Consider the following 288,358-nt stretch of genomic DNA (forward strand, 5'->3'; position numbering starts at 1 on the left):
ACAAAACTCTGGCAATGGCAGACACATTTGTCTTGGGTTTTGGAGACATGAACTTAAACTTAAACCTTTGCTAAGCCTGTCTAAAACTAAATTATTTAAAATGAAAAACATTTATGATTTTTGTCTTTCATACAAAGGCTGCCCACACTGTGCTAGGGATTACCAAAGCTGTGTGATGGTGAGCATGTGGTAAGGTGTTACCACCAATGTGCATGGGCCAACAATATGGTAGGAATTAGCACCATTGTGTCAGCATCTTAATGTTGCCAGGGATTACCAGCAATGTGACGGGCCCAGCATGTTGTCAGGGATTACCACCATTGTGCCAGGTACAGCATTTAACAGTGAGGGGCAGTGAGTAGAACAAAACAAGTCACTAACCTTCTGCACTACTCTTTCTAACTGCAAATTCCTTACCGGTAGGGTATTCCCCAGGCACTAGAATGCATCCAGAAACTGTTCAAAGAAGTAGTTAGGTGGTGCCATGTGTGGGAAAGTGGATTATTGGTAAGGGTAGGTAGGTATCTACACTTAGCAATAGACCACAAACCCCAACTAGGTTTAGTCAAGGCCTCAGTAGATTAATCCTTGCTCAACCCTTGGTAGCTTGGCCCACAAGCAGTTAGGCTTAATTTAGGAGACAGGTGTGTAAAGCATTTATTATGAACAAAATAGTAAACAAGTAAAACACAACCCACGGTAAAAACCAAACACCAATTTAAAATAATAGGAAAAATGCTGTTTTTAAAATGACACCAAAGTGACAAAAATCCAATTTAGTGAAACAGAGATATGAATTTTTAAACACTAAAAGTAAAACTAGCACTTAGAAGCAATAGCGCTCAAAGGGTTAAACAAGGGCACACTGGAGAGGGACAAAGCCCAGAGTTCAGGCAACCCACAATGTAACACTGCAACACTTACATTCAGAAGTGTGTCTTGATTTAGGAAACTGGTACACAGCACAAGCCAAGGGTTCAGAGGCACTGGATTGTATCTTGGGGTCTAGGACTACAACTCCCACAATGCAACTCTTCAACTTCTGGAGCCTTTTACAACAGTTGCTACAAGCGTCTTGTTCCAGGGTTCCTCTTTGCCTCTTTGAAGTGTCCACAACTTGAACCAGGGTTCCAGGAAGCTCCAAGTTGCTCCCAGAACAGCCACTGGGCACTGGACTCTTCTTGCAGAACTTTATGCAAGGCAAAGTCCTTTTATTTGTGAAGTCCAAAGTATGAGGCTGCTGCAGTCCCTGTGAGCGCAGTTCTTCAGGTGCAGGCTAGGGGTTCCGCGGGCATTCCTTTTTTCCCAGTATCTTCATCCAGCAGGGATCAGAATTGTGGTGCAACTCTACCATATTTATCCTTGCTCCTGTCCAATGGAGTGCAGGCCACCACCCTCTGGGGTGACAACTTCGTATGAAGTGTGGCAAAAATCAGTCCCAGAAAGCAACATTCTCTTGAAACCGAGATGACAAAACTTCATCCTTAGAGGTTAGATCTGACCACCTACTGGTTCAGTACAGGTGTCAACCAGCTCAAATTATTCACTGGCGTAGGGCGGTTACAAAGAAAGAGGCTAAAGTGTACTCTCACGATGAAATGAAGTGATCGTAATGAGAAAGCCTGCCTTAAAGTCAAAAGACTCAATGAGCACTTGTGTACTGGCTTGAAAGGAGTACACCCGAAACGCAAATACCAAGTTAAGGTCCCAATGCAGCATCACAAACAGTTTGGGAGAAACGTGTATTGCACTTTAAGAAACCACATCATAACAGGTGAAAAATAGACAGTTGGTTCAGTAAACACAAAAAGGCTGAAAAGGCCAAGAAATAACACTTAATAGTGCCCACTGTGAGGCCATGCGGGATCAAAGAACAAACAAACAATAGACATCAGACAGTTTGGCTTGCAAGGTATTGTTTTTGTGGATTCCACACAAAATTAGGAACTTGTCTCAGCGTCCAGCGTAAATGGACAACAAAAGGAAGCTCCAGATACCACTCTCCTGGCCCTATCCAGAGCCACTAGATTGACATGGGCCCAATCATGTCTGATCCTCAGAACTCAGGGCAGGAGGTCAATGCCAAGATGGAATACAGGAGCCCTGTGTTCCACCCCAGTTGTAAGGTATCTCCTAGCAAGAAATGTGGGTAATTCAACATGCACAACATTTCACACTGCACTTTCAATGGTAGAGAAACGATCCAGCTTAGGTTCCCCCACAATATCGGAAGATGCCCTGTGGCACCGCAGAATGCAGATGCCATTCGTGATCTGCTAGGTACTGTCAGTTGAATTTGTTGCTCTGGTACTGAAGGATCAAGCCAAGTGGTTAAAGATCGGGACTATGCCTGGACACACCACCCAACTCCAGAGGCACACAACCTCTTGGTATAGGACACCACTCTGCTCTGATTTTTGCAGTACCACAAGGTAGTGGTGCAGTGGTGCTGTAAGAATCTGTACCAGCTTCACCGTGATGGATAGCATGAAGGCCTTCAGGGCCACACGAGTGCCTTTATCTCCAACAGACTGAATTGCAGCTGGGTTTCAACAGAAGACCACAGTCCTCTGATAACCATCTTCCCCCTGTGACCTCCCCCCAAATCCAATGTGACCCATCCATCATCACTGTCAGAACTCAGTGGGGGAGTGAGATTGGTCTCTTGCTGTCAGGCAGCCACTACTGCAGATTGTGCATAGTTGTAAAGAAATGGCTCCCTGTTGCAGTTACCCCCCACGTTTTGCCTGATACTGATGCTTACTTGACTGAGAAGTGTGCTGGGACTCTGCTAACCAGGCCCCAGCACCAGTGTTCTTTCACCTAAAATGTACCATTGTCTCCACAATTGGCACAACCCTGGCACCCAGGTAAGTGCCTTGTAACTGGTACCCCTGGTACCAAGGGCCCTGATGCCAGGGAAGGTCTCTAAGGGCTGCAGCATGTCTTATGCCACCCTAGGGACCCCTCACTCAGCACAGACACACTGCTTGCCAGCTTGTGTGTGCTAGTGGGGATAAAATGACTAAGTCGACATGGCACTCCCCTCCGGGTGCCATGCCAACCTCACACTGCCTGTGGCATAGGTAAGTCACCCCACTAGGAGGCCTTACAGCCCTAAGGCAGGGTTCACTATACCACAGGTGAGGGCATAGGTGCATGAGCACTATGCCCCTACAGTGTCTAAGCAAAACCTTAGACATTGTAAGTGCAGGGTAGCCATAAGAGTATATGGTCTGGGAGTCTGTCAAAAACGAACTCCACAGCTCCATAATGGCTACACTGAATACTGGGAAGTTTAGTATCAAACTTCTCAGAATAATAAACCCACACTGATGCCAGTGTTGGATTTATTAAAAAATGCACACAGAGGGCAACATAGAGATGCCCCCTGTATTTTACCCAATTGTTCAGTGCAGGACTGACTGGTCTGTGCCAGCCTGCTGCTGAGAGACGAGTTTCTGACCCCATGCGGTGAGAGCCTTTGTGCTCTCTGAGGACAGAAACAATGCCTGCTCTGGGTGGAGGTGCTTCACACCTCCCCCCTGCAGGAACTGTAACACCTAGCAGTGAGCTTCAAAGGCTCAAGCTTCGTGTTACAATGCCCCAGGGCACTCCAGCTAGTGGAGATGCCCGCCCCCTGCACACAGCCTCCACTTTTGGCGGCAAGTCCAGGAGAGATAATGAGAAAAACAAGGAGGAGTCACTGGCCAGTCAGGACAGCCCCTAAGGTGTCCTGAGCTGAGGTGACTCTGACTTTTAGAAATCCTCCATCTTGTAGAAGGAGGATTCCCCCAATAGGAATAGGGATGTGCCCCCCTCCCCTCAGGGAGGAGGCACAAAGAGGGTGTACCCACCCTCAAGGACAGTAGGCATTGGGTACTGCCCTCCCAGACCTAAACACACCCCTAAATTCAGTATTTAGGGGCTCCCCAGAACCTAGGAAACCAGATTCCTGCAACCGAAGAAGAAGAGGACTGCTGAGCTGAAAAACCCTGCAGAGAAGACAGAGACACCAACTGCTTTGGCCCCAGACCTACCGGCCTGTGTCCCCCCTTCGGAAGAAAACTGCTCCAGCGACGCTTTCCCCAGGACCAGCGACCTCTGAATCCTCAGAGGACTGCCCTGCTCTAAAAGGACCAAGAAACTCCCGAGAACAGCGGCCCTGTTCACCCAAGACTGCAACTTTGTTTCCAAAGAAGCAACTTCAAGGCAACAGCATTTCCCGCCAGAAGCGTGAGACTTGCAACTCTGCACCCAATGCCCCCGGCTCGACTTGTGGAGAAACAACACTGCAGGGAGGACTCCCCGGCGACTCCGAGACTGTGAGTAACCAAAGTTGTCCCCCCTGAGCCCCCACAGCGACGCCTGCAGTGGGAATCCCGAGGCTCCCCCTGACCGCGACTGCCTGACTCTCAGATACCGACGCCTGGAAAAGACCCTGCACCCGCAACCCCCAGGACCTGAAGGATCGGAACTCCAGTGCAGGAGTGACCCCCAGGAGGCCCTCTCCCTTGCCCAGGTGGTGGCTACCCCGAGGAGCCCCCCCCTTGCCTGCCTGCATCGCTGAAGAGACCCCTTGGTCTCCCATTGATTCCCATTACAAACCCGACACTTGTTTGCACACGGCACCTGGCCGCCACCGCGCTGCTGAGGGTGTACTTTCTGTTTGGACTTGTGTCCCCCCCCGGTGCCCTACAAAACCCCCCTGGTCTGCCCTCCGAAGACGCGGGTACTTACCTGCTGGCAGACTGGAACCGGGGCACCCCCTTCTCCATTGAAGCCTATGTGTTTTGGGCACCACTTTGAACTCTGCACCTGAATGGCCCTGAGCTGCTGGTGTGGTAACTTTGGGGTTGCTCTGAACCCCCAACGGTGGGCTACCTTGGACCCAAATCTGAACCCCGTAGGTGGTTTACTTACCTGCAAGAAGTAACAATAACTTACCTCCCCTAGGAACTGTGAAAATTGCACTGTATAGTTTTAAAATAGCTATATGTGTTTTATTTGAAAAGTATATATTCTATTGTGATTATTCAAAGTTCCTAAAATACTTACTTGCAATACCTTTCATGCAAAGTATTACATGTAGAATTTGAACCTGTGGTTCTTAAAATAAACTAAGAAAATATATTTTTCTATACAAAAACCGATTGGTCTGGAATTGTCTCTGAGTGTGTGTTCCTCATTTATTGCCTGTGTGTATGTACAACAAATGCTTAGCACTACTCCTTTGATAAGCCTACTGCTCGACCACACTACCACAAAATAGAGCATTAGAATTATCTCTTTTTGCCACTATTTTACCTCTAAGGGGAACCCTTGGACTCTGTGCATACTATTCCTTACTTTGAAATAGTGCATACAGAGCCAACTTCCTACAATAGTCACTTCCAAAACCTGGATGTTATAAGACAGCTTGCCTTGCTGCAGGGTCCTTTGGATTCCGCTTTAAAGCCCACACATGCAACCTGGAATAACTGACAAGCAGAATGAATAAAGGCCAATAGGCTGAGAAGACTCCAAGCTGCTCTCGCCAAGATCCCGTGAGGGTATTCAGGCATTGGCAGGGTCCAGTTGATTAGCCGAATAGCCAGGTCTTCAAGGACTTTCGGAAATCTGGAAGATATGGGGAGGTCTGTAGAAAGGGTAGCTCATACCATGCTTTCGCTGCTATGTAGAAGGAGCGACCTCCACTCCTGCTATGTCAGAGAAAGGTATGGGGAGTGAAGGTGTCTGGTGAGCTGGTTCAGGCGGTGATTCAGTTCAGCCAGTGGTTTAAGTAGGAGAGTTCACAGTTGTGTAGGCCTTGTATCATGGGTCATGAGCTTGAACTAGCATCTTTTCTGTACAGAGAGCCAGTGGAGTTCCCTTGTGTAGGGGATGAAGTGGGTTCATCTAGGGAGATCCAGGACGAGTCTTGCTGCAACATTCCGCATGGCTGTAGTCATTGGAGGAGGTGAGGTCTGATCCTTATGTGAAGTGTTCTTGTAGTCCAGTGGGCAGTAGTTGAAGGCCTGGGGGATGGTGGAGTTTTGGGGTAGACATTTGAATATCTTAAAAAGCATGCAGAGGATAAAGAAGCAGGATGGGAGACTGAGTTGAATTGAGTCGTCATGGTTAGTTTGTTGCCCAGAATGATTCCTAAGTTACTAGTGAGATCAGTGGGGGTAAGAGTAGTTCTGAGGGCCTTGAGGATGTACCCCATAGGGAGCTTTTGTTTCCAAAAATCAGTACCTCTGTCTTGTCAGTGTTGGGCTTCAAGCAGTTGTCCTTCCTCCAGCTGACGATGTCTGTCATCCAGTTGTGGACGTTGGAATTGGTGGGAGGGAGAGGATGAGTTGTGTGTCATCGACATAGGATATGATGTTGAGTCCATGGGTTTTGGGCAATGTTAACCAGAGGTGTCATAAGTGTTGAAACGGGTGGGAGATGAGCGAGAATCCTTGAGGTGCACCAAATATTATTACCTTGGGTTCAGAGGTTAAGGGCGGAAGGTGGACTTTTTGTATTTTTCTGGTGAGGAAAGAGGCGATCCATCTGAGGGCACCTCCTTGGATGCCTATGTTGTGCAGTCTTGTGATGAGTGTGGTAGGAGTTTGTATCGAAAGCTGCACAGAGGTCTAGGAGCATCAGAGCCACAGTCACTCTTTGGTTGAGTAGGGCTTGAATGTCATCAGTAGCTGCGATGAGGGCTGTCTCAGTGCTGTGGTTGCTGCGGAATGCGGACTTTAGCTGGGAACGGGAGCAGGGAGATCGGTTGGGAATGGTTGAGTTTGCTTGGGTCTGCTGATGGTTTTAGTAGGCTGTTGACCTCTGCATGTTTTCCGTTTTCAGGGAAGGTGGCCGTGCAAACGGAGGTGCTGAACAAGGTGGTAATTGCATGGCTGTGTCAGGTGGGACTTAAAGTAATTTATTGTGAACCGCAACTATATAAGGAGGTCCACCAGCATCTTCACCTGCAGGTGGTCTACAACTGACTGTGGCAAGACCGCCTTGTAAGGTGGGCACAGACCACTACCATCACGTCTGTAAAAACAAAAGCAAGAGGCGCTGGTGAGGACAAAGGGAAGCATTGCAAACTAAAAGTGCTCCTGGCTACCTTGATCCTCATGTAACACATGGGAAGGACTGCTGTATGGGTACATTAAAATACACATCTTGCATGTCCAAGGACACCATTCAGTTCCCTGGATCAGAGAAAACAGGATATGGCCAGCACGAACATTTTTGAGTCTGTATTTCAGCAGGGAGGCTTTTAGAAGTTTACAGTTCAAAATAGGACAGTGACCTCCGGCCTTTGGCAGAAAGAAATATTGAGTGCAAGAACCCTCTCCTGTTTTCGACTCTAGACCCTCTCAGTATCAGCTCTGGAAATTAATGATCACACCTCTTATAACAAAATGGACTGGTACTCCTACGAAACTTGCTCAGATGAGGGGGAAAGATTTCGTAGACAAAGAAAGAAAGGAAGAGGAGTTTCCATGCTGAATGTAGGACCCAACTGTTAGATGTGATGGTTTGTCACTCTGAGGGGTGTGCTGAACCCTGCCTCCCAGAAGACGGGTGTGCGACATTAAGGCCAAACTAAAGTGGCTTACCACAGGAGGGAACGCTAAGGACCAGCACCCTTGCTGACTTCTGGTGCTGTCAGCCATATCAAAACAGTATGAGCCATTAAAAAGCATATCCAGGACAGAGAATGGTATAACTTTATAAAATACTGCAGAAAGGATTCTCACTCATTTTGGCAGACCACAACACTGGTGCCAAGTGATATTCTCAGCCAATCCGTACTGTTTAGGCCAGCACAAATCACATACTTGGCTGTATTCTGTAGTCATAAACTCTGAACGAAAGAGGCCCTGTGGTATTCAGGAGCCACCACCAAGATCCTGCTGACCATATCCCTGAGGATATCTGTGTAGCAATCGAATAAACAGCATTAGCAAATCTCAATGCCAGTCTAGCTGAAGAGAACATATGTTTTGCAAAGTGGGGAACGAATTGGGGTTCAACTTACTGGTTGAACAACCGGGCTTTAAAGAGTAGATGGTTTAGTGAGAAAATCATATCGCCAGGAGACACACTAATGTCTGGCTGTCTGGCCACTCACCAATTAGCAGGAATAGGGCTCTGACCTAATGCCCATCAAGTTATCAGTAGGTCCTGAATGAACGGAAACAATGGCTTAAATGCAACAGGCCTATCAAAATTTTCATTTTATCAACTGAAAGCTGGTGAAAATCAAAATCTCAACTGCCCATCCGACTAATACTGCTATGATGCACTCTCTTCTATTGGTGGTCCAAGTGGAGCCTCTTGGATATATCTTGGTCCGAGTCAGACCCAACAAGATAATAGAGCCTCTGTTGGTGCGTGCACACCTTCAGCGGTACTGGTTCAGACTCTGGCTGTAGGACCACTGGTTGTCCTTTTGTAATCTTGTAACACAACATCAGTCAATATCAGGCTGGAGTTGGTTCAGTGTTTGACATCAGAACCAGTACTGGATCCTCTTCTGTTGCCAGTGGCGTTGGTACCGGTGTCGATGAGGAATAGCCCAGCACAGGCCTTGGAACCAGAGTAAATGTCTGACTGGGGTAGGTACATTGCCAGGAGCAGGGCTCAAAGGGTCAAACTGTACAGAAGACGGATCCACTGGCGGTATCCCAAATGGAGGCCATTGTGTTTCTGATGTGCCTGATGGCACGGCAGAGGGAGCTGGACATGTGCCATAAACTTGCTGCTTGGCCTCCTTGAAAGTTTCTATCTGCTGCACTGTTGCCGATGGGCCAAGAAACTCTGGGTGCACTGGAATCAACTGAGAAATTGGCTCTGCCACTGGGGGGCTTAAAATGAGACAGATTGACACAATACCCTCACACCTTCTGTTTCAATAGAGTGGCAGGTTGGATGGAGCACAGTCTTACTTCACATTTTTAGGGTCGAGCCTGTGTCGCATGCGCTTGCGCATGCGTTTCACTCGCGAGACGCCTTAGCAGTTAGAAAAGGGCTCGGAGCCCCGTCCATGTCACGTCAGTATCTTTCATTGGTTCGTGGGCTTGCCTTTCAAAATCTGCTTGCTTTCATTAGTGGAAGGCACGCATACGTCATGACTTTTCCGGTGGTTAGCCCTCCTCGAGCGCAGCAACGAAGTACTGAAAAAATACAAGGCTCGCTGTTTCCCGTCAGGTTTGTGGACTACTTTTTATCTTTTTTCGCAGCGCGATCTTGCTTGGCAGAAGTCGAGCGCTTTCCATGACATCGACCCTGCTACATAGTTAATTGCACTTTTGCCGGTTGCGTAGATAATTGCACTTTTGCCGATAGGTGTCACTACGAGTAAACTGTAGAAGCGCTTTTTTTTCCCATTTAATGTGGCAAGAAAAATCTGGTTGTTTTGTTGCTGTTAACCGGTTCTGTGCAGAGGATGTAGTGGTTACGTCCTTCAGCACAGTGCTGCTGTGCCGAGGACGTAACCACTACGTCCTCGGCACACAGCCCAGAGGGAGCGCTCTCGCTCCCTCTGTGTGCTTCCTCCCACCCCCCCCAAAGGCAGGGATGGAAGGGGAAGCCCTTCCCCTTCCACCCCGACCCCCCCATAATGACTTCTTTATCGGGTGCCCGTCGCACAGGAAGCCATTTGCTTCCTGTGCGGCGAGGGTGAAAGAGGTAAGTTTCTCTTCCCGGTGGGTCGGGGGGTTTTCAGAAAGAGGCACCGGGGGAAAGGAAAGGGTTTTCCTTTCCCCAGGTGTCTCTTTGAGCATTCCTGCTGCCCGATCGCTTTGCGATCGGGCAGCAGGAATGCCCACTAGACGCCAGGGATTTTCATTTTTTTGTTGTTATAAATGTGATTTTACAGTCGGGGAGCGGCCCCTTGGGCAAGGGTTGCTCCCCTTTTGGGGGCAACTAATTACGGCCATTTCTGCCCCCCTTTAGGGCAGATTGGCCTACTATTTTAGGCTGATCTGCCCCCAAGGGGGGCAGAAACCACTGGAACGCCAGGGATGTTGGGTTTTTTGTGTATTTGTGTGGGGGGGTACCCCCTTGGGCAAGGGGGCATAGAACTGTTGGCCTTTTATGCCCCCCTTGGGGGCAGATCGGCCTATTTGTTTTAGGTCCATGGGGGCAGAAGCCACTTAGGCACCAGGGATTGTGTGTGTAGTGGATGGGGGAGCGGCCCCTTGGGCAAGGTTCGCTCCCCTTTGGGGGGCATGTCTTTTAGGGCCATTTCTGCCTCCCTTGGGGGCAGATCAGCCTATTATTTTTAGGCTGATCTGCCCCAAGGGGGGCAGAAACCACTAGAACGCCAGGTATTTTTTTAATTTGTTTATTTTTGTGGGGGGGCGTCCCCTTGGGCACGGGGTGCCCCCCCAAAGGGGACATTGACCTGTTGGCCATTTCTGCCCCCCTTGGGGGCAGATGGGCCTATGTTTTTAGGCCCGGGCAGAAGCCACTTAGACACCAGGGATAGTGTGTGTGTATGTTAGTGGATGGGGGGGGGCCCTCGGGCAAGGGTCGCCCCCCCCCCTTTGGGAGCACATGTACCTAGGTCATTTCTGCACCCCTTGGAGACAGATCGGCCTAATATTTCTAGGCTGATCTGCCCCCAAGGGGGGCATAAACCACTAGAACGCCAGGGATTTTTTTTTATTAGTTTATTTTTGTGGGTGGTGTCCCCTTGGGCACAGGGCGCCCCCCCCAAGGGGGGCATTGACCTGATGGCCATTTCTGCCCCCCTTGGGGGCAGATGGGCCTATTTTGTTAGGCCCATCTGCCCCCCTTGGGGGCAGAAGCCACTTAGACACCAGGGATAGTGTGTTTGTGTGTTAGTGGATGGGGGGGGCCCTTGGGCAAGGGTCGCCCCCCCCCCTTTGGGGGCACATGTACCGAGGCCATTTCTGCACCCCTTGGAGACAAATCGGCCTATTATTTTTAGGCTGATAGAAACCACTAGGACGCCAGGGATTTTTTTTTATTTGTTTATTTTTGTGGGGGGGCGTCCCCTTGGGCACGGGGCGCCCCTACCCCCCAAGGGGGGCATTGGCCTGTTGGCCATTTCTGCCCCCCTTGGGGGCAGATGGGCCTATTTTTTTAGGCCTATCTGCCCCCAAGGGGGGCAGAAGCCACTTAGACACAAGAGATAGTGTGTGTGTATGTTAGTGGATGGGGGGGGGCCCTCGGGCAAGGGTCGCCCCCCCCTTTGGGGGCACATGTACCAAGGTCATTTCTGCACCCCTTAGAGACAGATCGGCCTAATATTTTTAGGCTGATCTGCCCCCAAGGGGGGCAGAAACCACTAGAACCCCAGGGATTTTTTTAAATTAGTTTATTTTTGTGGGGGGCGTCCCCTTGGGCACGGGGCACCCCCCCAAGGGGGGCATTGACCTGTTGGCCATTTCTGCCCCCCTTGGGGGCAGATGGGCCTATTTTTTTAGGGCCATCTGCCCCCAAAGGGGGCAGAAGCCACTTAGACACCAGGGATAGTGTGTGTGTGTGTTAGTGGATTGGGGGCTGGCCCTTGGGCAAGGGTCGCCCCCCCCTTTGGGGGCACATGTACCAAGGCCATTTCTGCACCCCTTGGGGACAGATCGGCCTATTATTTTTAGGCCTTTCTGCCCCAAGGGGGGCAGAAGCCACTTAGGCACCAGGGATAGTGTTGTGTGTGTTTTTTTTGTTTTTTTGTTTGGGGGCTGTCGCCTTGGGCAAGGGTCGCTCCCCATGGGGACACACTACTAAAGGTATTTATTTTCTGCCCTCCTTGGGGCAGATAGGCCTATTTTTTTGTAGGCCCATCTGCCCCTATGGCAGAATCCACTTAGGCACCAATTTCTAAATGTTTGATGGTGGGGTGCTTGTCAACTGATGAAGTATTTGCATTTGTGCTAAAAAATGTTTTCCTCCTTTTTGTTCTAGTTCAAAGCTTTTGCTTTATTTGCTGTGGCTCCTTGTGGTTTTGGCGGTGGTTGCCCTGCAGTTTGCACAGTTGCATGTTTTAGGTAAGTAAAAACAATTTACTCCAAAGGAGTATTGTTGCCATGCATGAATGACATGTTTTTAGGGGGTGTACTAAATGCAGGATTGTGTGTGAAATTGTCCTTAGATTTGTGCACAATGATATTTGTTTTGTCTTATTTCTAATTTGCCTTTCTTTCTTTTTTTTTCGTGGGATATCATTGGTGATTGCTGTGTCTGTGCAGAGTAGTTGCTAGTGAATCAAGCTTTTTCAGGCAAGTGAGCGGTATAGTTTTTGAGTTTATAACTCTTACTAACAAAGCTACACTTTGTTACTTGTCTTACACAGTGCTGGTTATTGGTGGTGAATTTGTCCAGTTAATTTTAGTAGGAAAGATCATGGCTAGCCGCAGGATGACCGCTCAGAAGGTGGTTGGTATGCTTTTTGAGTCATTGTCTGATCATGATTATGAGACGGACTCTGCATCTGAGGCAGAGGAGGAAGTGAGAGATTCTGGCAGTGATGTTTCTGTTGGAGAGGAATCTTCTGATGAGGAAGCCACACTCAGTGCAGATGAAGGGCCTGTTTTAGAGAAGGACACTGATGTGCCATTAGTGCAGCAACCTGGGGCTGAAAGGTTTCCCGTTATAAGACCTGATCTCTGGGTTGCCCCAAACATGGAGCAGCCAGAGTTGCCTGCCTTTACTGGTCTCCCGGGGTGTAGCGCCAATACAGAGAACTTTTTGCCTATCAATTTCTTTGAGTTATTCATGGATGATGTGTTTTTGGAAGAGATTGTTGAGCAGACTAATTTGTATGCGGAGCAGCATTTGAGGGACAACGCTGCTAGACTTAGGCCACACTCTAGAGCTGCCCAGTGGATTCCCACAAATTTGGAGGAGATAAAAAAGTTTTTGGGTTTGACTTTTTTGATGGGGTTGATAAGGAAGCCGTCACTGGCTTCTTATTGGTCTACTAGTACCTTGAAGCAACAGCTATATTTCCTGCAAACATGAGTCGTAATCGGTATTTGCTTCTTCTTAGGATGCTGCATTTTGTTGACAATGCATTAGCCTTGCCACGAGATCACCCAGATTCTGACCGTCTTTTTAAGATTAGGCCTGTCCTTGATCATTTTGTAGATCGGTTTTCCGAGGTCTATGTTCCAGGCAAAGAGATAAGTGTGGACGAGTCTTTGGTCCTCTTCAAGGGTCGTTTGGTTTTTAGGCAGTTGTGATGCTATTAGTTATGTTTGACCAATGACTTTGTGTTTCACCACTGCGCATATTAGTTGCTCAATGTTCACCAGTAGCACATTATATGTTTTGTTCAGTTTAGCCGCCTATTGGCTTTGACATTGCATTAGCCATTACATTCTGTATTCTGCCTATGGGCTTTGACATATTAGACATTATATTCAGCTTAGCTGCCTATTGGCTTTGACATGATATTAGACATTACATTTTGTATTCAGCTCAGCTGCCTATTGGCTTTGACATGATATTAGACATTACATTTTGTATTCAGCTCAGCTGCCTATTGGCTTTGACATGACAGACATTACATTTGATATTTAGGTTAGCTGCCTATTGCCTTTAACCTTTGCCTTTAACGTGGAGTTAGACATTGCAGTTGAGAATCCAAGCTGTATTTTTCCAAGCTGTGTTTTTCCACAAGATGAACCAAGCTGTTTTCTTCACACTAGACTAGACCTGATAAGAGAGAGTACATTTGGTGTTTTTCCTTTCTGCTCAGGCTTGGGAAGAGGAGAAGTCTAGTAGATCTGGCCAGTCTCCAAAGGCTTGCGTAGTTTTCCCGAGTCTGAGAGGAGGGGGCACGCTTTTGTAACGGATGACTCGGGCTTCAGAGAATTAGATTCGAATCTGCCTGACTTCGGGCTGGAACTTGGTGCCAGTTGCCAGTCTCCATTGTGGGTAGATAATCTATTTCTCGCAGTTGACCGGAGTCATCAACTTGCAGACCCCAGAAAGATGAAGCTGTAAATAGTTTCTCACACGGTGAAGTATTTGTTTTGCTTTGCATTATATATATAACCTGCTGTGTACATTGCAACTGAGAAGTAATGTGATATATTTTGTTTTCATTGCTGCGGCGTGTGCTTGAAATCTATTAATTCGTCTCTCACGAACTTGTGGGTGGGAAGAATGAACAACAATAAAGGACTTCTTTGAACTATGTGTAAATTATAATTCATATTGTACAAATAAGGGGCCCCTGTTCCTTATAATAAGATAAGACCAAAAGGGAGCACAGCAAACAGAAAATGCTTCTGGACCACTTTAAACCGCTGTAAGTTCCCATTGCCAGTCAGGGCAGGTATACAGAAATACATTTCCTGCATGTCCAACGCCACAATCCAGTCTCCAGGGTTGAAGGCAGAAAAGACATGGGCCAGGGTGAGCATTTTCAATTTGCCCTTCTGGAGGAAGGCATTGAGTGGGCGCACGTCTAGAATAGGCCAAAGACCTCTGTCCTTCTTGGGAACCAAAAAGTAGCAGGAATAACAACCACATCCTACTTCTGGTGCTGGCACCTTCTTGACAGTCGCTTTGGCCTAAAGGGCTTGCACTTCCTGTCCGACATGATCACCTGCACACATGGTAAGAATTGGTGGATTCTGCCTCCCACTAGGTGGCGATGTCCCTGTTTGAGAATGCTAAAGAGGCTTGTCAGGTGTGACTGCAGGGCAGGCATTACGCTGGGTGACATGCTTAGCTTGGCAGCGGGCACCTCAACCTCTACAGCAAAACTGCTGGGTTCCCTGTGGTGGGGCTGGACAGACTGGTAGTAAGGGATGCCTTGGTCAAAGTCACAAAAGGGGCGATGGAACTGTTGTGGTTGGTGAGGTGGGGCAGAAAGTCCCAGGGAACAATGAGTAGTCCTGCTCTCCTTTAAATTCTTGGGAGCTGAATCAGTTTTGTCACAGAACTGGTGAGTCTCATCAAAGGGCATGTTCACTAGGGAGGACTGGTCATCACCAAAGAAGCCATGCATGGCAGCAAATGGCAACACTGATGCCTATGGCCCACTTGTTGTGTTCCAGCCACAACAAATCCTGAACTTGGCTGCATCCCAACCATCGCCTGAGAAAGCACAGGGGGAAAGTCTTTGGGCACATCAAGGAAGACTTGTGCAACTGAATCCCAAAGGGTTCGAGAGAAGCATCCCAAGAAATAGCTGGTGTTCAAAGTTTGGCTAAGAAAATACATTTTCTGAATGAAATCACATGCTTAGATTCCCTATCAGGGGGAGTGGTTGGAAATGTTGGGATTGAAGAGGCTGTTGGAAACTTTCACCACCAAGATCTCTGGTTAGGGGTGAATCAAAAGAAATTCCGGGTTGCCCAGAGCAGGCCAATGGTGCCTAGCATTTGTCAATTAACCCAATTGGCCCAAGTTCCCAAAAAGGCATGTCAGTGCTTGTTGAAAGGGAAAATAATGTTCAAAAGAGTATGCCCCAGTTGAAGGACCCCAGCAAAACATTTGTCTTAACCTCCAAGGTAGGGAATTGGAGGACAAGAACTCTGGCCGCTTTACACATCACCATAGCGTAGGAAGCAGATTCCTCTGTGGCTGGTCCAGGGGGAGAAAAAAAGACCTGTCTCTGGGGAGGGAGCATGGCTGTTGGAAATGGCCCTTTCTGTAGAGTTATCTCCAAACTAATTGCTTCTGCCCTTCTGTTTTTGATACAGTGCTGAATTTCGTTTTTGCTGGCTCTAGGACTCTGGGCACTTTACCACTGCTGACCAGTGCTAAAGTGCAGGTGCTCTCTGTCTAAATTGTTTTGGTGATTGTTTCCCCATTATTGGCATATTTGATTTATAAATAAGTCCCTAGTATAGTGCACCAGGTGTGCCCAGAGCCCGTAAATCAAATGCTACTAGTGGGCCTGCAGCACCGATTGTGCCACTCACATGAGTAGCCCTTTAAACATGTCTCAGACCTGCCACTGCAGTGTCTGTGTGTGCAGTTTTAAACTGCCATGGTGACTTGGCAGGTGCAAAGCAGACAGTGAAAATCTGTATGGGGCCCTGTTAGGGGGCCCCTGCACTGCCCATGCCAGTGGCATGGGCAGTGCAGGGGCCCCCAGGGGCCCCACGACACCCGTTCCCGCCATCCTGGTTCTGGCGGTGAAAACCGCCAGAAACAGTCTGACTGGAAGGGGGTCGGAATCCCCACGGCGGCGCTGCAAGCAGCGCCGCCATGGAGAATTCCCTGGGCCATGGGAAAACCGGCGGGAAACCGCCGGTTCCCCTTTTCTGACCGCGGCTTTACCGCCGCGGTCAGAATAGCCCAGGAAGCACCGCCAGCCTGTTGGCGGTGCTTCCGCTGCCCTCCGCCCTGGCAGTCAAAGACCGCCAGGGTTGGAATGAGGGCCTAAGTGCCACATGTACAAAGATCCGGTTTTGCGACTCGCAAACTGCAAGTCTTAGCAACTCACAATTTGCGAGTCACAAAACCGGATGTACAACGGTGTCAATGACACTTTGTGATTCGCAATGGGGTCGCAAACGACCTACCTCATAAATATTCATGAGGTTGGTCGCAATTTGGGACTGGCGGCCCTCACAGGGATGGTGGCCTGCTGGGGTCAGCAGACCACCATGTCAGTGACTGCTTTTAAATAAAGCAGCATTTTATTTTTTTTTGCCCGTTTTCCTTTTAATTTTTTCAGAGAAGGAAAAAATGCAGGAAAAAATGTATTTGCATGCATTCACAAAGGTGAAGGGGTCCCATAGGGACCCCTTCCCTTTTGCGAATGGCTTAGCACCAATTTGAAATTTGCAGTCACAAAACAAGCATACATACCATTTAGATTCAGTATTAGGAAGGGACGCCTTTGACACGCCCCTTCCTAATACCGAATCGCTAAACCCAAACTGTGATTCGGTAACAAGTTACCGAGTCGCAGTTTGGGCATTGTACAGCCCCAAAAACCTTTTTCTAGTCGCAAAGGGGCCGATTCACAGAATCGGCCCCTTTGCGACTAGAAAAATGCTTCGTACATCTGGCCAATAGAGTTTGGGGTTTCTGAACTCACAATTTAAAAATATATATTTTGGTGAAGTTGGTTTTTAAATTGTAAGTTTCAAAATGACACTTTTAAAAAGTGGGCATTTACTTGTTTAACCATTCTGTACCTCTGCCTATCTGTGGAATACACGTCTGGGTCAGGATGACAGTTGGGCTGTTTGTGTATTCACTCTATACAGTCACACAGAGGGAACTGAGGTGTGCCCTGCATATCCTCTGATAGATCTTTCTGAGCTGCAGTGGTGGGAAGAGGTGAAACTTGCACCTTAAAAGGAGTGTGCCTGTCCTTACACAAACCAGCCCCCAGCCCCCTGGAGTGTCTGGGGCCAGGGCAGGAAAGGCAGGGTCTTGTGCACTACAAAGAATTTTCTTTGACGTTTTCCTACTTCAAAGACAGAAATTGGTATAAGCACTGGACCTCTGACCCCATAAACCTTGAATCCTTCTGGACTTAGGACATTCTACCAGAAAGAGTTAGATGCTGTAGGAGGGACTGCCACTCTGCCTGTTGCTTTGCTGTGCTGGTCTTCTGCTTCTGTCCTGGGAGTGAAAGGACTATACTTTGCTTTCTATATCCTGCTTCCAAAGGTTCTCCAAAGGCTTGGACTGAGGTTGCCTCCTGTTAAGAAGTCTCAGGGACATCAAGGACTTCATCTGCCAGCACCTGGACTCTCTTGCTGAGAATCCTGACTTGCCAGGTGGTGCCAAATCCAGCTCCTGGGGCCTTGGGAGAGAGTTTTGGTGCAACCAGGAAGAAACCAAGCACATCGACCTTAGAGCTACTCTGGCACCACTGCCCGACTACACGTCGCTGCCGTCACTGGAGCCGACACCGTGAAGTCAACGTCCCACATCTTGACCTGCTAGATTCATCAACCCCGCTGGGTTGTAAGGAACAGATGCCTCACCCCCAAGGCTGCATCACCTCCCTGAAACCATAAGGAACTGATGCCTTACTTCTCCTGCCTAGCAGTAAGGAACTGACACCTTACCTCCCTGATAGCAGTAAGGAACCAACACCACATCGGCTCCAGCGATACCTCACCTCCCCAACTCCATGCAAAGTCTTTCTTTCCTCATCGTTTTCCAAGGTACTGTACCTGGGTCCTTGTGACTTTGTGACTGGCATGCACTCCCTTGCAAGTGGCGTCAGTCTGTTGAGAACAACTCTGTTAAGACGCTGTGATAGCCCCAGTTGGAGGTATTGTGTTTCTAAGCTCTATTCTAAGATTTAATCTTTGAAAATTTGCATCTATGCTTGTGTATATTGGATGTTTGTCGTTTTGGTCCTGTTTTACTCAGATAAATATTGCCTATGTCTCTAAACTGGTGTGGAGTACTTTCGAGATAAGCCTGACTACTTGATCCAAGCTACCAACAGGGGGAACAGGGTTTTCTAGCTGTGTGACTTGTTTATCCTGACTAGAGTGAGAGTTCCTACTTGGACAGGATGCAAACCACTGCCACCTAGGGACCCCATTTCTAACAGAGGCCACTAGCCACATGTATGCCATCATAGCAATTGTTATCCTGGTAGGGCTGAGCAAACTTATCGTATGAATCTGACCCAAAAAAAGAATGTTGTCTCCCCTGAGGCAAATCAAGTGGGGAAAGTGACACTTCATGTACATTCAGGTGTGACTTTGGCAGAAGTTGGACCAACCTTGGGGAGAACTATCAGTGTTGCCTCCTCTGCAATTGAAGCCTGCGTTAGCATCGAAATGCCCAGTGCCGGACGCTGAAGCAGGGTCAAGAAAAGAGCCAGACGTAAGATGTGGCCAGGGAGCCCAGCTGGCAGAAAGGACTAACCTGCTGGCGGTATCCGAGAATGAAGGCCTTTTGGCTCATTGGGTGCCAAAGGCTTATCAGTCAGAGCTGGAAAGATCTAAAGGGTATAGCTATACAAAACTCATCGATCTGATGTGGCATGGCTGAAGCCTCCAGAAACTCAGGTTGTCCTGGAACCAGCTGCAGCAATGGCACCAAATTAGACAGGCTTTGGAAATGTGAGAAGGGTTGCACCAACCCTGCACCTGCTCAGGTGAACGAGAGTAGCAAGAGGGACACAAATCCCTCTATGATTTCTTCTGTTTCTTTTGCTTACCTGAAAACTTAGAGCAAGTCAAAGATTGGCCTAAGGAGCAGCTTTGTCAACTCAGGGAAACTGAATAGGACCGAGATCGAACCCTGGATGCGTATTGTGACATGGAATGGTCCCAGCAAGGAGTATTCTTATGCTTGGTGAATTAAAGTTTGCCTCGTGTTCCCCTATGGCCTTTGAGTCCATCAATGCAGTCACTGCAGGCCTTGAAGTCATGGCTCTACTCCAGGCACACCTTATGGCAGTAGCGGCCCGTCCTTTAGGGCGGAGGGGCCACCCCCCCCACCTTTTGCCCCTCAGGAAGAGTGTCTGTCAGGCTGAACAAAGGTCAGCCTGACAGACACTCTCCGTGTTCAGCTCAGGCAGCCAGGAGAAGACATGCGCGATTGCGCACACTCCTGGCTGCCTGAGCTGAACTTTGCTGGGCTAAGGAGGTCACAGCTCCTATGGGCGTGACCTCCTCGGCTCAGCAAAGGTGCCTAGGGTCAGCCAATGAGGGAAGGCAGCAGTCCCAACCCTCCTGGGACGTGGAGGCTGAAGGTAAGTGTGTGTGTGTGTGTGTGTGTGTGTGTGTATGTGTGTGATGTATTAAATTGAATGTTTGGTGCGCGTGTGCATGTTTGAGTGTTATGAGTGTTGTTAATGGATGTGCGTGCGTGTGTGAAAGAATGAGTGTGAGTGATCTTTTAAAATTAATGTTTGGTGCGTGCATGTTTGAATGGTATGAGTGTTGTTAATGGATGTGCATGCGTGCGTGTCTGTGTGTGAAAGAATGAGTGTGTGTGTATCCCGCCCGCCCCCCTCTCTCCTAAAGCAGCCGGTCGCCACTGCCTTATGGGAATCCATCAGACATTTGTTTGTGACAGACCTTACAGGGTTTAAAACCTGTAGCTTTTGGTGGGAGAATATTCCTTGCACACTGAAGAACGTTTTTGAGGTAATGTCTTAGAGAGCACAGAGTCCTAAAGCCAGCAAAAACAAGGTCAGAAAAAGAGGAGGAGAAAGACAAATATTTTGGGGTGACCCTTCAAAGAGGGCAATTTTCCAACACAGAGGTACTGCTTGTAAGTTTCCAGACCTGCAACTCAACTATCCAGCAGGCCAGAAATGGGGAGGGGGTCTTAGCACCCCAAGGGAGCCGGACCAGCCTATATTATGACTTACATTAGAGAGCAAACACAGGCAGCTGTGCCTGCACAGGAGGCTGAAACTATAAACAATAAGACACTAGTACAAAGTGACAATTACATGGTGAACAGCACAAGTACTCAAATGGTCAAAATGAAAGTCAGGATCAGTATTGTACACAAGCTGCACAGAGGTGAATAATCAACAACAGACATGACCATCTGCAGTACCCAATGGGAGGTTTTCTTAAGACAATAAGAAATGCACCAAGACCACCTACCTTTCCTTTCAACAATGGAGATCTTCAACTAAACTCTTTCCAGAAATGTCCCACATATACTTTTTGCAAGTATCACCTTGAACAACCCATTAACTTAGTGAGTATCTGTTAGACGTCTTTGAGGATAAACCTCTAACATATGGAATCCATGTCTAGCACCGGACGTTAATCATACTGACCACTTTTTCTCGCACCTCACCATTCATCTTCCCCCTTGAAACTCAATTTGGAAAACGAAAGGACATATCTGAACTGACATCTTAATCAAGGGGATGATGGAACTGAAGGAGGGATTACACTCATCACATCCCTTTAACTGACTTCCAAACAAGGATACCAGTCCCCACTCCTCCAAACTGGTCAAATATCAGAATATCATTTTGATTCAGGTTTCGCCAAGTAACTTTCAATTCTCTCCTCCGGAAAACACTTTCACCCCTTCAAAGTGACCATGAAACTGAGGTAACAGATGATCTGCTCATCGTGCAGATGAACCACAATGTTGCCAAAAACATAATAATCTCACCAAGTGACTGCCTATCAGGCAGACAGAATATGAATAGTTTAGAAAATTTGCCAACGTTTTGCCAGCTATCAAAGGTCTCCACTGGGTCAGTGCTGTAATCCAGGTCAAATTCAAAACTTTAAGCATTCTGCAGAAATCTCATCCCCGAAAACAAATCCAAATCAAACACTGATTTATCAATGCAATAAGCTTCTCCTTGTCCAAATCTCGACAAAACTCTGGCAATGGCAGACACATTTGTCTTGGGTTTTGGAGACATGAACTTAAACTTAAACCTTTGCTAAGCCTGTCTAAAACTAAATTATTTAAAATGAAAAACATTTATGATTTTTGTCTTTCATACAAAGGCTGCCCACACTGTGCTAGGGATTACCAAAGCTGTGTGATGGTGAGCATGTGGTAAGGTGTTACCACCAATGTGCATGGGCCAACAATATGGTAGGAATTAGCACCATTGTGTCAGCATCTTAATGTTGCCAGGGATTACCAGCAATGTGACGGGCCCAGCATGTTGTCAGGGATTACCACCATTGTGCCAGGTACAGCATTTAACAGTGAGGGGCAGTGAGTAGAACAAAACAAGTCACTAACCTTCTGCACTACTCTTTCTAACTGCAAATTCCTTACCGGTAGGGTATTCCCCAGGCACTAGAATGCATCCAGAAACTGTTCAAAGAAGTAGTTAGGTGGTGCCATGTGTGGGAAAGTGGATTATTGGTAAGGGTAGGTAGGTATCTACACTTAGCAATAGACCACAAACCCCAACTAGGTTTAGTCAAGGCCTCAGTAGATTAATCCTTGCTCAACCCTTGGTAGCTTGGCCCACAAGCAGTTAGGCTTAATTTAGGAGACAGGTGTGTAAAGCATTTATTATGAACAAAATAGTAAACAAGTAAAACACAACCCACGGTAAAAACCAAACACCAATTTAAAATAATAGGAAAAATGCTGTTTTTAAAATGACACCAAAGTGACAAAAATCCAATTTAGTGAAACAGAGATATGAATTTTTAAACACTAAAAGTAAAACTAGCACTTAGAAGCAATAGCGCTCAAAGGGTTAAACAAGGGCACACTGGAGAGGGACAAAGCCCAGAGTTCAGGCAACCCACAATGTAACACTGCAACACTTACATTCAGAAGTGTGTCTTGATTTAGGAAACTGGTACACAGCACAAGCCAAGGGTTCAGAGGCACTGGATTGTATCTTGGGGTCTAGGACTACAACTCCCACAATGCAACTCTTCAACTTCTGGAGCCTTTTACAACAGTTGCTACAAGCGTCTTGTTCCAGGGTTCCTCTTTGCCTCTTTGAAGTGTCCACAACTTGAACCAGGGTTCCAGGAAGCTCCAAGTTGCTCCCAGAACAGCCACTGGGCACTGGACTCTTCTTGCAGAACTTTATGCAAGGCAAAGTCCTTTTATTTGTGAAGTCCAAAGTATGAGGCTGCTGCAGTCCCTGTGAGCGCAGTTCTTCAGGTGCAGGCTAGGGGTTCCGCGGGCATTCCTTTTTTCCCAGTATCTTCATCCAGCAGGGATCAGAATTGTGGTGCAACTCTACCATATTTATCCTTGCTCCTGTTCAATGGAGTGCAGGCCACCACCCTCTGGGGTGACAACTTCGTATGAAGTGTGGCAAAAATCAGTCCCAGAAAGCAACATTCTCTTGAAACCGAGATGACAAAACTTCATCCTTAGAGGTTAGATCTGGCCACCTACTGGTTCAGTACAGGTGTCAACCAGCTCAAATTATTCACTGGCGTAGGGCGGTTACAAAGAAAGAGGCTAAAGTGTACTCTCACGATGAAATGAAGTGATCGTAATGAGAAAGCCTGCCTTAAAGTCAAAAGACTCAATGAGCACTTGTGTACTGGCTTGAAAGGAGTACACCCGAAACGCAAATACCAAGTTAAGGTCCCAATGCAGCATCACAAACAGTTTGGGAGAAACGTGTATTGCACTTTAAGAAACCACATCATAACAGGTGAAAAATAGACAGTTGGTTCAGTAAACACAAAAAGGCTGAAAAGGCCAAGAAATAACACTTAATAGTGCCCACTGTGAGGCCATGCGGGATCAAAGAACAAACAAACAATAGACATCAGACAGTTTGGCTTGCAAGGTATTGTTTTTGTGGATTCCACACAAAATTAGGAACTTGTCTCAGCGTCCAGCGTAAATGGACAACAAAAGGAAGCTCCAGATACCACTCTCCTGGCCCTATCCAGAGCCACTAGATTGACATGGGCCCAATCATGTCTGATCCTCAGAACTCAGGGCAGGAGGTCAATGCCAAGATGGAATACAGGAGTCCTGTGTTCCACCCCAGTTGTAAGGTATCTCCTAGCAAGAAATGTGGGTAATTCAACATGCACAACATTTCACACTGCACTTTCAATGGTAGAGAAACGATCCAGCTTAGGTTCCCCCACAATATCGGAAGATGCCCTGTGGCACCGCAGAATGCAGATGCCATTCGTGATCTGCTAGGTACTGTCAGTTGAATTTGTTGCTCTGGTACTGAAGGATCAAGCCAAGTGGTTAAAGATCGGGACTATGCCTGGACACACCACCCAACTCCAGAGGCACACAACCTCTTGGTATAGGACACCACTCTGCTCTGATTTTTGCAGTACCACAAGGTAGTGGTGCAGTGGTGCTGTAAGAATCTGTACCAGCTTCACCGTGATGGATAGCATGAAGGCCTTCAGGGCCACACGAGTGCCTTTATCTCCAACAGACTGAATTGCAGCTGGGTTTCAACAGAAGACCACAGTCCTCTGATAACCATCTTCCCCCTGTGACCTCCCCCCAAATCCAATGTGACCCATCCATCATCACTGTCAGAACTCAGTGGGGGAGTGAGATTGGTCTCTTGCTGTCAGGCAGCCACTACTGCAGATTGTGCATAGTTGTAAAGAAATGGCTCCCTGTTGCAGTTACCCCCCACGTTTTGCCTGATACTGATGCTTACTTGACTGAGAAGTGTGCTGGGACTCTGCTAACCAGGCCCCAGCACCAGTGTTCTTTCACCTAAAATGTACCATTGTCTCCACAATTGGCACAACCCTGGAACCCAGGTAAGTGCCTTGTAACTGGTACCCCTGGTACCAAGGGCCCTGATGCCAGGGAAGGTCTCTAAGGGCTGCAGCATGTCTTATGCCACCCTAGGGACCCCTCACTCAGCACAGACACACTGCTTGCCAGCTTGTGTGTGCTAGTGGGGATAAAATGACTAAGTCGACATGGCACTCCCCTCCGGGTGCCATGCCAACCTCACACTGCCTGTGGCATAGGTAAGTCACCCCACTAGGAGGCCTTACAGCCCTAAGGCAGGGTGCACTATACCACAGGTGAGGGCATAGGTGCATGAGCACTATGCCCCTACAGTGTCTAAGCAAAACCTTAGACATTGTAAGTGCAGGGTAGCCATAAGAGTATATGGTCTGGGAGTCTGTCAAAAACGAACTCCACAGCTCCATAATGGCTACACTGAATACTGGGAAGTTTAGTATCAAACTTCTCAGAATAATAAACCCACACTGATGCCAGTGTTGGATTTATTAAAAAATGCACACAGAGGGCAACATAGAGATGCCCCCTGTATTTTACCCAATTGTTCAGTGCAGGACTGACTGGTCTGTGCCAGCCTGCTGCTGAGAGACGAGTTTCTGACCCCATGCGGTGAGAGCCTTTGCGCTCTCTGAGGACAGAAACAATGCCTGCTCTGGGTGGAGGTGCTTCACACCTCCCCCCTGCAGGAACTGTAACACCTAGCAGTGAGCTTCAAAGGCTCAAGCTTCGTGTTACAATGCCCCAGGGCACTCCAGCTAGTGGAGATGCCCGCCCCCTGCACACAGCCTCCACTTTTGGCGGCAAGTCCAGGAGAGATAATGAGAAAAACAAGGAGGAGTCACTGGCCAGTCAGGACAGCCCCTAAGGTGTCCTGAGCTGAGGTGACTCTGACTTTTAGAAATCCTCCATCTTGTAGAAGGAGGATTCCCCCAATAGGAATAGGGGAAGAGGGAGGAGGCACAAAGAGGGTGTACCCACCCTCAAGGACAGTAGGCATTGGGTACTGCCCTCCCAGACCTAAACACACCCCTAAATTCAGTATTTAGGGGCTCCCCAGAACCTAGGAAACCAGATTCCTGCAACCGAAGAAGAAGAGGACTGCTGAGCTGAAAAACCCTGCAGAGAAGACGGAGACACCAACTGCTTTGGCCCCAGACCTACCGGCCTGTGTCCCCCCTTCGGAAGAAAACTGCTCCAGCGACGCTTTCCCCAGGACCAGCGACCTCTGAATCCTCAGAGGACTGCCCTGCTCTAAAAGGACCAAGAAACTCCCGAGAACAGCGGCCCTGTTCACCCAAGACTGCAACTTTGTTTCCAAAGAAGCAACTTCAAGGCAACAGCATTTCCCGCCAGAAGCGTGAGACTTGCAACTCTGCACCCAATGCCCCCGGCTCGACTTGTGGAGAAACAACACTGCAGGGAGGACTCCCCGGCGACTCCGAGACTGTGAGTAACCAAAGTTGTCCCCCCTGAGCCCCCACAGCGACGCCTGCAGAGGGAATCCCGAGGCTCCCCCTGACCGCGACTGCCTGACTCTCAGATCCCGACGCCTGGAAAAGACCCTGCACCCGCAGCCCCCAGGACCTGAAGGATCGGAACTCCAGTGCAGGAGTGACCCCCAGGAGGCCCTCTCCCTTGCCCAGGTGGTGGCTACCCCGAGGAGCCCCCCCCTTGCCTGCCTGCATCGCTGAAGAGACCCCTTGGTCTCCCATTGATTCCCATTACAAACCCGACACTTGTTTGCACACGGCACCTGGCCGCCACCGCGCTGCTGAGGGTGTACTTTCTGTTTGGACTTGTGTCCCCCCCCGGTGCCCTACAAAACCCCCCTGGTCTGCCCTCCGAAGACGCGGGTACTTACCTGCTGGCAGACTGGAACCGGGGCACCCCCTTCTCCATTGAAGCCTATGTGTTTTGGGCACCACTTTGAACTCTGCACCTGAATGGCCCTGAGCTGCTGGTGTGGTAACTTTGGGGTTGCTCTGAACCCCCAACGGTGGGCTACCTTGGACCCAAATCTGAACCCCGTAGGTGGTTTACTTACCTGCAAGAAGTAACAATAACTTACCTCCCCTAGGAACTGTGAAAATTGCACTGTATAGTTTTAAAATAGCTATATGTGTTTTATTTGAAAAGTATATATTCTATTGTGATTATTCAAAGTTCCTAAAATACTTACTTGCAATACCTTTCATGCAAAGTATTACATGTAGAATTTGAACCTGTGGTTCTTAAAATAAACTAAAAAATATATTTTTCTATACAAAAACCGATTGGTCTGGAATTGTCTCTGAGTGTGTGTTCCTCATTTATTGCCTGTGTGTATGTACAACAAATGCTTAGCACTACTCCTTTGATAAGCCTACTGCTCGACCACACTACCACAAAATAGAGCATTAGAATTATCTCTTTTTGCCACTATTTTACCTCTAAGGGGAACCCTTGGACTCTGTGCATACTATTCCTTACTTTGAAATAGTGCATACAGAGCCAACTTCCTACAATAGTCACTTCCAAAACCTGGATGTTATAAGACAGCTTGCCTTGCTGCAGGGTCCTTTGGATTCCGCTTTAAAGCCCACACATGCAACCTGGAATAACTGACAAGCAGAATGAATAAAGGCCAATAGGCTGAGAAGACTCCAAGCTGCTCTCGCCAAGATCCCGTGAGGGTATTCAGGCATTGGCAGGGTCCAGTTGATTAGCCGAATAGCCAGGTCTTCAAGGACTTTCGGAAATCTGGAAGATATGGGGAGGTCTGTAGAAAGGGTAGCTCATACCATGCTTTCGCTGCTATGTAGAAGGAGCGACCTCCACTCCTGCTATGTCAGAGAAAGGTATGGGGAGTGAAGGTGTCTGGTGAGCTGGTTCAGGCGGTGATTCAGTTCAGCCAGTGGTTTAAGTAGGAGAGTTCACAGTTGTGTAGGCCTTGTATCATGGGTCATGAGCTTGAACTAGCATCTTTTCTGTACAGAGAGCCAGTGGAGTTCCCTTGTGTAGGGGATGAAGTGGGTTCATCTAGGGAGATCCAGGACGAGTCTTGCTGCAGCATTCCGCATGGCTGTAGTCATTGGAGGAGGTGAGGTCTGATCCTTATGTGAAGTGTTCTTGTAGTCCAGTGGGCAGTAGTTGAAGGCCTGGGGGATGGTGGAGTTTTGGGGTAGACATTTGAATATCTTAAAAAGCATGCAGAGGATAAAGAAGCAGGATGGGAGACCGAGTTGAATTGAGTCGTCATGGTTAGTTTGTTGCCCAGAATGATTCCTAAGTTACTAGTGAGATCAGTGGGGGTAAGAGTAGTTCTGAGGGCCTTGAGGATGTACCCCATAGGGAGCTTTTGTTTCCAAAAATCAGTACCTCTGTCTTGTCAGTGTTGGGCTTCAAGCAGTTGTCCTTCCTCCAGCTGACGATGTCTGTCATCCAGTTGTGGACGTTGGAATTGGTGGGAGGGAGAGGATGAGTTGTGTGTCATCGACATAGGATATGATGTTGAGTCCATGGGTTTTGGGCAATGTTAACCAGAGGTGTCATAAGTGTTGAAAAGGGTGGGAGATGAGCGAGAATCCTTGAGGTGCTCCAAATATTATTACCTTGGGTTCAGAGGTTAAGGGCGGAAGGTGGACTTTTTGTATTTTTCTGGTGAGGAAAGAGGCGATCCATCTGAGGGCACCTCCTTGGATGCCTATGTTGTGCAGTCTTGTGATGAGTGTGGTAGGAGTTTGTATCGAAAGCTGCACAGAGGTCTAGGAGCATCAGAGCCACAGTCACTCTTTGGTTGAGTAGGGCTTGAATGTCATCAGTAGCTGCGATGAGGGCTGTCTCAGTGCTGTGGTTGCTGCGGAATGCGGACTTTAGCTGGGAACGGGAGCAGGGAGATCGGTTGGGAATGGTTGAGTTTGCTTGGGTCTGCTGATGGTTTTAGTAGGCTGTTGACCTCTGCATGTTTTCCGTTTTCAGGGAAGGTGGCCGTGCAAACGGAGGTGCTGAACAAGGTGGTAATTGCATGGCTGTGTCAGGTGGGACTTAAAGTAATTTATTGTGAACCGCAACTATATAAGGAGGTCCACCAGCATCTTCACCTGCAGGTGGTCTACAACTGACTGTGGCAAGACCGCCTTGTAAGGTGGGCACAGACCACTACCATCACGTCTGTAAAAACAAAAGCAAGAGGCGCTGGTGAGGACAAAGGGAAGCATTGCAAACTAAAAGTGCTCCTGGCTACCTTGATCCTCATGTAACACATGGGAAGGACTGCTGTATGGGTACATTAAAATACACATCTTGCATGTCCAAGGACACCATTCAGTTCCCTGGATCAGAGAAAACAGGATATGGCCAGCACGAACATTTTTGAGTCTGTATTTCAGCAGGGAGGCTTTTAGAAGTTTACAGTTCAAAACAGGACAGTGACCTCCGGCCTTTGGCAGAAAGAAATATTGAGTGCAAGAACCCTCTCCTGTTTTCGACTCTAGACCCTCTCAGTATCAGCTCTGGAAATTAATGATCACACCTCTTATAACAAAATGGACTGGTACTCCTACGAAACTTGCTCAGATGAGGGGGAAAGATTTCGTAGACAAAGAAAGAAAGGAAGAGGAGTTTCCATGCTGAATGTAGGACCCAACTGTTAGATGTGATGGTTTGTCACTCTGAGGGGTGTGCTGAACCCTGCCTCCCAGAAGACGGGTGTGCGACATTAAGGCCAAACTAAAGTGGCTTACCACAGGAGGGAACGCTAAGGACCAGCACCCTTGCTGACTTCTGGTGCTGTCAGCCATATCAAAACAGTATGAGCCATTAAAAAGCATATCCAGGACAGAGAATGGTATAACTTTATAAAATACTGCAGAAAGGATTCTCACTCATTTTGGCAGACCACAACACTGGTGCCAAGTGATATTCTCAGCCAATCCGTACTGTTTAGGCCAGCACAAATCACATACTTGGCTGTATTCTGTAGTCATAAACTCTGAACGAAAGAGGCCCTGTGGTATTCAGGAGCCACCACCAAGATCCTGCTGACCATATCCCTGAGGATATCTGTGTAGCAATCGAATAAACAGCATTAGCAAATCTCAATGCCAGTCTAGCTGAAGAGAACATATGTTTTGCAAAGTGGGGAACGAATTGGGGTTCAACTTACTGGTTGAACAACCGGGCTTTAAAGAGTAGATGGTTTAGTGAGAAAATCATATCGCCAGGAGACACACTAATGTCTGGCTGTCTGGCCACTCACCAATTAGCAGGAATAGGGCTCTGACCTAATGCCCATCAAGTTATCAGTAGGTCCTGAATGAACGGAAACAATGGCTTAAATGCAACAGGCCCATCAAAATTTTCATTTTATCAACTGAAAGCTGGTGTAAATCAAAATCTCAACTGCCCATCCGACTAATACTGCTATGATGCACTCTCTTCTATTGGTGGTCCAAGTGGAGCCTCTTGGATATATCTTGGTCCGAGTCAGACCCAACAAGATAATAGAGCCTCTGTTGGTGCGTGCACACCTTCAGCGGTACTGGTTCAGACTCTGGCTGTAGGACCACTGGTTGTCCTTTTGTAATCTTGTAACACAACATCAGTCAATATCAGGCTGGAGTTGGTTCAGTGTTTGACATCAGAACCAGTACTGGATCCTCTTCTGTTGCCAGTGGCGTTGGTACCGGTGTCGATGAGGAATAGCCCAGCACAGGCCTTGGAACCAGAGTAAATGTCTGACTGGGGTAGGTACATTGCCAGGAGCAGGGCTCAAAGGGTCAAACTGTACAGAAGACGGATCCACTGGCGGTATCCCAAATGGAGGCCATTGTGTTTCTGATGTGCCTGATGGCACAGCAGAGGGAGCTGGACATGTGCCATAAACTTGCTGCTTGGCCTCCTTGAAAGTTTCTATCTGCTGCACTGTTGCCGATGGGCCAAGAAACTCTGGGTGCACTGGAATCAACTGAGAAATTGGCTCTGCCACTGGGGGGCTTAAAATGAGACAGATTGACACAATACCCTCACACCTTCTGTTTCAATAGAGTGGCAGGTTGGAGCACAGTCTTACTTCACATTTTTAGGGTCGAGCCTGTGTCGCATGCGCTTGCGCATGCGTTTCACTCGCGAGACGCCTTAGCAGTTAGAAAAGGGCTCGGAGCCCCGTCCATGTCACGTCAGTATCTTTCATTGGTTCGTGGGCTTGCCTTTCAAAATCTGCTTGCTTTCATTAGTGGAAGGCACGCATACGTCATGACTTTTCCGGTGGTTAGCCCTCCTCGAGCGCAGCAACGAAGTACTGAAAAAATACAAGGCTCGCTGTTTCCCGTCAGGTTTGTGGACTACTTTTTATCTTTTTTCGCAGCGCGATCTTGCTTGGCAGAAGTCGAGCGCTTTCCATGACATCGACCCTGCTACATAGTTAATTGCACTTTTGCCGGTTGCGTAGATAATTGCACTTTTGCCGATAGGTGTCACTACGAGTAAACTGTAGAAGCGCTTTTTTTTCCCATTTAATGTGGCAAGAAAAATCTGGTTGTTTTGTTGCTGTTAACCGGTTCTGTGCAGAGGATGTAGTGGTTACGTCCTTCAGCACAGTGCTGCTGTGCCGAGGACGTAACCACTACGTCCTCGGCACACAGCCCAGAGGGAGCGCTCTCGCTCCCTCTGTGTGCTTCCTCCCACCCCCCCCCAAAGGCAGGGATGGAAGGGGAAGCCCTTCCCCTTCCACCCCGACCCCCCCATAATGACTTCTTTATCGGGTGCCCGTCGCACAGGAAGCCATTTGCTTCCTGTGCGGCGAGGGTGAAAGAGGTAAGTTTCTCTTCCCGGTGGGTCGGGGGGTTTTCAGAAAGAGGCACCGGGGGAAAGGAAAGGGTTTTCCTTTCCCCAGGTGTCTCTTTGAGCATTCCTGCTGCCCGATCGCTTTGCGATCGGGCAGCAGGAATGCCCACTAGACGCCAGGGATTTTCATTTTTTTGTTGTTATAAATGTGATTTTACAGTCGGGGAGCGGCCCCTTGGGCAAGGGTTGCTCCCCTTTTGGGGGCAACTAATTACGGCCATTTCTGCCCCCCTTTAGGGCAGATTGGCCTACTATTTTAGGCTGATCTGCCCCCAAGGGGGGCAGAAACCACTGGAACGCCAGGGATGTTGGTTTTTTTGTGTATTTGTGTGGGGGGGTACCCCCTTGGGCAAGGGGGCATAGAACTGTTGGCCTTTTATGCCCCCCTTGGGGGCAGATCGGCCTATTTGTTTTAGGTCCATGGGGGCAGAAGCCACTTAGGCACCAGGGATTGTGTGTGTAGTGGATGGGGGAGCGGCCCCTTGGGCAAGGTTCGCTCCCCTTTGGGGGGCATGTCTTTTAGGGCCATTTCTGCCTCCCTTGGGGGCAGATCAGCCTATTATTTTTAGGCTGATCTGCCCCAAGGGGGGCAGAAACCACTAGAACGCCAGGTATTTTTTTAATTTGTTTATTTTTGTGGGGGGGCGTCCCCTTGGGCACGGGGTGCCCCCCCAAAGGGGACATTGACCTGTTGGCCATTTCTGCCCCCCTTGGGGGCAGATGGGCCTATTTTTTTAGGCCCGGGCAGAAGCCACTTAGACACCAGGGATAGTGTGTGTGTATGTTAGTGGATGGGGGGGGGGCCCTCGGGCAAGGGTCGCCCCCCCCCCCTTTGGGAGCACATGTACCTAGGTCATTTCTGCACCCCTTGGAGACAGATCGGCCTAATATTTCTAGGCTGATCTGCCCCCAAGGGGGGCATAAACCACTAGAACGCCAGGGATTTTTTTTTATTAGTTTATTTTTGTGGGTGGTGTCCCCTTGGGCACAGGGCGCCCCCCCCAAGGGGGGCACTGACCTGATGGCCATTTCTGCCCCCCTTGGGGGCAGATGGGCCTATTTTGTTAGGCCCATCTGCCCCCCTTGGGGGCAGAAGCCACTTAGACACCAGGGATAGTGTGTTTGTGTGTTAGTGGATGGGGGGGGCCCTTGGGCAAGGGTCGCCCCCCCCCCTTTGGGGGCACATGTACCAAGGCCATTTCTGCACCCCTTGGGGGCAGATGGGCCTATTTTTTTAGGCCTATCTGCCCCCAAGGGGGGCAGAAGCCACTTAGACACAAGAGATAGTGTGTGTGTATGTTAGTGGATGGGGGGGGGCCCTCGGGCAAGGGTCGCCCCCCCCCTTTGGGGGCACATGTACCAAGGTCATTTCTGCACCCCTTAGAGACAGATCGGCCTAATATTTTTAGGCTGATCTGCCCCCAAGGGGGGCAGAAACCACTAGAACCCCAGGGATTTTTTTAAATTAGTTTATTTTTGTGGGGGGCGTCCCCTTGGGCACGGGGCACCCCCCCAAGGGGGGCATTGACCTGTTGGCCATTTCTGCCCCCCTTGGGGGCAGATGGGCCTATTTTTTTAGGGCCATCTGCCCCCAAAGGGGGCAGAAGCCACTTAGACACCAGGGATAGTGTGTGTGTGTGTTAGTGGATTGGGGGCTGGCCCTTGGGCAAGGGTCGCCCCCCCCTTTGGGGGCACATGTACCAAGGCCATTTCTGCACCCCTTGGGGACAGATCGGCCTATTATTTTTAGGCCTTTCTGCCCCAAGGGGGGCAGAAGCCACTTAGGCACCAGGGATAGTGTTGTGTGTGTTTTTTTTGTTTTTTTGTTTGGGGGCCGTCGCCTTGGGCAAGGGTCGCTCCCCATGGGGACACACTACTAAAGGTATTTATTTTCTGCCCTCCTTGGGGCAGATAGGCCTATTTTTTTGTAGGCCCATCTGCCCCTATGGCAGAATCCACTTAGGCACCAATTTCTAAATGTTTGATGGTGGGGTGCTTGTCAACTGATGAAGTATTTGCATTTGTGCTAAAAAATGTTTTCCTCCTTTTTGTTCTAGTTCAAAGCTTTTGCTTTATTTGCTGTGGCTCCTTGTGGTTTTGGCGGTGGTTGACCTGCAGTTTGCACAGTTGCATGTTTTAGGTAAGTAAAAACAATTTACTCCAAAGGAGTATTGTTGCCATGCATGAATGACATGTTTTTAGGGGGTGTACTAAATGCAGGATTGTGTGTGAAATTGTCCTTAGATTTGTGCACAATGATATTTGTTTTGTCTTATTTCTAATTTGCCTTTCTTTCTTTTTTTTTCGTGGGATATCATTGGTGATTGCTGTGTCTGTGCAGAGTAGTTGCTAGTGAATCAAGCTTTTTCAGGCAAGTGAGCGGTATAGTTTTTGAGTTTATAACTCTTACTAACAAAGCTACACTTTGTTACTTGTCTTACACAGTGCTGGTTATTGGTGGTGAATTTGTCCAGTTAATTTTAGTAGGAAAGATCATGGCTAGCCGCAGGATGACCGCTCAGAAGGTGGTTGGTATGCTTTTTGAGTCATTGTCTGATCATGATTATGAGACGGACTCTGCATCTGAGGCAGAGGAGGAAGTGAGAGATTCTGGCAGTGATGTTTCTGTTGGAGAGGAATCTTCTGATGAGGAAGCCACACTCAGTGCAGATGAAGGGCCTGTTTTAGAGAAGGACACTGATGTGCCATTAGTGCAGCAACCTGGGGCTGAAAGTTTTCCGTTATAAGACCTGATCTCTGGGTCGCCCCAAACATGGAGCAGCCAGAGTTGCCTGCCTTTACTGGTCTCCCGGGGTGTAGCGCCAATACAGAGAACTTTTTGCCTATCAATTTCTTTGAGTTATTCATGGATGATGTGTTTTTGGAAGAGATTGTTGAGCAGACTAATTTGTATGCGGAGCAGCATTTGAGGGACAACGCTGCTAGACTTAGGCCACACTCTAGAGCTGCCCAGTGGATTCCCACAAATTTGGAGGAGATAAAAAAGTTTTTGGGTTTGACTTTTTTGATGGGGTTGATAAGGAAGCCGTCACTGGCTTCTTATTGGTCTACTAGTACCTTGAAGCAACAGCTATATTTCCTGCAAACATGAGTCGTAATCGGTATTTGCTTCTTCTTAGGATGCTGCATTTTGTTGACAATGCATTAGCCTTGCCACGAGATCACCCAGATTCTGACCGTCTTTTTAAGATTAGGCCTGTCCTTGATCATTTTGTAGATCGGTTTTCCGAGGTCTATGTTCCAGGCAAAGAGATAAGTGTGGACGAGTCTTTGGTCCTCTTCAAGGGTCGTTTGGTTTTTAGGCAGTTGTGATGCTATTAGTTATGTTTGACCAATGACTTTGTGTTTCACCACTGCGCATATTAGTTGCTCAATGTTCACCAGTAGCACATTATATGTTTTGTTCAGTTTAGCCGCCTATTGGCTTTGACATTGCATTAGCCATTACATTCTGTATTCTGCCTATGGGCTTTGACATATTAGACATTATATTCAGCTTAGCTACCTATTGGCTTTGACATGATATTAGACATTACATTTTGTATTCAGCTCAGCTGCCTATTGGCTTTGACATGATATTAGACATTACATTTTGTATTCAGCTCAGCTGCCTATTGGCTTTGACATGACAGACATTACATTTGATATTTAGGTTAGCTGCCTATTGCCTTTAACCTTTGCCTTTAACGTGGAGTTAGACATTGCAGTTGAGAATCCAAACTGTATTTTTCCAAGCTGTGTTTTTCCACAAGATGAACCAAGCTGTTTTCTTCACACTAGACTAGACCTGATAAGAGAGAGTACATTTGGTGTTTTTCCTTTCTGCTCAGGCTTGGGAAGAGGAGAAGTCTAGGAGATCTGGCCACTCTCCAAAGACTTGCGTAGTTTTCCCGAGTCTGAGAGGAGGGGGCACGCTTTTGTAACGGATGACTCGGGCTTCAGAGAATTAGATTCGAATCTGCCTGACTTCGGGCTGGAACTTGGTGCCAGTTGCCAGTCTCCCATGTGGGTAGATAATCTCTTTCTCGCAGTTGACCGGAGTCATCAACTTGCAGACCCCAGAAAGATGAAGCTGTAAATAGTTTCTCACACGGTGAAGTATTTGTTTTGCTTTGCATTATATATATAACCTGCTGTGTACATTGCAACTGAGAAGTACTGTGATATATTTTGTTTTCATTGCTGCGGCGTGTGCTTGAAATCTATTAATTCGTCTCTCACGAACTTGTGGATGGGAAGAATTAACAACAATAAAGGTCTTCTTTGAACTCAGAAGTGCATTCTTGATATGTTCTGTAAGCTCTGATACGAGATAAGTAGGAAAGCAGAACATTTTGGTACCAGGAGTGGGGCAGGGTCGAATTATAGATTTCTACGTGCACAATTTAAAAGTGTAATTGTTTTTTGTTGTTTGGAGAATTACAGAAGCACGGCAGACCATGTTTGATGGTGCTGTGAGAAATATGTTTTCTTTCTGTGATGAAGCATATTTAGAAAATGTGCCTTTTGGAAGCAATGAAGTTCCTTTTGTTTTTGACAGAAGGGTTTGGATACTTTTATCTGCTTACAGAGAAATGCAGGAGAAATGTAGGCAGTTAGAACATGAAAATGAGAATTTACGTAAGCAAATTAGCCAGAATACATTAATGCAAGATAATGCTGAAAGTTATAAAAAATGCTGTTTTAGAAGAATCTGTCTTTTCCCATTCCAGTAATGAGGGGGTTAAGACAGCTTCGAGCTACTCTGAGCCTCCGTGTGAGCCAGGTTTTTTGGCAGTCAAAGTGCATTCCTTAACTGATAACACGGACGGAGCTCAGAATGGGATTTACGAGGTACCATCGCAAAATGCACAAGTAAAACGAAAGATTTTAGAGTTTCTTACTGTTTGCACTAAGCAAGAGACACCGAGTTTCATTAGCTTGTTTGATTTTTGGAAACAGAATAGCCCTCATCTGAGTGAAATCCTAACACTTTGGTACAGAGTCACAAGGAAAAATTATATGCAGCTGCACGCTTGTGATTTGGCAAATGAAATAATGCAGACTTTAGGTTTCTGCGCAGTGCAAGAGGGAAACACTGATGTACATGTAAATCAGGAACAGGGGAAGAAAAGAGTGCCCCTAGCTAGGATCATACACTGGATCTGGTACCTGCAAGACAGGGCTAGAGTACCACAGGTAAAAGAGTCACCAGTGAAATTGAGTGCACCATTTGAATTCATGTCCACTGAGGATAAAAAGCATGTTTGTTTGACTAATGATTCATTGACTGAAATGTTGTTTTCTGGCACAGGAGAAGGAACAGCGTTGAACAATGTGTGTCAGACTTTAAAGCAAGAGCTACGTGAGATGTGTCATTTTTAAACTGATTCTTGGTTCATTGCCAATGGTTTAGCTGTTTGGTTTTCCACATGGCTTGTGCCTAACTGGTTCAATTTCCTTGCAGATGTTAAAGAGAATAATTCAGAGAGAGAAGTGTACACCCAGAATTCTGACTTAGTGGGGATGGCTAAGTGGGTGCACCAGAAATGTGAACAGCTGAGAGAAAAAGACACTTACAGGTGGGCAGAGATGAGAGAGATGCACATTCCCCTAGATTTGATAAAAACTGTGCAGCACGCACAAAAGCAATCTGTCCCACAAGCAGTCACAGAGAGAGGAAAGTTACCAGGACAAATATGGCAAATTGATCAGCTTTTAGGGGGAGTGATTGCTGCAGATTACCAAGGAGAAATCGAAATTATGCTGATAACTAGAAAAGAACCTGATTTATTCATACAAATTGGAGACAGAATGGCCCAAATTGTCAAAAGTGCAGTGAATGGAGGTTTGGTAAAGAATGAGTCTGCCCCAGCCCTTCTGACAGTGCAAGAAAAGGGAAGCTGTAGTGCAGCAGATGAAAACCTCAGTGCTGAGGTGTGGGTTGAAGCCCCAGATGACCCTCCAGAACCTGCAGAAATTATAACAAAGGGCCCCAAAAATGTCCTGCTGATTATAAAACAGGGAAAAGAGGAAGGGTACATTTCAAATGACAAATGTTATTTGCAAGAAAAGTCATACTTTTTTCTTTTGCAGATCCTACCACGTTTCGCCACTGTCCCTGAGTGTGCTGTGTGGTCCCCCTTCGGGTGTGTGCGTGTGGGGTTGGGGAAGGGACCGAACCCCCAACCTGAACCTGGTTGAGTAAAGTGCAAGCACCATGGATCCAATTTGCGCAAATGGCGCCTTCAGTTCAAGTTCAACTTGTTTGATTGCATTCTTCCACTGGAACTAAGCAACCTTAACAGTTAACTGTCTGTGTTTTTTCATGTGGAACTCTGACTTTCGCTTACATTCCAGCAAACCTTTCAGGTGGACCGTGCACCTTTACATGAGTAGAACTCATGCTACATCAAATTGTTATTTTAGAGACACTATAATCTCATTCAGAGTATAAAAGTTTCAGTCTTTTCTGTGCAGATGTATCTGATGTGAAAGGTTATGAGATCTATATGTTAATCCACTTCCATTGCTTTACAGTGATTGCTTTGATCATTCAAATCTGACTTGCTGATAATGGTTGTTTTGTGCTGGTATTTTTTGTTTTTGTTTGAAACAAGAGACATGTGAAACAAAAATTCATTGGTCATAGGGTGGAATGTGATGCTATTAGTTATGTTTGACCAATGACTTTGTGTTTCACCACTGCGCATATTAGTTGCTCAATGTTCACCAGTAGCACATTATATGTTTTGTTCAGTTTAGCCGCCTATTGGCTTTGACATTGCATTAGCCATTACATTCTGTATTCTGCCTATGGGCTTTGACATATTAGACATTATATTCAGCTTAGCTGCCTATTGGCTTTGACATGATATTAGACATTACATTTTGTATTCAGCTCAGCTGCCTATTGGCTTTGACATGATATTAGACATTACATTTTGTATTCAGCTCAGCTGCCTATTGGCTTTGACATGACAGACATTACATTTGATATTTAGGTTAGCTGCCTATTGCCTTTAACCTTTGCCTTTAACGTGGAGTTAGACATTGCAGTTGAGAATCCAAGCTGTATTTTTCCAAGCTGTGTTTTTCCACAAGATGAACCAAGCTGTTTTCTTCACACTAGACTAGACCTGATAAGAGAGAGTACATTTGGTGTTTTTCCTTTCTGCTCAGGCTTGGGAAGAGGAGAAGTCTAGTAGATCTGGCCAGTCTCCAAAGGCTTGCGTAGTTTTCCCGAGTCTGAGAGGAGGGGGCACGCTTTTGTAACGGATGACTCGGGCTTCAGAGAATTAGATTCGAATCTGCCTGACTTCGGGCTGGAACTTGGTGCCAGTTGCCAGTCTCCATTGTGGGTAGATAATCTATTTCTCGCAGTTGACCGGAGTCATCAACTTGCAGACCCCAGAAAGATGAAGCTGTAAATAGTTTCTCACACGGTGAAGTATTTGTTTTGCTTTGCATTATATATATAACCTGCTGTGTACATTGCAACTGAGAAGTAATGTGATATATTTTGTTTTCATTGCTGCGGCGTGTGCTTGAAATCTATTAATTCGTCTCTCACGAACTTGTGGGTGGGAAGAATGAACAACAATAAAGGACTTCTTTGAACTCAGAAGTGCATTCTTGATATGTTCTGTAAGCTCTGATACGAGATAAGTAGGAAAGCAGAACAGCAGTACATTCCTAGCAAAAGGGCACAATATGGAATTAAATTGTATATGCTGTCTGAAAGTAGTACAGGTTATGTGTATAGTTTCCGTGTCTACACTGGTAGGGATTCCAATATTGACCCCCCTGGTTGTCCTCCCACTTTTGGAGTTACTGAGAAAATTGTGTGGGATCTTGGTAGACGACTGTTCAACAAAGGTCACCATTTGTATGTAGATAACTTCTACACTGGAGTGCAGTTGTTCAAGGAATTGTTTAAAGTGGACACTGTTGCTTGTGGCACAATTCGTTGTAACCGGAAAGGCTATCCAAGGGAGCTTGTTTGTAAAAAACTTGAGAGGGGACAGTGCTGTGCCTTGCGGAATGATGAGCTGCTAGCTTTGAAATTTTCAGACAAGAGGGATGTCTACATGCTAAGTACCATCCTTGATGAGAGTACTTCCCCCGTGACTGTTAGGGGCCAGGTTGCTGAAGTGCGCAAACCTGTGTGCATTTTAGATTATAATAAGCACATGGGAGGTGTAGATAGAGTTGATCAGAGGTTGGAACCTTATACTGCTATTCGTAAGTCTTACGTTTGGTATACGAAGTTAGCAATTCACCTCTTCCCCTTAGCAACCTTTAATGCTTTTATTGTGTTTAGGGATAGGTCTCCAGAGTCAAAGATGACATTTGTGAAATTTCAGGAGTCAGTGAGAGGGAGCCTTATTGTGATGGAACAGGCTAGAGTTCCTAGAGAAGCAGTGGTGGAGGATGTGGCTAGATTAAAAGATCGCCACTTTGCTGAGCACATTCCTACCACACCCAAAAAAGACTTTCCAGCTAATAAATGTAGAGTGTGTTTTCGAAGAGGTATCCGGAGGGAGACTCGAATGTACTGCCCAGATTGTCCTTCAAAGCCTGGGCTGTGTGTGGGTGGTTGTTTTAAGAATTTCCACGCCCAGAAGAATTTCTGGGAACAACCATGAGTGTAAACTCATGTCTGTTTTGTAATTTCATGTGTTCAGTTTCATGGTTAGCATTTCTGTCATGTACTTAGTTAGAGCTTTTGTGTTTGTAGTTTTGTAATTCTTTCTACTTAGTTATGGTTTCCTCTGTTTAAAAAATAAAATGATGCCATTGTGTGTGGAGTGGGGCTTGGCTGAGAGTGTACATATTGACTTGCTGTTGGCTACTGCAACACACTGCCAGCCAAACACCAGTCCACACACTCCCCTCAGCTGGTGTGATTGTTGTATCAGGCATGTGGGCGTATGTAAGTGATGGGCCCTTGAGTGGCGCTGTCTGTCGATGTGAGTGTTGTAATGTGCTGGGCCCGTGGCTGGCTGGGTGAATGGTCTTGTGTGTGTCATGTATGAAAGGTGTGTGAATGGACTGTAAAGCGGTTGGTGCCTTGTCGCGGCTATACAGCTCACGAGCTGTGAGTCATTGGTTCAGTCTTTTTGCCTTTCAGTTATTAACAGTGCATTTAATTTTTGTGAAATCTCTTATTAATAAAATTTGATCCACTGAACCATCAATCACCCTCGTGCCAAATCCAACTAGTATGTGTGGTAAAAATGACAAAACCTGCTCCGCTGTAATCAGGCGTCGCAGCACACCTGTGACACGCTTGGTGCCTCAGGTGGGACCCCGATGATGAAGCATGCCACCAACTTGGTTGGTGGGTGAGGGGTCTTTTTCACATAACCTAAGTGCGTTTCTTTTCACAATTTTAGTGTTTGGCACATCACAGACGTATGTGGACACATCAAAATGATATATTACAAAACTACCTGTGTTTGAGGGGGAGGGGGCACCTATGTTTTTGGTCCTGGGTGCGGCCTTCATCTAGGGAAACCTACCAAACCCAGACATTTTTTAAAACTAGACACCCCAAGGAGTCCAGGGAGGTGTGGCTTGCGTGGATCCCCCAACATTTTCTTACCCAGACTCCTCTGTAAACCTCATAATTTGCTTAAAAAAGCATATTTTCCTGACTTTTCTTAGTAGGATCACCGCTCCAGCACAAAATTCCTACTCCCCAGTGTTCCCCTCAGTCTCCCAAGTAAAATGACACCTCACTTATGTGGGTCCCCAAAGCAGAGTCAGTCTAAAGATGTATAAAAGAATATGTCCTTATAAACTCGCTGTGCTATCCCCTCTATCTCTACAAGTTTTGGGCTTTATTCTGTTGCAGGCACCTGCCCCACCCACACAAGTGAGGTATCATTTTTATCGGGAGACTTGGGGGGACGCTGGGTGGAAGGAAATTTGTGGCACCTCTCAGATTCCACGACTTTCTGTCACCGAAATGTGAGGAAAACGTGTTTTTTTAGCCAAATTTTGAGGTTTGCAAAGGATTCTGGGTAACAGAACCTGGTCAGAGCCCCACAAGTCACCCCATTTTGGATTCCCCTCGGTCTCTAGTTTTCATAAATGCACAGGTTTGGTAGGTTTCCCTAGGTGCCGGCTGAGCTAGAGGCCAAAATCTACAGGTAGACACTTTGCAAAAAACAGCTCTGTTTTCTTTAAAAAAATGTGATGTGTCCACGTTGTGTTTTGGGGTGTTTCCTGTCACGGGCGCTAGGCCTACCCACACAAGTGAGGTATCATTTTTATCGGGAGACTTGGGGGAACGCTGGGTGGAAGGAAATTTGTGGCTCCTCTCAGATTTCAGAACTTTCTGTCACCGAAATGTGAGGAAAATTTGTTTTTTGGGCCAAATTTTGAGGTTTGCAAAGGATTCTGTGTAACAGAACCTGGTCAGAGCCCCACAAGTCATCCCATCTTGGATTCCCCTAGGTCTCTAGTTTTCAAAAATGCACAGGTTTGGTAGGTTTCCCTAGGTGCCGGCTGAGCTAGAGGCCAAAATTCACAGGTAGGCACTGTTTTCCATGAAAAAATGTGATGTGTCCACGTTGTGTTTTGGGCCATTTCCCATCACGGGCGCTAGGCCTACCCACACAAGTGACGTATCATTTTTAACGGGAGACTTGGGGGAACGCTGGGTGGAAGGAAATTTGTGGCTCCTCTCAGATTCCAGAACTTTCTGTCACCGTAATGTGAGGAAAATGTGTTTTTTTAGCCCAATTTTGAGGTTTGCAAAGGATTCTGGGTAACAGAACCTGGTCAGAGACCCACAAGTCACCCCATCTTGGATTCCCCTAGGTCTCTAGTTTTCAAAAATGCACAGGTTTGGTAGGTTTCCCTAGGTGCCGGCGGAGCTAGAGGCCAAAATCTACAGGTAGGCACTTTCCAAAAAACAGCTCTGTTTTCTGTCAAAAAATGGGATGTGTCCACGTTGTGTTTTGGAACATTTCCTGTCGCGGGCGCTAGGCCTACCCACACAAGTGAGGTATCATTTGTATCGGCAGACTTGGGGGAACGCTGGGTGGAAGGAAATTTGTGGCTCCTCTCAGATTCCAGAACTTTCTGTCACCATAATGTGAGGAAAATTGTTTTTTTTTGTCCAAATTTTGAGGTTTGCAAATGATTCTGGGTAACAGAACCTGGTCAGAGCCCCACAAGTCACCCCATCTTGGATTCCCCTAGGTCTCTAGTTTTCAAAAATGCACAGGTTTGGTAGGTTTCCCTAGGTGCCGGATGAGCTAGAGGCCAAAATCTACAGGTAGGCACTTTGCAAAAAACACCTCTGTTTTCTTTCAAAAAATGTGATGTGTCCACGTTGTGTTTTGGGGCGGTTCCTGTCACACGCGCTAGGCCTACCCACACAAGTGAGGTATCATTTTTATCGGGAGACTTGGGGGAACGCTGGGTGGAAGGAAATTTGTGGCACCTCTCAGATTCCACGACTTTCTGTCACTGAAATGTGAGGAAAACGTGTTTTTTTAGCCAAATTTGGAGGTTTGCAAAGGATTCTGGGTAACAGAACCTGGTCAGAGCCCCACAAGTCACCCCATCTTGGATTTCCCTAGGTCTCTAGTTTTCAAAAATGCACAGGTTTGGTAGGTTTCCCTAGGTGCCGGCTGACCTAGTGGCCAAAATTGACAGGTAGGCACTTTGCAAAAAACAGCTCTGTTTTCTGTCAAAAAATGGGATGTGTCCACGTTGTGTTTTGGAACATTTCCTGTCGCGGGCGCTAGGCCTACCCACACAAGTGAGGTATCATTTGTATCGGCAGACTTGGGGGAACGCTGGGTGGAAGGAAATTTGTGGCTCCTCTCAGATTCCAGAACTTTCTGTCACCATAATGTGAGGAAAATTGTTTTTTTTTGGCCAAATTTTGAGGTTTGCAAATGATTCTGGGTAACAGAACCTGGTCAGAGCCCCACAAGTCACCCCATCTTGGATTCCCCTAGGTCTCTAGTTTTAAAAAATGCACAGGTTTGGTAGGTTTCCCTAGGTGCCGGATGAGCTAGAGGCCAAAATCTACAGGTAGGCACTTTGCAAAAAACACCTCTGTTTTCTTTCAAAAAATGTGATGTGTCCACGTTGTGTTTTGGGGCGGTTCCTGTCACACGCGCTAGGCCTACCCACACAAGTGAGGTATCATTTTTATCGGGAGACTTGGGGGAACGCTGGGTGGAAGGAAATTTGTGGCACCTCTCAGATTCCACGACTTTCTGTCACTGAAATGTGAGGAAAACGTGTTTTTTTAGCCAAATTTGGAGGTTTGCAAAGGATTCTGGGTAACAGAACCTGGTCAGAGCCCCACAAGTCACCCCATCTTGGATTCCCCTAGGTCTCTAGTTTTCAAAAATGCACAGGTTTGGTAGGTTTCCCTAGGTGCCGGCTGACCTAGTGGCCAAAATTGACAGGTAGGCACTTTGCAAAAAACACCTCTGTTTTCTGTGAAAAAATGGGATGTGTCCACGTTGTGTTTTGGGACATTTCCTGTCGCGGGCGCTAGGCCTACCCACACAAGTGAGGTATCATTTTTATCGGGAGACTTGGGGGAACGCTGGGTGGAAGGAAATTTGTGGCACCTCTCAGATTCCAGGACTTTCTGTCACCGAAATGTGAGGAAAACGTGTTTATTGTAGCCAGAGTTTGAGGTTTGCAAAGGATTCTGGGTAACAGAACCTGGTCAGAGCCCCACAAGTCACCCCATCTTGTATTCCCCTAGGTCTCTAATTTTCAGAAATGCACAGGTTTGGTAGATTTCCCTAGGTGCCGGCTGAGCTAGAGGCAAAAATCTACAGGTAGGCACTTTGCAAAAAACACCTCTGTTTTCTTTCAAAAAATGTGATGTGTCCACGTTGTGTTTTGGGGCGGTTCCTGTCACACGCGCTAGGCCTTCCCACACAAGTGAGGTATCATTTTTATCGGGAGACTTGGGGGAATGCTGGGTGGAAGGAAATTTGTGGCACCTCTCAGATTCCACGACTTTCTGTCACTGAAATGTGAGGAAAACGTGTTTTTTTAGCCAAATTTGGAGGTTTGCAAAGGATTCTGGGTAACAGAACCTGGTCAGATCCCCACAAGTCACCCCATCTTGGATTCCCCTCGGTCTCTAGTTATCATAAATGCACAGGTTTGGTGGGTTTCCCTAGGTGCCGGATGAGCTAGAGGCCAAAATCTACAGGTAGGCACTTTGCAAAAAACGCCTCTGTTTTCTTTCAAAAAATGTGATGTGTCCACGTTGTGTTTTGGGGCGGTTCCTGTCACACGCGCTAGGCCTACCCACACAAGTGAGGTATCATTTTTATCGGGAGACTTGGGGGAACGCTGGGTGGAAGGAAATTTGTGGCACCTCTCAGATTCCACGACTTTCTGTCACCGAAATGTGAGGAAAACTTGTTTTTTTAGCCAAATTTGGAGGTTTGCAAAGGATTCTGGGTAACAGAACCTGGTCAGAGCCCCACAAGTCACCCCATCTTGTATTCCCCTAGGTCTCTAGTTTTCAGAAATGCACAGGTTTGGTAGATTTCCCTAGGTGCCGGCTGAGCTAGAGGCCAAAATCTACAGGTAGGCACTTTGCAAAAAACACCTCTGTTTTCTTTAAAAAAATGTGATGTGTCCACGTTGTGTTTTGGGGCGGTTCCTGTCACACGCGCTAGGCCTACCCACACAAGTGAGGTATAATTTTTATCGGGAGACTTGGGGGAACGCTGGGTGGAAGGAAATTTGTGGCACCTCTCAGATTCCACGACTTTCTGTCACCGAAATGTGAGGAAAACGTGTTTTTTTAGCCAAATTTGGAGGTTTGCAAAGGATTCTGGGTAACAGAACCTGGTCAGATCCCCACAAGTCACCCCATCTTGGATTCCCCTCGGTCTCTAGTTATCATAAATGCACAGGTTTGGTAGGTTTCCCTAGGTGCCGGATGAGCTAGAGACCAAAATCTACAGGTAGGCACTTTGCAAAAAACAGCTCTGTTTTCTGTCAAAAAATGGAATGTGTCCACGTTGTGTTTTGGGACATTTCCTGTTGCAGGCGCTAGGCCTACCCACACAAGTGAGGTATCATTTTTATCGACAGACTTAGGGGAACGCTGAGTGGAAGGAAATTTGTGGCTCCTCTCAGATTCCAGAACTTTCTGTCACCGAAATGTGAGGAAAACGTGTTTATTTTAGCCAGAGTTTGAGGTTTGCAAAGGATTCTGGGTAATAGAACCTGGTCAGAGCCCCACAAGTCACCCCATCTTGTATTCCCCTAGGTCTCTAGTTTTCAAAAATGCACAGGTTTGGTAGGTTTGCCTAGGTGCCGGCTGACCTAGTGGCCAAAATTGACAGGTAGGCACTTTGCAAAAAACACCTCTGTTTTCTGTGAAAAAATGGGATGTGTCCACGTTGTGTTTTGGGACATTTCCTGTCGCGGGCGTTAGGCCTACCCACACAAGTGAGGTATCATTTTTATCGGGAGACTTGGGGGAACGCTGGGTGGAAGGAAATTTGTAGCACCTCTCAGATTCCAGGACTTTCTGTCACCGAAATGTGAGGAAAACTTGTTTTTTTAGCCAAATTTGGAGGTTTGCAAAGGATTCTGGGTAACAGAACCTGGTCAGAGCCCCACAAGTCACCCCATCTTGTATTCCCCTAGGTCTCTAATTTTCAGAAATGCACAGGTTTGGTAGATTTCCCTAGGTGCCGGCTGAGCTAGAGGCAAAAATCTACAGGTAGGCACTTTGCAAAAAACACCTCTGTTTTCTTTCAAAAAATTTGATGTGTCCACGTTGTGTTTTGGGGCGGTTCCTGTCACACGCGCTAGGCCTACCCACACAAGTGAGGTATCATTTTTATCGGGAGACTTGGGGGAACGCTGGGTGGAAGGAAATTTGTGGCACCTCTCAGATTCCACGACTTTCTGTCACTGAAATGTGAGGAAAACGTGTTTTTTTAGCCAAATTTGGAGGTTTGCAAAGGATTCTGGGTAACAGAACCTGGTCAGATCCCCACAAGTCACCCCATCTTGGATTCCCCTCGGTCTCTAGTTATCATAAATGCACAGGTTTGGTAGGTTTCCCTAGGTGCCGGATGAGCTAGAGGCCAAAATCTACAGGTAGGCACTTTGCAAAAAACGCCTCTGTTTTCTTTCAAAAAATGTGATGTGTCCACGTTGTGTTTTGGGGCGGTTCCTGTCACACGCGCTAGGCCTACCCACAAAAGTGAGGTATCATTTTTATCGGGAGACTTGGGGGAACCCTGGGTGGAAGGAAATTTGTGGCTCCTCTCTGATTCCAGGACTTTCTGTCACCAAAATTTGAGGAAAATTTATTTTTTTAGCCAAAGTTTGAGGTTTGCAAAGGATTCTAGGTAACAGAACCTGGTCAGAGCCCCACAAGTCACCCCATCTTGGATTCCCCTAGGTCTCTAGTTTTAAAAACTGCACAGGTTTGGTAGATTTCCCTAGGTGCCGGCTGAGCTAGAGGCCAAAATCTACAGGTAGGCACTTTGCAAAAAACACCTCTGTTTTCTTTAAAAAAATGTGATGTGTCCACGTTGTGTTTTGGGGCGGTTCCTGTCACACGCGCTAGGCCTACCCACACAAGTGAGGTATAATTTTTATCGGGAGACTTGGGGGAATGCTGGGTGGAAGGAAATTTGTGGCACCTCTCAGATTCCACGACTTTCTGTCACCGAAATGTGAGGAAAACGTGTTTTTTTAGCCAAATTTGGAGGTTTGCAAAGGATTCTGGGTAACAGAACCTGGTCAGATCCCCACAAGTCACCCCATCTTGGATTCCCCTCGGTCTCTAGTTATCATAAATGCACAGGTTTGGTAGGTTTCCCTAGGTGCCGGATGAGCTAGAGACCAAAATCTACAGGTAGGCACTTTGCAAAAAACAGCTCTGTTTTCTGTCAAAAAATGGAATGTGTCCACGTTGTGTTTTGGGACATTTCCTGTTGCAGGCGCTAGGCCTACCCACACAAGTGAGGTATCATTTTTATCGACAGACTTAGGGGAACGCTGAGTGGAAGGAAATTTGTGGCTCCTCTCAGATTCCAGAACTTTCTGTCACCGAAATGTGAGGAAAACGTGTTTATTTTAGCCAGAGTTTGAGGTTTGCAAAGGATTCTGGGTAATAGAACCTGGTCAGAGCCCCACAAGTCACCCCATCTTGTATTCCCCTAGGTCTCTAGTTTTCAAAAATGCACAGGTTTGGTAGGTTTCCCTAGGTGCCGGCTGACCTAGTGGCCAAAATTGACAGGTAGGCACTTTGCAAAAAACACCTCTGTTTTCTGTGAAAAAATGGGATGTGTCCACGTTGTGTTTTGGGACATTTCCTGTCGCGGGCGTTAGGCCTACCCACACAAGTGAGGTATCATTTTTATCGGGAGACTTGGGGGAACGCTGGGTGGAAGGAAATTTGTAGCACCTCTCAGATTCCAGGACTTTCTGTCACCGAAATGTGAGGAAAACTTGTTTTTTTAGCCAAATTTGGAGGTTTGCAAAGGATTCTGGGTAACAGAACCTGGTCAGAGCCCCACAAGTCACCCCATCTTGTATTCCCCTAGGTCTCTAATTTTCAGAAATGCACAGGTTTGGTAGATTTCCCTAGGTGCCGGCTGAGCTAGAGGCAAAAATCTACAGGTAGGCACTTTGCAAAAAACACCTCTGTTTTCTTTCAAAAAATGTGATGTGTCCACGTTGTGTTTTGGGGCGGTTCCTGTCACACGCGCTAGGCCTACCCACACAAGTGAGGTATCATTTTTATCGGGAGACTTGGGGGAACGCTGGGTGGAAGGAAATTTGTGGCACCTCTCAGATTCCACGACTTTCTGTCACTGAAATGTGAGGAAAACGTGTTTTTTTAGCCAAATTTGGAGGTTTGCAAAGGATTCTGGGTAACAGAACCTGGTCAGATCCCCACAAGTCACCCCATCTTGGATTCCCCTCGGTCTCTAGTTATCATAAATGCACAGGTTTGGTAGGTTTCCCTAGGTGCCGGATGAGCTAGAGGCCAAAATCTACAGGTAGGCACTTTGCAAAAAACGCCTCTGTTTTCTTTCAAAAAGTGTGATGTGTCCACGTTGTGTTTTGGGGCGGTTCCTGTCACACGCGCTAGGCCTACCCACAAAAGTGAGGTATCATTTTTATCGGGAGACTTGGGGGAACCCTGGGTGGAAGGAAATTTGTGGCTCCTCTCTGATTCCAGGACTTTCTGTCACCAAAATTTGAGGAAAATTTATTTTTTTAGCCAAAGTTTGAGGTTTGCAAAGGATTCTAGGTAACAGAACCTGGTCAGAGCCCCACAAGTCACCCCATCTTGGATTCCCCTAGGTCTCTAGTTTTAAAAACTGCACAGGTTTGGTAGGTTTCCCTAGGTGCCGGCTGAGCTAGAGGCCAAAATCTACAGGTAGGCACTGTTTTCCATGAAAAAATTTGATGTGTCCACGTTGTGTTTTGGGCCATTTCCCATCACGGGCGCTAGGCCTACCCACACAAGTGACATATCATTTTTATCGGGAGACTTGGGGGAACGCTGGGTGGAAGGAAATGTGTGGCTCCTCTCAGATTCCAGAACTGTCACCGTAATGTGAGGAAAATGTGTTTATTTTAGCCAGAGTTTGAGGTTTGCAAAGGATTCTGGGTAACAGAACCTGGTCAGAGCCCCACAAGTCACCCCATCTTGAATTCCCCTAGGTCTCTAGTTTTCAGAAATGCACAGGTTTGGTAGATTTCCCTAGGTGCCGGCTGACCTAGTGGCCAAAATTGACAGGTAGGCACTTTGCAAAAAACACCTCTGTTTTCTGTGAAAAAATGGGATGTGTCCACGTTGTCTTTTGGGACATTTCCTGTCGCGGGCGCTAGGCCTACACACACAAGTGAGGAATCATTTTTATCGGGAGACTTGGGGGAACGCTGGGTGGAAGGAAATTTGTGGCACCTCTCAGATTCCAGGACTTTCTGTCACCGAAATGTGAGGAAAACGTGTTTATTTTAGCCAGAGTTTGAGGTTTGCAAAGGATTCTGGGTAACAGAACCTGGTCAGAGCCCCACAAGTCACCCCATCTTGTATTCCCCTAGGTCTCTAGTTTTCAGAAATGCACAGGTTTGGTAGATTTCCCTAGGTGCCGGCTGAGCTAGAGGCCAAAATCTACAGGTAGGCACTTTGCAAAAAACACCTCTGTTTTCTTTCAAAAAATGTGATGTGTCCACGTTGTGTTTTGGGGCGGTTCCTGTCACACGCGCTAGGCCTAACCACACAAGTGAGGTATCATTTTTATCGGGAGACTTGGGGGAACGCTGGGTGGAAGGAAATTTGTGGCACCTCTCAGATTCCACGACTTTCTGTCACCGAAATGTGAGGAAAACATGTTTTTTTAGCCAAATTTGGAGGTTTGCAAAGGATTCTGGGTAACAGAACCTGGTCAGATCCCCACAAGTCACCCCATCTTGGATTCCCCTAGGTCTCTAGTTGTCATAAATGCACAGGTTTGGTAGGTTTCCCTAGGTGCCGGCTGAGCTAGAGGCCAAAATCTACAGGTAGACACTTTGCAAAAAACACCTCTGTTTTCTTTAAAAAAAAATGTCATGTGTCCACATTGCGTTTTGGGGCATTTCCTGTCGCGGGCGCTAGGCCTACCCACAAAAGTGAGGTATCATTTTTATCGGGAGACTTGGGGGAACCCTGGGTGGAAGGAAATTTGTGGCTCCTCTCTGATTCCAGGACTTTCTGTCACCAAAATTTGAGGAAAATTTATTTTTTTAGCCAAAGTTTGAGGTTTGCAAAGGATTCTAGGTAACAGAACCTCGTCAGAGCCCCACAAGTCACCCCATCTTGGATTCCCCTAGGTCTCTAGTTTTAAAAAATGCACAGGTTTGGTAGGTTTCCCTAGGTGCCTGCTGAGCTAGAGGCCAAAATCTACAGGTAGGCACTTTGGAAAAAACACCTCTGTTTTCTTTTTTTTTTAAAAGTGATGTGTCCACGTTGCGTTTTGGGGCGTTTCCTGTTGCGGGCGCTAGGCCTACCCACACAAGTGAGTTATCATTTTTATCGGGAGACTTGGGGGAACATAGATTAGCAAAACAAGTGTTTTGCCCTTTGTCTTTCTCTACATGTTTTCCTTCCAAATATAAGAGTGTGTGTAAAAAAAGACATCTATTTGAGAAATGCCCTGTAATTCACATGCTAGTATGGTCACCCCGGAATTCAGAGATGTGCAAATAACCACTGCTCCTCAACACCTTATCTTGTGCCCTTTTTGGAAATACAAAGGTTTTCTTGATAGCTATTTTTCACTCTTTTTATTTCAGCAAATTAATTGCTGTATACCCGGTATAGAATGAAAACGCACTGCAGGGTGCAGCTCATTTATTGGCTCTGGGTACCTAGGTTCTTGATGAACCTACCAGCCCTATATATCCCCGCCACCAGAGGAGTCCAGCAGACATAACAGTATATTGCTTTCGAAAATATGACATTGCAGGAAAAAGTTATAGAGTAAAACGTAGAGAAAAATTGATGTTTTTTTCACCTCAATTTCAATATTTTTCTTTTTCAGTTGTTGTTTTCTGTAGGAAACCCTTGTAGGATCTACATAAATTACCCCTTGCTGAATTCAGAATTTTGTCTACGTTTCAGAAATGTTGCTGTTTCTGGGATCTAGTGTTGGTTTCATGCCAACATGACTGACTGGAAGGAGGCTGAAAGCACAAAAACTCGTAAAAATGGGGTAAGTCCCAGTAAAATGCCAAAATTGTGTTGAAAAATTGTGTTTTCTGATTCAAGTCTGCCTGTTCCTGAAAGCTGGGAAGCTGGTGATTTTAGCACCACAAACCCTTTGTTGATGCCCTTTTCAGGGAAAAAACCACAAGCCTTCTTCTGCAGCCCCTTTTTCCCATTTTTTTTAAAAAAACTATTTTTTCACTGTATTTTGGCTAATTTCTTGGCCTCCTTCTGGGGAACCCACAAAGTCTAGGTACCTCTAGAATCCCTAGGATGTTGGAAAAAAAGGACGCAAATTTGGCGTGGATAGCTTATGTGAACAAAAAGTTATGAGGGCCTAAGCGCAAACTGCCCCAAATAGCCAAAAAAAAGGCTCGGTACAGGAGGGGGAAAAGGCCTGGCAGCGAAGGGGTTAAACACATTCCCTCAAGGAATCAATTTGGCGGTCTGGTCAGAAGCCCTTTGTTCGTTTTCTAGTTGCCATCTTTTGTCAATGTGAACTTAGCAACCCCAAACTCCAGATAAAGTGCTGCTCCAGTTCACACTTCTTTGAGAAAAACCTCCCATGCATTTGCATTCTTTCGAGGGTACTTTTATTTTAATTCATTAATGGAAAAACAAACAAATTCACATTTAAAAAAACATGGTGCATTTTATAGGATTTGCTGGTTCGGGTGCTATTTAATAATTTATTAATAAAAATACCTACCATTTTGCCGAACTATGTTGCAAAAAAAAAAAAGTTACTTGGGAATTGTAACCACTTTTCTAAACACAGCTTTATTTTACCTTTCTCTATAGATTTGATTGTTACAATTAAATATACATTCTTTGCAAAAAACATAGGTGTACTAAACAAATACCCATAAAAACGTGCTTTGGGTGCCTTCGTGTTGTTTCTTTTTAAGTTAGGAAATACATGGTATGTTTAGTTTGATTTGCTGTTTTTTTGGCTCATTTACTTTTCTAGTAGGGACTCTCCTTTTAATCCACGAGAGGAGCGCTCTTTCACAAACAATGCAATTGTGGAGCTGAATTGGTAGTTTTTAACTCTTTATTTACAGTCTCCCTTCACGACTGATTTGGGTGCCTTCGCTTTGCTTCTTTTTCACTTTTTTCTCTCTTTCTGTTTTTCTCCCTTCACTACAGATTTGGGTGCCTTCGCTTTGATTTTATTTCACTTTTTTCTCTCTGTTTTTCTCCCTTCTCTCTCTCTCTTCCTCCTTTCTCTCTCTCTCACTCTCCCTCCTCTCCTTCTCTTTCTCACCCTCCTATATTTCTCTCTCCCTCTCTGTCTGGCTTTCTCTTCCTCCCTTTTTTTCTCTCACTTTCTTTTTTTCTCTCTCTCATTTTGTCTCTGTATCTCTGTTTCTCAGTGTCTCTCATTCCTCTCTTTCTTCTCTCTATTTTTCATTCTTTATTTCTCTCTCTTTCTTTCTATCTCTCTTTCTATATTTCACTATAACTCACCCTTTCTCTCTCACTTTCTCTTTGTCTTTCTCCCTCCTCTTTCACTCTCTTCCCTTTCTCCTTCTCTCTTTCTGATACCTCTCTAATTCTCTCTCTCCCTCTTTTTATCTCTCTCTCTTTCTTTCTTTCCATCACTTTCTTCTCTCTCTCTCCGTCTTTCTCTCCAACTCTACCTCTCCCTCTCTTTATTTCTCTCTAGCTCTCTCCCTCCTTTCTCTCTCCTACCCTCTCTCTTGCTCTCTTCCTCAATCTTTCCTCTTTTTCTTTCTCTTTTTATCTATTTCTCTCTGTCTTAATCTCTCTCACACTCTGCTTCTCTCATTCTCTCTCTCTTCTCTCTCCCTGTGTCTGACTCTCTATGTCTCTCTCTTCTCTTACATTTCTCTTTTTCTTTTTCTTTCTCTCTCTTCCACTTTATCTCTTTATCTCTTATTTCTAATTGTATGTCTTTCTCCTTCCTTCCACTCTCGCTTGTGTCTTTCTTTCTCTTTTTATCATTCATTCTTTTCTCTCCTCTCTCTTTCTATATTTGTCTCTAACTCTTTCTCTCGCTCTCTATTTCTCCCTCGGTCTCTCTGTCTCTCTAACTCTCTCTCCCCCTCCCTCACTTCCTCTCTCTTTCTATCTCTCCCTCCATTCTCTCTTTCGTTCCCACTCTCTTGCTCTCTCTCTTTCTTTCTCTCTCTCTTTTTCTCTATTTCTTTCTATCTCGCACTCTGTCTGTCTCCTGTACCAACTGGGAGTAGTTTCTGTTTTAAGGGCCTTGTTTAAAAAAATATTCCAGTAAGCCTACTAGCCCTTTAGTTATATGCAGGGCCACTGGAATTATATGGCAGTAAGGACAAAAATATGCGGCAGGGTTAACCAATTAATGTGGCAAAAAAGTCCAGTTATGCATTTACAATGCCAATAGCTCCAACTTAATTAAATGCGAGACCTATTGCATTGCAAATGCTTGTTGTGTTTGTGCCTTAACTTCAATGTGGACTTATGGCAGAAGTTTGACTGCAAAGAAGATTTTTTGCAGGAACAGCTTCTGGAGAGAGAGCCCAAGTCTGACTTGGAGTGGGACTTGTGAAAGGGCTGCAACATCTTATGTTTAGTGAAATAGATCTAGATCGCCTTCAGGTGTCTTTGTTGCATGACATAGAGTCCTGACCAGACCCAAAACACCAGTGACACCTCGTCTGAGTCCATGAAGGGCATCAGCTTTCTACAGTGATGGAATGGTTTAAAACCTGTAATTTTAGGATGAGACGCCATTACTGAGCATGCTGGATTACACCCGCAAGTCGTGGACAGCCACCAAAATTGAGAGTTGTGCTCCAGATCTGCATCAGAAGGTGTGTAAAAAAATGAACTGACCTCAGTTTGCAGGGGTGGTGCTTGTGTGTGTCTCTGCTCAGTCACTACGGGTAGTAAACCAACATGGAACTGCACGGCACCACCTAGTGGTGCCCTGGACCACTGGTGAAGAAAGGTTTTTCGATTTCAGTCTGGCAACTACGGAGTATTCTAAGATGACAAAATTGTGGTTAGAAGTTTCCAGCAGGATGACTCCAGTCACAAACCACACTGCTGTTTATGCAGCTTGCAGAGGTGTATATCCCTTTCAAATACAAATGCAAATGCAAGATGCACACGCTCTTCAAACCTCATGCATAATAAACTCAACACTAATAAGGAAAATGTTACCTACCCAGTAGACATCTGTTCGTGGCATGTAGTGCTGTGGATTCATATGCTTGGCATAAGTCTGCCATCTAGTGTTGGGCTCGTAGTTTTAAAAGTTGTTTTTCTTCGAAGAAGGTTTTCGAGTCACGAGATTCCTGCTTTCAGTGATGGTGCACATGGGCATCAAGTCCTTTGTTAGTTTTTTTTTTCCCCACAGGAGGGTGAAGAGTGTACAAATGTACAAGTGAATATGTAGATATGTAATAAAAGAGATGTCCATGCAATGTACATACATATTTACAATATATACTACTACAATGGCCAAAGGCTTCCAGGGAGGAGGGAGGGCGCATGTGAATCTACAGCACTATATGCCATGAACAGATGTCTACTCGGTAAGTAGCATTTTCCATTTGATGGCATGTGTAACTGCAGATCAGAGGTCTTCAAACTGGGGGGCGGGCCCCCCTAGGGGGGCCTCAAGTGATCCCAGGGGGCAATAGGCTCTTGCCAAAAGACAGATTATTCAAATAAATATGCTTTGTTTAAAGCAGAAACATGTTTATTGCATTTTAAAAAGGTAACAGAACTTAACTGCAATGTTTAAATAGGTCTATACTTATTTAAACATTGCCAACTTAGTAGAATAGTTTTGAAAAATTCTGAGGGGGGGGGGGGGGGGGGGCTGATGACTTATTTTTTCCCACTGGGAGGGGGCGGCATTAGCAAGTTTGAAAACCTCTGCTGTAGATACACATGCTTTGCATAGATTGTGAAGCAGTCCCCTTCAGAAAATAAGTGGTGGCTAGCCTGTAGGAGTTGGAGTAGTTTGAAATAGTGTTCTAAGCACTGCCTGTCCAACATTTGTTTGTTGGCGAGATAATACATCCACACAGTAGTGTTTAGTAAATGTGTGTGGTGTAGACCATGTGGCTGCTTTACATATGTCTGCCATTGCTAGGTTTCCTAAGAATGCCATTGAATTTCTTTTTTTCCTAGTGGAATGAGCTTTAGGAGTTACTGGTAATTGCCTTTTATCTTTAAGATAGCAGGTTTGTATGCATTTGACTATCCATCATGGTAATCCATTTTTGTGAAACAGGATTACCCTTCTGAGGTAATTGAAATGCTACAAAAAGTTGCTTGGATTTTCTGGTCTTTTGTACTGTCTGTATAGTACTAGAGGTCTTTTAACATCAAGTGTGTGAAGAGCTCTTTCAGCAACTGAATCTGGCTGTGGAAAGAAGACTGTCAATTCCACTGACTGATTGATATGAAGAGGTGAAACCACCTTTGGTAGGAATTTTGGGTTTGTCCTAAGAACTATTTTGTTTTTGTGAATTTTAAGGAAAGGTTTTTCTAAAGTGAACGCTTGAATTTCACTAACTCTTCTTAAAGAAGGGATTGCGACAAAAAAAAAAAAAGCCACCTTCCATGATAAAAACTGAAGAGGGCAAGAATGCATGGGTTCAAAAGGAGCCCCATAAGAACCCCCATATGATATTAAGATTCCACAAAGGTGCTGGTGGCGCCCTAGGTGGAATAATCCGTTTAAGACCCACTAAAGGCTTTCATAACAGGTATCCTAAACAGGGAAGAATATTATCTGTTTTGGAGGTAAGCAGCTATTGCTGTTAGATGGATTCTAATAGAGGAATATGCAAGATTTATATTTTGTAAGTGTTACAAATAGCAAACGATAGCTTGTACTGATGCATTAAGTGGGTCAATGTTTTTAGGCTGGCAATAGTAGACAAACCCGCTTTCATTTAGCTGTATAACATTGTCTAGTTGTGGGTTTTCATGCTTCCTTTAGAATATCCATACACTCTGATGGAAGCTGTAAGTAGCCAAACTCTATGACTTGAAGAGCCAAATCGCCAGCCTGAGTATGCTGGGATTTGGATGTCTGATTTGACCTTTCCTTTGGGTCAAGAGGTTTAGTCTGTTTGGTAGTTTGTGATGTGGTACTACAGATAGGTCCAGTAGTATTGTATACCAATGTTGACGTGCCCACGTGTCAGCTATGAGTATCATGGCGAGTGAGTTTTTTTTCATTTTTTTGATGAGAAATGGAATTAGTGGTTGAGTTGGAAAAGCGCAAGAAAATATCCCTGACCAATTCATCCAAAGAGCATTGCCCTTGGATTGAGGGTGTGGGTACCTGGATGCAATGCTTTGGCATTTTGTGTTTTCTTTTGGGGTGAAAATGTCTATTTCTGGTGTACTCCACATTTGAAAGTATTGCTGAATCACCTGTGGGTGAATCACCCATTCGTGTACTTGTTGTAATTGATTGTGTACCCCTGGAATATATTCTGCCATTATTTGAATGCGATTGTGAACTGTCCATTTCTAAATTGTGCTAGAAGGGACAATTGTGATGAATGTGTCCCCCCTCCATTTTTGCAGATAATACTTTGTAGTCATATTGTCTGTACTTATTAATACTATTTTGTGTGTGACATATGTCTGAAAAGCTTTGAGTGCCAGGAATACTGATAGTAACTCCAAGTAGGTTATGTGGTAAATTTGTTGGATTGAGTCCCATTCCCCCTGTATAGTGAAGTTGTTGAAATGAGCTCCCCAACCCATCATTGATGCATCTGCTGTAATTATGGTCTGAGGCACTGGGTCCTGAAAGGGCCGCCCTTTTGATAGGTTGGTGGAATTCCACCATTGCAGAGCAGTGAGTCTGGTGGTCTAACAACACTAGATTCTGAATTGGACCCTGTGCTTGAGACAATTGTTGAGAAAGACAATGCTGTATTGGTTGCATATGTAGTCTTGCATTGGGTACTATTGCTATGCATGGAGCCATCATTCCTAATTGTTTCATCACCAACTTTACTGTATAAGTGTTGTTGTACTGTAGTTGAGTACTGAGATCGTGAAATGCTTGAATCATGACTGGATTTGGGTATGCTAATCCTGACTGAGTGTGCAGAATTGCTCTCAGATACTGTTGTATATGTGATGGCTGCAGGTGAGATTTGTGGTAATTGATTGCAAATCCTAGATTGTGTAGGATATTTATGGTATATTGAGTATGTTGTTGACAAATTTGAATTGTACTGGCCTTCATAAGCCAGTCGTCCAGATATGTGAAGACATGTATATTTTGTCTTCTGAGGAATGCTCCAATCACCGCTAAGCATTTGGTGAATAGCCCCACCCCCTACTCCACAAGTGGTAGCACCGTGTATTGGTAGTGATTTCCTGCTATAACAAATCTTAGATACTTTTGATGTGCTGGATGGATGGGAATGTGGAAATAAGCATCCTTGAGGCCTAATGCTGTCATGTAATCCTGTTTCTGTAGTAGGGGAATGATGTCTTGTAGAGTGACTATATGAAAGTGTTCTGAAAGGATGTATAGATTGAGGGGTCGGAGATCTAAAATTGGTCTCAGGATATGATCTTTCTTTGTTATAAGGAAGTATAACCCCAATGTTCTGTCCCTAAAACTGTACCTTTGTTTCCACCATTGGCACAACCCTGGCAGTCAGATAAGTCCCTTGTAACTGGTACCAAGGGCCCTGATGCCAGGGAAGGTCTCTGAGGGCTGCAGCACGTCTTATGCCACCCTCGGGACCCCTCACTCAGCACATGCACACTGCCTCACAGCTTGTGTCTGCTGGTGGGGAGAAAAAGACTAAGTCGACATGGCCAACCTCACACTGCCTGTGGCATAGGTAAGTCACCCCTCTAGCAGGCCTCACAGCCCCACAGGTGAGGGCATATGTGCATGAGCACTATGCCCCTACAGTGTCTAAGCAAAACTTTAGACATTGTAAGTGCAGGGTAGGCATAAGAGTATATGGGCTGGGAGTTTGTCAAACATGAACTCCACAGTTCCATAATGGCACACTGAAATCTGGGAAGTTTGGTATCAAACTTCTCAGCACAATAAATGCAAACTGATTACAGTGTGGAATTTATTGTAAAATGTACCCAGAGGGCATCTTAGAGATGCCCCATGAATACCAATCCAACTACTAGTGTTAGGCTGCCAGCCTGCCACAAACGAGACGAGTTGCTGGCTACATGGGGAGAGTGCCTTTGTCACTGTGGCCAGGAACAAAGCCTGTACTGGATGGAGGTGCTTCTCACCTCCCCCTGCAGGAACTGTAACACCTGGCGGTGAGCCTCAAAGGCTCACCCCTTTTGTTACAGTGCCCCAGGGCACCCCAGCTAGTGGAGATGCCGCCCCTTGCCCACTGCCCCCAATTTTGGCAGCAAAGCTGAAGGCGATAATGAGAAAAACAAGGAGTCACCCAACAGTCAGGACAGCCCCTAAGGTGTCCTGAGCTGAGGTGACCCCTACCTTTAGAAAGCCTCCATCTTAAGTTTGGAGGATTCCCCCAGTAGGATTAGGGATGTGCCCCCACCCCCCGCCCCCTCAGGGAAGAGGCACAAAGAGAGTGTAGCCACCCTCCATGAGAGTAGCCATTGGCTACTGCCCTCCCAGACCTACACACACCCCTAAATTTAGTATTTAGGGGCACCCAAGAACCCAGGAAAGCAGATTCCTGCAACCTGAACTACAAAGAAGGACTGCTAACCTGCAAGCCTGCAGAGTCGATGGACAACAACAACTGCTTTGGCCCCAGCCCTACCGGCCTGTCTCCTGAGTCGAAAACCTGCAACCAGCGATGCATCCAACAGGGACCAGCGACCTCTGAAGCCTCAGAGGAGTGTCTTGACCCCCAGGACCAAGAAACTCCAGTGAGCAGCGGCTCTGCTCAACAACAGCAACAGCAACATCTTTGCAACAAAGAAGCAACTTTTAAAGAACTCACTCTTCCCGCAGGAAGCGCGAGACTTCACACTCTGCACCCAACGCCCTTGGTTTGAGATCCAGAGAACCAACACCACAGGGAGGACTCCCCGGCGACTGCGACCCCGTGAGAACCCCCCGGACTCCCACCGAGACACCTGCAGAGAGAATCCAGAGGCTCCCCCTGACCGGGACTGCCTGTAACAAGGGACCCGACGCCTGGGCCAAGCACTGCACCCGCAGCCCCCAGGACCTAAAAGAATCGAACCTCAGTGCAGGAGTGACCCCAGGCAACCCTCTGCCTAGCCCAGGTGGTGGCTGTCCCGAGAAGCCCCCCGTGCCTGCCTGCACCACTAGCGTGACCCCCGGGTCCCTCCATTGAAACCTATTTAAAACCCGACACCTGCTTTGCACACTGCACCCGGCCGCCCCTGTGCTGCTGAGGGTGTGTTTTGTGTGCCTACTTGTGTCTCTACCCAGTGCTCTACAAAACCCCCCTGGTCTGCCCCAGAGGATGCGGGTACTTACCTGCTGGCAGACTGGAACCGGAGCACCTCTGTTCTCCATAGGCACCTATGTGTTTTGGGCACCTCTTTGACGGCTGCACCTGACCGGCCCTGAGCTGCTGGTGTGGTAACTTTGGGGTTGCCTTGAACCCCCAACGGTGGGCTGCCTATGCCCCGGAACTGAGACTTGTGTCTTACTTACTTCACAATCTAGCCATTACTTACCTCCCCTGGGAACTGTTGATTGTTGCACTGTGTCCACTTTTAAAATAGCTTATTGCCATTTTAACAAAAACTGTATATGTTATTGCTCTAATTCAAAGTTCCTAACTTACCTGTGCGGAGTACCTTGCATTTTATGTATTTACTTCAAATCTTGAACTTGTGGTTCTAAAAATAAATTAAGAAAAGATAATTTTCTATATAAAAACCTATTGGCCTGGAGTAAGTCTTTGAGTGTGTGTTCCTCATTTATTGCCTGTGTGTGTACAACAAATGCTTAATACTATCCTCTGATAAGCCTACTGCTAGACCACACTACCACAAAATAGAGCATTAGAATTATCTAATTATGCCACTACCTTACCTTACCTCTAAGGGGAACCACTGGACTCTGTGCACACTATTTCTTACTTTGAAATAGTATATACAGAGCCAACTTCCTACAGGATGTAGGCACTATCTCTAAGGCTCCTTTGAGTAGTAGTGATTGTACCTCCTGTTTTAATAAAGTGAGATGTTACTGACTAAGTGAGTGAACAAGGGGGAATGTTTGGTGGAATATAAGAGAGTTCTAGGCAATAGCCATGTTGGATACCCATTGATCTGTGGTGATGTACCATTTTGGGTAAAAATTTGCCAGTCTCCTCCCACAGAAGATGGATGCTCTGTGGGGATTTGTAAGAAGTCACTGCTTTGTCGAAGTAGAGGAACCTGGGGGAGCGGCTAATTTACCTCCTCCTCTACTTTTTAACTTGTTTATTTATGCATAGAAAGGGGCACATTCAACTATGGACTATATCACAGCATATTACAATTAAGAAAAAATACAGTCAGTCGACCAACCAATGAGAGCACCTGTTCGAGGCCGCCACTGGGGTTCACACATTGTGTTCTGGCCTAGTAGGCATAAAGAATTAAATATTTATAGCACTAGACTAAGTCGAACAAACCATCACAAACATATCGGCTACATTGATTAGTGGTGCCAACCACTATACATTTAGTGCAGTGCATTTCAATACCCCAACTATCAGACTGAACACTGTGATTATAGTGAGCACTGACAGAGCAGAAAATCGTGTAACAACGCCCATATGACATCGAAGGCATCACACGCACGTGGCCGAGGGGGGGAGGGGGGATTAGGGGGGGAGGGGAAGAGGGGGGGGGAATAGTTGCGCCCGAGTAGGGGGGGGGGGGGGGGGGCAACCGCAAAACAGACCATATACAAATCAGGGACCAGGATGAGGAGGGGTTCCACTCATGATGACCCCCCCACGTCAATAGCCAACCCTGGAGACCCACCCACCATGATATCTCAAAAGCTCATATCCATGCCTCTATAGCCGCCAACCTCATTCCATGATTGGACTAACTATGTCCAAAGCTCAGCAGATGGAAGTGTCCATTAAGGGGTCCTCCCTCACTCTCACACCAGATAACTCAGCAATCATGTCACGCCAGAGCTCCAAGTCAGGGGCAGCATGTTCATCCACTCGCACCCTTCACAGACGGCACTCCTCTGTGGTGGCCCTTTCAGCCAAGTCACTATGCGAATCAGCACGCATCGGGGGGTTCGGGCTAGCCCATCGAATCGCAATACGCCTTTTCACCAAGTTGAGCCCCAATTGAGCAAATCTGTACACCATCATACGACCCTTCTTAGGGACAGGGAGCAGGCCCAGTAAACAGTATTTCATTGCTACCTGCACTCGCACAGCCGTGACCTCTCTGAGTGCCTCCACTACTCACACCAAAAGGGCTGGACAGAGTTACAGACCCATGCCATATCATCAAATGAAGCCGACGGTGCCCCCACAAAGGCCACAGCTGTCAGGTCTTGAGGGAGATATTCTATGCAGGCGTTGAGGTATCAGGTATGCTCTATTGAAATAATAAAATGCATCAATTTAATCTAGCATTGCTAGTCACATCTTGTACCAGCGAACAGACTATTCCATTCCCCCTCCATGAGTGCTACACCCAGGTCAGTCTCCCAGTAGCCCTTACTTCTCTGTGTCCCAGTTAGTCTATTACCCTTGAGAGCTTTATACGTTCTGGACAGGAGACCACGATCACCTCCCGGGTCAAGAAGAGTCACCAGGAGGTGGGATTCAGCTGGCTCCTCTGGGAATGTCGCCCAAAACTCTCTGGCCGTCCGCAAGGGGAAACATCCTGAACAACTAGGTCTAAACCACTACTTGCCTGAACCACTACTGCTAAACAACTAAAAAGTCTCTACAACTAATACTGAACAACTACTGCCTAAACAACAATTGTGCCTGAATAACAATTGCCTGAACAACTAATACATATATATATATATATATATATGCGGATGGTTATGAGGAATTTAAATTTTGTGGATGTGTGGAGGGAGATGTATCCTACCAACAATTGTGCCTGAACAACAATTGCCTGAACAACTTATATATATATATTAGTTGTTCAGGCAATTGTTATTCAGGCACAATTGTTGTTTAGACAGTAGTTGTTCAGACTTTTTTGTTGTTTAGCAGTAGTGGTTTAGGCTATAGTTGTTTAGGACCTAGTTCTGTCACATATTCATCCGTGAGATGTTTGCATACTATAGGAACTGCCCCCGGCCCACTCCAAACAGGGACTCCGCTTCTTCCCTTGTAATAAACGTGCCGTTGTGGTATAAGTCACCCACATTATTACAACCCCCCTGCGCGCAACTTCGCAAAATCCATCACCTCAGCAGCCTTGACAAGGGGCCGGACCCACTACAGCGGAAGCAGACGTGCATATGGGGCCCTGCGAAGAACCCGTACAACCGCACTCTCCCATGCTCTCGACACCTGTTCTACCAGTTAGGGGGCACCCTGTGGAACCCTAGAGCCCCCCCATTAGTATGTGCGGGAGTCGCTCCACACAGACCAAGCCCGTCAACAAATCTTTCTCCCAATTAGGAGTGTCCTCACACCACCGGACTGCGTACTTTAGTAACCCCGTAGATAATATCGGTAGGGGTCTGGCAATCCCAGACCCCCACTACCCAGGTCCAATTTTAGGAGCTCCATGCGAACTCAGCATCATCTGTCCGCCCAGATTAGGGATAGTAATAATCTATCCAACTGCTGGAATAATGAGAGAGCGAACTCGTAGAGCGAATTCTGCATGACATACAGGCATCGAGGGAGAACAATCATTTTACTAAGGGTGATTCTACCCATAACCGACAATGGAAGGGAGGTACAGAATTGAACAGAGGTGCTGAGGCCCTCCAGTACTCTTCCCAAGTTTAGCGTAAATTGCAGTTGTGGGGAGTGAGTCACTCGAAAGCCTAAATATGTAAAGGACTCGGTCTCCCAAGACAGCCCCAAACTGGGTAACTCTGGCGCCGCCAATGCGACAGACCTCCCATTAGGAATAATACCGTTTTGAGCCGATTTATTCGGAGGCCTGATACCTGCCCAACGCTGTCCATCATATCCCCAAAAAAAGGGGGACCGCTCGCTCTGGGTCTGTGACATACACCAGGGCATCATCAGCATACAGTGATATTATATGCATTCTTGTCCCCACACGGATGCCCCATCCATCCAACCCAGACCGTAGTTGTATGGCCAGAGGGTCCAAATCCAACATGAACAGTAGTGGCGAAAAGGGACATCACTGCCGTGTGCCCCGTTCGATAGTAAAGGACTCTGACACTATCGCTCCCGTACGCACTCTTGCCCGAGGCGCTGTATATAAAAGATGCACCCAGGATAGAAAGACCAGGCCAATACCCAGCCAATGCATCACCTCCCAGAAGTATTCCCAGGTGTTGATGCTTTCTCCATATCAAGAGCCACCAGAGCTGCTGGAAACGTGGATCTGCGGGTCTCGTGCCGTATATGTGCTAAGCGCCGTATGTTCATAAGAGTCCCCCTCCCCGGTATGAATCTGCATTGATCACTCTGTACCAAATGTGTCACCACTCGACTCAAACGAGGACAAAACCTTGGCCAACAATTTAACATCCACATTTAACATGGATAATGGCCAATTGGAGCCCGGGTTGTCCACCGCCTTCCCAGGTTTCGGCAGCATGACTATCAGTGCTTCCCGCATATTCACCGGGAGAAGGCCCTCACCCCGCGCCTCATGAAACATCTCCAATAGTCACGGCAGAATCACAGCGGGATAAGTACGGTAAAATTCGACTGGTAGCCCGTCGGGACCAGGTGCTTTCCCGGATGCCATGCCTTCCAACGCCTCCACCAGATCGTCCAAGGACACCTCCCCCTCCAACTCGGCCTTTGTAAGGCAAGGCATCTGCAGACCATCCAAGTGCTCCCATATCCGGGTCACACCTACACACTGTGGTGTGGCATAAATAGCCCGCAGGTGCGAATTCACCCACAGCTGTCCCAAAATCGTTTCTCCAGAAGGACCACGGAGCATCTGAATGATAGGAATGGGACGTTCCCGCCGAAGGAGTCAAGCCAACATTCGCCCCGAACGGCCCCCTTCGTGATACAGCCGCTGCCTATAATTCCGGCGGACATAATTATCCAGTCTATCCCAAAGTTCTACAACTCGGCGACGCACCCAAAGGCTAGCCCATTCCGAAGCGCCACCATTATCTATTTGGCGCTGTAAGGCTGTCAATACATCTTCCTGCTGCATGAGCTCCTGGTCCAAGCGCTTCCTACGTTTTACTAAGGCTTTCCCCTCTGATAACTACTTTCAATGCCTCGGGCCGTAGCCATACCCCAATTTGTACTAAAATAACCATTCAGCACCCCTTGGAGGTCTTGTTTATAGTCGGGATCACTATGTAAGTCTGGCCGCAGACACCACAGGGGGAAATCACTGGCTTGGGTATGTGCGTTTCACATTCCAAAAGGCGAGGGGGATGGTCCGATAAGAATCAGACTTGATAAGCAACACGGCAAACATCAAGCGATCAGTCATTGGCAAGGAGGAATTGATCCAGGCAGCTATAAGCCCCATGAGTGGAGCTCTAACCCGAAAATATTCTAGAGGTAGGATACATCTCCCTCCACACATCCACAAAATGTAAATTCCGCATAACCATCTGCAATTTGGCAGTCATTTACGACTTAGTGTTCGTCTTTGGCGGGTCCCTGTTTAGGGCTCCGTCTAGGACACAATTAAAGTCACCAGCCCACACCATAGGCATCCCTGTGTAAGATATTAATTCCTGTTGGAGCTGATGATAAAACCCTGCATCATCAAAGTTAGGGGCATAAACATTCAACAGACAGAATCCCGGCTATCTAATACCCAGTGTAAGAATATGTATCGGTCTTGTACATCTTCTAAGGTCTTAACGTGAAGGGAGTCCCAGGAGCAAACCAGACCGAGACCCCCCTAGCGTAGGAGGAATAGGTCACCGAATAAAACTACCCCCTCCACTTTTTGCGCTTTACTTTCTATCAGATGCGTCTCCTGTAGGAGCGCAATATGCATGCCAAGCCGCTTAAGGTATGTGTGTACTCTGTAGCGCTTCACAAAGGAGTTCAAGCCTCTAACAATCCATGTAACTATGCGTGTCAGGGTACCAGCCGTGTTTTGTTCCACACTGCCTGGTCCCCTACTGTGCTTGACCGTGGCCCCCCGACCACGACACACACACAACCCAATGATCCGATACCTTCTCAGCAGGCGAATGCTCACAGTATCAAAAACAGAATACCAACGCCAATGAGAACCCACATAACACTCCCCCATACCACCCTGGGTAAACACCACCCCCAACTAGTGTCTGCCCAATTAGGTGTGTACCCCGCTATCACTTCCAGAGCCCAGATGTGGGGAACAATCGTTGCTCCCGCTCGATACAGTGTCCGGTCCGGACTACACTGCACACTCCTAACACTCACCACTCGTCCGGCCCGCACACAAACTCTCCCCAACAAGTGAACTAACAACGGAGAGGGGCTCACAAGCTCACCACTCTGCCACTGCCCTTGTTCAATCGCCAACCCAGACCCCCGCTTTCCCAGCACCTAAAAGGCAGCAGTAGACAGGAGAAAGACAGAGGCCATAGAGCCAACAGAGGAAAGACCCCAAGCATTGACCACGAGCCAAAGTACTTGATTCCAACATACAAAAGGTCCAGTGTATCATTCAGGTGACCTCAGCCTCCCCTTCTGGAGACAAACCACTAGGGACACAGGGGGAGCCGGAGCGCGAGGACACCTCCGACGTGACAGTTTGTACCAACAGTGCAGCCTCCTCACACTCCTGTCTCCTCCGCTCAAGACTCAGAGTACCGTCCGAGCACACAATCGCTCGGCTTCCACGGCCGGCACGGTGGTATCTGGTACTTCTGCGCGCTGCAGTACGCACATCCACTGGCTCTCGGGGTCCTCCACCACTCTCCCTCACCCCCCCCGGAGGGGATTCCGGCATTCCTGTCCCATCGTTCCGCTCCAACCAGTCCCACACTGCTTCAGGAGATTGAAAGAAATGTGAACAGCCTGCATGAAGAAACCTTCAATTTGGCTGGATACAACAACATATAGGTATAGCCCAGGTCTTTAAGCTTACGCTTAATACCAGCATATGACTGTCATTGGAGCTGCACCGCCCTGGTGTAGTCAGGGAAAAAACGGATATTGTGGTTCTCAAATGTGGGATCTCCATGCTTGCGCACCTCTTGCAAGATTACATTGCGGTCTTTATATCTGAGGACCTTGGCTATGATCGAACACGGGGGGCTCTCGGTGGCGGCACCAAGGCCCGGTGCGCACGATCCACCACAAACACAGCCGACAATGGAGCAGCAGACAATGATTTACGGATCCAGTCCTCCAGGAAGGCCTCAATATTCACCCCCTCTACTCCCTACAGGGAGATTACAGCACCTCGTCCTTCTCTACGCATCCTCGAAACACGCTTCCAGTTTGCGTGTTTGAGCTTCAAGAATGGCCACTGAAGCCTTCAGTGTGTCCATATCAGGCTGCATGCAAGTCACTTTTTGCTCAGTGGCCACCGATCGTTCCGCCACTACCCTCAAAACGGCTCTCAGCAGGTTAACATCTACCGCTATGACCACAATCTGAGTATCGCATCGCCCGGCTAGATGACTCAATAGGAGCCAGCATTTGTGCCCCGGTGGGATCGGCTCCCCTCTCCGAGGGGCCAGGGAGGTCTTTTGACAGACTTGCTCCTGCATTCTGCGTTGTGTATTGATCCATCCGAGTTTGCTGCATTTCCTTGTTCGCTCTGTCCTTGCCCATGGTGCGCACCAGATGAGGCGCCTGCTACAAGCGAATACTCCCAATCCTGTGCACCACACTACCAGGCTCAGCGCAATGGTCGATCCTCGTCACACACCACTGCCTGGTTTCCAAATACCTCACCGTCACCAGATCACTACAGGCCAAACACTGGCACAGGCAGCAGCAGAGCAGGCGTCGTCCTCCACTCAATGAGACCGTCTCACCACCAGCCAGTCCCGCAGTCCAGGACCCGGCCGCTACAGGGCTGCTCAATTGGAACACCGCCACAGAATGGGGGGCACCTTCCCAGGGCAAGCCCATCGAAAGTCCCCCGCCACCTTCACACGATCAGCGCAGCTCCGTCCGTCACCAGCAGTTCAAGCGTCCTCCTCAGTTGCTCAAGGCCTGACACCCTGCAAAATTCATGTCACTATGATGGGTCGCCGGGAAGGGGCACCTCATGCTTCATGCAGGGGAGGCGGGAGGATGTCAGGAGGGGCAAGGGGCCTGAACACCACTGAGTCCAAATCTTGAAGGCCCCTCCCCCGACTGGGTCACTCCCCTCAGACTGCACCTCACTTACTTTGCAGGCAGCCAATTTGACTGCTTCTCAAGATGCGCCTGCAGCTGCCATCTTGGGGTCAGGCACTCACCATGTGCGCTCCCCCCGTGGTGCGATCCTGGTGCCTTACTCCAGTTGCTGGTGCTCCTTTCTTCCTCCCCGCCGCCCTCCAGGGAAGGGGGCTCCAGGACCCGACCGCCGGCCTTGCAGTCAGTTGATTTGACTGCCTACTCAAGCCACGTCCCCGATCGCAGCCTCCATCTTGGGGTCAGGTGCTCACCTCAAGCGCTCTGCCTGCTGCACAATCGCGACGCCTCACTCCGGCTGCCGGTGCTCCCCTCGCCCTCCCCTCCAGGGGTCTCCAAGACCCGTCTGCTGGGTTCGCGGGCCCCAGGGCGGGAAGATCACAAAGGATTTCGAGTCCGGGGCCCAGAGCACTCCTCTAGTGCTGCCGGTCGGCCATCTTGCCAGCCACACACCCCCACCTCCTCTATAAACAGATCCATTATTAGGGCCTTTGAATGAACCTCTGTTATAGAATTGTGGTCCTTGTTTTTGTTGTGAGTTGGAGGATTCTGTGGTTGATGGTTTGAAACCACCTCTAAATTGTGACCTACAAAAAGTGCCTCTGGTGGGTGTGGGTTGTATAATGTACCCATAGCTTTAGCTGTTTCTGAGTCCTTTTTAAGTCTATTGTGGTATCAACCTCTGGCCCAAATTAAATGTTGTTTATTGAAAAACATATTTAATACAGAGTGCTGTAGTTCTGGCTTAAATTCTGAAGCTCTTAACCATGCATGTCTCCTAAAGATTAAGCTGGTGTAGACTCCCCTTGCAGCTGCATCAGTAGCACATCTAATTGCATTATTAGAAATAGCCTGTCATTTTGCGACTATTTGTTGCCCCCCTCCCACCTTTTTTTTTTTGATGTGCCAGTGGAAGAAATTATAACAAGTCTTCCATCTGGTCCCAATGAGCTCTATCATATCTTCCTAGAGTCCTTGTAAATTTGAAATCCTCCAGTGGTTTGAAGCTCGATTAGCCACTACTTTGCCTGCAGCATAACATTTTTGACTTTCCTTGTCTGGAGGAGTAGCAGCTCCTGTAGACTGGCTATTTGCTTGTTTTCTTTCTGCACTTACCACTAAAGAGTCAGGTGGTAATTGTGCCCTAATAAAAACTGGATCGGAGGGTGCAGGTTTGTATTTTTTTTTCAATTAACCCTGGGTGTAATGATCCTTGCTTTTACAGGCTCTTTAAAAAATGTCTTCAGTTTGAATAAGCATGCCCGGAACCATAGGGAAACACTTACTCTTTGTGAGTTAAACAAAATAATCATCCTCAAAAGGATCGGTATATAACTGTACGTTATGATACGCAGCTGCCCTCGCCATAACCTGATTATAAGCAGTGGTATCTTCAGGGGGAGATGGTCTTGCTGGGTATGAATCTGGGTCATTAGGAGAATGGGATCCATGGCTCTACCTCTTCTTGAGGATCAATTAAATCATCCCTATGTGGTGATGTAGATGAGAACGACGGTGGTGGCGGTGTAGAAAGAAGGGAAGGAGAGGTTTCTCCTTCTGTTTATAGACTTTGAAATGTAGAAGGCCAGCAACCAAATTCTCTTGAAAAGTTTGTTTTCTTTTAATTGTTGGAGGAGAGGATATGATTCTTCCTGTTTCTTTGTGAATATGAATTTTTCACTGTTTAGCATCCATAACCTCTAAAATAGGTTGTATTTCCGATGACATTAGTAGCTGGAGAGTGTTTACTACTGGCAGCTTTCGATTCCAAAGGTTTAGATACAGACTGCTTGGCTTGAACAGAAAATATCAGCTCTGAAAGTGCTGCAATTTTTTTTGGGTCCGAGGTGGAAAATTCTGTTTTTCGGCTCGGTACTGAAACCGATGTGGCAGGCTGTTTGGTATTTGCCTAAAGCATTTTGGTCTTTTGTTTCAGTGTCAAGTCCAAGGGTTGGTCATCCAAGGGTAATTTTTGGGTCAGACCATGGCCCGAAGGCAGTGAAGGACCGAAGACTGATGCAGGAGTTTTTTTTTTAATAGTCTTTGTTGTGACAAAGCTGATGTACTGCGCTGGTGGTATGAATTGGCTGTCAACATCGGCGCCTTGATCTGAATCTGCAATGGAAACAGCTACACACTGTCCTACTTCTTCTTGTGTGTGTTCACCTCAAAAGTTGGGTGGGTGTCTGTCTGTTTACCTCAAAAGGTTTGGAGGGGGTGCACACGCTGATGACTTGGACGCCATCTCCATTCAATGCGCCCTTCAGTCCCAAATACTGACCGTGTAGGGAAATTAGGCATGACAGAGTCCGTTTAATCAGCCTAACAATGTTGGACTATAACATGAAGGAGTAGGCCCTGAAAGGGCTATGTCACACGAGTAAGTATAGGGAATATACTCCTAACCCTTGTTGTGAAAAGGGCTATACAACATGTTCCCCTTTGAGAAGAGATTGTACCTCTTCCTTTAAGAGAGTGAGATGGGTGTGCAAAAGATTGTGAGTGCGCAGGGGAATACATGGTGTAATGGCTATGAGTTCTAGATGGTAACCATGTTGGATAATTGATAGAACCCACTGATCAGTGTTGCTATTGAACCATTGAGTGTAGAAATGGAGTAGTCTTTCTCCTACTGGAGAAGTGTGCATTTGTGGAAGGTGTAGCCAGTCACTGTTGTGTGACTGAGGCAGACGGTTTCCCTCTACCTCTATTATTGGCACATCTAAAGGAACTTCTGCTGTAAAAGTGTGGGCCTTGTTTTGTTTGGGAGGTGGAAGGTTCAGTAGGTGATTTCTTGATACCTCCCCTAAATTGTGGGCAATGAAAAGTACCCCTTTGTGGTGTAGTGAATAAAGCCCCCTTGCCTTTGCTGTTAGTCTTTTTTTTCCAGTTTCTCTATAGTGGGGTGTCAACCTGTGGCAAAAATAAACTTTTGTAAAAAGGCATATTAAGCACTGCCAGAGCATCTTAACCAAGCATGTCTTCTAATAATAATAGTATTAATGCCCCACATGGTTGTATCAGCAGCGTCAGTGGCACACCTAATTGCATTATTGGAAACAGTTTGGCCCTCAGAAACTATCTCCTGTCCCCTTTTTCAGTGTTCTTCTGGGAGATACTGGAGAAGGTCTCCATCTCATCCCAATCATATTGTGTTAGATGAGCTTGGGAATTGGCGATACACCAATCTTTGGCTGCTTGTACCACTACCCATTTAACACAGAATCTAATTTCTTACTTTCCTTATCAGGAGGAGGTGCATCTCCTGTTGACTGACTGTTGGCACACTTGGCATGCTTTGCCGCATTTACAATGAGATGTGGGGACACTTGTAATCTAATGTTTATAGAGTCTGTAGGAGCAGTCTTGTATTTTTTTGTCAACTCAGAGTAATTACTCTAGATCTGTCAGGCTCTTTAAAATGTCTGTAGCATGTCTAAGAATGCCTGGTAGCATGGGAAGAAATTGACTTGCCTTGTGGGTGGGAGTTAGTTTGTCAAATACAAAAGCTTCCTCTATTGGGTCAGAATGCACTTGGCCATTCCGTTAGGCAGCTGCCCGTGCTATGACCTGCTGATAAGATGTTGCGTCTTCAGGAGGTGAAGGCCGTGCAGGATATAAATCAGGGTCATTTGGGAGTATGAGATCCATATCATAAGAATCCCAAGGGTCTATGTACTGTGGAATATCTTCTATGCCATTTCCCTGAGGTGTTTCCTCAGCTGAGCTGGATGAGGAGCAATAATTCGTCCTGTTCCCTTTTAGATATGAATTTGACACTGACAAACGTCCACTGTTTCAAGAATAGGCTCCACTGTTGAGTCAGAGGAAAGACTTGGGTCTTTTGAAGGAGTGATTTTTGTTTCCAAAACTTTTGGAGCCTTTTGTCAAATAGAAGCCTTCGACTCCGAAACATAGGCAGATGTTTTTTGGGTCAGAGCTGAAACCCTCAGGTCAATGGTTCGACTCGAGGCTGAACGAGGTGTGGAGCCAGAGGTTGATGCTGAAGATATTTTTGTTTTGGCTATGGTCAGTGCCAAGCCTGAAGGTAGGGCATCTGAAAGTAATTTTCAGATCTGACCAGGGCCCGTGGGCAGCGGTGGACCAATAAGCGTCTTATGTGGTTTCTTTAAAGTCTTTACATGGAGGCTCAAGGTAGTACCCACAGGTTGCCCTTGAGGTAAGAGGCTGGCTTTCGATGTCCAATTGAGCATCAGAGTCCAAATCTCCAATGGAAAACTATTCTTCTTGGTGGATCCCCACCTGCGCGTGCTCTTCCACAAAGATATTAGGGGTGTTGTCCAGCGTCCTTGATGACATCTCTAACAGATGGGCTCTTTGGTCTTGTAGGGGTCTTCTTGGAGCGGAAAGACATTCAGGTGTTGCAGGTTTCTTCCCATGGGTCCGGGGACAAGCAGAGATTATACAACTGGTGATTGGTATGCAGGAATTTTGAATGGCATTAAAGGCAAAATCGAAATGGAGTGCGTTTCATTAGCCCTGCATGTCTGAACACCACATGGAGTAATAAGCCCAAGACAGGCGCTGGCTCCCCCGAAGGGCAGTTGAATCGAATTTCTGCATCAGGGGTCGGTTTAAGTGTGTTAGAGAATACACAATCTAGATACAAAACCGTTGCTGAAAGAAAGACAGAAAGAAAAGTTCAGAATAGACCGAGACAAGACATACCAGAGCGAGAGGAATACACGTCTGAACCAAACAGCGGAGAGAAAAGAATATCACAATGGACTCGAAGCCCATGCGCACTATCACTGAGAGGAGTCACTCGCTCCAATGCTCGAAAAGATTCTTTAAAGAAATACAATTTGTAACACTCAGAGCCAAACACTAGACAGCAGACTTATGCAAAGCATGTGTATCTACAGCCACACATGCCATGGAACATTTAATTTCAACCAATACCTTTCTCTAACCACTTTGGCGTCATGAAAGAGATAGGAAATTAAACAATAGATTAACCCCTTTAGCATGCATAAAGGGGGTGCTGGATAATCCAGTTTGCAGCCAGATGTTACTGTGGGCCTGAGACTAGAGATGAATGGCTATAACTATCACAACTGCAACCAAGCAACCCTTTAGGACCACAAGAACCAGATGTCAGAGTTGCTTGGTAGTAGTAGAAATAAGATTGGAACTTACAGGGCCAAATCCTTCAAGGACAGTTGGTGGGGGAGGGGAGGAGGGATGAGCTTGTCTCAAGACCAGAGTATTAAAAGTGATACCCCAGATCATGTCCCCCAGTCTTCAAGTCCATCATTACCCACAAAATCAGAAAGTCTGCAGAGGACCCCAGTGAACCAAGCGCGCATATTGCATTGTCTTGTGCCAGGACTTAGAGGGATCCATAGGACGAAGCTAGTAAGACTTAAAGGACACTTGCAGAGCCTCAAACAGGTGCCAGGTAAGGTGTAGAGGTAACCAGTATAATACCAGGAAGTGCCACTGAAGGAATAAATTGAACAAAAGAACCTCCAGCAAGTGCAAAACCCACAAAGCAAGAAAAGTAGCATGTTGATTCCCTGGTCAATCAGAACAATAATTAGGTGCAGTAATTTCTCAAAGAATATTAAAAAACAAATTGAGAAAGGATTAGACCAGAGGCCTGTTGACAACTTCAGGGGAAAGGCATCTGTCAAGCTGAGGAATAAATACCACAAAATGGCACTACAGGGTCAGTCACAAGCAAGCACAGACAGGCATGAGACATAAAATCACTCAATGGAACACTCCAGAGAAGTGTGGTGTTGAGCCTTTACAGACACCTTCAGTTAAATTCCTTATAAAAAGTACCTAAGTAACAAAATTACTTATTTTGGGTCAGGAAGCCACCTCAGTCCCAAAAGCCTGGTGACGAGCACGACTAAAAGTTGCAGAGCGCTGCAAGCATTACTCACTACAAGGAATGGGCAAAACAAAAAAACAAAAAAAACAACAACAAAAAAAACACACAAATGTGTATTGGGACCATAAAAGGGTTTTCTGGGCAGCTGCAGTCAGTGAAAGTGGTGGTGGGAAGGAGGATATGGACAAGATGAGCTACAAACTCACCAAGGCAGCAAGTTACCCCTATTGTGCGGGGCATACACATCGTAGAACTCTAAAGCAAGCCTGTATAAGGTGTGCTAGTAAAGATGGAAACAAACATTTAAACTATCAAAATCTACATGCCAAAGGTTGTATAAAAGACCCAATTAGGGTAAAAGATACGTTGAAGTCTCCAGGACTAGTGTTGTGCTATATATGCACAAATATTACTAGACATAAATATCCAGTAGTCTTAGTAATTTATATTGTGAAATGAGTGAAAGAAGACTAAGCAAACAGTGGATATAGACCAACTAATTACATATTTCATATTGTAGATTGCAGTGTTAAGACCGAGCATAGGAATATATTTTCACAAATTAAACTGTTTGAGGGCCTTTCAGAGACCCTATTGTTGCATTATTAAACAAAAAATAATGCACAGCTTTGTTCTAATGTTACATGTCAAGGAAACTGGCAGAGTAGAGCAATGGCAGTTTGAAATATCAAGCTAAGATAAATTAATTTTCATTCATTTGGTAAAGAGACAAATCAAAGGTCAATAATGTAGAATGCAGGAAAAGTGATAATCTGAAGTCTGTCTATAAATATGATACCTATACATGCTTTATGCAAATTTTATTTTGACACAATGCTAATAAATATATTCTGAGAGACTGGTTTACTTTGCAAAATAGATATCATAATTATGAAGCATCTACCACATAACTAAAACAGTGAATTACTAAAAAGAATTTGATGTTGCACGCAATTGAAGGGTTGTAAACTCAATACTAAGAATTTTATACATAATACAACAGATTACAGTTACAATGATCTGCTAGAAAAGTTAGTCTTCTACGTAAAATATTATTGCAATCTTCCACTCAGCAACATACAATGCTTTAAGGAACTGCAAAGTTTATTATTCTGCCTTATAGGACTACCTTCTTTCCAGTCCCAAAGTTTCACATAAAAGTCAGAATTTAAGAACTGGTCAGTATTGAGTCTGACCACACCACAGCTTCACATTATTCACAGTTTTGCCCTCAAAAATGGATGGTTGTGGAAAACGTAGTATTTTCTCCAGAATTAGCATTAATATGTCCACGTTAAAAATAACAGCCTAAAAAAGGTTTCAAGATATCCAATTAAAAAAACATTTCTCTTTGTATGGCACAAAGTGACTGTCTACAATCCAGTTCCAAATGCAATGTAAGTCCTCTTGTGTACATATGACTCAACCAGGTATGAACGTATTTTAATTACGTTTGGGTTGACCAGAGGGCAGAAGTTCTCTTCCGATAAAAAAATAGATGAGTGGGGTATTCTGTAGCTCTAGAGAAGATATTTAGCAAACGGATTTCCTTCATTTGTTTCCATTGCTTGATACACCAAGAACAAGAAGACTGCCACAAGAACAAAGAGAAGAATTTTTATCCAGACAGGAAGAGAGCGTCCTTTTGTTGTTGGTTGGGGTTTAGAATCCACCAAGGCAGTATATTTAGGGACATATTTAGCCGAATAACTTTCTTCCATTTTGTATTCAGATAGCTGCACAGGTCGGCCAGCGGCTCCTTTGATGGGTCTGCGACAGCTTACACTGTAAAACAAAACACAAGTGAACCATCAGTTATGCATTTAAACAGGCAAATATTAAACATGTGAAATGGATTAAACTAACAACGCTTCCTGCACATAAGCAAGAAATCTGCTGATGTCAATTCCCAAATTTTTCTTTACAGTACCCCAATACTTCAGTCACATCCTGGTACAATACTTATCACACTGTCTCCCAATAAAAAGGTTACTTGCCATAACACAAGGTACCCAAGAATGTTTTTTTTTTTTATTTTTATTTTCATTTTAAAGAAGTATCAACAACTTTCTGTTGCAGTGTTATATTTAGTTATTTTTAAACCTCTTGCGCCATCCAAACAAGGAGATCCTTCTTTGACACGTTTTCACCGTCATACATATTCATGTATCCTTTAAACACTGATCTGTAGCTAAGCTCAAGTTTTAGAAGAATCCAACAGGTTGTATATTTTTTTTTTTGCACGTACAAGGTCTTGAATTCAAAAATGTGCAATAACATGACCACTGAAAAAAAATATAAAGTATGGCTTTGCACTGCAGTGAAAGGATTTCAAAGACCAGGAGCATGAGATAAACAAAACAAGTTTTAGAACAAAAGTGGGGCATCAAGTAAGAAAATACGTTACCTGTAACTGTAGTTATTTAGTATTGGAATCTTACACAGATTCACGTTTGAATCATTCCCATTCATCGAGATGGGAGCCCCAGATACCTTTTGTAGGTGTGGCTCTGTATGCACTATTTCAAAGTAAGGGATAGTATGCACAGAGTCCACGGATTCCCCTTAGAGGTAAGATAGTGACAAAAAGAGATAATACTAATGCTCTATTTTGTGGTAGTGTGGTCGAGCAGTAGGCTTATCAAAGGAGTAGTGTTAAGCATTTGTTGTACATACACAAGCAATAAACGAGGAACACACACTCAGCCAATTCCAGGCCAATAGGTTTTTGTATAGAAAAATATCTTAGTTTATTTTAAGAACCACAGGTTCAAGATTTACATGTAATACTTCAAATGAAAGGTATTGCAGGTAGGTACTTTATGAACTTTGAATTAGCAAAATAGCTTATAGTTTTCACATAAATGACATAGCTATTTTAAAACTAGACAGTGCAATTTTCAACCGTTCCTGGGGGGAGTAAGAGTTTGTTAGTTTTTGCAGGTAAGTAAACCACCTACGGGGTTCAAGTTTGGGTCCAAGGTAGCCCACCGTTGGGGGTTCAGAGCAACCCCAAAGTTACCACACCAGCAGCTCAGGGCCGGTCAGGTGCAGAGGTCAAAGTGGTGCCCAAAACGCATAGGCTTCAATGGAGAAGGGGGTGCCCCGGTTCCAGTCAGCCCGCAGGGAAGTACCCGCATCTTCGGAGGGCAGACCATGGGGGTTCTGTAGGGCACACAGAAAGTACACCCTCAGCGGCACGGGGACGGCCGGGTGCAGTGTGCAAACAAGCGTCGGGTTTGTAATAGAAAGCAATGGGAGACCAAGGGGTCTCTTCAGCGATCCAGGCAGGCAAGGGGGGGGCTCCTCAGGGTAGCCACCACCTGGGCAAGGGAGAGGGCCACCTGTGGGTCACTCCTGCACTGGAGTTCCGATCCTTCAGGTCCTGGGGGCTGCGGGTGCAGGGTCTTTTCCAGGCGTCAGGATCTGAGAGTCAGGCAGTCGCGGTCAGGGGGAGCCTAGGGATTCCCTCTGCAGGCGTCGCTGTGGGGGCTCAGGGGGGGGGCAACTCTGGCTACTCACGGTCTCTCAGTCGCCGGGGAGTCCTCCCTGAAGTGTTTGTTCTCCACAAGTCGAGCCGGGGGCGTCTGGTGCAGAGTGCCAAGTCTCACGCTTCTGGCCGGAAACACGAGTTGTTTCAAAGTTGCTTCTTTGTTGCAAAGTTGCAGTCTTTAGTGAACAGAGCCGCTGTCCTCTGGAGTTCTTGGTCCTTCTAGATGCAGGACAGTCCTCGGATGCTTCAGAGGTCGCTGGTCCCTGCGGAAAGCGTCGCTGGAGCAGTGTCTTTAGAAGTGGGGAGACAGGCCGGTAGAGCTGGGGCCAAAGCAGTTGGTGTCTCCGTCTTCTCTGCAAGGTTTTTCAGCTTAGCAGTCCTCTTTTTCTTAGGTTGCAGGAATCTAAGTTCCTAGGTTCTGGGGAGCCCTTAAATACTAAATTTAAGGGTGTGTTTAGGTCTGGGAGGTTAGTAGCCAATGGCTACTAGCCCTGAGGGTGGGTACACCCTCTTTGTGCCTCCTCCCTGAGGGGAGGGAGGGGGGGGGGGGGGGGCACATCCCTAATCCTATTGGGATTTCTAAAAGTTAGAGTCACCTTAGCTCAGGACACCTTAGGGGCTGTCCTGACTGGCCAGTGACTCCTTGTTTTTCTCATTATCTCCTCCGGCCTTGCTGCCAAAAGTGTGGCCGTGGCCAGAGTGGGCGGGCAACTCCACTAGCTGGAGTGCCCTGTGGTGCTGTAACAAAGGGGGTGAGCCTTTGAGACTCACCGCCAGGTGTTACAGTTCCTGCAGGGGGAGGTGTGAAGCACCTCCACCCAGTACAGGCTTTGTTACCAGCCACAGAGTGACAAAGGCACTCTCACCATGTGGCCAGCAACATGTCTGGTGTGTGGCAGGCTGCTAAAACTAGTCAGCCTACACAGATAGTCAGTTAAGGTTTCAGGGGGCACCTCTAAGGTGTCCTCTGGGGTGTATGTTACAATAAAATGTACACTGCATCAGTGTGCATTTATTGTGCTTAGAAGTTTGATACCAAACTTCCCAGTTTTCAGTGTAGCCATCATGGTGCTGTGGAGTTCGTGTTTGACAGACTCCCAGACCATATACTCTTATGGCTACCCTGCACTTACAATGTCTAAGGTTTTGCTTAGACACTGTAGGGGCATAGTGCTCATGCACTTATGCCCTCACCTATGGTATAGTGCACCCTGCCTTAGGGCTGTAAGGCCTGCTAGAGGGGTGACTTATCTATACTGCATAGGCAGTGTGAGGTTGGCATGGCACCCTGAGGGGAGTGCCATGTCGACTTACTCGTTTTGGTCCTCACCAGCACACACAAGCTGGCAAGCAGTGTGTCTGTGCCGAGTGAGGGGTCCCCAGGGTGGCATAAGATATGCTGCAGCCCTTAGAGACCTTCCCTGGCATCAGGGCCCTTGGTACCAGTTACAAGGGACTTACCTGGATGCCAGGGTGTGCCAATTGTGGAAACAAAAGTACAGGTTAGGGAAAGAACACTGGTGCTGGGGCCTGGTTAGCAGGCCTCAGAACACTTTCAGATCAAAACTTAGCATCAGCAAAGGCAAAAAGTCAGGGGGTAACCATGCCAAGGAGGCATTTCCTTATACCTTTAAAAAAGTAATGTCAATACAGACCTAATCCAATGGCCTTAGACCCATCAATTTAGAAGTCTGTCACTTACAAAAAATAAAAGGAGTAAAATTAAGAGTGCACCAATCGGGCAACACCACCCTTTAAGTAGCTCTCTCGAGAAAAGCTCCAGTCCCTTAGAGTTTCTACCACAAGTCATGCTAGGGAGTCTCCATTGGGCTCTGCTCAGTTTTTTTCTTATCTGAAGAACTTTCCCTGCTGTTCTGACTGGAAAAGTCTTATTTGGTCTCTTAGAGTTACTCTTCTTGGAAGGTTTCAGTAGACATTCTTTGACCTTGTCAAAGAAGTCTCTTCAGGGCATGCAGTACTTGCAGGGAAAAAAAAGAGGCTTCACTCAGAAGACCTACATAGGGACTGCATAAATTGCATCTATCCAGAGCATACATTGCAAGGTAGGTCATACCTTTTCAACAAAGACATTGAAGGATAGAGAGGGAAGGCTGCTAATCTAGCTGCAAAATCCTAAATCCAGAAAGAAGCTAGTGTCAGACCGACAGTGGGGATTCCACATATTCTTCTAAAAGAAGAGAGAAGAGAGCAAGATCACCCCATTCAAAGACCACTTCTGAGCAGCCCAAGAAGGCCTTAACCCCTTTTGTGTAGGGGACGTAATGGTTACGTTCACCGGCACAGTGCTCCTGTGCCGAGGACGTAACCATTACATCCTTGGCCATGAGCTCAGAGGGAGTGCTAGCGCTCCCTCCGTGGGCTTCTCTCCCAGCCCCTCAAGGCAGGGAAGGAAGGGGAAGCCCTTCCACCCCCCTCCCAATGACGTCAGCGCGACATCACTACAGAGTGCCTGTTGTGCTGGAATCCATTTGCTTCCAGCACGCGATCAGGAGAAACAGGTGAGTTTCTCCTCTGGCGGGTGGGAGTTTCAAACAGAGGCATCAGATCGGGCAGATCGGCCTATTTTTAGGCTGATCTGCCCCCAGGGGAGGAGACACCACTGGAGCGGCAGGGATTTTTTTTTATTTGTGTATTTGAGGCGGGGGGCACCCCCTTGGGCAAGGGTTGCCAAATCACCCCCCCCACCACCACTAAGTGGGGCATAGAACTGTTGGCCATTTCTGACAGCTTATTTGTTTTTTTAGGCCCATTGCCCCAAAGGGGGGCAGAAGCCACTTAGGCACCAGGGATAGTGTGTGTGTGTGCTTTTTCTTTTGTTTGGGAGATGGCCCCTTGGGCAAGGGTCGCTCCACATGGGAACACACTACTAAAGGTATTTTCTTGCCCCCTCCCCCCCCCCCCTTGGGGCAAATAGGCTTATTTTTAGTAGGCCCATCTGCCCCTATGGGAGGCAGAATCCAGTCAGGCACCAATTTCTAAATGCTTGATGGTGGGGTGTTTGTCAAATGGCCAAGTATTTGCATTTGTGATTTTAAAAAAAAAAAAAAACTCCTTTTTGTTCTGGTTCAAAGCTTTTGCTTTCTTTGCTGCGTCTCCTTGTGGTTTTGGGGGTGGTTGACCTGTGGTATGCATAGTTGCATGTTTGAGGTAAGGAAAAACAATTTACTCCAAAGGAGTATTGTTGGTATGCATGAATGACATGTTTGTAGGTGGTGTACTAAATGCAGGATTGTGTATGCAATTGTCCTCAGATTTGTGCACAATGATTTGTGTTGTCTTATTTCTAATTTGCTTCTTTCTTTCTAGTGGGATATCAGTGGCGATTGCTGTGTCTGTGCAGAGTAGCTGCTGGTGAGTCAAGCTTTTTCAGGCAAGTAAGCAGTATAGTTTGAGTTTATAACTTAGTGATAAAGCTACACTTTGTTTATTACTTATCTTACACAGTGCTGGTTGTTGGTGCATTTGTCCAGTTACTTTTCGTAGGAAGGATCATGGTTAGCCGCAGGATGACCTCTCAGCAGGTTGTTGGTATGCTTTCTGAGTCATTGTCTGATCAGGATTATGAGACTGACACTGCATCTGAGGCAGAGGAAGAAGTGAGATTTTGGCAGTGAAGTTTGTCAGAGAGGAATCTTCTGATGAGGAAGCCACTCTCAGTGCAGATGAAGGGCCTTTTTTAGAGGACGACACTGATCTGCTATTAGTGCAGCAACCTTTGGCTGAAAGGTTTCCCAGTTAGAAGACCTCAACTTTGGGTTTCCCCAAACATGGAGCAGCCAGAATTGCCTGCCTTTACTGGTCTCCCGGGGTGTAGTCAATACAGAGAACTTTTTGCCTGTCAATTTCTTTGAGTTATTTATGGATGATGTGTTTTTGGAAGAGATTGTTGAGCAGACTAATTTGTAGGCGGAGCAGTATTTGAGAGACAACACTGCTAGACTTAGGCTACATTCTAGAGCTACCCAGTAGATTCCCATAAATTTGGAGGAGACTAAAAGGTTTTTGGGTTTGACTCTTGATAGGGAAGCAGTCACTGGCTTCTTATTGGTCTACTAGTCCCTTGATGGCAACGGCTATATTTCCTGCAAACATGAGTCATAATCGGTATTTGCTTCTTCTTAGGATGCTGCATTTTGTTGACAATGCTTTAGCCTTGCCATACGATCACCCTGATTCTGACCGTCTTTTTAAGATTAGGCCTGTCCTTGATCATTTTGAAGATCAATTTTCAGAGGACTAGGTTCTAGGCAAAGAAATAGCTGTGGACGAGTCTTTGGTCCTCTTCAAGGGTCATTTGTCTTTTAGGCAGTACATTCCTAGCAAGATGGCACGATATGGAATTAAATTGTATATGCTGTCTGAAAGTAGTACAGATGTGTATAGTTTTCTGGTCTACACTGGTAGGGATTCCAGTATTGGCCCCCTTGATTGTCCTCCCACCTTTGGAGTTACTGAAAAAATTGTGCGGGAACTTGGTAGACGACTTGTCAACAAAAGGTCACTATTTATATGAAGATAACTTCTACACTGGAGTGCAGTTCAAGGAATTGTTTAGAGTGGACATTCATGCTTGTGGCACAATTCGTTGTTACCGGAAATTCAAAAGCTAGTCTGTAAAAAGAAAAAAAAAGAAAAAAAAAAAAAAAAAAAAAAAAAAAAACTTTAGGGGGGGGGGGGGGGGGGCAGGAGGAGAAGACAGTGCAGTGCCTTGTGGAATGATGAGCTGCTAGCTTTGACATTTTCAGACAGGAGAGGTCTACATGCTAAGTACCTTCCATGATGAAAGTACTCCCCCCCCCCCCCCGTAACTGATTGGGGCCAGGTTGCTTAAGTACACAAACCTGTGTGCATTTTAGATTATAATAAGCACATGGGAGGTGTAGATAGAGTTTGAGGTTGGAACCTTATACTGCTATTCGTAAGTCTTACGTTTGGTATAAGAAGTTAGCAATTCACCTCTTCCAGCCCCAGGGGTGTATGTTACAATAAAATGTACACTGGCATCAGTGTGCATTTATTGTGCTGAGAAGTTTGATACCAAACTTCCCAGTTTTCAGTGTAGCCATTATGGTGCTGTGGAGTTCGTGTATGACAGACTCCCAGACCATATACTCTTATGGCTACCCTGCACTTACAATGTCTAAGGTTTTGCTTAGACACTGTAGGGGCACAGTGCTCATGCACTAGTGCCCTCACCTATGGTATAGTGCACCCTGCCTTAGGTCTGTAAGGGCTGCTAGAGGGGTGAATTATCTATACTGCATAGGCAGTGAGGTTTGGCATGGCACCATGAGGGGAGTGCCATGTTGACTTACTCGTTTTGGTCCTCACCAGCACACACAAGCTGGCAAGCAGTGGGTCTGTGCTGAGTGAGGGGTCCCCAGGTTGGCATAAGATATGCTGCAGCCCTTCGAGACCTTCCCTGGCATCAGGGCCCTTGGTACCAGGGGTACCAGTTACAAAGGACTTACCTGGATGCCAGGGTGTGCCAATTGTGAAAACAAAAGTACAGGTTAGGGAAAGAACACTGGTGCTGGGGCCTGGTTAGCAGGCCTCAGCACACTTTCAAATCAAAACTTAGCATCAGCACAGGCAAAAAGTCAGGGAGTAACCATGCCAAGGAGGCATTTCTTTACACAAAGTCTCTACAGTATCTACCACTATTATTCTTGTTTACATCAGCGTTGACATTGCCGATGACTCATTTGTCAACAACGCAGATTTCATTCACATCCATGTCGACAACACTGACAACTACATAGTCGACAGCCCTCCCTTTAACAATAACAGCACCGACTATGCCACCACCGATGTCACCGCCAAAGTAAAAATTAAGCTAACTGATCTGTCGAAGGCCTCGTCGACGAAAGGTTTATTTCCTAAACAAAAGCAGAAATATAGGCCAAGAGATCACTCCTGTCCTGGTAAAGGCCCTAAGCCGTCCACCACTACTACATCCAATTCCACTCCTAGTACCCCTAGTAGCAGTAGTAACAGTGGTAGGACTACTGGCAGTAGTCAGCCTAAAAGTGTAGTTGGGTTCACATTTGGGACCTTGGAGGAATCTGGGGTAGGAGTATAGACCCCCAAGACAGTGTCTCCCAGGGTGGCACTGGCCTTGCCATTGTAGCTGCTTGTCCCCTTAATATTGTATTGTAATCGTATTTATATAGCGCTTACTACCTCTGACGAGGCGAAGCGCTTTTCGATGAGTAGCACGCTACTCTGGAACCCAACAAGAATTAGTGATGGATTAGTATCGTTAAATAATGAGTACAGTTTTAGTATCATTAGGAGTTAATTTGAGCCGCGGATATGGGAGTTTGTTAGTTAGATTGACTGGAGAAATGGAGGGGTGGAGGCGGAAAGAAATCCAGAAATGTTAATTGGGAGTATATCCTTCATTTACTCAACCCAAAGGCTTGGGATGAGTAAAGTGGGGCGGAGGGGGAAGAGTATGTAGAAGGGTTAGGGAGAGCATAGTAGCAGGGTGAGATAAATGCAGGAGAATTTAGTAGGGTTGTGTGGGAGGTCACAGTAGTAGAGTGAGGTTTGGTGAGTTAGATGTGGAAGCGGAGGGAAGAGCTTAGAGATATTCAGGAGATGTAAGTGGTAGAAGGGATTTGGGATGGTCAGAGTGAGAATGGAGGATAGTTTGATAGAGACATGACATAAGAGTGATGAGTAGATAAGTGTGATAAGATGAGAGCAGGAATTCAGATATCTAATATAACAACCCACCCAGGAGCCATGCAATGATCCACGAACATGCCAAGCACAGAAACACATATATACACACACACACACACACACATATATATACATACACACATATACACACATATACACACACACACACACATACACACATATACACATACACACACACACACACACAATGTAGTTTAAAGTAATGAACATCTGTATATTTGTAAATATATATATTACTTTAAACTACATTATGTACATACGTATTCACTCCATTGCATGGGCACTATTACTACCATATACAACTCCTACCTCACCCTCTGCGGGGAAAACAATCTAAGATGGAGTCGACGCCCATGCGCAATGGAGCCGAAATGGGAGGAGTCCCTCGATCTCGTGACTCGAAAAGACTTCTTCGAAGAAAAACAACTTGTAACACTCCGAGCCCAACACCAGATGGCGGGATGTGCACAGCATGTGAATCTGCAGCGACTAATGCCACGAACAGATGTACACTGGGTAAGTGACATTTTCCGTTCGATGGCATGTGTAGCTGCAGATACACATGCTGTGCATAGACTAGTAAGCAGTTATCTCCCCAAAAGCGGTGGTTTAGCCTGTAGGAGTTGAAGTTGTTTGAAACAATGTTCGTAGTACTGCTTGGCCTACTGTGGCTTGCTGTGTTAGCACATCTACACAGTAGTGTTTGGTAAATGTATGAGGCGTAGACCATGTAGCTGCCTTACATATTTCTGTCATTGGAATATTTCCTAGAAAGGCCATGGTAGCACCTTTCTTTCTAGTTGAGTGTGCCTTTGGTGTAATAGGCAGTTCTCTTTTTGCTTTAAGATAACAGGTTTGAATGCACTTAACTATCCATCTAGCAATGCCTTGCTTAGAAATTGGATTTCCTGTATGAGGTTTTTGGAAAGCAATAAATAATTGTTTTGTTTTGCGAATTAGTTTTGTTCTGTCAATGTAGTACATTAACGCTCTTTTGATGTCTAATGTATGTAGTGCTCTTTCAGCTACAGAGTCTGGTTGTGGGAAGAACACTGGTAATTCTACTGTTTGATTTAAGTGGAACGGTGATATGACTTTTGGTAAAAATGTAGGATTTGTTCGTAGAACTACTTTATGCTTGTGTATTTGAATAAATGGTTCTTGTATGGTAAATGCTTGAATCTCACTTACTCTTCTTAAAGATGTGATGGCAATTAGAAATGCAACTTTCCATGTTAAGTATTGCATTTCACAAGAGTGCATGGGCTCAAAAGGTGGACCCATGAGTCGTGTTAAGACAATGTTAAGGTTCCATGAAGGAACTGGTGGTGTTCTTGGTGGTATAATTCTCTTTAGACCTTCCATAAATGCTTTTATGACTGGTATCCTAAATCGAGAATTTGAGTGCGTAATTTGCAGGTAAGCTGAAATTGCTGTAAGATGTATTTTAATGGAAGAAAAAGCTAGCTTTGATTTTTGCAAATGTAGTAAGTATCCTACGATGTCTTTGGCAGATGCGTGTAAGGGTTGAATTTGATTATTATGGCAGTAATAAACAAATCGTTTCCACTTATTTGAATAGCAATGTCTAGTGGTAGGTTTCCTAGCTTGTTTTATGACCTCCATACATTCTTGTGTAAGGTTTAAGTGACCGAACTCTAGGACTTCAGGAGCCAGATTGCTAGATTCAGCGATGCTGGATTTGGATGTCTGATCTGTTTGTGTTGCGTTAACAGATCTGGTATGTTTGGTAGTTTGACATGAGGCACTACTGAGAGGTCTAGTAGTGTTGTGTACCAAGGTTGCCTTGCCCATGCTGGTGCTATTAGTTTGAGTTTGTTTTGACTCAGCTTGTTTACTAGATATGGAAGGAGTGGGAGAGGGGGAAAAGCATAAGCAAATATCCCTGACCAACAAATCCATAACGCATTGCCCCGAGACTGATTTTGTGGATAACTGGATGCGAAGTTTTGGCATTTTGAGTTTTCCTTTGTTGCAAATAGATCTATTTGTGGTGTTCCCCAACTCTGGAAGTAAGTTTTTAGTATTTGGGGGTGAATCTCCCATTCGTGGATTTGTTGGTGATCCCGAGAGAGATTGTCTGCTAACGGATTCTGAATTCCTGGAATAAATTGTGCTATTAGGCGAATCTGGTTGTGAATCGCCCAATGTCATATTCTCTGTGCCAGGAGACACAACTGTGTTGAGTGTGTGCCTCCTTGTTTGTTTAGGTAATACATCGTTGTCATGTTGTCTGTTTTGACAAGAATGTGTTTGTAGCTTATTATGGGTTGAAATGCTTTCAGCGCTAGAAATACTGCCAACAGTTCTAAGTGATTTATGTGAAACTGTTTTTGGTGAGTGTCCCATTGTCCTTGGATGCTGTATTGATTGAGGTGTGCTCCCCACCCTATCATGGAGGCATCTGTCGTTATTACATATTGTGGCACTGGGTCTTGGAAAGGCCGCCCTTGGTTTAAATTTATACTGTTCCACCATTGAAGCGAGGTGTATGTTTGGCGGTCTACCAACACCAGATCTAGAATTTGACCCTGTGCCTGTGACCACTGTGATGCTAGGCACTGTTGTAAGGGCCGCATGTGCAACCTTGCGTTTGGGACAATGGCTATGCGTGAGGACATCATGCCTAAGAGTTTCATCACCATTTTGACTTGTATTTTTTGATTTGGATACATGGCCTGTATTACATTGTGAATTGCCTGAACTCTTTGTGGACTTGGAATGGCAATCCCTTTTGCTGTGTTGATTGTCGCCCCTAAGTATTGCTGTGTTTGACACGGCAGAAGGTGTGACTTTGTGTAGTTGATTGTGAAACCTAGTTTGTGGAGGGTTTCTATGACATACTCTGTGTGTTGTGAACACCTTTCTAGCGTGTTGGTTTTGATTAACCAATCGTCTAGGTACGGAACTCATGTATTTGCTGCCTTCTGATATGTGCAGCTACTACTGCTAGGCACTTTGTAAAAACTCTTGGCGCAGTTGTTATTCCGAATGGCAACACCTTGAATTGGTAATGTATCCCTTGGAATACAAACCTTAAGTACTTTCTGTGTGAAGGATGTATCAGTATATGGAAATATGCATCCTTTAGGTCTAGTGTTGTCATGTAGTCTTGCTGTTTGAGTAGTGGGATTACGTCTTGTAATGTCACCATGTGAAAGTGATCTGATTTGATGTAGGTATTTAATGTTCGGAGATCTAAAATAGGTCTCAGACTCTTGTCTTTTTTGGGTATGAGAAAGTACAGAGAGTAAACTCCTGTTCCTTTCTGGTGTTTCGGTACTAATTCTATTGCTTCTTTTAGTAGTAATGCCTGAACTTCTAGTCCTAGAAGATCTATATGTTGTTTTGACATTGTGTGTTTTCGGTGGGACGTTTGGAGGGAATTTGAGAAATTCTATGCAATAACCATGCTGGATAATTGCCAGTACCCAAGTGTAGGAAGTTGGCTCTGTATGTGCTATTTCAAAGTAAGGAATAGCATGCACAGAGTCTAAGGGTTCCCCTTAGAGGTAAGATAGTGGCAAAAAGAGATAATACTAATGCTCTATTTTGTGGTAGTGTGGTCGAGCAGTAGGCTTATCCAAGGAGTAGTGTTAAGCATTTGTTGTACATACACAGACAATAAATGAGGTACACACACTCAGAGACAAATCCAGTCAATAGGTTTTGTTATAGAAAAATATCTTTTCTTAGTTTATTTTAAGAACCACAGGTTCAAATTTAACATGTAATATCTTGTTTGAAAGGTATTGCAGGTAAGTACATTAGGAACTTTGAATCATTTCAATTGCATGTATACTTTTCAAGTTATTCACAAATAGCTATTTTAAAAGTGGACACTTAGTGCAATTTTCACAGTTCCTGGTGGAGGTAAGTTTTTGTTAGTTTTACCAGGTAAGTACGACACTTACAGGGTTCAGTTCTTGGTCCAAGGTAGTCCACCGTTGGGGGTTCAGAGCAACCCCAAAGTTACCACACCAGCAGCTCAGGGCCAGTCAGGTGCAGAGTTCAAAGTGGTGCCCAAAACGCATAGGCTTCAATGGAGAGAAGGGGGTGCCCCGGTTCCAGTCTGCCAGCAGGTAAGTACCCGCGTCTTCGGAGGGCAGACCAGGGGGGTTTTGTAGGGCACCGGGGGGGGGGGGGGGGGGGGGGGACACACAAGCCCACACAGAAATTTCACCCTCAGCGGTGCGGGGGTGGCCGGGTGCAGTGTTAGAACAAGCGTCGGGTTCGCAATGGAAGTCAATGAGATCAAGGGATCTCTTCAGCGCTGCAGGCAGGCAAGGGGGGGCTTCCTCGGGGAAACCTCCACTTGGGCAAGGGAGAGGGACTCCTGGGGGTCACTTCTGCAGTGAAAGTCCGGTCCTTCAGGTCCTGGGGGCTGCGGGTGCAGGGTCTTTTCCAGGCGTCGGGACTTAGGTTTCAGAGAGTCGCGGTCAGGGGAAGCCTCGGGATTCCCTCTGCATGCGGCGCTGTGGGGGCACAGGGGGGACAGGTTTTGGTACTCACAGTCGTAGAGTAGTCCGGGGGTCCTCCCTGAGGTGTTGGTTCTCCACCAGCCGAGTCGGGGTCGCCGGGTGCAGTGTTGCAAGTCTCACGCTTCTTGCGGGGAGATTGCAGGGTTCTTTAAAGCTGCTCCTTTGGATAAAGTTGCAGTCTTTTTGGAGCAGGTCCGCTGTCCTCGGGAGTTTCTTGTCGTCGTCGAAGCAGGGCAGTCCTCAGAGGAGTCAGAGGTCGCTGGTCCCTTTGGAAGGCGTCGCTGGAGCAGATTTCTTTGGAAGGCAGGAGACAGGCCGGTGAGTTTCTGGAGCCAAGGCAGTTGTTGTCTTCTGGTCTTCCTCTGCAGGGGCTTTCAGCTGGGCAGTCCTTCTTGTAGTTGCAGGAATCTAAATCTTTAGGTTCAGGGAAGCCCTTAAATACTAAATTTAAGGGCGTGTTTAGGTCTGGGGGGTTAGTAGCCAATGGCTACTAGCCCCGAGGGTGGGTACACCCTCTTTGTGCCTCCTCCCAAGGGGAGGGGGTCACATCCCTAATCCTATTGGGGGAATCCTCCATCTGCAAGATGGAGGATTTCTAAAAGTTAGAGTCACCTCAGCTCAGGACACCTTAGGGGCTGTCCTGACTGGTCAGTGACTCCTCCTTGTTATTCTCATTATTTTCTCCGGCCTTGCCGCCAAAAGTGGGGGCCGGGGCCGGAGGGGGCGGGCAACTCCACTAGCTGGAGTGTCCTGCGGTGCTGTGACAAAGGGGTGAGCCTTTGAGGCTCACCGCCAGGTGTTACAGCTCCTGCCTGGGGGAGGTGTTAGCATCTCCACCCAGTGCAGGGTTGGTTACTGGCCTCAGAGTGACAAAGGCACTCTCCCCATGGGGCCAGCAACATGTCTCTAGTGTGGCAGGCTGCTGGAACCAGTCAGCCTACACAGATAGTCGGTTAAGTTTCAGGGGGCACCTCTAAGGTGCCCTCTGTGGTGTATTTTACAATAAAATGTACACTGGCATCAGTGTGCATTTATTGTGCTGAGAAGTTTGATACCAAACTTCCCAGTTTTCAGTGTAGCCATTATGGTGCTGTGGAGTTCGTGTAAAACAGACTCCCAGACCATATACTCTTATGGCTACCCTGCACTTACAATGTCTAAGGTTTTGCTTAGACACTGTAGGGGCACAGAGCTCATGCACTGGTACCCTCACCTATGGTATAGTGCACCCTGCCTTAGGGCTGTAAGGCCTGCTAGAGGGGTGTCTTACCTATACTGCATAGGCAGTGAGAGGCTGGCATGCACCCTGAGGGGAGTGCCATGTCGACTTACTCATTTTGTTCTCACTAGCACAAACAAGCTGGTAAGCAGTGTGTCTGTGCTGGGTGAGGGGTCTCTAGGGTGGCATAATACATGCTGCAGCCCTTAGGGACCTTCCCTGGCATCAGGGCCCTTGGTACCAGAGGTACCAGTTACAAGGGACTTATCAGGGTGCCAGGGTGTGCCAATTGTGGAATCAAAAGTACAGGTTAGGGAAAGAACACTGGTGCTGGGGCCTGGTTAGCAGGCCTCAGCACACTTTCAATTCAAAACATAGCATCAGCAAAGGCAAAAAGTCAGGGGGTAACCATGCCAAGGAGGCATTTCCTTACACCAAGTGTCTGTTATCTCCTCTCAATGTTTGTAAAATTGGCTTAGTCTCCCCCCCACAGGTGTTGTGTTGGGGATGTGCGACTTGGAAGTCACTGCTTGTTTTGAGGGGTTTTGGAACTTCCCTCTATTTTTTGGGAATTGTCCCCCTCTATATTGTCCCCGAAAAGTTCCCCGCTGATATTGGCTTTGATAAGTGGGCCTTGCTTGTGAGGTTGTGGCCTCTGTAGGTTGACCTCGAAATCCTCCCCTAAATTGTGTTTTGCTAAATGTGCCTCTGCTTTGTGGGGAGTAGAGTGCACCCATGGCTTTTGCGTTATCAGTATCTTTGAGTTTTTCAATAGCAGTGTCGACTTCCGGCCCAAACAACTGCTGTTCATTAAAGGGCATATTCAGCACAGCTTGTTGCATTTCCGGCTTGAATCCTGACGTACGCAACCATGCGTGTCTCCTTATTGTTATTGCAGTATTTACTGTCCTTGCAGCCGTATCTGCTGCGTCCATTGATGACCGTATCTGATTATTGGAGATACTTTGTCCTTCTTCTACCACTTGTTGTGCCCTTTTCTGGAACTCTTTGGGTAAGTGTTCTATGAAATGCTGCATTTCGTCCCAATGAGCTCTGTCGTATCTTGCCAAAAGTGCTTGTGAATTGGCAATACGCCATTGGTTTGCTGCTTGTGCTGCAACTCTTTTACCCGTAGCATCGAATTTGAGACTGTCTGGAGGTGGTGCATCTCCCGAGGTATGAGAGTTTGCTCTCTTGCGAGCTGCACCAACAACCACAGAATCTGGTGTTAGTTGCTGTGTAATATAAACAGGGTCTGTTGGTGGTGGCTTGTACTTCTTTTCCACCCTTGGAGTTATGGCTCTGCCTTTAACAGGATCCTGAAATATTTGTTTGGAATGTTTTAGCATTCCCGGGAGCATAGGTAAGCTTTGGAGGAGAGTGTATTAAACAAAAAGTCATCCTCAATTGGTTCTGAATGCAAGGTGACTTTATGAAACGCAGCTGCCCTTGAGACCACCTGCGTGTAGGATGTACTGTCTTCAGGTGGCGATGGCCTCGTAGGGTAACAGCCTGGGCTGTTATCTGATACAGGAGCCTCATAAAGGTCCCATGCATCAGGATCATCTTGACTCATTGCAGTATGAGTCGGGGATTGCATCAGTGGTGGAGTGGCTACCGGTGATGTGTGCACTGATGGTGATGGAGTTGTTTGTCTTGCCACCTTTGCCTGTGGCTGCTTGTCCTTTTCTTGCAAGGCAAGTCTTTTCCTTTTAATTGGGGGAAGAGTGCTTATCTTCCCTGAGTCTTTTTGAATGTGGAGCCTTCTTTGAGTGTAGTCTGGCTCAACAGATTCAAGTTCCTCTCCGAACTTATGTCCTTGCATCTGGGAAGACAATCCCTGTTCCTCTGTGTAGGAACCTGTTTTCGGTTCAGAGGCTGGATGTTTCGGGATCGAAATCTTTTCGGTCGCCTTTTTGGGCTCCGAAGCCACCTTCTTTAATTTCGGCGTCGTGGTGTCTCGGTGCCGAACCATTTCGGAGCCGCTGTCTCGGGCCAGAGATTGCTGTGTGGCGGTATCTCGACCGGAGTCGGATGACTTTGCCACATGCATGCCCTTTTTCGGTGCCGATGATCGGTCACCTATTTTTCGGGTTAAGCCATGGCCTGTTGGCGGGGGCGTCCCCTGGGCTTTTGTTGTCTTCTCTGGAGTTTTATGTTTCGACGTCTTACTCACGGTTTTCGGCGTTTCTTCGGGATCGAGCTCGTCCGAGTCATGGATGGAGAAGGTTTCTTCTTCCTCCTCGAAACGCCCTTGTCCTGTCGGCGCTGACGCCATCTGCAGTCTTCTTGCTCTTTGGTCTCTTAATGTCTTCCTCGACCGAAACGCTCGACAGGCTTCACAGGTATCCTCCTTGTGCTCTGGAGACAGACACAAGTTGCAGACCAGATGCTGATCTGTATATGGATACTTGTTATGACATTTTGGGCAGAAGCGGAATGGGGTCCGTTCCATCAGCCTTGAAGAGACACGAGGCCGGGCCGACCAGGCCCGACAGGCGATCGAAAAAACAAACCCCGAAGGCCCGCCGGAGCTCTTCAAAAGTCGGTGTCGATCTGTTTTAACTAACCGGATACCGAACGTAAATAATACCGTCGATTTTTCCGAGATTCTAACTAACTTTCCGACCCGAAACATGGAGCGAAAAGGAACACGTCCGAACCCGATGGCGGAAAAAAAACAATCTAAGATGGAGTCGACGCCCATGCGCAATGGAGCCGAAATGGGAGGAGTCCCTCGATCTTGTGACTCGAAAAGACTTCTTCGAAGAAAAACAACTTGTAACACTCCGAGCCCAACACTAGATGGCGGGATGTGCACAGCATGTGTATCTGCAGCTACACATGCCATCGAACATATATATGCTGACTCTGACTTCAGAGTGAATGGGAGAACCTTGAATTGATAATGGGCACCAACAACAGTAAAGCGGAGATACTTGTGATGCTTTTGATGTATCGGTATGTGGAAATAAGCATTTTGCCATCCCATAGCGAGTCCCTGCACTCACAGGGATGGTGGCCTGCTGTAGTCAGCAGACCTCCATGTCTGACTGCTTTATAAATAAAGCAGTTTTTTTCTTTTTTTTTCCATTTTGCAGCCCGTTTTCCTTAAAGGGAAACGAGTTGCAAAATGAAAAATAAACCGAAACCATTTGGTTTCGTTTTTTCCCCCCCAGAGTAGGCAGTGGTCCATAGGACCACTGCCTGCACTGAAATGTAAAAAAAAAAAAAAAAAATAAAATAAAAAAAAAAAAAATCCACATTCACAAAGGGGAAGGGGTCCCATGGGGACCCCTCCCCTTTTGCGAATGTGTTACCACCAGTGTGGCACTGGTGGTAGCTGCGAGTTAGTTTGCGACCGCATTCGCGGTCACAAAGCAACTCTGATTTGCGACGCAAGTTGCAAATAGGAAGGTAACACCCCTTCCTATTTGCGAGTCGCATTCCCAAATTGCGAGTCGGTACCGACTCGCAATTTGGGAATGTGCATCGCGTGAGGACGTTTGCATGGCGCAAACTGCATTTTTCCCAGTTTGCGCCATGCAAACGGCGTGCTTCATCTGGCCCTTAGTGTCACCTGCACAACACCTCCTTGGTCACCAGTATCAAGTCACTGATGTGAATAACTCCACTCAACCCCTCCCCTAATCTGTATTACACTTTAGCTGGGGTGGAGTTACTGGCCCTAAACAGGTGGTAGTCTCACCTAACCTACCTGTTGTGTCTCTTAGGGAATGACCTAGAGACCTCAGATTGGGTTGAGGTAGAGTTCCTTGCACAACCCAAACATTTGCTCCCTTTACTCTCTAAGCAGACTAAAGAGAAAAGTAGAGAAGTAGCCCTGGAGCCTTGAATAAATCGCCCAGGACACTCCTAAAACACAGGCAAGCAGGATAACAAAGTATTCACTGCCCATCCGCCCACTAAGGATCCTGTTCATCTGAGGGAAAATACTACCCCCATGGTGGAGCCAGTACCACAGGAGCCAAAAGCTATCACAGCTGAGCTCCCAGGGGGTAAACATACCCCCTATGGAAGGAACTTAACACAGAAAAGCAAACTTGCCCTGTCTTACGAAACTTGGAGCAACCCTCCTGCCCTCCCAGAGAAACTTTTGTGCAGCAACCCTGTCCTGCTCTACCCCAGGTAGGATAGCAATCCTGTCCTCCTTTCGAGCCTTTAAGACCGGTGTTTTGTCCTGCTCTAGCCCTGCTAAGACAGCACCCATGTCTAGCTTTAAAAACCTTACGTCAGCAACCGTGTCCTAACAGAGCCCCAGGGACAGTCATCCTGCCCTACTCCTCACTTTTACCACACCTTCAAAATAGGCTATCACAGGGTACACAGTTTAAATCTACTTCAGACCGAAGTAACCAAACAGGGTGGTTCACCTCCCACAGGGAAGGAACCACATAGTGGATGATAAAGGGAGTAACCACTCTACTGCAGAGCTACTCTCCACTTAGACAAAGTCCCAACTGTCCAAGGTTATAAAGTGGGTGGTGGGGGTGGACGGGCAGAACGGGGACAAGTAGCCTCTTTCTGCTTGGTTAACCCCACTTTTTACCCATTTGTCAGTGTGTTTGTTGACTGGGATCCTGCTAACCAGGAACGTAGTGACTATGCTCGCTCTTCTACATTTGGTAGCTGGTAAGAAAGCAAGTTACTTACCTGTAACTACAGTTATCCAGTATTGGTATCTTTCATAAACTCATATGCTTGACTAATCCCCTAAGTGGGAGTCCCATGGTACATGAAAAGAAATAAACAAACAAAAATGTTTTCCCTATAGGCTATAATGGTAACTCAAATCACTCATATAGCCCAAGTCCTTTGGTGAAAAGGACCAACATCTGGCCAATCAGGCACGCGCACCCTCTAGAACACTCCCCAGAGAGGCTTTCCCTCGGATTTTCTAGCACAAGAGTGAAGACCATGGCCTGAGAAGGAAATGCGAGCGTCTAAGGGGAAGAGGGTGGGTCACATGTGACTTTATGAAAGATACCAATAAAGCATAACTGTAGTTACAGTTAAGTACCTTGTGTTCTTATCCAGTATTGGGTCTTTCATAAATTCACCTGCTTGAATCTTAATAGTCAACAGTACTCTTTAATAAACGTCATGCAAGCCGTGGATGGTGGGTGCGAGCATTGAAATCTTCTAAAACATTACCAAATAACATGCTTATAAATCTTGTATTATAAGTATACACAAATACACATATATAGATATATATAAAAACAGAATCGGAAACGATATTGCATAGCAAGTATATATATATATATATATATATATATTGTTGCATATAGAATGGTCTCTACATAATAAAGGAAATATCTCACCTTCGTGAAAGAGATGAAGTAAGAGCCTGTCCAACTAGTCCGTTCTTTGCGACGACTCCAAACAGTAATGCTACGTAAAGGAGTGGGTAGTCTTCCACGTCTCGCAGCCTGACATTTTATCCAGAGCAATGCCCTGGAACAGAACAGCTGATGTGGAGACTGGTCACGTGGAGTGCGCTCTCAGGTGCTTAGGCAACGGTTTTCCTGCTTTTGTGTTGCAAAACTGAATTGTAGATGCAATGCACCGGGCTATGGTGTCCTTAGTGACCCCTGCCTCTTGCCATCCATGAGCACAAGCTAACAGCTGATCTGTCTTTCTAAGCTGCTTGGTACTTTGCATTCCTTGGACCTCAAGAGATGCCTCAAATTTTACCTTCAGAGTCTTTTCTGCAATTGTCGACGGATTTGGGAAAAAGGTTCCTAGTATTACTGGCTCATTCAGGTGAAATGATGAGGGCACTTTAGGAATGTACCTGGGGTTAGTCCTGAGCAGGACAAAGTCATCTGAAAAAAACAGAAAAGGTTCCTTAATAGTAAAGGCCTGTATATATCGCTGACTATCCTGGTGGAATTAAGAGCAAGCAGAGTTGCCACTTTCCATGTGATGTTTTTGAGTTCCGCTCTGTGAATGGGTTCGAACTGAGTTTATTAGCTGGGACAGGACTACATTGAGATACCACTCTGGCGGAGGTGGACGCACCGGAGGAAAAGTGCGGAAGAGGCCTTTCATGAACTGTTTATTCCTGGATGAGCCAAGTGAAGGCATATCTGCCAAGCGTCTATAGGAGGCTATAGCTGCCAAATGGATCTTAACTGATGCGCGGCATAGCCCAGCCTTTGAGAAGGTGAGAAGATACGAGAGAATGTGTTCCGGCTTAATCTGTAAAGGATGGAACTTGTTCTGCGAGCACCAGACACAAAATCTCTTCCATTTGAGCTTGTACGTCTTATTTGTACTGTCCGCTCGTGCCCATGATAAAATCCATCAGCATTCTTGGTCAATGTTCATACCCTGGAACTCAGGAGCCAAGCGTGCAATTGCAGAGATGTTGGATCCTTATGAAGAATTTGACCGAGTCTTCGTGAGAAGCCCGTGTTGCAGGGAAGGCGCATGGGATTGGCCACGGACATGAGTAGGAGCTCCGTGTACCAATACTGTCTGGGCCACCTAGGCACTATGAGTATGACCCTGCAGCCCTCCGACTTCATCTTCCTCAGGAGTCTGGAGATCAATGGGATGGGGGAAAAGTGTATGCAAAGATCCCGGACCATCTCATCAAAAGGACATTTCCCCATGACCCCGGGAGTGGGTATCGACTGGTGTAGAATTGGCATTTTGATTGGTGGCAAACCAAATCTAGGGTCGGTTGTCCCCGGCATTGAAAGACACCATCCAGTACCTTCTGGTTGAGTTCCCACTTGTGGCAGTTGTCGTCCGTCCTGCTGAGAGAGTCCGCCAGGACATTGCTGACGCCTGGCAGGTGCTCCATCCTGAGGCAAATGTTGTGCAGTGTGAGCCAGTCCCAAAGAGATTGAGCTTCGCTTGAGAGGGATCTTGTTCCTCCCTGCTTGTTGATATAGAACATGCTTGTTGTGTTGTCCGGCCGGACCAACACTGATGACCCTGCAATGCGTAGAAGAAACTTTATGAGCGCGAGAAGGATCGCCTTTAATTCCAACAGATTTATGTGCATTCATTTCTCTGCATCTGACCATTTTCCCTGAATGCGCAGGTCCTGTAAATGGCCTCCCCAGCCTTCCAAGGAAGCGTCTGTCGTAATGATAAAATCTTATATTGGCGTTAGAAAGGTGAGCCCTTGAGATGGTTGACCTGAGACCACCATCGCAAAGCCTCCAGCATTCTTGGTTTAACACTTATTGAATCCTCGAAGGATCCTTGCAACTGGGTCCATTGGAGCTGTAACTCCTGCAAAGGTCTCATTATCAACCTTGCTAGGTGAACGAGGACGATGGCTGAGGAAATCAGACCAAGGAGCGACTTGAACAGTCGTAAAGAAACAGACCGTTTTCTGGAAATACTGACAGCCAAGTCGGTTAGTTTCTGCTGCCGTGCCGGAGTGAGGTATGCCTGGTTTTCGATGGTGTTGAGTTCTGCACCCAATAAGACTATCCTGCGTGTGGGAAGGATGACTGACTTTTGGAAATTTACTGCTAATCCCAAACCGTGAAATCATTCTAGGCAGGCTTGAGTAGCTTTGGACACCAGTGGTGGTGAAGGAGTTTCAGGCAGTCGTCCAGGTATGGAAACACCTAAAAACCCCTGTTGCGGAGAAAACCTGCGACTGGGGAAAGACATTATGAAAGTTCGTGGAGCTGACTTCAGAGTGAATGGGAGAACCTTGAATTGATAATGGGCACCAACAACAGTAAAGCGGAGATACTTGTGATGCTTTTGATGTATCGGTATGTGGAAATAAGCATCCTGGAAAGGTGTAGGATAACCGACAGCGTGATCATCCGAAAGGATTGCTTCTGAAGTAACTTGTTCAGCTTCCTGAGATCTAGGATGGGTCTCCATTCCCCTGACCTCTTCTTTATTAGAAAGAACCGGGCCCTCTTTGCTGAACCAGAACCTCCTCTATCGCTCCCTTGGAGAGCATCAGGAACACCTCCTGCTGAAGCAAGCGAAGATGGAACGGCTTGGATTTTCCTGGCGGACGGTGCATTGGTTTTTGTATAAATTCCAAGGTATGACCTCGTGCCACTATATCCAGCACCCATTTGTCTGATGTTATGCTTTTCCAATTCTGGAGGTAAAGGGAGATGTTCGCTCCCAGTTGGTGGTTCTGTAAATAGTGGGGCTAGGTAGCCGGTGCCTGATAATGAAAATGTCACTTACCCAGTGTACATCTGTTCGTGGCATCAGTCGCTGTAGATTCGCATGTTTTGCAATAGCTCGCCATCTGGTGTTGGGCCGGAGTGTTACAAGTTGTTTTTCTTCGAAGAAGTCTTTCGAGTCACGGGACCGAGTGACTCCTCCTTTTGTCTCCATTGCGCATGGGCGTCGACTCCATCTTCGATTGTTTTTCCCGGCAGAGGGTGAGGTAGGAGTTGAATTGTAGTAATAGTGCCCATGCAATGGAGTGACTAAGTATGTACCTATTTAAGGTTGAGATGATACATATACAAATAGTTGAAGGTAACTTCCAAACTGCTACAGGCTCCCGGGGAGGCGGGTGGGCACATGCGAATCTACAGCGACTGATGCCACGAACAGATGTACACTGGGTAAGTGACATTTTCAGTTCGATGGCATCTGTCGCTGTAGATACGCATGTTTTGCATAGACTAGTAAGCAGTTATCTCCCCAAAAGCGGTGGCTCAGCCTGTAGGAGTGGAAGTAGTTTGAAATAATGTTCTTAATACGGCTTGACCTACTGTGGCTTGTTGTGCGGATAACACATCTACACAGTAGTGCTTGGTGAATGTGTGAGGCGTAGACCATGTGGCTGCCTTACATATTTCTTGCATTGGGATGTTTCCTAGAAAGGCCATGGTAGCACCCTTCTTTCTGGTTGAGTGTGCCCTTGGTGTAATGGGCAGCTGTCGTTTAGCTTTAAGGTAGCAGATTTGGATGCATTTAACTATCCATCTGGCTATACCTTGTTTTGATATTGGGTTTCCTGCATGAGGTTTTTGAAATGCAATAAATAGTTGTTTAGTCTTTCTGATGTTCTTTGTTCTGTCAATGTAATACATTAATGCTCTTTTGACATCTAATGTATGTAGTGCCCTTTCAGCTACGGTATCTGGCTGTGGAAAGAACACTGGAAGTTCCACTGTTTGATTTAGATGGAACGGTGAAATAACCTTTGGCAAAAATTTAGGATTAGTCCTTAGGACGACCTTATTCTTGTGTAGTTGTATAAAAGGTTCTTGTATTGTAAACGCCTGAATCTCGCTTACTCTTCTTAGGGAAGTAATGGCGATGAGAAATGCAACCTTCCAGGTTAGGAACTGTATTTCGCAGGAGTGCATGGGTTCAAAAGGTGGACCCATAAGTCTAGTTAGGACAACATTTAGGTTCCATGAAGGAACAGGTGGTGTTCTTGGTGGTATAATTCTCCTAAGGCCCTCCATGAATGCTTTAATGACTGGTATCTTATATAGGGAAGTTGAATAGGTAGTCTGCAGGTATGCAGATATTGCTGCAAGGTGTATTTTAATGGAAGAGAAAGCCAGGTTAGATTTTTGTAAGTGAAGCAAGTAGCCCACTACATGTTCTGGAGTTGTGTGTAAAGGTTGTATTTGATTAATATGGCAGTAGCAAACAAACCTCTTCCATTTACCTGCATAGCAGTGCCTGGTGGATGGCCTTCTGGCTTGCTTTATGACTTCCATACATTCTTGGGTAAGTTGTAAGTGCCCGAATTCTAGGATCTCAGGAGCCAGATTGCTAGATTCAGCGATGCTGGATCTGGGTGTCTGATCTTTTGGTTGTGTTGTGTCAACAGATCTGGCCTGTTGGGCAATTTGATGTAGGGTACTACTGATGGGTCTAGCAGCGTTGTGTACCAGGGTTGCCTTGCCCAAGTTGGTGCTATTAATATGAGTTTGAGTTTGTTTTGACTGAGTTTGTTTACCAGGTAAGGAAGGAGAGGGAGAGGAGGAAAAGCGTAAGCAAATATCCCTGACCAGTTCATCCATACGGCATTGCCTTGGGACTTTTTGTGTGGGTATCTGGATGCGAAGTTTTGGCATTTTGCGTTCTCCTTCGTCGCAAACAAGTCTATTTGAGGTGTTCCCCAGAGTTTGAAATAGGTGTTCAGAATTTGGGGGTGAATTTCCCATTCGTGGACCTGTTGGTGATCGAGAGAGGTTGTCTGCGAGTTGATTTTGGATCCCTGGTATAAATTGTGCTATTAGGCGAATTTGGTTGTGAATTGCCCAACGCCAAATTTTTTGTGCTAGCAGGCTTAACTGCGTGGAGTGTCCCCCCCCCCTTGCTTGTTTAGATAATACATTGTTGTCATGTTGTCTGTCTTGACGAGAATGTATTTGTGAACTATTATTGGTTGGAAAGCTTTTAGTGCTTGAAAAACTGCTAGAAGTTCTAGGTGATTTATATGCAGTTTTGTTTGATGTACGTTCCGTTGTCCTTGTATGCTGTGTTGATCGAGGTGTGCTCCCCACCCTGTCATGGAAGCATCTGTTATTACGTATTGTGGCACTGGGTCTTGGAAAGGCCGCCCCTTGTTTAAATTTATGTTGTTCCACCACAGAAGCGAGAGGTAAGTTTGGCGGTCTATTAACACCAGATCCAGAAGATGACCCTGTGCTTGAGACCACTGTGATGCTAGGCACTGTTGTAAGGGCCTCATGTGCAGTCTTGCGTTTGGGACAATGGCTATGCATGAAGACATCATGCCTAGGAGTTGTAATATCATCTTTGCTTGTATCTTGTGTTGGATACATGCGTTGTATGATGGTGTTGAAATTTTGAATTCTTTGGGGACTTGGAGTGGCTACTCCTTTTGTTGTGTCTATTATGGCTCCTAGGTATTGTTGTACCTTGCACGGCAGAATGTTGGATTTCGTGAAGTTGACGGTGAACCCTAGTTTGAAGAGGGTTTGTATGATCTGATTTGTGTGATTTGAGCACTATTAACGAATGGGCCTTGATTAGCCAGTCGTCTAGATATGGGAACACATGTATTTGCTGCCTTCTGATGTGTGCAGCGACTACCGCTAGACATTTGGTAAAGACTCTTGGTGCGGTTGTTAATCCGAAAGGCAGTACCTTGAATTGGTAATGTATTCCTTTGAATACAAACCTTAGGTATTTCCTGTACGATGGGTGTATTGGTATATGGAAATACGCGTCCTTGAGGTCTAAAGTTGACATGTAGTCGTGTAGTTTTAGCAATGGTAATACTTCTTGTAGTGTGACCATGTGAAAGTGGTCTGATTTGATGAATGTGTTCACTATTCTGAGGTCTAGGATTGGTCTCAGCGTTTTGTCCTTCTTTGGTATCAGAAAGTACAGTGAGTAAACTCCTGTGTTTATTTGTGTGTTTGGCACTAATTCGATTGCATTCTTTTGCAATAGTGCCTGCACTTCTATCTCCAGGAGATTGGAATGATGTTTTGTCAAATTTTGTGCTTTTGGTGGTATGTTTGGAGGGAATTGTAGAAATTCTATGCAATAACCATGTTGGATAATTGCTAGAACCCAAGTGTCTGTAGTGATTTCCTCCCATGCTTTGTAATAATGACTTATTCTTCCCCCCACTGGTGTTGTGTGGAGGGGTGAGTGACATGTGAGTCACTGCTTAGTTGTAGGGGTTTTGGGGCTTTGAAATTTTCCTCTATTCCTAGGGAATTGCCCTCCTCTATATTGTCCCCGAAAACCTCCTCTGTACTGTCCCTGGTAACTGGACGGTGTTGCCTGTGAGGTGCTGGCTTGTGTGCTCGGACCCCGAAACCCCCCTCTAAAGGGTGTTTTACGGAATGTGCTGTAATTCCCTCTGCTCTGCGGGGAGTAGAGTGCGCCCATGGCTTTAGCAGTGTCCGTGTCTTTCTTGAGTTTCTCAATCGCTGTGTCCACTTCTGGACCGAACAGTTCTTTTTCGTTAAAAGGCATATTGAGAACTGCTTGCTGAATCTCTGGTTTAAATCCAGACGTTCGGAGCCATGCATGCCTTCTGATAGTTACAGATGTATTAATTGTCCGTGCAGCTGTATCTGCAGCGTCCATGGAGGAGCGGATTTGGTTGTTGGAAATGGTCTGTCCCTCCTCAACCACTTGTTTTGCCCTATTTTGTAGGTCCTTGGGCAGATGGTCAATGAGATGTTGCATCTCATCCCAATGGGCTCTGTCATAGCGCGCAAGTAGTGCCTGGGAGTTAGCGATGCGCCACTGGTTTGCAGCTTGTGCTGCGACTCTTACCAGCTGCATCGAACTTGCGGCTTTCTTTATCTGGGGGTTGTGCATCTCCAGATGTGTGGGAGTTGGCCCTTTTCCTAGCTGCTCCTACAACGACAGAGTCTGGTGGCAGCTGTGTAGTGATGAAAGCCGGGTCTGTAGGAGGCGCCTTATACTTCTTTTCCACTCTTGGTGTGATTGCCCTACTTTTGACCGGCTCCTTAAAGATTTCTTTTGCGTGCCGGAGCATACCAGGGAGCATAGGCAGGCTTTGGTAGGAGCTGTGGGTGGAGGAGAGTGTGTTGAATAAAAAGTCATCCTCGACCTGTTCTGAGTGGAGGCTTACATTGTGAAATTGTGCTGCTCTAGCCACCACTTGAGAATACGCAGTGCTGTCCTCTGGTGGAGATGGCTTCGAAGGGTATGCCTCTGGACTGTTATCTGACACTGGGGCGTCGTATAAGTCCCATGCGTCTTGATCTTGGTCACCCTGGCTCATGGTGGTGTGAGCTGGGGAATGTGATGGAGTTTGTGCTGGTGAGACGTTAATCACAGGTGGAGGAGAGGGTGGTGGGGTAACTTTTTTCACCACTTTTGTTTGTGGTGTTTGTTCAGTTTGGAACTCCAATCTTCTCTTTCTTCTAATAGGGGGAAGGGTGCTTATTTTTCCTGTCCCCTGCTGTATGAAAATACGCTTTTGCGTATGGTCTACATCCGTTGAGTGTAGTTCTTCCTCAAACCTATGCTTTTGCATTTGGGAGGTTAGCGAGTGCTCTTCTGTATAAGAGCCTGAAACTGGGTCGGTTGCAGTTTGTTTTGGCACCGAAACCCTGTCTGCATCTTTTTTCGGCTCCGAGGTGACTTTTCTTTTTCGGGGCCGAAACCTCTCGGCGTCGATCTTCTTCGGTGCCGCTGTCTCGGCGTCGAGCCGTGTCTACACCGGTATCTCGGTGTCGATGCTCGTCTCCAGCACTTTCTCGGTCCCGAGAAGGCTGCGTGCCGGTGTCTCGACCGGAGTCGGACGATCTCGGCACTGTTTGGGCCTTTTTCGGTGCCGACGGTCGGTCACCGAATTTATGGGTCGAGCCATGGCCTGATGGCAGTGGCGTCCCCTGGGCCTTGTAAATCTTCTTTTGAGTGGTTTTCGACGTCCTACTCACGGTTTGTGTATCGTCGAATCCTTCGGAGTCCGATTCTTGGATCGAAAAGGATCCCTCCTCTTGTTCCTCGAACTCCCGGTGGGCTGTCGGCGCGGACGCCATCTGAAGTCTTCTGGCTCGACGGTCTCGGAGAGTTTTTCGGGACCGGAACGCACGACAGGCCTCGCAGGTGTCTTCGCTGTGCTCAGGTGACAGGCACAGGTTGCAGACCAAGTGTTGGTCTGTATAGGGGTATTTATTGTGGCATTTGGGACAGAAACGGAACGGGGTCCGTTCCATCGGCGTTCTTCTGCACGCGGCCGGGCCGACCAGGCCCTGACGGGGGATCGAAAAAATTACCCCGAACGGCACCGGAGCTCTTCGATCTTAGACGCGGTGTTGAATCTAACTACGCCGACCCCGAACGCAACAATACCGACGAAAATCTTCCGAAATTAGCTATATTTCCGTTCCGAAACTCAGAGCGACAGGAACACGTCCGAACCCGATGGCGGAAAAAAAACAAATCGAAGATGGAGTCGACGCCCATGCGCAATGGAGACAAAAGGAGGAGTCACTCGGTCCCGTGACTCGAAAGACTTCTTCGAAGAAAAACAACTTGTAACACTCCGGCCCAACACCAGATGGCGAGCTATGCAAAACATGCGTATCTACAGCGACAGATGCCATCGAACATAAAGTACCTTTCTTTTTGTACAACTGAGTGTTTTCTTTTATGTGGGTAAGTGCTGTGTTTCTACAATGGTACTGCATGAGCTTTCCACAGCTATCTCTAGAGAGCCTGGCTTCTAGACACTGTCTAGACTTCACTAAGAGGAGATACCAGGACCAGGTTTAAGGTGCAAGTACAACAGGTACCCACCACACACAAGGTCAGCTTCTTACAGCTGGCATTAATGTTTCCAGGTGGACACAAGACTCTGCCTTTTCTTCCTCCAGCTGTATACAATAGGTATCAACAGCCTTCTTGGTGAGACAGTTGTGGTTGGAGAGGTTGTCCGGTGGTGAATGCCTTGAAGTTTAGAGGTCTGCTTCCTCTGGGGAATCGGTGTCCAGATTGTTCCACGACTGTTCCGCAAACTCTTTAGTCCCTTCTGTCTCTTTGGTTTCACAGAACTCTCCCCGCTGGTTCTTCCTTCTGTGGCTCCAGTGTTGCAGGAGCCTGTAAGGCAGAATGATTGTCTTCTACATCAAAGGTTTGACTGTTTAGTTGGGATTTGAAATTCCCTTAAGGAGTCAAAATCCCTTTTTTCTTTGCAGGAGTGCTGCCATTTGGTGCTGAGCATTGGCAAAGGGCTTTTCTTGGACATCAATCGTTTTGAGCCTTTTTTCATTCCCCCTCAACTGGATGGGATCGTAAATGGTTTTGACAGTCGCTTGCTCGCATCAGTATCTAGTGCGTGGGATCCATGGGCAGCTTTAGGTTGACCATCAATCAATATTTACTTCATCACCAAGGTTGCCCTTTTAGACTTTTTGTTTAAGGATTTAGGTTCGGTGCCTTTGTTAACTTCTGGGTTTTCTTTTTGGCCTCCATCGCTTTTTCTTCACCATCTGCTCTCTCTTGGCATCTGTTGCGTAGGCTTCGGCGTCCAACTCCCTGCCATGTGCTATTTCGGCTTCCTCAATGTTTTAGTCCTTTGACAGGCCGACGTCCTTCAATGATACCTGTGATCTCTGGCTGGCCATGGAGTAATGTTGCAGCCTTTGTCTTACAAGGGCCCTTCGGCACAAAGGCAGTCCTCATCTGAAAACAGAAAGTACCAGGGCACTCCAAATAAGTCCACAATACGCAAGAATCCAAAAAGTTTTAATTCCTTGTGTTGGAAAAAGTAAGCAACATCAATTATTCAGAGACAGCCAAGTACGCACATCAATTTTCAGAGACAGCTGCAATTCATCTGGATGGTCATTCAGGAGACGGGTTACAGACCTTGTGGGGTGTGTCTGCGCAAACTTGTGGTGGAAGTTGAGACCGAATTTAAATGGGGCACGCTTTCCATTCTCACCACGTGGCTGGCTCTGGTGAGGTCCCTCATTGGGGGGAAAAGGGAGAGAAGGGATCCCTTCTGTCTTGTCATTTCTTTGCAGTCTTCGACAATTCTGTAGATTTTCATAAAAACATTCTTGAAAAACTTTTGGAATTCCTCTATGGGTTCAAGACCCAGTGTTAGACAAAAGAATCTAGAGCTGGCGATTACGCACAGGAGAATCTGAGGTGGTGTTGTCTGACGTCATACTGGGACAAGCACAGCCACGTGCAGAGTGGGGTGGGGGGGGGGGGGGGGGGGGGAGGGCACGGTTACTCGCACATTCTTTTTCAAGGATTTGGCCCAGATGACGATCTTGTTGCATCAAGTCCTTAGGGGATTTAGAAACACTTAGGCAGAGACATTGGATGGTTCAGGTGCTATCAAACTGCCCTCCTTGATATTCGACCCATAGACATTAACACCAAAGGCATGAGACACACATGAAAGGGCAATTTGTTTTGAACAAGAATCAGGTGATGACGTAGGATTGTATTTACCGATTCGTTTTTATGGATTAGGTACACTTTATTTCAAATGTGTGCCACTTATGTTTAATGAATATAAAAAATCTTTAATGTGGACACCGTAAAATGTGTTAATGAGTGTTTATTGACTAGGTACTATTTTTTGGTCGTTTGTGTTGAAAGATTTTTACATTTAAGTAAACGGATCACAGACATGATGAAAAATGTTCACATGCTTGTCTAATCTAATTTTGTATTATAAAAGGATGATAGATGGGGGTGTTTGTTGACTTAGCACCCCCCAACCTTAATTCTCCTTAATAAGGTCTGCAACGCCCCCATGCAACCCCTCTCCCTTCCGGTCCCTTTGCCGGGTAAGCAGCCAACCGTTCACTGTGCAGGACCTGGGTGATAGGGACCTCTGCACCAAAATCAGCTGTTTGGAGGCAGGCTGGGGTGTGGAAGGTTCCAGGGCCGCAAAAGGCTATCATTTATAGGGGATGTTTGAAGCAGCAATAATCAGGGTAGTAGGGGGCAAGAAATCAAACTACCTCTTTCAATCTATAATGATCCAGCCCTGGTATCTAGGCATCAATTTTGATCACTGCCATTGTGGAACCATTGTGATCAAGAAAACAAAACATAAGACCCACACCTGTGATCAGATTCCTGCCAATTCAAAAGAGAAAAGGAAACCAGAACACCACAAAGATTACCACCATATTCTTCGATTAGTCAAAAAATGAACACACTTATCCGTATCTGGTACAGAACAGCTTAAAATCATTACCTCACCGGGTGCATTCAATGAGGAAAAGTTGCAACAATTCTGAAATCTAACATTTTCCCATATCAATTTGTTGTCAGACCCTCAAAGAAAAGGGGTTTACAACTCACGATGTAAATGGGAAGGTTTGGGAGTGGAAACTCAATACTATGTGACAAGCTGCAGATAACGTTAGAGACATACGAAAGCAAAAATGACCAGCAATTTCCCTGCTTTAAAAACCTCTCCTGTATTCCACTGCTGTTTAGGTTTGTGGTCATCAAATATTCATACATAAAAATACATTTTTACAGATACGTCTGCAGCAAAGTTTTAAACTTACCTTATTCCAGTTGGAGTAGACGCTTCATAAGGGAACATTTCTTTCAGAATATCTTTATTTGACCACCTTTCTTCTGTTGCCGTTTTTTCCAATACCTAACAGGTGGAAAAATCTCTTTATAAATGTGCATCCCAAAGATTACATGAAGTGCCACCTTTTGCTGTGCAAATTTTGGAAACCAAGTGCCATCACCAAGTGAATTATATATAGCTTAAAATGAATTGCTTCCCTGTCCTTTTACTGGTGTTACAAAGGTGGTTATTTTCAACTGCCTCATCTTTTTGGGCATCTCATCGTCTTCAGTCAGGTTCCTAGCTTCCTTCAATGTGAAGAAATATTAATTAGTTTTACAGACAATGACGAGCACCACAGATGGTGAAATCATATATCGAGGCTGGAGGTCAAACGAATACAGGCTGTGCCTGATGAATATGGTCAGCCTAATTATGCAATTGCAACCTGCTGCTGAGGGCTATTTAAGTTATTAAGGCTCTCTGTTTTACTAAGCCCTATCCTAAGAAAAGGGCCATTAGCATTTGGCATAACACTAGGCAATGGGCTATGACTGTTATAACATTCCACTAAAAGAGGAGGAATGTTCTAAAATAAAACAAACATTTGCAATGCAATGGGTCTCGCGTTTGCTCGAGTTAGAGCTATTAGGACTGCAAATTCTTAACTGGACATTTATAACCATATAAATTGAAAATGAAAAGTACAACAGTTGACATAAGCGAGCCAATTCAAAGTGCCATGGCTATGTTAAGAATGAGCGCAAAGGAGACACAAAAGGAAAAAGAAGTTCGCTCGCAGTCAAACGCATTGGCAAAAGTGCAGTTATCCATGTAACAGGGTCGGTTGTCCATGGCGATAACAAAACCGCCCCAAGGATGAATAAACGTAAAGCATCTACAAATGATGACAGGATTTTCGAAAGGCTAGCCCAGGAACAAATAAAAGTGATGGGTGTGCGGTGGGCGTGGTTAAAAGCCCACAGATAGATAAGAAAACATCAGAGCGCTTGAACGCTCGACCTAAAAAGGGGACCAAATGACAGAGCAAAAGATTTCAAACTAGCTGTTACTAGCCCACCTACACTCAAACTAATATGAGTGGAGCGCCACTTAATTACGATCGAATATTGTGCATTTAGGTTCCAAAACAATAAAAGACCACAATGTATTAGAAAAAAATGAACCAAGACAGTTATAAACAGCATCCAGTTAAAACAAGCTGACCTACTGGGTTTGCGAATACTTAAGGTGTTAACATATGCAGGTTTGTGAATCTAGAATCACACTGGCGGGAGCCTGCAGGAGTGGACAGAGGCCTTTAGTTGTGCAGGCCTGCAACTGATGAATTGTGCATCTTGTAGCAGCTGAACCAAATATCTATTATGCATGACAAAACGCAAAAATACAATAAAAGGTAATAAGTGCATAAGGGTTTGCGATGACACTTGAGGAAAAAATGAGTGAGACTCAAAAAGGTGCACAACCTTCAGAAGAGCAGATGATGTGGGAGCACATATACAATCTTGTTAGTGATTACCTAAGGGACTGACTAGCTCGACATGGTCTGTAAGGAAAGCTGTAAAATATTTTCTCATCTACTGCTTCATTAGTATCTTTATGTGGAAAGGTGGAGGAAATGGGGTGGAGGTATAAAACAGCAGCTGGACGACCAAACGTACTGCAGTAGCTTTGCAATGGCTGATGCAAGGGGTTGTATGCTGTTTTGACAAATGAAATAACCTTGCACAATTTCTCTTAAGAGAAGATGCTGAATGGCTGCAATCCGATATCCAAGGGGAGAGTGGGCTAATTTGATTTTATCCACCCATCGTTTCAAATCCACTTATGAGTGGAAAATAAGCAGAGTATTGGGAAATAAACTGCAGGCATTTAACAACGCAATTGTTTCATCTGTAACGTGGCTGTGGTTAAATAGCTCATCGGCTCCATATATATATATATATGCAGTTATGGGCATTTGGCGGTGTTCAATTTGCTTAGAGCAAAGTCATGCTTCAAAACTTAACACTACACTGGGACAGTATAAAACAACATCTAGAACACTGTAGCAGACTTCAGCATAGGTGGCTATCAAATGCAATTCTAAAGATATGGCTGAGAACATATAGCAAAAAAAAAAAAAAAAAAAAGCCAGGGAGCCAGTCTGAACGAAGTTCTGGTGAACAAAAGCTTTGGTACATTGCCACACAAAGATAGCCCTTACCTACTATTCTTTTAAAGAATTCCAATGTACATTCTGAATAAACAAGTGTTCATAAGAGATGGGATATAAACTAAACTTCTATACTGTACAGAAAAAAATTATTTTACAACACTTTTAGAGCAATGAATTAAATGAACAATTACTTCAGTAGTCAGTGTTTTCTTTGGGGTTCTTCTCGGCAATTCTGAGAAATCACTGGCTGATAGCAAAGAAGCTCCTTGCTGGAAGTTTCCTATTACTTTATTGCCCACTTGCCGAGACTCATATTTCTCAAATTCAGAATGTGCCTGAAAAAAGAGAAAAGGTAATTTAAGGGCCGAGAAGATGCAGCATCAATCTTAGGGCAGTTTTAGAAAAAGATCAACACTGGTTGATAAACTTCGACTGAGAAGTTTCAGTATCAAATTACCAGGACTGTCTGTCTGTTCAACTCTCACAAAAGCACCAGAGTTCACACTTCTGTCCATTTTTACCTCAGAAAACAAAAAACATTTTATAAAATCCATTTAACGGAATAGCCACTGTGATCAAATTGCATGCAACCTAGATGAACAAAATAGTCTCGGAAGAGAATAACAGTGATCCTTTTCATCCTCACTAACTTAACATGCGACTATCATGGCCACTGGAGAAAGTATCAATTATATTCTGCCATATGAGGACTCGGCCATGCAAAGAGGTTGACCTTGAAGGTAACCTGCACTTTCAGTAATTTCTCCCCACTGTTGGATAACACTGACAGAAGATATCAGATATTATTTAACTAGGTCCTTACAGCACACCCATCTGAATTTCAGTAGGCCTCCTAAGGATTCAAAATCGCATAACAATACAGTAAAGATCAGCTAACTTGATGTACCATTTAAGAAACCATCTAGTAACTGAAAGCCTAACCAATCCCAAGGCAATCAAATGTAAGAAATATTCATAACAGAATTCTGACAGCTGAACTCACAAGTTGGTGGTGGCACATTGTATAGTGCCCCTACAATAGTCCAGATGCATGTAATTGTACACAACTGATCTCCACTGGCTTGGAGAAAAAAAAATATTTTTTACATCAGGCAAACTCATCAGGACAATCAATTTGTTGTATTCGATACCTCAACCTGCACCACTATATTTCCAAGCCATCCCTTGGGCAAACAGAAGACAAAGTTATATATAAAAATATATATATATATATATATTTACAACTGTCTGGTTGCTTGAAGACCTTAGTGTTTCAGTTATGGGAATACTCCCTGAAATGATTGCTTCATCAAAAGGCTGTTCTGCTGCTTCCACCTGTCGTTTTTATGAACAAAAAGAAAACAAAATAGATATAAGTGCTACTAATCCCTCTTCACCAATTGATAAATTCTTAAGTTAATTAAGCCGCATGTCACCCTTTTTCTTGATGTTCTCCTCGATACTGGTGCAGTCTCCCTAGCAACTGTCTGCAGAGGTCCAATTTTGGTAGAGCCGCTTGTCCAACTAGTCTCAGTCACTGCTTCTTCAGAAAATGTCTATTTAAGCATCAAACATAAGCATGAATAAGAGCTTAATGAACAAAAAACAGACAATCTAAATCAAAACTAGCATGCATTCCTGCAAAACACAACCTTTAAAAAAACAAAAACAAAAAAACTGACCCCTAAAGCAGTGCATTCACTTGGTTATATGCCAACAGGAGCCAGTAATAGTGATTTCACAGAAATCACTAAAGCCACATTGTGTTAACCTATGAAAATGCAGGTTTAAAGCCATTCCAAAAAGTCAGGGTTAAATCCATCAATCCAGTTGAAAAAAACTTTATCCAACTAGTGCCACATTTCAATTGCAGAAATAGGAAAGCTATGAGAAAATAAAGGTAACGTGCGATAAATTACACTATTGGTTCTGTTCAAGTCATCGTCTTCCGAGGAAAATGCCTTAATAGGAGGCCTGTTAATCCATTTGAGACACTGTTCTGGGATTTCAATCATGTCTTCTGTTGTCTAAATACAAAATTATACTTCATTTTACCTGGGCTGTATCTCAGTCTTCTAGCCTACATTTATATTTGCAGTAGCGCAAATATTAGTTGTATACCTTTGATACATCATTTCTTACTAATACAGCGAGCATATAGCGCAAAAAAAAAAAAAAGGCATTGCCATTTACACTGAAAATAAACATTCAATTTCTTTTCAATTTAAAGAGTTCACTTTAGTAGTGGTAGCTTTTACAGTACAATACACAATTAGCATTGAGCAGTAAAAATGTGAAACAAAAGACTTAACTGACTCCTCCACCCCCCCCCCCCCCCCCCCAACTTTTTAAATCAGAAACAAGTCTGGTGAACATTTCCCATAGTGATCAAGGCAGAATGTTTTTACTTTTTGTAGGCTGTACATGTCTCCAGATCCAAACAGTGTGGTGTAAGCCTAAACAGGTTCTCAGCAAGAGAAATTTCTATATCAAGGTGAGGGTTTTGGAATGTTAACCTATGCACCCCTTCAGAGAAAGTTGTAGTCCTAGTCTTCCACCCCTTTATTCTTCGTTGGGGTTGCGGCCGATGGCACTAGGAGGATGGATTAGGCTTACTCTCAAGGAGAGTAATCGTCAGCTAAGTTTTTCTCAGAGAAACATGGACAGTTGGCTTGTCAACAAGGTTAGAAACATTACAGGAGAGAGATGTTTAACCAGGTCAATGTTGTCCTACGTCAGATTAGGGGTTTGGCCCACCGCTGATTAAGACAGTTCACAAAAAGCATAAAAGCCAACAAAGGGAAACAGCCCCTGGTTTTTACCCCTCCTAGCAATTCACTGTTAGTATAGATATCAGCAATTTGCTGGGCTGTGTATGATAATGTTCTACAATAATGAGGGTAGGAAGGAGATATTGAAAGGCAGTTTAGACTTGAAGCTGCAACAGGTTTACCAGTAATGTAAAGAGAAAAGCAAAGGACACCTTACAGGTCAATTTAATTATCAGTGAACCTCCAAAAATAGCCAAGTCCCCTTTCAGAATTCTTAAAAGGAAATGACCCAAATTCTTAAAGACAGGTGACAGAGTCCAAAGTAAGCCTGTGTATTGATTCAAAGTCAATAAATGAATCCGCCTCCATTCGCCATTCCAATTGTCAGCAAGGTGAGTGTGCCTAGTGTTGGTTGGTCAAAACATCTGAATCAGACACACAAGCAAGTTGGAGCACTAGTTAAAAAAAAAAAAAAAAGGCTCCTTTGGCGGTAGACATTTGATGTGCTGTACTCCGATGAAGATCCTGCTAACCCCTAACTGATACTCATTAAATTAGACAGAGAAAGTCTTGGCTCTCAATTGGAACACAATGACAATAAAAGACAGTGTCAAAAATAAGCTAAAACTATTGTCAACGAGATTTTTATGGGCTTTTCTGAACTTTAAGTGGTTAGTTATCAGTTGACTGCGTCTTAGTTTTAAGTGGCAGGCTTGTACAGAACCGGATGCCAAAAAAACTTTGATGAAAACAAGGAATACATAACTAAAGTGACATTATCACAGCAGAGAGATCTACCTGGAGACTATTTGGTGAGCCTTTAAAATGACAGATTGGGGAACCTTTGAATGATGTGGTGTGCTATACCTAAAAGTTGAAAAAAAAATTATGACAGGAAGCAAGGCAGTCGCACCAGTCTCCATTAGGTGCTTGGTTCTGATGGAACTGAAATCTTGTAGCAGAATTCAAGCTCAGATACAGACTGTTGCAATCTTCTAACTGAGCATCCATAAATGCTTGCATACACAACTCTACAATGAGTAATATACATGCAAAAAGCATTCCATGTGGAGAAACAATTCAGAACACAAAGTAGGGATTCAATTAATAAAGAGACAAACTTTGCGAGTGTCCCACATTTCCTGCTGTATAAAAATGTGTTCAGTGCTCATGGGTGTTCACAGTGATCAACAGATAAAGAATTAAAGTGTATACAAAGAGCAGTCTAGCAATTGAGTCAGAAGAGTAAGCAATCAATGAGACAGCATGTAAATTCGATTAAAGGTCAGACAATTAATCGGCATAGGTTCTATTTGATGTATTTGTCGACAGTATATCAGCCCAACCAAGAAATAGGTCATCAGGACTGGTGATACACAGGCAAAACAACATTTCATGTATGTATCTGGTACATCAATATGAATTTTAAGAGCTATAAAGATGAATAAAGGTCTACTGAAGAAAAAGTAGACAATGACCAACTCTAAGCATGGAGTTAAAGTCCTAGAAGTTTATTTTTTTGGTACAAAATAGCTAGCCAGTTGATTACAAAACATGTTAACAAAACATTTTGAAAAACATATCTATTTCTGGAGTTAAAAATCTGCATCAAGAAAAAGGAGCACTATGCCCTTTAATAGTTATTTTATAATAGTTAAGGGAATTTGTATTCAAGACTTTCCAAGTTGGCTTGAAAGATGTCCTTCATGAACATCTTCAACTTTTTTCATTATTTCGGTTTTTATTGACGTCCATTAAAGAATCACTGAACCACTAAAGTTTTAGGGGTGTTCTTTTGTTGAGCAACAAAAAGTGATCAACTTTGATGCATTGCCCACGTTTAAAAAAAACTTTTAAAAAAAATTCAAAACACTACTTGTGGCTAGCAATACTGTATCAAGTCATCTCTAGTTCCAAGACCTTCACAGTACCCAGGCTTCCAGAAACATTTCCCCTCAACAGGATAGCTTCAAAGCAGAGGTGATCACATATGTACAAGCCAAATGCCAGGAAAGAGCCTTGCCTAGTTCTCGAATTAAGTGACAGGATCGACAACCTTCGATTTTGCTGACAGGGATAAGACTTAGTGCAGCACACAAGACAACATCCTTCCTGAAGCGTCAGTTGACCAAGTGTGCATTGAAAGTTGAACTAGCACGCCATTGATAGGGATCCTCCTAAGGAATTTCCACACTTTTCACTTTTTATAGCAGCCAACCTTTTCACTAACAAGAACTACTTACTTTCAGTAAAAATCATCCGGAGCTATTAATATTAGTGAACACATCAGCAATGCAGGGTTACCAGCCGTGATCAACTCAGCGTAGGATTGCCAGCAGTAATGAAAAAAGGGCTTAGTCAATTTGTAATTGCTATTGAAAGGCAATATATAACCACAGGGGCAATGACCCCCTGACACCAAGGTAATATTGGTAGCAAGTCTCTCAAGGATGCTTGATTTATAATTCAGAAATTAGTTTTAAATATATTACGGAAATTAGGAGTTCTGATAATGCATACACTTTCATAATAAACACACACCTTTCAATGTTGGTATATATATATTAATTCAACCACACAAAAGCTTCTAACTTAGCACGTGGGCCATCACACAGGAGAGCTACTCGCATGTAGCTTGAGAGCTTCCAGTAGCTCACAATTTACTTACTGGAGAAGCCTGTTTTACAGTGTTTCACAATGGCCTAGTATATTCTCTTTTGGATGGATTTCTGACACTGCTTGGTTGGCTACATATAGTAGCTCGCAGGTGTTACTAGCATAAAGCATACATTTGAAAGGTGCAGGCTTCACCACTTCACAATCACTTCAAAAGCACAGCTTCACCAGTTGCAAAACCTCTTGTTGACATATTCAGGCCAGTTAATGAAACCTATTAAAGATAATAATCAGTAGAACTGATAAATAGTAAAATAAATTACAGCTCTATGCATGACACATCTCCAAGGTTGGGTGTGTCCCATGGAGTACTGGGTTACCTGTCTTTTATACCTTCTCTGCATCCTAGTTAAAGCAGTTCACCGAATCTGTACAAGTAGTATAACAAGCCAAACCACAACCTAAATCTTGGGACAAGCTTATAATCAGAGCACATTGAACTATGTGGTGTTGGGGGGTGAAGAGGGGGTAATGTGTGGTATTATTCATTCTAATGCAGCTCATTTTGGTATAGCATTATTAGACTTTGTGTCTGGAATACTGGAATCACTCCATAATGTGTTATGTTTTAAACGTCATGGGAAAGGAGTTGATCTCATCCATTGATGCAAGGTATGAAATGGTAAAGTAAGTGACTGAGGGTGGGACTCGTAGTAGCTCTGAAGAAGGCTAAGATTCTGGCATAGTCTGATCGCTGGGAGAAATGTCCAGTGGATATTTATTTCAATGCTAGTATTTTAACTGCGTGGCTTAGTGAAAAATCAAATTGTTACATAAATTAACTGAACAAAGCAGTAAGAGCTCGAACATCAATCAAATTTTGGAAACCCTAAATATACAAAGAATACTTAATAAAATGGTGATAAATGCTGGGGATAGGTCTTTTTCCTTTTCAGTTGTCTCACCATTATCAACACATCAGAGGCAATCATTTATTCAGAGTCAACACACGTACAGCAGGATGAAAGCAGTGCAATTAATAACAGAAGAAAATCAGTGTAAATTTGGTTGTTTAAAAAAAAAAAAAAAGTAGCAGGTACACAAGTTGGACTTCTTTAGGTTAACTATCTCAAAAGCAGTGAGGCAGCAATCTGGTGCGGCTTGGCGCAGTTGGATCCACCATCTTATTGTCATCCTTGTGGCACAGAGGATGAGCCATGCCTGGGTGGAGCTTCTAAGGAATACAAGGACAGCTCGCACTGCCAACTGATACGTGGGGCTCCCCGAACTAGGAGCAATGCACAATTAGCTTGGGGGCGTGGATACTCCTGTGGCCTTGTGACAGCTGGGATTGGAAGAAAGGTGTACAGAACAGAGGTGAGTGCATGGGGCGATCCCAGATGAGATAAGCCCTGGCAAACAGCCACTCCACCCCCACCCCACCACCTCTATTTGACTTATTTGTTCGGCAGCTCTCCCTGAGAGTTGGGAGACAGAAGGCAGGTAGCTCCCAGCCCCAGATATCGGAATACTGTGCACATGCTGCAGACTGATCCTTGGGCCCCTCTTCTATGAAGGTGCCCCCACTCCAACTGTTGGTATAGAGAGCAACAAGGGGCGGAGTGAGGATGGACATCCTGCAGCACTGTAGGTGGGGTGGTGTGGTGGGGAAAGCCTGGTTTGAGGTGGCCCCGAAAGCGAAAGTTGGGAAGACAGCCGACAGTGACTGAGAGGCTGGGTCACACCAGCATCTGTGGCACTTTAGGCCCATACAGCAGTCTCCCCGCATAGCGGTGAACTGTGCGGACACTTGGAGATGGGGAAAAATGAAGGACAATTATCATAACTCCAATCTGATGCACGCAAATCAGCGCGGGAGGCACAAGCTGAACCCTCTGCCAAATGTAGCAGCCCCTATGGGAGAAGACAAACTTGAAAGCCCTCCTTGGGGGTGTAGGAAAGTAAAATCTTTCTTGGCATGTTACCCCCATTTTTACATGTATGTCAGTATGTTTTTGCCTGTCACACTAGGATCCTGCTAGCCAGGACCCCAGGTCTCAGTTTGTGGCCTCAATGTGTATACCTGTGTAGTGCCTAACTGTGTCACTGAGGCTCTGCTAATCAGAACCTCAGTGCTCATGCTCTCTCTGCCTTTAAATTTGTCACTATAGGCTAATGACCACTTTGAACAATTTCCTTGCACTAGCATAGGTGCCCCCCCCACATAGTTCAAGGCCAATTCCCACAACTTTGTGAGTGCGGGGACACCATTACTACACTACATATAGGTCAATACCCATATGTAGCTTCACAATGGTAACTCCGAATATGGCCATGTAACATGTCTAAGATAATGGAATTGTCCCCCATTCCAAATCTGGTATTGGGGAGCCAATTCCATGCATCCATGGGGGCTCCACCATGGACCCCCAGTACTGCCAAACCAGCTCTAAGCGTTTTTCTCTGCCGCTACAGTTGCTGCCACCCCACAGACCGGGTTCTGCCCTCCTGGGGTCTGGGCAGCCCAGTCCCAGGAAGGCAGAACAAAACATTTCCTCAGAGAGGGTGTTACATCCTCTCCCCTTGGAAATAGGTGATAAAAGGCTGGGGAGGGGTAGCCTCTCCCAGCCTCTGGAAATGCTTTGAAGGGCACAGATGGTGCCCTCCTTGCATAAGCCAGTCCACACCGGTTTAGGGACCAACCCCCCCCCCCAGTCCCTGCTCTGGCGCGAAACTGGACAAAGAGCTCCTCCAGTGTGTCTCAGATCTCTGCCAACTTACTTCCAGAGGTGTGGTGGGCACTATGGAGGCCTGAGTGGCCAGTGCCCGCAGGTGACGTCAGAGACCCCTCCTGATAGGTGCATACCTGACTAGGTGGCCAATCCTCCTCTATGGGCTATTTAGAGTCTCTCCAGTGGGCTTTTCCTCAGATTACGACTTGCAAGAATTAATCGGGGTTCCTCTGCACTTCTCTCTTCGACTTCTGCCAAGGATCGTCCGCTGACTGCTCCAGGACGCCTGCAAAACTGCAACAAAGTAGCCAGAAGACAACTAGCGACATTGCAGCGCGTAATCCTGCTGGCTTTCTCGACTGTTTTCTGGTGGTGCGTGCTCAGGGGGCTGCTTGCCTTCACCCTGTACTGGAAACCACAAAGAAATCTCCAGTGGGTCGACTGAATCTTCCCCCTGCTCCAGCAGGCACCAAACTTCAGATTCACCAGTACTCTGGGTCCCCTCATCTGGACGAGCATGGCCCCTGGAACACAGGTGGTGGACCCAAGTGACCCAGACTGTCCAGTGGTCCAACTGCCGGAATTTGGAGGCGTTAAGTCCTTGCCTCCCCTCCCCAGACAGTAATCCTGTGCACCGCATGATCTGTAGCTACAAGGGCTTCTGTGCACCTTAATAAGAAATCCTGCATGCACAGCAGAGCCTAGGTCCCCAGCACTCCGGCCTGCGATGCTGAGCTCCCCGAGTTGATCTCTGGTGTCGTGGTACCTCCTTTTGCAGTATTGAGACGACCGCCTTGTTCAGACTTCTTGAACCCGTGTTCAAGGACTTCTGCGGATGCTTCCTTCTTGTGCGTGGGCTCTCTATGTTGCTGAGGGCCCCCTCTGTCTCCTCTCCCAAGTGGAGACTTCCTGGCCCTTTCTGTGCCCGGGTAGCACCCTTTTTCTCCAAGAGCGACTCTTGCAGCTAGCAAGGCTTGTTTGAGGTATTTTGCCAAGGAAACAACTTTGCATCCTCCAGCCCGCCATGGGACATCATCTGCACAAAGAACTTCCTACCTCCTTTCGTTGTTGCAAAACCTGCAGCTTCTTCCAACCAGAGGCAGCCTTTTAGCACCTTCATCCGGGGTTTAGTGGGCTCCTGCCCCACCGGGCACTTTCGCGACTCTTGGACTTGATCCCCTTCCTTTGCAGGTCCTCAGGTCCAGGAATCCATCTTCAGTGCTTTGCAGTCTGTTGTGGTCTTTCCAAAATCCCTTATGACTTTAGTGTGTTTCTGGGGAGCTAGTAGTACTTTACTCCTACTTTCCAGGGTCTTGGGGTTGGGTAACTTTTACACACTTAGTGTTTTTACACTTCCAGCGACCCTCTACACACTACACTAGCCTAGGTGGTCCATTCGTGGTTCACATTCCACTTTTAGTATATGTTTGTGTTGCCCCTAGGCCTATTGCATCCTATTGTATTCTACAGTGTTTGCACTATTTCCTGACTGTTTTACTTACCTGATTTGGTAAGTTGTGTATATTTTGTGTATGTTACTTACCTCCTAAGGGAGGTATATCCTCATATTTTTGGCACATTGTCACTAAAATAAATTACCTTTATTTTTAGTAACTAGGAGTATTGTCTTTCTTATGATATAGTACCTATCCGATATAAGTGGTATTGCATGAGCTTTGCAGGTCTCCTAGTTCAGCCTTGGTTGCTCTGCTATAGCAACATCTATCAGCCTAAGCTGCTAGAACACTACTACTCTACTAATAAGGGATAACTGGACCTGGTATGAGGTGTAAGTACCATTGGTACCCACTACAAGCCAGGCCAGCCTCCTACAAGGGGTTTGTACGGTAGCTTGACATCCATCAAAACTAAAATGGACACAATAACAAACTGGAGAGACATGGTTAACGGCTGCAGGAAGAGGAGCAGCGCATATCCCCATACTAAAGACATGGTGGCAGCCAAAAGCAGATATTTTTTACCTATGGAAAAGATCCTCAAAGTGATCGTTGCCAAAAATAAAGATCTTGAGAATATTCATATCCTAAGCATTCCTGAATTCACAAAGGCAAAATGAAAGAATAAGCTGAAAGGATGCTTCTGGCCATATCTTGAGCATACACCTTCCCCAATATTGGATGTGGAGTGGGTGTATAGGTATTTGGCTGCCCAGGCTCATCATAGTCCATCTCCTTAACTTCAGGGATCGCTACATAACCCTCTGCACGGCCAGAGAAAAGCTCACACTGATGTTGCAAGAGAATACAGTATTCCTTTACCCGGACTTCACAATTGCTGTACATGAGTAGAGATGAAAATTAATTGCTGTCAAGCAAAAGCTTTAGAGACAAACATACAATATGCTATTCTTGATCCGATGAGGCTGCAGGTCTCCCACTAAGGGAAACAAAAAGTATTTCAAACACTGCAACAGGTCACTGGCCGGCTCCTTTGCCTGGTAACTCTGTTCCCCTCCCTGATGGCTAATGCAGACTGAGTTAGAAATTATGCCCTCTGGATGCTGGGACAGAGCTGGCCATGAAGAGGACCTGCACTGCTGAAGAGGGGGACGATGACACCTTCCCAGGATCAACAACTGAGTGATGCTTATCGTTGTATCAGATATGGGACAGACATGCAAGAATTGATGGAGGACTGGCAGGAGCACCTGTGGGTGCAGGACTGAAGCCCCAAGAAAAAAACAGTTTAGGTACCTCAAGATGTCTAGCTGTTGTGTCTCAGTTAACCTGAGGGAAGACAGCGAACTCCTGTTGGAGATGCTACACATTTCCCCGCCTCCAGTTGAGGGTTACTGTTTGGCTGTTGACGCTAAATATTGGATTAACCCCTACACACACATATTTCATGGAATTGGTATCATAACGAGTGTTAATTGTTTAACTGGACTTCATTGTTGCTTTATTCAGGGTGGGAGTGATCACCTGGTGGGATTGGACTACCAGAGTAGAATGGGGAGAAGTCCAAGGGTATGGTCTGGTTTGAGGAAGGACACTGAATACAGTTGAGGAATGGAAGTGGGGCCTAAAAGACAGAGGACATGCGACCCATTAAAGTACACAAACACCAGTTACATTCAATCACTTAGATGAGATAGAAGAAATAATGGCGTGCCTGACCTGGAATATAAGAGAACTGAATAAACCTCACAAAATGAGGCTGAACTTTCAACCTTAGACCAATATCAGGTGCATATAGCATACCTGCAGGACAAACATTTGGCATTCAGGGCATTGAGCGGATTTGCCACAAAAAGGGTATCCCATAGGCATTCTTCTTCCTACACCACATATGCTAGAGAGGTAGCCATATTATTATTAAAGACAGTCCCATACTATGATGTAGACTCGAGGGTGGTACACCATCACATGGGGCAAGCTGGGCACTTCAAAAGGTAACGTTTGAGAGCTGCTATGGCCCAAATGCAAATAAACCACAGTTTGACAGATTATGGAGAGGAACCTGGCCACAAAAACGCATGCATTACTCTGGGGTGTAGACTGTTGCAAGAAAAGTCAGACAGTTCACATTTACCCACCGCAGTTTTGCTTCCACACACTTGAAAACCATAAGGAAAACCACCTAATTGATTTCAGGGAGCCAGGCACCTCACAGCCAGGGAGGGTACCTTTGATTCTGGGGTGCCTGGGGGATTGGTCACAGCTTGATTACTGGCTGGTGACCAGGGAGATGGCCACATGGACCCTTGTCATTGAGTATCTCATGTGCACCTTATCTGCTCCTGGGGTTTAGGCTTCCATATGCCATTTCCACGCAATGCTTTTGGCAGCTTGCCCTGAGACCCCCATTAGACCTGGTATTTGCAGATTAACAGTAGGGTACTTTTAAAAAAAAAAAAGCATGAAGGGATCGCAGACTCGTCTGACCATTTGGGAGGCCTTTATAGTTACCATCCAGGCTAATTGTCTAACCAAACATAGTGGAGTTCCCCCGCTCCTTGCCTAGAGACTTAACGTTATTACAAAGTGGACCAAGGGCTCTGGAATTGGAATTAACAGAACAGGAGCGAAGGGACACCCTGAGCAAATTAGAACCAAGATAACTGAATTTCATCATGCGGCTGAACAAGAACACAGGCTGCTCATGGCCTAATTTGCATCTTAAATGTGTTAGCTGACTACAATAAAGTGCTCTACATTAACACCAACTTGACGACAGAGAAACCTCTTGCACAATACCTTGACTTGGTGGTGCTGGACTGACTTAGCATGGGCTATAAGCTCTTCCTGGAGAACCCTTTACACTGGACGAGCTGATCGGTCATTGGCTCACTGCCCACCTCTAAAGCCCCAGAGTTAGATGGACTTACGGCTAAATTTTTTATGACGTACGCTCAGCAACTAGGCTCCAGATTGCTAGGCCTACACTTCCACAGACCATGCAGAAGGCAATGATCATCATTCTTTTGGGAGCCTGGTAAGACTCCATCCCCCGCCCCCCAAAAATTATACAACTCTTACCTGTTACAGTCACTGCTTAACTGATATACTGGTGGCTAATAGGCCCACACAGCTCATGCCTCATTTAGATCAGCTTGATCAGTCGGGATTTGTTTCAGGACGCTTCATAGCATGATCTGCATACCCTTTTTGCCATACTGCAGATGTTCACCATGGAGCTCAATGTGGAAGCAAAATTTGTATATGCCACCATGGCATTTGAACTTCTGGAGTGGGCCTTTTCATTTTCTGTTCGAGAAAACAGGCATGTCACACCCCTTCTTGGGATGGATCATGTTGCAGAATGACAACCCTATGGTGAGAGTCTGTATAAATGGAGTGGTGTCATAACCCTTCACACTGGGGCCTCCTTCTGCAGCCCTTTTTCCTTATTTTTTCTGGAAGAAAAAAAAAAAACGAAATTTTCACTGAATTTTGGCTATTTTCTTGGTCTCCTTCAGGGGAACCCACAAACTCTGGGTACCTCTAGAATCCCTGGGATGTTGGGAAGAAAAAAAATATATAAAAAAAAATGCAAATTTGGCTTATGTGAAAAAATTGTTACGAGGGCCTAAGCACTAACTGCCACAAATAGCCAAAAAACGGCTTGGCACCTAAGCAGACGTTTTGAGGGACAGCCCGGGAACTCGCTTGGCGGTCATTATGTTTCGCCGCCTCAAAAGTAGATGTAGAAGTAAGATCCCAGGACTCCCCAATGAAACTTCCATATTGGCTACCCTGGATAACTTCCTCGTCGTCAAATCTACTTGACATTTGATTACCACACTATTGCAACCTCCAAGATGAGACAGACACTGGCTCTGAAAGCTAGTGGGCAATGGGAGGAGGAACTAGGTCAGGCAATATCATAAGATGTGGAACTATAGCTGTGCATAAATGGGTCCGGATTCTTTCACCTGGAGTGGGCTTGTCTCACGATTTAGAAATATTGGGAGTTTTTTTTTTTTTTAGCTCTGACCAAGATAATCTGAGATACACTTGGCCGTGTATAGGTCTCTTCGGGAATGTAAAAGATGCAGCAGCATCTTACAGGAAGCTGGAAGCACTAGGTCTCCTGTTGGCTTAATGACTGGTGACCTGTAAATGGCGTTGGGGACAGGCTCTGAAATTTAAGCAATGGGTTACAGACTTAGCATTGTCTAATGAGCAATTTACACTTTATTCCACCCCACCCCCACAGCCCCTGAGACCTAAGGATATGTGTGTGGCAGCCCTTCACAATGTACTTACTACAGCAATCTATAGACTTCTACCGAGAGGACACTTGCAGAGTTATAGCTTTTTAAATACCTGATTCTGTTCAACTCTAATTTGCCTTAGGTTTACTTGAGCCTTTGGCCTTCCCTTCAATGGTTCCCTCTTCTCCAGTTTCAGTATAATCTCAGGATCTGAAAAAAAAAAAAAAAAAAAATTCATAGCAAGGTCTATTTTTCACACAGGTCTAGGAACACGCATTATAGTTAAATTAGTCATACACTGTAAGGAAATGCCTCCTTGGCATGGTTACCCCCTGACTTTTTGCCTTTGCTGATGCTATGTTTTGAATTGAAAGTGTGCTGAGGCCTGTTTACCAGGCCCCAGCACCAGTGTTCTTTCCCTAACCTGTACTTTTGTTTACACAATTGGCACACCCTGGCATCCAGGTAAGTCCCTTGTAACTGGTACCCCTGGTACCAAGGGCCCTGATGCCAGGGAAGGTCTCTAAGGGCTGCAGCATATCTTATGCCACCCTGGGGACCCCTCACTCAGCACAGACACACTGCTTGCCAGCTTGTGTGTACTGGTGAGGACAAAACGAGTAAGTCGACATGGCACTCCCCTCAGGGTGCCATGCCAACCTCACACTGCCTATGCAGTATAGATAAGTCACCCCTCTAGCAGGCCTTACAGCCCTAAGGCAGGGTGCACTATACCATAGGTGAGGGCACCAGTGCATGAGCACTGTGCCCCTACAGTGTCTAAGCCAAACCCTTAGACATTGTAAGTGCAGGGTAGCCATAAGAGTATATGGTCTGGGAGTCTGTCAAACACGAACTCCACAGCACCATAATGGCTACACTGAAAACTGGGAAGTTTGGTATCAAACTTCTCAGCACAATAAATGCACACTGATGCCAGTGTACATTTTATTGTAACATACACCCCAGAGGGCACCTTAGAGGTGCCCCCTGAAACCTTAACCAACTACCCGTGTAGGCTGACTGGTTTTAGCAGCCTGCCACACTCGAGAAATGTTGCTGGCCACATGGGGAGAGTGCCTTTGTCACTCTGTGGCTAGTAACAAAGCCTGCACTGGGTGGAGATGCTTATCACCTCCCCCTTGCAGGAGCTGTAACACCTGGCAGTGAGCCTCAAAGGCTCACCCCCTTTGTTCCAGCACCACAGGGCATTCCGGCTAGTGGAGTAGCCCGCCCCCTCCGGCCACGGCCCCACTTTTGGCGGCAAGGCCGGAGGAGATAATGAGAAAAACAAGGAGGGGTCACTGACCAGTCAGGACAACCCCTAAGGCAACCTGAGCTGAAGTGACTGACTTTTAGGAATCCTCCATCTTGCAGATGAAGGATCCCCCCCCAATAGGGATAGGAATGTGACCCCCTCCCCTTGGGAGGAGGCACAAAGAGGGTGTAGCCACCCTCAGGGCTAGTAGCCATTGGCTACTGCCCTCCCCGACCTAAACACCCCCCTAAATTCTGTATTTAGGGGCTCCCCTAAACCTAGGAACTCAGATTCCTGCAACCTAAGAAGAAGAGGACTGCTAAGCTGAAAAACCCTGCAGAGAAGACGGATACCCCAACTGCTTTGGCACCAGCTCTACCGGCCTGTCTCCCCCCTTCGGAAGAAAATAGCTCCAGCAACGCTTTCCCCAGGACCAGCGACCTCTGAATCCTCAGAGGACTGCCCTGCTCTAAAAGGACCAAGAAACTCCCGAGAACAGCGGCCCTGTTCACCCAAGACTGCAACTTTGTTTCTAAAGAAGCAAAATAAAGACAACTGCATTTTCCGCCAGAAGTGTGAGACTTGCAACTCTGCACCCGACGCCCCCGGCTCGACTTGTGGAGAAACAAAACTTCAGGGAGGACTCCCCGGCGACTACGAGACTGTGAGTAACCAAAGTTGTCCCCCCTGAGCCCCCACAGCGACGCCTGCAGAGGGAATCCCGAGGCTCCCCCTGACCGCGACTGCCTGACTCAGATCCCGACACCTGGAAAAGACCCTGCACCCGCAGCCCCCAGGACCTGAAGGATCGGAACTCCAGTGCAGGAGTGACCCCCAGGAGGCCCTCTCCCTTGCCCAGGTGGTGGCTAGCCAGAGGAGCCTCCCACCCTTGCCTGCATCGCTGAAGAGACACCTTGGTCTCCCATTGATTCCAATTGAAAACCCGACGTGTGTTTGCACACTGCACCCGGCCGCCCCAGTGCTGCTGAGGGTGTACTTTGTGCTAACTTGTGTCCCCCCCGGTGCCCTACAAAACCCCCCTGGTCTGCCCTCCGAAGACGCGGGTACTTACCTGCTGGCAGACTAGAACCGGGGCACCCCTTCTCCATTGAAGCCTATGCGTTTTGGGCACCACTTTCAACTCTGCACCTTACCGGCCCTGAGCTGCTGGTGTGGTAACTTTGGGGTTGCTCTGAACCCCCAACGGTGGGCTACCTTGGACCCAAACTTGAACCCCGTAGGTGGTTTACTTACCTCCAAGAACTAACAATTATTTACCTCCCCTAGGAACTGTGAAAATTGCACTGTCTAGTTTTAAAATAGCTATGTGTTTTATTTGAAAAGTATATATGCTATTGTGATTATTCAAAGTTCCTAAAGTACTTACCTGCAATACCTTTCATGCAAAGTATTACATGTAGAATTTGAACCTGTGGTTCTCAAAATAAACTAAGAAAATATATTTTTCTATACAAAAACCTATTGGCCTGGAATTGTCTCAGTGTGTGTGTTCCTCATTTATTGCCTGTGTGTGTGTACAACAAATGCTTAACACTACTCCTTTGATAAGCCTACTGCTCGACCACACTACCACAAAACAGAGCATTAGTATTATCTCTTTTTGCCACTATCTTACCTCTAAGGGGAACCCTTGGACTCTGTGCATACTATTCCTTACTTTGAAATAGTGCATACAGAGCCAACTTCCTACATACACTTAGATGAACCAACTGAGTGATCAGTTTATAGGAGATAAACGTAGACACTTTAGCACTAAAAATTCAAAATGAGCTTGAAGAGGATTAGAGGTAAACAAATATTGGCAAAGCCAACACGTCTGAACTTCGGGACCTATTGGCTTTGCCAATGATGAGGCTTGCTGGGCAGCATGGCTTAAGAAAGGTCACTTCTGGCACATGCACAGGTAAACAGAGTGACATAAGCACTTTTCTTTCTGTTTACCAATCACAGTTGGATCCTTAAACAAAAAAAAGCACCTCAGGATGGGTGGGGGGAGCAGGAGGACATTTGGAAGCTCAGAGTGCAGGAGAAGCTACAAGGCTGCACATTGTAGAAGCTACATGAGGGGGGAGGGTCGCGAAATGGCAGAGAAACAGAACTTTGAAAGACTAACATACAGGAGCTCAGACGTGGACAAACTCATGAGGAGACAAAGAACAACATGAGCATGGCAAGAGCACAGGAGGGCGATGGAGCACATGCATTCTTGTGGAATTCATAAAGAAAAAGTAGTGCCTGAGAAGTGATCAGTGGAAGGACTCTAGTAATGCAACCATTATTAGGGCAGGGACACATGCACTAAGAGGAAATGAAGCCCACGTAAGCCAATGAATAAGTAGGAAGCGAACAAGAGAAATAATGATGTCAGCCCAAATTAATCAATGGACAAAAACTAAGCCCACTGTAAGCTGACAATACATGACAACATACAGCACATTAATAGTATAATAGGCATGACCAGCAAAGGATAGTGAAAAGTGTTACATTCGCCCACCGAGCAGTCCCTTGTGACATTCTTGAGCCACAACATCTTTGGGGTCTTTTTGTTTTTTCTTCTTTCTTTGACATCTCTTACCATCTCCTTTTTCAGGAGTCTTTTCCTGCGGTTCCTTTGAGGAATTTGATGCCTGCCCATCTGTGCGTGGATTCCACACCTTCCGCTTGATCTTCCTAGTCGCTAGAAAGTCCAAATTCCTTCATCGACTGTTGTCTTTGGCTCTGCATCACAGCATGGTGTTCCTCCCTCTGGTTTCGGCATGCTTTAGGCGTCTTTGGAACAAATGCTGTGCACGCTTCGTATTCCTCGTCTCCATGATCCCTTGGGAGACGGATTGAAGACCTCATGTGGGTCCCGCTTGGCAAACTTGCGGTGGCAGTTCAGGCAGAATTTAAAGGGGGCATTTTCCATGACCCCTACCTTGCTTTAATCTTCTGTCCTGCTGATTTTCACTGGCGTTCCCCGCTGGTAACACGTTCGCCTGTCTCCATGTCTCTGTGTTGGTCTCGGCAATCGAAATCTTTGTCTAAGTTTTTTTGGCGTCCTCCGTCCAAAACCTCAGAGCTTCTTCTTTTGCTCCCAGACCCAATGGGTCTCGCATATTTAGAACAAGTTGTCTTTTGACATCAGCGCCCACGAGAAAAAACAAAAGCACAAGGAAAATTGACGACTTAGCCAAATAAAATAAAGTTAACTTTAAGAAAATAAAACTTTGCAATTTTGTGCCTGCTGGGCACGTTTTTTGCCAGTCACAAGGGTTCTGTTTGCAGGGCACTTGAAGTTAGAACAAAATAGTACCTCGATCACATCGGGAGCAGCGGACGGGCACCAACTTGAAATCCATTAGTGCTTAATCATTGCTCCACCTTGAGGAATGGAAATTATGCCAGACATGCCTTGAAGAATTACGAGGCTGCAAAGAATAGCATCACGCAAACCAACAAATGGTGAGTGACAGGCGGGCTCCAAGCCCTATACTGATCCACAACTGCGTCTCACATGTGAAACGCATGCGCAAGCACATGCACTCGCAGACTCGAACCGAAAAAGAAACTTTTCCTGTACACAAACTAAAAACAAAAAGTAAAACAGTTGACATTGCAGGCCGATTCAAAGCGCCATAGCCGCCATGAGCACCAAGGAGACACAAAAAAGGTAAAAGAAGTTCACTCGCAGTCAAAGTTATCGGCAAAAGCGCAGTTATCCATGTAACATGGTCGATGGCCAAGGCGGTAACAAAACTGCCCCAAGGAGGGACAAACGTAAAGCATTTACAAATGATAAAGGATTTTTGAAAGGCAAGCCCATGAACGAGTGATTGTGATGGGCACTCACATACTAACACGTCGGAAAAGAACAAAAAAAAAAAAAAACAAAAAAAAAAAAAACACAATTCCGGACCCAACCACTAGATGGCAGAATGATGCACAGCATGTGAATCCAGAAAAGGATTCATGTTGCAAAACGTGAATCGATTTGCAAAATAAATCCAATTTAAAATGTTAGACAATATTAACATATACGAGTATAACTGAACATATATTAACACATTAGATACCAACAGATATCGCAAAAGGACTCTCCAATGAAAAACAACTGAGTGAAAAGCGAGTGAGCTAAAAGAGCACAGGTGCTATATACAAAGCTCAGTTCTAAGCCACAGGTTTACTACCTCTGTGCCTACAGTGAACCCCAATTTCTTTGAGCTCAATTTTGAAATACATTTTTTAGGAAGATTAGGCTGAACCAGTCAACTATTCTTTTAAACCAAAACACAATAGGTCTCAGACCACCGTCTTCTTTTGTACCACCCACCAACTTGATGCCCCATGATATTTTAGTTTTTGTGAAAATGGGCATAAAGTATACAGACTCCTTAAGTAAACAGATTTTATGTGCATTGCTTTATAACCAAAGCGAAGCCATATGTACATTGAGAAGTAACCCTGAAATGGTAATTTAATCAGCAAGGGTGGTGGGATAGTGATCTAAAACAACAATGATTATAGCACAGAGATCTTGAGACAGCTTGGAGATGTAACATGCTATTGCAGAGTTAGTTCAGATCCCACTAACATCAAAAAGTTACTAGCTGTCCTCTTGGTTGAGTAAGAATAATGAAAATGTCACTTACCCAGTGTACATCTGTTCGTGGCATCAGTCGCAGTAGATTCGCATGTTCTGCAATAGCTCGCCATCTGGTGTTGGGCCGGAGTGTTACAAGTTGTTTTTCTTCGAAGAAGTCTTTCGAGTCACGGGACCGAGTGACTCCTCCTTTTGTCTCCATTGCGCATGGGCGTCGACTCCATCTTCGATTGTTTTTCCCCCGCAGAGGGTGAGGTAGGAGTTGAATTGTAGTAATAGTGCCCATGCAATGGAGTGACTAAGTATGCACCTATTTAAGGTTGAGATGATACATATATAAATAATTGAAGGTAACTTCCAAACTGCTACAGGCTCCCGGGGAGGCGGGTGGGCACATGCGAATCTACTGCGACTGATGCCAAGAACAGATGTACACTGGGTAAGTGACATTTTCAGTTCGATGGCATCTGTCGCTGTAGATACGCATGTTCTGCATAGACTAGTAAGCAGTTATTTCCCCAAAAGCGGTGGATCAGCCTGTAGGAGTGGAAGTAGTCTGAAATAATGTTCTTAATACAGCTTGACCTACTGTGGCTTGTTGTGCGGATAACACGTCTACACAGTAGTGCTTGGTGAATGTGTGAGGCGTAGACCATGTGGCTGCCTTACATATTTCTTGCATTGGGATGTTTCCTAGAAAGGCCATGGTAGCACCTTTCTTTCTGGTTGAGTGTGCCCTTGGTGTAATGGGCAGCTGTCGTTTAGCTTTAAGGTAGCAGATTTGGATGCATTTAACTATCCATCTGGCTATACCTTGTTTTGAAATTGGGTTTCCTGCGTGAGGTTTTTGAAATGCAATAAAGAGTTGTTTAGTCTTTCTGATGTTTTTTGTTCTGTCAATGTAATACATTAATGCTCTTTTGACATCTAATGTATGTAGTGCCCTTTCAGCTACGGTATCTGGCTGTGGAAAGAACACTGGAAGTTCCACTGTTTGATTTAGATGGAACGGTGAAATAACCTTTGGCAAAAATTTAGGATTGGTCCTTAGGACGACTTTATTTTTGTGTAGTTGTATAAAAGGTTCCTGTATAGTAAATGCCTGAATCTCGCTTACTCTTCTTAGGGAAGTAATGGCGATGAGAAATGCCACCTTCCAGGTTAGGAACTGTATTTCGCAGGAGTGCATGGGTTCAAAAGGTGGACCCATAAGTCTAGTTAGGACAACATTTAGGTTCCATGAAGGAACAGGTAGTGTTCTTGGTGGTATAATTCTCCTAAGGCCCTCCATGAATGCTTTAATGACTGGTATTTTATATAGGGAAGTTGAATAGGTAGTTTGCAGGTATGCAGATATTGCTGCAAGGTGAATCTTAATGGAAGAGAAAGCTAGGTTAGATTTTTGTAAGTGAAGCAAGTAACCCACTACATGTTCTGGAGTTGTGTGTAATGGTTGTATTTGATTAATATGGCAGTAGCAAACAAACCTCTTCCATTTACTTGCATAGCAGTGCCTGGTGGATGGCCTTCTTGCTTGTTTTATGACTTCCATACATTCTTGGGTAAGTTGTAAGTGCCCGAATTCTAGGATTTCAGGAGCCAGATTGCTAGATTCAGCGATGCTGGATCTGGGTGTCTGATCTTTTGGTTGTGCTGTGTCAACAGATCTGGCCTGTTGGGCAATTTGATGCAGGGTACCACTGATAGGTCTAGCAGCGTTGTGTACCAGGGTTGCCTTGCCCAAGTTGGTGCTATCAATATGAGTTTGAGTTTGCTTTGACTGAGTTTGTTCACCAGGTAAGGAAGGAGAGGGAGAGGAGGAAAAGCGTAAGCAAATATCCCTGACCAGTTCATCCATAGGGCATTGCCTTGGGATTGTTTGTGTGGGTATCTGGATGCGAAGTTTTGGCATTTTGCGTTCTCCCTTGTTGCAAACAAGTCTATCTGAGGTGTTCCCCAGAGTTTGAAATAAGTGTTCAGAATTTGGGGGTGAATTTCCCATTCGTGGACCTGTTGGTGATCTCGAGAGAGATTGTCTGCGAGTTGATTTTGTATCCCTGGTATAAACTGTGCAATTAGGCGAATTTGGTTGTGAATTGCCCAATGCCAATTTTTTTGTGCTAGCAGGCTTAACTGCGTGGAGTGCGTCCCCCCCTGCTTGTTTAGATAATACATTGTTGTCATGTTGTCTGTTTTGACGAGAATGTATTTGTGAACTATTATTGGTTGGAAAGCTTTTAGTGCTTGAAAAACTGCTAGAAGTTCTAGGTGATTGATATGCAGTTTTGTTTGATGTACGTTCCATTGTCCTTGTATGCTGTGTTGATCGAGGTGTGCTCCCCACCCTGTCATGGAAGCATCTGTTGTTATTACGTATTGTGGCACTGGGTCTTGGAAAGGCCGCCCCTTGTTTAAATTTATGTTGTTCCACCACAGAAGCGAGAGGTAAGTTTGGCGGTCTATTAACACCAGATCTAGAAGGTGACCCTGTGCTTGAGACCACTGTGATGCTAGGCATTGTTGTAAGGGCCTCATGTGCAGTCTTGCGTTTGGGACAATGGATATGCATGATGACATCATGCCTAGGAGTTGTAATACCATCTTTGCTTGTATCTTTTGTGTTGGATACATGCGTTGTATGATGGTGTTGAAATTTTGAATTCTTTGTGGACTTGGAGTGGCTACTCCTTTTGATGTGTCTATTATGGCTCCCAGGTATTGTTGTACCCTGCGTGGCAGAATTTTGGATTTTGTGAAATTGACGGTGAACCCTAGTTTGAAGAGGGTTTGTATGATATGATTTGTGTGATTTGAGCACTCTATTAACGAATGGGCCTTGATTAGCCAGTCGTCTAGATATGGGAACACATGTATCTGCTGCCTTCTTATGTGTGCTGCGACTACCGCTAGACATTTGGTAAAGACTCTTGGTGCGGTTGTTAATCCGAAAGGCAGTACCTTGAATTGGTAATGTATTCCTTTGAATACAAACCTTAGGTATTTCCTGTGCGATGGGTGTATTGGTATATGGAAATAAGCATCCTTGAGGTCTAAAGTTGCCATGTAGTCGTGCAGTTTTAGCAATGGCAATACTTCTTGTAGTGTGACCATGTGGAAGTGGTCTGATTTGATGAAAGTGTTCACTACCCTGAGGTCTAGGATTGGTCTCAGTGTTTTGTCCTTCTTTGGTATTAGAAAGTACAGTGAGTAAACTCCTGTGTTTATTTGTGTGTTTGGCACTAATTCGATTGCATTCTTTTGCAATAGTGCCTGCACTTCTATCTCCAGGAGATTGGAATGGTGTGTTGTTAAATTTTGTGCTTTTGGTGGTATGTTTGGAGGGAATTGTAGAAATTCTATGCAATAACCATGTTGGATAATAGCTAGAACCCAAGTGTCTGTAGTGATTTCCTCCCATGCTTTGTAATAATGACCTATTCTTCCCCCCACTGGTGTTGTGTGGAGGGGGTGAGTGACCTGTGAGTCACTGTTTAGTAGTAGGGGCTTTGGGGCTTTGAAATCTTCCTCTATTTCTAGGGAATTGCCCTCCTCTATATTGTCCCCGAAAACCTCCTCTATACTGTCCCTGGTAACTGGACGGTGTGGCTTGTGAGGTGCTGGCTTGTGTGCTTTGACCTCGAAACCCCCCTCGAAAGGGCGTTTTACGGAATGTGCTGTAATTCCCTCTGCTCTGCGGGGAGTAGAGTGCGCCCATGGCTTTGGCAGTGTCCGTATCTTTTTTGAGTTTCTCAATCGCTGTGTCCACTTCTGGACCGAACAGTTCTTTTTCATTAAAAGGCATATTGAGAACTGCTTGTTGAATCTCTGGTTTAAATCCAGACGTTCGGAGCCATGCATGCCTTCTGATAGTTACAGATGTATTAATTGTCCGTGCAGCTGTATCTGCAGCGTCCATGGAGGAGCGGATCTGGTTGTTGGAAATGGTCTGTCCTTCCTCGACCACTTGCTTTGCCCTATTTTGTAAGTCCTTGGGCAGATGTTCAATGAGATGTTGCATCTCGTCCCAGTGGGCTCTGTCATAGCGCGCAAGTAGTGCCTGGGAGTTCGCGATGCGCCACTGGTTTGCAGCTTGTGCTGCGACTCTCTTACCAGCTGCATCGAACTTGCGGCTTTCTTTATCTGGGGGTGGTGCATCTCCAGATGTGTGGGAGTTGGCCCTTTTCCTAGCTGCTCCTACAACAACAGAGTCTGGTGGCAGCTGTGTAGTGATGAAAACCGGGTCCGTAGGAGGCGGCTTATACTTTTTTTCCACCCTTGGTGTGATTGCCCTACTTTTGACCGGCTCCTTAAATATGTCTTTTGCGTGCCGGAGCATACCAGGGAGCATAGGCAGGCTTTGGTATGAGCTGTGGGTGGAGGAGAGTGTGTTGAATAAGAAATCATCCTCGACTTGTTCTGAGTGGAGGCTTACGTGGTGAAATTGTGCTGCTCTATCCACCACCTGAGAGTACGCGGTGCTGTCTTCTGGTGGAGATGGCTTTGTAGGGTATGCCTCCGGGCTGTTATCTGACACTGGGGCATCGTATAGGTCCCATGCGTCCTGATCTTGGTCACCCTGGCTCATGGTGGTGTGAGCTGGGGAGTGTGATGGAGTTTGTGCTGGTGAAACGTCAATCACGGGCGGAGGAGAGGGTGGTGGTGTAACTCTTTTCACCACTTTTGGTTGTGGTGTTTGTTCCGTCTGGAACTCCAACCTCCTCTTTCTCCTAATGGGGGGAAGGGTGCTTATTTTTCCTGTCCCCTGCTGAATGAAGATACGCTTTTGCGTATGGTCCACATCAGTTGCTTGTAGCTCTTCCTCAAACCTATGCTTCTGCATTTGGGAGGTTAGCGAGTGCTCTTCTGTATAAGAGCCTGAAGCTGGGTAGCTTGCAGTTTGTTTCGGCATCGAAACTTTGTCTGCGTGTTTTTTCGGCTCCGAGGTGACTTTTTTCTTTTTCGGGCCCGAAACCTCTCGGCGTCGATCTGTTTCGGTGCCGCTGTCTCGGCGTCGAGCCGTGTCCACACCGGCATCTCGATGTCGAGGCTTGTCTCCAGCACTTTCTCGGTCCCGAGAAGGCTGCGTGCCGGTGTCTCGACCGGAGTCGGACGATCTCGGCACTGTTTGGGCCTTTTTCGGTGCCGACGGTCGGTCACCGAATTTATGGGTCGAGCCATGGCCTGGTGGCAGTGGCGTCCCCTGGGCCTTGTAAATGTTTCTCTGTGTGGTTTTCGACGTCTTACTCACGGTTTGTGTATCGTCGAATCCTTCGGAGTCTGAGTCTTGGATCGAGAAGGTACCTTCCTCTTCCTGTTCCTCGAACTCCCGTTGGGCTGTCGGTGCGGACGCCATCTGAAGTCTTCTGGCTCGACGGTCTCGGAGAGTTTTTCGGGACCGGAACGCACGACAGGCCTCGCAGGTGTCTTCGCTGTGCTCAGGTGACAGGCACAGGTTGCAGACCAAGTGTTGGTCTGTGTAGGGGTATTTATTGTGGCATTTGGGGCAGAAACGAAACGGGGTCCGTTCCATCGGCGTTCTTCAGCACGCGGTCGGGCCGACCAGGCCCCGACGGAGGATCGAAAAACTACCCCGAAGGGCACCGGAGCTCTTCGATCTTCGATGCGGTGTTGAATGTAAGTACGCCGATCCCGAACGCAACAATACCGACGAAAATCTTCCGAAATTAGCAAATTTTCCGTTCCGAAACTCGGAGCGACAGGAACACGTCCGAACCCGATGGCGGAAAAAAAACAATCAAAGATGGAGTCGACGCCCATGCGCAATGGAGACAAAAGGAGGAGTCACTCGGTCCCGTGACTCGAAAGACTTCTTCGAAGAAAAACAACTTGTAACACTCCGGCCCAACACCAGATGGCGAGCTATTGCAGAACATGCGTATCTACAGCGACAGATGCCATCGAACATATGGATTCTTGAATAAGGACTACCCTAGATCTCTGGTAACATTCCTTCACATAAAGCGACAGGAATTTGCAAAACCCTGTAGGCATTCCTATATGTCGGGATGTAGATCTATTTTGGAACCTTTATGTCAGTATATATATATTTTTTTACTGAAACCCTGGGTACCCAAAAATAAGCTATCTGTAAGGGACAGCATGCAGCTTATAAAAACGGAAGCCTCTGAATTTGACGAAGACACTGATTTATTGGTAACCATGGACAGTCAGTCCCTTTATACTAATAACCAGTCCCTTTATACTAAAAACCACCAAAAGGAAGTCATGAGGACAATTTCAATAACCGGTACAGGTGGCGAGTAGGTTTATAATAGCACTCACAGAGCTAGCAATCGGAAAGAACTAATTTCAGTTTGATTATCAGTTCTATTTCCAAATATAGGGTCTGACTATGGGAGCAGGGTTTGCTCACGATTTAGCAAACTCGTTCATTGCCTATTATGAATACAAGATAATCGCTAAATAGGTTTACTAAGGTTAAAACGTTGACAAATAGACCAGACGACTGATTTTACCTATTTCCTGCTATATCATAGTCTTACTCAGTTGTGGTGTTGTGATTTGTATTCATATCAGCCCTTAATTGTGGATATTATATGCTTTGTATATAGCACCTGCACACTTAGCTGGCTCACTCACTCACTTTTTACTGCACCATTTTCATTGAAGCTCCTTCTTGCGATATATCTGTTAGGATGCATTGTGTTTATACATGCTCAATTATACTGGTTTGTCTTAATATTTATTTTCTTTGAGCTGTGACTTTAACAAATAAATTGGATTGAATTATTTGCAAAACCAACTGCTGTTTTTTATTTTTTTAAGATTTCGCCAAGGAAGTTGAGGCCTACACTTCTCCCGATGGACCCAGTGTTTTGCATAATCTGAATTGACCCTGGTACCCAGGACTACAGGGCCGCCCCTTTTTGTTTTGTACCGACTCTTGAAGGGGGAGCATGTGCAGGAGAAGGCGAGCTTTTGGAAGTATATCAATACATGATGTCATCATCACCAACACATGATTATTTGGGCTGTCGGAGGAAAAGACATTTGATAAATGGGAAGCAATCTTGTAAATGTCACCACTCTAGACTGGCATAGTCTTTGTCAGGTGCACGGTAACTACTTCTTGACATTTGGTAAACATCCTCTGAACTGTTGGTAACTTCAAAGGGTAGAGTAGACCACTTGGAGCAAACCTGGAAGTATGCATCTTTGTGATCGAGAGACGCCATGTGACCTCATGTACAGTGCAGCAGAATGACACCCCAGGAAGTTGGTCATCTTGAAGTGCTCTGACAATATTTAGGTGGCTTGAGGTCGAGTACGTAGCTTAATGTCCACTTTTTTTTTTTTAGTATTAGGTGCAACAGTGAGTATACGCCTGCCCTCTTTGTGAAGCGCTGGAACAAGTTCTAGGGTACCCTTGCTGAGGAGTGCTTGTATCCCTTCCTGCAGCAATCTGGTGTTCTTGACAGATTGAATCACAGCGAGATGGAATATCTGGTGGTGTGAAATACCAAGCAATATCCGTGTTTGAAAGGGCCCACTTGTCTGAAGTTATTTCCTCCAATTATGGTAGTAATAACCTTTTCTTTCCCCTGACGTGTCAGGTGATCGAACGGCGTGGGAGTAACCGTGGGCGAACTTCATTTGTGCCTTTCTACCGTTTCTTCAGCAGTACCTCTGAAGTCCCCTCTAGCAAATCGTTTGTGAGGCAGTCTCTACTGAAAAGAATGACATTGTTGAAAAGCAAGGTGTTTAAGTTTTAATGTAGACCTGTTGGAGCCACTAGCCAGGCCCGCTCATTTTCAGTCTACTGTGCCCTCCCATCGAGTCCTTATTTTATTTTTCTAACATGGAGTCACTAGGGGCCTAAACAAGTGTTCCTCGTCGAAACGGGTATAAATGAAGCTCTGCTGTATCGCTGGACAGAACCCAAACACCCTGAGTGACACGAAAGAATGCTCTCTTATTCATGTCTCATGATGAAAGGTCTGCTTCATCCAACACACACTGTATATTGTGATCAAAATGATTTTACCATCATGAGGCAACTATTTTCGTCTCTTGAAGTAGAAGCCTGGCAAAAATGTAATGAGCCGTTTTATCTGCTCCCGTAGCACCCATTAAAAATTAAAAAGGGGACCGACTGAGCTGGCGATATGCCACCGCACTGGCACACCTACTGCTACACTTTTGCCTGCAGGAGTGAACTTACAGCTTTCCTTGATTGGTGGCACAGCCTGTCCAGTGTCTTGGGCAAAGCCCTTTTTCTCTACCTCCACTAGGTTCTCCGGTGGTAAGTAGCATCAAATTTACAGCAGGTCGTGAGGCAGCAGTCTGTACTTATTTTTGACCGTTGGCATTACCACCATTATTTTAACAGGGTATCTAAATTGCTCTGCAATACAATGTCATGCTCCGGAGCACAAGTAAGAACAGGAACTTTGATTTAGATAAGGTTTCCAAGGGAAAACCTCCTCTTCATCAACAATGTGCATATTCACTTAATGATGAATGATGTGCTCTGGATGACTGCACAGTAAGCTGTTGTATCATCCTGTGGTGAAGACTATTGGTTAGGGCTCAAAGAATGACACCTACTGGGGGTGTAGGTTAGTTGTGCCCGCCAAGGACTGTCTCCCTCCTCAGTGGAGACTGGCTCAAAATAAGGGTGTAGGAAGTTGGCTCTGTATGTGCTATTTCAAAGTAAGGAATAGCATGCACAGAGTCCAAGGGTTCCCCTTAGAGGTAAAATAGTGGTAAAAAGAGATAATACTAATGCTCTATTTTGTGGTAGTGTGGTCGAGCAGTAGGCTTATCCAAGGAGTAGTGTTAAGCATTTGTTGTACATACACAGACAATAAATGAGGTACACACACTCAGACAAATCCAGCCAATAGGTTTTGTTATAGAAAAATATCTTTTCTTAGTTTATTTTAAGAACCACAGGTTCAAATTTAACATGTAATATCTTGTTTGAAAGGTATTGCAGGTAAGTACATTAGGAACTTTGAATCATTTCAATTGCATGTATACTTTTCAAGTTATTGACAAATAGCTACTTTAAAAGTGGACACTTAGTGCAATTTTCACAGTTCCTGGGGGAGGTAAGTTTTTGTTAGTTTTACCAGGTAAGTAAGACACTTACAGGGTTCAGTTCTTGGTCCAAGGTAGCCCACCGTTGGGGGTTCAGAGCAACCCCAAAGTCACCACTCCAGCAGCTCAGGGCCGGTCAGGTGCAGAGTTCAAAGTGGTGCCCAAAACGCATAGGCTAGAGTGGAGAGAAGGGGGTGCCCCGGTTCCGGTCTGCTTGCAGGTAAGTACCCGCGTCTTCGGAGGGCAGACCAGGGGGGTTTTGTAGGGCACCGGGGGGGACACAAGCCCACACAGAAATTTCACCCTCAGCAGCGCGGGGGCGGCCGGGTGCAGTGTAGAAACAAGCGTCGGGTTTTCAATGTTAGTCTATGAGAGATCAAGGGATCTCTTTAGCGCTGCAGGCAGGCAAGGGGGGGCTTCCTCGGGGAAACCTCCACTTGGACAAGGGAGAGGGACTCCTGGGGGTCACTTCTGCAGTGAAAGTTCGGTCCTTCAGGTCCTGGGGGCTGCAGGTGCAGGGTCTTTTCCAGGCGTCGGGACTTAGGTTTCAGAGAGTCGCGGTCAGGGGAAGCCTCGGGATTCCCTCTGCAGGTGGCGCTGTGGGGGGTTCAGGGGGGACAGGTTTTGGTACTCACAGTCGTAGAGTAGTCCGGGGGTCCTCACTGAGGTGTTGGTTCTCCACCAGCCGAGTCGGGGTCGCCGGGTGCAGTGTTGCAAGTCTCACGCTTCTTGCGGGGAGATTGCAGGGTCTTTAAAGCTGCTCCTTGAAACAAAGTTGCAGTCTTTTTGGAGCAGGTCCGCTGTCCTCTGGAGTTTCTTGTCTTTTTCGAAGCAGGGCAGTCCTCAGAGGAGTCAGAGGTCGCTGGTCCCTTGGAAGGCGTCGCTGGAGCAGAGTTCTTTGGAAGGCAGGAGACAGGCCGGTGAGTTTCTGGAGCCAAGGCAGTTGTTGTCTTCTGGTCTTCCTCTGCAGGGGTTTTCAGCTAGGCAGTCCTTCTTGTAGTTGCAGGAATCTAATTTTCTAGGGTTCAGGGTAGCCCTTAAATACTAAATTTAAGGGCGTGTTTAGGTCTGGGGGGTTAGTAGCCAATGGCTACTAGCCCTGAGGGTGGGTACACCCTCTTTGTGCCTCCTCCCAAGGGGAGGGGGTCACAATCCTAACCCTATAGGGGGAATCCTCCATCTGCAAGATGGAGGATTTCTAAAAGTTAGAGTCACCTCAGCTCAGGACACCTTAGGGGCTGTCCTGACTGGCCAGTGACTCCTCCTTGTTGCTTTCTTTGTTCCCTCCAGCCTTGCCGCCAAAAGTGGGGGCCGTGGCCGGAGGGGGCGGGCAACTCCACTAAGCTGGAGTGCCCTGCTGGGCTGTGACAAAGGGGTGAGCCTTTGAGGCTCACCGCCAGGTGTTACAGCTCCTGCCTGGGGGAGGTGTTAGCATCTCCACCCAGTGCAGGCTTTGTTACTGGCCTCAGAGTGACAAAGGCACTCTCCCCATGGGGCCAGCAACATGTCTCTAGTGTGGCAGGCTGCTGGAACTAGTCAGCCTACACAGACAGTCGGTTAAGTTTCAGGGGGCACCTCTAAGGTGCCCCCTGTGGTGTATTTTACAATAAAATGTACACTGGCATCAGTGTGTGTAGGAAGTTGGCTCTGTATGTGCTATTTCAAAGTAAGGAATAGCATGCACAGAGTCCAAGGGTTCCCCTTAGAGGTAAAATAGTGGTAAAAATAGATAATACTAATGCTCTATTTTGTGGTAGTGTGGTCGAGCAGTAGGCTTATCCAAGGAGTAGTGTTAAGCATTTGTTGTACATACACATAGACAATAAATGAGGTACACACACTCAGAGACAAATCCAGCCAATAGGTTTTTATATAGAAAAATATCTTTTCTTAGTTTATTTTAAGAACCACAGGTTCAAATTCTACATGTAATATCTCATTCGAAAGGTATTGCAGGTAAGTACTTTAGGAACTTCAAATCATCAAAATTGCATGTATACTTTTCAAGTTATTGACAAATAGCTGTTTTAAAAGTGGACACTTAGTGCAATTTTCACAGTTCCTAGGGGAGGTAAGTTTTGATTAGTTTTACCAGGTAAGTAAGACACTTACAGGGTTCAGTTCTTGGTCCAAGGTAGCCCACCGGTGGGGGTTCAGAGCAACCCCAAAGTCACCACACCAGCAGCTCAGGGCCGGTCAGGTGCAGAGTTCAAAGTGGTGCCCAAAACACATAGGCTAGAATGGAGAGGAGGGGGTGCCCCGGTTCCGGTCTGCTTGCAGGTAAGTACCCGCGTCTTCGGAGGGCAGACCAGGGGGGTTTTGTAGGGCACCGGGGGGGACACGAGTCCACACAGAAATTTCACCCTCAGCGGCGCGGGGGCGGCCGGGTGCAGTGTAGAAACAAGCGTCGGGTTCGCAATGTTAGTCTACGAGAGATCTCGGGATCTCTTCAGCGCTGCAGGCAGGCAAGGGGGGGGTTCCTCGGGGAAACCTCCACTTGGGCAAGGGAGAGGGACTCCTGGGGGTCACTTCTCCAGTGAAAGTCCGGTCCTTCAGGTCCTGGGGGCTGCGGGTGCAGGGTCTCTCCCAGGCGTCGGGACTTTAGGTTCAAAGAGTCGCGGTCAGGGGAAGCCTCGGGATTCCCTCTGCAGGCGGCGCTGTGGGGGCTCAGGGGGGACAGGTTTTGGTACTCACAGAATCAGAGTAGTCCTGGGGTCCCTCCTGAGGTGTCGGATCGCCACCAGCCGAGTCGGGGTCGCCGGGTGCAGTGTTGCAAGTCTCACGCTTCTTGCGGGGAGCTTGCAGGGTTCTTTAAAGTTGCTGGAAACAAAGTTGCAGCTTTTCTTGGAGCAGGTCCGCTGTCCTCGGGAGTGTCTTGTCTTTTCGAAGCAGGGGCAGTCCTCAGAGGATGTCGAGGTCGCTGGTCCCTTCGGAAGGCGTCGCTGGAGCAGGATCTTTGGAAGGCAGGAGACAGGCCGGTGAGTTTCTGGAGCCAAGGCAGTTGTCGTCTTCTGGTCTTCCGCTGCAGGGGTTTTCAGCTGGGCAGTCCTTCTTCTTGTTGCAGGAATCTAATCTTCTAGGGTTCAGGGTAGCCCTTAAATACTAAATTTAAGGGCGTGTTTAGGTCTGGGGGGTTAGTAGCCAATGGCTACTAGCCCTGAGGGTGGGTACACCCTCTTTGTGCCTCCTCCCAAGGGGAGGGGGTCACAATCCTAACCCTATTGGGGGAATCCTCCATCTGCAAGATGGAGGATTTCTAAAAGTTAGAGTCACCTCAGCTCAGGACACCTTAGGGGCTGTCCTGACTGGCCAGTGACTCCTCCTTGTTATTCTCATTATTTTCTCCGGCCTTGCCGCCAAAAGTGGGGCCTGGCCGGAGGGGGCGGGCAACTCCACTAGCTGGAGTGTCCTGCTGGGTTGGCACAAAGGAGGTGAGCCTTTGAGGCTCACCGCCAGGTGTGACAATTCCTGCCTGGGAGAGGTGTTAGCATCTCCACCCAGTGCAGGCTTTGTTACTGGCCTCAGAGTGACAAAGGCACTCTCCCCATGGGGCCAGCAACATGTCTCGGTTTGTGGCAGGCTGCTAGAACTAGTCAGCCTACACAGATAGTCGGTTAAGTTTCAGGGGGCACCTCTAAGGTGCCCTCTGTGGTGTATTTTACAATAAAATGCACACTGGCATCAGTGTGCATTTATTGTGCTGAGAAGTTTGATACCAAACTTCCCAGTTTTCAGTGTAGCCATTATGGTGCTGTGGAGTTCGTGTTTGACAGACTCCCAGACCATATACTCTTATGGCTACCCTGCACTTACAATGTCTAAGGTTTTGTTTAGACACTGTAGGGGTACCATGCTCATGCACTGGTACCCTCACCTATGGTATAGTGCACCCTGCCTTAGGGCTGTAAGGCCTGCTAGAGGGGTGTCTTACCTATACTGCATAGGCAGTGAGAGGCTGGCATGGCACCCTGAGGGGAGTGCCATGTCGACTTACTCGTTTTGTCCTCACTAGCACACACAAGCTGGTAAGCAGTGTGTCTGTGCTGAGTGAGAGGTCTCCAGGGTGGCATAAGACATGCTGCAGCCCTTAGAGACCTTCCTTGGCATCAGGGCCCTTGGTACTAGAAGTACCAGTTACAAGGGACTTATCTGGATGCCAGGGTCTGCCAATTGTGGATACAAAAGTACAGGTTAGGGAAAGAACACTGGTGCTGGGGCCTGGTTAGCAGGCCTCAGCACACTTTCAATTGTAAACATAGCATCAGCAAAGGCAAAAAGTCAGGGGGCAACCATGCCAAGGAGGCATTTCCTTACAGTGTGCATTTATTGTGCTGAGAAGTTTGATACCAAACTTCCCAGTTTTCAGTGTAGCCATTATGGTGCTGTGGAGTTCGTGTTTGACAGACTCCCAGACCATATACTCTTATGGCTACCCTGCACTTACAATGTCTAAGGTTTTGTTTAGACACTGTAGGGGTACCATGCTCATGCACTGGTACCCTCACCTATGGTATAGTGCACCCTGCCTTAGGGCTGTAAGGCCTGCTAGAGGGGTGACTGACCTATACTTGCATAGGCAGTGAGAGGCTGGCATGGCACCCTGAGGGGAGTGCCATGTCGACTTACTCGTTTTGTTCTCACTAGCACACACAAGCTGGCAAGCAGTGTCTCTGTGCTGAGTGAGAGGTCTCCAGGGTGGCATAAGACATGCTGCAGCCCTTAGAGACCTTCCTTGGCATCAGGGCCCTTGGTACTAGAAGTACCAGTTACAAGGGACTTATCTGGATGCCAGGGTCTGCCAATTGTGGATACAAAAGTACAGGTTAGGGAAAGAACACTGGTGCTGGGGCCTGGTTAGCAGGCCTCAGCACACTTTCAATTGTAAACATAGCATCAGCAAAGGCAAAAAGTCAGGGGGCAACCATGCCAAGGAGGCATTTCCTTACAAAGGGTCTTGGTGATCTAGCTCACCCGAGTAAGTCAAAGGGAGGTGAGTAGTGCTGTGAATGCAAATGTGCTTGTGTGTAAAGTGGAACCAGGATAGCACAAAGTAAAGAGATATTAGTCCTTAGAGAGATGTTTCTTCATGTTCCTCAGATACACACTTCAAAATAATATCTTATTGGTTGGAGGTGCTGTGGTGAGGAGAAGTACATGGCCTGTCTGAGGATGGATGTGTACCTGAGTTTAGGCAGGCATCAAAAGTAAACTTCAAAGTCACCTACAGCACCAAAGAAAGGGATTAGAAATTACAGACCAGAAGTTCGGCATCAAGGATGCTTCTCCTGAGCCGAGATGGACTGCTGGTGCCAGCTAACAAGGAGCCTCTGGTGTAATCTTAGGGACAAAGCCCAGCTCGAGGCCAGCGTTTAGCCTAGATTTTGAAACTATTGTCGAGCCCAAGAAAACAATCTTCAGACTGAGTAAACAGAGTGACCTTCTTCAGGACAGTCTGTGTGCAAGTTTCAATGGGGTCCCCCGGATATGGCTCATTTACATAAATGTTTGCCTCCCCATCAGAGTAATTTCCCTTAACATCCTCTGCAACAAGGGTGATTGTTCTAGAGGGTCCCTGCACCTCTTCTTCAAATGCGCCCATCAACATTTTCTTCAATATCAAATAGTATTTAATTTCAAAGACCTGGCGAACAGAACAGCTCATTTATTCGTGGTATTTGGGTAAGCAAGGGTTACAGACCCTATGCTTGCCTGACCATGGTAACTCATCGTTGCAGTTCGGGCAAAGCAAAGGCCATGAACTCCCAACTCCCACCCACATAAGTTATCCTTATATGAGCTGGTGCTAAGAAAAAAATATGGTCTAGGTTAATTTTGATACAGCCCTGTCTGCCAAGATCTTCTTCAATCATTGGAGACAAATCTAGTGTTTGGAGTTGGAATGATGCCCTTTCATACCTAGGCCGTTTGGCAGCTGCAAAAGCTCGTCCAACCCAAATGGTGATAGGAAAAATAATCTGTTGTGGAGCCTGTCCTGGTGAAGTGAGAGCTTTTGGGAAGCATCACAGGCCACCCTGAAACCGAAAAAAATACCTTCAAAAGGAGTTCAGAAACAGTAACATCAAGTAGTTCCGGTGCCCAACTGTGCGATAAGACTAGGAAAAGATGGTGAATTTTGCAGGCATTTGGCGTAAACTTTCTAATTTGACTTTGAAGGCTGCAAGTCACTTTGAAACTCCATTGCGTGAAATTCAATTCTGACACGCACCTGGACGCTCATTTCCCGGAGAAATGATCCTCTAATAGCTCAACACCCAAAAATCATTCTCCAGTTCTGAGCTGCTCACTTGGTCCAACAGTGCGATCAAAGCAAATGTGCCCCAATTTACAAAGGGCATTAAACAGTGTATAAAACTCATTGTCCAAGAGTCAAACCAAGAACAGTGTTCCTAATGTGCAACTGGCCAGACGAAGGCATGCCATTCACAGTAAAAAGTGAAACTATTCACCTTATCTTGGTGGAATCTCTGAACAGACCACAATGCTTAATTTGCACTCGACAACATTCAGACACACTGCCTCTACAAAATGTCCCAGGTGAGATAGAATACATCAATCAGAAACAATCACGCAGCTCACCGTCATCGTCACTGTACTGGTCAGAGTCCGTGTTGCCGTTCTGTTTGGATTCTTCGGCTGTCGAAGAAACGGCGTGTGGTGCAGGTGGCACATCTGAATCCTCTTTCAATTTCAGAAGTTTCTTCTCATACACTTTTCTCGTTGACCCTTGGATTAAGAAACAGTGAACATTAAATAATTGCTTATAGAAGCAAAAACGTTGATTACCTCCAAGTACGTAATTGAAAAATTGACTCCAGTGGAAAAAATTACTGTAAAATATAATAGACATCTGTCGTAAATATATCGTTTGTCTCAAATATCTTTTGTCAGTACATAGTATAAATCTTACCACAAATTAAACAGGCAATAAAAGCTTTCAAATGGAGATGCTTTCGAAAATCATTAAAGAGGGAAAAACAAAATAACTCAAAAACAAAACTCCAATTGAATAAATAAAACAGTACTATTTAGAAGTCAGTCCATCCCAAAACTACCGGTTTCCACAATAACTTTCTTGGAAACGGAACATTTATAAGAAAAAAAAACAAAAAAAATTAAATCAAATAACCACAAACATGGACTAAATGATTTGAAAATGCACCATGGAGAAGGCTTCTATCACAAGTCAAACATGCATTTTCAATGCAATCGGTCTCACATTTGGTCGAGTTAGAGCTATTAGCATTGTAAATTCTTATCTGAACTTTGCTTGCCACATAAATTGAAAATGAAAAGTTAAACACTTGACACAAGCAAGCAGATTCAAAGCACCATGGTCACATGAGCGTGAAGGAGGATAAAAAGGAAAAATAAGTTTACTCGCAGTCGAACGTATCGGCAAATGTACAATCACCCATGTAACGGTGGTCGATGGGCTAGGCGATAACAAAACATCACCAAGGAGAGATAAACGTAAAGCATTTACCAACGATGAAGGAATTTTGAAAGGCAAGCCCATAAACGTAATATTTAACCTCAAAATAACTACATCTCAAATTGGAATGATCTTTGCAATTTTAACCCCTTGCATGCCACGGATGTAATGGTTATATCCGTGGCGGTGCCTCAGGTGCCATGGACATAACCATTACGTCCGTATACAGGCCCTCGAGGAGGGAAGCGCCCAACCAGGTCAGGGTTGTAAGGGGAATTGCTTCCCCTTTCACCCAGACCCCTTCCCAGCCCCCTATGACGTCAGCGCGCATTTGTGAGCGGACATCATGAAAAGGGTGCAAAGACGTGCTGGAAGCCATTTGCTTCCAGTGTGTCGACCAGAAAGGAGGTAAGTTTTATTTCCGGGCGGGGATCCCTCTGAAAGAGGCATCGGGGGCAAGGAAAGGGTTTTCCTTTCCCTCGGTCTCTGATCATTCTTGCTGCCCAATCGCAATGCGATCGGGCACCAGGAATGCCCACTAGACAATAGGGAATTAGAGAGAGAGTGAGTGAATATATAGTGTGGGAGAGCGACCCCATGGGCAAGGGTCGCTCTCCTTTGGGGGGCAAAGTATTTTTCACCATTTCGCCCCCCCCCCCCCCCCACTAGGGGTAGGAAGCCACTAGAAACCAGGGACTGTTTTTTTTTGCTGATGTGTGTGTTGGGGGGGCAGCCTCCAAGGGGCAAAACGCACTATTGGGCAGTTCTGCCCCACCTTGGGGGGCAGATCGGCCTATTTTTTGTAGGCCCCTCTGCCCCCAAGGTTGCAGAAACCATGAAGACACCAAGGATTTTTTATCTTTTTTGATTGGGTGGTGGGGGTGGTGCCCCCTTGGGCAAGGATCACCCCCAAGGAGCAAAAAGCACTATTGGGCAGAGCGGCCTATTTTTTTTAAGCCTATCAATCCACTTAGCGCCAGGGATTGTGTGTGTGTGGTTGTGTGTGGGGGGGGCTTGGTTAAGGGTCATCCCCCAAAGGGAGGGGCAGATTGAACTTTTTTTTTAGGCCCCATCTGCCCCCAAGCAGAGAACACTATACACGAGGGAAAACGTAAAAATGGTTGGGTGCGGGGTGTTAGTCAAATGGCGAAGTATTTGCATTTATGATAGTAACAATTTATTTCTCCTTTGTTCCAGTTCAAAACTTTTGCTTCCTTTGCTGTGGCTTGTTGCACTTTTTTTTTGCAGGGGTTGTCCTGCGGTTTGCGTAGTTGCATGTTTTAAGTAAGTAAATCCATTTACTCCAAAGGAGTATTGTTGCCATGCCCGAATGACATGTTTGTAGGTGGTGTACTGAATGCAAGATTGTGTGTGAAATTGTCCTTAGATTTATGCACAATGAGTATTGTGTTGTCTTATGTCTAATTTGTTCCCTCCCTCCCCCTATTTTTAGTGGGATATCATTGGTGATTGCTGTGGCTGTGCTGAGTAGTTGCTGGTGATTCAAGCTTTTTCAGGCAAGTGAATGGTATTGTTTTGGAGTTTATAACTCTTAGTGATAAAGCTACGCTTGGTTTATTACTTATCTTACACAGTGCTGGTTGTTGTGGTGCATTTGTCCAGTTAATTTTTGTAGGAAGGATCAGGACTATCCGTAGGATGACTGCTCAGCAGGTTGTTGGTGACTTTTTGAGTAGTCTTCGGACCACAATTATGAGACTGACCCTGCATCTGAGGAGGAAGTGCAAGATTCTGGAAGTTAATTTTCTGTCAGAGAGGAATCATCCGATTACGAAGCCACTCAGTGCTGATGAAGGGCCCGTTTTAGAGGAGGACACTGATGTGCCAATGGTGCAGCAGCCAGCGGCTGAAAGGCTTCCCGTTGGAAGACCTGACACGCGGGTTGCACCAAACATGGAGGAGCCACAGTTGCCTGCATTTACTGCATTCCCAGGGTGTCGGGTCAATACGGAAAACTTTTTGCGTGTCAACTTGGAGTTGTTTATGGACAATATATTTTTGGAAGAGATTGTTGAGCAGACTAATTTTATGCAGAGCAGTATTTGAGGGACAATGCTGCCAGACTTAGGCCACACTCTAGAGCTAGCCGGTGGATTCCCACAAATCTGGAAGAGTTGAAAAAGTTCTTGGGTTTAACTTTTTTGATGGGGCTGATAAGGAAGCCATCACAGTCTTCATATTGGTCTACTAGTCCCTTGATGACAACTGCTATATTTCCTGCAATCATGAATTGTGACCAGTATGAGCTTCTTCTTTGGATGTTGAATTTTGTAGATAATGCTTTAGCCTTGCCACAAGATCATCCTGATTCTGACCGTCTTTTTAAGGTTAGACTTGTCCTTGATCATTTGGTAGATCAATTTTCACAGATCTATGTTCTAGGAAAAGAAATATCTGTAGAGGAGTCTTTGGTCCTGTTCAAGGGTCGTTTGTTTTTTAGGCAGTACATTTCTAGCAAGAGGGCACGGTATGGAACTACGCTGCCTGAAAGTAGTACAGGATGTTTATAATTTCCGGGTCTACATTGGTAGGAATTCCAATATTGACCCCCTTGGTTGTCCACCCACTTTTTGGAGTTAGTGGGAACTTGGTAGACGACTGTTTAACAAAGGACGCCATTTATATGTAGATAACTTCTACACTGGAGTTCAGTTGTTCAAGGAGTTGTTCAGAGTGGACACTGTAGCTTGTGGCACAATCCGCTCTAGTCGCAAAGGCTATCCAAGAGAGCTTGTCTGTTAAAAACAAAAAAAAATTACTTGAGAAGGGACAGTGTAGTGCCTTGCGGAATGATGAGCTGCTAGCTCTGAAATTTGTAGACAGGATGGATGTGTACAAGCTAACTACCATCCATGATAATTACTTCACCTGTGGCTGTTTGCGGTCAAGTTGCTGAAGTGCACAAACCTGTGTGCATTTTAGACTATAATAAGTGTATATAATGGGTGGTGTGGATAGAGTAGATCAGAGGTTGGAACCTTACACTGCTGCTCGTAAGTCTCATGTTTGGTATAAGAAATTAGCGGTTCACCTGTTCCACTTGGCAACTTTTAATGCTTTTGTTGTGTTCAAGGATAGTTCTCCAGAGTAAAGGATGACATTTGTGAAATTTCAGGAGTCCATCATAGCGAGCCTTGTTGTGCTGGAACAGGCAGAGAAGCAGTGGTGGAGGATGTGGCTAGATTGAAAGATCGTCACTTTGCTGAGCACAGTCCTCCCACGGCCCACAAAAAAACTTTCCTGCTAAGAGATGTTGAGTCTATGCTCGAAGAGGTATCAGTAAGGAGACTAGGGTTTACTGAACTGCTGTTTTATTTTCATATTTTCAGTTTCACAGTTGGCACTACTGTCATGTATTCAGTTAGAGCTTTTGTCTTTTTAGTTTTGTCATTATTTATAATTAGTGGTTTCTTTGTTTAAAAACAAAAAAAGTGATGGCTGTGCGCGTGGGGTGGCGCTTGGCTGGCGTGTGCGCGTGGGGTGGCGCTTGGCTGGCGGAGTAAATATTGACTTGCTGTTGGCTACTGCAACACACTGCCAAACGCCAGTCCACAAAATCCCATCAGCTGGTGTGATTGCTGTAACAGGCAGGAGGGCCTATGTAAGTGATGGGCCCTTGAGTGGTGCTGTGTCGATGAGTGTTGTAATGTGTTGGGCCGTGGCTGCTGGCGTGAATTGTCTTGGGCAGGTCATGTATGAAAGGTGTGTGAATAGACTGTAAAGTGGTTGGTGCCTTGTCGTGGCTTTACAGCTCACGAGCTGTGAGTCATTGGTTCAGTTTTTTGGCCTTTCAGTTAACAGTGCATTTCATTTTTGTGAAATCTCTTGTTAATAAAATTTGATCTACTGAACCATCACTCACCCTCGTGCCAAATCCAACCAGTATGTGTGGTAAAAATAACAAAACCTGCTCCGCTGTAATCATGCGTCGCAGCACACCTGTGACATGCTAGGTGGCTCAGGTGGAACCCCGATGATGATGCATGCCACCAACTTGGTTGGTGGGTGAAAGTCTAACATAACCGTTTCTCTTCACAATTTTAGTGTTTGGATCACCACATAAGTACATGGACGCCTCAAAATAATGTATTGTAAAACGACCTGTGGGGTGGGGGGTGGGTGGGTGAGAAACCTATATTTTTGGTCCTGGGTGCGGCCTTCTTCTAAGTATACCTACCAAACCTAGAAATGATTTAAAACTAGACACCCCAAGGAGTCCAGGGAGGTGTGGCTTGCCTGGATCCCCCAACATTTTCTTACCCAGACACCTCGGCAAACTGCAAAATTTGCTTTAAAAAAAGCATATTTTCCTCACTTTTCTTTGTAGGATCACCTCTCCGGCACAAATTTCCTACCACCCAGTGTTCCCCCCTCAATCTCCCAAGTAAAATAATACGTCACTTGTGTGGGTCCCCAAAGCAGTCAGCCTAAAAGGTGTATAAAAGAAAAATATGTGCTTAACTCACTGTGCTAACCCCTCAGTCTCTACAGGTTATTGGCATTTTTCTGTTGCAGGCACCTGGGCCACTCACACAAGTGAGGTACCATTTTTAATCGGGAGACATGGGGGAACGGTGGGTAGAAGGACATTTGTGGCTCTTCTCATATTCCAGGACTGTCACCGAAATGTGAGGAAAGTGTTTTTTTTAAGCCAAATTGAGGTTTGCAAAGGATTCTGGGTAACAGAACATGGTGAAAGTCCCCAAGTCACCCCATCTTGGATACCCCTAGGTGTCTAGTTTTAAAAAAATGCACAGGTTTGGTAGGTTTCCCTAGGTGCTGGCTGAGCTAGAGGTTAAAATCTACAGGTAGGCACGTTTGCAAAAAACAGCTATGTTTTCTTTGGGAAAATGTGATGTGTCCACGTTGTGTTTTGGGGCATTTCCTGTCATGGGCACTAGGCCTACCCACACAAGTGAGTTACCATTTTTATCGTGAGCCTTGGGAGAACACAGAATAGCAAAACAAGTGTTATTGCCCCTTGTCTTTCGCTACATTTTTTCCTTCCAAATGCAAGACAGTGTGCAAAAAAGACGTCTAATTGAGAAATGCCCTGTAAATCATATGCTAGTTTGGGCATCCCGGAATTCAGAGAAGTGCAAATAGCCACTGCTTCTCCACACCTTATCTTGTGCCCATTTTGGAAATACAAAGGTTTTCTTGATACCTATTTTTCACTTTTTATATTTCAGCAAATTAATTGCTGTATAGCCGGTATAGAATAAAAACCCATTGCAAGGTGCAGCTCATTTATTGGCTCTGGGTACCTGGGGTTCTTGATGAACTTACAAGTCCTATATATCCCCGCAACCGGAAGAGTGCAACAAGCATTACGGTATATTGCTTTAAAAAAAAAATCTGACATCACAGGAAAAAGTTACAGAGTGAAACATTGTAAAAAATTGCAGTTTTTTTACCTCAATTTCAAAGTTTTTTTTTCAGCTGTTATTTTCTGTAGGAAACCCTTGTAGGATCTACACAAATTACCCCTTGCTGAATTCAGAATGTTGTCTACTTTTCAGAAATGTTTAGCTTTCTGGGATCCAGCATTGGTTTTACACCCATTTCTGTCCGTAACTGGAAGGAGGCTGAAAGCACAAATAGTAAAAATGGGGTATGGCCCAGTAAAATGCCAAAATTGTGTAGAAAAAAAAAAAAGAAGAAAAAAATTGGGTTTCTTACTCAAGTCTGCCTGTTCCTGAAAGCTGAGAAGATAGTGATTTTAGCACCGCAAACCCTTTGTTGATGCCATTTTCAGTGAAAAAAAAAAAAAAAAAAAAAAACACACACACAAGCCTTCTTCTGCAGCCATTTTTTCCTCATTTTTTTTTTTTAAAACAACATTTTTGCAACATTTTGTCTAATTTATTGGTCTTCTTTAGGGGAACCCAGAAAGTCTGGGTACCTCTAGAATCCCTAGGATGTTGGGGAAAAAAAGGACGCAAATTTGGCGTGGGTAGCTTATGTTGACAAAAGGTTATGAGGGCCTAAGCAAGCTGCCCCAACAGCCAAAAATAGGCTTGGCACCTGAAGGGGAAAGGCCTGGCAGTGAAGGGGTTAACCATACCGTTTCCGTCTGGGATTTTTCCACAAGGAAATTTGCAAGACTTTGGTTTGTCCGGTGGTATGAGAATCCCTGCAGCATCAGAGTTACAAATTCTTTGACATGGTGGTAGTATGAATCAAACAAGGAAAAGTAGGGAAGCTAGATATGTGCTGGTGGGACAAATCAAAATTAGTCTAATTTGTTGCAAAGTACTGGAATGTTCCACAAACTCTCAATCCGATCCCTGATTAACCATTGCTAAACTGTAGATCTTACTTTTGACTTGCTCTGCTTTACCACAAATTCAACCTTCTTTTAATAGCTGGCATTTGTCAGTAACCTTGGCTTTTCCAGAGAAAAACCTTTCATAATACTTACACGGACCCAGGACATCCAAGGCAAACGACCTCACCCCAACGGTAAAGGCTCAGTAGCCCCTGCGCACCACGTGGCAACCCTTAAATAGGGCAAACAATATTGGGGGGGAGAAGGGGTGGGGTGCATATCACCTTCATCCATAGCTCTATTGTGATGTCACATTTTGCTTCAGTTCAATGCAATGCAGAGAATGGGGTGAGCCCATTTCAGCCTTACTGTAGGATTGACCACATTTTGCAGAATCACATGTCCACGAATAGAGTAAATAAAGAAGTTATGTTGTGAGGCTTAAAGGACAATCTCCTTTACTGCACGGTGATACCAGACCGCTTGCTTATCTTGATATGCGTGCATATTGCATTCATTCATGTTGGCCAAAACCATTTCAAAACATTCACTTGTGTGCCATGTATGCACAGAGGCATCCCTCTTGGAATAAGTTTCATAAACGCATAAAAAAGTATCCAAAATGGTCACCCATGCATCTACAATCAAGGGGATCTTTAAACATTTGATTTAAGTATAACAAAATTCATATAAAAGGACACAAGCATTGGAAAAGCCGAAGGAAAGCCATCCAATGCTAGACCTACTGGCTTTACCAACTCGTTTTTTTAAGTAAGGGGTCTTAAGTCTCCAAATCTGTATGGGTTCGGTGACTCATGTTCAGAACTTTTTTGGTCCTTACAAAACTATGATTAGTACGTGGATAGCACACCTTATAATTTCATTTGCTCATTGTCCACATTAATTAGAAGATCATCTAGTTCTAAACAATATAGCAGATCTATAACTTAAGCTACAACATACTTCCCTTACACTATCCTAATCAATGAACTAAGAAAAATCCAAGAACTAGGTTAAGCCAAGGGTCTAGTGAAGCCAGTGATGTAGGTACTGAAAACCAGGTTACCTTGCTTCAAGCTAAACAGCTCATTATTTAAGAAAGGCAAACAAGAGTGTTTAGAAAGAAACCTCCCTCAATGCTTTAAGTGTTTAACCATCTACAACAACGAACAAGAATAGACAGGCTGCCATCTTCCATGGTGTCTAAATGGACCAGAGACAGAAGACGAGCTTGCGCAAACATATATTTACACATTGCTCTATTCTCTTCAGTCTAGAAATCGTAGGGACCAACATTTGATAGACTGTCACAAAGTGTGTAGGGAAATGTGGGGTCAGAAAACATAAAAAGGAAAGCATCAGTATGTTTAAACTACCACTGCAATGGCCCACCCGGCATAACTGCACCACCATTGTAAGCCACTGAAACCCAAAACTCAGACAAAAGGCGCATGGCTATTCAGGGCTACTTACCAGAAGCATGCTGAAATCGTTTTGGTTTTTTCCCTTCCCCCCCCCCGTTTGAATTTCAGATGAAATTCCAATAGATTAGGTCAACAGAAAAGGTAATTTGAAACTACTGGCCAGTGCTCCAGTCTTAAAAATTTTCACAGATTGAGGGAACTCCTGTGCATTAGTAGGTTGTCTTATCACAAGTATGTCAGCCTGCAAACCATTAACCATGCAACCTAGCAGTTGCAGAGAAAATTTGCATCATAACATTGGTCACAAACGGGAAAGTCTTGAGTGGCTAACCAACAAATTTCAGCTACTTGTGCCCGTCGCCGGCAGACAACTGGAAAATACGTAACATGAAATCCAGTGCCAGATAAATACGTCTTTCAAAAAGGATTGAAAATGCTACTGAGGCAAGATGGCACCTGAGTTACGTAGCAAACTCTTATCTCAGACTGTCTTCTTTAGAAAATTACTTTAATGCAATGTTATTACTGGTCTACAGGAGCAAAGAGATGATAGGGAGCCATACTTTTATAAAGCAAAAAAATAATAATAATAATATGCAGTCCCTTCAAAACCGAGTTTTTGACCCACTCCAAAATATACTATATTTTTACGTTTGCAAGGGAATTACTTCTGAAGATTGAGAACTATACACACACCATTGTTTAAATGCCAACCATGCTATTGGTCAAAGGTGAGAGTCAAATGTGCACTAGGAAAGCAAAGTATGAAAGAACTCCATAATGAAGGAGTCGTTGCAGCTTATTTTTTATGTAAAAAGAGAAAAAAATGTATATCATAATGCACACATACCCATTATAGGCCCAGGCTTCAATCCGTATTTTATGAGCTCTTCTTTTAGATCTTCATTGCTCAGTCCAGTCACATCAAAGTCATCTTTTTCTTCTGGCCTCTGCTTATCAGTTTTCTTTGTGGCCTTCTGGAAAGAATAAAATCAATACCCTGGTTAACAGTTGCATGTATTTGAACAGTGACAACAGTAAGGCTGCTTAATGAAGCTGTTCCTGTTTTTAACTGTATCCGACAGACTTTGGACGCAAAATGCTTTGCTAGGTCAAAAAGCAGCAGGGCCCACTTCAGCAATACTCCAAATTCATGTACTAGCCTTTGGCTAGGCTCGCTTCTCCTACTGAGTACATCCAAAGGCCCCACGTGTCCTTAAATATACCACCTCTAATTCCAGGGCCCACTGATCTACAACCATGGTCCAGAGAATGTGGGTTCCGGGTGTGATGAACTACCACTCCTAGCATATGCCATCTGGCAACTCCTTAGGCTAGGGGCTCAGAGTGAAAGCCCTACATTCTGCACCCGTTTTTGTCAACTGCAATATTTATGGGCACACCCTGGTCTACATACCAGTTTTAAATGTTTCTAGTGATGCATCAAGGGAGGTATTCAATGCCACAGTATGGTAATCTGTGATGTGAGGCGATGCAAGGTGACAACTAAAGGCCAATCCCAATCCAAGAATTTCAGAGAAACCACTCAGCACATGGTTAGGACGGTGTGCAATGGACTGAAATTGCAATATGGAGTATTTGGCCACAACAAGATACCAATATCCTGCTATCTCCTGCACTTCTAAAAGAAAGCCCGTCTCTAGTGTCATTTTTGGCACAAGTGGACTATCCATTTTGAACACTTGTAGGAGGCTGGCCCTCTATGTAATGTGCAAAACTAGGCACACTGAGCAGAGGGTCCAGGCAAAAAACTGGACCACTTAATGCTCAAATTTTTATGGTAGCTTGGTCAAGCAGCTGGGCTAATCTTGGAAAAGTGCAAAGCATTTGTTGTGCTCACAGTATCAATAAATGAGAACACATAAAAGAATTACTTGTGACCAATTTACAACAGTAAATCAGATTTTTATATAAAGACCAAGATTATCAAAATTGCGTAAGTACTTTCCAAGTTATGATTTTTTGAAGTTTTAATTATGCATCAGAAGAATCAATGGAGAAAATAAAGATGTATATGTAATTTAAAAAAAAAGTATATATTTTTTTCCCCAGGCAGTGCGTTCTTTTGCAGATATGTGGAGGTTCTCGCTGGGCACTATGGACCAGCTGGAGAAGTTGAGGAAGCTCCTGGTTTCAGCGGGAGAAGCTGCAGAAAGTCGCTGGAGCTGGTGCCATGCCACTGCGGGGACCACCTGGAAAAGCACTGCACAGGTGCATTGAAGGTAAGTCTGGAGGGTCCCTTTGGATTGCTGAGGTCACAAGGGATTTGGGACCCTTCGGGCACAGCTGGTTCTTCAGGGCACAGGGCAGCCGGGGGCAGAGTGAATTGGGGAGCAAAGGTGCCCTTGGAAGCAGGAGGTAGGTCTCAGAGTCGTTTGCAGGTCAGAGGTGGCACTCTGGTGGGAGGTCCAAGTGGTTTCTAAAGGCCCTCGACTGGGGCTTCCTCCTGGTCCTTGTCCAGGCCAGAATGGACTGCCCTTCTGGGTGTCTGACGTGAGGTGATCAGCACCTGGGGTTATTGCTGTCTGGCCAACAGGCAAAGTGTGGCCTGGCTGCGGCGTCCGGTTCCTTGGTCCGCAGCCAGTCAGTAAAGTGGCCTTCACTAGGGGCCAGATGTAGGAAACACTTTGCGAGTCGCAAACGGCAAAATCTGCCGTTTGCGACTCGCAATTGCGTGTTTCCTATGCAGAAATGCATTTTGAGAGTCGTTACCGACTCGCAAAATGCATTTCCGAATCGCAAATAGGAAGGGGTGTTCCCTTCCTATTTGCGAGTCGCAGTGGTATGCAACTCCATTTGCGACCGCGTATGCGGTCGCAAATGGAGTCGCAGTTACCATCCACTTCAAGTGGATGGTAACCCACTCGCAAATTGGAAGGGGTCCCCATGGGACCCCTTCCAGTTTGAGACTGGACCCCAAAACATTTTTTCAGGGCAGGGAGTGGTCCAAGGGACCACTCCCTGCCCTGAAAAAACCGAAACAAAAGGTTTCGGATTTTTTTGAAATGCAGCTCGTTTTCCCTTAGGGAAAACGGGCTACATTTAAAAAAAAAAAAAAAACTGCTTTATTTAAAAGCAGGTCGCTAACATGGAGGTCTGCTGACGTCAGCAGGCCTCCATGTTAGCGAGTGCCTATACTCGCAATGGGGCCGCAATTTGCGACCCACCTCATGAATATTCATGAGGTGGGTCATTACGACCCCATTGCGAGTTGCAGTCGGTGTCTGAGACACCGTACTGCATAGCAATTTGCGACTTGCAAATTGCGAGTCGCAGGGACTCGCAATTTGCAAGTCGCAAATTGCTTTTTTGCTACATCTGGCCCTAGGTCTTTTGTTCCGTGGGGTTGCAGAGTGATGCCTTCATTCTGGAGTGAGATATTTGGCAATTTTTTTAAAGAAAGGAGGTCCTCTCGGGGTTTGTAGAGTCTGTCTGGCGGCTGAGCAACCCCTCAGCGGAGACTGAGTGCTGGATGCAGCAGGCAGGGTTTGACACTTGTTCTTGGTGCTAGTCTTCTTTTGTTCTTGGAATCTAATGTCTTAGTCTAGGGTGCGCACTAAATACTGCGTTCAGTGGGTGTTTTAGGGGGAACCTAGCAGTGACCAATGAGTCATCTACCCTAAGGTGGCTACACCCATTGGGCGACCTCTTCCTGTGGGCTGTTGGCTATTTTTTCATGCAAGATGGAGGAAAATGTAATGGAGGTCACCCCGCACTCAACAGCTTAGGGGTGGTGCAAGCTAGAATTGACCATTCCTCCTGTCCTTTGTCTGGTTTCCTGTTACTGCTCCCACCAAAAGTGGGGGTTTGCAAAAGGGACAGCCATCTGCGGCTAGCAGAATACATGGGGATCGGGTTTCAAGGGTGCTAAGCCCTTTGAAGCTCACTAGCAGGGCACTGCTCATTCGTGGAGGGGTTGTTAGCACCTCCACCCAGGAAGGGCATTGTTCTGGGTCCTTGAGCGCTGGATCTCACCCCAGGTTCTCAGAATCTTGTCTGGTGGTAGCAGGCTGGTTGGGGCCGGCCAACAAACATGACGGGTAGATAACTTTTGCAAGGGGCACCCCTAAGGTAACCCATGGGTACATTTTGTAATAAATCCAATACTGGTGCCAATTTGGATTCATCGTTCTACCAAACAACCCACGGTTCAGAGTAGCCATCATGTAGTTCTGAAACTCATACTGACCACTGTTCAGCACATGTATTAGAATGGCTGCCCTGTTTACTTATTATGTCCCAGGTTTGGCAAGGGCACAGTAGTGGCATAATGCTCATGAATCTATGCTGACACACAGTATAGTGCACCCTGCCTTAGGGCTGTAAGACCTGCCAGAGGGGCAACTTACCTATAGTCCATGCAGTGTGTAGTGGACATGGTACACAGGCTATGAGCCATGTCGAGTTGGTCTTTTGGGATTGCATCAGGACACTCAGCCTGCAAATGATAGTGCTGGGTGCTTCTGGATGCATGGCCCTTGAAAGTGGCACAATCTGTACTGCTGCCCGCAGGGGTCTACCCTAAGGACCCCATGCCCTGGGTACCAAAGTACCATTTACTAGGGACTTAAAGTGGCAGCTAAAGGTGTTGGCAATGAATCACAGCAGTTTTAGGGAAAGAGATCTGACCCAGGGAACTTGGTTAGCAGGGGCCCTGGGCACTAACACCTTTGAGACCACATCAAATACCAGGCAAAAAAAATGGGGGCTATCCATAACAAGAGGCCTTTTCTCACAACAATCAATTCCAAGACATCAGTTGTGGGCAATCAGATTATAAAAACTTCCTTGAACGCATGCAGCTTGTTCATCAGTTTCCTTAAGATTTCCCCACTTACAACTACATTAATGGTAATGTCAAAGGAAATTGGTGAAAGGACGATAAATCATGGTCATCTCCACTGTGGTAGTCTTTGGGGCGCGTTTTATTGCCAGAACCGGCTCAGATCCAACTTGCAAAACAATAGTTATTGGGGTCAAGTTCTCCTACCCAACCCACTTAAGCACTACAAGTTTGTCTCAACGCAAGGTTCAAGGCTTTAGTCTCCATGATCCACAGCAGACAGATTTGAAGTGTCTAAACTGCTTCTGGATTTGCACATTCCAAAATTTCAGACAAAAACTCTTGGTTTGAGAATAGGTTCCAAAAGCCCAGATGGTACCCTTTGTAACACAAGCTAAACATAAGGACGTATGCTAGACTTTATGTACCAGGGCAGGGCCAAGAGGAGAGCCGAGCTGATGAAGTGGTAACTTAAATTTAATATGATCTGGGTCTTCAGATCTAAAGCAATCCATCTAAAACCAGCTCAATCGCAATCAATTTCCCTTCTCCACTGCATACCATTTAATACAGATACATTATTTAAAATTTGATGATATTAAATAACATTTCCTGGTCAAGACATGGAAAATAAAATGAAAACAAATTGTGGATGTCCCAAAATGTATTTCTTTAAAGCAAAAAAACAGTTAAAATACTTCTTTATAAAAATCAAATAAAATAATACAGGATTTGATATCAGCACACAATGAATACCTCTGCTGCTTCTCATTACAAAACAGAAAGAGCTTTGCGGTACTTATTGCAGCTAATTTTTCTCTGTAGAAATATGAAGAACCACCCAGTATATTTGAGCCTCTCTTCCACTGATAAATGCCATTACCCAAGCAAACTACTCAATTTAAACTTCTAGATTTCTTCCTGGATAAACATGGGCAATGCAAACAAGTCTGGATTATAACAAAGTCTCTCTCAAATCACCGATAAGTTTCAACACTCAATATTTCATCACACGTGCACTCTATCACTCAACCTTCAATTCCTGCACCTGTGCACCTTCCCACTGTACACGCCAGTCCACAATAAAATACATGCATACTGCACCACCTTCCGTTCAAGTGGTCTAGGAAAAAATAAATAAAATAAAGAAAGAAAAATGAAAATCATCCTAGTGCATACCCTTTAACCTCAGGGGTTGATTAGGGGGGGGGATACAGAACACCAGACCACTTGCCCGACATGGTATGCTAAGATATTTGTTCTCTTTGATCGCTCTTAAATCACGAATCGGCCTCCCAGTCTGCATCAGAGCCGCCTCCTCTCTTCTTAAATTTGGCAAGATGCTGGAGACCTGGCTTTTCAATTAGCCAACCTACCAAAGGCAGGCTATGCGCACACAGACCTGTCAGCGGCACGATACCCTCGAGAGTGATGGTGAGCTTTACAGATGCACATAACGCAAGATTCCATTTAACACAAGCATTAGCCAAGTCAACAGGTCTCGCATACACAAGATATATTGGCTTTGTTATTTATTTGTTATGTTGTATTGTATGGTACAGTTCCCATAGTATAGTATTGTATAGCTTGTCACTGAATAGTGTTTTACGGCTTGTCATTAATCGATTGCGGCATTTCCCGCTATTGTATAGTAAGGTAAGGCCTGATATTGTATATAATATGGGATGGCCTCTCACTGTATAGTATTGTTTGTCATTGTATAGCATGGGCTGTCACTGATTTGGTTTGTTACTGTATAGTATGGCAGGTTATAGCCTTTCATTGTATAGTATGGTAGGGCCCACCACTGCATATTATTGTATAGTAAATAACTGTGTACAGAGTCACCTTGAAGGATCTAAAAGCAACATTGTAGTGAAGATTGCATTTGGGGGAAGGAGTATTTAAACAGTAATTACATTAGTGGCTGCAGTATCACCCCGGAGCTTTTAAACATGAAATGTGTCAGTGGCTACAGTGTCAAAATGCCTTCATAAGAGGGCGAGCATCAGAAAGAAACTAATAAAGACATGAATCAGTACTCAGCCTATGCTCAGTTGAAGCGGCAAAACAATTTGGAAAGAAAGTGAAAGCAGTATGCGCTTACCAATGAGAAGCAAGAAAACAGTGACAAAGTTAACCAATGGTAAGTAATGACCAGGCTCAAAGCCCAAGTTAACAGAACCAACAGTACATACGCTCTCAGGTGAGACATAAGAAGTGGGATGGAGATTGAACCTTCAGGTGCACACAAATGGCACTGTTAAAATGATTCAGATAAGTGGCCAACTCTAAGGGTTAGCTTTTCTCTGGCAGAAGCACAAATCCATGTGCCTTTAGAACAGTGGTTCCCAACCCTTTGACTTCTGTGGACCCCCACTTAATCATTATTGGAATCCGGGTATCTCCTACTAAGTCATTACTGAAAGATGGGAACCTAATTTATTAATAATATTTAATTTGCTAAGCAGTCGGGACCCACTGAAAAGGCTTTGCGGACCCCCAGAGGTCCTCAGACCACAGGCTGGGAACCACTGCTTTAGATCATTCACTTTACACTTAAGAAGGTAATTATGTGGTTGAAAGCAATATAGGATTACCAGGGCCACAGTAATTTGCGTGCATTTTTTTAGGGTTGCTTTGACAGCACACCTATCGTCAGACTTGTCATGAAAAAAAATAGGGACAAAAAGCCTTGAAGGGGGGCTAAAGCTCTACCCCTATGTTGGTTTCCCTTAGAAGATTTAATAGGGCTGAAGTAGCATGCTTTCACTAGAATGGATGTGTTACACTTTTGGTTTGTGGCAAACTAAACAGCAGGACTGAGTTGGAAATAGTGGCAAACCAATGAACAGGGCTAAAGGCTTGATTTATTTATTGTGGAAGGAGTATGTGAAAGCCAATAGGCACTTAAGACAGACCTGTTATTAATATGAATTGAAGCCTATAGGTATTACCATAGCAGGCAAGGGTTTCAGTGGCTCACCCTAACAACCACTAGGATGGAATATTTGTACTAGGGTAAGGTTTAATAGGCTACTAACAGGGAATTTATATTACTTTGACAACTGAAATGTAATATTTTTCACATATTACTACATACCCTGTGGAAAAGCTTCTGTTTAACACAGTAGATCTATGATGGCTATATCATCAAGACATGATAAAGGTATAGGACAGATTGATTAATATACCTCATTTTCTCCATGTTAAATCACCAAAGAAATTGTTAAGATAGAGAACAAGCATTTGCAAAGCCAACAGATTTCGCCTACATGAGACTTATTGGTGGTGTCAGTGTTTTTTAAAGATGTTGCACAGCAGAACAGTTGCTGTGCAACATGGTTTGAAGTAAACAAAGAACAGAACAACAGAAGTGCAGTCAGCGCTTACTGTGCCCCTGTTCTGTTTTTTTTTTTTTTACTTTAAAGCATGTTTCACATCAGCCCGCCTTATTTATTTAATAAATAAATAAAAAAATAAAAACACACACACCACAAATGGGTAGATGGGGAAGAAAAAAGAAAAAAAGAAAAAAAAAGGAGGAGGAGAATGAGAAGGAAAATATATTTTTATATATACAAACATATATGGGTTACCCCATTGGCTGAGTGAGCTTTTCAGTCCAGCGGAACTGGCTGAAAGATCTGATCTGGCTGGTCGCAAGTGGAAGTAAATGTGCTGTTGCCATTACATGGTACTGGGACAGTGACAGAACGAATGCAAGAGTCAGTGGCTGGATGCATGAGCAGAGATGAGTGACCAAACACATACGACTGAGCAAGTGAATTATTTAGGGTGTCGGCTCTCTACCTCAAGTAGTAAGATCACGATTTTTGTTGGGTCCAGTAAAGAGTTCACTAATTCAAACCTAAGCTAAACACTTGGAAGCCATGGTACAGAGCAAACAAGCTTAATTTATGAAAACGTGTAAAGCCTTTAGGAAACACTAGAACAGTTTAAATGTGTGAAAAAAAAAAAAAAAAAAAAAAAACATAAAAAAACACAACAAGTAAAAATCTCACTTCAATTTATAAAATATATAGTTTAATTAACAAGATGACAAAAATCCAGTAAGGGGATCCAGAGATACACCTTCTGCTTAGCCTCCGAAATTAAAGTAAATAATCTTTGGCAAGGCAGCAGGCTGGACGAGAAGTGCTAAACGAGGCCACAGTTGTCAGACTAGGTCCTGGTGGAGCAGATAACTTTTGGTAGGAAAGGTCAGAGTGGTAGAAAATCAAAATCCACACCAAAGGAGGGCTCCTCGCCAGCCACATACGTTTGACGCCTTCGCTCTGAAGCTTTTTATGTATGCACTATTTCAAAGTAAGGAATAGTATGCACAGAGTCCAAGGGTTCCCCTTAGAGGTAAGATAGTGGCAAAAAGAGAATACTAATGCTCTATTTTGTGGTAGTGTGGTCGAGCAGTAGGCTTATCAAAGGAGTAGTGTTAAGCATTTGTTGAACATACACACAGGCAATAAAAGGAGAACACACTCAGAAACAATTCCAGGCCAATAGGTTTTTGTTATAGAAAAATATATTTTCTTAGTTTATTTTAAGAACCACAGGTTCAAATTCTACATGTAATATCTCATTTGAAAGGTATTGCAGGTAAGTACTCTAGGAACTTTGAATAATCACAATAGCATATATACGTTTTACATAAAACACATTTAGCTGTTTTAAAAGTGGACACAGTGCAATTTTCACAGTTCCTGGGGGAGGTAAAGTAATGTTAGTTCTTGCAGGTAAGTAAACCACCTACGGGGTTCAAATTGGGGTCCAAGGTAGCCCACCGTTGGGGGTTCAGAGCAACCCCAAAGTTACCACACCAGCAGTTCAGGGCCGGTCAGGTGCAGAGTTCAAAGTGGTGCCCAAAACACATAGGCTTCAATGGAGAAGGGGGTGCCCCGGTTCCAGTCTGCCAGCAGGTAAGTACCTGCGTCTTCGGAGGGCAGACCAGGGGGGTTTTGTAGGGCACTGGAAGCAGGGGGGGGGGGACACAAGTCCACACAGAAAGTACACCCTCAGCAGCGCGGTGGCGGGCGGATGCAGTGTGCGAACAAGCGTCGGATTTCCAATGGGAGACCAAGGGGTCTCTTCAGCGGTGCAGGCAGGCAAGGGGGGGCTCCTCGGGGTAGCCACCACCTGGGCAAGGGAGAGGGCCTCCTGGGGGTCCGGGCTCCTGTACTGGAGTTCCGATCCTTCAGGTCCTGGGGGCTGCGGGTGCAGGGTCCTTTCAAGGCGTCGGGATTTCAGAGTCAGGCAGTCGCGGTCAGGGGGAGCCTCGGGAATCCCTCTGTAGGCGTCGCTGTGGGGGCTCAGGGGGGGACAACTTTGGTTACTCACGGTCTCTGAGTCGCCGGAGGGTCCTCCCTGAGGTGTTGGTTCTCCACCAGTCGAGTCGGGGTCGCCGGGTGCAGTGTTGCAAGTCTCACGCTTCTTGCGGGGATTGCAGGGGTCTTTAAATCTGCTCCTCTGGATACAAAGTTGCAGTCTTTGTTGAACAGAGCCGCTGTTCTCAGGAGTTTCTTGGTCTCTTGGAAGCAGGGCAGTCCCAGGGAAAGCGTCGCTGGAGCAGGTTTCTTCTGAAGGAGGGAGACAGGCCGGTAGGGCTGGGGCCAAAGCAGTTGGTGTCGTCGTCTTCTCTGCAGGGGTTTTTCAGCTCAGCAGTCCTTCTTCTGTAAGTTGCAGTGTTTAGGTCTGGGGGGTTAGTAGCCAATGGCTACTAGCCCTGAGGGTGGGTACACCCTCTTTGTGCCTCCTCCCAAGGGGAGGGGGTCACATTCCTATCCCTATTGGGGGAATCCTCCATCTACAAGATGGAGGATTTCTAAAATTTAGAGTCACTTCAGCTCAGGACACCTTAGGGGCTGTCCTGACTGGCCAGTGACTCCTCCTTGTTGTTCTCATTAATTCCCCCAGCCTTGCCGCCAAAAGTGGGGCCGTGGCCGGAGGGGGCGGGCAACTCCACTAGCTGGAGTGCCCTGTGGTGCTGGAACAAAAGGGGGTGAGCCCTTGAGGCTCACCGCCAGGTGTTACAGCTCCTGCCTGGGGGAGGTGATAGCATCTCCACCCAGTGCAGGCTTTGTTACTAGCCACAGAGTGACAAAGGCACTCTCCCCATGTGGCCAGCAACATGTCTCGAGTGTGGCAGGCTGCTAAAACCAGTCAGCCTACATGGGTAGTTGGTTAAGGTTTCAGGGGGCACCTCTAAGGTGCCCTCTGGGGTGTATTTCACAATAAAATGTACCAAACTTCCCAGTTTTCAGTGTAGCCATTATGGTGCTGTGGAGTTCGTGTTTGACAGACTCCCAGACCATATACTCTTATGGCTACCCTGCACTTACAATGTCTAAGGTTTTGCTTAGACACTGTAGGGGCACAGTGCTCATGCACTGGTGCCCTCACCTGTGGTATAGTGCACCCTGCCTTAGGGCTGTAAGGCCTGCTAGAGGGGTGACTTATCTATACTGCATAGGCAGTGTGAGGTTGACATGGCACCCTGAGGGGAGTGCCATGTCGACTTACTCGTTTTGTCCTCACCAGCACACACAAGCTGGCAAGCAGTGTGTCTGTGCTGAGTGAGGGGTCCCCAGGGTGGCATAAGATATGCTGCAGCCCTTCCCTGGCATCAGGGCCCTTGGTACCAGTTACAAGGGACTTACCTGGATGCCAGGGTGTGCCAATTGTGTAAAACAAAAGTACAGGTTAGGGAAAGAACACTGGTGCTGGGGCCTGGTTAGCAGGCCTCAGCACACTTTCAAATCAAAACATAGCATCAGCAAAGGCAAAAAGTCAGGGGGTAACCATGCCAAGGAGGCATTTCCTTACACTCAGTCACTGATTTGGAGCTCGGATTCCTCCAGCAAGGCAAGGCTTCAAGCTGCAGTAGAATAGGGCTCCATGAGTGGGACACACTACACAACATTTTGCTTTAAATGTTTTACTGCTGCAGAAAACCTCAGAGCGGGTCACCCCGCATCTTTGGCCCAGCGGCAATGCACCTTCATCAGATTGACTTGGTAAGTTTGTCACAGTCATCTGGAGGCCCTTGAAGCCAAAAAGATTGAAAGTGCATGGTTTGAAGGATGCTAGGGGAACAATTTCACACAGCCCAGGGTCCCAAGACTTCTGGAGCAGCACCTGAAGTTGAAAGGACCTTGAGCTGGACTTTTCAGTATAAGGGGTTTTGCAGCTTGTAGTGTCCCTTTACCGTAACAAGAAATCAGTCAACTGACACTTGGAGCTCACTTTTCTGTCCTGGGTACAAGTAAAAATAAGTCTAGTCGTGTCCAAACCAGGGTCTTCTGGTCTCAAACAGAAACCTTCTATAGGTCTAGAGTGAAGGCACCAAGGGTTGCCACTACTATGCCTGGCACTAGCCTTTGGGTGAGGAGGACTCATGGGCCCTCCCTAACCAACATGAATAATTCTCTCATTGTAACCCTACCCATTATTAAGCAGTTCCCTATTGCCTGACAGTAAATAATACACCGAACCTCCCTACCCAAATCCAACATGGCAGAACCCTTCTGCATCCGTGCAGATCCTCTGTGCCCACCCCAGAGTAGTTGGCAAGAAAATGAGCAACTCCTCTGAAGTCACTTCAAACCAGCTCTGAAAACAGCTCAGGTGTCAGATAATATCTACTAGTGACCGGGTGGTTAAGTTCCTGAGCATAGCCCAGATGGTCATCCTGTCTGAGGAATAGAACCACCTCCTACACTCAGGACTTTGCCCTAACACGAAGCAGGTTACACACCTCTTCAAGGGGGCTATTCAGCTGCCAGGTGACAGTGGGGGCTCATTCATACCGAGATCCAAAAGCTCTGTTTTTTTAAGCTGTTGTAAGGAAATGCCTCCTTGGCATGGTTGCCCCCTGACTTTTTGCCTTTGCTGATGCTATGTTTACAATTGAAAGTGTGCTGAGGCCTGCTAACCAGGCCCCAGCACCAGTGTTCTTTCCCTAACCTGTACTTTTGTATCCACAATTGGCAGACCCTGGCATCCAGATAAGTCCCTTGTAACTGGTACTTCTAGTACCAAGGGCCCTGATGCCAAGGAAGGTCTCTAAGGGCTGCAGCATGTCTTATGCCACCCTGGAGACCTCTCACTCAGCACAGACACACTGCTTGCCAGCTTGTGTGTGCTAGTGAGGACAAAACGAGTAAGTCGACATGGCACTCCCCTCAGGGTGCCATGCCAGCCTCTCACTGCCTATGCAGTATAGGTAAGACACCCCTCTAGCAGGCCTTACAGCCCTAAGGCAGGGTGCACTATACCATAGGTGAGGGTACCAGTGCATGAGCATGGTACCCCTACAGTGTCTAAACAAAACCTTAGACATTGTAAGTGCAGGGTAGCCATAAGAGTATATGGTCTGGGAGTCTGTCAAGCACGAACTCCACAGCACCATAATGGCTACACTGAAAACTGGGAAGTTTGGTATCAAACTTCTCAGCACAATAAATGCACACTGATGCCAGTGTACATTTTATTGTAAAATACACCACAGAGGGCACCTTAGAGGTGCCCCCTGAAACTTAACCGACTGTCTGTGTAGGCTGACTAGTTCCAGCAGCCTGCCACACCAGAGACATGTTGCTGGCCCCATGGGGAGAGTGCCTTTGTCACTCTGAGGCCAGTAACAAAGCCTGCACTGGGTGGAGAGGCTAACACCTCCCCCAGGCAGGAGCTGTGACACCTGGCGGTGAGCCTCAAAGGCTCACCCCTTTGTCACAGCCCAGCAGGGCACTCCAGCTTAGTGGAGTTGCCCGCCCCCTCCGGCCACGGCCCCCACTTTTGGCGGCAAGGCTGGAGGGAACAAAGAAAGCAACAAGGAGGAGTCACTGGCCAGTCAGGACAGCCCCTAAGGTGTCCTGAGCTGAAGTGACTAACTTTTAGAAATCCTCCATCTTGCAGATGGAGGATTCCCCCAATAGGGTTAGGATTGTGACCCCCTCCCCTTGGGAGGAGGCACAAAGAGGGTGTACCCACCCTCAGGGCTAGTAGCCATTGGCTACTAACCCCCCAGACCTAAACACGCCCTTAAATTTAGTATTTAAGGGCTACCCTGAACCCTAGAAAATTAGATTCCTGCAACTACAAGAAGAAGGACTGCCCAGCTGAAAACCCCTGCAGCGGAAGACCAGAAGACGACAACTGCCTTGGCTCCAGAAACTCACCGGCCTGTCTCCTGCCTTCCAAAGATCCTGCTCCAGCGACGCCTTCCAAAGGGACCAGCGACCTCGACATCCTCTGAGGACTGCCCCTGCTTCGAAAAGACAAGAAACTCCCGAGGACAGCGGACCTGCTCCAAGAAAAGCTGCAACTTTGTTTCCAGCAGCTTTAAAGAACCCTGCAAGCTCCCCGCAAGAAGCGTGAGACTTGCAACACTGCACCCGGCGACCCCGACTCGGCTGGTGGCGATCCAACACCTCAGGAGGGACCCCAGGACTACTCTAAGACTGTGAGTACAAAAACCTGTCCCCCCTGAGCCCCCACAGCGCCGCCTGCAGAGGGAATCCCGAGGCTTCCCCTGACCGCGACTCTTTGAATCCTAAGTCCCGACACCTGGGAGAGACCCTGCACCCGCAGCCCCCAGGACCTGAAGGACCGGACTTTCACTGGAGAAGTGACCCCCAGGAGTCCCTCTCCCTTGCCCAAGTGGAGGTTTCCCCGAGGAACCCCCCCCTTGCCTGCCTGCAGCGCTGAAGAGATCCCGAGATCTCTCATAGACTAACATTGCGAACCAGACGCTTGGTTCTACACTGCACCCGGCCGCCCCCGCGCCGCTGAGGGTGAAATTTCTGTGTGGGCTTGTGTCCCCCCCCGGTGCCCTACAAAACCCCCCTGGTCTGCCCTCCGAAGACGCGGGTACTTACCTGCAAGCAGACCGGAACCGGGGCACCCCCTTCTCTCCATTCTAGCCTATGCGTTTTGGGCACCACTTTGAACTCTGCACCTGACCGGCCCTGAGCTGCTGGTGTGGTGACTTTGGGGTTGCTCTGAACCCCCAACGGTGGGCTACCTTGGACCAAGAACTAAGCCCTGTAAGTGTCTTACTTACCTGGTTAACCTAACAAATACTTACCTCCCCTAGGAACTGTGAAAATTGCACTGTGTCCACTTTTAAAACAGCTATTTGTGAATAACTTGAAAAGTATACATGCAATTTTGATGATTTGAAGTTCCTAAAGTACTTACCTGCAATACCTTTCGAATGAGATATTACATGTAGAATTTGAACCTGTGGTTCTTAAAATAAACTAAGAAAATATATTTTTCTATATAAAAACCTATTGGCTGGATTTGTCTCTGAGTGTGTGTACCTCATTTATTGTCTATGTGTATGTACAACAAATGCTTAACACTACTCCTTGGATAAGCCTACTGCTCGACCACACTACCACAAAATAGAGCATTAGTATTATCTATTTTTACCACTATTTTACCTCTAAGGGGAACCCTTGGACTCTGTGCATGCTATTCCTTACTTTGAAATAGCACATACAGAGCCAACTTCCTACAGCTGTTTCCTGATCAAAAGTAGCTTTATTAAACATAATAATGTAACCCAGTGTTTTCCTACTTAACATCCAGCCTTGCTGCAACGAAAAAGTTTTTTTTTTTTTTAAATGGCAAGGACATGTATATTACGTTTCCTAATGGCTTACTTTTAAATACCATGCACCCTGCCCAGGGTACACATTGGGGTGACAATATTTAAAAGGAAGGTTCTGACCTGGCAGAGGGTTAGTTGGAGAGGCTGAACTGCACTTTAAAACTGCCACAGACTACGATGGTAGGACTGCAGTGATGTTTACACAGTCACCTTAGTGGGTGGCACAATGGGTGGTGGATTCCACTAATGACATTAAACCTACAGCACTTGGGAACACATTGAATTATATAAGTATTCCAATTAGGAGAATAACCAATATCAATTTTTTTTTAAGTGGGGTGGAAATCAGAGCACATGCACTGGGGACTGGTTGGCAGAGTCCCTGTGAATAGAGTGAAGAGAGACAGCAGCAGCAGCTTATCGCAATGACTTACTGAGTGCTTGAATCCACAAACAAGACAGAATGTATTTCCATTCATAAGCCAGACCTACTGACAATGTCAATGCGTGTTTTGATTTGAACAAAACTTATGAACACATAGACTTGAACCACAATTGCAGGCTCCTAGCGAAGAAAGGTAAGGTCTGGCACACCAATTTCTCTGTTGTACATGAATATACCTATAAAATTAAACATACTAATATGTAAAGTCAATTAAAAAACAGGGTTGGTTAAGAAGAGCAATCAAGGTGACTGTCATGGTCCCCTACAGCATCAAGGGGATCTGGTGACATAAGTCACTCTGCCTAAGTTTCACAAAAAAAACATATGGCATTAGAGGGCCACTTTATGCATTACATATTTTTGGAATCTCAAGTTAAGTGGTTTGGTGCTGGGCACAGCTCCGTGCCATCCTACACACCAGTGCCCATGTGCAGAGGACGGCTCTAAGATGTGATCGCAAACGAGGCAGGAATGCCCTCTGGTGTGAGCACCAGTGGGATTTGCTTTTGTTATTTTAAACCTTGCAACCTGGGCAAGAGCTTCCCCAACTCCAGCGGTTGTCCCCCGTGTAATGATAATTGGCCAGCATGGGGCGCCAGCGCCATTACACAGAAAGTAAAATGAGCTCTTGCAGCCAACACCTCCGCGCTATTAAAGAAAGGCAAAATGGGTAGGGCTGCCTTTCCAGACTTCTGTCAAGAATGCTCTCTTTATTGCCTAAAACTTAAGAAAACTGTTAGGGGTTTGAAAATCATGAAAAATATAAATATATTCATTTGAAATGACCATGTCCCTACTGGAAGCTGGGACAAGATAGTTCTGCAAGAATTGGGCAGAGAGCCCCCTAATATGGTCATTACTACTTAGAAATTAAATATGTGGTCTAGTTCTTTCAGGCGCAAGATCATGGTTCATTTTTAATGCACATGCACGAGTTTCGTGCTATGCACTTCAACTGAATTAAGAGGCGGCGAAGCAGTGTCTCCTCATCTCGCTACCTCAGAGAGCATTGCCAGCATTGTCTGCTATTGGAAAATGGCACAAGTGCGGCAGCAATAATAAAGACGTTCTTGGTTAAAAATGAATCGGTAGGGCGCTCTGTGTACCACCTGCATTGAGAGAACAGTATTCCAGTCAGAGAGTAGCTTCTCAAGGAGCACCTGGCTCTGAGTCAACGGCATTATTTTAGCAAAAGTCAGCGCAGGTCATGGCAATTAATAAAAAGTAATTCCAGAACTATTGGTGAGTGAACTTGACCGATTTTATTAAATCTAAAATTTAAGTGTGCGTGCGTGTTTTTTCCCACTAGGTTGTTATAGTTAGGACCTAGTTTCTATAGGAAGTGTTTTTTTGTTTTTCCAATAACTTTTGCACAGTTTGATGAATCCCCCAAAAAATGACACTCACTTCCGTTGCCATCTAGAAAGTTTTGAGGCAAATGCTTTTCCCTATGCATTTTTCCTTAGGGATTTTGATCAAAAATGCCCAGAACCAAAGGACTGATTTACACCAATTGGGTAGAAAAGCAGCTCTTGGTCCAGAATGTGCCCATTTTAGGTCGAGTGGGCAAGAACTTTGACCTGTTGTAAATATTGTGGGCTTTTAACCACGCCCATCACTTTCATTTGTTCCTTTCAAAAATCATGTGTCATTGGTAAATGCTTTAAGTTTGTCATGCCTTGCAGACCACCCAGTTACATGGATCATTGCACATTTGCTGATACGTTTCAGCGTGGGTGAACTACTACTTTTTTTTTTAATTTGGTCTTTCCCCTTCGTTTGGCCATGGCGCTCACAGCGCAAACAGGCACAACAGTGTGAACTCAATTGGCGGTATTGGAGCACTGGTCACATTGTTCAGTTACCTAATCAGTCATTTCTTTTGGCTCTCCCCTTAAAACTGGTAAATGCTTTACGTTAAACAGAAATCCTCAAAGCGAAAGTGGCACAGCGGGAGAGTTGAGACAACAATATTCACTGCATTTGGAAAACTCACCCCATAATGCTTTGCAGGGCAATACTTTTACAAAACAGTTTTGCTCATAACAGCCTGTGGTGGTCCTAGGACAATGACCACTTACAACACATTCACTTCGATGTGCTCTGTGTCTCTGGGTCCCCATACTAGGTGTAGGAAGTTGGCTCTGTATGTGCTATTTCAAAGTAAGGAATAGCATGCACAGAGTCCAAGGGTTCCCCTTAGAGGTAAAATAGTGGTAAAAATAGATAATACTAATGCTCTATTTTGTGGTAGTGTGGTCGAGCAGTAGGCTTATCCAAGGAGTAGTGTTAAGCACTTGTTGTACATACACATAGACAATAAATGAGGTACACACACTCAGAGACAAATCCAGCCAATAGGTTTTTATATAGAAAAATATCTTTTCTTAGTTTATTTTAAGAACCACAGGTTCAAATTCTACATGTAATAGCTCATTCGAAAGGTATTGCAGGTAAGTACTTTAGGAACTTCAAATCATCAAAATTGCATGTATACTTTTCAAGTTATTCACAAATAGCTGTTTTAAAAGTGGACACTTAGTGCAATTTTCACAGTTCCTAGGGGAGGTAAGTATTTGTTAGGTTAACCAGGTAAGTAAGACACTTACAGGGTTCAGTTCTTGGTCCAAGGTAGCCCACCGTTGGGGGTTCAGAGCAACCCCAAAGTCACCACACCAGCAGCTCAGGGCCGGTCAGGTGCAGAGTTCAAAGTGGTGCCCAAAACACATAGGCTAGAATGGAGAGAAGGGGGTGCCCCGGTTCCGGTCTGCTGGCAGGTAAGTACCCGCGTCTTCGGAGGGCAGACCAGGGGGGTTTTGTAGGGCACCGGGGGGGACACAAGCCCACACAGAAATTTCACCCTCAGCAGCGCGGGGGCGGCCGGGTGCAGTGTAGAAACAAGCGTCGGGTTTGTAATGGAAGTCAATGGGAGATCTAGGGATCTCTTCAGCGCTGCAGGCAGGCAAGGGGGGGGTTCCTCGGGGAAACCTCCACTTGGTCAAGGGAGAGGGACTCCTGGGGGTCACTCCTCCAGTGAAAGTCCGGTCCTTCAGGTCCTGGGGGCTGCGGGTGCAGGGTCTCTCCCAGGTGTCGGGACTTTGGATTCAAAGAGTCGCGGTCAGGGGAAGCCTCGGGATTCCCTCTGCAGGCGGCGCTGTGGGGGTTCAGGGGGGACAGATTTTTGTACTCACAGTCGTAGAGTAGTCCTGGGGTCCCTCCTGAGGTGTTGGATCGCCACCAGCCGAGTCGGGGTCGCCGGGTGCAGTGTTGCAAGTCTCACGCCTTTTGCGGGGAGCTTGCAGGGTTCTTTAAAGCTGCTGGAAACAAAGTTGCAGCTTTTCTTTGGAGCAGGTCCGCTGTCCTCGGGAGTTTCTTGTCTTTTCGAAGCAGGGGCAGTCCTCAGAGGATGTCGAGGTCGCTGGTCCCTTTGGAAGGCGTCGCTGGAGCAGGATCTTTGGAAGGCAGGAGACAGGCCGGTGAGTTTCTGGAGCCAAGGCAGTTGTCGTCTTCTGGTCTTCCTCTGCAGGGGTTTTTCAGCTAGGCAGTCCTTCTTCTTGTAGTTGCAGGAATCTAATTTTCTAGGGTTCAGGGTAGCCCTTAAATAATAAATTTAAGGGCGTGTTTAGGTCTGGGGGGTTAGTAGCCAATGGCTACTAGCCCTGAGGGTGGGTACACCCTCTTTGTGCCTCCTCCCAAGGGGAGGGGGTCACAATCCTAACCCTATTGGGGGAATCCTCCATCTGCAAGATGGAGGATTTCTAAAAGTTAGAGTCACTTCAGCTCAGGACACCTTAGGGGCTGTCCTGACTGGCCAGTGACTCCTCCTTGTTTCTTTCTTTGTTCCCTCCAGCCTTGCCGCCAAAAGTGGGGGCCGTGGCCGGAGGGGGCGGGCAACTCCACTAAGCTGGAGTGCCCTGCTGGGCTGTGACAAAGGGGTGAGCCTTTGAGGCTCACCGCCAGGTGTCACAGCTCCTGCCTGGGGGAGGTGTTAGCATCTCCACCCAGTGCAGGCTTTGTTACTGGCCTCAGAGTGACAAAGGCACTCTCCCCATGGGGCCAGCAACATGTCTCTAGTGTGGCAGGCTGCTGGAACCAGTCAGCCTACACAGATAGTCGGATAGGTTTCAGGGGGCACCTCTAAGGTGCCCTCTGTGGTGCATTTTACAATAAAATGTACACTGGCATCAGTGTGCATTTATTGTGCTGAGAAGTTTGATACCAAACTTCCCAGTTTTCAGTGTAGCCATTATGGTGCTGTGGAGTTCGTGTTTGACAGACTCCCAGACCATATACTCTTATGGCTACCCTGCACTTACAATGTCTAAGGTTTTCTTTAGACACTGTAGGGGTACCATGCTCATGCACTGGTACCCTCACCTATGGTATAGTGCACCCTGCCTTAGGGCTGTAAGGCCTGCTAGAGGGGTGTCTTACCTATACTGCATAGGCAGTGAGAGGCTGGCATGGCACCCTGAGGGGAGTGCCATGTCGACTTACTCGTTTTGTCCTCACTAGCACACACCAGCTGGCAAGCAGTGTGTCTGTGCTGAGTGAGAGGTCTCCAGGGTGGCATAAGACATGCTGCAGCCCTTAGAGACCTTCCTTGGCATCAGGGCCCTTGGTACTAGAAGTACCAGTTACAAGGGACTTATCTGGATGCCAGGGTCTGCCAATTGTGGATACAAAAGTACAGGTTAGGGAAAGAACACTGGTGCTGGGGCCTGGTTAGCAGGCCTCAGCACACTTTCAATTGTAAACATAGCATCAGCAAAGGCAAAAAGTCAGGGGGCAACCATGCCAAGGAGGCATTTCCTTACACAACCCCCCCCCCAAACGAAAGAGGATGAGACTAACCTTTCCCAAGAGAGTCTTCATTTTCTAAGTGGAAGAACCTGGAAAGGCCATCTGCATTGGCATGGGCAGTCCCAGGTCTGTGTTCCACTATAAAGTCCATTCCCTGTAGGGAGATGGACCACCTCAACAGTTTAGGATTTTCACCTTTCATTTGCATCAGCCATTTGAGAGGTCTGTGGTCAGTTTGAACTAGGAAGTGAGTCCCAAAGAGGTATGGTCTCAGCTTCTTCAGGGACCAAACCACAGCAAAGGCCTCCCTCTCAATGGCACTCCAACGCTGCTCCCTGGGGAGTAACCTCCTGCTAATGAAAGCAACAGGTTGGTCAAGGCCATCATCATTTGTTTGGGACAAAACTGCCCCTATCCCATGTTCAGAGGCATCAGTCTGCACAATGAACTGCTTAGAATAATCTGGAGCTTTGAGAACTGGTGCTGAGCACATTGCCTGTTTCAGGGTGTCAAAGGCCTGTTGGCATTCCACAGTCCAGTTTACTTTCTTGGGCATTTTCTTGGAGGTGAGTTCAGTGAGGGCTGTCACAATGGATCCATATCCCTTCACAAACCTCCTGTAATACCCAGTCAAGCCAAGGAATGCCCTGACTTGAGTCTGGGTTTTTGGAGCTACCCAGTCCAGAATGGTCTGGATCTTGGGTTGGAGTGGCTGAACTTGGCCTCCACCTACAAGGTGTCCCAAGTAAACCACAGTTCCCTGCCCTATCTGGCATTTGGATGCCTTGATAGAGAGGCCTGCAGATTGCAGAGCCTTCAAAACCTTCCTCAGGTGGACCAGGTGATCCTGCCAGGTGGAGCTAAAGACAGCAATATCATCAAGATAAGCTGTGCTAAAGGACTCCAAGCCAGCAAGGACTTGATTCACCAACCTTTGGAAGGTGGCAGGGGCATTCTTTAAACCAAAGGGCATAACAGTAAACTGATAATGCCCATCAGGTGTGGAGAATGCTGTCTTTTCTTTTGCTCCAGGTGCCATTTTTATTTGCCAGTACCCTGCTGTCAAGTCAAAGGTACTTAGAAATTTGGCAGCACCTAATTTATCAATGAGCTCATCAGCTCTTGGAATTGGATGGGCATCTGTCTTGGTGACAGAATTGAGCCCTCTGTAGTCCACACAAAACCTCATCTCTTTCTTTCCATCTTTGGTGTGAGGTTTGGGGACTAAGACCACTGGGCTAGCCCAGGGGCTGTCAGAGCGCTCAATTACTCCCAATTCCAGCATCTTGTGGACTTCCACCTTGATGCTTTCCTTAACATGGTCAGACTGTCTGAAGATTTTGTTTTTGACAGGCATGCTGTCTCCTGTGTCCACATCATGGGTACACAGGGGTGTCTGACCAGGGGTTAGGGAGAAAAGCTCAGGAAACTGTTGTAGGACTCTCCTACAATCAGCCTGCTGTTGGCCAGAGAGGGTGTCTGAGTAGATCACTCCATCTACTGTGCCATCTCTTGGGTCTGATGACAGAAGATCAGGGAGAGGTTCACTCTCTGCCTCCTGATCCTCATCTGTTACCATCAACAGATTCACATCAGCCCTGTCATGGAAGAGCTTAAGGCGGTTCACATGGATTACCCTCTTGGGGCTCCTGCTTGTGCCCAGGTCCACCAGGTAGGTGACCTGACTCTTCCTCTCTAGTACTGGGTAAGGGCCACTCCATTTGTCCTGGAGTGCCCTGGGAGCCACAGGCTCCAGAACCCAGACTTTCTGCCCTGGTTGGAACTCAACCAGTGCAGCCTTTTGGTCATACCAAAACTTCTGGAGCTGTTGGCTGGCCTCAAGGTTTTTGGTTGCCTTTTCCATGTACTCTGCCATTCTAGAGCGAAGGCCAAGTACATAGTCCACTATGTCCTGTTTAGGCTCATGGAGAGGTCTCTCCCAGCCTTCTTTAACAAGGGCAAGTGGTCCCCTTACAGGATGACCAAACAGAAGTTCAAAGGGTGAGAACCCTACTCCCTTCTGTGGTACCTCCCTGTAAGCGAAAAGCAGACATGGCAGGAGGACATCCCATCTCCTTTTGAGTTTTTCTGGGAGCCCCATGATCATGCCCTTTAATGTCTTGTTGAATCTCTCAACTAAGCCATTAGTTTGTGGATGGTAAGGTGTAGTGAATTTATAAGTCACTCCACACTCATTCCACATGTGCTTTAGGTATGCTGACATGAAGTTGGTACCTCTGTCAGACACCACCTCCTTAGGGAAACCCACTCTGGTAAAGATACCAATGAGGGCCTTGGCTACTGCAGGGGCAGTAGTCGACCTAAGGGGAATAGCTTCAGGATACCTGGTAGCATGATCCACTACTACCAGGATATACATATTTCCTGAGGCTGTGGGAGGTTCCAGTGGACCAACTATGTCCACACCCACTCTTTCAAAGGGAACCCCCACCACTGGAAGTGGAATGAGGGGGGCCTTTGGATGCCCACCTGTCTTACCACTGGCTTGACAGGTGGGGCAGGAGAGGCAAAACTCCTTAACCATGTTGGACATATTGGGCCAGTAGAAGTGGTTGACTAACCTCTCCCACGTCTTGGTTTGTCCCAAATGTCCAGCAAGGGGAATGTCATGGGCCAATGTTAGGATGAACTCTCTGAACAGCTGAGGCACTACCACTCTCCTAGTGGCACCAGGTTTGGGGTCTCTGGCCTCAGTGTACAGGAGCCCATCTTCCCAATAGACCCTATGTGTTCCATTTTTCTTGCCTTTGGACTCTTCAGCAGCTTGCTGCCTAAGGCCTTCAAGAGAGGGACAGGTTTCTTGTCCCTTACACAGCTCCTCCCTTGAGGGTCCCCCTGGGCCCAAGAGCTCAACCTGATAAGGTTCAAGCTCCAAAGGCTCAGTTCCCTCAGAGGGCAGAACTTCTTCCTGAGAAGAGAGGTTCCCTTTCTTTTGCTGTGTTGCAGTTGGCTTCCCAACTGACTTTCCTGTTCTCTTGGTAGGCTGGGCCATTTTTCCAGACTCCAGCTCTACTTTTTCACCCTGTGCCTTGCATTGTGCTCTAGTTTTCACACACACCAGTTCAGGGATACCCAGCATTGCTGCATGGGTTTTTAGTTCTACCTCAGCCCATGCTGAGGACTCCAGGTCATTTCCAAGCAGACAGTCCACTGGGATATTTGAGGAGACCACCACCTGTTTCAGGCCATTGACCCCTCCCCATTCTAAAGTAACCATTGCCATGGGATGTACTTTTCTCTGATTGTCAGCGTTGGTGACTGTGTAAGTTTTTCCAGTCAGGTATTGGCCAGGGGAAACCAGTTTCTCTGTCACCATGGTGACACTGGCACCTGTATCCCTCAGGCCCTCTATTCTAGTCCCATTAATTAAGAGTTGCTGTCTGTATTTTTGCATGTTAGGCGGCCAGACAGCTAGTGTGGCTAAATCCACCCCACCCTCAGAAACTAGAGTAGCTTCAGTGTGAACCCTGATTTGCTCTGGGCACACTGTTGATCCCACTTGGAGACTAGCCATACCAGTGTTACCTGGATGGGAGTTTGGAGTGGAACCCTTCTTGGGACAGGCCTTGTCTCCAGTTTGGTGTCCATGCTGTTTACAGCTATGACACCAGGCCTTTTTGGGATCAAAGTTTTTACCCTTGTACCCATTGTTTTGTGAAGAGGCTCTGGGCCCACCCTCCTGTGCAGGTTTTTGGGGGCCTGTAGAAGACTCTTTACTATTTTTAGTTTTGGTTGTCTCATCACCCTTCTGCTGGGGAGTCTTTGTGACCCCTTTCTTTTGGTCACCCCCTGTTGAAGTCTTGGACACCCTTGTCTTGACCCAATGGTCCGCCTTCTTTCCCAATTCTTGGGGAGAAATTGGTCCTAGGTCTACCAGATGCTGATGCAGTTTATCATTGAAACAATTACTTAACAGGTGTTCTTTCACAAATAAATTGTACAGCCCATCATAATTACTTACACCACTGCCTTGAATCCAACCATCTAGTGTTTTCACTGAGTAGTCAACAAAGTCAACCCAGGTCTGGCTCGAGGATTTTTGAGCCCCCCTGAACCTAATCCTGTACTCCTCAGTGGAGAATCCAAAGCCCTCAATCAGGGTACCCTTCATGAGGTCATAAGATTCTGCATCTTGTCCAGAGAGTGTGAGGAGTCTATCCCTACACTTTCCTGTGAACATTTCCCAAAGGAGAGCACCCCAGTGAGATCTGTTCACTTTTCTGGTTACACAAGCCCTCTCAAAAGCTGTGAACCATTTGGTGATGTCATCACCATCTTCATATTTAGTTACAATCCCTTTAGGGATTTTCAACATGTCAGGAGAATCTCTGACCCTATTTATGTTGCTGCCACCATTGATGGGTCCTAGGCCCATCTCTTGTCTTTCCCTCTCTATGGCTAGGATCTGTCTTTCCAAAGCCAATCTTTTGGCCATCCTGGCTAACTGGATGTCCTCTTCACTGGAGTTATCCTCAGTGATTTCAGAGTTGTTGGTCCCTCCTGTGAGGGAACCAGCATCTCTGACTATTATTTGTGGAGTCAGGGCTTGAGAAGCCCTGCTCTCCCTAAGTAGGACTGGAGGGGGGGAATTTCCCTCCAAGTCACTATCTTCATCCTCTGAGTTGCCATCCTAAGAGGGGTTGGCCTTTTCAAACTCTGCCAAAAGCTCCTGGAGCTGTACTTTGGTAGGTTTGGGGCCCATTGCTATTTTCTTTAGTTTACAGAGTGACCTTAGCTCTCTCATCTGTAGATGGAGATAAGGTGTGGTGTCGAGTTCCACCACATTCACATCTGTGCTAGACATTATGCTTCTAAAAGTTGGAATACTTTTTAAGAAACTAAAACTGGTTCTAGAATCTAATTCAAACTTTTAACAAACTTTTAAACTCTAAAAGAAATGCTAAACAGGATCTAACACAAGGCCCTAGCAGGTCTTTTAAGAATTTAGAAAACTTTTCAAATTGCAAAAATCAATTTCTAATGACAATTTTGGAATTTGTCGTGTGATCAGGTATTGGCTGAGTAGTCCAGCAAATGCAAAGTCTTGTACCCCACCGCTGATCCACCAATGTAGGAAGTTGGCTCTGTATGTGCTATTTCAAAGTAAGGAATAGCATGCACAGAGTCCAAGGGTTCCCCTTAGAGGTAAAATAGTGGTAAAAATAGATAATACTAATGCTCTATTTTGTGGTAGTGTGGTCGAGCAGTAGGCTTATCCAAGGAGTAGTGTTAAGCACTTGTTGTACATACACATAGACAATAAATGAGGTACACACACTCAGAGACAAATCCAGCCAATAGGTTTTTATATAGAAAAATATCTTTTCTTAGTTTATTTTAAGAACCACAGGTTCAAATTCTACATGTAATAGCTCATTCGAAAGGTATTGCAGGTAAGTACTTTAGGAACTTCAAATCATCAAAATTGCATGTATACTTTTCAAGTTATTCACAAATAGCTGTTTTAAAAGTGGACACTTAGTGCAATTTTCACAGTTCCTAGGGGAGGTAAGTATTTGTTAGGTTAACCAGGTAAGTAAGACACTTACAGGGTTCAGTTCTTGGTCCAAGGTAGCCCACCGTTGGGGGTTCAGAGCAACCCCAAAGTCACCACACCAGCAGCTCAGGGCCGGTCAGGTGCAGAGTTCAAAGTGGTGCCCAAAACACATAGGCTAGAATGGAGAGAAGGGGGTGCCCCGGTTCCGGTCTGCTGGCAGGTAAGTACCCGCGTCTTCGGAGGGCAGACCAGGGGGGTTTTGTAGGGCACCGGGGGGGACACAAGCCCACACAGAAATTTCACCCTCAGCAGCGCGGGGGCGGCCGGGTGCAGTGTAGAAACAAGCGTCGGGTTTGTAATGGGAGTCAATGGGAGATCTAGGGATCTCTTCAGCGCTGCAGGCAGGCAAGGGGGGGGTTCCTCGGGGAAACCTCCACTTGGTCAAGGGAGAGGGACTCCTGGGGGTCACTCCTCCAGTGAAAGTCCGGTCCTTCAGGTCCTGGGGGCTGCGGGTGCAGGGTCTCTCCCAGGTGTCGGGACTTTGGATTCAAAGAGTCGCGGTCAGGGGAAGCCTCGGGATTCCCTCTGCAGGCGGCGCTGTGGGGGCTCAGGGGGGACAGATTTTTGTACTCACAGTCGTAGAGTAGTCCTGGGGTCCCTCCTGAGGTGTTGGATCGCCACCAGCCGAGTCGGGGTCGCCGGGTGCAGTGTTGCAAGTCTCACGCCTTTTGCGGGGAGCTTGCAGGGTTCTTTAAAGCTGCTGGAAACAAAGTTGCAGCTTTTCTTTGGAGCAGGTCCGCTGTCCTCGGGAGTTTCTTGTCTTTTCGAAGCAGGGGCAGTCCTCAGAGGATGTCGAGGTCGCTGGTCCCTTTGGAAGGCGTCGCTGGAGCAGGATCTTTGGAAGGCAGGAGACAGGCCGGTGAGTTTCTGGAGCCAAGGCAGTTGTCGTCTTCTGGTCTTCCTCTGCAGGGGTTTTTCAGCTAGGCAGTCCTTCTTCTTGTAGTTGCAGGAATCTAATTTTCTAGGGTTCAGGGTAGCCCTTAAATACTAAATTTAAGGGCGTGTTTAGGTCTGGGGGGTTAGTAGCCAATGGCTACTAGCCCTGAGGGTGGGTACACCCTCTTTGTGCCTCCTCCCAAGGGGAGGGGGTCACAATCCTAACCCTATTGGGGGAATCCTCCATCTGCAAGATGGAGGATTTCTAAAAGTTAGAGTCACTTCAGCTCAGGACACCTTAGGGGCTGTCCTGACTGGCCAGTGACTCCTCCTTGTTTCTTTCTTTGTTCCCTCCAGCCTTGCCGCCAAAAGTGGGGGCCGTGGCCGGAGGGGGCGGGCAACTCCACTAAGCTGGAGTGCCCTGCTGGGCTGTGACAAAGGGGTGAGCCTTTGAGGCTCACCGCCAGGTGTCACAGCTCCTGCCTGGGGGAGGTGTTAGCATCTCCACCCAGTGCAGGCTTTGTTACTGGCCTCAGAGTGACAAAGGCACTCTCCCCATGGGGCCAGCAACATGTCTCTAGTGTGGCAGGCTGCTGGAACCAGTCAGCCTACACAGATAGTCGGATAGGTTTCAGGGGGCACCTCTAAGGTGCCCTCTGTGGTGCATTTTACAATAAAATGTACACTGGCATCAGTGTGCATTTATTGTGCTGAGAAGTTTGATACCAAACTTCCCAGTTTTCAGTGTAGCCATTATGGTGCTGTGGAGTTCGTGTTTGACAGACTCCCAGACCATATACTCTTATGGCTACCCTGCACTTACAATGTCTAAGGTTTTCTTTAGACACTGTAGGGGTACCATGCTCATGCACTGGTACCCTCACCTATGGTATAGTGCACCCTGCCTTAGGGCTGTAAGGCCTGCTAGAGGGGTGTCTTACCTATACTGCATAGGCAGTGAGAGGCTGGCATGGCACCCTGAGGGGAGTGCCATGTCGACTTACTCGTTTTGTCCTCACTAGCACACACCAGCTGGCAAGCAGTGTGTCTGTGCTGAGTGAGAGGTCTCCAGGGTGGCATAAGACATGCTGCAGCCCTTAGAGACCTTCCTTGGCATCAGGGCCCTTGGTACTAGAAGTACCAGTTACAAGGGACTTATCTGGATGCCAGGGTCTGCCAATTGTGGATACAAAAGTACAGGTTAGGGAAAGAACACTGGTGCTGGGGCCTGGTTAGCAGGCCTCAGCACACTTTCAATTGTAAACATAGCATCAGCAAAGGCAAAAAGTCAGGGGGCAACCATGCCAAGGAGGCATTTCCTTACACTAGGTTAGTGGGGACCCCAAAATAATAACTACTCTCACCATTCAGTGTCTTTTTAAGCGCTCTTATGGCTGGAACTCATTTCACAGCTGGGAATAGCTTGTGTTTTAAGGGCCTTTTTCTAATATCAATGCTATAGGCCTGCTACCCCTGAAAATGTATAATGCACTATACTCTCTAGGGCAGTGGTCTCAAAACTTAATGCCCCACCCCACCAGTGGAAGAATAAAAGTTTTTGCTGCGTCCCCCCCCCCCCCCCCCCTTTCAGAATTTTTCACAATCATTTTATAAAAGGTGACAATGTTTAAATATGTCTAGACCTATTTAAACATTTCAGTTAAATACTGTTACCTTTTTAAAATGCTACTTTTGGCCAGAGCCTGCCCCCACCCACTCCTTACCGGGATCACTTGAAGCCCCCTTAGGGAGTCCCACCCCTAGCTTTAATAAACCCTGCTCATGGGGCTAAATATAGGATTATACTGCGTTATTTATTGACATTTTCTTTTTGAGCGATTGCGCTTACTATATAGTTAAGTGAACAGGTTTCCTACAAATGCTAGTTTCATCGTGGTGTCCTGTAGGGACTGTACTAAGCATTAGTCATATCAACATACTAAAATATATTCGTGGCACAACATGCCCCATAATGCTTTGCATGGCATTCATTCCATAAAACATTTTTACTCATAACTCAGCCTGTGGTGGTCCTAGGACAATGGGGCAGTCTTCAAAACACTGACAACAATGTGCTCTCTGTCTATGGAATCTTTGAGTCCCCACACTATCTTAGCGGGAACTCCAAAATAATAACCCCTACCACCATTCATTATCTTTTTAAGTTCTCTCATGGCTAAAACTTTTGTTTTATAGCTGGAATTTTTTCTTTTAAAGGCATTGTTTGTAATATTGCAGCAGGCCTGCCAGCCCTAAAAACACCCTCTAGAGATTAAGTACATGGTTATACTGCATTATTTTTCCTGTTTTTATTCATGGGGTTGTGTCCTCTCGGGGCTAATATGGTTGCATGACCAGGTTTCTCACAAACAATATTTTTGTTATCACATAGGGTGGTAAGGGTGAAGAGCACCGCACATCTGAGAAGTACAACAGTTGTATATGTGCAAGTGTATAGAATGAGAGCAGGGTCTGGTGCAACCTGGCCCAGTGCCTTACTACCCAGTAGGCACAAAGATGGGTAACCGAGTACCCAAAAGGCAAAACTTGAAAAAGATGGCCACAGCACACAGAATGTACACAACGCTCCGATTACTTGGTGCCACACTTCATACTCGTACGGCTCTCGACCACAGGCTTATCAGGGCCTTCCATTACTGTCCTTTCCTTACGGTTTCATTACCATACCCAGACACATGACCAATAGGTCCAGTACTACCAGCCTTGATGAAGTCACTTGTGTGACGAAACACGTGTTGGCTGTATCTCGTTGATGACACTATGATCTATAGCATCTACTATAAAAGGCAATATCTGCAAAACAAGAACTTGGATCCCAGTCTACCTTTCGCTTCACCAATATACTATCAGGGTTGTTTCTCCCCGTCACACAATTGGACTGTACATTCTGTGTGCTGTGGCCATCTTTTTCAAATATTTTTGTTATGGTGCCCTCTCGGGGCTGCTTACTACACTATGACCGTGTGAACACTTGATATATTTGGGTGGCCCTTCTAATTTATTTCTCCTCTGTGGCTGTCCTGTGTCTTTTTGGGGGGAAATTGTGTTAGCCAGCCAGCAATTCTGATGGTGGGGTTGTGAAAGTGGTAGTCTACTCTAATTAGCATGCCAGTGCTTTAGATAGATCGCCACTGGAATTATAAGGCAGAGTTGACTTATTTATGTGGCAAGAAAAATCCAATTATAAATTTAGAATGCCAAGAGCTCTAATTCAAGCAAATGCAAGACCCAATGCATTGCAAATGCTTGTTATTTGGTTTTAATCCAATCAGTAGTTTTAAGAAATTAAAGAAAAAACTAATTTGTATACATACACACAAACATCAAGGCTCTGTGAACCCTCCCAATCTCATGCAGATGTCTACTTTCCCCACAGAGTAAAAAATAAAGTATTTTTTTTCGCCGAGAGTAGTGGCAGATCCAGCAAAAATGTAAGAAAAAAATAAAATGTGCCCCCCCCCCCCCCGGTAGGCCAGTCCCCAGGGCCATTGAAAGGAGGGGGCACATGCACCCGCTCCCCTCCTAGGGCTTAGATCCGCAGCAATGCCGACCTCCGCTGGAGGCAGGGAGCCATCTGAGACCATGAGGGCCTTCATGCTTCCACTCTTGGTCCCAATGCTGCGATGCTCCCCTCCCTCCAGTTAGGTAGACATTTTGTGCAAAACTGTGGACTCCTGTTGAATAATAATAATAATGCAGGTGAGCTTCCTGTCTGGCCAGGATGTTCACTTCACAGAAATTAAACCTCAACAGGGAGCACTTACAGATATAAACGTAGCAGGTGGCCCAGTTGAAGCGCCACTTCTGGAAAAGTCAAATTATCCTAACTCCTGGGCTTTGCGAAGGCAAAGCAAGCGTGCTTACTCAGCATTTCCATATTTAAAAGTGATCTGAAATCCTCTGTGGGGGTGAACGCATTGTTCATCTATTGAAGCGCAATAAGACTCACACCCAAAGACACACTTCCACACGCAGGCATACTCTCACAGCCACTCACATCCAGAGACACCCTTTCACACCCAGAGAGACAGGCACTGCAGCCAAGTCCCACTGCCTATGACTAAAGGCAGTGCGAAGCATGGGGTTGAGTAGTTACATAAAATATAAGTATCTATTCATTGAAAGGAGAAAAAAAAAAAAAGGAAGGTTACAGGGATGTTATAGTTAGGTTCTGAATTTACTCACACCACCACAGAAAATCCACTGTTAGTTATTTCAAGTAACTAACTTGTGCCCTCACCATGCACTGCTAATTTCCACAAATATTACAGCACTCATGACAACTTTTATAATGCCATGGAAAAAATCAATGATACATTAGATGTCCAACTATTAAAGAAAAAAAATATGTATGGTGGGGGCACGAGTTATAGTTACTTGAAAACTTGATAAAACTTTGTGAAGTGCTTGGATGTTGCCACTGATTAAATCCATGTGAAATATGAGTTTTGGATCACTAGATTTTGTGCAATAAAGCAACAATGGCTATATCTATACACACACACAGGAAATAAAGGTTAAGAAAATACACCTGAGGAAGGCAATAAAAAAAAAACCTTAGAAATTCACTGGAAAAAAAAAAACTTTAAAAAAATAATACTAAAAATCAGCTATATGTAACCGGCTTAAGTAATAATGTGCACTGCACTATATTTTTCAGATGAGATCAGTGATTAAGTTTGTCAAGTCATAAGCAGTGCACATTTTTGATCCCACAGATGCTGACACCCCCACTTCACACCTGGTCAAGGTATCCCTAGCCAGACCACTGGAGTGAGTTTCTTTTTGTTTTCAGGGATCAAGGACCAAGTCCCCGAGTCCTGTATGACAATGGCAACATTGTTTTTTTTCCTTCATGTTGCCACCAATTATCACACAGCTCGGTCCATCATGCTAATCAGAATATTTTTTGTTGCGTTTTCCCAGTCAGAGTTGTGCTGCAACATATATCTGTACATTTTGGACATTAATATCCCTAAGAAAGTGGTGGTGGGGGGCAGGGGTGGGGTATGAATACTAGTGATGCCCACACCATGTACCCATTGTCCCCACACATGACAACCCTAACTGCATGCTCAATGACTGCATTGATAACATCCCTAATGACATCTGAAATCACATCATTGATAACACTGCACGGCAAGGGCACTGGTTAGTTACTTTCAGGCACAAGTTCTCAATAATTGAGAGAACAATAACTAGTGACTTTTAATGATTATTAGTTTGAAATGTTTTGAGAATATATATATATATATATATATATATATATCCTATTGGCAGAATATATATATATATATCCTATTGGCAGTTGCCAATAGGTAGCTATAGTTAGTTTACACAAAAGAGCATTTTTTGCGATTTAGTGCTAATCCACTCAGTCTCCCCCCCCCCCTTCTTTTTGCAGGAGACTTTTTACTCTTATTTAGCCTTTAAGCAACTTCTCAAAAAAGCACAGATTTAAAAATATATATATTTTATTTACTTTAAGCATCCTATCACTAAGTGGGTTTCCAGTTAAAAACGCGCAAGAATTGCCCAGAGTAATACACATTTCTGAATAGCCAGTGTTGAAGCACAGAACGGATCGTAATGTTCAAACGTAGTGACTAGAACACAGCGCACGCGAACGAAGCACTTGCTGTTGGCGCGAAACAAACATCAATTAATGAAGCAAACAAAAAACATGTCAGTGTAAACACCACATTTACTATCGTAAACTTCATTACAATACTTCAAGTTGATTGAAACAGAAAACTGCAATGTTACGTTGCAAGCCAAACCAAACAACTCCACTCGGTGAATGTAAAACACAAAAGATCTAAACTCCACATCACGAGATGCTATAAGACATTAAGAACAAACCGCTCTTGAAGTAGTTCACTAGGTTCAGTCTCCACCGCCCACGGAGAAACTCATTTAGCTTCCGGTATGGCTTCACAACAAAACGTCCATCCCCAGAATACTTTCCAATGTAATCGATTTGGCGTGCAGGCAGTGGAAACTTAACTCTACCTTTAATGTGGGCATTACACAATAACAACGTGACGGAAAAGTGGGATGAACTTATCGGAGCTCTAAAATAAACCCAATTTAACTATGCATGAAACAGGCGCCTGAAACAGGCGCCAGAAAAGGCGGGTCGTGATAGTCAGAATGTATATTGTAAAGGGATTTAACTAGGCCTCCAGGGGGCGCGTCGCATTATCAGACAAGCTGCAAGGAAGCGGGAAATTCTTTAACTGGTTAACGGTGTATAGTGGTACAGTCGAGACCCAAACAAAGCATAGAGGCTGCACTGGCGTGCCTTTTAATTACGTTGCAAAGGCCTATGCAATAATCAAGTTGTTAGGGGTCATTACAGTGATAGGGCAGCGGCCTCTCTCACAGTGGCTGTAAGTACAATGAGCGTGAGGAAGAGGGGGACAACAGACATCCTGCACAGAGGGGCAACGCTCACCTTTCCGCCGCGTGTGCATTTAAGTAAGATGGCTTACCAAGACTGAGTTTACTTAACCGCCAATTCCGTGTGGGTTTGGCTGCACTGTCAGTATAAACACCACACTCTCCCGTGGGGACGTGTTAAACACGTGGACCAGAAGGAATCCTTGGCAACAAAGCGCCGCCTTGCCACAGTGTAGCAAAGAGGGAATAGGACAACAGTAGAGTAAACCGACAAGCGCGGCCAGCTGAACACACAAGTGAAAGGGTTGGAGAAAAGGCGAGTGTTGGGTCCAGGCAAGAGAAAAAAAAAGGCGGAAAAAAATAGTCTTCTGCGCTGGGTCGAGTAATACCCACCTCTTCTGGGTGTTTTGACGGCTACAGTATTCCAAAAACGAGACATTTATTTAGTACTATTAATCCCAGCAGCAATGATCGAAGCGATGTGGCTTATCACCCTTTTCGGCGCCAGGAAGCACCCCCTGGGACACAGAGAGGCACTCTAGCCCTCCGCACTCACCCCTGGGTAGAATCTTTTATTTAAAGCCCCAACTCCCTCTAGCCCTCCTCGTGGAGACTTTACTATGTGCTACTACTCCCAGGGACCCACGCCATCCAACAACGCCCTGGGGACAGATGCACTCCCGTTACCAGGCGCTCACCCTGGGCCTGCTGCGGGCCGGCGTGGCCTCCCTCTCCTCGTCGCTGGAGAAGTCTCGGCTCTTGCCTTTGTTGCGCACCGTTAGGTGCTGGCGGTACAGCTGCACATACACGTCCTTGCGCTGGTCCCCGGCCGGCAGCGCCACGCTGTTGGCCAGCAGCTCGCTCTTAAGCTTGTCTTTGGTCAGCACGGAAGGGTCCTCCAGGAACTCGGGCATCTTCCACCGGCTCCCTGGTTCTTGCCTGGCTGGTCCAGAAACGGTTGCCTGTGCTGGGAGCTGCAGTGGTTACAAGGGGGCGGAGGCGGCGGCAGCAGCAGACCAGATAAGCCAGACAAATGGAGCCCGCTCTCAGGCCGTGGAGGAGGGTAAAGCGCACCGCGCAGCAAGGCGCGTTACCATTGGACGGAAGTGGTATGAAGCGCGGCGCTTATTGGCTGCCCCTTTGAAGACACCATAACCAAGCTCATAGCTCTGTAACAGAAACCTCCAGCCGCACTAGCAAAACGGCAGGAAAATGCCTCTGTTTGAATCGAGCGGGAGGGCGTGGGTGGAGCGGCCTGTCTCCATCCTTGGCACTCCCCGTCCACAGTGTCTGCTTGTTATTTGTGCTGCGCAATAGCATTAGAGACCAGACTATTCATGTAACTAGCAAATCCTCCCAGTTATAATAACCCAATCAGGAAGCTAGAATGTGGTATCCAATTTATTATGCTGTCTCGTATGGAGAGTTGCCACCCTTCCACGGAAAAAGCATACCGGCCTTTTGTTGCTGTTTTAAGAGTCTGAAAAGGTCCCGGACATGCTACTAAGTAGGGCTTTTAAACAAAACAACTTCTCTCAATATTTGCTGTTTGAAGTGTGTATAAATAACGACAAAAAATCCCGCTTTACATTATTTTGGTTATTTTTATACCGGCCGGGGCATTACAATACTGCTGGTGTCAGTAGGCAGGGCACAAGTCTTAAACAAGCATTTGCAATGCAACGGGTTTCGCATTTGCTCGAGTTAGAGCTATTAGAGTTGTAAACCCCTAACCGGACTTTTCTTGCCACATAAATTGAAAGAAAAAAACAAGAGTGATCGTGCTATGTAAAACCTAGTGTGATTGCACTGAAATTGAAAACCCCAAAAAACGAGCGCGATCGCGCTGCGTGGAAAATAAAAAGATAAAGTAGTGCAGAAACCAGGCTGAAAAGATGGAGCCATGTATGTTTTCAGCAGTTAGTCGGTGTGCTCGAGGAGGGCTAAACACCGGAAAAGACATGCCGTATGCATGCTTTTCACTAATGAAATCAAGTGGATTTTAAAAGGCAAGCCCACGAACCAATGAAAGTGACAGGCATGACATGGGCGTGGTTAAAACCCAAACAGATTACAACAGGGACGGAGCGCTTGTGCGCTCAACCATAAAAAGAGGAGCATTCCTCAGAGGATTGTTTTTCCACCGGAAGGTCCTCCTGGCACAAAAGCAATCCTGCATGGAACTTGAGCACCCTTGCACCAAGGCGCATGGGTGCCTGCATGGACGCTAGGCTGGACTTAGTGCACCAGCTCAGAGGGAGACCAGTACTGCACCATATATTAGTAGATATGGCAAATTCCTGCCCTATCGATATGATGCAGCAAGTTTTCTGCATTGCATCAAATCTTTGTAAATCTGCTCCGTAATGTGAGTATAACAGAAAGACATTTCAATTAAAATATTATTTGTTCAATATATTTCCTAACACTGTCTGTGTAACTTACACAGTACACTGTAAAACGTCTATACCAGCGATATGGGTGCATCACCTGTGATTATGCACACCTACAGAAGTATACGCAAGGTGAGGTTAGGTAGGACCATTTTGTGAGTCTTGTAAATTCTGACCACCTTCAGGCAAACACTGCGGATGTATAAATTTATGACTTTTTGTGCACTGGGATTTTACTATATTTTCTTGCAAACCATTGAAGTGTCCGGCAGCTGCATAGATGAGTGTAGGGAAATACATTGTGAAATGTGGCAAGAACATGAATTATGACTCTAGGTGGCGTTCTCGTGTTACTTGATTTCTTTTTCCCTGACCCTTCTTTCGTAGAATCCAGGGGTCTTAAATACATAAAAACATATGAGTGCATGTATACCAAATGCCAGATTTTCATGTGCTTAGTCAGGCGTAAACAAGTCACACAGAATTGCATTTAGCGCTACAAAGTGGCAGCATGTCACAAGTTAGCACTTTACAATACAAATAACTTACCATTTTTCCAGGTGTAAATTGGGTTTACGCCGGGAAAATCTCCATTTGTGGACAGCTTCAGGGTAAAGTAACTTCCAAAGCCGCAATGTAAACACGGTGGAGAAAGGAGCCTGAAAATAGCACTGACCGAGGCATCCTCCCAGTGAAATTATCTCAGACTTTACCTTCGAAAGGCCACAGACATAGCCATCGCTAACTCAATAATTATATTGTACTGCCAGCAATATTTCAATAGGTCTTCTCGTCTGAGGGTTACAATACATTTATACAATAGGGAAGCCTTTTCTCTTTACATCTCATAACTGCACCACAAACTCTTCCCTTATTCATAACTGCGAGATCCCCAGCTGCGATAGGCATTTCCTGTTGCTTTCGATGACAAGTTTTCTGTGCTCATTCCAAGCACTGGGGGTTTAAAAAACATATCTGGCACAGTTCGGGTAGCTGGAGGGCCTAAGATGACAATGTGTGCAAACAATATGCTTTCGCTGAATGGGGAACACGTTTATTCAATTATTCAATTACGACGTATGCGTGCCTTCTACTAATGCAATCAAGCGAATTCTAACAGGCAAGCCCACGAACCAATGAAAGACACTGACATGACATGGACGAGGCTCCGAGCCCTTTTTAATTCCTAAAGCGTCTCACTAGCGAAACGCATGCGCAAGCAACGCAGACTCGACCCTAAAAAAGTAGGATGGTGGATAACCAAATTAGGCAGTGTGCAAGTAACATCATGGCCCGTGCTATCACAGTTAATGACATCACAACGTGTGATATTGCATGTGAGATGATTTTACTGCAAGTGACATCATAAGAGATTACATCAGATATTAAGGCCTCACACATATGCTTATCAGGTGTATAATGAGTACATTTAAGCACATTATTAGATTTAACAAATTAGATTTTGCGTCGGGTTGTACCAAAAAAAAGTGGCTCAATCCTGACACAAAATATGGGTCTCAACTAATACATTTTTTTAAAACACTGCCACAAAGGAATTGGTAACAAGGAAAAGCATGGTAGTAGATCTGTTCTGCTTAATGTAGATTCTCCAATCTACATCAAGGAAATTCTTAATTTTATGAAAAACACGGACGAGAGTATTATGCTTTCTGTTTCCTTATTTATTTAAGTAGCAGCGCGGTCAAAAAACTACAACTCCCAAAAGGCTAAGAACAGTAGACAATGGGAAACTAAATGCAGTTTAGTAGCCAGCCAATCAGTAACCAAAGCACCCTCCTAGTAGTTATCTTGTCCGTGAACAGCCCTCTTTTCTTGTGCGAGAGATCAAAAAGTAAAAAACATAGGAACAATAGATAAGATGATACAACAAGCCATTAAAACTGAAAAAAGTCCTTGTAGAAAGTTCACTACTTGATGAAGACTTTGCAGGAGATCAACCGACTCCGGAACAGTTTGGAGGGGGTAGTCGAAGAAGACGTATCGCTCCGACTCTGGCAAAAAAGAGTAGTATTATACTTGAGATGAAGGTTGTGTCGTGGTAGATGATGCTGTTAAGGAGGGAGAAAACAGAAGTAAATACAATGCAGTGGGATAATACTCGCCGCCGTGTCTTTAATAAAATTAAAAATTTCCTTCATAGGTTCAAAAGCCAGGAGATTAAAGGATGTTCTCCCGCTGGTTTTCCATTGATGTAAGGATGAGAAGAGGAAATTGCTGAGCTATATAGGTTCATGGTGCGATAGGATTTACCTGTGCTGGCTTCTGCGGCTAGAAAGTTGACTATAGTGGATACATCCGCTGAAAGGGAATCAAGATGTTTTCCCATGTACCAGCTATCCTATAAGGACCATGCAGATCTGTATGCTTTTTTAGTTCCTGGAGCCCATGACTGGTTAATGAAGTTTGAAGCTTCTTCCGAAATAAGTGGGACTGGATGGGAATCCCCGAATGTTTTTAGGCTGAGAGTGTTAGAAGATTGACAGTAATGAGGTTGTGAAGAAGACCTTGAGGGTTTGAGAGAAGGTGAGGGAAAGAAGGTACAGGGGTTCTACTGAGAGTTCCAGAAGAGTGGGGAACCACACCTGAGATTGCCAGAAAGGGGCTATGAGAACGAGTACTGCTCCTTGGCGTCTCACTTGGGCCAATAATCTGTTGATCATAATAAAAGGAGTGAATGCGTATTTGAGAGAGGTTGACCAGTCTTGAGAAAAAGCATCGGATGCTAAGGCCAATGGATCTGGGTGCCAACTGAAGAAATGAGGAAGTTGGGCATTGAGACAGGAAGCAAAGAGATCTATTTTGAAGGGACCCCACTTTCGATAAATAGAGTAGAATATGTTGGGTTGGAGTTTCAAGTCTCTCGAGTCTTGGAAATGACGTGAGTGCCAGTCTGCTACAGCATTTAGATCGCCCGTTAAATATTCTGCATGTACAGAGATTCTGTTTTGGAGGCAGAAATCCCCAAAACTCCTCGCCAGATCTGCCAAGGATTTGGACTTGGTGCCTCCCAAGTGGGTGATGTAACGGACAGCAGAAATGTTATCCATTCCGAGTAAAATAGAACAAGAGACTCTGTATTTTGCAAGGCTTTTGATCGCAAAGGAGCCAGCAAGCATCTCTAAACAATTGATATGCAACCTGGACTCCTCTAGTGACCATGTACCTCCAGTCGAAATCAGGCCACGCCGGGCACCCCAACCCGAACGACTTGGTCCGATTCCAATACAAGATTTTGGGCTGATGCAAAAATGGTTCTTCCGTTCCAAGCGTCCAAATGGTCTGGCCACCATTGCAACTCTATTTGAGATTCTTGATCTAGGGAAATTACTTCTGAGTAGGAAAGACCTTTCTGAAGATGTCGAATTTTGAGACTTTGAAGAGCTCGATAATGAAGTGGCCCAGGGAAAATAGCCTTAATGGAAGAGGAGAGGAGCCCGACTATTCTTGCTAAAGTTCTGAGAGAAAATTGAGCTGACAGTAAAATCTGGAGGATTTCCGATTTGATATGTTTTACCTTTGCAGAGGGTAAGTGAAGAGTTGCAGAGACGGAGTCTATGGGGAAGCCTAGAAATTCTATTTGTTGCACCAGAATTAAGGCAGATTTTTCTAGGTTGATGACGAACCCACGGTCTGAGAGGAGAGAGCAAATTAATTGAATTTGAGATTGGAGGGAGGAATTTCTTTTATTCATGATGAGGATGTCTTCTAAGTAAATGGTCAGTCTGACCCCTTGAGCTCTGAGATAAGCTTCAATGAGTTTCGTAAAACACCATGGAGCGGAAGAAAGGCCGAAAGGAGAGAGGAAAAATTAAAAATCTGGTCTAGCCATTGGGATTGTAGGAACTTTCTGGATTGGGAGTGAATTGACACAGTAATTTACGTATCTTGAAGATCTAAGCGAACCATCCTGTCTCCTTGTAAGAGAGAGTCTCTGAGGTGTAAAATAGTCTCCATCTTGAAGTGTCTGTAAACGACAAAGTGATTGAATTGTTTTAAGTTGATCACTGGACGCATCTTTTTGTTTTTCTTCTGAACACAGAACTGAGAAACCCAGAAGGGTCCAGAGAACAAGGAACAATAGGTTGTTTCTGAAGGAGAGCTCAGACCTCCATCGAAATCAAGTTTGTCATTTCTTTAGAAAAACGTGGAGGATGAGAGAGCATTGCTTGAAAGGGCTCTGAATAGAGTTCTATGACGTAACCCAGAACAGTGTTCAAAACCCATGGATCTACGGTTATAACCTGCCATTTTGGAAGAAAATGTTTTAGACAACCTCCTACAATAGGACGGCCAGAAGGGTGACTCACCTGCTTGGGAGATATATTTGGAACCTCTGTTGCCTCTGCCACAAAATCCACGGCTTCTCTGTGGGTAGAATTTGGGTCTATATTCCTGGTACGAGGCATGGTAGGCGGCACAGGAACCTTGGGTGTTGTATAAGCGGCTGGCAAAGCGGTTCTTACCTCTGCCGGCCCTGGCGAAAATCTGACCAGAAAACATTTTCCTCAAAGACTGCTGAGCTTTGCCTAGAGACGCAAAAGTGGCCACGTACTTGCTAAGTTCCTTAATAAAGGAGTCTACAAAAAGCATGCCCTCCGCTATAATACCTGGATCAGGTACTGCCAAGTTTACCAGCTTGGGATCCAGCTTTAGAAGGAGCCCCTTCCTGAGCCTGTGCGTTATAGCGGCATTAGCGTTGCCTAACAGGCAGACAGCACGTTGGACCCATAGTGACAGTTCATTCAGAGGCATTTTCTAACCTAGCCGATTCCTCCAACTCTAATATGCGTGTTAACGGGCCCACCACTTCCAAAAGTTTGTCCTGGCAGGTGGACCATGCCATGTCCACTCCCTTACGTGGGTCTTTGCCAAACTTGATGAAAAAAGTAAGTAGAGAAGGGTCAATAGTTGAAGTTGAAGAAATTTTGGAATGAAGAGATGGGCGAGGGCATTCAGAGGGTAACTTTGCTCTAGTCCGTTTATCCAAAGGAGTGCGCGGACGTTAGGCAACTTACTCTCCAACATGTTCAGCTGGAAACCATTGGGTTGAGTGAGGGTGATGTATTTCATTTGGATCAAACATAGGAACTCCTTGGGAGCCTGAAATTGTGACAGTATTGGAAGAGACTTAGGAGGAGCATTAAAAGGATAATCATTGTCCTCATCTGATTTATCAGCCTCCGAGGCTGCATCACCCGACTCGTCATCAGTGTCCATTATCTTAAAGATTATTATAGGGGAGGAAATATGTTTAGCCGTCTTAGAACATTTAAAAGACAATTTCATATTGGAAGTCCCCTCCCTTAAGGAAGGCCTGTGAGGAGCCACGTCCTCCGCCTGTTGTGAGGAAGTCTCACCAACCAAGAGCGCCACTTTTGAGGAATTTTTGAGGAGAGGGCACTTTCTGCTATCCCCCACAGACTGGGCCAAAATCGTCTTGGACACTATATTAAACATATATTTTTCTAGATTCTTTGATCATTTATTCATAGAGGCAGAAACTGCCTGTTCCACGAGACGTGAATAAAGTTATTTAAATTATCTTTAACAAATTCCTCCTCCTCATTTAGGTTGTCTGCCATTGGGGAACTATCAATCTACATTGAGAGATATGAGCAAACAGAGACACTGGCTAAAACGGTACAGGAAGGGTTAAACTCCCCACTTGCTGGTAGAAAGAGCGAAACTCCGCCTATGGGTCGGGAGAAGGGGAGTGACCGTAACCGGAGACAGGAGAAACCTCTTTTGGGTGAAGAAACAGCCTTAAGAGCCAGACGGAGGGAGAAACCGGAGCAGAGCCGTATGGAAAACACTCTGCTATGGCAGGTGAGAGGGAAAAGTGCAGCGTTCGCCTCAACCATTGTCATTCTAAAATGGCGACGTTTGTTGAGGAGAACGCTGCAAAACTGTTGTAGAACGCGCGAGCAGAGCGCAAAAGCAAAACCTAGGCGTGCGGCTATAAGCCGTCCGCGATGAGCGCGCGTGTATAACATCGCGTTATGTAAAATAAACACAGAATATAAAGCAGTGGAAATGAATGCGACTGAAATATTTGAAAAACATATGAACAGTACTTATCTGGACCGCGAGCAGCAAGAAAAGAGGAAGCATAATATGGGCCTCCGTTCTTGCCTTAAAATTGGTTGCAAAGTCTGCATTAAAAATTTTTTTTTAGGCTTAAGGCATCTGTTGAAGAGGTGCCAAAGAAATCACAGGGAATAATATGAATGGTGAGATAACACTGGAGGTTAACGCATTTGTTGGAGGGATGTCTATTAGTATAGAAGGTTAATGTGTCTCCTGCAAAGCACATCATGTAGCATGCAGATGATAGATTTTTATTTTATGCAAATAGGTAACTGGGATATTGTTTGAACACAGAGATCCTTTTGTTACTTGCAGTTCTTAAATTGTAATCCTTCTAATATAGTTCTTGTGAGTCCTACACTTTGTAACCCTCACTTTCTCATGTAACACATCTTGTACACCGATTTACACACTTAGTTGATTTATTGTCAATCTATAATGTGTATTTTATGTAAAGCGCTTTGACACCCTGAATTGGGATGAGTAGCGCTATAAAAGAAAATAGCGCTATTTAAATTGTTATTTGTATAAATACTGGGACGGACCAACACATCTGACAATCTTACAGTGCATGCACTTATATACAGGGACTGACACCTTGCCTCCTCAGGGGGTAGTAAGCCTATATAAAGGCATACCTCTCTTAAGTACCTGTGAAGAGATAACAAGCTGTGTTCCTTTGTTTCCCCTCTGTTGCATTTAAGTATGAGGGTTGCATTAGAATTTAAGTGGGAGGTTCCCGGCCCGGTCCAGTCAGGATACTCAATCAAATGGAAGCCTGATGGCCCCCTTAACTTTGGCCTTTATCTTTGGCCCAGCTTGAGAGAAAAATAAAAAAGCCTCACTATCTGCGTGCAGGTTGCTGCTGGGAATAGAAAGCAGGCAATGTGCAGGCACTGCTGAACGTGTCCAGGTGCCTGAAAAGTACACCAGGACAAGGTCTGTATATCTCTAGAACCCAGCTTCTTGGCAGTGTGGACGGCGTCCACCCTGTGAAAATAGTGGGGGGACACCGTCCACCCACGTGTACCCCTGACTTGTGCCCTGCCACTAGGAAATCTGTTAGGTGGCAACGCTACTAGTATCGTATTAAAAATAAGTAGTTGTTATCTGGCCGGCATCTCGTGTTTATTTAGACTTTTCTAGCACGCTCCAACATCTCTTAAGCCGGCACCGACTAATGTATAGGTTTCATTTCAGGACTATTAAAAACTCATATGGGAGGCAAAAAGTAGAGGTGGGTGAGCCATCAAATTAACAAGGAGAGCAGAGCCAAGGGTCTGGCTCGGATCTTAGAGCCCGTTGCACAAGCAGAATGTAGGAAAGTACTATCTTGCCTGGCATGTTATCCCCGTTTTCACATGTATGTAAGTTTGTTTTTGCCTGTCTCACTGGGATCCTGCTAGCCAGGACCCCAGTGTTCATAGTTTGTGGCCTGAATGTATGTATCTGTGTAGTGACTAACTGTGTCACTGAGGCTCTGCTAACCAGAACCTCAGTGCTTATGCTCTCTCTGCCTTTACAATTGTCACTATAGGCTAGTGACCATTTTTACCAATTCTAATTGGCACACTGCAACACCCTTATAATTCCCTTGTATATGGTACCTAGGTACCCAGGGTATTGGGTTTCCAGGAGATCCCTATGGGCTGCAGCATTTCTTTTGCCACCCATAAGGAGCTCAGACAAATCTTACACAGGACTGCCACTGCAGCCTGAGTGAAATAACGCACACGTTATTTCACAGCTATTTTCACTGCACTTAAGTAACTTATAAGTCACCTATATGTCTAACCTTCACTTGCTGAAGGTTAGGTGCAAAGTTACTAAGTGTGGGGGCACCCTTGCACTAGCAAAGGTGCCCCCACATAGTTCAGGGCCATTTCCCCGGACTTTGTGAGTGCAGGGACACCATTACATGCGTGCAAAACATATAGGTTAATACCTATATGTAACTTCACAAGGGTAACTCCGAATATGGCCATGTAACATGGTTAACATCATGGAATTGTCCCCCCATGCCAAATCTGGTATTGGGGTGCCAATCCCATGCATCCCCGGGGCTCCACTACGGACCCCGGGTACTGCCAAACTAGCTCTCTGAGGTTTACTCTGCAGCTACCGCTGCTGCCACCCCACAGACAGGGCTCTGCCCTCCTGGGGTCTGGGCAGCCCAGGCCAGGAAGGCAGAACCAAGAACTTCCTCTGAGAGAGGGTGTTACACCCTCTCCTTTTGGAAATATGTGTTAAAGGCTGGGGAGGTATAGCCTCTCCCAGCCTCTGGAAATGCTTTGAAGGGCACAGATGGTGCTCTCCTTGCATAAGCCAGTCTACACCGGTTTAGGGAACCCCCAGTCCCTGCTCTGGCGGGAAACTGGACAAAGGAAAGGGAAGTGACCACTCCCCTGTCCATCACCACCCCAGGGGTGGTGTCCAGAGCTCCTCTAGTGTGTCCCAGACCTCTGCCATCTTGGATCCAGAGGTGTGAGGGCACTCTGGAGGCCTCTGAGTGGCCAGTGCCAGCAGGTGATGTCAGAGACCCCTCCTGATAGGTGCTTATCTGACTAGGTGGCCAATCCTTCTCTGAGGGCTATTTGGGGTCTCTCCAGTGGGCTTTTCCTCAGATAACGGCTTGACAGAATTCACCAGAGTTCCTCTGCACCTCTCTCTTTGACTTCTGCAAAGGATCGACCACTGAATGCTCCAGGACGCCTGCAAAACTGCAACAAAGTAGCAAGAAGACTACCAGTGACATTGTAGCGCCTAATCCTGCCCGCTTTCTCGACTGTTTCCTGGTGGTGCATACTTTGGGGGCTGCCTGCCTTCATCCTGCACTGGAACCCACGAAGAAATCTCCTGTGGGTCGACTGAATCTTCCCCCTGCTCCAGCAGACACCAAACTTCAGCATCACTGGTACTCTGGGACCCCTCTCATCCTGACGAGCCTGGCCTCTGGAGCACAGGTGGTGGACCCAAGTGACCCAGACTGTCCAGTGGTCCAACTGTCCAAATTTGGAGGATGTAAGTCCTTGCCTCTGTTCTCCAGACAGTAATCCTGTGCACCGTGTGAACTGCAGATACTAGGGCGTCTGTGCACATTTCTAATAAATGCTTTGTTCACAGCCAAGCCCAGGTCCCCAGCACTCTGTCCTGCAATGCTCAGCTCCCTGAGTTGACCTCCGGCTTCGTGGGACCCTCGTTTGCAGTGTTGAGATGACCGCCGTATTCAGACTTCCTGAACCCATGTTCAAGTACTTCTGTGGGTGCTACCTTCTTGTGCGTGGGCTCTTTATGTTGCTGAGGGCCCCCTCTGTCTCCTCTCCTAAGTGGTGAAATCCTGGTCTTTCTTGGGCCCAGGCAGCACCCCTTTTCTTCAACCATGACTCTTGCAGCTAGCAAGGCTTGTTTGCTGTCTTTTGCCAAAGAAACAACTCTGCATCCTCCAGCACTCTGTGGGACATCTTCTGCATGAAGGAGAAGTTCCTAGCATCTTTTGTTGTTGCAGAATCTTCAGCTTCTTCCATCCAGAGGCAGCCATTTTGCATCTTCATCCGGGGTTTAGTGGGCTCCTGCCCACTGGACACTTTTGCAACTCTTGGACTTGGTCCCCTTCCTTTGCAGGTCCTCAGGTCCAGGAATCTGTCTTCAGTGCATTGCAGTCTGTTGTGGTCTTTGCAAAATCCTCTATCACGAGTTTAGTGTGCTTCTGGGGAAATAGTAGTACTTTAATCCTACTTTCCAGGGTCTTGGGGTAGGGTATCTTGGACACCCTTAGTGTTTTCTTACACTCCCAGCAACCCTCTACTCTCTACACTAGCCTAGGGGTCCATTAGTGGCTCATATTCCACTTTCTTAGTATATGGTTTGTGTTGCCCCTAGGCCTATTGCATCCTATTGTATTATACAGTGTTTGCACTACTTTCTGACTGTTTTACTTACCTGATTTGGTTAGTTGTGTATCATCTGAGATATTTTTGGCACATTGTCACTAAAATAAAGTATCTTTAATTTTAGTAACTCTTAGTATTGTCTTTCTTATGATATAGTACCTATATGATATAAGTGGTATAGCGGGAGCTTTGCATGTCTCCTAGTTCAGCCTAAGCTGCTCTGCTATAGCTACCTCTATAAGCTTAAGCTGCTTGAACACTAATGATCTACTAATAAGGGATAACTGGACTTGGCACAAGGTGTAAGTACCATCAGGTACCCACTATAAGCCAGGCCAGCCTCCTACATTGGTGGTGCAGCGGTGGGATAAGTACTTGTAACTGCATTACCACTTTGTCATTGGTGCTTTTCACAAGAAAACCATATTCTAAATACACAGTTAACCTAAACAGTCTAACTCTCTTTCTAAAAAGTTCCAGAAACGTTTGAAAAAGTTTTTCTCTTTTCCTTAAAAGTATCTAGAACTTTTCTCTCTCTCTCCTAAACTCTTTCTTACAACTATGTCTCTAGTAGAGGCCACCCCCAAAGTTGTGTAGACAACTTATGACAATTTAAAGTTTTAAAGTTTGAGGGGTCTCAGCATAGAAAGAAGTTTAGGGACTGGTAAGAACCCTACCAAAGATCTTCTCCTTAGCCTTCTCCTTGAAAGAGACCGGAACCAGTCTGGTCTAACCCAGGATCAGGAGGTTAAGGAGGAGGGTACCTAGGCAGAATCAGGGGAGGGCCCTGAGGGTGAACCCAGCTACTCCCTTGGATTGGCTATTAGTAGGTTTGCTCCCACCACCACTGCTAATACTAGGGCACTAGAATTTGCAGTAGGGGTTGAGGTAGTGGGAGGTTTGGTGTTTTTCTTTGGACAACTGGCATCAGTTGTCCAATTGCCTTTGACTTTACACAAATAACACCAAGGCTTTTTAACTTGATCATTGGAAGAGGATTTGGAGCCACCACCCCCACCAGAGGATTTTTGTGGGCCTGACGAAGACTCAGTTTTACTTTTGTCCCCACCCTTGTCAGAAGACTTACCATCCTTCTTCTTTCCATCCTTGTCACCCCCTGTATGAACTTTTCTGTTCACTCTTGTTCTGACCCATTTGTCTGCCTTCTTTCCCAATTCTTTGGGAGAGGTCAGATCTGAGTCCACTAGATATTGGTGTAATAAGTCAGACACACAGTTATTCAGAATATGCTCTCTCAGAATAAGATTATACAGGCTTTCATAGTCAGAAACTTTACTGCCATGTAACCACCCCACTCCCCCTCAATGCCTTCACTGAACAGTCAACAAAGTCTACCGAGTCTTGTGAGGACTCTTTTCTGGTGACTCTGAACTTAATCCTGTATTGTTCAGTGGTTAAGCCAAATCCATCCAAGAGTGCATCCTTCAAAACTGCAAAATTGTTAGCATCACTTTCTCTAACAGTAAGGAGCCTATCCCTACCCTTTCCATTGAAAGATATCCACAATATAGCAGCCCACTGCCTTTGAGGGACCCCCTGTACCATACAGGCCCTTTCAAGTGCAGCAAACCACTTGTTGATGTCATCCCCCTCCTTGTAAGGGGGGACTATCTTGTGCAGATTCCTGGAATCATGCTCTCTAACAGGATTACTATCAGGAATACTGCTGCTGCCTACATGGGGTCCAAACCCCAATCTCTGTCTCTCCTTCTCCAGGTCTAGGGATTCCCTATCTAAGGCCAGCTGTTGCTGTTTAAGCTTCAGTCTGGTCTCTTCCACTCTCAATGTTTTGAGTTCGCTTTCTAACATGTTGTCTTCAGGGTGGGTGGGTTGGGAATGCTTGGACACTGAAGATAAATTGGAAACAACAGAGGGAGATCTGTCCCTAACTGTAAAGAAATGGCTCCCTGTTGCAGTTACCCCCCACTTTTTGCCTGATACTGATGCTGACTTGACTGAGAAGAGTGCTGGGACCCTGCTAACCAGGCCCCAGCACCAGTGTTCCTTCACCTAAAATGTACCATTGTATCCACAATTGGCACACCCTGGCATTCAGATAAGTCCCTTGTAACTGGTACTTCTAGTACCAAGGGCCCTGATGCCAAGGAAGGTCTCTAAGGGCTGCAGCATGTCTTATGCCACCCTGGAGACCTCTCACTCAGCACAGACACACTGCTTACCAGCTTGTGTGTGCTAGTGAGGACAAAACGAGTAAGTCGACATGGCACTCCCCCCAGGGTGCCATGCCAGCCTCTCACTGCCTATGCAGTATAGGTAAGACACCCCTCTAGCAGGCCTTACAGCCCTAAGGCAGGGTGCACTATACCATAGGTGAGGGTACCAGTGCATGAGCATGGTACCCCTACAGTGTCTAAACAAAACCTTAGACATTGTAAGTGCAGGGTAGCCATAAGAGTATATGGTCTGGGAGTCTGTCAAACACGAACTCCACAGCACCATAATGGCTACACTGAAAACTGGGAAGTTTGGTATCAAACTTCTCAGCACAATAAATGCACACTGATGCCAGTGTACATTTTATTGTAAAATACACCACAGAGGGCACCTTAGAGGTGCCCCCTGAAACTTAACCGACTATCTGTGTAGGCTGACTAGTTCTAGCAGCCTGCCACAAACCGAGACATGTTGCTGGCCCCATGGGGAGAGTGCCTTTGTCACTCTGAGGCCAGTAACAAAGCCTGCACTGGGTGGAGATGCTAACACCTCTCCCAGGCAGGAATTGTCACACCTGGCGGTGAGCCTCAAAGGCTCACCTCCTTTGTGCCAACCCAGCAGGACACTCCAGCTAGTGGAGTTGCCCGCCCCCTCCGGCCAGGCCCCACTTTTGGCGGCAAGGCCGGAGAAAATAATGAGAATAACAAGGAGGAGTCACTGGCCAGTCAGGACAGCCCCTAAGGTGTCCTGAGCTGAGGTGACTCTAACTTTTAGAAATCCTCCATCTTGCAGATGGAGGATTCCCCCAATAGGGTTAGGATTGTGACCCCCTCCCCTTGGGAGGAGGCACAAAGAGGGTGTACCCACCCTCAGGGCTAGTAGCCATTGGCTACTAACCCCCCAGACCTAAACACGCCCTTAAATTTAGTATTTAAGGGCTACCCTGAACCCTAGAAAATTAGATTCCTGCAACTACAAGAAGAAGGACTGCCTAGCTGAAACCCCTGCAGCGGAAGACCAGAAGACGACAACTGCCTTGGCTCCAGAAACTCACCGGCCTGTCTCCTGCCTTCCAAAGATCCTGCTCCAGCGACGCCTTCCAAAGGGACCAGCGACCTCGACATCCTCTGAGGACTGCCCCTGCTTCGAAAAGACAAGAAACTCCCGAGGACAGCGGACCTGCTCCAAGAAAAGCTGCAACTTTGTTTCCAGCAGCTTTAAAGAACTCTGCAAGCTCCCCGCAAGAAGCGTGAGACTTGCAACACTGCACCCGGCGACCCCGACTCGGCTGGTGGCGATCCAACACCTCAGGAGGGACCCCAGGACTACTCTGATACTGTGAGTACCAAAACCTGTCCCCCCTGAGCCCCCACAGCGCCGCCTGCAGAGGGAATCCCGAGGCTTCCCCTGACCGCGACTCTTTGAATCTAAAGTCCCGACGCCTGGGAGAGACCCTGCACCCGCAGCCCCCAGGACCTGAAGGACCGGACTTTCACTGGAGAAGCGACCCCCAGGAGTCCCTCTCCCTTGCCCAAGTGGAGGTTTCCCCGAGGAACCCCCCCCTTGCCTGCCTGCAGCGCTGAAGAGATCCCGAGATCTCTCATAGACTAACATTGCGAACCCGACGCTTGTTTCTACACTGCACCCGGCCGCCCCCGCGCCGCTGAGGGTGAAATTTCTGTGTGGACTTGTGTCCCCCCCGGTGCCCTACAAAACCCCCCTGGTCTGCCCTCCGAAGACGCGGGTACTTACCTGCAAGCAGACCGGAACCGGGGCACCCCCTTCTCTCCATTCTAGCCTATGTGTTTTGGGCACCACTTTGAACTCTGCACCTGACCGGCCCTGAGCTGCTGGTGTGGTGACTTTGGGGTTGCTCTGAACCCCCAACGGTGGGCTACCTTGGACCAAGAACTAAGCCCTGTAAGTGCCTTACTTACCTGGTTAACCTAACAAATACTTACCTCCCCTAGGAACTGTGAAAATTGCACTAAGTGTCCACTTTTAAAACAGCTATTTGTGAATAACTGGAAAAGTATACATGCAATTTTGATGATTTGAAGTTCCTAAAGTACTTACCTGCAATACCTTTCGAATGAGATATTACATGTAGAATTTGAACCTGTGGTTCTTAAAATAAACTAAGAAAAGATATTTTTCTATACAAAACCTATTGGCTGGATTTGTCTCTGAGTGTGTGTACCTCATTTATTGTCTATGTGTATGTACAACAAATGCTTAACACTACTCCTTGGATAAGCCTACTGCTCGACCACACTACCACAAAATAGAGCATTAGTATTATCTATTTTTACCACTATTTTACCTCTAAGGGGAACCCTTGGACTCTGTGCATGCTATTCCTTACTTTGAAATAGCACATACAGAGCCAACTTCCTACATTGGTGGATCAGCGGTGGGGTACAAGACTTTGCATTTGCTGGACTACTCAGCCAATACCTGATCACACGACAAATTCCAAAATTGTCATTAGAAATTGATTTTTGCAATTTGAAAAGTTTTCTAAATTCTTAAAAGTCCTGCTAGGGCCTTGTGTTAGATCCTGTTTAGCATTTCTTTTAGAGTTTAAAAGTTTGTAAAAGTTTGAATTAGATTCTAGAACCAGTTTTAGATTCTTAAAAAGTATTCCAACTTTTAGAAGCAAAATGTCTAGCACAGATGTGACTGTGGTGGAACTCGACACCACACCTTACCTCCATCTTAAGATGAGGGAGCTAAGGTCACTCTGTAAAATAAAGAAAATAACAATGGGCCCCAAACCTACCAAAATACAGCTCCAGGAGCTTTTGGCAGAGTTTGAAAAGGCCAACCCCTCTGAGGGTGGCAACTCAGAGGAAGAGGATAGTGACTTGGAGGACAATTCCCCCCTACCAGTCCTATCTAGGGAGAACAGGGTCCCTCAAACCCTGACTCCAAAAATAATAGTCAGAGATGCTGGTTCCCTCACAGGAGAGACCAACACCTCTGAAATCACTGAGGATAACCCCAGTGAAGAGGACATCCAGTTAGCCAGGATGGCCAAAAGATTGGCTTTGGAAAAGCAGCTCCTAGCCATAGAAAGGGAAAGAAAAGAGATGGGCCTAGGTCCCATCAATGGTGGCAGCAACTTAAATAGGGTCAGAGATTCTCCTGACATCCTAAAAATCCCCAAAGGGATTGTAACAAAATATGAAGATGGTGATGACATCACCAAATGGTTCACAGCTTTTGAGAGGGCTTGTGTAACCAGAAAAGTGAACAGATCTCACTGGGGTGCTCTCCTTTGGGAAATGTTCACTGGAAAGTGTAGGGATAGACTCCTCACACTCTCTGGAAAAGATGCAGAATCTTATGACCTCATGAAGGGTACCCTGATTGAGGGCTTTGGATTCTCCACTGAGGAGTATAGAATTAGATTCAGGGGGGCTCAAAAATCCTCGAGCCAGACCTGGGTTGATTTTGTAGACTACTCAGTAAAAACACTAGATGGTTGGTTAACTGGAAATGAAGTGTGTGACTATGTTGGGCTTTATAATTTGTTTGTGAAAGAACACATTTTAAGTAACTGCTTCAATGAAAAGTTGCATCAGTATCTGGTAGACCTAGGTCCAATTTCTCCCCAAGAATTGGGAAAGAAGGCAGACCACTGGGTCAAGACTAGGGTAACCAGAACTTCCACTGGGGGTGACCAAAAGAAAGGGGTTACAAAAACTCCCCAGGAGAAAGTGGGTGACACTAGAAACAAAGAAAAAGAGTCCTCTGTAGGCCCCCAAAAACCAGAACAGGTGGGTGGGCCCCAAGACACAACCCAAAACAAAGGTGGGTACCAGGGTAAGAACTGGGATGCCACTAAGGCATGGTGCCACAACTGTAAACAGTCTGGGCACCACACCAAGGACACTTCTTGTCCCAAAAACAAACCCCAGCACAAAATTCCAGGGGTAACCAGTGTAGCCATGGGAGATGACTCCTCAGATGAGGAGGTCTTCCTAGCCTTCAACTGGAAACAGGGCCCAACAGGTGAGTTGGAGATTCCAGAGGGAAGTAGACACTTCCACCACCTACTGGTGAATGGAATCCCAACCACTGCCCTGAGAGACACTTGTGCCAGTCACACTATTGTGCATGACAGGCTGGTGCTCTCAGACCAGTACATCCCAGGTGAGACTGCCAGGGTAAGAGTTAGCCTAGACAGGGTCACTAAGAGGCCTGTGGCTTTAGTGCCCATAGAAGTGGGTGGCACTCTTAGCTGGAGAAGGGTAGTAGTCAGTACAGACCTCCCCCTTGATTGTCTCCTTGGAAATGACTACCCAGAGGTTAGTCAGAGCTCAAGAGAGGAACTGGTCCAGTGCCAGTCCTCTCCCAAGGATTCTGGAAGTCCTGCCTCTGCAGTAAATGCAAGCAGGTCCCAGAAGAAGAAGAAAAGAAAACAGAGTAGGAAGGGTGGACAACCTTTAGCCAAGGTTACAGCAAGCCAAGGAGATTCTGCTCCAGTAGGGGAGAACTCCAAAAATGGCCCTGATAAAGTCCAACCTGACCCACGAGAAGTCCTGGCTAGTCAGGCAACTGTTAAACCTGAGTGGGTGGCTCCTCAGCTAACAGAAGAAAGAGTGGAAGAAGGGTGTTTACTACAAGATGTGGTAACCCCCCACTCCAATACAGCAGACAGGCAACCTGAACCCAAAGAAGCCTGTAACTTAGCCCCTTCCCTTTTAGGTGAAGAGCTAAAGGTGTGGTTCTGGGCACTGACAGCTGTCAGTGGCCTCTGCTGGGTGTTAGCCTTTGTGGCTGCACTATCCTTGGCATGGTGGTCAGACCCCATGCCAAATAGCAAGTTAGGCCCCCTGACCCTGTTGGTCATGGTGGGGTTACTCCAGCTCTGGGTAACCTCTTTGGGTAAGCTAGGGATGACCCTGGCTAAGATAAGATTAGCAGAGGTGGATACCTCTAAACCCAAACTAAAAAGAATGGGTGGAGACATTGAAGAAGCAGACAAGAGGCAATTCAGACTAGGTCCTATCACTGTGGAAGTGGGTCAGTTCCCCAAAGGGAATGACCGGAACAGAAGGATGTAAGGCAGAGTAGGCCCTGCAACTAACCAGCCTATTTCTCCTACTCTTCCTCGCCTGACAGACTAGGAAGACTCTCCCAGCTTGGGCTGAGTCTCCTGGCCTGTGGGCTGGGGGGGGCTTGTGTAAAGAAATGGCTCCCTGTTGCAGTTACCCCCCACTTTTTGCCTGATACTGATGCTGACTTGACTGAGAAGAGTGCTGGGACCCTGCTAACCAGGCCCCAGCACCAGTGTTCCTTCACCTAAAATGTACCATTGTATCCACAATTGGCACACCCTGGCATTCAGATAAGTCCCTTGTAACTGGTACTTCTAGTACCAAGGGCCCTGATGCCAAGGAAGGTCTCTAAGGGCTGCAGCATGTCTTATGCCACCCTGGAGACCTCTCACTCAGCACAGACACACTGCTTACCAGCTTGTGTGTGCTAGTGAGGACAAAACGAGTAAGTCGACATGGCACTCCCCCCAGGGTGCCATGCCAGCCTCTCACTGCCTATGCAGTATAGGTAAGACACCCCTCTAGCAGGCCTTACAGCCCTAAGGCAGGGTGCACTATACCATAGGTGAGGGTACCAGTGCATGAGCATGGTACCCCTACAGTGTCTAAACAAAACCTTAGACATTGTAAGTGCAGGGTAGCCATAAGAGTATATGGTCTGGGAGTCTGTCAAACACGAACTCCACAGCACCATAATGGCTACACTGAAAACTGGGAAGTTTGGTATCAAACTTCTCAGCACAATAAATGCACACTGATGCCAGTGTACATTTTATTGTAAAATACACCACAGAGGGCACCTTAGAGGTGCCCCCTGAAACTTAACCGACTATCTGTGTAGGCTGACTAGTTCTAGCAGCCTGCCACAAACCGAGACATGTTGCTGGCCCCATGGGGAGAGTGCCTTTGTCACTCTGAGGCCAGTAACAAAGCCTGCACTGGGTGGAGATGCTAACACCTCTCCCAGGCAGGAATTGTCACACCTGGCGGTGAGCCTCAAAGGCTCACCTCCTTTGTGCCAACCCAGCAGGACACTCCAGCTAGTGGAGTTGCCCGCCCCCTCCGGCCAGGCCCCACTTTTGGCGGCAAGGCCGGAGAAAATAATGAGAATAACAAGGAGGAGTCACTGGCCAGTCAGGACAGCCCCTAAGGTGTCCTGAGCTGAGGTGACTCTAACTTTTAGAAATCCTCCATCTTGCAGATGGAGGATTCCCCCAATAGGGTTAGGATTGTGACCCCCTCCCCTTGGGAGGAGGCACAAAGAGGGTGTACCCACCCTCAGGGCTAGTAGCCATTGGCTACTAACCCCCCAGACCTAAACACGCCCTTAAATTTAGTATTTAAGGGCTACCCTGAACCCTAGAAAATTAGATTCCTGCAACTACAAGAAGAAGGACTGCCTAGCTGAAACCCCTGCAGCGGAAGACCAGAAGACGACAACTGCCTTGGCTCCAGAAACTCACCGGCCTGTCTCCTGCCTTCCAAAGATCCTGCTCCAGCGACGCCTTCCAAAGGGACCAGCGACCTCGACATCCTCTGAGGACTGCCCCTGCTTCGAAAAGACAAGAAACTCCCGAGGACAGCGGACCTGCTCCAAGAAAAGCTGCAACTTTGTTTCCAGCAGCTTTAAAGAACTCTGCAAGCTCCCCGCAAGAAGCGTGAGACTTGCAACACTGCACCCGGCGACCCCGACTCGGCTGGTGGCGATCCAACACCTCAGGAGGGACCCCAGGACTACTCTGATACTGTGAGTACCAAAACCTGTCCCCCCTGAGCCCCCACAGCGCCGCCTGCAGAGGGAATCCCGAGGCTTCCCCTGACCGCGACTCTTTGAATCTAAAGTCCCGACGCCTGGGAGAGACCCTGCACCCGCAGCCCCCAGGACCTGAAGGACCGGACTTTCACTGGAGAAGCGACCCCCAGGAGTCCCTCTCCCTTGCCCAAGTGGAGGTTTCCCCGAGGAACCCCCCCCTTGCCTGCCTGCAGCGCTGAAGAGATCCCGAGATCTCTCATAGACTAACATTGCGAACCCGACGCTTGTTTCTACACTGCACCCGGCCGCCCCCGCGCCGCTGAGGGTGAAATTTCTGTGTGGACTTGTGTCCCCCCCGGTGCCCTACAAAACCCCCCTGGTCTGCCCTCCGAAGACGCGGGTACTTACCTGCAAGCAGACCGGAACCGGGGCACCCCCTTCTCTCCATTCTAGCCTATGTGTTTTGGGCACCACTTTGAACTCTGCACCTGACCGGCCCTGAGCTGCTGGTGTGGTGACTTTGGGGTTGCTCTGAACCCCCAACGGTGGGCTACCTTGGACCAAGAACTAAGCCCTGTAAGTGCCTTACTTACCTGGTTAACCTAACAAATACTTACCTCCCCTAGGAACTGTGAAAATTGCACTAAGTGTCCACTTTTAAAACAGCTATTTGTGAATAACTGGAAAAGTATACATGCAATTTTGATGATTTGAAGTTCCTAAAGTACTTACCTGCAATACCTTTCGAATGAGATATTACATGTAGAATTTGAACCTGTGGTTCTTAAAATAAACTAAGAAAAGATATTTTTCTATACAAAACCTATTGGCTGGATTTGTCTCTGAGTGTGTGTACCTCATTTATTGTCTATGTGTATGTACAACAAATGCTTAACACTACTCCTTGGATAAGCCTACTGCTCGACCACACTACCACAAAATAGAGCATTAGTATTATCTATTTTTACCACTATTTTACCTCTAAGGGGAACCCTTGGACTCTGTGCATGCTATTCCTTACTTTGAAATAGCACATACAGAGCCAACTTCCTACACTAACTGACTGGACTCTAATAACCTGGCCTCCAGGAATAAAGACACCCCTACTATGATGGGAGCCTCCATTACTACCAGCATTACTAGGTGGCCTGCTAGGGGGCAGATTTGGAACAGAACCCTCCCCACCTCCCTCAAGGAGATCCCCTGAGTCAGAATGGGAGCCATCTATTAACTTCTCATCTGAAGTGCCTCCTAGAGACTCATCATTCACAATAAGCATGTTATATAGAAACTCTTTTGTAGGGTTCTTTCCTATCACTAAACCTCTATCTAAACAGAGACTCCTTAGGCTCTTGTAATTCAAATTGTCATAGGTAGTATTGACCATTTTAAGAGCTGACTCTACATCAGACATGATATAAGAAGGTTTAGAGACAGTGAGAAGAAAGAAAAAGTTTCAGAACTTTTTAAAGAACAGAGAAAAAAACTTTTTCTAACTTTTTGGAAACTTTTAGAAGTTTTAGAGTACTTTTCAGCACTTAGTAGAAAGTGTAAGTGGAGAAAAGCAAAACATTTTGGTTAGGTGTACATACACTGAACTTGTTTTGTATATTATTCTCTTATGAAAAGTACAAAATGACAAAGTGTAAGTATTTACAAGTACTTATCCCACCGCTGCACAACCAATGTAGGAGGCTGGCCTGGCTTGTAGTGGGTACCAGAGGTACTTACACCTTGTGCCAGGTCCGGTTATCCCTTATTAGTGTAGAAGAGGTGTTTCTAGCAGCTTAGGCTGATAGAAGGTAGCTATGGCAAAGCAGGTTAGGCTGAACTAGGAGACATGTAAAGCTCCTACTATACCACTGGTGTCATACGCACAATATCATAAGAAAACACAATACACAGAAGTACTAAAAATAAATTGCAAAGAAATGGCTCCCTGTTGCAGTTACCCCCCACTTTTTGCCTGATACTGATGCTGACTTGACTGAGAAGTGTCCTGGGACCCTGCTAACCAGGCCCCAGCACCAGTGTTCTCTCACCTAAAATGTACCATTGTCTCCACAATTGGCACAACCCTGGCGCCCAGGTAAGTCCCTTGTAACTGGTACCCCTGGTACCAAGGGCCCTGATGCCAGGGAAGGTCTCTAAAGGCTGCAGCATGTCTTATGCCACCTTAGGGACCCCTCACTCAGCACAGACACACTGATGGCCAGCTTGTGTGTGCTGGTGGGGAGAAAATGACTAAGTCGACATGGCACTCCCCTCAGGGTGCCATGCAAACCTCACACTGCCTGTGGCATAGGTAAGTCACCCCTCTAGCAGGCCTTACAGCCCTAACGCAGGGTGCACTATACCACAGGTGAGGGCATAGGTGCATGAGCAATATGCCCCTACAGTGTCTAAGCAAAACCTTAGATGTTGTAAGTACAGGGTAGCCATAAGAGTATATGGTCTGGGAGTCTGTCAAAAACAAACTCCACAGCTCCATAATGGCTACACTGACTACTGGGAAGTTTGGTACCAAACGTCTCAGAATAATAAACCCACACTGATGCCAGTGTTGGATTTATTAAAAAATGCACACAGAGGGCATCTTAGAGATGTCCCCTGTATTTTACCCAATTGTTCAGTTCAGGACTGACTGGTCTGTGCCAGCCTGCTGCTGAGAGACGAGTTTCTGACCCCATGTGGTGAGAGCCTTTGTGCTCTCTGAGGACAGAAACAATGCCTGCTCTGGGTGGAGGTGCTTCACACCTCCCCCCTGCAGGAACTGTAACACCTAGCAGTGAGCCACAGAGGCTCAGGCTTCGTGTTACAATGCCCCAGGGCACTCCAGCTAGTGGAGATGCCCGCCCCCTGAACACAACCCCCACTTTTGGCGGCAAGTCCAGGAGAGATAATGAGAAAAACAAGGAGGAGTCACTCGCCAGTCAGGACAGCCCCTAAGGTGTCCTGAGCTGAGGTGACTCTGACTTTTAGAAATTGTCCATCTTGCAGATGGAGGATCCCCTCAATAGGAATAGGGATGTGCCCCCCTCCCCTCAGGGAGGAGGCACAAAGAGGGCATAGCCACCCTCAAGGACAGTAGCCATTGGCTACTGCCCTCCAAGACCTAAACACATCCCTAAATCGAGTATTTAGGGGCTCCCAGAACCAAGCAAGATAGATTCCTGCAACCTAAGAAGAAGAGGACTGCTAAGCTGAAAAACCCTGCAGAGAAGACGGAGACACCAACTGCTTTGGCCCCAGCTCTACCGGCCTGTCTCCCCACTTCTAAAGACACTGCTCCAGCGACGCCTTACACAGGGACCAGCGACCTCTGAAGCCTCAGAGGACTGCCCTGCATCTAGAAGGACCAAGAACTTCCGAGGACAGCGGCTCTGTTCACCAAAGACTGCAACTTTGCAACAAAGAAGCAACTTTGAAACAACTCGTGTTTCCCGCCGGAAGCGTGAGACTTGGCATTCTGCACCCTACGACCCCAGCTCGACTTGTGGAGAACAATCACTTCAGGGAGGACTCCCCGGCGACTGCGAGACCGTGAGTAACCAGAGTTGCCCACCCCTGAGCCCCCACAGCAACGCCTGCAGAGGGAATCCCGAGGCTCCCCCTGACCGCAACTGCCTGCTTCTAAGAACCCGACGCCAGGTAGGGACACTGCACCGCAGCCCCCAGGACCTGAAGGATCCGACCTCCAGTGCAGGAGCGACCCCCAGGTGGCCCTCTCCCTTGCCCAGGTGGTGGCTACCCAGAGGAGCCCCCCCTTGCCTGCCTGCATCGCTGAAGAGACCCCTTGGTCTCCCATTGCTTTCTATTGTTTGCACACTGCACCCGGCCGCCCCCGTGCCGCTGAGGTGGACTTGTATCCCCCCCGGTGCCCTACAAAACCCCCCTGGTCTGCCCTCCGAAGACGCGGGTACTTACCTGCTGGCAGACTGGAACCGGGGCACCCCCTTCTCCATTGAAGCCTATGCGTTTTGGGCACCACTTTGACCTCTGCACCTGACCGGCCCTGAGCTGCTGGTGTGGTAACTTTGGGGTTGCTCTGAACCCCCAACGGTGGGCTACCTTGGACCCAAACTTGAACCCCGTAGGTGGTTTACTTACCTGCAAAAACTAACAAACTCTTACCTCCCCCAGGAACTGTTGAAAATTGCAGTGTCTAATTTTAAAATAGCTATATGTCATTTATGTGAAAACTGTATATGCTATTTTGCTAATTCAAAGTTCCTAAAGTACCTACCTGCAATACCTTTCAATTGAAGTATTACATGTAAATCTTGAACCTGTGGTTCTTAAAATAAACTAAGAAAATATATTTTTCTATACAAAAACCTATTGGCCTGGAATTGTCTCTGAGTGTGTGTTCCTCATTTATTGCTTGTGTATGTACAACAAATGCTTAACACTACTCCTTTGATAAGCCTACTGCTCGACCACACTACCACAAAATAGAGCATTAGAATTATCTCTTTTTGCCACTCTCTTACCTCTAAGGGGAACCCTTGGACTCTGTGCATACTATTCCTTACTTTGAAATAGTGCATACAGAGCCAACTTCCTACATTGGTGGATCAGCGGTAGGGTACAAGACTTTGCATTTGCTAGACTACTGAGCCAATACCTGATCACACGACTAAATTCCAAAAATTGTCATTAGAAACTGATTTTTGAAATTTGAGCTATTTTTCTAAAATTTTAAAAGTCCTGCTAGGGCCTTGTGTTAGTCCCTGTTAGCATTTCTTTTAGAGTTTAAAAGTTTTGTAAAAGTTTGAATTAAGTTCTAGAGATAGTTTTAGATTCTTAAAAAGTATTCCAACTTTTAGAAACATAGGGGGTCATTCTGACCCTGGTGGTCTTGGACCGCCAGGGTCGCGAATGACGGAAGCACCGCCAACAGGCTGGCGGTGCTTCCCAAGCCATTCCGACTGCGGCGGTACAGCTGCGGTCGGCCAGCCGGGGCCGGCGGTTTCCCGCCGTTTTTGCCCCGGCTTGGAGAATCCACCATGGCAGCACTGCAAGCAGCGCTGCCATGGGGATTCTGACCCCCTTACCGCCAGCCTGTTTCTGGCGGTTTTCACTGCCAGGAAGAGGCTGGCGGTAACGGGTGTCCTGGGGCCCCTGGGGGCCCCTGCACTGCCCATACCACTGGCATGGGCAGCGCAGGGGCCCCCTAACAGGGCCCCATGAAGCTTTTCACTGTCTGCTTAGCAGACAGTGAAAAGCGCGACGGGTGCAACTGCACCCGTCGCACCGCCGCAACACTGCCGGCTCCGCCTGTGTTGCGACCCTCATTCCCGCTGGGCCGGCGGGCGCTAACATGGATAGCGCCCGCCGGCCCAGCGGGAATGTTGGAATGGGGGCAGCGCTATTTTGGCCGCGTGGCGGCCAAATAGCGGTCCAGACTTGGAATGACCCCCATAATGTCTACTGCAGAAGAGACAGTGGTGGAGCTCAACCTCACACCTTACCTGTGTCTTAGGATGTCAGAGTTAAGGACTCTCTGCAGAATCAAAAAAATAAAAACTGGATCAAACTCTACCAAAGAACAGCTCCAGGAGCTCTTGGCAGAGTTTGCTAAAAACAACCCCTCTGATGATGCCCTCACAGAGGGGGAAGCTAGTGATGTGGAGGAGAATTTCCCCCCTCCAGTCCTAGTTAGGGAGAACAGGGTCCCTCAAACCCTGTCTCCACAAGTGATAGTCAGAGATGCTGCTTCTCTTACAGGAGAGTCCAGCACCTCTGGAATCACTGATGACAGCCTCAGTGAAGATGACCTACTGTTAGCCAGGATGGTCAAAAGATTGGCTTTAGAGAGACAGCTCCTAGCCATAGAAAGGGAAAGACAAGAGATGGGTTTTGGTCCCATCAATGGTGGCAGCAACATAAATAGGGTCAGAGATTCTCCTGACATGTTGAAAATCCCAAAAGGGATTGTAACTAAATATGAAGATGGTGATGACATCACCAAATGGTTCAAAGCTTTTGAGAGGGCTTGTGCAACCAGAAAAGTAAACAGATCTCACTGGGGTGCTCTCCTTTGGGAAATGTTTACTGGAAAGTGTAGGGATAGACTCCTCACACTCTCTGGTAAAGATGTAGAATCTTATGACCTCATGAAGGCTACCCTGATTGAGGGCTTTGGATTCTCCCCTGAGGAGTACAGAATTAGGTTCAGGGGGGCTCAAAAATCCTCGAGCCAGACCTGGGTTGATTTGTTGACTACTCAGTGAAAACACTGGATGGTTGGGTAACTGGAAATGAAGTGCATGACTATGTTGGGCTTTATAATTTGTTTATGAAATAACACATTTTAAGTAACTGCTTCAATGAAAAGTTGCATCAGTATCTGGTAGACCTAGGTCCAATTTCTCCCCAAGAATTGGGAAAGAAGGCAGACCACTGGGTCAAGACTAGGGTAACCAAAACTTCCACTGGGGGTGACCAAAAGAAAGGGGTTACAAAGCCTCCCCAGGAGAAAGTGGGTGACACTAGAAACAATGAAAAAAAGTCATCTGTAGGCCCCCAAAAACCAGACCAGGTGGGTGGGCCCTGAGACACAACCCAAAACAAAGGTGGGTACCAGGGTATGAACTGGGATGCCACTAAGGCATGGTGCCAAAACTGTAGACAGACAGGGCACCACACCAAGGACACTTCTTGTCCCAAAAACAAACCCCCTAGCAAAATCCCAGGGGTGACCAGTGTAGCCATTGGGGATGACTCCTCAGATGAGGAGGTCTTCATAGCCTTCAACTGGAAGAAGGGCCCAACAGGTGAGTTGGAGATTCCAGAGGGAAGTAGACACTTCCACCACCTACTGGTGAATGGAATCCCAGCCACTGCCCTGAGAGACTCTTGTGCCAGTCACACTATTGTGCATGACAGGCTGGTGTTCTCAAACCAGTACATGCCAGGTGAGACTGCCAGAGTAAGAGTTAGCCCAGACAGGGTCACTGATAGGCCTGTGGCTTTTGTGCCCATAGAATTGGGTGGGACTTTTAGCTGGAGAAGGGTGGTAGTCAGTACAGACCTCCCCCTTGATTGTCTCCTTGGAAATGACTACCCAGAGGTTAGTCAGAGCCCAAGAGAGGAACTGGTCCAGTGCCAGTCCTCTCCCAAGGATTCTGGATGTGCTACCCCTGCAATAACTGCAAGTAGGCCCCATAAGAAAAAGAAAGGAAAACAGAGTAGGAAAGGTGAACAACCTTTAGCCAAGGTTCCAGCAAGCCAAGGAAATTCTGCTCCAGTAGGGGAGAACTCCAAAAATGGCACTGGTAAAGTCCAACCTGACCCACCAGAAGTCCTGGCTAGTCAGGCAACTGTTAAGCCTGAGTGGGTGGCTCCTCAGCTAACAGAAGAAAGAGTGGAAGAAGGGTGTTTACTACAAGATGTGGTAACCCCCCCACTCTAATACAGCAGACAGGCACCCTGGACCCAAGAAGCCTGTAACTTAGCCCCTTCCCTTGTAGGTGAAGAGCTAAAGGTGTGGTTGTGGGCACTGACAGCTGTCAGTTGCCTCTGCTGGGTGTTAGCCTTTATGGCTGCACTATCCTTGGCATGGTGGTCTGACCCCATGCCAAATAGCAAGTTAGGCCCCCTGACCCTATTGGTCATGGTGGGGTTACTCCAGCTCTGGGTAACCTCTTTAGGTAAGCTAGGGGTGACCCTGGCTAAGATACGATTATCAGAGGAGAGAGAATGGGTGAAGACATTAAAAGCACAGACAAGAGGCAATTCAGACTAGGTCCTATCACTGTGGAAGTGGGCCAGTTCCCCAGAGGGAATGATCTGAACAGGAGGATGTAAGGCAGAGTAGGCCCTGCAACAAACCAGCCTATTTCCTCTACTCTTCCTCGCCTGACAGACTAGGAAGACTCTCCCAGCTTTGGCGGAGTCTCCTGGCCTGTGGGCTGGGGGGGGGGGGCTTGTGTAAAGAAATGGCTCCCTGTTGCAGTTACCCCCCACGTTTTGCCTGATACTGATGCTGACTTGACTGAGAAGTATGCTGGGACCCTGCTAACCAGGCCCCAGCACCAGAGTTCTTTCACCTAAAATGTACCATTGTCTCCACAATTGGCACAACCCTGGCACCCAGGTAAGTCCCTTGTAACTGGTACCCTTGGTACCAAGGGCCCTGATGCCAGGGAAGGTCTCTAAGGGCTGCAGCATGTCTTATGCCACCCTAGGGACCCCTCACTCAGCACAGACACACTGCTTGCCAGCTTGTGTGTGCTGGTGGGGAGAAAACGACTAAGTCGACATGGCACTCCCCTCAGGGTGCCATGCAAACCTCACACTGCCTGTGGCATAGGTAAGTCACCCCTCTAGCAGGCCTTACAGCCCTAAGGCAGGGTGCACTATACCAAAGGTGAGGGCATAGGTGCATGAGCACTATGCCCCTACAGTGTCTAAGCAAAACCTTAGACATTGTAAGTGCAGGGTAGCCATAAGAGTATATGGTCTGGGAGTCTGTCAAAAATGAACTCCACAGCTCCATAATGGCTACACTGAATACTGGGAAGTTTGGTACCAAACTTCTCAGAATAATAAACCCACACTGATGCCAGTGTTGGATTTATTAAAAAATGCACACAGAGGGCATCTTAGAGATGCCCCCTGTATTTTACCCAATTGTTCAGTTCAGGACTGACTGGTCTGTGCCAGCCTGCTGCTGAGAGACGAGTTTCTGACCCCATGTGGTGAGAGCCTTTGTGCTCTCTGAGGACAGAAACAATGCCTGCTCTGGGTGGAGGTGCTTCACACCTCCCCCCTGCAGGAACTGTAACACCTAGCAGTGAACCTCAAAGGCTCAGGTTTCATGTTACAATGCCCCAGGGCACTCCAGCTAGTGGAGATGCCCGCCCCCCTGGACACAACCCCCACTTTTGGCGGCAAGTCCAGGAGAGATAATGAGAAAAACAAGGAGGAGTCACTGGCCAGTCAAGACAGCCCCTATGGTGTCCTGAGCTGAGGTGACTCTGACTTTTAGAAATCCTCCATCTTGCAGATGGAGGATCCCCTCAATAGGAATAGGGATGTGCCCCCCTCCCCTCAGGGAGGAGGCACAAAGAGGGTGTAGCCACCCTCAAGGACAGTAGCCATTGGCTACTGCCTTTCCAGACCTAAACACACCCCTAAATCGAGTATTTAGGGGCTCCCAGAACCAAGCAAGATAGATTCCTGCAACCTAAGAAGAAGAGGACTGCTAAGCTGAAAAAGCCTGCAGAGACGACGGAGACACCAACTGCTTTGGCCCCAGCTCTCCCGGCCTGTCTCCACACTTCTAAAGACACTGCTCCAGTGACGCTTTCCACAGGGACCAGCGACCTCTGAAGCCTCAGAGGACTGCCCTGCATCTAGAAGGACCAAGAACTCCCGAGGACAGCGGCTCTGTTCACCAAAGACTGCAACTTTGCAACAAAGAAGCAACTTTGAAACAACTCGTGTTTCCCGCCGGAAGCGTGAGACTTGGCATTCTGCACCCTATGACCCCGACTCGACTTGTGGAGAACAATCTCTTCAGGGAGGACTCCCCGGCGACTGCGAGACCGTGAGTAGCCAGAGTTGCCCACCCCTGAGCCCCCACAGCAACGCCTGCAGAGGGAATCCCTAGGCTCCCCCTGACCGCAACTGCCTGCTTCTAAGAACCCGACGCCTGGTAGGTACACTGCACCGCAGCCCCCAGGACCTGAAGGATCCGACCTCCTGTGCAGGAGCGACCCCCAGGTGGCCCTCTCCCTTGCCCAGGTGGTGGCTACCCAGAGGAGCCCCCCCCTTGCCTGCCTGCATCGCTGAAGAGACCCCTTGGTCTCCCATTGCTTTCTATTGTTTGCACACTGCACCCGGCCGCCCCCGTGCCGCTGAGGTGGACTTGTGTCCCCCCGGTGCCCTACAAAACCCCCCTGGTCTGCCCTCCGAAGATGCGGGTATTTACCTGCTGGCAGACTGGAACCGGGGCACGCCCTTCTCCATTTAAGCCTATGCGTTTTGGGCACCACTTTGACCTCTGCACCTGACCGGCCCTGAGCTGCTGGTGTGGTAACTTTGGGGTTGCTCTGAACCCCCAACGGTGGGCTACCTTGGACCCAAACTTGAACCCCTTAGGTGGTTTACTTACCTGCAAAAACTAACAAACTCTTACCTCCCCCAGGAACTGTTGAAAATTGCAGTGTCTAGTTTTAAAATAGCTATATGTACCCCAATACCCAGGGTACCTCAGTACCATATACTAGGGAATTATATGGGTGTACCAGTATGCCAATGTGAATTGGTACATTTAGTCACTAGCCTGTTAGTGACAAATTTGGAAAGCAGAGAGAGTATAACCACTGAAGTTCTGGTTAGCAGATCTTCAGTGAGACAGTTAGGCATCACACAGGGAACACATACAGGGCACATACTTATGAGCAATGGGGACCTGTCTGGCAGGGTCCCAGTGACACATAGATTAAAACAACATATATACAGTGAAATATGGGGGTAACATGCCAGGCAAGATGGTACTTTCCTACACCTGGATCCAAATTTGAGAACAAAACCAAAATGCGTTCATGTTAGAAATTGGGTCTTTGGTTGACAGTCAGGTTACCCCCTGTCCAAGCAAGGACCCTCACTCCAGTCAGGGTAAGTCACACACAATCCAGATCATCCTGTGCCCACCCTCTGGTAGCTTGGCACTGAGCAGTCAGGCCTAACTTAGAAGGCAATGTGTAAAGTAGTTGTGCCATAAATCATGCAATACCACAATATAACACCACAAAAATACACCACACAGTTTTTTGAAAAATATATAATATTTATCTGGATAAATGCAGGTCAAAACGATTAAAGATGAAATAAGTAAATTTAGGGATATCACTGAATAAGAGTTAAAATATTACTGTAAAAGCAATAAAAAGTGTCTTAAGTTCTCCTAGAAACAACAAGTGTCTTTTGCAGGGCAAAGTACCTGGTTTGCATTGAAAGATCCTCGCAAGGGGCCACAGAGGAGGAGATGCGTGGAAAACGGTGAGTGTGCATCAGTTTTGCCCCTTCACACACAGACTTGTGTCATTATTTTCCATGGGGGGAAGACGTTGTGTCAATTTCTGGCGCACAGACGTGGATCCTCTTCGGGTTGCAGGGTTTTCAGATGCCCCGGGGACGATGCGTGGAATCCTGGGCTTGCGGAGCGAAGTCACAGGGGCTGCAGTGATTCCGGTAGGCGATGCATGGAATTTTCTGCTGCACAGCAGGCGCTGCGTCGATTCCTCTCAGGAAGTCGGGTGCCGTTCTTCTGAGTCGGCTTGCATCGATCCAGTAGGGCCTTGCGTTGAAGTTCCGGTCGCGTCGCTGGTGCTGCGTCGATCTTTTGTCGTGAAGTCGGGCTGCGTCATTCCGGACTCTGCGTGTGGTGAATTTTTCACTGCAAGCAGGCTGTGCGTCGTTCTCGGCAGGCAGTGTATCGAACTTTTGACGCACAGGGATTTGAGCTGCAGGAGAGAAGTCTTTTTGGTCCTCAGACTTCAGAGAACAGGAGGCAAGCTCTATCCAAGCCCTTGGAGAGCACTTCTGCAGCAAAGCAAGATAGCAGCAAGACAGTAGGGCAACAGCAAGGCAGCAGTGCTCTTCAGAAAGCAGTCAGGTGAGTCCTTTAGGCAGCCGGGCAGTTCTCCTTGTCAGGGTGCAGGTTCTGGTTCAGGTGTCTTCTCCAGGAAGTGTCTGAGGTGGTAGGGCAGAGGCCCTGTTTTTATACCCAAATGTGCCTTTGAAGTGGGGGAGACTTCAAAGAGTGGCTTAGAAGTGCACCAGGTCCCCTTTCAGTTCAATCCTGTCTGCCAGGGTCCCTGTAGGGGGCGTGGCAGTCCTTTGTGTGAGAGCAGGCCCTCCACCCTCTCAGCCCAGTAAGTCCCATTCAAAATGCAGATGTATGCAAGTGAGGCTGAGTATCCTGTGTTTGGCGTGTGTCTGAGTGAATGTACAAGGAGCTGTCAACTAAACACAGCCAGACGTGGATTGTAAGGTTCAGAAAGATTTAAGTGCAGAGAAATGCTCACTTTCTAAAAAGTGGAATTTCTAAAATAGTAATATTAAATCCAACTTCACCAGTCAGCAGGATTTTATATTACCATTCTGGCCATACTAAATATGACCATCCTGCTCCTTTCAGATCAGCAGCTACCACTCAAACAATGTATGAGGGCAGCCCCAATGTTAACCTATGAAGGGAGGAGACCTTACAGTAGTGTAAAAACAAATTTAGGTTTTACACTACCAGGACATGTACACTACACAGGTATATGCGCTGCCCTTTAAGTACACAACACCCTGCTCTAGGGGTTACCTAGGACACACCTTAGGGGTGACTTATTTGTAGAAAAAGGGGAGTTTTAGGCTTGGCAAGTACTTTTAAACACCAAGTCAAATTGGCAGTGGAACTGCACGCACAGGCCTTGCAATGGCAGGACTGAGACGAGGTTAAGGGGCTACTGAAGTGGGTGGTGCAATCAGTGCTGCAGGCCCACTAGTAGCTTTTAATCTACAGGCCCTGTGAGCATATAGTGCACTCTATTAGGGACTTATAAGTAAATTAAATAACCCAGTTGGGTGTGATCCAATGTTACCATGTTTAAAGGGAGAGAGCATATGCACTTTAGCACTGGTTAGCAGTGGTAAAGTGTGCAGAGTCTACAAACCAGCAAAAACAGTATCTCAAAAGTGGAGGGAGGCAGGCAAAAAGTTAGGGGTGACCATCCTAAGGCTGTCAGGTCTAACAGTGCAGTTTAGGAAACCCTTAAATACAGAGCTTTTCAAACTCACTAACATTTGACCTTCAAGGAGAACTGAAAGAACGAGTGAAGAGCCCTGGACAAGGTTTCCAGTTCGCTGATCCGACCTCAACTTCGTCCCTCCTGATTATTGTTGACTTTTTACTAAACCTCTTGCACTCCTGTGTAACCAAAAAACAGTTAGCACTTTACAAACCCCCTAAAAAATAAATACATAAAATACTCTTTCTGTTCCCCCTTTACTCCCATATCCATTCTGTTTCCTTTCATATTTTCGCACTTTTCACCTCTGTACGTAATTTAGGAGCTATTTTCATTCCTATGCCCATTATTCTCATTCGAAACTATTACCCAGTCCTTTCTCTCCTCTCAGTTGTCTCACAAAATTTTTCTCCTTGTAGAGCTCAGATCATCCCCAGGCACAACTCTCTGTGCTAGCTACTTTTTATGGGCGAGCGCAAAGCTCTCCGTCCATAAAGCAATCTCTCTTTGGGATTCAAACCACGCCCAGGTCACGTCAGTCTCTTTCATTGGTTCCTGGGCTTGCTCTTTAAAATCTGCTTGCTTTCATTCGTGAAAGGCATGAATACTTCATGCCTTTTCCGGTGTTTAGCCCGCCTACACAGCACCGGTAAACTACTAGAAACATACGAGGATCGAAGTTTTGAGCCTGGTTTCTTGACTACTTTATCTGTTAATTTTCCCCGCAGCGAAACTGAGCTGGGGTTTACATAGCGCGATCGCGCTCTGTTTTTTCATTTTCAATTTCAGCGTGATCGCGCTGCATTTTACATTGCGCAATTGTGCTGTTTTTTATTTTTTTATTTGTGTGGCAAGAAAAGTTAGGTTAGGAGTTTACAACGCAAATAACTCCAACTCGAGCAAATGCGAGCCCCGTTGCATTGAAAATGCTTGTCACCTTTGATTTTGCAAAATGCTGTTTCGATTGAATAATGAACCTATCAATTGCATAATCTCATATAGATATAAATGGGTTGGTCTATAGCTCTGTTACTCTGGATTCGGGCCTAGTTCCTTGTAATTAGCCAAATAGAGTAGCCAAATAGAGAAAACCCCAGATATCTCAAATACATCATCCACTTAATATTTTTAGGTTGCCTTTTGTGTTTGAGGTGAAGGTTTGAGTTGAAGGACATGACTTATAGTCTGGCGGATGGAAACAAAGGTTACAGATATGCCGCTCGACTATTTCGATTGTCTTAGGACGTGCATTAGGACAAACTACACTTCTAATAAGGGGGATGGGTTATCCGTCATGTTATTGATAAATACCCGCCAGCCAGACCATAAATCAGGCACCAGGAGTACTTGGAGATTAAGTGGACTAGTTCTGATATTTGTGCGATTTATTTGATCAATGTAGAAAATCCCAACATTGTCAAAACAAGAGATTGTACCTGAGATGTATTTAACTGTGTGTGGAATATGTCACAAAAGCCTTTTTCAAGGCTACAGATTCAGTAAAGAAATTACACACCTGACGATGTTGAATCTGAAATAATAATAACATGTACTTTTCACATGCAAAGTTGTGAGACACTTCAAACATGAAACCTTATACTCATAACCTTATTACTTATACCTTCATGCCCCTACTCGTAATCCCCATTAACGTCATTTTGTCACCCCCAAGAGTTACCAGTGCTCCCGTCCAGGTAATTCCAGGGGGCAGAGTTAACAGTTAAGTTAGGGGGCACTCCGAATGAGGCTCCAGGTCTCATTAAGTAATGCAGCCTTGCTGTCACTTGTTAATCTGGTCGCTGTTGCGTGGTTGTACTGCTGCTGCATGAGCATGACTCTCATGTGGAGTCAGTGTGTCACTTTATTTGTGATGGTGGTGCAGTATGCTAGTACAGTGGGCATGCGTCCTTGTGCCATGCAAGTCTGAGATCTGGTATCCCCCATCTTAGGTGTATTAGGATAAGTATTATTTGACATAAGGGTTTATGCCATGCACATATCTGATCTGTTGGCTGTATATGTATAGTGGGATTTAAATAGAAAACATTTTTGGATGCATTTATTGCACACAACGCAGTGGTATATGCACATATTTAACACGACATTAGGCCATATGGGAAATATTTCATGGTTCTCTGTGCAGTACTGCTTTCAGCATCATAATGACTGCCCCCAAACTTCTTATGGAGCTTTATCATTGTAATGGCTAATATTAGGATTAGGTGGTAAGGCAATCTTTATTATGTATCACTGTTATCTAAATAAAGTGGCAACGTGTCAAGTTGTGTGGCACATTTTCCGGAAGAAATATTTTTATTTGTTTGAACTACAAACAATAATTGTGTGTGAACTCTCAAACTATTTGAAAATGTGGCAAATCCATAACTATATGGTAATCACTGCAGCGACAGAATCTCACCAATCTACTTGTTCTCACCATTGTCTATTGCCAGAGCAACAGTTTCTTCATGAAAGTTGAAAATAACCATTGTAATTCCAGTCGGTCCCCATTGTAAGCCTAACTGTGAAGAAAAGAGCGTTTCTAAGCAAACTACTCCACAATAATCATGTAGTATGGTAATGTGTAAAATAGTGCTAAAATGCCATCTTGGGTCCTAGTGACATTCACAAACCACTTGGCCTTCAGCCTCTTGGATTATGATGTCACTCAAACCTCTTTATTGTAATATTTGACCATATTACGCAGTTAAAAGTTATGTTCTCTCTGTTACTCTGTCACACTTCCTCTCTCTCTTTGTGTAGACAGATACCTTTTGTCAACACCAGGGAAGTGCGCGCTCTACGGGCGACCAGAATGCAAAAACCCAGCACTCTCAAGATAACGTAATTTATGCATTGTGCTGATATGTTTTTGTTTAACCTTTTGCATTGCAGAGTTCAATCCTGAAGACTTATTTTTAAGGTGTTTATAAATACTGTTCATTTGCAATGTATTGCTGCAGGCTTTCAGAGTTTGTCAGGGTGTGGTCCCTTTCCAGGGCCTTTTAGAAGTTTTCCCTGCAGCATGCCAGGGTGTGGTTGTGGGCTGGGCCAAGACTCTATAAAAGTGAGCCAGTCCAGCTCCACGTGCTCTCTATTCAGACGTCCCGGTGAAGAGCAGCAGCAACTTCCTGAGCTCCTGTTCCGGTGGCCTACTTTGATCTTCCAGGCCTCCCCCTTTCACTTGGCTGAGTGATTCTTGGTCAGGTCGGTGAGACGGAGATCGGGCTGGGCCTCCGACTCCGTTATTAATTACGCTCGAGTTCTTGGGCCTAATCTTTGCATGACAAGTGATGGGACTTTAGCATGTGTGAATGTGCGTTTGGATTTTTCTTGCCATTTGCATGCTGTTCCTCGAATCGGCAAGACGAGCGATTTGCTTCCTGGTGAGTTAACCTTTGATATTCATTGTACGCTACCATTCCTTGGCAGTTTCATGGTGGCTTTCGAATCGGCAAGACGCGCGATTCTTTCCTCATGTTTAACTCATGTTATTCATTGTGCGCTACCATTCCTTGGCAGTTTCATGGTGGCATTCGAATCGGCAAGACACTCAATTCTTTCCTTGTGTCTAATTCATGATATTCATTGTGCGCTACCATTCCTTGGCAGTTTCATGGTGGCATTCGAATCGGCAAGACACGCGAATCTTTCCTTGTGTCTAATTCATGATATTCATTGTGCGCTACCATTCCTTGGCAGTTTCATAGTGGCATTTGAATCGGCAAGACACGCGATTCTTACCTTGTGTCTAATTCATGATATTCATTGTGCGCTACCATTCCTTGGCAGTTTCATGGTGGCATTCGAATCGGCAAGACGCGCAATTCTTTTCCTTGTGTTTTAATTCATGAGATTCATTGTGCGCTACCACCCCTTGACATTTATATGGTGACATTCGAATCGGCAAGACGCGCGATTCCGTCCTCGAGCTTAATTCATATTATTCATTGTGCGCTACCGTTCCTTGGCAGTTACATGGTGGTTTTCGAATCGACAAGACGCGCGATTCTTTCCTCGTGCTTAATTTATGTTATTCATTGTGCGCTACCATTCTAAGGCATTTACTTGGAAGTATTCGAGTTGACAAGTCGCATGATTTATTCCTTGAATCTATGTTGTGATATTCATGGTGCACAATCCACCTATGGGGTTTTAATACCTATGTGAAAATCTGCAATGTGCGCAATTCATGTTTCAACATTTTGAGAGAACAAAAGGAAGGCCAGAGTTCTAGATTAAATGTTGTGTGTTCCTGATGTGTATTCTTTAAATAAAAATTATATGATGGTTCAGAACTTATGCAGATTGTTTCCTGATACTCATGCTAAAAGAAGTACTTGAATTTTAAAGTTTCATTTAACCTATCTTGATTCCTTTACAGGTATTCAGTCATCTTGAAGTCTAGTCATCTTAAGTCTATTCTTAGGTTGTTCATGTTTTCAGAATGACAATGCTAGAGTCATAGCCGAGTACTGATTTCTTGAGATGTAATTTTGACGATGTGTGTTTTAACCTTTTGGCTCCTACAGACTCTCTTAGACTCTGTGACAAATCTAATCAGAGTATTGGAGCTGTCTTGTGGTGGAAATGTTGGGAACGTGCACAGACCCCGAGGATCTGGTGACTCTGACACCTTTATAACCAAAAATACATTTCTGCGTCTTTGTTGACACCATGTTGTACTGTGACAAGTCTGATTTTTCATTCACTTTCTTTGGAAAGTAGTTGTAGTTGGTGGTCCCCATCTTCTAACATTTTGGGGTATTAAATATGGCAAGCAAAGTGAAATGCTTTTGATGCAGTTGATTATTTTAAAAATGTTCTGTAAGTGGAAATTTGCAGCCACATTTTTAAAGGTCAGAATAATATTTTTGGATTCTTGGTTGCAAAAGGCTGATTGTGCTCCCAATATAAGCTAGTTTGCAGTGGCACAGTATCAAGTCGATCACAACTTAAACTCAAACTTAAAACATAAGATCTTAAAAATGAGCACAAATAATAAAATCCACATGTAAAAACAGTAAACTCTAAATTTCAAAACGATGGTTGGCTTTTCAGCTACAGTGCAGCTATCTATTACTATAGATCATTCTATTAGAAAATAGAGCACAGCTCCAGGAAAAGGTTGAGAAACACCAAGGTAGAGATCACATTAATCTAATCGCGTGCACGGAAAGTTAAAAAATTGCGAAAGTAAAGTGCATCGGAATTTAGTCTGGTAAATTTAGCAAATCAGGAAGGAAGAGAGAGACAGTGCTTTGAGCAATGATATATATGTGTAGTCTCAGATGATTTGCCTATAAAAGTTAGACAGGGGATAGAAGTTTCTTGTAAGACGCAGGCTAGTACAAATGACAGCTCTCTTCACTCTATCAGATGTTTCTAAGAGCACTATCAAGAGTGTTCTCAGGATGCCTTTACTGTAAAAGCCATGTGGCGTGAAAGTTTAGGAAAGAGCTATAGACTTCTCTTCTCTATCTATGGACCCGGGATCTGCAAAGACATCTCCAAGTCTAGCAGGAGCACCAAACCCTGAACCAGTTTAGGAAAGGGCCGTAGACACACCTCTTCGAAGAACAATACAGCATCAGTCCACTTGCGCTTTCCAAATTCAGTCACCCACACGTACGTATTGGTTGTTCCTGGGCCTCCACTGCCCTTCGGTTACACAAGTTCCACCTGTGTGCGTGAAACATTTTTGGTAAGGCTAAATTTGTATATTTCCATTACCATTTTATTAGTAGCAATGTAATGTCCTGACCTTGTGGACAAGAATTGTTGCACAGCTTTTAGACAACCACAATTTCACATAGTTGTATACGGACTTGACAACATCAATAGTAGCCACAAGAAAGTCACCTTGCTTGCACTATTTAAGTAAATTGAATAACACGTTTTCATAGCATAAACGTATGAGAGGAACTCATTAATAAATTATTCTAGCTGTGGGTCAATATTTTCTGCTCTGCCAGAACAGACAAACAGGAAACTTCTCAAGACCTGGCTGTTCGAGCAGTAGCAGCAACCCCCATTCCTCCCCCCACCTCCTCAGCGCCCTGAGACCCTCATGGGTGAGTAGTGTGCTTTACAAATTCCTGATTGATTGAACTAATATTCAACACCTGGGCATAGAGCCCCCCCACCTTTGAGCATCTTTAATACTAAATAAATTATCAGAATAGTGGTGGAGTATTCAATAAACCTGTCTCTATCATTTCCACTTGCAATTACACCTGTCACTTCGTAGTTGTCTAGTTTCATTTAAAGTTCTGCTGGTATTTCTGGTGTAAGGTTTTATCACGTGTTCTATAGAAATATGGGGCACATTTAAGAAAAAGGGGCTGCACACAGTGCAGCGCCACTTTTCCTGCGTCCCTCAGCACCCCCCTAATGCCACCATGTGTGCTCCATATTTAAAATATGGTGCACTATGGTGGTAGTTAGGGGACTACCATCAGAAGTTATGACGCTAGTCTGGCGCTTTGCAGGATTAGTGTCAAAAGTTCTGACGCTAATACTGTAAAGCACCCAGAGACCATTGTAACCAATGAAAGCCTCCTTTTAACGCCTGCTCTGAGCAGGCGTTAAAAATGCTGAAAAAATGGCACAAGGAAATCTCTTAGATTTTCTTGTGCCATTTGTTTGGCCCCTTTAACGGGGGAATGCCCCCTTTGCGTACATTATGCCTGGCACAGCCATAATAGTGCCCAAAGGGTTGCAAAGTGGTGCAATGCATGCATTGTGCCACTTTGTAATTATGGCATGGCGTTTTTGGCCTTCTAACGCCACATCAGCATAAAAGAATGATGCTAATGTGGCATTGGAATGCCGCTAGGGGCTCTTAAATATGCCACTTTTTGTCTCTAAGTAAAGGCGAGGCCTTTTTTTTGTAATCATCTGGATGTAGTACCACTGTATTCCCTCGTTTCCTCCAGGCTCTTTGTTACAGACAGTATAGAAAAGATCAATTATGTTGCCTGCTGGTGGAAGGTTTGTAAATGTGGATTTTCCTTCAATAAGACAAATCAGTGCCTAACTCGAGAGCGGTGTGTTCAGTGGAGGGCTTGTCCGTAGGACTGGATTCTGCCAGCATAGCCAGAGAGTGGACATCCTCCAGATTTCTGCTAGCTGATTCCATATAAGGCAACATAAATAAATGTTGGTTTCCACAGCATCCCAGAGACAAGAGGACAGTCCTCTTTTTACCACTTATCTCTCATCCCGATGAAGAGCAGTGAGTTACAGGTTAACCCGTGATCGATTTCTCAAGGTATTTTCTCATGTTCGTGTTCCTTGGGCTCTTGTTTTGGGTTATGTCAGAGTATATTTCCTCATTTTTTCTCACTGCTTTGGTGTCTGTAGTTCTTGTATTTGTGGATTTTTTTGTTTTTTGTAGTTATGCTGTTGATATGATTCCTAGTCAAAATTTAACTTCCTACAAAAATGTACCTAGAACGTTGATGTGGAGGCTTCATCTTTGTCTCTGGTTGAGGGGGGGGCGTTATGAATATGAAGGTGCTCTGTTGGGCACTGTCAAAGTATTGGGGTTATTACATTATGTGACTTGGTTGTATTTTCTTTTTTAATATGTGTAAATTGTTGCTCAACTAGTAGCCAGGCAAATCTCTTCTGACTTTTCTGTTCTTCCATTTGGTTATGTTTTCCTTGTGTCATATTTAATTAGTTTGGGCTATTTCTCCCTAGTTCTTTCTTTTTCTTGCTCGGTTATGTCTACCTCTACTTTGTGTTTTTCAAAGTCTTTTTTCTGCAACATCCATCAATTGCATGATGATAATATGTGTTGTGTCTTCCCTAGCCTGGGTACCTGCCAATGACTAAGTCACACATGGAGCTGTAAACCACACGTCTTGATTCCTCTGCGTGTACCTGTGAACTCCCTCATTCCAAACCAAGCTTTCATTACATTCTATTTTAGCGATTACATCAAACTGATACAGATTCCACTGGGAGCCAGAAAGGTTCCGTTCTAAATCATGCAAGACACTACAGTATGTGATGCTTTTGTGAAGGTTGCCTAACGGTTTGTTAATTCTAGTGAGCTCTGTGGTCTTAATGAACGAGAAGATGAAAATGTAAAATCCTCGTAGAACACCTTCAGCTTCCAGTTTAGTGGCTTTCCACCCTTCAGGTATTTTTTTCCTGAGGGCCTTTCCCAGAGGTATTAATGTGATTTGGGGATGTGAGTCTGAAGTGCTTAGTGTGAGCTGTTCCACAGTGTTAAAAACCTGGTTGATTTTCTTCGCTATTGGTTGTCTGAATTGATCCATGTAGAGGTCAATATTCTCAAAATATACATAGCTCCCTGCTCTCCAACAAGTCCTAGTTTTTAAACATGTGCATTTAAATGGGTGGGGCACATTCTTCTACTATTAGCATCCAATGTCCCCATCTCAGATAACATAAGTGACTCCACTCACAGCTGGACTTAACCTGCAAATCACAGTTGGGTGGCTGTGCTACCCAAACCAGACCTCATCTGGCCCACATAAAATAGGGGCTACTGTTTGATGGACACCCACTCCTCTTTACCATTTTAATTGTGCACTCAGACTTGCTCCTTAGGTTAGGTTTTTAACCCATTCATTTCCCCCTTTTTCATAGAATTATATTAAGCACTTAAATGAGCTCCACATTTTTCTCTCCATATATCTTTATTGCAATTTTGACAGTTCGGTATATAGGTAACATGCAGAATTAAAGTTAACAAAAAAAGTGATAATCAATTTCCAAAAACTTTGCTTATTCTTGTTCCTGTCACAGTATCATTAGCTGAATTTATGTCAATCCAGATCAACCTTGTGGAGATGAGACAACCGCAGCCAACCCACAGAAGCACTTGCGTAAAAGACAAAACTAAATTAAGCGGAGAATCAAGTTAATGTAAAAACAGAACTTGAATAACTTCAGAACCACTACATAGTGAAGAGCATCTTTCTATGTTGTAGTACAGAAGACCTGCACCGCTTGGTGCCAGGAACCATTGCATCTATGGTGCAGGGTCTCCTCATGTGGGCCAATCAACAGCACTGTGAACAAGTACATCAATCATGATAGTAATTATTACCTTTTGACCTAACAATGCATAGTGAATAATATAAACATTTGTTCAACAATACATCTCAATCATACTCAGGGAGCATCTCATATGTCTTAGCATTTAATTTAAGCAACATTGTGCCCCAATCACCACACTGCAAGGGACAACTGGATGCACCCCACTATGATCCCAATACCATGATCTCCACTCCAGCCTAGACACCCACATCCAGGCAACCATCCATCCAGCTCCAGGTTGGTCCCAGTCTACCACCCCATTGCTATCTTGCGCAAGGGTAAATCAATAAAAGCGAAATCTATAAATCTGGCAATCTTGTTATTATCTTAGTTCTAGGCATCCTACCTAAGAGACACAAATCTGGAGATAACAACAGGCTGTTGCCCATGAGATCACTCAGTGAGGAGATGATCTGCATTCAGAATCACATTATTACCCCACTGTAATAAATTGAGCTACTGGTTGACTGGGGCGTGAGCCCTGGTCAAGCCACAACCCCAATCATTGTCAGGGTAAGGCACAAGCAAACCCCTTATTGACCTGGGCTCAACCCCATGGTGGCTTGACACAGAACAATCAGGCTTAACTTAGAGGCAATGTGTGCCACACAACATGATCCCACACCAGGTTAGAAAAATATAACCAAATTTAATATATAAAATAACAACAATGATCCAATCAGTAGAGGAAATGTTATGAATTTTTACATAATATAATGTAAAACAGCACCTGAAAGCATAAAGCGCCAACCGCTGCTATCTGGTCACACTGGATTGGGTCGAAGTCTTAAGTTCAGTCTGACGGTAATGAAGCACAGGGTGGTTACAGTCCCAGATAAGTCCAGATGAAGTTTTACCTTCTAATTTTTTTTGCCAAGAGTCCCATTTGTGTTGGAGAGGGTGTGGAGGAGCAAGGAAAGGTTAGTGGGAAGCTGGTGGTGTGAAGCGAAGAGCAGGCTGGGTGTTGTCGATGGGTGGACTGGAGCTTTCAGTTGGCTGCCCCCACAAGTGGTCATTGCTGCTGTGTAAAGAGAGTAGCTGATGGCGGCTTGCACAGTTTTTGGTGCGCATGGAATGGTATTGGTGCGGACAGGCCTGTTTGTGGTCATGAAGAGCACAAACGTTTGATTTCAGTGTCCTGGAGCCACACCAAGAGATGCACTTCTTAAGTCCCGGAGCTGTTTGTGGAGCCTTTTATGTCCCTGAGGCTCATATCAGGAGGCCAGCAGATTAGCCCTTTGAGTCACTCAGGGGCCCTGGTGTCACGACAAGGTTACAGCATCAGTTCTTCCCCCCAGGCAAGTAGGAAGCAAGTCAGCACAGCAGGACAAGGACAGCAGTTCCTTCAGAGCAGCAGTCCAGCAAAGTGGCAGTCATTGTAACAGCACAGCAGTCCTTCTTCCTGGCAGAGTATCCACACATCCAGATGTGTACTAAAGAGTTGGTGTCTGAAATCCAGTATGTATACCCAACTGTGCCTTTGAAGTGGGGGAGAAGCTTCTAGAGGTTTCCCTTTGATGTCCCCAAGCATCCTTTCTTTCCTGTCCTGGCTCCAGGCTAACTACAGGGGATATGCAGCCCTTTGTGTGGAGGCAAGACACAGCCTATTCAAGTGTAAGTGGGGTTCTGCCCAGCTCCTCCCTCCCATCTTGGCAGTGATGGCCCGTCCTGGAACACCTACGGTCCCTATTTTGTGTGGCTGTCAAGGAGGAACAGACAAAGCCCAAATGTCAGCTGCACCCAGTTATGTGACCACAGACGGGCTACAGGTAGTAGATGGCTAAGGCAGGAAAATGTCAACTTTCTGAATGTGGCATGTTCAGAATTTTAATTTAAAATTCGACTTCACCATAAATTGAGATTTTAAATTAGGATTCTGAAGACACCAAACATGGACTGGTCACCTATTCCCATTTGGAAATTACACTTATAAAATGTTATAAATTAACTCCAGTGCTATCCGATGGTAAAGATAGACCTTGCTGTAATGAAAAACAAACGTGTGAGTGTTTCACTATCAGGACAGGTAAAACCTTAAAGCACATGTCCTACTTTCTAATTACATTGCGCCCTGCCTTCTGGGCTGTCACAGGGACGTCCCTAGGGTTGATATCTATGTATTAAAATTGAATGTTTGGGCCTGACAGTAGGTTTATTTTGCTAGGTCAAAATAGCAGTTTAAAACAGCACAGAACACAATGCCAGGCCTGCAGCATGTTTAAATTGCTTCTTAAATGGGTGGCACAATGAGTGCCACAGTCCCACTAGTAGCATTTAACATACAGGCCCTGGGCACATGTTGTACCACTTTACTAGGGTCTTAAAAGTAAATTAAATATGCCAATTGGGTATAAGCCAAAGTTACCATGTTGAGAGGAGAAAGCAGAATCACTTTATCACTGGTTAGCAGGGGTAAAGTGCACATAGTCCTAAGGAAAAAAAAGAAGAAAAGAAAGGAAAAAAAGAAACAATTTCTTGTGCAGTATTTTCCCATTATCCCAACCCCCATCCAAATGTAGTTATTTTTGCCCTCTCCATGGAAATCCAGAAACGCTGGGTACTCTTAGAATCCCTTTGATGTTAGGAAAAAGGAATGCAAGTTTGATGTGGATACCTTATATTGAAAACGGTTCTGGGACATACGCATGAAGTATTGCAAATCACCAAAAAAACTGTTCATCACTCTGGTGGAAAAGCCTCAGCAGTTAAGGGATGAAAGAGATGTACAACAGTCTCTATCCCTAACTCTGATCCTTATTGGGTATTAAAAATGGGGCTATGTCCCATCAGCATCTGGAGAATCTTTAAGGCCCATCCAGAGGAATATGGGGCTTGCAGACCCGAGCCTCGCTAGTATCACTTCCAGCAACAGTAAGTCACAAGCGCAGCAATGGGATATTCCACGGGCAATCTAGTACGACTCATCAACAATATCAATTCCAACATGGACAGTCCGGCAAGGTGGTGCCTCAGTTCCATACCGTCAGCATCTATAGTTCACACTGCCAGCTTATGGGCCACTGCAACTGCACCCCGAGGTAGCAGAATTCATAACATGTGGCTCCCATACCTCCCAATGATAATGGTTGAATGGTTTTACCCAGGGCCAGTCTTCGCATCTAGGAGCCTCAAACCACTAAAGTAGGAGTGAGTGCAGTTTGCAAAAGAACTCAGCCAGAACCTTCAGGGGAAGAGCCATAAAATGATATAGTAGGTAAGGTAACACCAGCATATCGCAACCCAACCCATCGCAAATTGTAAAAAATGACAATGATTGCCGAATAGAGTTCATAACCTTACCCAGATTGCCCGCAAATAAACAGTCATCATCCCTATATATGCAAATTCCAAATATTTGTGTTCCCACTACAATTCAGTCTCTAGTTCCGTTCAATAATCTGGGGGATCCCAAGTGTGAGGGGCAAAACAAAAGACTTCCTGCAATTCATTTTGAAGTCAGATATCTGTGCAAAGCCAGCTACCTTCTGTATCTCTTTAGGGACTTGTTCTGGGAGATCATGTAAGAACAAATATTTGTCATCAGTGATAAAGCAGAAAAAGAAAGACTAACAAATATTCATATATCATGTAACAAAATCGTATAAGGTAGTGTGAATTTAGCAAAGAAAAATAACGTACGTGGGAAAATGTACCCACAAGGTAGTTCGCCATTATTATAAACTAGCTTAATTAATCATGAAGAATCGACAAATGTAGTAATCTGTCATAATTGCAAATGTGTTCTATGATTTTCTTGTTGAAACTGTTATATGCTTAGTTTAAATTTAGCAGAGGCTTTGGCCTAGTTGCCTGGTCTCAAATTTTAACTGCGTGGTTTTCACTTGGATTAACAAAAACGTATTTTAACTTTGAGGTTGTATTTTTCCAGTAGAGATGACTAATACACTTATCTCAAGGTTTTGTGCTAGGCTAGTTTCATCCCCTTTGAAGCAAGGTCAGTTTCTGCAGGTGCAGACAATAAAGACACTGATATAGAAATAATTGGCAAACTTTGTTGCAACTTGTGTTCCAAGGCTCCAAGGACACCTTATGCATAAATGAGTACCAAGAGAAAGACACTGTTCATTGGTCAAAAGGAAGCCACCCTATGAACCCTCCAATGGAAGACCCTGAAGAATTTGGAACGTTTCTTACTTAAACCCACCGGACAAAGAGAATTCAGCCATTTTCTTTGATGCCATTTTGAAGCCAGATTCAAGACACCATTTTAAATGACACTTTGATGCTTTTTCTCTGTCACAGAGAAAGAGACTTTAAGAATTCTCACCATAGAGACTTTAACTTTAATTTTGCCCTGTCTTGTCCATGCAGTAACTTTTACCCCATTTTCCTTGCTGTCGCAAGGAAATTTGCCTTAACTTTGCCCCTTTGAAATCTGCCCCATGCTGATCGAACCGGTATCTGAAAGACGAAGATTTTCCTTGAATGCTGATTGTATTTGGTAATTATGAAAGGATAGTTGTATTATGCATTGTGTTTTCCTTCTTAGGTACCAACTGCTTATTTTGACAGAGCCCAAGCTAGAAGTTTTCTAAATTTGTGTTGACTAAATTCGTTTTGCATGAAGCCCCACATGCCAATGCTAATTAGAGGTTAGTTGAGGTATTCATTTGATGCACCATGCTAAATTGAAATCTTGTTATGCTGACCGATGTATGCAATTATTCAAATTCAGTTACTTGTATTAGTGATTTGCATTGCTATAACCGAGTGCATTATAATCCAAATTTTGCGTAGATTGCGTATCTTCCGTCGCTATGGACAGCTAGTAATGTTCATATATGTATACCATTTGAGACTTACTTATATTGTGTTAGCTTTGTTAATATCGGGAAAATAAACTCATTCACTTTTAATAAACTGGTGTGGTTATTCATGACTGAAAGGTCATGGTGTGTCAAAATACTGATTGTTATTGATTCCTAATGTGTTGTTTGACCTATTAATTGAGTATTGGGTATTGATTATAATGGTTATTGGTTATTGATTTGAGTGATCCGACTATCCTTGGATGAGGAGAACCCAACTCGGTTAAAAGGTTCACCGACCTCCAGCGTGTCCAAGTACGAGAAATTTATAAAGACTGGACACGCTATCATCAGCATTGAGTGAGATAATATGGGCTCCTCCAGGGAGCTGGACACCCCACTTTCGGCTCTGGTTCGAAACAGGGTTGTCAAGGGTTTCATTGCAATAGAGAATAGAACCGGGGGCGAAGGGAAGTCTTGTTGTATGTCTCTGTAAATGAGGCATTGTTCAGAGACCAGGGATGTGACTTAGACAAAAATGTTAGAGTGGTGTGCGTCTGAGATTTCCCAGCTAGCAACATGGAGCACCCAACTGAAAAGAGTAATGACGGGTTGAAGCGACAATAACGGACAGGCTTAGGGTCATTAGTTTTAAATTACTTAGTAAAGCAAGGACATTCTTGGTAGCAATAATATAATCTTAAACTACAACATGAGTTAGCATAGATCTCAAAGTGTCTACGATGTAAAACAAAGCTGCACATTTTCAAAATAACTGGCAGTCACATAGTGAATTCCAAATGTTTTTAAAAATGATTCGATTTGATTCCCTTTTGTCTTACTGGGCTGAATACATTAGGCGTGTACAGATATGCTAGATCTTCAAATGAGAACCAGTTCTGTGAAGCTCAATTTTAGTGACTGGGAGATAAACATTGAGTATTTTAAGTTTGGTCCTACACCCAGGTCACTGCCTCACAAAAGGACAAAAAGTTAAAATTAAACAAGAACGCTTGTACTTTAAAGGGCGATTCTCCCTTTTTTATTGTCTCTTACTTATGTAACTTACTCTGATGCCAGGCCAGCTTTAGCTCGGGTGGCGCCGAATGTGACAATCCTTTTAAGCACCCTCTCTCCCCAATGACCTCATTCTCCATAGAATTCCTCACTACAACTGTTATAGCACTATTTATGCCTGTGTAGGGTGTCAGAGCACTTTACATCACACATAATCTATGCAGAGACAATAAACCATCTGTGTGTGTAGATCCATCCGTAGGAAATGCTACATAAAGCAATGAGGAGGTGCAGGAACCAAGTCATCCATACTAGTACGCATTATATGTTAGGAGTGATTAGTCTAAAGAAACACATATTTAGGATTTAAATCATATTGCTGGGATTGGCTATACTAATGAAACTATATTTCTATCAAAATCAACCGTTTTTAGGAAACATTAATGTAATGAAAGACTGGGAAACAAATCATAACATTCTAACCTATACCACGCAGTTTGCATGCAGCTCCTGGATGACAGTTCATATGTGAATGGGCTGTATTACTTTTGATTGCAAGTTATGAACAAAAGAATCTCTGTGGCAAAAATATAAATCTACGGATCTATCCCTATAAATACAGTTCTGTGACATGATCTGCATGGTGCAAGTATTTTGCAGAGAGCACATTAACCCTCTGCACTACAGTCAAAACTTCCACTAGACAAAACTCTGATCTCTCTCCAGCAGGAAGATTACATTTAATCACCAGTGTTATCTTGACAATTTTATTGTTGCCTTAATCCTGTGGGAACACACAAATACCTCTGCTTTAGCAGGTGTATTTAAGCCAAGTTATTTTCTAAAGCAGACAGTGCCCCCAAACTCAGCACCCCTAACTCAGCGCCAGGTGCTCATTGCCCTAAAAGCCAGCCCTGTCTCAGGCCCAGTTGTTGGTCACCCAAAACTACATCTGCAAGTTTTAAACTTCAAATACAGCAGGTTCCCAGAATCATGTAAGAATTCAGTTTTTATTCTCTGAATTTCTTGCAGTGCTGCTGGTAAATTTAGGAGGCTGGCCTGGTTTGTAGTGGGTAGCTTGGGTACTTACTCCTTATACCAGGCCCATTTATCCCTTATTAGTGAAATGTAGTAGTGTTCTAGCAGCTTAGGCTGATAGAGTTAGCTATAGCAGAACAGCTTAGGCTGAACTAGGAGACATGCAAAGCTCATGCAATACCACTTATAGTTACACAGTACTTATACAAAGGAAAAGACCATACTCAGTGTTACCAAAAACAAAAAGGTAGTTTATTTGGGTGGCACAGTACCAAAAATATCTTAAAGGCAATACTCCTTCTGGAGGTAAGTATTATACACAATATTTACACTAGACACCAAAATAAGGCAAGAAATTAGACATATGATAGTACAAACAATATGAAATGCTATAGAATGCAATGGGAGAAAATAGGTCTTGGGGCAACGCAAACCACACACTAAGAAAGTTGAATGCAAATCACGAATTCCCCCCTAGACAAGTGTAGTGCGTACAGAATCGCTGGGAGGGTAAGAATACAGTAAAGGTAAGTAAATTACCCCACTTCAGAGCCCTGAAAAACAGGAGTAAAGTACTGCAAGTTTCCTTAGAACACACTACACTTCGTGACTGGAATTATTGCAAGAACCAAAGTCTGCAAACAACAAACAGGGGATTCCTGGACCTAAAGACCGGCAAAAAAAGGAGACCAAGTCCAGAAGTCGAAAGAAGTTCCAGGAAGGACAGGAGCCCCTCCCTGCCAACCCAAAAAAAGGGTGCAAAAGAAGAGTCCCCAGTTGGGCGAAGACTGTAGAAATGCACCCTAGGAAAATGTCAGCGGGTTCCTGCATGATGCAAAGGATGTCCCACGTCGTGAAGTTGGATGTAGGCGAGCTTTGGCGCTGGATTCCTCCAACAAGCCTTGGTTCTGGCAAAGTCACGTTTTGCATCAACTAGGCGCTATCTGGACCCAAGAGGAACCTGGGGGCCTCACCTCTGTGTGAGGAGGAAGAGAGGGCTCACAGCACTTCAGAGAGCTCTCAGAGCACCAGGTAGCACCCACGGGTGTCCCAGGCAACGGGGACAAAGGAGGTGCAAAATGCGGTTGGTGCAGCACTACAAAGGAAGGTCCCATGCCGCCGGAGATCAACTCAGCGAGTTGAGCGTCGCAGGATAGAGTGCTAGGGACCTGGGCCAGGCTGTGCATGAAGGAATTTTGCAAATAGTGCACAGAGGCCTCAGGAGGTAAAGAAGATGTGGTGCACTGGGGTACTGTCATTCTGGGGGAAGGCAAGGTCTTACCTCCTCTAAATTGTGACAGCAGGACCTCAGGACAGTCTGTGTTGATGGGGTCCACCCTCTGTGTTCCAAGGAGCATTCTCGTTGCTGTGAGAGGAGTCCAAGAGAACCGATCGTGGACTTAGAAGGTGCCTGCGTGAGCAGGGGAGTGACTCTGTCACCCCAAGGGAGATTTCTTCGGTCCTTCTGGTGCAGGGTGAAGACAGGGAGTCCTCAGGGCGCCCACACCATGGAAACTGTTGCAAATGCTGGCTGGAGCTGAAGTTGCAAAAGAAAAGTATCCCTTGTGGATACTTTGTTGCTGTTATAGAGGTTCCTGGAGCAGGCTGCGGTTGATCCGAGGTCAGAGAATGAAGTAGTAGTTGCAGAGGATTCCTGCTGGAAACGTACAAGTAGAATCTGAAGAGAACCAACAGAAGAGACCCTAAATAGCCCTGAGAGGGGGATTGGCTACCTTATCAGGTTTGGACCTATCAGGAGGGGTCTCTGACGTCACCTGCTGGCACTGGCCACTCAGATGCCTCTGGGCACCACCCCTGGGGTGGTGATGGACAGGGGAGTGGTCACTCTCCTTTTCTTTGTCCAGTTTCGCACCAGAGCAGGGACAAGAGGTCCCTGAACTGGTGTAGACTGGCTTATGCAAGGAGGGCACCATCTGTGCCCTTCAAAGCATTTCCAGAGGCTGGGGGAGGCTACCCCTCCCCAGCCTGTGACACCTATTTCCAAAGGGAGAGGGTGTAACACCCTGCTCCCAAAGGAAATGCTTTGTTCTGCCTTCCTGCGACTGAGCTGCTCAGACCCGAGGAGGGCAGAACCCTGTCTGTGAGGTGGCAGCAGCTGTAGCTGCATTGCAAGCCTCAGAGAGCTGGTTTGGCAGTACTGGGGGTCTGTGGGGGAGTCCCCAGGATGCATGGAATTGGCTCCCCAATACCAGATTTGGAATGGGGGGACAATTCCATGATTTTAGACACCTTACATGGCCATATTCAGGGTTACCACTGTGAAGCTGCATATATGTATTGTTCTACATGTAGTGCACACGTGTAATGGTGTCCCTTCACTCGCAAAGTTCTGGAAACTATGTGGGGGCACCTTTGCTAGTACAAGGGTGCCATCACACTTAGTAACTTTGCACCTAACCTTCATCAAATGATGTCACAGTTTTCACTGGGCTTACCGTTGAAGTTGATGAGGGTTGGGGAACGACCCCGGTTCCGGCAGGTTCTGCTCTGGCCGATGTAGGGGCGACCCCTTCCGGTAGCCACGGTGCTGTTTGACAATAGCAAGCCACTACAGTCCGTGCCCTCCAGAAGGAGTCCCAGAGGAAAAACCCCAATAGGGTAAAAAACCTCCAACAGGAACTCCCTGAAACAGAAGGAGGACACCAAGGTGTTAGAGCTGAAGATCCGAGGGTACAGGAAGACTGCAGACGAAGACAGGTCAGGAACAACTGGATTCACAAGAAGAAACCAGCCGGAGCGTGACTACCACCAAAGGAGTGTTGCAACGCAATGAACAAGCAGCTGAATTCCCCTTATATACCCCTAGACAGGAAGTAGGAAACAGGAAGTAGAAACACCACCATCTTGGATTGGGGAAAAGAGTATAATAGTGAATAAAGCACATGCGTCCAAACAGAGAGAAACAATGCATGCTGGGAAGAGAGGAAGTGGGTAGCATGCTGGGAAAGGGAAAAGGTAGGCATAAAAACACCACCATGTGCAGGTATTCGGCTTTTTCCTGTAGATACTGGTAAGTGGTGAAGCAGAAGTTTTATGTAACATAATCTGAGTGTAAAGCGCACTAAATGCGCTATGTGCGGCAGGTCAGAAACCCACTCTGGGTCTCAAGTCCTGCCGCATCTGCCCATGTGGTAGGAACTAAAGAAGGGGGCGCAGCGAGTGCCGCAACCCCTGACCAGGCTCGCGGCTTCTCCCGCGGCCTGTGTGCAAGCCGCGACTTCTCCCGCGGCCCGCACACAGGCCGCGGTATTAAACAAATGCCGCGCCGCGGCAACCCAAGCTTGTGGCCGCGGCCGCCGTGGGAGCTGCGGCGTGACAGTAGGTCCCCCCCGAGGCCCCAGGTTTGTGAGGGAATAGTCGAAAAAAGCGACGGACCAAAAGAGGGGCATGAACTGAAGGGGCATCCTCCCAGGAACACTCACTCATAGGGTAGCCTTTCCAATGAATAAGATATTGGAGGCGCCCATGGAAAAACCGAGAGTCACAGATTTCCTGGACCTCGTACAGTATCAACCAACAGAGGGGGAGGACAGGAAAATTGTCTGTGGAAAGGATCAGGAAGGTAAGGTTTAAGTTGAGAGACATGGAATACAGGGTGAATCTTCCACATCCGGGGCAGGCGAAGACGCACAGACACTGGGTTAATCTTTTTGAGAATCAGGAAGGGACCATAAAAACGGGGTTTGAATTTGTTCTGAGTGAGTCGGAGAGGTAGGAATCTAGAGGAGAGACAAACTTTATCATGGACTTTATCATGGACCTGATATTGAGGGGCCGCACAACGTCTCCTATCTGCTATCCTTTTCATGCGGGACTTAGTGGCCACAAGGTTGGAATGGATAACTCGTTGGACACCCCGTAGCTGTCGAACATAGGAGGATATGGCAGGAAGATTGTCTCAGGCCTGCCATTGCAAGGCCTGTGTGTGCAGTTTCACTGTCACCTCGACTTGGCATTTAAAAGTACTTGCCAAGCCTACAACTCCCCTTTCTCCACATATAAGTCACATCTAATGTGTGCCCTAGGTAACCCCTAGAGCAGGGTGCTGTGTGGGTGAAAGGCAGGACATGTACCTGTGTAGTTTACATGTCCTGGTAGTGTAAAACTCCTAAATTCGTTTTTGCACTACTGTGAGGCCTGCTCCCTTCATAGGTTAACATTGGGGCTGCCCTCATACAGTATTGAAGTGGTAGCTGCTGATCTGAAAGGAGTAGGAAGGTCATATTTAGTATGGCCAGAATGGTAATATAAAATCCTGCTGACTGGTGAAGTTGGATTTAATATTACTATTCTAGAAATGCCACTTTTAGAAAGTGAGCATTTCTTTGCACTTAAATCTTTCTGTGCCTTACAATCCACGTCTGGCTGGGCTTGGTTGACAGCTCCTTGTGCATTCACTCAGACACACCCCAAACACAGGGTACTCAGCCTCACTTGCATATATCTGCATTTTGAATGGGTCTTCCTGGGCTGGGAGGCAGGAGGGCCTGCTCTCACACAAAGGACTGCCACACCCCCTACAGGGACCCTGGCAGACAGGATTGAACTGAAAAGGGACCTGGTGCACTTCTTAGCCACTCTTTGAAGTCTCCCCCACTTCAAAGGCACATTTGGGTATAAAACAGGGCCTCTGCCCTACCTCTTCAGACACTTGCTGGAGAAGAAACCTGAACCAGAAACTACATTCTGCCAAGAAGAACGGCCTGGCTGCTCAAAGGACTCACCTGTCTGCTTTCTACAAAGGACTGCTGCCTTGCTGTTGGCCTGCTGCCTTGCTGAACTCTTGTCTGGCTGTGAAAGTGCTCTCCAAGGGCTTGGATAGAGCTTGCCTCCTGTTCCCTGAAGTCTCCTCCGTGCGCCGAAAATTTCGACGCACAGCTTGTTCCGCGGCGAGAAAAACGCCGCACACCGACGCTGATCACCGCGACGCCTTCGGGACGACCGGAAATCCGACGCACAGCTTCGCAAGGACAACGCCGGTCTACCTCTAGAGGAGAAATCGACGCAACATCTGCTGTGATATCGTAATTTCGACGCGCAGCCCCGCAGAACGACGCGCAGCTGGAAAACAAGCAGGAAAATCCACGCACAGACCTGGGACATCTGGTAATCCCCGCGATCCACAGAAAGAGACTGTCCGCACGCCGGAAAACGACGCACGACTTCCCCGCATGAAAAATAACGACGCAAGTCCGTGTGTGCTGCGGAGAAATCGACGCACACACCCTTTTTCCTCGCACCTCTACTTTTGTGGCCCTCTGAGGAGATTTTTCCACTCCAAACCAGGTACTTGTGCTTGAAAGAGACTTTGTTTATATTTTAAAGACTTAAGACACTTTATATCACTTTTCAGTGATATCTCTACAATTTCACATTGCAACTTTATTCTTTTTGACCTACAATTATCCTGATAAATATTATATATTTTTCTAAACACTGTGTGGTGTATTTTTGTGGTGCTATATGGTGGTATTGTATGATTTATTGCACAAATACTTTACACATTGCCTTCTAAGTTAAGCCTGACTGTTCGTGCCAAGCTACCAGAGGGTGGGCACAGGATAATCTTGGATTGTGTGTGACTTACCCTGACTAGAGTGAGGGCTTTTGCTTGGACAGGGGGTAACCTGACTGCCAACCAAAAACCCCATTTCTAACATTGGTGATCAGCGGTTAGGATAGGACTTGTATTTGTGCAGTGACATACAGTAGCTAAGTATTTCACTACCTACCCACAGTTGAAGGTCAACTTGATTTTTATCTCTTTTTGCAAATTCATTTTTCCTGACAATTTTCAAAAACTAAATCCTCACTCAACATGTCTCTGACTGGGTCTCAGACAGGAGACTTTGACCTAGTCCGGTTGGATACATATACGGTCAAACAACTAAGAGGATTCTGCAGGGCAATGAGGGTACCCACCCAAGGGGCCTCCAAAAAGGAGGACTTTCAAGTGGCACTGAGAGCCTGGGCAGAAGCCCATTTAGAAGAGGATGATGAGGAAGAGGAGCCAGAAAATGGCCCCTCAGAGGAGTTTTCACTATCTGTGGATGGTGTTACCACTGCAATTGTGCCCCCTTCCAGACCAGGGAGCAGTGTCTCTGTGCAAAGCCTGACCGCAGAGGAAAGGAGAGAGGAAAGGGAGTTCCAATTGCAAATGGCAAAACTGAAAATTGAGGCTCAACAGGAGGAAAGAAGGGCAGAAAGAGAAGCCAAGCAAGCTGAGGCTGAAAGAGCAGCCAAACAGGTTGAAGCTGAAAGAGCTGAAGCTGCAGCTGAGAGAGCCTTGACTGAAAAGAAACTGTTATTGGCTCATGAACTGAGTCTCAAGGAGCTGGATCTCAAGGCAAAGCAGTCTGAATCCAGCAATAATGGTGGCAGCATACTGACAGGACCTGCTGGAGAAAAGAAGGTTCGTATACCCAAAAATGTGGTGCCCAGTTTTGTGGTGGGAGATGACATAGATAAATGGTTAGCTGCTTATGAAGTTGCACTAAGGGCTCATGAGGTTCCTGAAGGGCAATGGGGGGTAGCTATGTGGGGTTATGTACCGCCATTGGGGAGGGACACACTCCTCCCATTGGATCAACCTGATCAAAACACATACCCACTTCAGAAAGCCACTTTACTTGCCAAGTTTGGGCTGACCCCTGAGGGATACTGTCAGAGGTTCAGGGACAGCACCAAACAAACCACACAAAAATGGGTAGATTTCTTTGACTGCTCCAGTAAGGCACTGAATGGATGGGTGCGGGTCAACAAAGTAGATGATTATAAAGGTTTATATGCCTTGATTCAGAGAGAGCATATGCTTAATACTACTTATACAGAGTTGCACCAGCACTTAGTGGATAGTAAGCTGACTGATCCCAGGAAGCTTCCTGAGGAGGCGGACCTCTGGGTTAGCACCAGAGTGTCCAAGAAGGTACCTGGGGGGGACTCCCACAAAGGTGGTCAGGGTTCCCAACAGAAGAAAGAGGGGGAGATAAACTTACAGATAAGGAACTCTCCAAAGGCCCCCAAAAGAATTCCCAGGGAGGGGGTGGCAACCCTTCCTTTTCCAGATTTGGGAAGAAGCCAGGGACATATGACAGGTCAGGAAAATCCAACCCCAAATGCATGGAGTGTTACCAGTATGGTCACTATAAAGGCGACCCCCAGTGCTCCAAGAGAGCACCGTGCACTACCGGACAGATACCTGGATTGACTAGTGTAGCGCTCGGGGGGAGATGGACCCAGATAGCTTTGGGGAACAGGTAGAGATTTCCCTAGTGTCCCTGGGAGAAGGAGAAATGGTGCCCAAAGCCCACATGCCCCAAAATACTTCCAAGTACAGGCAGTGGGTCACCATTGATGGGCAGAAGGTGGAGGCTCTGCGTGACACAGGAGCCAGTATGACTACTATCAAGAGTCAGCTGGTGTCAACAGAGCAGATAGTCCCTAATACATTCCACCAGGTCATAGTCGCTGACAATCGTGAGAGTCACCTACCGGTGGCTCTGGTTCCCTTTGAGTGGGGGGGGGTCTCTGGTACTCTGAAAGTAGCTGTGAGTCCTGCCATGCCTGTAGATTGTCTGTTAGGCAATGATCTTGAGCATACTGCCTGGAAAGAGGTGGAGCTCAGGTCTCACCATGAGATGTTAGGGTTACCTGAGTGGGTCTGCATGACCACACGATCCATGGCTGACCGAGAGGGAAGTCAAGGGCGTCTGGAGCCTGGAACGATGGCCCAGAGAGCTGCCAAGAGGAGGGCCAAGGGGCGCGGGAAACCGGCCCCAGAAGTTCCCGCAGTGGCTGACGGGGCTCCTGAGGAGGAGGCTCCCGAGCCAACTGGGGAAGACATTGCCACCCTAGGTGACTTACTTGAGCTTGCTGGCTGGCAAGTTGAGGGTGGACCCACCAGGGAGGAATTCTGCAAGGCGCAGAAAGAATGTCCCACTCTAGAAGGTCTGAGGAAACAAGCCTCAAACCAGGCGGCAGGTGAAGCCTCTGGCGATCACCACATATATTGGGAGAATGATCTCCTCTACAGTGAGCCTAAGGTTCCGGCCTTTGGGGCAGCATGTACGCTGGTGGTCCCCCAGTGTTACCGTACCTTCCTACTGGGTCTGGCTCACGACATTCCCCTGGCAGGACATTTGGGGCAAGGCAAGACCTTTAACAGGCTTGTCACCCACTTTTATTGGCCCAGAATGAGGACAAACTCAGATAAGTTCTGCAGATCTTGTCCTACCTGCCAGGCCAGTGGTAAAGCAGGAAAAAGGGTTAAAACCCCCCTGATTCCACTTCCTGTCGTTGGCACCCCCTTTGAAAGGGTGGGCATCGACATTTTTGGTCCATTGGACCCCAAAACAGCCTTAGGCAACAGGTTCATCCTGGTTTTGGTGGACCATGCCACCCGTTACCCAGAGGCAATCCCTCTGAGGACCGTAACTGCACCGTTGGTGACCAGAACTCTGATGGGGATATTTACCCGTGTGGGATTCCCCAAGGAGATAGTGTCTGACAGAGGCACTAACTTCATGTCTGCATACATGAAGTCTCTGTGGGATGCGTGTGGTGTAACCTACAAGTTCACCACACCCTATCACCCCGAGTCTAATGGTCTTGTGGAGAGATTCAACAAGACCTTGAAAGGCATGATTGGTGGCCTCCCTGAGGCCATGAGGCGTAAGTGGGACGTCCTCTTACCATGCCTTCTCTTTGCTTACAGAGAGGTCCCCCAGAGGGGGGTAGGGTTCAGTCCCTTTGAGCTTCTCTATGGGTACCCTGTCAGGGGACCCTTAAGCATTGTCAAGGAGGGATTGGAGAAAGCTCCGAAGGCACCCCCTCAGGATGTGGTCAGCTACATGTTGGCCCTCCGCAACCAGATGACCCGCTTCTGGAAAGAGGCCCAAAGTAACCTTGAGGCCAGTCAAGAGGTAATGAAACGCTGGTATGACCAGAAGGCCACCCTGGTAGAGTTTCAACCTGGAGACAAAGTGTGGGTAGTGGAGCCAGTAGAGCCCAGAGCTCTCCAGGACCGCTGGTCTGGCCCATTTGAAGTAAAGGAGCGGAAAGGGGAGGCCCCTTACCTAGTGGACCTCCAAACCCCTAGGAACCCCCTAAGGGTGCTCCATGTTAACCGACTAAAGGCTCATTTTGAGAGGTCGGAGATCAACATGCTTCTGGTCACAGATGAAGGAATGGAAGAGGAGAGTGAACCTCTCCCCGACCTCCTCTCTGCCCAAGAAGGTGATGGGTCAGTGAATGGGGTCATTCTTTCTGACTCCCTGACTCTAAACCAGAAAGGAGACTGCTATGAGCTGTTGGAGCAGTTCTCCCCCCTGTTCTCCCTTACTCCTGGACTGACCCACCTCTGTGTTCATGACATTGACACCGGTGACAGTCTCCCTGTGAAGAACAAAATTTACAGGTTATCGGATAACGTGAAGGCCAGCATCAAGGAGGAGGTCTCCAAGATGTTAGCTCTAGGGGTTATCGAGAAATCCAGTAGTCCCTGGGCCAGCCCAGTGGTGTTGGTCCCTGAGGCTACTGCCCCAGGTGCGAAGCCAGAACTCCGGTTCTGTGTGGACTACCGGGGTCTCAACTCAGTCACACGGACTGATGCTCACCCCATCCCCTAAGCTGATGAGCTCGTTGACAGGCTGGGCGCTGCCAAGTTCCTGAGTACGTTTGATCTTACTTCAGGGTATTGGCAGATCGCCCTGACTGAGGGGGCTAAAGAAAGATCCGCATTTTCAACCCCTGATGGCCATTACCAGTTCCGGGTGATGCCGTTTGGATTGAAAAATGCCCCAGCTACCTTCCAACGGTTGGTTAACGAGGTCCTAGCTGGATGCCTTCTGTGCAGCCTACCTGGAGGACATAGCTGTCTACAGTTCCAGCTGGGAGGAACACCTGCTTCACCTCAAGGAGGTGCTTCAGGCCCTGCAACAGGCGGGCCTGACCATCAAGGCTAGTAAGTGCCAGATTGGGCAGGGTTCCGTGGTGTACTTGGGACACCTAGTGGGTGGTGGCAAGGTGCAGCCACTCCAGGCCAAGATTGAAACTATCAAGGCCTGGCAACCCCCTAGAACGCAGACTGAGGTGAGAGCCTTTTTAGGCCTCACAGGATACTACCGCAGATTTGTCAAGGGCTATGGTACCATTGTGTCACCCTTGACAGAACTCACTTCCAAGAAACAACCTAGGTTGGTGAATTGGACAGAGGCTTGTCAGAAAGCCTTTGACGCCCTGAAGGAAGCCATGTGCACAGCCCCCGTGCTCAAGGCCCCTGACTACTCCCAGGAATTTATCGTGCAGACAGACGCTTGAGAGCATGGCATAGGGGCAGTTCTAGCACAGCTAAATGAGGAGGGCCTAGACCAACCGGTAGTCTTTATTAGCAGAAGGCTATTACCACGGGAACAGAGGTGGAGTGCTATTGAGAGAGAAGCTTTTGCTGTGGTCTGGGCACTGAAGAAGCTAAGACCCTACCTGTTTGGGACTCACTTCCGGGTTCAGACAGACCACAGGCCCCTCAGATGTCTCATGCAGATGAGGTGTGAGAATCCAAAACTCTTGAGGTGGTCCATTTCCCTACAGGGGATGGACTTTACGGTGGAACATCGCCCAGGGGTTGACCACGCCAATGCTGATGGTCTCTCCAGATACTTCCGCCTTAGCGATGAGAGCTCCCAGGAGGTCGGGTAGCTCTCCCCACTTTCAGCTGGGGGGGACACATGTTAGACCTGACAGCCTTAGGTTAGTCACCCCTAACTTTTTGCCTGCCTCCCTCCACTTTTTGGACACTGTTTTTGCTGGCTTTTACCACTGCTAACCAGTGCTAAAGTGCATATGCTCTCTCCCTTAAAACATGGTAACCTTGAATCATACCTGATTGGACTATTAATTTACTTATAAGTCCCTAGTAATGTGCACTCTATGTGCATAGGGCCGGTAGATTAAATGCTACTAGTGGGCCTGCAGCACTAGTTGTGCCACCCACTTAAGTAGCCCCTTTTTCCTTGTCTCAGGCCTGCCATTGCAAGGCCTGTGTGTGCAGTTTCACTGTCACCTCGACTTGGCATTTAAAAGTACTTGCCAAGCCTAAAACTCCCCTTTCTCCACATATAAGTCACCTCTAATGTGTGCCCTAGGTAACCCCTAGAGCAGGGTGCAGTGTGGGTGAAAGGCAGGATATGGACCTGTGTAGTTTACATGTCCTGGTAGTGTAAAACTCCTAAATTAGTTTTTGCACTACTGTGAGGCCTGCTCCCTTCATAGGTTAACATTGGGGCTGCCCTCATACAGTATTGAAGTGGTAGCTGCTGATCTGAAAGGAGTAGGAAGGTCATATTTAGTATGGCCAGAATGGTAATATAAAATCCTACTGACTGGTGAAGTTGGATTTAATATTACTATTCTAGAAATGCCACTTTTAGAAAGTGAGCATTTCTTTGCACTTAAATCTTTCTGTGCCTTACAATCCACGTCTGGCTGGGCTTGGTTGACAGCTCCTTGTGCATTCACTCAGACACACCCCAAACACAGGGTACTCAGCCTCACTTGCATACATCTGCATTTTGAATGGGTCTTCCTGGGCTGGGAGGATGGAGGGCCTGCTCTCACACAAAGGACTGCCACACCCCCTACTGGGACCCTGGCAGACAGGATTGAACTGAAAGGGGACCTGGTGCACTTCTTAGCCACTCTTTGAAGTCTCCCCCACTTCAAAGGCACATTTGAGTATAAAACAGGGCCTCTGCCCTACCTCATCAGACACTTGCTGGAGAAGAAACCTGAACCAGAAACTACATCCTGCCAAGAAGAACTGCCTGGCTGCTCAAAGGACTCACCTGTCTGCTTTCTACAAAGGACTGCTGCCTTGCTGTTGGCCTGCTGCCTTGCTGAACTCTTGTCTGGCTGTGAAAGTGCTCTCCAAGGGCTTGGATAGAGCTTGCCTCCTGTTCCCTGAAGTCTCAGGACCAAAAAGACTTCTCTTTTTCACTTGGACGCTCCGTGCGCCGAAAATTTCGACGCACAGCTTGTTCCGCGGCGAGAAAAACGCCACACACCGACGCTGATCGACGTGACGCCTTCGGGACGACCGGAAATCCGACGTACGGCTTCGCAAGGACAACGCCGCCCGACCTCTAGAGGAGAAATCGACGCGACGCCTGCCGTGAGATCGTAATTTCGACGCGCAGCCCCGCAGTACGATGCGCAGCCGGAAAACAAGCTGGAAAATCCACGCACAGACCCGGGACATCTGTTAATCCCCGCGATCCACAGAAAGAGACTGTCCGCGCGCCGGAAAATGACGCACAACTTCCCCGCGTGAAAAATAACGACGCAAGTCCATGTGTGCTGGGGAGAAATCGACGCACACACCCTTTTTCCACGCACCTCTTCTTTTGTGGCCCTCTGAAGAGATTTTTCCACTCCAAACCAGGTACTTGTGCTTGAATGAGCCTTTGTTTATATTTTAAAGACTTAAGACACTTTATATCACTTTTCAGTGATATCTCTACAATTTCACATTGCAACTTTATTCTTTTTGACCTACAATTATCCTGATAAATATTATATATTTTTCTAAACACTGTGTGGTGTATTTTTGTGGTGCTATATGGTGGTATTGTATGATTTATTGCACAAATACTTTACACATTGCCTTCTAAGTTAAGCCTGACTGCTCGTGCCAAGCTACCAGAGGGTGGGCACAGGATAATCTTGGATTGTGTGTGACTTACCCTGACTAGAGTGAGGGCTTTTGCTTGGACAGGGGGTAACCTGACTGCCAACCAAAAACCCCATTTCTAACAGATAGGATATGGGAAAGGTAGAATACCGGGTGCTCTAAATCATCATCGTCTTGTCCATGCAGTAAGGCAGCCCCAATGGCCCTTTCGGATGCGTCTGCGACCACTATGAATTGTTTGCTGGTGTCTGGGTGTCGTAGAATAGGGTCTTGAATAAAGGCTTTCTTTAAGTCTTGAAAGGCTAACTCTGCATCTTGTGTCCAACAAAAGCCCTTTCTTAGATGGTCTTTTTTGAGGGTTTGAGTAATACAGCTGGTTCTCTGTGCAAAGTCTGCTATAAATTGTTGATAAAAATGGGCTAATCCCAAAAAACACTGAGTCTCCTTGATGGAAGAAGGAGATGGCCAATTCAATGTAGCTTGCACCTTGTCTGAATCCATGGCGACTCTGGTTTGGTTAATGCAATACCCCACGTATTTTACTTCCGTCTGATCAAACTCGCACTTTTCCGGTTTGCAGAATATATGGTGTTGTCGGAGTCGCTCTAGAACTTGACGAACATGCTTAGAGTGTTCCTCTGGGTGAACAGAAAAAATTTAAATATCGTCGAGATAAACCACTACTGTTTGTTGCAAAAGATCGGAAAAGATAGAATCCATGAACCTTTGAAAAATGGAAGGAGCATTGGTGAGTCTGAATGGCATTACTCGATATTCGTAGTGACCAAAAGGTGTTCTAAAAGCGGTCTTCCACTCATCACCTTCTTTAATTCTTAAAAGATGGTAGGCTCCTCTGAGATCCAGCTTGGTGAATCTTTTTGCCCCTCTGACTGCTTCTAGGATGTCCTCAATAAGGGGTAACGGGTACCGATCCTTAATAGTGATTCTGTTTAATCCTCTAAAATCAATACAGGGACGCAAATCTTTAGTCTTCTCAGGAACAAAGAAGAGAGGGGCCCCTGCAGGTGAAGAGGAGGGAGCAATCAACCCGCTCTGTAGGTTCTCATTAAGGTATTCCTTAAGAATCTGCTTTTCAGGTTCTGTGAGAGAGTACATTCGCCCGAAAGGAACCACTGTATTTGGTTCTAAAGGAATGGCGCAATCGTATTCTCTATGGGGTGGCAGTTCAGGCTTTTCTGGCTTCTGGAATACGTCGGCATATTCTTGGTATTGCCTGGGAACTCCCTGTAGGACGTTAATAGAGCATCCCACCTTAGGGGGTGCGATTAGAAGACCTTTTGGGGACCAATAATCTCCTGCTAGGTAGCAGTGGTGCTGGCAAAAGTGAGAGGATAAAGAAATAGTTCTTGTTTCCCAGTTGATGTAAGGGTTGTGTCGTGTGAGCCATGGAATTCCCAGGATCATGACGTGGTGTGGTGATGAAATTAAATCAAATGAAAGGTTTTCTTGGTGTTTCCCAAACTGTAGGCAGAAAGTAGGGGTGGTATATTGTACGGGCCCTGAGGCCAAGAGTGACCCATCCACCGTGTGTACTTGTTCTGGTACTTCCTTAGGTAGTTGTACTATCTGGCGTTCTTTGGCCCATGCTTCATCTAAATAGATGCCACTGGCTCCGCAGTCTAATAAAGCCAGGGTTCTTTCTTCTCGGCCATCAGTCAAGTGAAGGATAACTGGTAAAAGAAAAAGAGCAGTTCCTTCTTCCTTGGAAGAACAAATGGAAGGTATTTCACAATATCCCGTCCTCACCCTTCTCACTGAGGACGGGAGTTGGCATTTCCCAAAGGCTAGGTCGGACGAATGGGACAGGTGCGAATTAGGTGACCAGCTGCACCACAATATAGGCAAAGTCCCTTTCTTCGTCTGTTTTCTCTTTCACTAGCTGATAAAGGTCCTCGAGCCGTATCAATTTGCATTGGCTCTTCTTCGGTGGCGCCCTTGGGTTCAGGACGGACTTCCTCGGTACGATGAGAGAAGGTTCGAGATGTCACTGAGTGTGATGGCAAACGACTCTTCCTTTTCTCCATTCTTCGTTCATTCAAGCGATATTCTATAGTCAGAGTCTGATCCATCAATCCTTTAAGGTTCTCTATCCTAGCAGAGTGCACCAGTTCGTCCTTAATGTCCTCTCTGAGACCTCTGCGGAACAGTGTCACCAAGGTACGTTCCACCCAGGATGTTTCTGCTGCTAATTGCCTGAAGCGGGTGATGTATTGTAATACATCTTGATTCCCTTGTTGGATATCGCAAAGAGCTTCTTCTGCTGAAGCCTTGAGTCGAGGGCGCTCAAACATCTGTTTAAAGGTAGTGACAAAGGTGGAATAATTAGACAAGCAGGGATCATTTCTTGTCACTAAAGGAGTGGCCCAAGCCAAGGCTGGCCCCGATAAGGCGCTAATCAAATACCCCACCTTGGTCTTGTCTTGCACTAATTGTGAGGGGCGAAAGGCAAAGTAAACCGTCAAGGCATCCAGGAATTCTCTCAATTTGTTAGGCTCCCCGGAGAAACGAGGTGTAGTGGCAGATACTGAGGGGACGTCAGTGGTCCTGGATGCAAAGGCTTGTCGATAGACGGTATTTTCAGTACGTAACTGTTGGAGTTCTTGAACCTGTTGTTGTATTGTCATGAGCAGGATCTGACTGGTGGGTTCTGTATTTGCCACTGGATTATCCATGGTTCTGGACTGCAACTGGATTTTTTGGCGTTGCAATCTGTCACGGTTTTCACTGGGCTTACCGTCGAAGTTGATGAGGGTTGGGGAACGACCCCGGTTCCGGCAGGTTCTGCTCTGGCCGAGGTAGGGGCGACCCATTCTGGTAGCCACGGTGCTGTTTGACAATAGCAAGCCACTACAGTCCGTGCCCTCCAGAAGGAGTCCCAGAGGAAAAACCCCAATAGGGTAAAAAACCTTCAACAGGAACTCCCTGAAACAGAAGGAGGACACCAAGGCGTTAGAGCTGAAGATCCGAGGGTACAGGAAGACTGGAGACGAAGACAGGTCAGGAACAACTGGATTCACAAGAAGAAACCAGCTGGAGCGTGACTACCACCAAAAGAGTGTTGCAACGCAATGAACAAGCAGCTGAATTCCCCTTATATACCACTAGACAGGAAGTAGGAAACAGGAAGTAGAAACACCACCATCTTGGATTGGGGAAAAGAGTATAATAGTGAATAAAGCACATGCGTCCAAACAGAGAGAAACAATGCATGCTGGGAAGAGAGGAAGTGGGTAGCATGCTGGGAAAGGGAAAAGGTAGGCATAAAAACACCATCATGTGCAGGTATTCGGCTTTTGCCTGTAGATACTGGTAAGTGGTGAAGCAGAAGTTTTATGTAACATAATCTGAGTGTAAAGCGCACTAAATGCGCTATGTGCGCAGGTCAGAAACCCACTCGGGGTCTCAAGTCCTGCTGCGTCTGCCCATGCGGTAGGAACTAAAGAAGGGGGCGCGGCGAGTGCCGCGACCCCTGACCAGGCTTGCGGCTTCTCTCGCGGCCTGTGTGCAAGCCGCGGCTTCTCCCGCGGCCTGTGTGCAAGCCGCGGCTTCTCCCGCGGCCTGTGTGCAAGCCGCGGCTTCTCCCGCAGCCCGCACACAGGCCGAGGTATTAAACAAATGCCGCGGCGTGACAAATGAAGGTTAGACATATAGGTAACTTATAAGTTACTTAAGTGCAGTGAAAATGGCTGTGAAATAATGTGTGCACTATTTCACGCAGGCTGCAACGGCAGTTCTGTGAAAAGGTTTGTCTGACCTCCTTATAGGTGGCAAAAGAAATGCTGCAGCCCATAAGGATCTCCTGGAACCCCAATGCCCTGGGTACGTAGGTACCATATACTAGGGACTTATAAGGGGGTCCAGTGTGCCAATTGAAATTGATAAATTAAGTCACCAGCCGATAGTGGCAAATTTAAAAGCAGAGAGAGCATAAGCACTAAGATTCTGGTTAGCAGAGCCTCAGTGACACAGTTAAGCACTACTGACAACACACACATTAGGCCACAAAATATGAGCACTGGCGTCCTGGCTAGCAGGATCCCAGTGAGAAGGGCAAAACACAATGACACACACAGGCCAAAAGTTGGAGTAACCATGCTAGAAAGAGGCTACTTTCTCACAGTAACTGACAGCTGCTTCAAAGCACATGGACAATACATACATACATGAAACTCATGCATCACAGTTTCTGAACAAGTCAAGTACATATACATGACAGGTGAACTTGCGGCCTGTGGGACAAAAATGTAAAAAATACACACTTGAAGAGCGTCAGACTCTCGCACTTGCCTGGTCCACTTGCCTTCTCACGAGGGAGCAGAGCACTCCCAGAACACACTGTGTAGAAGTCCCATTGTAGATGAAATCACTGTCATGTAGAGACAGCATATGTCACCTGTGTTACAATACTTTTCAAGCACTTCACACCGAATGAGGAAGAAATGAGTTATAGATAGGTCACTGAGGGGTCAGCCCCGAACCAGCAGTACAGTGGAGTGAGTGGCAGGTGGAGAGAGGCTCATTGCTCTGGTGCGATTGTGCCAATTTCACTCCGATGCGTGCTTTGAGCTCAGGGCCCTACCTGTGCTCTCAAGTACTCTGTGCTCCTACACCCAGTAATCTTGATAAAATAAAGACGCAATTACTGCCAGCATAACCAACTGTGTTGCCGCCTAACCTACAGAGCAATTATTTGTGGGGGTGTTCCACCCTATACACCCCCCTTGAAGCTAAGCCCCTGTCTGAGACTGCCCAACCAATGCAGACTTGCATCATCGTCAGATGGCCCCATTTCAATTTAGGACCCCAAGTTCAAAGACCATGAATAGGTAGGGCCACAACACTGTGTCAATCACCTTTTTCTATATCTAATGCAGCTACCACTGGCTGATGACCTTTTCTTGCGGCAAGACCCATTAAACAAAAATGCAGCTGAAGGTTGAGGTGGGTGTTATGCCCACACATTAATCTTTTGATCAGACTGCACCACAATCCTGAGCACACCAACAATTGCTTTACTAATATTTTACCCAATATCTTTTCTCCAGTACATGACATCAAAAGTGGTCTATAACACCTCACATCCAGCAGGTCCCTATCTGGCTTAAGCATCACCACTACTAGCAATTCCCCAATGGCTAAAGGCCAGTTCTGAAAGCCTCCCTATACATTTTTTGTGACCTGGTCACCAGCTTAGTAATGAGCTCCATATATAATGAGTATATATAGGTTCCAGTTTGGTCTACTGTTTCATTTTAACACATAGATTATGCCAGTGAATTGTGCATTGATCTGTCCATGTTTTCTCACTCCATAAATATATTGAATAGGTACATGCCATCGAAAGAGAACATACAGTTTCTACACCAATGTACAGAAATTCTGCTTCCAGATCAGCCTGTTCAATTTAATTCAATTCAATAAAAGAAAAAACACAAAAACAGGAAAGAAATGAGGAAATTAATTCACAAATACAAACATACTTAATGCCTAAATAGCGAATACAAATACGCAGAACATTCTATTCTAAAGATGGCAAGTTAGATGGTACCCACCATAGTTTGAACCAAGCATTTGTAATGCAATGGGTCCCGCATTTGTTCCAGTTAGAGCTATTGGCCTTGTAAATTCCTAATTGGACTTTTCTTGCCACATAAACTGAAAATGAAAAGTAAAACATTAGTTGACATAAGCGAGCCGAATGAAAGCATCATGGCCAGCATGAGCGTGAACGAGAGACACAAAAGCAAAAAGAATTTCGCTCACAGTCAAACATATTGACAATCGCGCAATTATCCAGATAACATGGTCAGTTTGCAAGGCGGTAACAAAACCTCCCCAAGGATGGACAAACGTAAAGCATTTACCATTGATAACAAAGGCACGCACAGACACTCTAGTGCCAGGACTTAGACATGTTTACAGGGCTACCCGTGGGGGCACAATAAGTGCTGCAGGCCCACTAGCAGCATTTGATTTACAGGCCCTGGGCTCCTCTAGTGCACTTTACTAGGAACTTACTAGTAAATCAAACACACCAATCATGGATAAGCCAATTACACATAAAATTTACCCAGAGAGCACTTGCAATTTAGCACTGGTCATCAGTGGTAAAGTGCTCAGAGTACCAAAACCAGAGTCCATCACACAGTCAAAGCATGTGAAGCAGAGGCAAAAAAGACAGGGAAGACTGCGCCGAGGATGCCACGTCTAACAGGTGGTATGGCAGAATTTATGAAACAACATGAGAGAATACAAATAATAGGTTTGTCATGCTAGACAATGCTGTATGTTTACTTGCTTTAATATTCAACATTCTAGGTTCAGTGTCTAAACTGGTGTAGGAAATGAGTCAGCCAAACTTGGAGATCTCTGTCACTGTTTCTGCAGATCACTTTGCAAACATTATATAAAGAGAATGGAGGTAGGACCTGGAGAGTTACTGAGGATGGAAATTATGGTAGAGTAGATGTAAAAGGATTCTCATGGTGGGAATGATGACTGAAGGTAGGTATTATAGCATGGCCAGTTCTTGGAGCAGTTTTGATCAGCTTTGTGTAGAGGATATTCTTTGTAGGGAATGTTGGTTCTGTTGTTTATTCAAGGAACCATCTTGTAAAGGGTGTCACAATATATATCAAAACTGCAGCTGACATCATCAAGCAAGGGAACATTCTGGAATACCTATTGATGCTGATGTCTAGAGATATTGGAATTGGCAAACAGAACTTTAAGGGATGTCATCCTTTCTGCATATTAGTTGGGGTTGCATGTGTCTTACTCAGACAGATAATTCCTAGTCAGTAGCCTACTTTTATCGGGAGTGTGGCCAAGTAATGCTTTTTGCATACCTATTGTATTAAGTTGGTTCTATTGTGCTCCTCTGTTTACAGGATGTGATTGCAGTGACTTGTTTATGAAAGGATGAGCACATAAATATGGATGATATTATTGCCGTTTCTAGTACTCACTCATCAGTTGCTCTGTTATCTCATACATGGACTAATTTGCACATTCGGTGAGAGACCCATCAGCATTATCTTTACACAGAGAGACCCATCATCATCTATACAGAAAGAGACCCATCAGGATCAACAAATTGAAAGACCTGTCATTAGCAACAAGCAGAGACCAATCATTATCAACTAGAGAGACACCCATCAGCATGAAATATAGAGATTCCTTCCAGTGTCACCTATTCGCATCACTGAGAGGCCCATCAACATTAGAGATACATGTGTCACTCAATGGCTGTTAGCAAGCTTTGTTGAAGTATACATATATTTTTCAGCCTGGAAGACTTTCACAGATGCTAATGAAACTTCCAATGTTCCAACACTGTTAATTGTCATAAGTGTTGGCCATAGGTCCCCATTAGGAGTTAGCTGGCAGCACTTCTCTTAGACCATTATTTCTACAGCAGTGGGTGCCGGTAGCAATAGAGGAGTTTAGGTACAGGTTAGCGGTTAGTTAGCTAGTGGGTGGGAGTGGATGGAGTTCTGAGCATGAGGGTAGAGCGGGTGCTTGTGCCATCTATGATAAAGTTTCCCCAAACATTCTTTGAGCACTTACATTTATGTGCACTCTTTTGCTATTTGCTGATGTCACTGGTTCTGCACCCAGGACCGTGAGCATGTGCATGTGCCTCTCCACCAGTGGAGCTTTGCCTGTCATTTGATTGGATGTCCGAGGGGAGCATGTATGTTACATGCAGTACTTTATGTACCTACACTATTTTCAGGGTCTTTATATATGTTACTCATGGCACATACATTTGGACGGTCTCTGATGTTCAACATTTCTTTAGTTAGCAGTGGATTAACATGGGTATGGGTTGGTATCCATATCTCTTGAGTGCGTAATGCAAACTTGGGTAATCATCACAACAATTTGAAAGTGACGTTTAGATGACGGCGTAAGTCTACCTGTCCGAAATGCAGCTGCAGGTGTGGTGTCCGTTTATGGTTAAACCACATGACTTGTATTGTACAATAATGTTTGCTGTGGAAATGTGGTTTATGTCTTACCTTGGAAATCATCGTATTTGTTTGGAATTTATTAGAACAGATTTGGATATAGTACATGGTAAGATTTCTTGGTGTGAGAGGTTTTTACATTTATATTTTTACGGGGTTAACCCCATGCTCTAGGACTAAGCACAAGAAATGATCAGGTGGCATTTTCTCTTGCAAGAGCGAGAAATCAGTTTCACTGCACATTATTTTACATCACGTGGTATTACACGTAGCATTAGGGCGCAAAAACCTGCGTGCAGAAATAATGGGTGAGTTATTTCATGTGGTAACATCTCATGCGCTAAAACTTGTGAAAGGAAACAGCAGGCTTTCTGCATGAAACCAAGTCAAGGCCTTTGCAGTGTTTATATTAACAATATCTTAGGAGAGCAGTGAATGCCAACCCATGTCACTGGTATCCCGTTACCCCCATGAACTCCACAGCAGCATGACTCCCCTGCACAGCATGGCTAATGGTTTGAGCAAATCCAACCATACAATGCAGGCACACTCACTATAATTGAATCAAGGAGTCGGGTATCAGTCAAGGTTCATTGTCAGGAATCTAAACGGCCTCTTTTACTGTGTCAAAGCTCTGTGCCGCCCTTGTCACATGAAACCTTCTCTGCCCAGATTAGGCCGTATATTCCATGCTAGTATGAATCCGGATTTTATCTCAGCCAAGCCCTGCCGAATACGTTTTCCGAATACATTTCATAACATTTTTCAGAACTGAGTAGACTTTCCAAAAATGGAGGCTGACAAATAAAACAAGGGGAGGGGTGGGCAGGGATGGGGATTGGGACCGGGAAAAAACAAAATTACAAATAAATAATTTGAAAAATGAGCACGATCACGCTGTATAAAACCTTGAATTCACGAAGGAGCGCTAGTATAAAAAATTGAATTAAACTGGTAGTGATGAAAAGCGCTTGATTACTGCCCAGGGAGATAGCACTGCCTTAGAAATAAAAATAAAAAGTAGCCCAGAAATCATATGGAAAACATGGAGCCTTGTATGTTTTTAGTAGTTTGTCAGTGCTCTGGAGGAGGGCTAAACACTGGAAAATGCATGACGTATGCATGCACTTAACTAATGAAATCAAGCGAATTTTAAAAGGCTAGCCCACGAACCAACGAAAGTGATGGGCATGGCATGGGCATGGTTAAAAGCCCATAGAGAGATTACAACAGGGGCCAGGACGCTTGCGTGCTTGACCCTAAAAAGTACATCATAGATCACTATGAAGCATCTTTCTGAGAGGCCATTCAATAACACACCCCTGCCCTTTCTTATATATATATATATATAAATATATATATATATATATATATTGAAAGTGCAAAACGTCTTCTAAACATTAAATATGAAATGCAGACACCACCTGGTAGATGTTATCTAAAACAGCATTATCCTTATTCTCCCTTGAACACTGTTAATGAAGTTTACCACTTTACATTAAGGGGGTGATTCTGACCGCGGCGGACGGCGGTCACCGCCCGCCAAGCGGTTCCCGCCGAAAGACCGCTCCGCGGTCAAAAGACCGCGGCGGTCATTCTGGCTTTCCCACTGGGCTGGCGGGCGACCGCCGAAAGTCCGCCCGCCAGCCCAGCGGGAAACCCCCTTCCCACGAGGAAGTCGGCTCAGAATGGAGCCGGCGGAGTGGGAAGGTGCGACGGGTGCAGTTGCACCCGTCGCAAATTTCAGTGTCTGCAAAGCAGACACTGAAATTCTTTGTGGGGCCCTCTTACGGGGGCCCCTGCAGTGCCCATGCCATTGGCATGGGCACTGCAGGGGCCCCCAGGGGCCCCACGACACCCCATACTGCCATATGGGCTGTCAGAATCCCCATGGCAGCGCAGCAAGCTGCGCCGCCATGGCGGATTCCCATGGGCAGCGGAAAGTCGGCGGTACACCGCCGGCTTTCCGCTTCTGGCCGCGGCTGTACCGCCGCGGTCAGAATGCCCGGCGGAGCACCGCCAGCCTGTTGGCGGTGCTACCGCCAACCTCCGCCATGGCGGTAATTACCGCCAGGGTCAGAATGACCCCCTAAGTGTCTGGCTGTTTTAGTCTGAATATTATCAGGATAACAGTTTTGTAATTTGGCAAACTGCCCTTTTGGTTATTGAGGGCATAAAATAATCCTTATTTTAATAGTAGAGTAATGAAAGGTGTACAGTAGTCTCACTTTTTTTTGTTCCACGTGGAAATCAAAGAATCAAGTAAATATACTTTCTCTTTCTTCAAATGCGAGGATTAGATAAAAAAAGTCACCTGATTCTAATAATATTGTAAATTTTAATCCTATCTGGAATATTTAAAACAATTTCACAATCTGGGGCCATGTCGTCTGTGGTCAATTGATCTTTCCTTGTTTAGGAGTTTCTAAAGGAGAACCCTAATTGCATCTCTTCTGAGATTCTAGGGGGTCATGAAACTGTTTGGAGAATTAGGGGGTCTCCTGTGAGTTTCTTAAGATACAAAAATCTAGGGATTGTAAATCCTTGCTAGAACAGCATACAATTCCTAATGAGGGCAAAGGTCAGATGTTCACATAATAAAACACAACCTTAAATTTCAGAGACTTAGCCAAAAGGTCATTACCCAATTCCCAAAGAGCTATATAATTATTCTTTCCTGGTGTGATCCATATGATTCTTCTTCTTTTACTATATGTACTTTTTTAAGGATTTAATTAGATGTGTTATACATACACTCCAGCACCGTACATTGCCATAGCAACAGACTTTGGCATGGACCTTGCAATGGAAACCCTCAATGTGGCTTTGTCAGAGGATATACCATCTGAAAGTGTTTTTAAGAATAGCCCGTTGATTTGGGACAGGCCAAAAGGGGCCTTTCCAACAAGCTCATATGATAAAATAGAAAATTGAACTTTTAGGTAAGCTGTCATTTTGTGCATTGAGATATATCACAGGGTATACAATTTACCGGAGGATGACCTATGAAATGCTTCCATACGCTTAGACATTCTCTTATTTATTTTCAAACTTTTATCTAAAGCATATTCTTCAAACACATCAGGCACATCGGGCACTCACTGGAGAAAAGTTTCTTCTTTATGAGTCAGTAGGTCAACGAATTGTTTTTCTGAAAACAATAGTATTATTACTCCAATGTTTCACACTTCAGGAACATCAGACTATGTTTTAACCCCTTCCCCGCCAAGGACGTAATAGTTAAGTCCAGTGGCGTGGCTATGAGGTGCCACGGATGTAACCATTACGTTCTGGGACCGGACCTAGGGGGAAGCGCTAGCACTCCTCTTGTGGACCTGTCTCCCACCCCTCAGAGCAGGGCTGGAAGGGGAATCGCTTCCCCTTTCACCACTGCCCTCTCCCCCCTCTAATGACCTCAGTGCGCAATTGCACGCTGACATCTTCAGAGGGTGCCTGACTTGCTGGAAGCCACTTGCTTCCAGTGCATCGTTGGAAGAGGAGGTAAGTTTCTCCTCGGGCCGGGGTGTGGGGGAGTTTGCTAGAAAAGAGGCATCAGGCGAGAGGAAAGGGTTTTCCTTTCCTTCAATGTCTCTTTCAGCATTCCAAGGAATGCCCACTAGTCACCAGGGATTTGTTTACGTGTGTGTGTGTGTTTATTGTGTCTGGGAGTGACCCCTTGGGCAAGGGTCGCTCCCCTTGGGTGGCCAATTTGTTTATCACCATTTCTGCCCCCCTGAGGGGCAGATCGGACTAAGATTTTTAGGCCGTTCTGCCCCCTAGGGGGTCAGAAACCAGGGTTTGTTTTTTGTGTGCGTGGGGGGGCATCCCCTTGGGAAAGGGTCACCCCCCCCTCAGGGGACAAAGCACTATTGGGCAGTTCTGCCCCCCTGGGGCAGATCGGCCTTTTTTAGGCCCTTCTTCCCCCAAGGGGGGCAGAATCCACTTAGTGCCAGGGATCTTGTGTGTGTGTGCATTGTGTGGGGGGGGGGGTTGCCCCTTGGGCAAGGGTCGCCCCCCCAAAGGGGGCAATAAATTCTACACCATCGGCCTATTTTTTTTAGGCCCAACTGCCTCCGGGGGGGCCTAAGCCACCAAGATGCCAGGGATTTTTTTATCTTTCCTTTGATTTTTTGTGCTGGGGGTGCCCCTTTAGACAAGGGACACCCCCCAAAGGGGGCAAAGCACTGTTGGGCTGTGTGGCCTATTTTCTTTAGACCTATCTTCCCCCAAGGGGGGACAAATCCACTTAGTGACAGGGATCTTGTGTGTGTGTGTGTGTGCTTTGTGTGGCGGGGTTGCCCTTTGAGCAAGGGTTGCCCTCCCCAAATTTGGCAATATATTCTATGCCATTTCTGCACCCCTTTGGGTCAGAATTGCCTATTTTTTTTAGGCCCATCTGCCTCCACGGAGGGCAGATGCCACCAAGACGCCAAGGATTTTTGTTTTTCTTTCCTTTGTTTTTACTTGTGTTGGGGGTTTCCCCCACAGGGGGCAAAGCACTGTTGGGCAGTTCCGCCCCCTTGGGGGCAGATCAGGCATTTTTTTTTAGGCCCATCTGCCCCCAAGGGGGGGCAGAATCCCCTTAGCCCCAGGGATCTTGTGTGTGTGTGTGTGTGTGTGTGGGGGGGGTTGCCCCTTGGGCAAAGGTCAGCCCCCAAAGGGGTCAGTATCTTCTATGCCATTTCTGCCCCCCTTGGGGACAGATCAGCCTATTATTTTTAGGACACTCTGCCCCCAGCGGGGCAGAAGCCACCAAGATGCCAGGGATTTTTTTCTTTCCTTTGATTTTTTGTGTGATGGGGGCACCCCCTTTGCCAAGGGTCGCCTCCAAAGGGGACAAAGCACTGTTGGGCTGTTCTGCCCCACATGGGGGCAGATCAGCCTATTTCTTTTAGGCCCATCTGCCCAAGGGGGCAGAATGCACTTAGCATCAAGGATCTTGTGTGTGTGTGCGTTTTGTGTGTGGGGGTGTTCCCTTGGGCAAGAGTCACCCCCCGAAGGTGTCAATATATTTTATGCCATTTCTGCCTATTATTTTTAGGCTCATCTGCCCCCCAAATGAGGCAGAAGTCACTAAGGTGGCAAGAATTTTTTTAAGGTTTTTTTTGTGGGGGTGGCCCCTTGGGCAAGGGATTCAGCACAGTACTGGTGGCCATTTCTGTCCCCCTTGGGGGCAGATCGGCCTAATTTTGGCAGTAGTTGACGTAGTTGCATGTTTTAGGTAAGTAAATACAATTTACTCCAAATGACTATTGTTGCCGTGCATGAATGATATTTTGCAAGTGGTGTACTAAATTCAGGATTGTGTGTGAAATTGTCATTAGATTAGTGCACAATTATATTTGTGTTGTCTTGTGTGTAATTTTCTTTTCTTTTTTCTTTTTAGTGGATATCTTTGGTGAATGCTGTGGCTGTGCAGAGTAGTTGCTGGTGAGTCTATCTTTTTCAGGCAAGTGAGTGGTATAGTTTTTCAGTTTATAACTCTTAGTGATAAAGCCACACTCTGCTTATTACTTATCTTACACAGTGCTGGTTGTTGGTGGTGCATTTGTCCAGTTACTTTTCGTAGGAAGAATCATGGCTAGCCGTAGGATGACCGCTAAGCAGGTTGTTGGTGTGCTTTTTGAATCATCTTCTGACCATGATTAGGAGACTGACTCTGCATCTGAAGTGGAGGAGGAAGAACAGGATTCTGGAAGTGAATTTTCTGTCAGAGAGGAATCGTCTGATGATGAAGCCACTCTCAGTGCTGATGAAGTGCCTGTTTTAGAGGAGGACACTGATGTGCCAATGGTGACGCAGCCAGTGGCTGAAGGGCTTCCCATTGGAAGACATGAACTCTGGCTTGCTCCAAACATGGAGCAGCCACGGTTGCCTGCCTTTACTGGTCTCCCAGGGTGTAGAGTGAATAAGGAAAACTTTTTGCCTAGCAATCTCTTTCAGTTGTTTATGGATGATGTATTTTTGGAAGAGATTGTTGAGCAGACTAATTTGTATGCAGAGCAATATTTGTGGGACAACACTGCCATACTTAGGCCACACTCTAGAGCTAGCTGGTGGAGTCCCACAATCTGGAAGAGTTGAAAAAAGTTCTTGGGTTTAACTTTTTTGGGTAGAAAATCTTGGGGGATGCACGCAAGCCACACCTCCCTGGACTCCTCAAGGTGTCCAGTTTTCCAACATGTCTGGGTTTGGTAGGTTTCCCTAGATGACCGCCGCACCTGGGACCATAAACGCAGGTGCCGCCCTGCAAAAACAGGCAGTTTTGTAATAGATCATTTTGATGTGTCCACATTGTGTTTTGGGGCATTTCCTGTCGCAGGCACTAGGCCTACCCACACAAGTGAGGTACCATTTTTATTGGGAGACTTGGGGGAATGCTAAGTGTGGCTCTTCTCAGATTCCAGAACTTTCTGTCACCGAAATGTGAGGAAAAAGTGTTTTTTTTGGCCAAATTCTGAATTTTGCACAATATTCTGGGTGACAGAACCTGATGAGAACCCCCCAAGTCACCCCATCTTGGATTCCCCGAAGTGTCTAGTTTTAAAAAATGCACAGGTTTGGTAGATTTCCATAGGTGACGACTGAGCTAGAGGCCAAAATCCACAGCTAGGCACTTTGCAAAAAACAGCTCTGTTTTCTTTGGAAAAATGTGATGTGTTGATGTTGTGTTTTAGGGCATTTCCTGTTGTGGGCACTAGGCCTACCCACACCAGTGAGGTACCATTTTTATCTGGAGACTTGGGAGAATGCTGAGTGGAAGGAAAGTCGTGGTGCCTCTCAGATTCCAGAACTTTCTGTCACCGAAATGTGAGGAAAAATAGATTTATTGGCCAAATTTTGAGGTTTGAAAAGGATTCTGTGTAACAGGACCTGGCGAGAGCCCCACAAGTCACCCCATTTTGGATTCCTCTAGGTGTCTAGTTTTAAAAAATGTACAGGTTTGGTAGGTTTCCCTAAGTGCTGGCTGAGCTAGAGATCAAAATCCACAGCTAGGCACTTTCCAAAAAACACGTCAGATTTCAATGTAAAAATGTGATGTGTCCATGTTGCGTTTCCTGTTGCGGGCATTAGGCCTACACACACAAGTGAGGTATTACTTTTATTGGGAGACTTGGGGGAACACAGAATAGCAGAACAATAGTTATTGCCCCTTGTCTTTCTCTACATTTTTTCATCGAAATGTAAGCCAGTCTGTAAAAAAGACATCAATTAGAGAAATGCCCTGTAATTCACATGCTACTATGGGGACCCCGGAATTCAGAGATGTGCAAATAACCACTGCTTCTCAACACCTTATCTTGTGCCCATTTTGGAAATACAAAGGTTTCCTTGATATCTATTTTTCACTTTTTATTTTTCACCAAATGAATTGCTGTATACCCGTATACAATGAAAACCCATTGCAAGGTGCAGCCCCTTTATTGGCTCTGGGTACCTAGAATTCTTGGTGAACCTACAAGCCCTATATATCCCCGCAACCAGAAGAGTCAAGCAGATGTAATAATATGTTGCATTCAAAAATCTGCCATAGCTGTAAAATGCTATAGAAGAAAACGTGGAGAGAAATGGCTCTTTTTTTTTACCTCAATTTCAATATTCTTTTTTATTTTAGCTGTTACTTTCTGTAGGAAAACCTTGAAAGATCTACATAAATGACCCCTTGCTGAATTCAGAATGTTGTCTACTTTTCAAAATCGTTTAGCTGTCCAGGATCCAGCATTGTTTTCACACCCATTTCTGTCACTAACTGGAAGGAGACTAAAAACACAAAAGATAGAAAAAAATGGGTTATGTCCCAGTAAAATGCCAAAACTGTTTTAAAAAATTTGGTTTTCTGATTCAAGTCTGCCTGTTCCTAAAAGCTGAGAAGATGGTGATTTAACACCGCAAACCCTTTGTTGATAGCGTTTTCAGGGGGAAAAAAAACAGCCTTCTTCTGCAGCCTTTTTTCCATTTAAAAAATAATTTGTAGTATTTTGGCTAATTTCTTGGTCTGCTTCAGGGGAACCCACAAACTCTGAGTACCTCTTGAATTCCCTGGATGTTGGAAAAAAAGAACCCAAATTTGGCATTGTTAGCTTATGTGGACAATAAGTTATCAAGGCCTAAGCGAAAACTGCCCCAAATAGCCAAAAAAAGGCCCAGCAACTGAGGCGGAAAAGGCCTGGAAGTGAAGTGGTTAACAATCAGCAGTGCAAATGACTGCCTGCAAACAATAATTCTCTAAGTTGCACACCTCGGGAATATCAGGTTCTGTTTTACCAATCAGCAGTGCAAACGATTGTTTGCCTGGTGAGTAGTAGTAGTAACCTAATGTTGCATGCTTCAGGAACATCAGAATCATTTTTGGGAAGAGTTGGGCAGAGTGGGTTGCACAGCATAAAGGGGGGGGGGGGTGAAATTGTGCCATTAGCATACCCCTCTGTCAACTTCAGATATGTTAGACAGCTCTTTATTAGTTCTGAATCAGATAAATGCCCTGTTGTCGCCACATAAAACAGTTTAAAACATCACTCTGTATACTCCGGGTGTTTAAAATGGATTGAGGTTATTGCTTTTTATGCAACCATTAGTTTGTTGCATCGCTAGTCACCACGAGGTAGTCTTTTTTTCTGGTCTTACCTAGAGTAATCTTTTACACCAGGAAGGGCAGGGAGAGAAAATCCAACACAGAATTAAAAAACAAGCATTTGCATCGCAATGGGTCTCACATTTGCTCGAGTTAGAGCTATTAGCGTTGTAAACTCGTAACCGGACTTTTCTTGCCACATAAACTGAAAATGAAATGTAAAACAGTTTCATATAAGCGAGCTGACGGCCGCAATTAGCGCAAAGCAGACACACAAAAGGAAACAGAAGTTCGCTCGCAGTGAAATGTATTGACAAAAGTGCAATTATCCATGTAACAAGCAAAAGTGTAACAGGGTCACTGTCATGCAGAATCTTGACTACTGCCCAGCGAGATTGCGCTGCCTACGAAATAAAGAGAGAAAGTAGTCCTTGAAACCTTATGGAAAACATGGAGCCTTGTATGTTTTCAGTAGCTGACTGGTGTGCTCGAGGTGGGCTAAACACCAGAAAAGGCATGACGTATGCATGCCTTTCACTCATTAAATCAAGTGAATTTTAAAAGACAAGCCCACGAACCAACCAAAACCACAGTGAGATTACAACAGGGATGGAGAGCTTTGCGCGCTCGACCCTAAAAAATGGAAGACCCTCACTTGAATTCGGGGAACTCACGTGAGTCTTCTTGTTCACCAAAAATAAACTGTTCAATTGCCTTTAGTTGAGATGCAATCCCATATTCCTGCAAATCGTAAGCATGCCCATTTAACCTGCTGATTCATAAATTGTAGTAAAAAAACTTAAAGGAACAGAGTCAAAATAATATGGAGTTTATAGTAACAAAAAAGGAGGCTGTTTACGTGAAATTACGGGGTCATAAAGTAGGCTGCGTTTACAATTTCATGAGGGTACCGAGGGGAGTGAGATTACAGTCCAGATATATTCGTGCAATTTCGGCCGGCTGCATTACCAAATTGTTAAAGCCACAAAAAGAGAGGTTTTAACAAATCGTCAAACACGGATGAAAATGACTGCAAGTGTGTAGTACCAGATGGTGCCGATCAAGCAATGTTATAACACAAATCAGCTTTGCGGTGCTGGTTAAAATAATGTGACCACTCAAGCAGTGACTACAAATTATTTGTGAGTGTTATTAGTCTGCAGCAGTAGAACTAGCAGCGAAATGTGACCTTAATGCAAACTAATTTGTTGTGAAAAACCGCTGGAGGCGGTGATGTGGACAGATGGAAAAATATATTTTCCAGATAAAACTAATTGCGAATGCGGACCGATAGTAAAAACGTGCTTACTTATAACATGCAAGATCGTGCAGCGAACAAAAGATAACAAGCGAGATCGCGTTGCGAACAAAAGATAAAAAGTAGTCCACAAACCTGACGGGAAATAGCGAACCTCGCATGTTTTCAGTACTTGGTTGCTGCACTCAAGGTGGGCTAACCACGGAAAAGGCATGACGTATGCGTGCCTTCCACTAATGAAAGCAAGCCGATTTTAACAGGCAAGCCCACGAACCAATTAAAGACACTGACATGATGTGGATGGGGCCCGGATCCCTTTTCTAAATCCTAAAGCATCTCGCAAGTGAAACGCATGCGCAAGCACATGCGACGCAAGCTCGACCCTAATGTGGCCCGAAGCTCCATTGAGAAGCACAGTACCACAAGGCAAATTTTTGGGGAAATGGACGTCCTGAAATAGTGGAAATGTGTAGCTCAGTGGAGTACAGTGAGAAAAGGTGGCAATAATTTGCCCTGAACGACATGCGCAACCCTCAGCACCGTGAAAAGCTGAAGAGGGGAAAAAAATAAACCTCCCGGGAGTCATTTGAGAAGAGTAAGGCCCATATTTATACTTTTTTAGCGCCGCATTTGCGTCGTTTTTTGACGCAAAATCGGCATTGTATTTTCTAAGTTTGCGTCGATTTTGCGTCAAAAAACGACGCAAATGCGGCGCTAAAAAAGTATAAATATGGGCCTAAGTGGCTACCAAACATCCTCACACGGAAACTTCTTCCTTTCGGTGTTGGGCCCGTGTAGGGGGCATGGTGCAAATGAATCACAGGGTTGAAAGTAGACCCAGAGCACCAGGGATCGTATTAGTCTCAGAGGCACAACTCGTTAATTCACCCCATGTGTGTGATCTCCTCTCGATCGCACAATAAATGTGTTATTTGTCCATAATTCATAATCAATTACCAAAAGGAGAATTCAAGGTTTTATTTCTGGGGTAAACTATTAACATGACCCCTGCGTTTTCCGCGTAATTATGGATTCGCCATGTAATCCATCATCTGCTCCATAATCTGCAGATTTGAACCTAAATTCATTTTGTTTCCAGCTCAAACAGCCCAAAATGAAAAATGGAATAGTAGCAACTTATGTTGCGTGCAGTGGAAGGCCCTGCGCAATGGTTGACTGGTCATCTTGTGGTTGCTCATTACTGTATTTGGATATTAAAGTGATACTAATGAGGTGAAACCTTTGTCCAGACAGTGCTAACGTGAAAATAATTGCAAAATTATGAAGTAATACTACGACAGAATGTGCCTCATTGGCTCGCACAATTTGCCTTTCTTGTGGCATCATTTAGTTTATATAATTCCAAAGGCCCTGGAGATAAATGGAGGAAAAGCGTGAAAGAAAACAATGAAACATAAATTTTTTATATTTAATTTCTGGTACTTTTCTACCATCTAATGGTCGGACATGGACATTTTAGGCACACAACCACTAAACATACGATTTAAATATTATTTCTAGTGCTTGCCTGCCATCTACTGGCTTTAAAAGAAACTTCAAGCGCAGAACAGTAAATTAAAGTTTAAACATCAGTTCTGTATTTCAAAAAATGAGTGAATGAATAAATAAAACGTTCTTGAAAAGTTAACAAAACATATTGCAATAATAAACAATGATGTAAATATTCTTAAAGGAGAAATCACTCATTCCACTTCTCAATGCAAAAGCTAAGATTTTTGTTAGTGACTGGTAATATGTATTTACATAATTAGGGGATTATTTGCAAGACCCTTGCGCCGCTGCAGCGTTATTTTTGTTCACACTGCGGCTGAGCAAATAGTACTCCAAATCTACAAAGTGGTGCTAGAGGCGTCTAGCGTCACTTTTCATCCCTGGCAGCCAGCTACTGCCAATGATATGAATGGTGGGCGTTTCCAGTCAAAAAGCCATGCAGAACGGATGCAGTAAAATTACATTTTACTGTGTCCTTCTGCAACTTGACTGCATCAAAAATGTAATGCCTGCTCAGAGCAGGCGTTAAAATGATGCAGGGCTTTTTCCTATGAGAGCCTTCCATGCATTGATGGAGAAGCATCATTTTTTTATGGTAGTCCTGCAATGTGGCAATTTAGCACCAGTAGATGCGCCAGAATTTCTGCAAATGCAGTATACTTCATTAAAAAACAGAATGACCAGCTAATCATAATGCATCACACTTATGTGTTGTAAATCGCCCTCATGATTTTGGTAACCCCCATATAAAATGTAGGTCTTCACACTTGAAGACATCTTTCTTTGCGTACCTGCATGTAGGATTCCTAACCTTCTAAATGATGGTAGCACATATTCATTTCTAACCTAATTAAAAGAATATCAACAGCACAATATATGAGCAAGTGATTTTTTGCTATACTCGCAGGAATGACAGCGCTTCAAGAACTCAAGCAAGACTCTATCTGCCATTTTTGTTGTGTATTTGCAACCAAGTCGAACAAGGAGAAGCACATTCTCAAATGTTCTTTTTTAACATTTTTACAGGTAAAGGGCTTATTATATAAACCAGAGCAAGCTCCATTTAGTAACATGCTGCCAGCAGAGTTGGTGTGTTTCAGACTCATGCAATTGAGCATGTGATACTGAAAGAATTTGTTTTTAGGTCAAGCTTAGACAGTGCGCATGCGCTGTCTGGAAGACCTGTTGTTAGGGGTATCAGCATTTGGTCTCGTCTGCCGCTGCCTGCCACTTCCAATAGGTTGAAGGCAGTGTTGCTCTTGTAGTGCTGCCTCCTAAGTGGTTTGGCAGCTGATATGTCACTTCCTGTACTTGGCCGAGAAGCACCAGCCAAGTACAGTTTACTTACACCTCGAATGTTTTCCTGTTGTTTGGATGGACTATTTTTCTTAGTTTCCTGCCTCTTGTGTTCGTCAGTGAGCACTCTTGCTCACTCACGCGGTTCGTTTTTCCTGTTTGCCTATCACTTGGTCCTTAGTTTATATAAGCAGTGATTACAAGTAGTTGTGTTGTACCTGTGCTTTGCACTTTTTTGGTTGCTTTATATTACATGAAATCAACCTAGGAATGAATCGTCAACAGCAGCTCTCCCAGCACAGCGGGAGATCCGATACTACAATATTCACTGCACTCGAGAAAACTCACCCCATAATGCTTTGCAACCATTCATGTTACAATACACTTGTGCCCATATTAAAGCCTGTGGTAGTCCCAGGGCAATGGGACGACCCCCAAAACATTTATAATTATGTGCTCTTTCTGTTCAGGCAATCTTCACACTAGGTGAGATGGGGGCCCAAATATCATAACCTCTTCCACTTCACAGTGTATATTTACATTTTCTCATAGCTGAAACTTTTTTTTTTTTTTTTTAAACAGCTGAGAGAAGTTTGTGTTTCAGGGCCTTGTTAGTATTCTGACATTCCTGCTTGGACTGCACATGTGTAATACTTGCTATGTGCTCCCGATATTGAATGGCTAATTTCTTAAAGGCACTACTGATTTAGTTGGCTTGATAGGGACATCTAGCCACCACAAGCCGTACTGCACTTTCTGCTAATGAATGAACACACTTTATTTCTGATAAAGGTTTAATGTATTCACAGAAACTCAGCCCTTAATGCTTTGCAGGCACTCCTTTTACAACACATTTGTGCCCATGACTCAGCCTGTGGTGGTCCCAGGGCAATGGAACCACCACCAGTACATTCAGAACAATATGCTCTTTCGGTTCAGGCCATCTTGTGGGTCACACTGGGTGAGAGGGGGCCCAAATATCATAACCTCTTCCACCGTTCAGTGCGTTTTTAAATGTTTTAAATTCTCTTATAGCTGAAACGTTTTTTTCTACAGCTGAGAAGAGTTTTTGTTATAAGGCCCTTGTTTGTACGATTGTTCTGATAGCTCTGTCTGGCTTGCAAATGTATAATGTGCTGAGCTAATCTTGATCTTGAAAGGATAAGGCACTACTAACTTAGTCATCTAGCTGCCACCACCAGTAGTACTGCACCTTCTGCTAACGAATAAGCACAGTTTATTTCTGATAAAGGTTTAATGTATTTGTTTATTTCTGATAAAGGTTTAATGTATTCACAGAAACTCAGCCAACAATGCTTTGTAGGCATTTGTTTTACAACACATTTGTGCCCATAACTCAGTCTGTGGTGGTCCTGGGGCAAAGGGACCACCCCCAAAACATTCAGAATGGTGTGCTCTTTCAGTTTGGGCCATCTTGTGGGTCACACTAGGTGAGAGGGGGTCCAAAAATCATAGCATCTAGCTACCACCAGTGGTACTGCACCTTCTGCTAATAAAGGAACACTTTCTGATTAAGGGTTAATGTATTCATGAACACTCATAATACTTTGCAGGTATTTGTTTTCTAACACATTTGTGCCCATAACTCAGCCGGTGGTGGTCCTAGGGCAATGGGACCACTCCCAAAACATTCAGAAGAATGTGCTCTTTCTGTTTAGACCATCTTGTGGGTCACTCTAGGTGAGACGGGACCCTAATATCACAACCTCTTCCACCATTCAATTCACATTTAAGTTAAGTTTTCTCATACCTAAAATGTTTGTTTTAGTGTTATAAGGGCCTTTTTTGTAATAGCATATTGATAGTCTTGTTTGTACTGCTCTTTGTTCTGTCTGGGCTGAAGAATGGTTATTGTTCCAAGACACTCCTAGTTCTGTTGGATTGACATAGATATCTAGTCACTGCAAGTAGTACTGCACCTTCTGCTGTTTACTCTACAGGGACATCTAGCCATCACCAGTGGTACTGCACTGTCTGTTGTTGACTCTGCAGGGACATCTAGCCATGACCAGTGGTATTGTACCTTTTGCTATTGACCAGTGGTACTGCACATTGTGCTGTTGACTCTACATGGACATATAGTAATGACCTGTGACACTGCACCCTTGTGCCACTGACTCCACAGTTACATGATATATAAAAGGCCTGCTTGGCCTGAAAATGTGTAATACAATATGGCATCAAGGGGCTGATTATATGATTACACTGCAAAATTCTTTATCACTCCTTTTTATGTGATAATGCCCTTTAGGGTCTAAACATATGTTTATATGACCATGTTTCCTCCAAATGCTATTTTTGCTGTGGTGCTCTGTGAGGGGCTGTTCAAACCATTACAGTCTCATGCCAATTGCATGAAGGAATGCACAAAAACAGTTTATTTTTTTACAACGGTTTAGTGTGCTGCATGACAAAATATTTATAAGGTCCCAAATGCGAGGTTGTCGTTATCATTTACAACACCAACAGCTCTAACTCTCACTAATGCAAGACCTATTGCATTGCAAATGCTTGTTTTAATTATGTTTTGTTTAGTGTCTGTTTGGAAGCATTCCGGGTTAAGTTCAGTTCTTGGCAGCTCAGACGACCGACTGTTTCTTCCAATAACTGGTCAAAGGGTTTGCCGTTCTTCATGGCTTGATGCCATATCTTCTGCCAGGGACGATGTTCAATGTTTCTGGCAAAGCCTCACTAAATGTTGGAAAGAAACATATTACACTCATCTCCAATTTTAGAAACTGTTTGAACAAGGTAAACTCTAAATGGCTCTATGCCTGGTGAACAGCACAAGAAGGTGCAAAATATGTCAAACTAGCAAAACGCTAGATAAGTCTGCGAAGCCATATTTTCAAGAAGGATATTTCACTTAAGGGATATTTAATAATGGTTTTAACAGGGAACCAGAGAAAGATTTCAAACACCTTTTACAGGCAATTCAGTTCTATGAACTACAGCCTAATATTTAAGTTGCACTAGTTTTGCAGCAGATGAAGCAGATGAATGCCTACCATGAAAAGTGATGTCCAGATATTTTTGGGTTTGAGGGCCGAACAATGTAATTGCTACCTAACAGCCAGCTATTTCACTTTTATTGTGCTTTACCAAAACCTTTACCTAAAACTGATGCATTACCTTTCTCAACCAAATTATTTTTAAACAATAATTAGCAAAATTCTCAAAATGTGTTTCAAACCTATGCAGGTGCCTGCAAGCAAGACATTATCATCTATGTGTGGTAGCACCTGAACTGGAGAAACCTAGGCCCATATTTATATTTTTGCATCAAAAGGTTTAGTGCCCGCTTGCGCAATTCGAGAGCACCAGCCGGGCGCCAGATTTATGGAACCCTGCAAGCAGGTGCACTGGTTGGGCTAACATCAGAAAAAATTACGTTAGCCGGTGGGAGTGGTGGTACGGAGGAAGGGGGTTTTACCTCAAAAAATGACGCTAGGCTGGTTAGAGGCAGAAAAAATGCCTTTAGCCAGCCTAGCGTCATTTCCTGATGTAAAACCATCCACACCACATGACTTCTCTCTTATAAAAGATAGGAGTCATGCCCACCACCCCAGTGGCTAGGACAAGTGTCTCGTGGGCATGGCCATTCCACCAAGTGCCATGTAGGGGGACAGGCTTAGTGCCATTATTTGGGCCTGTGCACCATTTTTTCATGGGAGGATAAATAAGGTGCTAGGGGTTTTGAGTCATTTTTTGGACCTGAACACCTACCTTTCATCTCATTGATGCAAGGTGGTTTCACGCATCTAAAAAATGACTTAAACACCACTATTTTGATGCTAGAAAGGTCTAGTGTCAAAATATAAATATGGAGTTAAGTTTGTGTAAAAACAATGACACAAATTCAGCGCAAACAGAGTATAAATATGCCCCCTAGTTTTGGATACGTGTTCTTGGCTGTAAATTGCTGGGCCCACATCAGAAACATATAAGTTAAATAGAAAAGGCGTGAGAACAGAGTCCTGCTTTAGACATCAGAAGTGGATATCTTCTTTAATAGGCGGAAGTTATCTCCTAGCTGGATGCAAAACCAAGTACCCTTACAAACAATTGGAACTGCTGGAAGCAGTTTGCCCAACAAGCTCCAATTATCCAACTTCTGCCATCATTTCTACTAATTAATATCATCAAATGTCATTTTAGAATCAATAAAATAAGTTCATACTATGATGCTCAAACATCAATAAACCAATCAGATTATGGGGGTCATTCTGACCCTGGCGGTAAAATCCGCCAGGGCCAACGACCGCGGGAGCACCGCCAACAGGCTGGCGGTGCTCCCTTGGGCATTCTGACCGCGGCGGTACAGCCGCGGTCAGAAACGGAAAACCGGCGGTGTACCGCCGGTTTTCCGCTGCCCTGGGGAATCCTCCATGGCGGCGCAGCTTGCTGCGCCGCCATGGGGATTCCGACCCCCATACCGCCATCCTGTTCCTGGTGGTTTTGGCCGCCAGGCACAGGATGGCGGTATGGGGTGTCGTGGGGCCCCTGGGGCCAATGGCATGGGCACTGCAGGGGCCCCCGTAACAGGGCCCCACCAAGATTTTCAGTGTCTGCCATGCAGACACTGAAAATCGCGACGGGTGCAACTGCACCCGTCGCAACCCTTCCACTCCGCCGGCTCCATTCGGAGCCGGCATCCTCATGGAAGGGTGTTTCCCGCTGGGCTGGCGGGCGGCCTTCTGGCGGTCGCCCGCCAGCCCAGCGGGAAACCCAGAATACCCGCGGCGGTCTTTTGACCGCGCAGCGGTATTCTGGCGGTTCCAGCCAGGCCGGCGGCTTCCGCCGCCGCCCGGGGTCAGAATGACCCCCTATGTGTGGTTTCACAGCTCACTTGAAACCCTTTCTGATTAAAAGCAAGTTGTTTATTTTCTTCTGTCTATTGAATTATATATCCCAAATAGTAATAAATCGAAATAAAACTCCTCATCAAATACGGCTATGGGCCTATAATTCGCAGGGTTACGATGATTGTCCATTTCTTAAGAAGGGGCGATCAGGGAAACTTTGGGTGAGTGAGGAAACAGGGACATTTAAAAATTCACATTATACAGATTGGTAAAACAAAGTTTACATATAATCAAGGAAGTAGTAACGAAATTAAAATACCCCCTATTTCAATCCATAGCTCAAATGTCATCAGATGAGTGAAGTGTAGAAGCTCTGTCCGACACTCATCCAGTCTTTTTTCACCCTCCCATACAAACGTTGTTTTACCCCTCAATCCATCAGTCCTCTCTCCCCATCCTTTCATCCCATTGACTTGTTTCCTTGTCATATTTCTTACTTCTTTTCATATGTTTTTCTTTTTATTCTTTCTTCATTTCCTCTTTTTGCCTACTCCTTTGTTCATCATTTCTCTTTCTGTGCCCCCTTTACTGTGATTGACCTGTATCCCCCACCTCTGGGTGGATACTTTTTTTTAAAGCGTTTTTGTCTGCAGAGCTGATGACAGAATAGACTCACAAATAATCAGCCTTTCTAGTATCAACAACACCGCTGCTTAAAGTGCTAAAGCGCACAACGCCACTGATAGCTGGTAAAAAATAAATACACAAAAAACAAAAAGACGAGAGCACGCCTTGTGTGTGACCTCCAAGCCTCCCTAACACTTCGCAAAGAAACGTGCGCAACATAGATATTGTTAGACCTGACAGCCTTAGGGTAGTCACCCCTAACTTTTTGCCTGCCTCCCTCCATTTTTTTGGACACTGTTTTTGCTGGTTTATAGACTCTGCGCACTTTACCACTGCTAACCAGTGCTAAAGTGCATATGCTCTCTCCCTTAAAACATGGTAACCTGGAATCATACCTGATTGGACTATTAATTTACTTATAAGTCCCTAGTAAGGTGCACTTTATGTGCACAGGGCTGGTAAATTAAATGCTACTAGTGGGCCTGCAGCACTGGTTGTGCCACCCACTTAAGTAGCCCCTTTTTCCTTGTCTCAGGCCTGCCATTGCAAGGCCTGTGTGTGCAGTTTCACTGCCACCTCGACTTGGCATTTAAAAGTACTTGCCAAGCCTAGAACTCCCCTTTTTCTACATATAAGTCACCCTTAAGGTGTGCCCTAGGTAACCCCTAGGGCAGGGTGCTGTGTAGGTAAAAGGCAGGACATGTACCTGTGTAGTTATATGTCCTGGTAGTGTAAAACTCCTAAATTCGTTTTCACACTACTGAGAGGCCTGCTCCCTTCATAGGCTAACATTAGGGCTGCCCTCATACACTGTTGAAGTGGCAGCTGCTGATCTGAAAGGAGCAGGGAGGTCATATTTAGTATGGCCAGAATGGTAATACAAAGTCCTACTGACTGGTGAAGTCGGATTTAATATTACTATTCTAGAAATGCCACTTTTAGAAAGTGAGCATTTCTTTGCACTTAAATCCTTCTGTGCCTTACAATCCACGTCTGGCTGGGCTTGGTTGACAGCTCCTTGTGCATTCACTCAGACACACCCCAAACACAGGGTACTCAGCCTCACTTGCATACATCTGCATTTTGAATGGGTCTTCCTGGGCTGGGAGGGTGGAGGGCCTGCTCTCACACAAAGGACTGCCACACCCCCTACTGGGACCCTGGCAGACAGGAGTAAACTGAAAGGGGACCTGGTGCACTTCTTAGCCACTCTTTGAAGTCTCCCCCACTTCAAAGGCACATTTGGGTATAAAACAGGGCCTCTGCCCTACCTCATCAGACACTTGCTGGAGAAGAACCCTGAACCAGAAACTACATCCTGCCAAGAGAACTGCCTGGCTGCTCAAAGGACTCACCTGTCTGCTTTCTACAAAGGACTGCTGCCTTGCTGTTGCCCTGCTGCCTTGCTGAACTCTTGTCTGGCTGTGAAAGTGCTCTCCAAGGGCTTGGATAGAGCTTGCCTCCTGTTCCCTGAAGTCTCAGGACCAAAAAGACTTCTCTCTTTTACTTGGACGCTCCGTGCGCCGAAAACTTCGACGCACAGCTTGTTTCGCGGCGAGAAAAACGCCGCACACCGACGCTGATCGACGCGACGCTCTTGGGACGATCGAAGATCCGACGCACAGCCTCGCAAGGACAACGCCGCCCGACCTCTAGAGGAGAAATCGACGCGACGCCTGCCGTGAGATCGTAATTTCAACGCGCAGCCTCGCAGATCGAAGTCTAGAGGAGAAATCGACGCGACGCCTGCCGTGAGTTCGTAAATTCGACGCGCAGCCCCGCAGATCGACGCACAGCCGGAGAACAAGCAGGAGAATCCACGCACAGACCCGGGACATCTGGTAATCCCCGCGATCCACAGAAAGAGACTGTCCACGCGCCGGAAAACGACGCCCGACTTCCCCGCGTGGAAAATAACGACGCAAGTCCGTGTGTGCTGGGGAGAAATCGACGCACACACCCTTTTTCCATGCACCTCTTCTCTTGTGGCCCTCTGAGGAGATTTTTCCACTCCTAACCAGGTACTTGTGCTTGAAAGAGACTTTTGTTACATTCTAAAGACTTAAGACACTTTATATCACTTCCCTGTGATATTTCTACAATTTTCCATTGCAACTTTATTCTTTTTGACTTACAATTATCCTGATAAATATTATATATTTTTCTAAACACTGTGTGGTGTATTTTTGTGGTGCTATATGGTGGTATTGTATGATTTATTGCACAAATACTTTACACATTGCCTTCTAAGTTAAGCCTGACTGCTCGTGCCAAGCTACCAGAGGGTGGGCACAGGATAATTTTGGATAGTGTGTGACTTACCCTGACTAGAGTGAGGGCTTTTGCTTGGACAGAGGGTAACCTGACTGCCAACCAAAAACCCCATTTCTAACATTGGTGATCAGCGGTGAGGATAGGACTTGTATTTGTGCAGTGACATACAGTAGCTAAGTATTTCACTACCTACCCACAGTTGAAGGTCAACTTGGTTTTTATCTCTTTTTGAAAATCCGTTTTTTCCTGACAATTTTCAAAAACTAAATCCTCACTCAACATGTCTCTGACTGGGTCTCAGACAGGGGACTTTGACCTAGTCCAGTTGGATACATACACGGTCAAACAACTAAGAGGATTCTGCAGGGCATTAAGGGTACCCACCCAAGGGGCCTCCAGAAAGGAGGACTTTCAAGTGGCGCTGAGGGCCTGGGCAGAAGCCCATTTAGAGGATGATGAGGAAGGGGAGCCAGAAAATGGCCCCTCAGAAGGAATTTCACTATCTATGGATGGTGTTACCACGGCAATTGTGCACCCTTCCAGAGCAGGGAGCAGTGTCTCCATGCAAAGCCTGACCGCAGAGGAAAGGAGAGAGGAAAGGGAGTTTCAATTGCAAATGGCAAAACTGAAAATTGAGGCGCAACAGGAGGAGAGGAGGGCAGAAAGAGAAGCCAAACAAGCTGAGGCTGAAAGAGCAGCCAAACAGATTGAAGCTGAAAGAGCTTTGGCTGAAAAGAAACTATTGTTGGCTCATGAACTGAGTCTCAAGGAGCTGGAGATCAAGGCAAGACAGTCTGAATCCAGCAATAATGGTGGCAGCATACAGACAGGACCTGCTGGAGAAAAGAAGGTTTGTATACCCAAAAATGTGGTGCCCAGTTTTGTGGTGGGAGATGACATAGATAAATGGTTAGCTGCTTATGAAGTTGCACTAAGGGCTCATGAGGTTCCTGAAGGGCAATGGGGGGTAGCTATGTGGGGTTATGTGCCACCATTGGGGAGGGACACACTTCTCACATTGGATCCACCGGATCAAAACACATACCCACTCCAGAAAGCCACTTTACTTGCCAAGTTTGGGCTGACCCCTGAGGGATACGTCAGAGGTTCAGGGACAGCACCAAACAAACCACACAAACATGGGTAGATTTCTTTGATTTCTCTAGTAAGGCACTGAATGGATGGGTGCGGGGCAACAAAGTAGCAGATTATAAAGGTTTATATGACTTGATCCTGAGAGACCATATGCTTAATGTTACTTATACAGATTTGCGCCAGCATCTAGTGGATAGTAAGCTGACTGATCCCAGGAAGCTTGCTGAGGAGGCGGACCTCTGGGTTAGCACCAGAGTGTCCAAAAAGGTACCTGGGGGGGACTCCCATAAAGGTGGTCAGGGTTCCCAACAGAAGAAAGAGGGGGGAGATAAACTTACAGATAAGGAACTCTCTAAAGGCCCCCAAAAGAATTCTCAGGGAGGGGGTGGCAACCCTTCCTTTTCCAAATTTGGGAAAAAGCCAGGGACATTTGACAAGTCAGGAAAATCTAGCCCCAAATGCATGGAGTGTTACCAATATGGTCACTACAAAGGCGATCCACAGTGCCCCAAGAGGGCACCGTCCACTACCGGACAGGCACCTGGGTTGACTAGTGTAGCACTCGGGGGGAGATGGACCCAACTAGCTTTGGGGAGCAGGTAGAGATTTCCCTAGTGTCCCTGGGAGAAGGAGAAATGGTGCCCAAGGCCCACATGCACAGAAATACTTCCAAGTACCGGCAGTGGGTCACCATTGATGGGCAGAGGGTGGAGGCTCTGCGTGACACAGGAGCCAGTATGACTGCTATCAAGAGTCAGCTGGTGTCAGCAGAGCAGATAGTACCTAATACATTCCACCAGGTCAGAGTCGCTGACAATCGCGAGAGTCACCTACCGGTGGCTCTGGTTCCCTTTGAGTGGGGGGGGGTCTCTGGTACTCTGAAAGTAGCTGTGAGTCCTGCCATGCCTGTAGATTGTCTGTTAGGCAATGACCTTGAGCACACTGCTTGGAAAGAAGTGGAGCTCAGGTCTCACCTGGAGATGTTAGGGTTACCTGAGTGGGTCTGCATGACCACACGGTCCATGGCTGACCGAGAGGGAAGTCAAGGGCATCTGGAGCCTGGAACAATGGCCCAGAGAGCTGCCAGGAGGAGGGACCAGGGGTGCGGGAAACCGGCTCCCGCTGTTCCCACAGTGGCTGACGGGGCTCCTGAGGAGGAGGCTTCCGAGCCAACTGGGGAAGACATTGCCGCCCTAGGTGACTTACCTGAGCTTGCTGGCTGGCAAGTTGAGGGTAGACCCACCAGGGAGGAATTCTGCAAGGCGCAGAAAGAATGTCCCACTCTAGAAGGTTTGAGGAAACAAGCCTCAAACCAGGCAGCCGGCGACGCCTCTGGCGATCACCACCTATATTGGGAGAATGATCTCCTCTACAGTGAGCCTAAGGTTCCGGGCTTTGGGGCAGCACGTATGCTGGTGGTCCCCCAATGTTACCGAACCTTCCTACTGGGTCTGGCTCACGACATTCCCCTGGCAGGACATTTGGGGCAGGGCAAGACCTTTAACAGGCTTGTCACCCACTTTTATTGGCCCAAAATGAGGACACACTCAGACAAGTTCTGCAGATCCTGTCCTACCTGCCAGGCCAGTGGTAAAGCAGGAAAAAGGGTTAAAACCCCCCTTATTCCACTTCCTGTCGTTGGCACCCTGAAGTAATTTGGATGCAGGAAACCAGGAAATAGTCATCTGTATTTATTGAAGAATTATTCTAAACCAAGAAAAGGAAACTCCAGCCACTCCTGCTCTGCTCCTTCACCAACTGTCCACACCCACATTCCAAACAGTCCCATTGATGGAGCAGGGGCGGCCGGAAGAAACCAAGTAACATGTTACAAATAAACAAAGAGTAAAACAATGAAATACATTTACACAAGTAATATGATACATTTTAAATACATGAAAGTTATTTTTTCCTTACGTATTCTTAACACAATACCACACCACCTTCCTCTTCCAGAAAAATAAAAATATATGCATCTACATTTTTATTTTTTCCTTACGTATTCTTAACACAATACCACACCACCTTCCTCTTCCAGAAAAATAAAAATATATGCATCTACATTACTTGACTTTGACAATTCTATTGAGATTCCACACACGACCATCCTCTAATTTAACAGCACCACTGTAAACTTCAATAACTTTAAAAACTCTACTAAAGTGAGATTGCCCTCCTGTAATTTTCCCCGGTAACTTGACCTTTACAAAATCACCCACCTCAATATGTAACTCTTTTACAGATTTCCTCAAATCATACACTTGTTTTCTTTTCTCCTGACACGACAAATGTTTGCTCCTTGCTGAATCTCTCCTAATTTCATAATTGAGTTGTTCCTTAGTATAAACTTTAACCCATGGAGTATACACCATAGTATGTGGTATACGTTTCTTGAACATGACAAAAGGGGATTGGCCCGTGCTAGTGTGTGGCGTGAACCTATATTCCTCCACCTTCTTCCTAATCATGAATTCCCAATCACACCCTAACTGATTTGCCAATTGAATAGTCTCCTTTAATGTCCTGTTAAAACGTTCCACCATCCCATTTGTCTCAGGATGGTACAAGGCACTCTTTCTATGCAAAATCCCTCTTTTACTTAAAAACTCACGCATAAGTCTAGATGTGAATTGAACCCCATTATCAGTCATAATGGACCTGGGATTACCTTCTTTACTAAAAACATCTGTGAGAAATTCTACCACAGTCAAAGAGGACACTTCTGAAGAGATCATGATCTCTGGCCACCTAGAAAGCTCATCCATAAGAACTACAACAAATTTTGAATGTGATTTATAGTTCAATGGTCCTAGGATATCAATAGATACTGAGTCCCACACTTCATTAGGAGCTTTCTTGAGTATCATAGGTTGAGTTCTAACTTTCAACGACTTATCTGCAACATTACACTCCACACAATCACGTACTTTTCTTTCAATATTTAAGTCCATACCCGGCCACCAGTATACTCCTCTCAGTCTTTCTTTAGTTTTACAAATCCCATGATGACCACTATGGGCAAAATCCATGATGTGCTCACGCAAGTTACACGGGGGAATTAACCTTTCTCCTCTCAATACTATCCCATTCTGAATGGACAATTCATGCCAAATTTTACTATAATTCTCACTCATATTCTCATTTTTATTTAAGACCCGTCCATCCAAAAGTAAATCTCTGACACAGGAAAGATTTACATCATCCTTCATTCCTTGTAACCATTCATCCTCTGTAACACACCCATCAGTGACAGCACACACCTTAACATCCTCGTCAACCCACCAGGAATCATCAGAGTCATAACCATCCCAATCAACATTCTTCATTCTAGATAAACAGTCCGCTGCTTTGTTTTCACACCCCGGAACATACCTCACATCAAAATGGTAATCCTGTAATCCAACAATCCACTTACAAATGCGACCCGAAACATTATCCAACCCCTTTTTCTCAAAGATCTCACGTAGAGGTTTGTGATCAGTGCATACTTCAAACTTGACTCCCCACAGAAATTGTTTAAATTTTCTTACAGCCCAGAAAATTGCTAATGCCTCTTTTTCGATAGTCGAATATTTACACTCCGCACCACGTAAACTACGAGACGCAAATGCAATTGTATTAATTTTATCCTCATTAAACTGTCTTAAAACACATCCTAATCCTTTCTCAGATGCATCTGTGGTAATTGAGCAAGGTAGACCTGGTTGAAAACTATTAAGAAATTGAGCTGAAGACAAACCCATCTTTAAATCTTCAAATTCTCTCTGACACTCAGAGTCCCAGTTAAATTCAGATCGGTTCTTAAGTAAACTCCTAATAGCACAGGTTCTTTTAGCCAAATCAGGAATGAACTTAGCATAAAATTCCACCATACCCAAAAAAGACTGTACATCAGATTTACTTTCAGGTGCTGCTAGCTTTATAATGGTATGAACTAACTCCTCTTTAGGCTTTACTCCTTCCGCAGAAATTATGTGACCAAGATAGGAGATTTCTGTTCTAAAAAACTTACACTTCTCTTTTTTTTTAAGGTTATCCCCTTGTCTCGGAAAATGTTAAGCACACTCCTGACAGATGTTCTATGCTGTTCAAAAGTATCTGAAAAAACCAGAACATCGTCCTGAAAAAATTTCACAAAAGGCAAATCACCTAATAACCCATTCATCAGCCTTTGAAAAACGGATGCCGCCGAACATAATCCAAACGGCATCCTGTTGAATTTAAAAACACCAAAAGGAGTGATAAATGAAGTCAACAATTTAGATTCTTCGCACAGTGAAACCTGATGATAAGCTGAGCTGAGATCCAAAGTAGTGAAGAAACGAGCATTGCCCAAAGAACTTATCATTTCTGTAATGTTAGGTAAGGGAAATCTGTCCTCAACTATTTCTTTATTCAAATTTCGCAAGTCTATGCAAAGCCTAATATCTCCGTTGGCTTTAGAAGCAACTACAATTGGGGCCACCCATTCTGCAGCTTCTACCTTCTCAATAATATTTTCCAATTCTAATCTCTGAAGTTCCTCCTTAACCTTGTCTCTTAAACTAAAAGGTATGTTCCTAACCTTACATGCTACAGGAATAGCTTCTTTTTTCAACACAATGCGGTGCTTGTATCCTTTTACACACCCAATCTTACCAGAAAAAACTTCAGGAAATTCATTCATAAGATCATCACTACCAGAGCAGACCTTTTGAACCTGAACTTGTGGAACCGCATTAGGGTTCAATACAATATTAAGTAATTTCTGATGGGGCCAACCCAAAATGGTATTCCCTACTATGGGAACATAAATCTTCCCTTCAATGGTATTCCCTTTGAACATGATCTTAGCATCAAAATATCCTCTCAACTCAATAGGTTTTCCCCCATAACTAAAAGGCAAAACATCTGGGGGTTGAAGAGTAACCTTGTTCTCAAAATGTTTTAAAAAGTCTGACTGTGAAATCAGAGTCAATTTTGCACCTGAATCCATCATCATGGAAACCTTGACCCCATTAACATCAACCACATCAATAGGATATTCACATCGTACCTTAGCAATACAGTTTACATCATTTACAACTTGTAAAATGAATGATCTTTCTTCATCATTATCATCACTGCCCCCATCACCAACTTCATTCAACTTCACCACCCCTTTGTCTCCAGACTTACAACACCTAGCAAAGTGCCCTTTTTTACCACATGTTTTACATAACACCTTAAATGCTGGGCAATCTTTGCTATTGGCTAAGTGTGATGATGAATTACATCTAAAACATAACAGTTTAGTTTTCGACGGACCAGAGTGTTTTTTAGTTGGCAACCTCGTCTCAACAATCTGAACAGACTTTAACGTATTCTTGGATTTCCTTAAATCTTCCACGCAGAGTTCTGAATGTTCAATTTGTTTTGCGACCATTAAAACCTCTTCCAAATTTGGATCACCTTTGGACCACAAGGCCTCTCTTATCTTGTCGCTTCTGCACTCCAACATAAATTGGTCTCTAATACGTTCCTCTACAGTGTCGCCAAACTTACACTGGGCTGCCAATTTGCGAAGATTTGTAACGAAATCTTCTACTGTCTCAGTTTCACCCTGTTTACATTTTCCAAAGTAAAATCTCTGTAATATAATTGACACTTTTGGTAAAAAGTGCCTATCTAATCTGAGTAATGTTAACTCAAACTCATTCAAGTTTGTATCCCCTTCTCCACCATCTGACGAATTGATAACAGGTAAATTCTCCAAAATTTCCTGTCCTTCTGCCCCAAGACAGTGTTGAAGAACAGAAGTCTTCCGGTCTGCAGACAAATTGCTTCCACAAACACGAATGTATGTTAGAAAGACCTTCTTCCACTTACTCCACGGTATAGATGGTTCACCAGGCAAAGGCAAAAAAAATGGAGGTGGTGCAATGTTCTGCATGCTTTCTTCTTCCAACAATAATATAATTTATCAACAAAATAAAACTCCAATTCCCTCAAAACATGTATGCCTCTTTAACAATAATTGTCCCAAAAAAAAAAAAATATAGAACCAAAAAGTAATATATATATTTTGTAGCAGAGCCAGGTAAAATAAGAAAACCTTTCTCCAAAATATTTAAAATGCTTAAATAAACAATTAAACAAAAGAAACTGCAGATTGTTAACAAAAATCAATCCTTAAAAAATATGCTCTAAGCTAAACCTTGGCAAGCAGCCAAACAAAATACACACGGCAATCCTTTTCTGTGCCGGAGAAGCTTTGGCAAGCAGCCAGTAGAGACACGAAGTGTTGCCTAGCAACTTTAGTGTTGATCTGAGAGGAAATGTTGGCAGGCAGCCAAAGCAGTCCTGTAATAGCTCTCTTCATAAACAAATGATCTCACACTTCCTTGCTCAAGTAATTGACACACACGGCAATCCTTTTCTGTGCTGGAGAAGCTTTGGCAAGCAGCCAGTAGAGACACGAAGTGTTGCCTAGCAACGTTAGTGTCGATCTGAGAGGAAACGTTGGCAGACAGCCAAAGCAGTCCTTCCTTGCGCAAGTAATTGACACAAAGCCTGAATAAAATCAATAATGTACAGTGCTGGAGTTTCCATGTACCGGTGAAATAAAATCTGACCCGTGGAACGTTGGCAGGCAGCCAAAGCCGGTCTGTAATAGCTCTCTTCTTACAACGGCAGCTGCTGTGGAATAAACTCTGACGCGTGGTCCTCCAGACTGAAAGTCTTCATCCTCGTCGCCAAAATTGAAGTAATTTGGATGCAGGAAACCAGGAAATAGTCATCTGTATTTATTGAAGAATTATTCTAAACCAAGAAAAGGAAACTCCAGCCACTCCTGCTCTGCTCCTTCACCAACTGTCCACACCCACATTCCAAACAGTCCCATTGATGGAGCAGGGGCGGCCGGAAGAAACCAAGTAACATGTTACAAATAAACAAAGAGTAAAACAATGAAATACATTTACACAAGTAATATGATACATTTTAAATACATGAAAGTTATTTTTTCCTTACGTATTCTTAACACAATACCACACACCCCCTTTGAAAGGGTGGGCATTGACATTGTTGGTCCCTTGGACCCCAAAACTGCCTTAGGCAACAGGTTCATCCTGGTTTTGGTGGACCATGCCACCCGTTACCCAGAGGCAATCCCTCTGAGAACAGTAACTGCACCGGTGGTGGCCAGAACCCTGATGGGGATATTTACCCGTATGGGATTCCCCAAGGAAATAGTGTCTGACAGAGGCACTAACTTCATGTCTGCATACATGAAGTCTCTGTGGGATGCGTGTGGTGTAACTTACAAGTTCACCACACCCTATCACCCCCAGTCGAATGGTCTTGTGGAGAGATTCAACAAGACCCTGAAAGGCATGATTGGTGGCCTCCCTGAGGCCATGAGGCGTAAGTGGGACGTCCTCTTACCATGCCTTCTCTTTGCTTACAGAGAGGTCCCCCAGAGAGGGGTAGGGTTCAGTCCCTTTGAACTTCTCTATGGGTACCCTGTCAGGGGACCCTTAAGCATTGTCCAGGAGGGATTGGAGAAAGCTCCAAAGACACCCCCTCAGGATGTGGTCAGCTATATGTTGGCCCTCCGCAACCAGATGACCCGCTTCTGGAAAGAAGCCCAAGATAACCTTGAGGCCAGTCAAGAGGTGATGAAACAATGGTATGACCAGAAGGCCACCCTGGTAGAGTTTCAACCTGGAGACAAAGTGTGGGTAATGGAGCCAGTAGAGCCCAGAGCTCTCCAGGACCGCTGGTCTGGCCCATTTGAAATAAAGGAGCGGAAAGGGGAGGCCACTTACCTAGTGGACCTCAAAACCCCTAGGAATCCCCTAAGGGTGCTCCATGTGAACCGACTAAAAGCTCATTGTGAGAGGTCGGAGATCAACATGCTTCTGGTCACAGATGAAGGAACGGAAGAGGAGAGTGAACCTCTCCCCGACCTCCTCTCTGCCCAAGAAGGTGATGGGTCAGTAAGCGGGGTCATTCTGTCTGACTCCCTGACTCTAAATCAGAAAGGAGACTGTTATGATCTGTTGGAGCAGTTCTCCCCCCTGTTCTCCCTTACTCCTGGGCTGACCCACCTCTGTGTTCATGATATTGACACCGGTGACAGTCTCCCTGTGAAAAACAAAATTTACAGGTTGTCGGATAAGGTGAAGGCCAGCATCAAGGAGGAGGTCTCCAAGATGTTGACTCTAGGGGTCATTGAGAAATCCAGTAGTCCCTGGGCCAGCCCAGTGGTATTGGTCCCTAAGGCTACTGCCCCAGGTGCGAAGCCAGAACTCCGGTTCTGTGTGGACTACCGGGGTCTCAACTCAGTCACACGGACTGATGCTCACCCCATCCCCCGAGCTGATGAGCTCGTGGACAGGCTAGGCGCTGCCAAGTTCCTGAGTACTTTTGATCTTACTTCAGGGTACTGGCAGATCGGCCTAACTGAGGGGGCCAAGGAAAGATCCGCATTTTCAACCCCGGATGGCCATTACCAGTTCCGGGTGATGCCGTTTGGGTTGAAAAATGCCCCCGCTACCTTCCAACGGTTGGTTAACGGGGTCCTAGCTGGCAAGGATGCCTTCTGTGCAGCCTACCTGGATGACATAGCTGTCTACAGTTCCAGCTGGGAGGAACACCTGCTTCACCTCAAGGAGGTGCTTCAGGCCCTGCAACAGGCAGGCCTGACCATCAAGGCCAGTAAGTGCCAGGTTGGGCAGGGTTCCGTGGTGTACTTAGGACACCTAGTGGGTGGTGGCAAGGTGCAGCCACTCCAGGCCAAGATTGAAACTATCAAGGCCTGGCAACCACCCCGAACACAGACGGAGGTGAGAGCCTTTCTAGGCCTCACAGGATACTACCGCTGATTTGTCAAGGGCTATGGTACCATTGTAACACCCTTGACAGAACTCACTTCCAAGAAGCAACCTAGGTTGGTGAATTGGACAGAGGCTTGTCAGAAAGCCTTTGACGCCCTGAAGGAAGCCATGTGCACGGCCCCCGTACTCATGGCCCCTGACTACTCCCAGGAATTTATCGTGCAGACAGACGCTTCAGAGCATGGCATAGGGGCAGTCCTAGCACAGCTGAATGAGGAGGGCAGAGATCAACCGGTAGTCTTTATTAGCAGAAGGCTATTACCACGGGAACAGAGGTGGAGTGCTATTGAACGAGAAGCTTTTGCTGTGGTCTGGGCACTGAAGAAGCTAAGACCCTACCTGTTTGGGACTCACTTCCGGGTTCAGACAGACCACAGGCCCCTCAGATGGCTCATGCAGATGAGGGGTGAGAATCCAAAACTCTTGAGGTGGTCCATTTCCCTACAGGGGATGGACTTTACGGTGGAACATCGCCCAGGGGTTGACCACGCCAATGCTGATGGTCTCTCCAGGTACTTCCGCCTTAGCGATGAGAGCTCCCAGGAGGTCGGGTAGCTCTCCCCACTTTCAGCTGGGGGGGACACATGTTAGACCTGACAGCCTTAGGGTAGTCACCCCTAACTTTTTGCCTGCCTCCCTCCATTTTTTTGGACACTGTTTTTGCTGGTTTATAGACTCTGCGCACTTTACCACTGCTAACCAGTGCTAAAGTGCATATACTCTCTCCCTTAAAACATGGTAACCTGGAATCATACCTGATTGGACTATTAATTTACTTATAAGTCCCTAGTAAGGTGCACTTTATGTGCACAGGGCTGGTAAATTAAATGCTACTAGTGGGCCTGCAGCACTGGTTGTGCCACCCACTTAAGTAGCCCCTTTTTCCTTGTCTCAGGCCTGCCATTGCAAGGCCTGTGTGTGCAGTTTCACTGCCACCTCGACTTGGCATTTAAAAGTACTTGCCAAGCCTAGAACTCCCCTTTTTCTACATATAAGTCACCCTTAAGGTGTGCCCTAGGTAACCCCTAGGGCAGGGTGCTGTGTAGGTAAAAGGCAGGACATGTACCTGTGTAGTTATATGTCCTGGTAGTGTAAAACTCCTAAATTCGTTTTCACACTACTGAGAGGCCTGCTCCCTTCATAGGCTAACATTAGGGCTGCCCTCATACACTGTTGAAGTGGCAGCTGCTGATCTGAAAGGAGCAGGGAGGTCATATTTAGTATGGCCAGAATGGTAATACAAAGTCCTACTGACTGGTGAAGTCGGATTTAATATTACTATTCTAGAAATGCCACTTTTAGAAAGTGAGCATTTCTATGCACTTAAATCCTTCTGTGCCTTACAATCCACGTCTGGCTGGGCTTGGTTGACAGCTCCTTGTGCATTCACTCAGACACACCCCAAACACAGGGTACTCAGCCTCACTTGCATACATCTGCATTTTGAATGGGTCTTCCTGGGCTGGGAGGGTGGAGGGCCTGCTCTCACACAAAGGACTGCCACACCCCCTACTGGGACCCTGGCAGACAGGAGTAAACTGAAAGGGGACCTGGTGCACTTCTTAGCCACTCTTTGAAGTCTCCCCCACTTCAAAGGCACATTTGGGTATAAAACAGGGCCTCTGCCCTACCTCATCAGACACTTGCTGGAGAAGAACCCTGAACCAGAAACTACATCCTGCCAAGA

General features: G+C 46.0%; 1 protein-coding gene across 7 annotated transcripts; it reads right to left on the reverse strand.

Moving 5' to 3' along the window:
• Nucleotides 1-73,791: 73,791 nt before the first annotated feature.
• On the reverse strand, nucleotides 73,792-186,903 carry TMPO (thymopoietin). 7 transcript variants are annotated; one of them, XM_069229517.1, is made up of 11 exons: nucleotides 186,289-186,878; nucleotides 152,879-153,005; nucleotides 143,457-143,603; nucleotides 122,027-122,124; nucleotides 110,038-110,145; nucleotides 109,555-109,674; nucleotides 109,361-109,453; nucleotides 108,310-108,453; nucleotides 106,157-106,247; nucleotides 105,929-106,022; nucleotides 73,792-74,770 (listed from the first exon to the last, which is right to left on the reverse strand). In XM_069229517.1, the coding sequence occupies exons 1-11, from the start codon at nucleotides 186,502-186,504 to the stop codon at nucleotides 74,506-74,508; spliced, it is 1,503 nt and encodes a 500-aa protein (XP_069085618.1). In that variant the 5' UTR covers nucleotides 186,505-186,878; the 3' UTR covers nucleotides 73,792-74,505. The 7 variants fall into 7 exon arrangements, with proteins under 7 accessions (XP_069085618.1, XP_069085623.1, XP_069085620.1 ...); XM_069229522.1 differs by lacking the exon at nucleotides 186,289-186,878 and adding an exon at nucleotides 185,051-185,191; XM_069229519.1 differs by lacking the exon at nucleotides 110,038-110,145 and having other exon boundaries at nucleotides 186,289-186,876.
• Nucleotides 186,904-288,358: the final 101,455 nt, after the last annotated feature.

This window comes from Pleurodeles waltl, chromosome 4_1 (assembly GCF_031143425.1).
Source record: "Pleurodeles waltl isolate 20211129_DDA chromosome 4_1, aPleWal1.hap1.20221129, whole genome shotgun sequence".
In the NCBI taxonomy this organism is placed as follows: Eukaryota; Metazoa; Chordata; class Amphibia; order Caudata; family Salamandridae; genus Pleurodeles; species Pleurodeles waltl.

Coding starts and splice junctions, on each gene's coding strand:
- TMPO (XM_069229517.1), bottom strand. CDS start 186,504: ATGCCCGAGTTCCTGGAGGACCCTTCCGTGCTGACCAAAGACAAGCTT. Junction 143,604..152,878: donor GAAGCCTGGGCCTATAATGG/GTATGTGTGCAT, acceptor TCTTAATCCAAG/GGTCAACGAGAAAAGTGTAT. Junction 106,023..106,156: donor AACACCAGTAAAAGGACAGG/GAAGCAATTCAT, acceptor CCACCTGTTAGG/TATTGGAAAAAACGGCAACA.